The sequence below is a fragment of the Thermobia domestica genome, chromosome 16 (assembly GCF_964235325.1).
Source record: "Thermobia domestica chromosome 16, izTheDome1.hap1.1, whole genome shotgun sequence".
In the NCBI taxonomy this organism is placed as follows: Eukaryota; Metazoa; Arthropoda; class Insecta; order Zygentoma; family Lepismatidae; genus Thermobia; species Thermobia domestica.
The window spans coordinates 103811705-104100062 of NC_137469.1; the positions used below are offsets into that span (position 1 = coordinate 103811705).

Here is a 288358-nt window from a genome sequence, read left to right on the forward strand (position 1 = left end):
AAAAATCCAGTTCAAGGTAGGTACTAACACTACATTCGAAAGTTACTTCCAAACTTTTCAGCCGTTTTCCCGTGATACGATCACAAACAAGAGCACTTTCATTTTTATTTATGGAGGGTTAAGAATCAATAAATTCTTGTCTATATTTAGTCATTGTTAAATTTTATTGTAGTGAGTACCTCAGTGAGCTGCCAATTCAACTCATTGTTGCAAACAAATACTTTTCAAGGCAAAAAGGAAAAAAAATGACATTTCAGCTATGATTTACTGCGACACTTTACTATGGTAATAAAGTGGGAGTCATAGAAAAAAGTTTAGACGCATCTCAGATTATATACGTATATACATTTTACCTAAAAAGCTGTCGTGTTAAACCGCCGATAATCTTAATTCAGTCGTAGTCGTATTTCCTAGCTGGTGCTATATTAAGAATATCACGTGATATTGGGGACCCGCTCGAAACTTCTCACGCTGCTTGTGATCTACGATCTACAAAAACCATAGCCAAAACAGATGATGGGATTTATTACGTGGAAAGAAAGTGATAAGAAAGAGAGAGAGAGAGAGAGACCAGCTAATGCATGAACTCTTTATAAGAACTCTTGTACGAATTCGCACTGCTTGATCACAAATCTTTCCTATACTTGTCAATCCGGCAGGTGACTAAAAATTGCATTAATAATAAATATTTAAATCAGTTGCAAAATAGCTGCTGAAGGATTGGATTTTAAATAAATATTTATAACCATTCAGAATATATATAATATAAACATCAGTTTACAAAAGTAATGGCATATCAAACCATGAGCGCCGACTACGTGGGTGCTCCGGCGCTCCAGCACCTACATAAATAATCTTGTGGGTGCGGTGCACCCACAACAGCTTTAGTTTGGACTCGGGTTTGAACAAGTTTCTCTTGCGTTTAAGTCTGCCGTGTTACCGACTGACCTAAGGCAGCCCCAACTTATCTTTATAGTACCGGTATATTTTACTTTATCACAGCCCAGCCCTTTATGACGCTGTTCATAAAATAAGTTAACTAAAAATAAATCAATCAAATATCGAGACTTTTCTGAAAGCATATATGCACCCACACTGATTTTGGAAATTGGACGCCGTTATACCAAACTGTAAGGGATAGGTTCATTGTAGGAAAATTATAAACTTTCAATATTGATACACACACGTACGATTGCTCTGCCCTCTCGATTAGAGCATCTGATTGGTAATTTATCATTCTGAACTCCTTCACTACTGATCAGGGAAAGAATTTTTATATTCGAAACTCAACCCTGCACTGATTATAAAAGGGAAACATCACAGTCTGTGAGTAGCGCTAATTCCTAAAGAATTAACAGTCACCTTTCCGCAGCGTTCGCTGCCTGTCCGTCTTCATTTGAAATAAGACCGTGGTGATTCTAAATATGAACGTACTTCAGTGCTCATTATAATATCTATTAGGACAAGGGCTTTGTTAAATGCAAATAAGGTTGTAGTTTCTTATATAAAATCTACAAGTATTTATTCCATGTGCAGCACAATATAATTTATTAACAATATTATAAATGCTGTTTAAACAACTAGAACTTCTAATTGAGTGCAATTTTAACTTATAGCGTACAGCGAGTCGAAAGCTTCGGGTGAACATTATAAATAAAAACTAAATATTGTATTTGTTTCACCATAAAGATAATTACTTTTTTTTTTTTTAACAAAGATTGTTTTTACGCTGGGACAAGTTTTGGTCATACAATTATCATATTCATTATAACTGATTACTAAAAGGACCCACTTAATTTAAATGAAATGATGGTGCGTTCGTCTAGGTGGCTGGTATACTAATGTAAATTTTTACAACCTTTCGAGAAGTTCCTTTTCATTGCCTCTTTTGTCGGTGTCATCGCACTTGTTTTTTAACATTTATTTTTTTTTTCGCCAAGCGCAAACTGTGATATAGTAGACCTATGTGCCATCTGGTGCATATGATTACTGACTTAAAGATTCCATTTTACAAACAAGAAAATGGTAAATAAATACTCTTCAATAAGTTTACTAAAAACTGGCCTCATTAGTACAATTCAAACAAGCAAGGAAGACAGTACAGGAAAATATACATCACGTACGTACCAATATAAAGAAATGGCACATGAACGAGTGTGCACTTCGAGACAACTTTAATATACGAGTACCATACAGTAGTAGAGCTTATTTTCAATGTTTACAGATAGTATGATTTTTGGTATCTTAGATTACTACCGGTATGCCATGTCGATTCTTTTAACGTCCAACGCTTAAACTCTGAAGAAAATGTGATGATAAATAAATCATACCCAAAATGGTTGAATGAAGGGAGTGAGACAAAATGGGAGAATCCCAATAAAACCCACGCTCGTGGTGTTTGTCCACCAAGGGCCACTCATATGTCGCCCAATTCAAACACAACGCAACTCAAGAAATGTCAATTAAACAAGGATTATATCGTCTCGACACTAAAAACGGAAGGTAAATTACAGCAAATAATAAGAACATACTCGAAACAAAGTAAATACTCGTAATTACACGGGAAATGATGTATGCAACACTGAGCACATAATCTTCGATGTTTTGTCAGGCACGAGTGAGAAGGGTACAATACTCACACAAGCAACATTCATTTTTCCTTCTAAGATTTTCTCTTTTAAAAAGAGGAAGTTTGAATTAATTAATTATACCAAACAACCTCTCCTTCAGCTGTAGTCACGTGCTACCCATGTGACCTGAACAATCAAGGCCATTGAATTCTCAGGTTGAGGCTAGACTACTGCATTATTATATTGCATTCGTTGCACACACATGTACACGTGCACTGCTGTATTACTCATACGTAAGTACAATCGGTTATAAAACAAATAAATGCTTCAACATAAAAAAGAACCACCTATTTTCGATCTAAGTAAACTTTCATCCACTCAGCCTCTTAAACAACATAAAATTATTTATAGCCCATGATAGTTTAAGTTATTGCCTACTGTATACGCTGCATTCTTGTTTTCTCTTTGTTTCTCTCTTACATAGATGCCAATATTTCTCTAACTTTCGGATAGACGTATGTCATACCTTCATCTTCACTTGAACAAAGATACCAGATCTTCTACATAATTACCTACATCAGTCTTTCCCAATTGGTGGTACGCAGACCCCTAGGGATCCGAGACAAATTTAGAGGGTCCGTGGCATTGATTGCATACCATAATTTACAAAACACAAATAATGTCATTGACCCATATATGCATATACTGCATGTTGTATCCTTTCAACATAAACAAATGCTTGTAATTTACGAGGGGTGTTCCGAAATAAATGCCTCCTATTTCCTTTTTGTTGACTTTGTATGTCCGTGCCAGGTGTCGTTGGTGTAGTGCTAATGCTTGAACCTTCCTCTTTTATTTGCAGCTGGTCCTGTTGTTCTGCGGTAGTTGGCGCCAGCATAGGAGTATCCCAAAATGGAGCCTGATATGGAGGTGCGTGTAAAACAACGATGTGTGATTGAATTCCTCACTGCTGAAGGAATTGCGCCGATTGAAATCCATCGACGCTTGGTAAAAGTTTATGGAGACGATACAATAGACGTGAGCAATGTGAGGCGATGGGTACGGCATTTTCAAGATTAAAAGGGTGTTCATGACAAGCCACGGCCCGGTCGACCTTGCACAGCTGTCATCCCTCGCAGTGAAGAGTCTTAATCAACTCATCCGTGCTGATCGCCGGTTAACGACCAGAGAATTATGTATAAAGCTGTAAGGAATTGGAACATCAAAGCTGTAAGGAAGTGGTTAGTCTCAGCTGGTTCCGGTTTTTACAAGCGCAGCATGCAGGCTCTAGTTCATCGTTAGCAGAAGTGCATAACGAATGATGGGAACTATATAGAAAAATGACAGTCTGTAACTGAAACATTGCTCTGTTTAGCTGTGCTGCTGTTATTTATGTATCTCCATTAGTTTCCATGAAAAAAAAAAAATAGGAGGCATTACTTTCGGAACGATCCTCGTAATTGTTAATAGCTTCTCAACAACAACAATTACTACTATCACTACTACTACTGTGCAAATGACAAAAGTTAAAGGCGTGGGTCTGTACCTTGTCTTAAGTAAAAAACTGTGGGTTCGTGGAATAATTTGACTGTTAAATAATTGGACCATTGCAGGTGCGCACCCATTATTTTGTTGGGAGGGGTCCAATGCAAAAAGCCACTATGTCTACTTAGTATTGAACGGGTATTGCTCTGCACCCGAAAAGATAAGAAATTATAAAATACTTTCACCTATATTTTCAGAAAAAAATATATAGAACTAGATTGTTTCCATAACAGAAAGAGTACAGATGCAGTATACGATCAAATTTTCATGCTTCATCAATCATTTGACTGTTAAATAAGTATAGTTTTATTGAGAAAGTATACAAATGTATGTTGAGTTAGGAAGGTTTTCGGGGATGTCAGGACCCGGTGGACTCCCCCGTGGGTACGCCCTTGAATCACTAAAGCTTTGTATACAGTAAACAAACATAGGTGAAGTTGTCGAGTGCCAGTAGACATCGCGTAATTAACTAATAGTGGTCCGTGATTGCTAATTTAATTTGAGGGACGTTGAAATGATAGACGAAAAATTGAGGGCCCTGGAAACAACTGTCAGAAAAATAATTACTATTAAATACTCTCTTATGCGAAGATTAGACATAATAGAAATTCCTGTTGTGCCAAAAGATAACATTTAAAAATGAAAGACAAAAGTGCTGGAGGGTCATTAGGTACAACAGGAAGACAGCATGATTATATAGAAAAAAAGTTTTAGAGGTAATGATGGGTTTACATTATTGCCAAATTGTAGTGACCCATGGTGGCCTAACAGAAAAATGTAAAAATGCACAAGCACACCAATGTCGATAACGTGTGAATATTAATGCACTAATCTTCCAAATATACCTGTAGATTATTTAAAATCGAAAACTTTTGTTTCCTTTGAATTCTAAACTTGTCTTAGCAATGAAAAAAATTGTACCATTTGGTGCAAATGAAATGTCCACCCTAAGTGAGTAATTTCCAAAGCCCCCAAAATGAGAACTACAACACACTGCTAATCAAAATAGTCGCCATCCGCAAACTCACTTTTCCCATCTCTCAGCCACTATTAAATTCCGCGGCGAAACAAGTCTGGAATCTATGACGAAGAACTTCTCAAGCACACGGTGCACCACCCTATCATCAGGAAAGGTCTTTCCTCCCAAGAGGTGATGAAGATGCTGGAAGAGGCGATAGTCAGCGGGAGAGACGTCAGGAGAATAAAGTGAATGAGGAAGGGTTTCATACAGCAACTGCAAATTATTTCTGCAATATAAAATTATTAGACATAATAAAATGTACCTGAATTTGCTAACTGCACTCTAGAAATTAAATGTTGAAACTTCAACATCCTAACTCCCTACAAAATGATACAACATATTCTTTATATTCTTTATATCCCTTCCACTTATGAGGATAGAGATGTGCAGCAAACTAAGAGTCTAGAATCTCGCCTCAATTCGAGTGCGGACATACTTTAGGGAATTCGAGAAAGAGAGAGAGAGAGAGAGAGAGAGAGAGAGAGAGAGAATGAGAAATACTAGTTTCGGATCGAAAATACGAGCTTAGATAATCTAGATGGCTCGTAAAATGTCTCTAAGTGTCTAATTTCTAAAATTGTTTCGAAGGAAGTATTCACTCAGAAAGAGAGATCTTGCTTGGAACCAAAAGGCCAAAGAACGTCTAAACGTAGTAGTTAATCATTTGAAATCAAGCTTTATTAGTTAGTACTATGTAAAAGTAGTGACGCAAGCATATACCGTATGCATGTGTATAATATAGTGATGTTGTAACGCCCTTGTTAACTAATAGATACAATACGTTGAAATTTTTTCAGGATGCAGATATAGGCAGGAGTACATTGTATGAAATAACCTGCAGTAGCACTAGATCAACAGTGTTTCGAACTCAACATAAAGATGTGTTACAAACTAATAACGAAAGCATTACAAACGGTCGCCTTCTTCCTCCCTTTCTTTGAGTGCATGGCACGAAACTCCAAGGTCTGTGTGTGTATGGAATTAGACACTCACAGATCTTTGCGTTTCACTTAGAGTACTAGTTTAGTAACTGTATGGTTTCATTACTCCCATAAATACATCAGCATTAATAGACAAAGCAGCTTAATAGCTTGACACCCCTCCATCCTATGGAAGATTGATTTATTGTGGAGCGAGTCTCCATACTTTCTTGACTTTGGTATTGATGGGGGTGACGTAATCACCCCCATGCTCCAGCCCGTTTACTTCTCCAGATTGCTCCAGGTATCATTTTAAAGAGATCGGTTGAACGAGAAATTAGGGCGAATGGAACGAGAAAAAAAATCTTGCACTTCCAACGGAGATCGAACTCAGACTGCCTAGTTGGCAGTTGGTGCTTTACCGACTATGCTGCCGTGGATCTCTATGAACAATCACAATTACGGAAAATAAGTAATCTGATAGCCAACAAAATAAAAATAATGAAGTGTCATCGTCAACGAACGGCGTTCTTTTTGGTGTCATAAAAATTAAATTTCTCCCAATTTTCTCGAAGACTATGTATGAGTATTTACTCTCAAATAAAACATTTTCTTCAGTTCGATGTGATCAATCGATTTGAGGTAGGTCTAATCTTTGGAGAATATTAAAATTGGATGACCAAAAATCAAAGTTTAAGAGTAAATCATAATTTGGGAATATTGTCCCATTAACTACACTGTGTACTGCCATCTTGCTAGTGTCATAAGGCTTAAAGAAAGTGTACTTAAATTCAGTATAAGTTTTATCTTAATATGAGGCGTGGTTATCATATATCGATTTGTAGGTTATAAAAAAAAGAATATAATCTATCTATTAAAATGCTACAATAGCAATTAAAAACGCCTGAGCTCCAACCTATAACTTTAGCTTTCAAATCTTTCATTTACTGTTATTTGTGATTTCACGTTTAACGGAGACAAACATTTTATACTTGCACTTTAAATAGTCTAATTTAGTTAACTATATTTTTTTCATAAAGTTTATGATATAAAATTATTGTTCAAAGCCTTTGTATTTTAATAAGCCTTCTCTAAAATCAATGCATGTGAGTTGTGATTCCATCTTCTGAGTTCTTTTAAAATGTTTATATGTTTGTGGCCTTCCTTTCGACAATGAGATCTCGGAAACTACAGGCTCTAGAAAGATTACGTTTTCACTGATCGATTGGAAATTTTGCGTAGATTGTCCAGTTCTAATTGAATATTTAAAAAAAAACATGGCCATTATTTCTTTATTACATTTTTTAGGGTACGCTGGAAGCGTTGAAATTAAAAAAAAAAGCATCATATCCTACGTGTTATACATTCCAACACCACAATGTTGTATATTGGGGTTGTATATGTCTCAGGCGTTTGTTTCACGGCGAAATAATAATGAAAAAGGAAGGAGAACTATTTCTCGAGTCTTAAGATAAATCTTTATTTTTTGAGTGTTTTGCTCAATGAACACCATATATAACTGACATTATAATTAATTGTATATGTAATGTATTTGCTTATTACATGCTGCATGCAAGAGGAAAGAAAACACTGGTCATACATGAATTAGAAACTCCAACCGGAAGTAGGCTCAAATCTTGCAAACGGTGAGAGATATTGAGAAAAAATAATCGAAAAAATCTCCCCTTTATGATACCCCTTGCCGATTTTTTTAAAAATCAAGACGTCTTTCACTTGTGTCTGTAATGGGACATGTACATATGTTGTGAGAAATGAGAAGGAGATTTATGCTCATATGCGAATGATGCGCTGTGTAGAGAGCGCAGGTTCAGCTAGTATTTCTCAATTTTATCGGAATATACACTTTATGTAGGATTTACACTTACCACCATGTTGTTCAACTCCATGAAATCTATTGATTGGCCTAACCATTGAACTCGCTTTGTTTTTCGTTAAACGCTAATAATACAGTATTGTAGAATTTATTAATCTGAATGAATGCATGAATTGCGAGGATGCGTTACACAGAACTTGTCTCACCATTATTTGATCAACATTTTAAGAAGTCACCTACTGTTGCAGACAAAGATGCAAGGACACGATTTGTTTTAGTATTTTTTGCCGGGAAATATTAGACTATAATACATACGAGGTGAAACTTAATTAATGTAACAAACGTCAGGAGGTGATTTCTGATACAGAGAACAGAGAGAGAGAGAGAGAGAGAGAGAGAGAGAGAAACAGACCTATGAGCATATAGCATTTTGGTAGAGTTATCGAGGGCCGAAACTGTGGGGACAGTAAGTTCGAAGCGGTAGATATATATCGACGTGCAGACAGACACAAACATACGTTCATCAGGCATATCATTGGTGATGTTCTAAGTGTCCGCCATAGACAGTAATGTATGCATGACAACGCCGGATTGGCGAAAAAATCCAGTGGATTCAAGTCTGAAAACGGGGAAAACCAACGCACTGAGCTGCCACATTCGGTCCAACGTCATGAGAAGTGGTTGTTCAACTGCCGGCGGTCATTCAAACTGAAGTGCGTGGAAGAATCATCATGCATGTACCACATGTTGCGACGAATCGCTAGAGGAACATTTTCCAGTAAGTTGGGCAGTGTACCCTGAAGGCAAGTCACATACTTTGCTCCATTCAGTCTTCGGTGTAGCAGGTATGTGCCCATCAGTTGATCCTGGGCAATACTACGCCATATATTGAGTCCAAATTGGTGTTGTGATGATGAGTGACAACTATAACATGGGCATGTGCATCTGCCCACATGTGTGTGTTACTCATATTGACGATACCATCCCTTCCAAACATGGCCTCGTCAGTGAACAGTACTGATGCCTGAAACATCATGATGGTAGTGATCTGTTAAAAAAAAAAAAAAAACACTGGTAGAATGCTTCACGTGGTTGGAAATCTGCTTCTACTAATCCTTGCACCTTTTACGGGTGGTATGGGTAAAATACGTTTTCATTTAACGCACGCCACATTCATGTGACTAACAAGCATTTCACAGCTACGTTTCCTCGTACTCGTAACTGGCTCATTGTCCACAATTCCTGACACACGTGTGTTCATAACAAGTGTTCGTACACGACGGGAGTCGATCAGCATCCACATGGGCAGGTAGTAGTCCCTGTTTCACACATGCGCCGATAAATTGCTGAAAACATTTTTACGATGGTTGGCATGTTAGAAAAGTGCTGCTGATAGAATCGTGCTGTTTCATGCCCACTGGTATCTGCACGACCGTACATGAATAGCATGTCAGCCTGTTCGCGGTTTGAATAACACACCATGTTTTAGTCGTGCACTGCCACCTGTCCTATTAAATACTCGCAGCACAATGACCGCACTGTTGTATACGTATTGAACACCAACGTCACCTCTACACTTCCTAGATACGCCATATCTAAGCTTATTGGTTTTCGGTATCTATCGCTTTGAACTTGCTGTTCGCACGCTTTCGTGTTGCATTAATTATGTTACACCCTATATATATATAGGGCGTTAATGAACTATACCGACAAACTAAGAGGTAATTCCTCACATCAAAATAAGAGAAAATGTTCATATGGACCTATGGCGAAAAGTGCATAGTTTCATAGCTAGGGTTTTCCAAAAGTGCGTATTTCTTCAATTTTCAATAGGTGTACAGGATATTCTCTACAGGGTGTAATTCTCAGATATGCTCTCAATAGAGTTTTCAGATATACACTGATTTCAAGAAGGGTCCAAAGTAGTCAGGAGGTAGCCTTGGGAACAATGGACATCCAGTGCTTCGGAGGGAAGTTGGAAGTGTTAGGAACCGGTAGCTCCATGTTTTTTGCATTCATAATAAAGTGTGATGCGATGCATTTTGTCACAGTATATTTCACGTTTTGTTTACTTATAAGCGTGAAAGAAAACACCGCAGCATGCGTCTTCTCGAGTACGACATACCGTGTTGCTGACGATCCTTAACACTTCCGACATTGCGCCAAATGATTCCGTGTTCACTGCTATCAAGACTTATCATTTGCCTACTTTGGAACAATCATAATGTCAGAACAGATATTAAAATTCGGTTGATGGCATGTCTGGGAATTTCACCATGCAGGGAATATACTCTGTACACCCATTGAACATTAATGAAATGTGCATTTTTGGACTGCGTATGCATGACTGCCTTTACGCTGATATGGACTACCATCCACTGTTTCTCAAATTATGCTATGCTCTTTTCCCCACAAGTTTTTCTCTTATTTTGATGTGAGGAATAAACTCTTACAGTTTGCCGGAATAGTTCATTAACACTCGGTATATATATATATATATATATATATATATATATATATATATATATATATATATATATATATATATATATATATATATATATATATATATATATATAGAGAGAGAGAGAGAGAGAGAGAGAGAGAGAGAGAGAAATTGTCCGCTTCCTCTTTCTTTTCATATTATAAAAAGAAATTACTACAGTATAATCTAAAGGAAGACGTATATCGAAGATTAAAGACATTCGGTGATCCAATACGAAAGAAAAAGAGGACGCAGGTGGAAATAGTAGGTTCTTCAGTTCCAATAAATTGTTTATAAAACTATACTAATGTTCAACGACCAAAATCATCTAATGTAAATATAAATTAAACATTACCAATAACTGCTGAAAATAGGGTTCCCTACCTGACCCGAATTAGGGGGTTGACCGATTTTTAAGAATTTTTTCAGTGTCTTTAAAATGAAATATTTCAGTATAATCTCCCACGATTATGCCCTTTTAGGCTAAGGGAGACGATGATGCTGGAAGAATTGGTGGAATGAGAAAGTGGGAGGAAATGGGAGTGCCCCGAGAAAATTCACGGATACGATGTTTTTATCACAAACTTACTTGGCCGGGGATCGAACTAGATACCCTACCATCAGAGATAAGCGGTTTATCACTGAGCCACCGTGTTCCCCTTTCAGCGTCTTGAATTAACTAAGAGGAACGCATTATACGGCGGAACGCCAAATTATCTAGAATACTTAGAAACTAGGCCACAAATATTTTTTAGTGATAGTTGTAAATTTTCACCCTTGATATGCACATAAGTATTACTATCGAGATATCGATACGACTCCATAGCTAACATTTTCTGTTATTAGCAGTGGAATCAGCATCAATGACGCCATTCTTTGACCAGTTCAATCGTTCATAAGTTTTGTTCAACTAATCTCCAGTAAACTGACGCTAGGAGTCAAGGGCGGATCCAAGGGGAGCTAAGGGGCTATAGCCCCCCCCTGACGCTCAGGTTTACACTGGATAAAATGGGCTTCAATTTAGCTTTACACTGGATAAAACGGCAAATTATGGTTTAGCCCCTCCCTTGATCTTATCCTGGATCCGCTACTGCGGTACGAGTGTTTTTGTTTAAATTTGAGAAATCGGCAAGCACAATAAGTATGTCCCGCTTCAGGCTTACCAAAAGATAGCAACCTTAACTGCAACTGTAACGGCTAGATCTTTTCTTCCATAGAATTATTAATAAATTAAATTTTATATACCGGTAGTCACATGTTTTAAACCATATTTGTGAGAACATAGCCCGAAGTATTAATATTTTGTCAGTGGCGTACAGGTATGCGGAAGTTCTCTAAAGAAGATGGTGTCCAACCTCCCAAATTCATACATTTTCAGGTGTTCATATACACATCTTAATATGGTAAATGTTTATTTTTAAGTAATATCTAGCTCAAGAGCAGTGGCAGCGCTAGGCTTATAATAGTAGGGGGCAAGAGGGGAGGCAAGAAGAATTTTTGGGAGGCGAAGTAACCACACTTAGTTTGCTTTGAGTATTATTATTATTATTATGGGTTGTACATTTATTATTATTATTATTATTATTATTATTATTATTATTCACTGGTTATACATAGAAAAATAAGGCGAAGCGGGGGCGAGAAAAATATTTGGGTGGTGGTCGCCCTCCTCGCCCTCTTGTAGCGCCGCCACTGTTCAAGAGAAAGGTTTAAATCCTGAACTCCCCTTGTTTACACCACTGTATATTGCATTGATAGAGATCTTTAAAATTCGGGAAGAAAGAACGCTATTAGTACGATTTTCAATTCAAAGCTATTGACAGGATAAAATAGAAAAAAAGTCTGTAGGCAAAGTAACTACACAAGTAAGATTTATTAAATACTCAAAACGGTAGTGCACTTATTTACTTCTGCAAACATAACTTACATTAAGTACTTCATACAGAACAGAATATTTCAAGTTCATAGAAAAACTGTTGACAAAATCCAGGGCGTGATTTGAGCAGTGACATACGCAGAAGTTGGTCATGGGGGGGGGGGGGTTACAAGCTCACAAATTCATATAATATGGTAAATGTTTATTTCTGCATAATACATTGCTCAAAGGAGGGTTAAACTCCGAAACTCTACATTGCATACACCACTGGTTCTAAGCTTAATTATACAGGGAGTCCATAAAGTCCTGCAGGACAGTAAAACTCTATAACTTGGAAACCGTTAAGTGTATACATTTTGGGGGTTGGAAGAAGGGAAGTTTAAAGTTTTGTTCTGGCCACAATGCTCGATGACGTTTGCACTGGTAATCACGTGACTTAAGATGGCGTCTATTAAAGAAAAGGCACAATGTGTTTTGTGGTTTGCGGAATTAAAATCTTGCGTTTCAGTGCGGAGAAAATTCCCAACAACGTATGGGAAAACACCCCCAGCTGAAACAAGTATCAAGAGGTGGTACGAGAAGTTCAAAGAAACTGGAAGTGTGTGATATTTACCACGCAGTGGAAGGCCAGGAACGAATGACGAGGTGATTCACACGTTGCAGGACAGCGTAGCCAGGAGTCCAATGAAGTCGCTTAACGTAGGTCATTGGAAGTGGGAATACCGAAGTCAACGTTACACAAGATCGTACGCAAGAATTTGAAGGTCCGGCCCTATAAGTTAAAATTTGTGCACGAGCTGATAGAGGAAGACTGACATGAGAATGGAATTCTGTGAGTCAATGCTTACCCGCTTACAAGAAGATGGTAACCTTCTGTCTCGATTTCTGTTTTCATATGAAGCCACATTTCATGTCGGGAAAAATGAACAGGCACAACTGCCGAATTTAGGGGGTGGAAAATTCAGGTGAATTTGAGGAGCACAAGTGGGGTAGTCCCAAAGTCAATGTGTTGTGTGCTGTTTCAATGGGCCATATTATCGGCCCTTTTTTCTTCGAGGAAGAGACGGTAAATGGTAACAATTATCTGAACATGCTACAGACATTCCTTTTACCAGAACTTACTAGGTTAGGCATCCTTAATGAGGTCCACATGCAACAGGATGGGGCACCGCCGCACTATGCTCTTCAAGTTCGACAGTTTCTTAACGAAGAATTTAAGCAGATGGATTGGCCGAAGAGGACCCACACCTTGGATTGCAAAATCACCAGATTTGTCGCCTTGTGATTACTGGCTGTGGGGACACGTGAAGACCAAGGTGTATTCGAAGAAGCAAGCTAATCTGCACGATCTCAAGAACAAAATAACTGATGTGATTTTGAACATTCCAGACGAGCACCGCCAACACGCAATTCTTGGTTTCCCCAAAAGACTGCAAGAGTGTTTGGACGTGAATGGTGCACAATTGGAGGTTTGGCGATGAACCTTAACTAGCTGAAACAAAACTCCGAACCTTTCTGTAATTACACCAAAAAATTTTTTGTTAATACATTACGTAGTTTCCAAGTTATAGAGTTTTACTTTCCTGCAGGACTTTATGGACTCCATGGTATGCGAAAACAAAATATTTTGCTTGGTTTCTCATTTTTTTCTTTGTTCTATTATTGTAGAAAATGAAATTTTTAGTTTTACGTCCCACTATTATGCCCTGTAGGTCATAAGATCGAGGATTAATAAAAGCGAGTGATTATGAAATAATTGGTGGGATGATAACGTGGGAGGAAACGGAAGAGCCAGAGAAAACTAACTGATAAAATGGTGTCTTAACACGAACTCGTATGGTCTGGGATCATGTACACTATCAGGCAATGAAAAAGGTAGTTAGGCAAACAAAACTGCATCAGTGTTAGGCTCGGTTGCATAACATTCTCCTACCAACAAAAGAAGAAATGAACTGTCAGTTCGGAAATCAGAAAACTGTTCCATATTGAACAAAAAAAATGTATGTTGCAAAAGCGTTTCTTAACTGTAAAATCTATAATAAATAAAGGCGGTATAATTCAATAAGAAAATTAAAGCAATAATAATAATAAAGTTAAAATTTCAGTTATTTTAATCCGAAAGCCAACTTCAAGTAGAGAAATAAACTTCCATCCCAATGTAACTCCCTCCCCTTTTAAAAAATCTTTGGAACTATTAAAATTTGAATGAGTAACACCAGAGAGAAACGCTATATAGCTATTGGATAAATTAAAGAACGTACCGGTATTCCGATATTCTTCTGTTTGTTGAAGTTTAGCATTCCTTTTCAGCAGCAAGGCTATGTAAGGTGTGAATCTACAACACTAACCACCGCAATGAGTTTGATGTCGTCCCACCGGAAATCGAACCCGGGACCTCGCGCACCAAAGGTTAGCCATTAGACAAGCGTGGAGGACAATAATAAGCTTACACAAGCTGCGAAGATCTAGATTTGTCTGGATTACTAGCAGACACTTCTTGCTTAATCTGCTTTCTACTTCATTATTTTCGCAATGATTCGTTAATTTCTACGTTCATTGAGTAAAATAACAGACCTTCAAAAGAATCTTTTTTTTTTTTTCACTGATTTTCTACTGTTTTCCTTGATACCAAACTTATTCCATAAAATACATAGACCTTTTCTACGGAAGGAATCAGGCGCTGCTGTATAAATATTTCTATAGGAATTCGAGTCAGCTACACGTTATAGGGATTATGAGGCACAAACATTACATGCCTACATAGATTATTTCGAGGCAAGCTTGCTGAAAAAGTTACACCGTATCTTGAACATCATCCGGCGTAATTTAAAAGTACTGTATAGGGGAAATTACGGGAGGGCGTGTCCCTAGATTACTACTGGCAATCCCTAAAAGTCCAAATTATCCCTCTAATTACGCCCTTACATATATAATATATTATATAAATATTTCAGTTTATATGTTCATGGAATAAAATAGCTACAAGGAGGCAAGCATTTTCATGTTCACTTCGTATCATCTTCACTTTTTAGATAAAAGGCAATCCAGCGATTATTCGAGGAGAAAAAAAAAACATCCGAGTAGTTACGAAAGAGAGCGATATTCCGCCACAACTATATGAATAAACAGATAAGCTAGGCACTTATCAAGTTTTTTTTTTTTTGACATTATTGTGCTGCCATGTTGTTGTTTGAGACTGTGGTATTTTATTACAGTAGTTCATCCTCCTCCTCCTCCTCCTCTCCCCTCCATGTCCGTCCTTAGTCTCCTTGGATGAGAGAATGAGTTTGACTTATTGACATCAAAGTGAAGTTTAGCCCTGCCCATTCGCCTGACTTGCAACGTGACTTTCTTTCTATACGGAGAGGAGGCTTGAAGTTTCAAATTCTCTCTCCCCACCTCCCCTCACCCTCTTTACTAAGCACAAAACAATTCCCCCCACTTTTTCAAATGATCCTAATCCCTTTTTTCCACTTCCGAGTAATTTCACCCACACACCTACGCAGCCACAACACTTCCTAGACCGATTTAACTAAATTAAATAATACATTTCTGAATTTGAAATCCAAGTCAAAACTAAACTGACAAAGAATGTGTTTTTCTTCGATATTCTACCACGGAGCGCTCATTTTAAATTAATTTTGGTTATAAACTTGTGTAATGAAGTGGGAAGGGGTGAAGGTTAAGTACAACATTATAATTACAATATTCAATAATGAAAAAGCTCCAATACATATCATACAAAGTAAGCAGATTATTTTCTAGTTTTTCGAAATCTTCTTTCCTTATCTATACATATTTTAAAATTGTCTGCCTAGACACATAGATTCAGTTCCTCCGTATTGAGGCCGCGATTGATTACTGAATATGTGTCCACGTAGGTAACACATATTCTAATAACCACTACGTTAGTAACAGCAACTACCAATCTCAAGAAAACTTGCGGCAATTGCCAAGGTCTTTAAAAGCAATTAAACAAGTACACCGACAAGTAAGACATCTAGCGGCACAAAGAATATTGAAAGGGAAAATAAAATATTTTTACTTACTTCTCGAATTTCACTTGTTGTGACACAGGATCCTCCCAGTACTGTTCCATAGTGTACGGTTTCAAAAACTATTTTCGCACTTGACATGGAGTTGACACACCGAGGTAAATTTCCAAAACAAACCCAGAGCGATATACACTGCCAACCAGCACTGTACAAGCAAACCACTACACTCTCCGTCCAGCAGCAGCACGCCTCAGAACACGTGCCTCACTGTGTGACGTCACGGGGTGAACAGCGCAGGATCTGTCACGCGACAGGAGGCGTAGTCTCACGGTGACGTAAGCACGTGTCAGCCATGTGCCCGAGTCACGTGGAAAGCAACGCGATGGAGCCTTGTGAGGGGAAGGAAACCTCTATTTTGTACCTCCCGTAGCTCCAATATTGTAGAAAAAAGTGGAGAAAGGGAAAGCATTCTAGAGTGGGACGGAGAACAGCAGAAAAGAGGCGTGGAGAATAAATATTTCCCGGCGAAACAAGAAGACTTGGCAAAGCTTTCAAACGAAGTCAATAGATCCAGAAATGCCTATGCCGATCGGAACTACATCAATGCTACTAGTTATCTTCGATGCGGTCAATTTTTCTGTTGTATAATCCTTTTGGATGAAACATATTTATCTTAATAATTGGAGGAGTATGGTGGCTCAGAGCGATAGAGTGTTAGCCTCTGGTGCGAAAGGTCTCTGGTTCGACCCCAAGCCAAGTGAGTATGGGATGGACAAATTACGTGGATCTTCTTATGTTCTGCTGAGACGCGGTGGCTCAGTGGTGAAATGTTCACTTCTGGTGCATGGGGTCCCTGGTTCGATCCCAGCTCGCGGCAAGTAAACTTTGTGATGGATAAACCGCGTGCGTGGGTTTCCTCGGGGTTCTCTCGTTTCCTTCCACTTTCTTCATTCCACGATTTCATTCATGTCTCATCATCACCGCCTCATTTAGCCTAACTGGCATAACTGTGGGACATAAGACTTAAAAGATTTCTTATATTTTCTTGTTCCCTTCTTGCTTTCTTGATTTCAACTCTTCTCTTGTCATTTAACTTGCACCTATTATTCATCTTCTTCAGCATATAGCACATAAGGCTCGGATGTTAAAGTTTGAATTCATTTCTTAATTTTATTTATTATAGAACAACAATTTTAAACCTTGGACCCCATTTACTGGTATTTCCTAAGGAAGCATTTGATAATAATGTATCGATAGGGGCGGGGCGTCATTCGAGGATCGCATGGAGCAATTGTCCCTTCTTGAGTTTGAGAAGTCCGTACTAGTTTAGTTGTTTAAAAAAAAAAAAAAAAAAACTTGGCCCTTATGTTGCTAGAGCATCTTCCCACCCCGTACCAAAATCTGAAATGACGCTACTGCATCAAACTTGTCTGGAGTTCAGCTAAGTAACTGTGACCCAAATATTCAATACCACATTCAAAGAAGCTTTATATTGACTTTTGTCCTTACCCAAGAGGATCCAAATTCTATTTTGTATTCCTATTTCTGCGAGATTTATCTTAACATTGTTCCCATCTCCACCTAGGTCTTCCTAAGGGTCTTTTTCCGATTGAGTTTCCAATTAGTTTTGAAACCGTTACTACTTTCTTCTATTCTGGTTACCTGCCCTGCCCACCTGAGCCTCCTAGTGTTAATGACCCTAACAATGTTTGATATAGGGCCTAAATTATGCGATTCCCCGTTATGAAGTTTCCATCATTCCCCATTCCCTTTTGGGTCTGAATATTCCCCTCAGAATTTTATTTTCAAAAAATACTTTCAGTCTGCGTTCTTCCCTCAAATTAAGCGACCATGTTTCGTAACCATACAACACAACAAATATACCTGCAGCTTAACGATTTTTTAATGTTTTATTATATTATCATGTATGTAAGTGTTTTCAAAAATCCCGCTACTGAGAGGAGGGAGCAGGAGAGTTAAACATTTATATATATATATATATATAACGTAAAGTTGACGTTGTTTGTTTCTTAATCATGGGAAAATGGATGAACTGTTTGAAATTAATTTTGGGAACATTATTAGCACAGGCCCATAACCAGGGGGTCTAAGGAAGGCTTGGCCCCCCTAAAATTTTCACGGTAGGCTTGCAAATGAAGAATAATATGATAATGAACTATAATATGGTTGGATCGGGCCTCCCTAACTTCTACATTCCCCCCTATATTTTTGGGATGGCTACCGGCCTGGATTAGCACTTGGCTCGAGTTGGGATAGGGGAGAAAGGCAGTTAAATATATACCTTTCAAATAATTTCCATAAAATTATTCTTTATTTACAATGGCTGGTATTTCAGCTAATTATTAATATAATGTAATATTAAGATATGTATATTTCGAAATTTTGGATGACAGCTGATTAGGTAACTTAAGTCACTCTTCACTTCCTGCTTCTATGACATATGTTCCTTGATTCATATATATATATAAAAAAAAAGTATAGAAATATTGACCTTTGACATATGTTCAGAGTTACGACGGAAGGTAATAACCATAAGCTTATTATGCCCAACTTAAGTAAAGGAACAAAGAAAGAAGTGGTCGGGACAGTCTGTGGACCGAACTCAGAAATTCGTGGCGTACAAAGCTGACAGACAAGTAAAGGGTCCAAATGGATGAATCGAGTTGCAGAATGAGATATAGTGCGCCTGATAGAGGATGTGAAAATATGTATATGTGCAAAGTTATAGCGGCTGAGCGCCACAAAGCGGAGGGGGTCAAAGTTGGTGGGAGAAGAGCTATGCTATGCTATTGAAACACATCAAATAAACTGTTGAATCGTGAAAATAGTGAAAGATAAACCATACAAACGGCGGTAGTTTCACATATTGACAAAAGAAGAATGGGCAGAGTAGATAACGAACCTCCGCCATCATTTTGAAATCAGTGATACTTTTTGAAATGGAAAGGTAGTGATGTGATATGTCAATTAGGGCCAGCATGACCTCAAAAAGTCAGTTATGAACTTCAGTCATCGTTATTTGTGCTTATTTGAAAAATTTAGGATCATCTTTATAGTTATTTATGAAAATCTAGGTGACTGATACTCGTATCGTTGAAAGTTAGGATTATCACGAAAACTCCTACAAACCAAGAAAACAAACAGTGAAATTTGATATCCGAGTTGTATGTATATTATTACATTATTATTGTCATCAAATTTCACTGTTGGATGATACAGTTGGATTTCACCGTTGGATTTCACTAAATTTCACCGTTGGATTTCACCACAAAGTCGAATAGCCGTTGAAGGAAAAACAATATATTTTTAAACCTCTTGTATTGCACCAGTAGTCGTCATGTCAAAATCGAAATAATCCAGTGGTCGTCAGGGTTTGTACCAGTGTTAGTCACTCACATCACTTGACATAATTTACTCAAAAACTAACTGTTTATCAGTTTAAGGTTAAGAATAGGATATAAAGTACTAAGCTTAATAACTACATCACTTTTAGAACTCAAGAAAGAAAATAAAAATGTTTTTAAGCTATATATATTTATATTCTTCCTTTAAACAAAATGGTTCACTTAAAGTTTAATCTGATTTACGAAGTATCAGAATCGTATACAAGTGTAGAACATTAGGTGAGTTTCATCATTTTTTATTGTTGTGATTTCCCGTAAATTTTTAGCTTAAGAATTGCAGGATAATTAGTTGTCTCGTGCACTAGAAATTAGCGAAATACGGTATATTTATTTACGCGTAAGATGAAAGATTTTTAATATTTATTTCTGGAGAATTTCCTCGTTACCTAATATGAGTAATTATTAAGCCCAAGGAACCTCACATTATTATTATTATTATTATTATTATTATTATTATTATTATTATTATTATTATTATTATTATTATTATTATTATTATTATTATTATTATTATTATTATTATTATTTTATAGGACTAACCCACACAAAGGGTTCGACTTCCTTCCCCGTAAGTGATGTCGACCTCAAGCAATAGAGACGGATGTACGTACACTCATGTCCAAAATTATTGTCGCATGTCTATAAATATGTTGTTGTAGGAATATAATTTGATAACGATTTCTCCCAGTATTTCTTATAATGTTAGTATGTTTATAATCAGCAAAGACATGTATGTGGCAAATTTCAAGTCAAAAGAGCAGTAAATAAGAACAATAAAACGAAAATAGAACTTTCTTGTTCATTTAGCAACATTTTGTTTTCCTCACTCTAATTTTTATATTTGTAATTTTTTTCCTATGAAATTTACCACAAATATATATTTCCTGATTATACACATAGTATCAATATTAAAAGTACCCTGCTAAATCATTATCAACTTATATTCTTACAAGAAGACAATTATAGATATGCGACAATCATTTTGGACATGAGTGTACAAGTAAATTACGATGGAAAAAATGGTGTAATCTGTAGTGGGAAACATAAGTGCTCTCTGCTCTGAGACAACCAATGAATAGGATGCTATTCAGAAAAAAAAAGTCTATGGTTTATAATTGAACCACGAATTCTTTATACAAAAGGCGAATGTTCAACTATTTGGCCAGCAATGGTGTATGGTAGGGTTAACCCGAGACACGGACACCGACCAACAGCAATACATGTTCCGATGGACTCCCCACTTTAGACACACTAGTGTTTTACATTTTGATATGTACCTGATATTGCGGAATACACTTCGGCAGTCTTTTGTACGTAGTTCCCCCCCCCCCTTAATGCTATCGCACATCATCGTCACAAATCAGTGGCGGTCTTCTTTCGACGGGATTGACACACCGAGTCACCACAATTTGTAAAATGAATGAAGTTGTTATAGCTATAGTTTTTAAATTCTAACGTGTTATGAATTTCTAAATATTTAATATTGTCTTAAATAAAAGTAAAATGTGAAAAAAGAAAATTTGTTTCAATAAGTAATGTGTTACAGTTTTGGCAATGTACCACTGCATTCATCAGGTATTTTATATTTCTGATGTGCCAGGTCAGATTTTCTTTTTATGTAAGGCAATATAGCCCCAAAGCGAGCATGAATGGCATTTTGATTGTCATTTCAGCCACTCTTTTGTCATCGAATGTATGATATGTAAAATCAACCATTCCTATGTTAAAATTTTTACTTATTGGCAACACTGATTTTAATACTCTTCTCGTTCCCAATGATGTCTCGATTTTTTCCAGTACACAAGAGCAATTTATTTCGGACGACGCGGGGAGCGGAGAAGGGGAAAGTTTAGAATGGGACGTCATAGCAACGAAAACAATATAGTTCGGACATCAACTTCGTACGGTTTGCGGTTCTGTAGTAAAGATATGATTACGAAGTTTTCTGTATTTCAGCAGAAAAATCAGCGTTACCAGTTCAATATCAGAGAGTCTTGCTCTCCAAGTTGGCGCCACTGGAAGAACTTTGGGAGAAACAACATCACACTATTTCCGAAATATCCCCAATTATTTATTGTGGTGGTGTGAATTTGCTCTTGAAATAATAATTTCAGAAGATCCACATACCCTTCTACAACAAAACGTTGTACAGCTCACAGATGACGAGAAGAACCCTAAAACAGGGGAAGCGGGGAAAGGTCAACGACACGCTCAAGCCCATTTTCGGTTTTTGAGGTGTGGTCTATATTTAGATGTCGTCTGCTACTCCGGGTAGTTATCTGTGTGCTATTTCGTGGTGTCATTCAAAGCCCCCGTGCGAAAAGTGGGCGAGCCCATACTTACGTCACAATACTTCTGCTAGGGTTCTTCTCGTCATCTGTGAGCTGTACATTTGTTGTTTCTGTTCACAAGATCGTTAGTTCTGTACTTTTTCAAAAGTATTTCTCCAATTTGTATATACATCACTTTGTTTACTATATGCACACGTATACGTTAAAATTACCGTACTTAAAAAAAAATAGATATGTGAAATTCATATATGGTTTCTAGTAAAATAGACCAGATAAACGAAAAAAATATCGGAAAAGCATAAGATTTCGCAATCTTAGTAAACAGATAGCTCATTTTATGGACTGACGTCCTTTTGGAAAGAGGCGAGTTAATACAGTATGCGTTGAAAGGACGATGACAACTGGTCATGAATATCAAATGTGGAACACGATTGATGATGATTAGAGCAACCCAAAAGCATAAAAAGCATAATAGCAATTTAGACATATGGTTGGTATCTTGAACATGGTTGTGGTTATTTAAGGGTCTAGAAGAAACTAATTTTAAAAGCATAATAAAGCATAATTTGAGAAAATAAAGCATAAAGCATAATTTAAAATATATAGCACAAGTCTTGGATAATTCTGTTTAACTGCAAGTTTAACACATACTATATTAATATTTTTTAAAACCAACATTTACAAAGCAAAATCATTGAGAACATAACAATGCAACAATGAAAAGCTAATTTTTATTTCTGTAAATTTTTTGGTGTAATCCTTTGATGTGGAGAAAAAGAAGGAAATGAAGAAAACTTTTCGCCAAGTACATAAGAACTCCACACTATATTGTTATGTGTACCTCTTGAACTTAAGCACTTCCTGTATTTTTTGGTTATATCTTTTACTTTCCCTTTCTGTATATATGCACCTCTAAGGCGCACATAAGTGAAACAAAAATTGACTTGAGTAAATCATATCTCTTTATAGTGCATTAAGTAGAAAGTTAATTAAATATGAAAGAAATTGGTTGCATAAAATATAAATAAATAGATCAAGATATTTAGAATATTTAATGTATAGTAAATATTTTATATTATACACGATTAATATAAAACAACGACTGAAATTAACAATAAAGCATAATAAAGCATAATTTGGAAAAAAAATAAAGCATAATTACACAACAAATAAAGTATAATGTGGGTTGCTCTAATGATGATGGATTTGGCTAGCGTTGTTCATCAATAAATTTAAAAAATGTAATTAATTCCAATTAAACTTTTTATTATTATTAAAAAGCAGCTGTGTCACGCAAGTACTTCCACTTATATTTTTTATAAAAGAAGATAGAATTATATTGTTTTATAAGAGAAACAGTACAGATGAAGTGTGAAATCGAATTTTCATGCTACATCAATTATTACCGTATTAAATAAGTATAGAGTTTATTGAGAAAGTGTACAAATGTATATTGAGTTAGGAAGTTTTGAGAGGTTCGGACCCGGTGTACCCCCCTTCGGTGCCCTCTTGTAAATAGGTCTTTTCTGCTTGTGTTTAGTAAGTGAATATTTTGGTTACTATAACAGTCTTTTCCTATGATGTTAAATTACGATGAAAGAATTCCTTCATTGAATATGGCTATTCAATTCTTAAGGGTTTTCACTACAGCGAAATTAAACTACCGCTAATTTTAGAGTTTTCTGTAATATATTCAAAACCAATAAAATATTTTAAAAACAGAAACGTAGTGAACTAGACAATACGATTTTGCATTTGATACCGTTATCACAATTCACCTATCTGCTTTTAGTATGCCGCTATTTACAGAACCCGCAAAAAATGCTAAATCTATCTACAGTTGCAAATCGAAAGCAGATAGATGAGTTGTGATAACGGTATCACATGTAAAATCGTATTGTCTAGTTCACTACGTTTCTGCTTTTCGAATATTTTTATTTGTTTTGGAGATATTACAGAAAAACTAAAATTGGCGGTAGTTTAATTTTGCTGTAGTGAAGACCCTTAAGGTAAAGTTATACATAGTCTTGACGCCAATAAATCCTCTGTGATTGGTCCACCCACTGTTCCAACTTGCACATACTTTCTATATAGTTATCAACGTATATATTAGTTCTTGAGATTGTTTCATACAGGCACTCACAGTAAATATACATAAGAGTTTTATTTAGTAAATCAAATCCTTAATAAGTTAAAACGTGTTCAAACGCTTTAGAAAATTCCGCTTCTATTAACTTTTAAACTTTGTATTCGTATCTTTTTTTCTTTTTTAAGGTTCAACCGTTTAAAATCAATTTTTCTAAAATACAATTAGCACTTGGATGATCCTGAGATTTTGATTTAAATGCATATGCTAAGGGTAGGAAGAATGTTTAAATTTTTCTCAAAGAATAACGACTGCACAGCCTCAAATGAATTTTTGAACATAGCACTTGGGTTGACTCAGGTTTTTATTATTTCATTTCGATTTAAATATGCATCCTAAGGGAGGAAAAATAGAGTCGAAATATACCTCTAAAATACAGAGTCGCCCAAAAGTAGGTGATCAAGCATAACATTCTAGTTTATGGGTTTATTTGCTTTTGCTCTTCCGAGCTTAAGATGTAAGTAAAAACACATTAAGAGCAAATAATAAAGAAACTAAGTCTACCTGAAGGATAACAATAAGAAATGATATAAAATGCAATGAGCTGATCAGTATGGTACTGTATACCTACTTTTGGGCGACCCTGCATTTTACATAAACCTATTATTCCGTGAAGAACGAGTATTTCAGAAAGTTTGATTAAAAATGTTTTTTTTTTATTATTATTATTAATACTGTGAGATAACTCAAGATAAGATAATCTTTAGTTAGCCCCGGGATTTCCGGACAACATAAGGTGAGCAAGATCTAACCCGGGGATATCTCTTTGCAACGGAAATACAAATTATTTTGCACTGCCTGTTGGCGTGTTGCTTGTAAGCGCACAGTTTATCTTCTTGTTGAATTTCTGCTGAGTCAAGATTACAGACGTGGAATCGCGTCTGTAGACAAGTCTAAAGAAAGTACTGATAGAAAGTCCAGACCTATAAATGTCACAAACAGTGAAACATCTTTACACAGACGTCATTTGCACAGTCTTACATCAACGACAAATTTCTCGTGAATTGAGATAAAGTAGTAAATGCAATACCACTTTCATTTCTCGGATAATTTTATTTTCGCCTTTCAAATTTTGTTCGAAGAATGGTCAAGGTTGCTAATTGCCCTCATTTTATCGGGACAATCCCGAATGTTACGTATATTGCATTGGACACTTCCTGTTCTAACTTTTTTTTTTTTTTAACCCGAGTTATTTTTCAAGAAATATTGATGTGTAACGCGTAATTTTCATAATAACTAAAAAATATAGGCATATGCCTGTACATCAACCAACAAAAAAGTGTTGTCTTGTTGGAGTTCAGCGTCATTTTTCAATACTGACGCTATATGAGACGTGCACTTACAAAAATTTAAGATGGAATTTGAACTCCACAATGCGTTCAAATTTCAAAGATCTTTCACATGGAATCGTTCCCGGGACCCCGTACACCAAAGAAGCGCGCTAGCTACCGGTACTAGATCAACGAGAAGAACCCAACGAAAAGAAGTTTCACATTAAAACAAATATGAGATTAAAGTGTGATTTTTCGATCTCATGAAATCTCGAAGAAGTCTCTAGTCAAAAATGGATCGATTATCTTTGGAAACATTGTAAAGCACAGGAATTGTTTAAAATTGTGAAATTTTTGCTATTGAGAGTCCCAGTGAACAAGATGGTAGTTAAACGAATTTTTAAAATCATTTGTTGGTAGGGCGACCAGATGCCCTGCTTTTGGCCGGACAGTCCGGCTTTTGGAGGTCCTGTCCCTTGTCCGGCTTAGTAGTCTAGCCGGACGCCCATTTGTCCTGCTTTTCAGTTGTTGAGTTGAGTTGAGTTGATTTTGAGTTTAACGTCCCGTTCAGCAGCGAGGCTATATGAGACGTGGACCTACTGATTAACGTGGAATTCGAACCACATGAGCTCCATTCAATGTTTCATCAGTTTATTCAATGTTGAAAGATCTAGATAAAAAGCTTACAGATAGAATAACAGGCAAATTCTTTGAATATGTCGTTAATTCTAAAATGAAACTATTAAGGAACCTATACACGCAGTCACATGCATGAAGAAACCTTCCAGCATGCATGAAAAATGATGAAATCACAGGCAAGTTGATCGTATATGCCTCGTTCATGCATGTTGAAAGTTTTCAAAATCTTCTGTAAACATGCATGATGGTTTTGTCGTTCTTCATCCATGTTTACTGTGTATGTGCTCGTTCATGCAAGTTGGGTGTTTTATATTTAGGTCCGCCAATCACGACAGCGAAAGAAATCACTTGACTCTTTCCTCCGATACATTCTTCTAGTAAGTTGGACAGCAAGTTGGTACGTATGTGGGCAAAAAATTCTTCCAACATCCATGATAAAACAAATCTTCTATACAAGTTGGTCATGCAAGTGTGAACGTCTATGGCGCCCTTTAGTTCATTGTGATCAAGTGCGAATCTGATGTTTTAAATTTTTATAAACGAGGCCGTCAATACATTCGCGTGCGGTATGATTTCAATGAAACAAATTTGCATAAGAGATACTCGTTGCTTTCACTTGGAAATCCCGACTGTTCTTTTTAAGATTTTGTTATCTATTGAGGCATGTAATATTAAATCCATTGACATGGGTGGACTTTACTAAGAATTCAAGGTTTTTCGAGAAGTAGTAGCCTCAGATATGTTCAAGAACTGTACAATTGTTGAAAGGTGTTTAGAACTTTTCGAACGTGAGAAAACACAAAGTGAAAAAGGTTTTGAGATTAAAGAAAGTCGGTTCATATAGGTATTCTTTCCATACAAAGTAATAATGCTTATTGTAAACGGGTATTTTCGTTAATGAATGCTGCTTGGACAAAAGAACGCAACCGACTTAATACCTCTACAGTTAGTCCGAACTTCAAGTTTCTTTCGGTGTCCCGACAAAACGTACCAGCGACAAAACGTACCACTTGAATTTTTGCGACAAAACGTACCACTTTTGACGACCTGTCATAAATGACAACCTATCATGGATTATTAAAGCATTTCTGATATTTATTCCACGACAAAACGTACCACTTATATAAATTACAACCTGTCATGGACTAATTAAAACATTTCGGATATTTAATCCGCGACAAAACGTACTACTTCATGTTAAGAAACTACTTCCTCATGAACAGGCAGTATAAGGTTGAGAAGAACAGACAGGTAATGTATCGAGTTATCAAAGTGCAGAAACTCATTGGTAAAAGAAAGCTCATTTACAGAGAAAATGTAGCAGCCTATAAACTGAAAGACACAGCTATAGATCATGGAAACTTTTTGGATACTATTCCTTTCTTAAGCAAATTTGATCTTCCGCTTAAAAGTAATTTAGATAAGGTCACCGAGAAGAGTCATATACGAGGAAGTAAGCAGGATAGTGGTCGCATAACTTTTGCTAAGCACGGTGAATTATGTTTTGAATGCTATCCGCACACTTATCAGAGAAGATATTTCGAAAGAAGTCTATCAAGCTTCAATATTTTCTATTCTAATAGACACTACACAAGATATAGTAGTTTCAGGCCAGTGCTCTGTTGTTTTACGGTATGTTGTTAAAATAGTTGTTAAAGTATTGTTGTTATTGTCAAATGCATATCTACCACAGGCCAGTGTCCTTGCGGTTTACTGCTGGAAATTCTGCAGAAGTTGAACCTTGATATTAAGAAGTGTATTTGAAATTCAATCGATTTCTCAAGTAACATGCAAGGACAATATTCGGATTTTTTCAATTCACCTATGATCAGTTACACGTGTGATTCAGTTGATTTTGAGTTTAACGACCCTTTTAGCAGCGAGGCTATATGAGACAGGACATACTGATTTACGGGAAATCCGAAGCACATGAGCTCCCGCCGGGAATCGAACCCAAGTCTCCCACGACAAAGGCGCATACGCTAACCGCTTGACTACTAAGAAACTCAGTTACACGTGTGGTCTTACGCTCATATACTCAATCATGTCATATGTGATCTGACAAAAAACTGCATTGATTCTGTGTCATTGTTTTGCTGAATGACTGTGCGATATTTATGCGTGAGTCTTATCAGCGAATGTACATTTGGAAGATCAAATGTTAACAAAGGCGTCTTACAGTTATTGCGGAAACAAGATGGTAGAAAACACACTGTTTTTCAGAAAAAGTTTGGTCATTTTTCGAACCCCAAAAGTGCTTTGTATATAGAGTTGACCATAACAATTAAGAAAATCGCTTCTACAGAAAATATCAAACCAAAAGCTAGGTGTAAATCGAAAGGATATATAAAAGATCTTCTCAAGTTCAAAACAATTCGGACAGCAGAAATGTTCCTTAAGATATTTCAAGTGACGACCTCTCTGTCAAACTATCTCTAAATAGAGGGTGCTGCTAGTGTAGTCCTATCGGATGGTGCAAACTACTGTTCCAACTGAAAGAGTAGAGAGATGATTTTACATCCGTTAAGAATGCAGCATTAAGCTTTGCAGAATGGGCCAATAACAAATTTGAAGACTTAGAACGTGATTTCTTTTTTTCTATTGACCTGTCGACAATTCGCCTTCAGAGATGGACAAAGATTTTTCCTGTGAGTATGAAGATGAAGCTGCTTCTATCCAATGACCAGGTACTGCATCGAAGCATTCAACACAATATTGGACATGGTAGTTTTGAGTATTTCTTCAAGATTCAAGAAGCAATGTACTTTATGGATTATTTGGACCCTAGCCACTTCAACCAAGTAACAGAACTTCCAGACATGCCTTTCGATAAACTTACATATTTTCTGAAAAACTTCAGTTAAGAAGTTTCCAAGGATACTATTTCTCTTGGACTTTTGAAGGACGTGGATATCCTTGAAGGACGTGGACTTTTGATGGTGCAAGTGATCCAGAATTAGGAGAAAATACATTTGTTTACAAGGAAAGCAAATGCAAAACGTACTGCAAAATTGTCCAATGTGCTGCTCTTTAATTTTGCAGAATTGTAAGTTAATTTGTGCAGTAATACTTATCCAGGTTTCCAGCATACAAATTTTTATTGACTTTGCCCGTAACTCAGGTAACATGTGAAAGAAATTTTTCAAAATTGAAATAAACTGAAATACATTAAAAATAGGCTAACGAGTACCATGTATCAGGAACATTTGAAAACATTTTGTTGGTGTCTATTGAAAAAGATTTATTAAAAAATATTTCGAATGCAAAAGTGATAGATACAGTAGCATCAAAAACTAGTACACTAAAACATCTGCTAATTTTGTAATATAGTATACGTTCTCCTTGAACTTCATATAATATTTTGAACAATTTAGAATAATATACTGATGAAAGAAAATCAGGTTTTAATTGTCAATTGTTAATACTATTGACTTACTGTAGAAAGAAAACTGTGCAATTGATTTGTGACATTGAGATGCTGGTGGCCCTTGTGGGAGAAAGCGCCCGCGCCCCTCTAATAATGCCTATCCGTCTCTGGTCCAAAGCCTGGATAAAGGGTGATAAAATCATTTCGGTATTCAAATATTGTATATGCAAGATTCTTGCTGGTCTTGGTCCGGCGAGAATCTTGCAGGTATGGTCTTGGTGTTGCGAGAATCTTGCGGGCATGGTCTTAGTGTTAGTCTTGGTCTTGCATCGGTACTTTTCTCAGCACCAATCTGTTCAACTTTTAACCTTATTTTGGAAGATATATATATAATATATATATATATATATATATATATATATATATATATATATATATATATATATATATATATATATATACTTATATACCGTCCTATCAAGTGGTACGTTTTGTCGCCTGACATTATTTGATGGCTGATTGGAAGACTCTTCGCAAGTAGCCCTCCAGGCAAGTGGTACGTTTTGTCGCTTGTCATTATTTAGAGTGTTTTTAGAAAACCCTTCACAAGCAGCCCTCAGGGTAAGTGGTACGTTTTGTCGGTGGTACGTTTTGTCGCTAGTACGTTTTGTCGCGTATTCGTTTCTTTCGACTTTAAAGGAAAAAGTGAGAATGGAACATGCAGTGACATAATTAAAGAATTCTTGCAGAACAAGCGTCTATTGAAAGCCGCTCGGAGGCACAGAAATATCAATGAGATAAGAATTTTAACATGCAAATGTAGTTTTCCCAGCTTACTTGAGCCAAAGATGCCTAAACACAATTAATGAGCTGAATTGCTATAATGGGGAAAAGGTTTACGAATTCATAATGTCCGGCTTTCTAAGTCAATGTGTCCGGCTTTTTAATAATTGCCTTCTGGCCACCCTATTTGTGGGCTAATGAGCAAGAGCAGTAGCGTCAATTCAGATTTCGCTGGGGATGGGGGATAAGATTGTCCATCGATATAAGAGTTTCACGTTTTTTTTAAAAAAAAAATTAATTTCTCAAACTCAGGGGAGTAAGTAACCCTTGCTATCCCCAAATGACGCCCCTGGGTAAGAGACTTAACCAGAGTTTAGTGGGTGGGAGCTGAGTTAATTGTGAAAGTGGAGTTTTAGGTGACGCATCTGTATTAATATTTTAGAATTTCTGTGAAAACAACGAATTGTCGCATGCAACAGTAAGTGAAAGGAGGTATAAATTTAAATGAAAATAATGAGAAAATAATGCAATAAGCTATAAGAATTTCTTGTTATTTAAACACGTCTTTATCTTAACAAACAAGTGAAACTTTCAGGAGGGACTGAAGGAGGTCGAAGGTGGCTGAACATCCCTAGTCACCCCTTAGCTACGAGCCTTTGTACAGTGTGGCAAGTGATCGAATCTTATCTTCTGCAATAAAGACCATAAGGCCATAACCACCTACTTGTTAGCCTTGGACTATGGACAACACCTACTTTGTTCTTTCAATCTAGAAGAAACCATGTAGCCTAGTGAATGAAATCGATCTGTACTGTATTCAACATTCAAGCAGCAGCATTCACAAATTCTGAAAAGTTGAACTTCGATTCTAAACTCTCCTAAGCAGTTTTATCCACGAGACGAGACAAAAACTACATTTTTCGAAGCGAGGTGAGAAACGTGACAGTTATTAACTTGCTTGCGAGACGAGATATTTCAGGAGTTTCATGGGCAACAGTAGTTCACTTAAGTCTTCGATTTTAAACACTGTTTTGTGTCGCATGACTTACAGTGTAAAAACTATAAATTGATAAAGTAATCGTAAATACAATGAAAGACCATTCATCAACGTTTAAAAATACGCGAGGCATTACATAACATACACCAATTATAAATATGGTTTATTTGTAGATACTGCAATAATACTTTACAATCGTGCTCCTATATAATTGCAGATCATCTGAATACATAGCGCATTCTGAATATTTAATTTCTTCTTGTAAATAGATTAGATAAGAAATAACGAAGGTCTAAAGTTAAACCCTTGTCATACGGTATGTCATTCATTGCATGATCCAATTTTAGGCTTAAACTATTTATGAAATATTATGTAACTGTAAAACTGTTTAAACTATGGTGATGTTTGGCTCTGTTTTACTATGGAAATTACTTTCATATTAAAGAGTAAGGCAGCGTACTTTCTACAATTCTAACTTTTTAATGGATCGTTTTGTCTAATATTTGATTTATTATTGGACATTACTTATACCTGTAAAAGATCAGAAGTTAAGTAAGGATCTTTGCATATCAGGGTCTCGTTAAAATCAATTACTAGTAATTTTATGCTGTAATAACTTTTATGTTTATTGATATGAACATTAAAGGACCTGGGTGATATTGCAAGTTCTTTTCCTTTTTTTTTGTTTTTGTTTAATTAATGCTATTACGAGTTATTCTTATATACGATTTGTATTCACTATTACTAAGTGCAAAATTCCATTAAGACTACTAGAGTCAGGTACATAAATTTATAAATTTTCGAGACGAGACGACAGAAGATTTTTTGACAATCGATATGACAAAACATTGTTTCTCGTTTCCTCTCGTCTCTAGTGACGATGCTAGAGAAAGCAAAGGGGTGGCATCGGCGACATCGTCCACTACCCGACTGCTCCCCAGACATGTATTATAACCAAGATGAAGTAATATGAAACTATTATTACGAGACCTGTCGGAAAAGTATCCGACCATGGTTCCGGAAAAGCAATATACTCACCTGACGTTTTCTTCGTCCTAATCTACTTCAAACTAGTTCCCTTCTGCTTCCACGCAATGAGTTTGGTAGCCTTTCTTCTGCTGAAAACAGACCTGGAACCCCCTAATCGGGAAGTGATATGAGAACAGCTGTCGTGTTGCACTAGATCTCTCGGGCTTCCATTTATTTCTGGTACCTATAATTTTTATGAAATAGGCAAAGGTTTCACGAGGCTATACTCAGAGAGTAGGGAACTTAACGAAATATCAAAATCTTGTGCTGTGATGAAAAGGACAACCACATGAGCTACATGAATGGGATAATTATCCTGGTGTAGTCTTGGGGGCTTTGAAGTCCATGGATCTGCTCATTTCAGACAAAGTGTGTCACGTAGACGTCGGAAAATGTCTGAAGGAAGTTCTTTGTATCTGTACGTCCTGCCTGTACGTGCACATGCTGCACATTGTCTCGGCAAACAAACAACACGAACAACATTGGTTTGATTTTGCTACGTACTGGCGATCTTCTCTAGGTCTTCGCGAACTTTGTCAGGTCTTGGCGAGGTCGGATAAATCCACTGAGTCGATTGTGACTTCGTTCTCGCGTTCTATCCGTGCACCTATTATCATTTTAGTCGTGAACGAGATCACAGAAGAGCACACAATATAACGCCTCTACAAATAAAATGCAAATGAAAGTAATGCCATCTGCAAGCTAAAGACACATGAGGTCTCTTCCATAAGACAAAATTTGGGCAACCTCTGCCATCTAGTTTTCCCCAAAACAAAGGTCAGATTCGACAGGCCTCGTATTTTCGATATGCAAAAAATTGCTGCTCCCCGCCAAAATGTCTCTATCCAGGCCCGCATCCACGGGGGGTCTAGGGGGTCCGGGCCCCCCTAAATTTTTATTGGCCCCTGCTTGCAAATGAATTATAATATGTTTATGAACAATCGCTCCCCCCCCTATGTTTTTGGACTGGCTACCGGCCTGTCTCTTGCCCGCATCCAGGGGGGGTCTAGGGGGTCCGGGCCCCCCTAAATTTTTATTGGCCCCTGCTTGCAAATGAATTATAATATGTTTATGAACAATCGCTCCCCCCCCCCTATGTTTTTGGACTGGCTACCGGCCTGTCTCTTTCCCTCCACTTGCCACCCAAAGATTAATGCTGGCGTCGTCACTGCTCGCCTCGTGGGCAATAATACACTCAAGATAAATAAGAGGTTATTAAACTATTTTTATTGTAGTGTCCACTTATTCAAACATGAATAAACCTATTTACCTTTTCTTATCAATATTTTTTATTTTTAAAAAAGATACTTAAAGATAAAGGAAATATTTATATGTGAAAATGGAACGGGGATTACCCGTTTGTAGTTTACTGTGTTCTCTCTTCGAAATGTACTGCGTGTTTGAGATCAGAGATGAATGCCGAGCGAATAGTTTCTATTTGGAAATTTTGTCCTGATTAAACTTACGTATTCCGCCAATAAATTGCGAAGTTCCGCTCTGTAACGATAGTAACGATCACGTTTTCTTCTAAATAGATAAGCTTTAACTATATACAGAGTGTTTCTAAAGATCACTTACAATGCTTGGGAGGTAAATATACGTACTTTCATACGTAGAAACAAGAAAACATTCCAACAAACATTTCCTCGATATCGCATTGTTTTAGAGCCACGGGCTACCAAAAATGTAAGAAAGTGGAAAAATAATTTAGAAAGTGAATAGCTCCAAAACTACTAGTTCTTAAGTTAGGCGACATATTATCGTCTTAGACTTGTAATCTGCAAAAAAAAAAAAAAAAAAAAAAAAAAAAAAAAAAAAAAGCATGATTCAGTCTTTTTTAATGGCGGTGCAAGGGATTCCCCAAAGGAAGTAAGAAATTCCTCGATATTCCGTTTAAAAAGGTGGATCGGATTCACAACGTATGGAACGACATCTCAACAAGTAGCAAAAATTCGTTAACTTAAATCATATCTCGAACAGAATTAAGACGACGAATAATTTTTGCGTGTTGTGCGTGATTACATGACTACAGCAGGAAATGAGTGTACAGCTATAAAATAAAAATAAACATAATCTTTAGTTTAATGTCTCATAATCATGACGTAAACCAGTAATCGAGTTATTTAATGAGTAAATTGTGGTTTCATTCTATAAATAATAAGCACATTCTTTGTTTAGCCACTTGTATTAGAGAGAACGTGTTCTTGTATTGAAAGCTGTACTTGACTGATTCCAATCCTACTGTGCCATTACTGCTGTGTTCAGACCTGTTTGATAATATACACTACAATTTGTTTGCTCATAGTTGTGCACTTTTCAATTTACGCCAAATCAGATGGTCAAATTTAATTTATGAAACTGACATTTGCATATAATCTGCATGCTTGAGCGCTATAACATAAACTCTTGATACTCAATTATGCTATTAACCTTTAGGCAATGGATAATTGCACGCCAACTCCTATCCTAACATTCAATACGAAACTATATGAGACGTGAATATACAGTGGAATAATTGTCAAGAAATCAAAATTTTAAGACGAAACACACACATAATTATTAATTAACCACAATGAAAATCTAGTTAGTATTATATACCTTCCCTACTCACTCTTTCCTTTTGTTTACATTCAAAAGTAAGTTTGAATGAATCTTTTCAAAATGACTGTTTTTCGTAGCAAAAAAGTTTATCTGAAAAGTGAACCTAACATTTCAAGGAATTAATTGCTAATAAGCGAGAACCATTTTTGAATAATAATCCATTTCTGAAACTGCTAGTGGCATGTGACTGGCTAGAATCACAGCTAATCACGTTAGAGTTGTTGTTTACGTTAAGAAATCAATCTTCTTAATGAATTTTTGTAAGAAAACTCAGACACTAAATACTCGTAACCCTCGTCGATTGAGCATAAGCGGAACGGGAATAAGCAAAACGGGAATATCCGTTTCGCCTACAGATAAGATGGAGATAACGAGATAAATTGGTAGTCTGATCAGTAGGCGAAACGGAAATGAACCAGATCAGTGGTTCACAACGTGGGTGTTAACGCACCCCCAGAGGACGTTCTTGTTTCCAATGGGGTTCTAGAACAAAAAGAGGCGATTGGGGGCAGGGAGGGCTCCAGGCAACTTACCGCCCCGTGCAATGGTATCATTTGCCGCCTCCTTTTCTCCAGAAAGAACAAATCTTAAAAGTCATTATTTTAAGTATGCTACCTGATCATGAATAATGAGATGGAGGGAAAAGACACTCGCGCTCAGAAAGGACTATACTACAAATCCAATCTTGTTATGTCTGTTTTTTCTTTCTTTAAATAATGATCTATTATGTTAGTGAAATACAAAGCAAACACACCTGCAGAGGAAAGATGGTAATCCTTTTTGTAGAATTCAATAACGAGTGTCAATCTCAATACATCAGTTTGCAATTCCAGTACAACTAGCTCTTTTATTTCTTGATTTTCCTTCTACATTTGTTAAAAAAAAAAATGTTAAGGAACTTGTTTGTAACAAAGACAAAACTAGTTTTCATATCAAAACTGTGGTAACTAACTGGAACAGGTGTTCGCTAGTGTTCGAGAATTTAGTTCTTATATTTGACAACAATCAAACAATTCATTCTGGGATTTGCTTGACCATTTGCTTTGGCACCGTCCATGTAACAAATTAATGCAACTTAAACATAATTTATGAATGTAGTATTCAAATAGAAGAAAATAGTGTACATGTATCGTATAGGAAAGTTAGGCGTAAGATGGATTCGGTGCAATACATATTGCATATTACCGCTAATTGTAACTTACAAACCATCATTTTGTGAAAAAGAAAGCGTCATAAAATGCACCGAATAAAATGTTACTACGTATTTCAAGATTTTTTTTTTTTTTTTTTTTTTTTGCATTAGGTCCGATAGGGCTTATATCTTATATGTCTTTTGTGGGGGATTACTATAATTTGTATTCATCACAAATCAATTTGACACTTTTTGTTAGAAATAAAACAATCACAACTATAAGTTCAAAGAATAGTTTTAGAAATAAAATTTATAGAAATAACTAAAAGCACTTTTCATATAGTACACCATAGAGATAGAACATATATACATGTGTAAGATGCAAAAATATATTGATCAAAAAAGTCTTAGTGTGATGGGCAATATAAAGTGGGATAGCTTTCTCAGATAATAGTTGTAGAAATAGTTGACTTCTCCTCCAATCAGACACTTTGGTTTGTTTAACTTGAGTTAAGCTAAACCAGTACTGTAACCATATTGGCTCCTTATTGACTTCTCCAATCAGACGTAGGGGGGGGGGTGCGATGGCTCAGTGATAGAGCGTTCAGCTCCGGTGTTTGGGGTTCCTGATTCGATCCCAGCTCGCGCCATGTGGACTTTGTAATAGACAAACACCATGCTCGTGGGTTTTCTCGGGGTTCTCCCGTTTCCTCCAACTTTCTTCATTCCACTATTTCATTCATTTCTCATTATCACAGTCTCCTTTAGCCTAACCGGCGTAAGCGTGGGACGTAAAACTGAAAGATTTCATTTCATTTTTTTTTTCAATCAGACGTATACATTTTAGTTGAGGCATTTAATTTTAAACCTTTGAGTAACATATGGTAAATAAAGAAACTATGTCGTCTTTGATATATTTAGATCTAAATATTTATTTATAAAATACAAACAAAATAGTTACAACTATTTTCAAAAAATCTGCAATTTTCAACTTTACACCTCCAGTAACATTTATTTTTGGCTCCCTCTAAAACAGCATAAAAACTTAAGTTTCAAATTAAATATCGATAGGTAATGATGATCGCTTCGCTAAATCACACAATCACACGGACGGACATCGAAAAAACTAATTTCTCGTCATGTAAGGGTCATGAAATGTTAATATCTGTCGAAATCTCGAATTCAAATTATTTCACGATCACATTTTTTAAAATTCCTTATAGTAACTTAGACAGTAAAAGTACGTTCTACACTAAGTTTGAACTTGAAACTAATTCGCTCCTTTATTCTCAAAGGTAACTTTCTAATGGATCCTACGGTTATTACAACGATTTTTTTTTTTTTTTTTTTTTTACACATTAGCATTCGCCACATTGAGTTTTCCGTTCACCGAATTTTCCGTGCATCTAATTTTCTTACAGCAAGTTTTCCTACACCGAATCTTCCTGCTCCCCAAGAACAGGACTAGTAACAATGATAATTACATAAAAGCATAGAGCTATAGCTTCGAGTTACCGAGGTCACATCAAGAGGAATTCGAATTATAGAGTAAACTTCGGTTTGTAGATTTCCGCAGATGCGAAAGTTCGAGTTACCGAGGTTTTTTAAATATGATTATAAAACTTAAAATTCGACTTATCGAGGTTGCAATTTTTAAACATTCGACTTAGAGAGATTATATTACCATTGAGTGTTACGGAGAGTTCAAGGAAATGTGAAAATTTTCGAATTGTTAAAGAATTCGAGTTATCGAGGTCCAACCTTATTAATTTCTCCGAATCTTGAATAAAATTATATGAGCGAAAACATTCCACTTACGAATATGTGGAATAAAATAGTTTAGAAACTAAGACACAGTTTATGTGCATAAAATAATATATTATGATACACGTGTACCCAAAAACATTCCATCTTTTTGTAGAACAAGTGTTTATCTGGTATATGTTAAATGGTGCGAGAGAGTTGATAATACTTCACGTTTTGTGACCCAACCAGTCTTGAAATCATAACACGTTGCACAAAGCATGTTCACCAAACAGATACACACATATATAGTTAGGAGCCATATCGCTTGTAAAAAGGAATACAGCTCACAAAAAGCAAACAAGATAGAGAGGCAGCACATTGCAAGAAATGTGAATATACAATATGTGTACCGGTAAAACAAGTTTTTGTTCTTTAGTTCTGGACAGCTATTATTATTATTATTATTATTATTATTATTATTATTATTATTATTATTATTATTATTATTATTATTATTATTATTATTATTATTATTATTATTATTATCAAAAATGTGAAAATGATTGAGTACTATCAGGCTTTGTTATGAGACCTAATACAGGGGAGCCGATTCCAGAGGGGTTCAGTATCCACCCAGAAAAGAAAGAGAAAAATAAGCAAAGAGAAAAGGAAAGAAAGAAGTGAAAGAGGAAGAAATTATATAGGATAATCTTTCGCCGTATTTCTTCATTAATAATGGGTCCAGATATTTTCATACAACGAAGAGGGGTATGAGGTATTTAAAGTTTGGGCAGAGACTTTGCAAAGGATGAAAATGCTTAAAATTCCGGAACTGTGGCGCCTTGAATTAGAAGTGCCAATATATATATGTGTGTGTGTGTGTTATCTATCACCTATAACAGAGCTTAAGCTCCAATTACAGTAGGCATTATAACTATGTAATTAGTAATATATAGATTTTCAAACATAATATATCACAATATACATAGGCTACCACATTGTACAAGTAATTATATAATATAATATAAATATTCGAAATTACATCATAATACTTAACCACAGATCCGTATCCATTTCACGGCAGGCTTGCAAATGAACTATAATATGGTGATGAACTATAATGCAGTTGGATCGCCCCCCTAACTTTAGCCGGGCCCCTCCTACATTTTTTGGGCTGGCTACCGACCTGCTCAACCATAGCACAAGTTTATAGCCGCAGCATATTATGAAGAAGAATATACCAATAACAAAAATAAGAAAAGAATAGACTTAAAGTAAAAAATAAAATAACACAATAAAGCGAAGCAAAGCAAAAACATACATGAAAATACACAAAAATAGTCTCTTCAAGGCAATATAAATTCATTATTTCAAAACAAATTTCAAAATAATTTCTAAATTTAGTAATTTTAGGCGCTATTCACAATAACAAGTAATATTATTTCATTTCTTTAAATTCTCCCTTAAATTCGTCATAAATACTTTCACTGTCATTGCAAAATCGATTTCATTTTCTCCTTTAATGACATTATTATGTTTCCTGGAGAGTCTTGTAAGTGGTGAGTTTTGATGAGACACTGAATTTGGTTTCTTACAGTAGAATGGTTACCGATTCCGTAACACCTTCGTTTTAACATTGAAGTTTAATAGTTGTAAACACTCACCACATTCCAATAGGCCATTTACAATTTTATACAAAAATAAATGATCTGTTATTTCTCTTCTTAATTCTAATGTATTACAAGTAAATTCACTAACTAAATTATTATAAGAAATATTTTCTTCATATGAAGATCTTTTATATTTCTTGTAGTACATATGTCGCAAAAACTTAATTTCAATTCTTTCAATTTTCTTAACGTAACAGTGATAAGAAGGATTCCATACTACGCTTGCGTACTCTAATCTGTTTCTCACATAACTATTAAATAGCTTGAATGAAGTTTGAACATTATTTATTATTATTATTATTATTATTTTTTTTTTTTTTAGAATTTCGTAGCACAAAACCATGTACCTTATAAGTTTATTAACTATTTTTCAATATGCAATTCCTATGTAAGTTTGTTGTTTAGCCATACACCCAGATCTTTAATAAAATTTACTCTGATTAATGTTTCACTATTCATAACATATTCATGGGTGTATGAAGTACATTGCCTTTAAAATGTATAGACTAAGCATTTCTTTATATTGAAATTATATTGAGGAAGGACAAGAGGAGAGCTGAGATATCGAAGAGGCAGCAGGTGTGGTTCCTGAGGCAGTGTTTAGTGGAACAGGTTACACCGAAAGGCTTAAGGATTGACAAAAAGGGAGTGAGGTGTGAATCAAGCAGGTACAAAAGACTCATTAAGAAGATAGAAAAGGAACTGATTTGGAATGAGATTAGGATTAGAGAACGTTTTTTAGCTTTGAATGAAGAAAAGACAGTGAAGTTGAAAAGTGACATTAGTGATAGTTTGTTGATATTTACTAGGGATATAGTTATGAAGAGACTGGAAGTGTGGGAAGAGGAATTTAATATGAAAGTGAAGCAGAGATTAATGGAAAAGGGAAGGCGGTTAGGGTGGAAGTCAAACCAGGAAGCGGACATTGACAAAAAGGTGGTAGTAATAGGTGATGTGACGTTGTCGGATGATGAGAAGAAAGTGCTAAGTTTAGGCTATAAGTTTAAAGTGAAAGAACAAAGAGTGGACGCAGAAGAGGTTATATACTCGGTAGAGCAAGCCATAGTTCAAGTTCAGGACAAGGAGATAAGGGACAAGATAAGGAGAAAGGCTAAGGTGATTGTGGAAAGGAGCATAAAGAAGCCAAAGGGGAACCTTTCAAAACACGAGTACAATGTGTTGAACGATATAAAGAAGCGAAAAGACATATGTGTGCAACAAGCGGACAAAGGTGGTGCCATTGTGGTGATGGAAAAACAATGGTACAAAGAAAAATTGAATGAGATCTGTGATGATACTTACGAGGTGATAGGTGAAAGATCCGTGTGTGAGGAAATTAAAGAAAAAGTTTTAGTATCACTAACAAAAGCAGGTTTTGAAAGAGGTCTTAATAAAGAAGGTAGGATACCGGTAATGAAAGGTTTTCCAAAAGTTCATAAGGAGGAGGTAAAACTGAGACCAGTATTAGATTGCCGAGGAAATATATTTGAACCATTGGAGGAGGAGTTAAAGAAGGTTGTGGAAATGTTAAGGAGGCAACAAGAAAGTAGCAGTGTGAAAAACTCGGTTGAGTTAAGAAGAAGGTTGGAGAAAGTAGGACAGAGCAAAGCTAAAACAATCATGTTCAGTGTTGATGTGAAGGCTATGTTTCCAAGTCTAAGAAGAAACAGCATTGTTAAAGTCATCACTGAATTGATGAAGGACAGGAAGATCAATGGTTGGAGTGGAGAACGACTGAAGGAGGCCCTGAAGACTATATGGAATAACAGTTATTGTGTTATAGGAGATAAGTTAGTGAAAATCAAGGAAGGACTAAGCATAGGTTCCAGGTTGAGTCCAGTGCTAGCAGAAATTACTATGAACGACTGGGAGAAGAAAGTAAGGATGAAGGGAAGTGACAGATTAGTGTTTTTTGCTAGATATGTGGACGATTGCTTGGGGATTTGGAAAGGAACTGTAAGGCAATTGGAAAAGTTTGTAAAAGAAATTGAGGATCTAGAGAAAGGCATACAACTGGAGCTAGAGGTAGAAAAGGAAGAGGCTATAGTTTTCCTGGATATGAGAATAAGGAGGAAACAAGGAGTGATATACACAGAATGGTATCAAAAGAGTTGCGCGTCGGGAAACTATTGCCACGCCAGAAGTGATGTAGATTACTCGACCAAGAGGAATTTCATCCTTAACATGGAAAATAGAATTAAGCAAATAACCAGTGAAAGAGACAAGGCGGAACAGACTATACAGTCATTCCATAAGCAGCTGGAGAATAATGGATACGATAGAAAGAGGCTAAAATACAGAAGGAGGTGGGAGAAGAAAAACGAAGAAAAAGAAGAAAGAAGCCGAGAAGGAGAGCAAAGTGAAGAAGGAATAGAAGAAAGAAGAAAAATGTGGTGGGGGATAGAAAGTTTGGGAGAAGAAACAGAAATCATTAAAAGAATGCTTAAGAAGATGGGGGGCATCTCAACTTACAGAAAAGGCAGCAAGAGGCTTCTGGATGTAATAAGGGAAAAAAGAAGGAAGAAGACAGAAGAAGAACAAGGGGTAATGATGGAGAAAAAAGGAGTTATTTATAAAATTCAGTGCGGCGAGTGTGATATGTGTTATATTGGGGAAACTGGAAAGAGACTAAGAGAGCGTATAAGACAACATAAGGATGACGTTAGGCTAGAAAGGAACAAAAATGCGGTCTACAAACACGTAAGGGACACGGGACATTCAGTTGATTGGGATGAAGTAAAAAATTCTAAGCGAGGAAGAAAGAAGCATAGTTAGGAAATGGAAGGAGGCACGGTTTATAGAAATGGAGGGTAATAAAGCTATGAACTGGAACTCAGGACTGATCATCGACCAACAGTGGAATAGGTTGTTAAAAAAGCTTAAAGTATAAGATTCTGAATACACATATCTATTACGGTTGTTGTATATATATTGATTGTCTCACACGTGTTTATGTATTTATTAGTCCATATTAGTTATATCTATATACGTGTGTGTGTATATGTATATATGTAATGGTATATTTATATATAGATATATAGTTGGTTGTATAGTGTATGTGTATATACTGTATGTGTGTGTCGTCTTTTTAAGCGTATTGTATGTTTATCTGTTTATTTATATATTTATTTATTTATGTGTATATTTTTATTTATTTATTTATATTTTATATAATTATTTAGTTATTTAGGTCAATTAATTGTTAGTTTAGATTATTTGTGCTAAGATCGTCCTTTCTATGTATGTGTAATTTACAAAAGATAGGAAGTCTCCGTATAGGGCAATACAAATTAGAATACTTGAAGGGGATTGGCTGCTGCCAGGAGCCAATCAGAAGCAAGATGTCTCAGCTCTTGTGTGTATATAAGACTGCACGTGTCTCATGTATCTCATAGTGTCTGATGAAGCCAAAATGTTAGTTGGCGAAACTGTAACACGCATGTAGTTTTTTATGTGAATATATTGTTTTGCTCAGCAAATAGTTTGTTTGTGTTTCAGTATATACAAAGCAAAGCTTCTACTTATGGAAAATATTGAAATTAAGTTTATTTTGAAGCGACCATATGTAACAACTATCTATATCTTGTTGTAGCTCAATACAATCGAGTTGGTTAGTTATCTTCTTATAAATTTTAAGGTCGTCAGCAAATAAAAGACATTATGAGAATAAAACGTGGTAAGTCATTTATAAATAATAGAAAAAACAATGGTTCCAAATTGAATCTCTGTGGTACACCTGAATTCACATTGAACATAAAAGAGTGTAATTGCTTATAAACTACAAACTGCTTCTAATTGCTTAAGAAGAAATTAATTTTAGCAATTCATAAAAAAAAGACAACTTTTGAATCAAAATGGTATGATCCAATTTATCAAACGCTTTAGGAAAATCAGTGTAAATTGAGTCCACAGAGTAACCATCATTGAAAGAATCAGATATAAATTGAGTAAATGTGACCAAATTTGTAACAGTACATCTTTCGGATAAAAGCCATGTTGATAAGTTGATATATAAAACTTAACACGCTCAAAAATTTTCTCGTATAAAATTTGCTTAAATATTTTCGAAGGAACAGATATAAATGAAATCGGCCTATAATTTTTTTTACTTCACATGGATTGTCCGACTTGAAAATAGGTACAATTTTACTAATTTTCCAAATATCTGAAAATATTTGAGATTTCAAGATGTTATTGTATATATTTCCTGTTATCCCTCTTTTTATTATTTATGAAATTCCAAAATGTTTTTTGATTCTGAATTATATTATTCTCTACCTTAGTAATGTTTAATTTGTAAGATCTACTTATCACGCCTTTCAACTTTTTGCGTAATTCAACAAATTTAAGGAAATTAAAGCTGGAATGATTCCTTTTTGTTCTAAAATATTTTTTTCTGTTTTATAAGATTGATTATCTCGGCTGTAAACCAACATGGATAAGATCTTTTATTTATTTTTCGTTTAGGATCATTCTTATTAATTACAGCGTCAAGTTTCTTATTACTGTAATTTTTAATGAATCATTCGGATTACCATATTGATATATCCGACCCCATTACATTTTATGTAAATCCTTACACAAATTGTAAAAGTCAGCTTTACAATAGTTAAAGATAATAGTTGGACTAAACTTTATTTGTAAATGTTTAGATGTAATACAGAATTCAATTAATAAAGGAGGATAATGTAAGTCCTCAGTTACTAAAGGACAATTATTCCAAGCAATATCAATATCTTTTAAGTTTGTTAATAATAAGTCTAATGCTCTTCCATTATTATTCCTTATATTATTGTATGATTCAAGAATAAACAAGGGCAAAAAGTTTGCAAGCGTCACACAAATATGACCTGCAGTCATAAGTTTATAACTGGAATCAGTAATTGAGGATATGTTAAAGTCAGCTACGATAATTATATTATAGAACTGAAAATTAGTGACCACTTCAAATTCTCGACGAGGTGTCTATTCATTTTTAAATGACAAATTGAACGAGTGTTTCTCCGTGTAATTTTCAGCTAAAATTTTTCACACTTCTTGTATCAGAGTTATAGAAGAGTTTAGAATGGTGTGACGAGAATTAAGGTGGGAATTAGAACCTTAGAACTCTCTAGTTACGCGTTACGCCACCATACTCTCATTCAAGAATACATATTTTTAGGGTGCGAATTAAAAGTAGGATGAAGATTTCCCACCTCAATCACATTTTGATTCATCCTAAAGAAATACCCTGACAATACATAGTGATAAAAAGTTTGAGTATATTGTTAAATTCCACTTGTTTCTGTCCTTTCATGTAATTTTAATCTGTTAGCTGTTCGCCTATCTTAAACTATTTAATTGTTAAACTATAGTCTATAGTTGTTTTTAGTTGTCAGTTGTCACTTGCAAATGTATCTTCATACCATTCAGTTCATTGTCGGAGGTAAATTTTGATAATGACGTTAAGGGGGCCGTAGACTGCGTCGTCACTGCTAACTACGTATAACGATCTCATGTGTGGATTTGTAAATGACTTGTATTCTACGGAGAGTTCAGAGTACAAAGAAATAAAGTTCTGATACCGAAGTTGTAATAGAAGACATATTTGCAGTATTTAAACATTAATCTTTTAAGCTCTGAAAGGAGCTTCAAATAAAAACTTGAAAATGAAATATGTCTAAAATAACCAAAAGTAGTCTTGATTCTCTTTGTGCACCCTAACAGCACAATTACATAGCAGGCATATGCTTATCATGTTCCCTCAGGTACATAGGAATGTGTCCAGTATGTGGCTTATGCACCTCTGAGAGAGAAATCACATGGATGGCAAGTGATAGTCACAGTCTATGTTCGCCCCTAGGCACATGCCTGACATGTACCTGGGAAACGTGCCTAGTATGTTTTAAGTATGTTCCCCATGCCGTAAGCGTCAATGAACCACAAAATTACTTCCCCAAAATATGTTAAATCGCCTATATGCGTAATGTGTTTACATTAAGGTGAATCTAAAAAACACTTTAAATAATTGAAAAAAATTACCCCAAGGTATGGTGGGCGCGAACCACCAACCTTTGGATTACTATCCGCGCGCTATTCTGACTTGGCCACGGAGGGAATGAAAAGAATGCCGTTTGTAGAGGTCTTTTGAATTTGACTAATCCGACTGCTCCTTTAACCGCGTATATTCGACGATAACCGTTTGGAATCAGATAAAATCTGCTCGCAACGTAATTTTATAACAAAATGATGAGTGTCTATTTAAGTTTATTTCATGGTTCTTCCATATTCACTCTCAAATGATCGGGACAGTTGCCATCTAATAAAGTTTATGCCTTTGTTGCTTCGAGTACACAATCGCTTAGAAAAGAAGCAACAAATGCATCAAATGTGGGAGATGAATTTAGAACACCTAAATGGTGAATGCCTAGCACATCTTGTATTGTTAAGGTATCTGAAACAGTATGTACCTAAAGAACATACCTAGAACATGACAGATATATGTCCCAAGTGACGACATAGAAACAAATAGCTGTTAGTGTGTGAAACTGAGCCAGGTATATAAATGCTATATTTGTGGTACATAGTTGCAAAATCAATTAGGTGTAACAAGTACCTAAAACTGTAGGTAGCTGAAGTACATACTTAGCACATGAATATCATATGTGCCAAGTGCCGGTACCTAAAAAGTAGCTGGGACACCTAAATGACACATGCCTAGCATATCTTGTGCTATTAGGGCAGTGAACGCGCCATATACAATGTAAGTTAATTTTAATCCTATAGGCCAGGAGTGCCAAACTTTTTTACAACTGAGAGCTACTTTTAATTTCAGAAATCACTGGTGGTTTCTTTATCTGTTCACTAGCCCGCTAGAGAGAATCATAAAACAAATACAATCAACCACGGACTACCTCTCACCGATTTACCGGTGGATGCGTTTGACTACCCAAACATATTCGGAAAGATTAGATGCGGGTATTTCAGGCAATACATACATAGTTAATTTGGTTATTGTTTCTAAATCAGTTGATTTAATGAACTGTTATTTTCTCTTTTCAGACATTTGTCTTGTTGGACCTCATTTTATCCCCCCCCCCTTAATATCAATTACCTAATTTATATACTGCATATTTTCGCTCTGAAAAAGAAAGAAAAATACACTTACAAACAAATTCAACGTTTTAACTGTTGGCATAATCTGTAACAGTTAACCTGGGTGATAGAATGCAATCATGTTCAAAAACATTCGAGAAATAAACAACTCCCTAAGAAATTCCTCACTCCCAGAGAAGAACCTGGATATATTTGCTTGGATACAACAATTTAACACATATTCCTCAACGGGTCTCCCTCATAGTTATACATAAGTTGGCGCCACCGCTGCAAGATTAGAATTTACTTGTCCAATGGTGCAGTAGATAAGGAAATTAAAAAAAAAAAAAAAAACTGGTAGACAGTAAAAGGGATCACGCACTAGACGTTTCAATTTCGTACCGCTGGAATATGTTTGCTGCCATCTAACGCGCAATGTGTGACTTCTATTACCTTTGTTTCTATAGTGGAAAATGGGACATGGGTAGCTACCGTTAAAGTCGCCATTACCCATGAAGGTGTTACCGGATTGATCCATTAACAAACAATCTGAGATAATCGCTCTAGCTATTCATTGCAGAAAACAGAACTCAAAAATTCAGTTTAGGTCAAAAGTTGTCGTGTGGAGTAACTTACAGAAGTACTAATATCATAATTTTATAAGTCCCACTTGCGAGAATCTTTAAAAAAAAAAAAAAAAAGCTAAAACTATTTTTCAATTTGGTATTAATGTCTATTTCCAGCTTAGTACCGTGCCGTGAGGGGGGGCGAGCGGGGCAACGGCCCCGGGCGCCGAAGTAAGGGGGCGCAAAATTCGGGAGAAGAAAGAAAAAGAGAGGAAAATTACTTAGAATATATACGTATAGGAGCGCCGTCGTATACTCTCTCCCCGGGCGCTGATTTTCCACGGAACGACACTGTTCCAGCTGCTGATCCAAATCATATAGTCATAGTCATGTATTATCCTCATCCTCGTTTTTCTTGAAGAAAATCATTCGATTAAAACTGCTGGCTGCAAGGTTCGGATCCAGGACCTTCTGATTAAGAGGCCAAATATTAACCGTTCAGCTACGCCTGGTTAGTACACAGAATTACACAAGAGAACACATAGTCCATCTAGTGAATACATTTCTTGTTCGTATGGAACAGCTATTCCGCTGTATTCTTTACCTCCTGCACGTTCAGTGCTAAACTGAAACTGAAAGTTGCACAGAAGACAGAAACGCCAGAAGAGATACAATGGCATGGAAATATGATATAATTTTATTATTGTCACTGAGAGAACCTGCAAACCGGTGATGAGTAATCCCTTTCTGCATAAACCGAACTATATTAAAACTTCGATTGTCAAATACGCAAGGGGACAGAATATCCATTAATAGAATTATCTTCTGTTATCCAATTCGATGGTAACAGAGCTCATTAAATAATGAAATATATCTTCCGTCCGAGGAACATAAATTTTTTTCTGTATGCATTAGTAAAATATATGGGTACATTTATTTGTTGTAAATCTTCATAAAGTGCGTGGTTAAAAAAAAAAAAAAAAGATGATGCACGTTTTTCGCAAGTCATGTTAAAGACAACACATTTTATTAGTATGCGTGTCATGTTTTAAAATGAAAGAAAGAAAAAAGAATCTATTGATGCTCCACGGTATCTAGATTTAGCATTACATTTGAATAGAAATTAAAAATTTCGCAATCGTAAAGCAGCAATTTTTTCATCTCATTGGCATTACTAAACCAGTAAAAGTTATTTTTAAAAAAAATTATAAACAAGCAAACACAAACAACTAATTCGCTATGTTTAATATTCGTTATTAAAATTATTATTTAAATTCGAAATGTTTATCCTTCTTTCCAACAGTACAGTGCATGATGTTTTTTACAGAACAGTGTAGGCACGTACGCAAGATATTAATTTCGGGAGGAATTCAAAACTTTTGGGATGTCCAAACTTAGTATGAAGATAAATTATATTAAAATTTGTAAAATCACCTCTAAAATTTAGACTAAATGTACAGAAAAACTGGGATTTCGGCGGATTCGAACCCACACCCTGTGTACATCCCTGAAACACAGGTTCTTAATCTTTTCCTCTGAAGTACAACCATATTTAAAACAGAATGTTAATGTCCAGTAATCAAAGTTGTTCTAGAAAAAAATGATTTCTTTATCCCAGGGTCAAAATTTTCTACCTATTGATTTATTTATTTTGTAACTAAGTCACACACTCTAGTCACAAAATACCAACCAGTCTCTAAAACTGACTAGATTTTGCTAGAAATCTGACAATTAGTATAGAAGAAGATAGGCGTGGGCAATATATATAGACAATGTAAGTTTTTAGTTTTAGCAGATAAAAGAGAATGTCGGGTAAGTTCCTAAACTATGTTTTCGACTCGACTATATTTCACTTTTTTTTTTTTTTTTTTTTGTCTCAAGCAAGAGAATATTTACCCGCAACTTTACAGAAGTTGTACGTATCAACTTGCAGTGGCTCGCGTGTCACCAGTGATACGCATACCACAGATTGAAAAACTGTTATAGAACTTTGGAAGCACATGTTAGCATATTACGTTTCATGTTATTATAAATCAGGGGTAAAAGTGAATCTGAAATGCTAGGGGCACGCATGACGTCACGCCAACCCCCATGCCTATCTTTAGCCATTGTAATTTTTTAGGAAGTGGGGGACGCCATAGATATTTTTTGAAGTGGGGTAACGGCGTCCTCCTGCGTTTCCCCTCACTTTTACCCCTGTTCTAAACATCATATCTGTTTTAGCAATAGTACAATCTCAGTGATTACTTTAATTTTCTGCTAAATAATTTATTTATCCGGCCATTAAAACAGTGTTGGTGAAACATCCTTCTCACTCCTCTAACGGACTACATTTTCTTTATCGTGTAGATCCATGAGCCTTCTTTCTCACGCACCGTAATTGCAGAGCGATACCTTAAGCAATTTCTCTACAGCATGATGTGATTTGTTTATTGCACTTTTTTCAACATTGAAATTATAAAGGAGTGTATATATAATAATAATTCGACTTGAACTATTACTGATTTCTTAACAAGATTTGAGTCTCCACCAGGCTTGAACCAGGGACGTAGTTTTCGGAGAGCAATTGCCCTTCCCTGAGTTAAAGTAATATACTAATATGAAATGTGAAGTTTTATTATATCGGTGAAGAATTTTACCTAGCTAAAAGTATTACTATACTTCCGCCGCTGTTACTCCCGGTATGGTCCAACTACTTGTTTACCCTCGCTGAACTGGAAGCACGTGGAGTTAATGCCATGTTGCAATTTAGGACACATCCATGAATTTCTTCAATTAGTTGCGGGTGTACGGCTTTTGTTTGTTAGGGTGACGTGGCAACAGCCGAGTGCGCTGTCTTCTGCTTTAGACGGTAGTACTGCATGATTAGAGGACGGTTAATAGTACGGCACAACTATAAAGTCACCTTACTAAAAACCAATTATTATATACGGGTGTAGTTAAATATTTTAGTCATCGAAACCTTTGTAGATGACTGTATTTGACAAGTTTCGAATAATTTACTCATGTACTCTTTTGTTTCATGTATTTGTAGAAGTTTACTTTCCCTTTTCAGTACCGTGGCTATATGAAGCATGAATCTAGCCCTTAAGTTTAAAGTAGAAACTGAACCACTATTATGTGTTCAATGATTGTCACCAGGAATCGCACACTCATCGTGTACCCTTTCCTGGTCAAAATGCTAACGTGCGCCGTCCCGGGTTCACTTCCTTAGATACATAAATTAGCGGCTCAGACGAATATAATAGTAAGCGCCACTTCCGAACTTGTTAGGTGGGATAGGCTGTGATCGAAACACAGAAGAGTATGTAGGTAGTTTTACTCCGGAAATGTGCCTTCAAAAGGTAGAGGAATCTTGTTTGGCATGTGCCATTGCATTGATTTGTATGGGAATGGTAAACCTCCTTTTCCAGTGAACTCGAAAGTTAGAAAATGTGACAGACCACTATGTTCGACCAATACACTCAAATAAATAGATAAAGTTATTTACATGAAATCAAAAAGCACTTCCTGAATGAGACTGTTGAAATTCTAAAATGTCAATTTTACAACAAAAACCTTTGTACATACCTAAAGAATGAAATTCAATACGTATAGTATAAATTATTGTATAGAAAACTTTTCTTAAATATGCACAAATCACCATTATTATACATTAAAAGTTGATAATTGAAAACCTATTTTGAGTTAAGACAGTATTATTCTGAGAGTGTGAAATGTTATGATTTTTTTAAAAAATGATTTTTCTTTTAATAAGTAACAATTACGTTTCTATCAAAAATATTTATATTACCCGTCTTACTTAAGTTTTCTATTCATGTTTTAATTGCTTTATCTCTAAAGAATAAACTCGTTCATTGAGCGTAGGATTAAAAAGAAGAAGAAGAAGAAGAAGAAGAAGCTATAAACCGTGAGTTTTCCTTTACAGCAAACAAACTGAGAAAAGCAAACATTGGAGTATTATTCATTGTTTGTCTCTTATCTGGAAAATTGAAAGATGGTGACCCCGGAGACGCTCATTTTTCATTAGTACATTCGTCACCAAACACGTGACTCGGTTGCCAGTTTTTATCTGCACCGATGTCAACATTGGTCGAGAAAGTTCTCTACTCAAACGGAAGACGGTTAAATAATTCTTGCTTAACTAACTGAAAAATCTGGCACCATCGTGTTCCATTTGGCAGGTCGCCGATCTAATTCTTTTTTTAACACTTGTCAACATGCACATGACCATGCAGCTGCCATCTCCAACGAGAAGATATTAAAACTGTTCAGTTGCATAAGTATCAAATTTACGATTGTGTAAAACTATGGCTCCTCGATTCCACTTCCTTACACTTCTCATAGAGGAGAAACTCGTAATACATAAAGTCCGTTATGCTAAAAACGTTAGGATAGGCTGAGCAAATTAGCAGTCGTTCTAAATCTGTAAGTGCGGGGATTAATATCTTAAATGAATACTGTCTTGCATTCACCTTTCTCCCTGTACGATAGCTCTTTGATGTTAATGAAATAAAATGAAATCTTTTACGTCCCACGCCTCCGGCTAGGCTAAAGAAGACGATGATGATGAGAAATGAATTAAATGAAGAAAGTGGGAGGAAATGGGAGAACCCCGAGGAAACACATGCACACGGTGTTTGTCCACCACAAAGTCCACTTGACGCGAGCTGGGATCGAAGGACCCCATGCACGGGAGGTGAACTCTCTACCACTGAGCCACCGCGGCCCTCTTTCATGTTAATCTAGAACTGAATTTTACAACTACAGTTCCGTGAAATCATTTAGCGCTGTCTGTCTAACTAAATCTGAAGCTTATTTGTCTATAAAAATGATACTAGTCTCTGGTTCGATCCAAGATTTGTGACTTTGTGGTGGACATCATGATTTTAGGTTTGTTCTCCGTTTCCTTCCATATTCTCATTCCACTTACACTCACTTTGCTTGAATATCATACCATGTCTTCTTGTTTCACGAATGAAATTAGCTATCTGATTATCACACACCTGTGCAGTGTTCCACCTTCGCAAAAACTTATGAAGAAAATGGTTAGAACTTATGAAAAAAGTGGGAGGAAACGGGAGAACCCCGAGGAAACCCATGCACACGGTGTTTGTCCACCACAAAGTTCACTTGACCCGAACTGGGATCGAACCAGGGACCCCATGCATTTTTCACATTTAACTTCCTATTATGGTATTCTAAATTTTCATAGAATCCTAGGTTGTATATCGAACAAAACACACCACTTAGATACTCATGATAGAACGTCCAAGCATCTATGGGTAGTACGCACAAAACCTGTAAAAATGGATGGCTGCTCTTATTGCCAGCACGATATAATTGAGTTCCCATATAGTAGAATTACATACCTGTAGCGGAAACCTTATCCAGTGCAATCCAATATTATTGTTCCTTCGGTGTCAACTTTGAATTCAGATCCGTTGTAGAACGTCAGAGTGCGTAATTTATTACATTAGTTTTATTTTTTAAATAAGTATAGTGTACATTATTATTACTCAAATGCAATTTATGCCCTTTGCAAAGTCATTTCTAATATATTTTGAAAATGTAATGTGATGTTTCTTATTCTTGATTAACTTTATTATATGGTTGGACTTAGGTTTCTTATTTTGGCGGAGACAAAATGAGGTCCAATAGTACACAGAGGTCTGAAGGTCTAATAATTCCAAATGGGACAATTATGCCCTCCTTCCTAACGCACACGCACGACTCTGACAACGGTAATAAACAAGAAATGTATGAAATCAATAAACTCAGAAACAATAACTAAATCAATTATTTATTACCTGAAATACCATCACCTAACCTTCCCGAATGTGTTTGAGTGTAGTATAGAAGGTACCTTACATTTTAGATGTATAGAGTGATCATAAATTCCCGTTACCTCCTATGGCGTGTCCATATATTCGTTGATGGTCACATTGCATTAATGTTCGATCATGGCAGAGGACAATTTTGAGGTAGTATGACTATTCTTTATTATTTATTCCAGAGTATCGGTGTGTACAACATCCATTTCATAACAGCGTATGATTCTCCTTCATATACGATGTGAAATTTTTCGCAACATTGCTGGCATGATGGCAACAAATGCATGTGGGACAGCATCCTTAAGTTCGTCAACTGTCCCGTAACGTGTAGCAACAACCTTTTCTTAATGAACCCCCATAATATATTGTCGAAAGATGATAGATCAGGACTTCGGGGTTGCCACTCCGAAGGTTCAGGCAGATGGACCACGTCCAATTCATTTATCAGAAAAATACTTCATTGAGGTATTCTCTAACATCAATAGCGTAGTGGGGTGGTGCTCCACCCTGGTAGAACTACACATAACCGAACAGTTCCCGATCGGGTGGATATGGCATGAACCAATCACGTAATGTGGTGAGGTACGCAATGCGATTCAGAGCACCGTCAAAGAAATATAGACCTATCAAATGAATTGCAGACATTGCAGCTCAGATCATCACATGTGGTGGGTTGTGTTCATTCATAAAGTTGTTCATAAAATGTGGGTTTTCTTTACTTCAGAAATAAACGTTTCTGGCTTTTTACACTGCGATATATTGCACACTCGTCCGAGAAAAAACACTTTCCCCTTGAAGGAAGAGTTGTAAAGCCATCGAGCATTTGTGCACAAGCCTGCTGACGTTTTTACAAGTCACTATCACTCAATTAGTTTACAAACGAACTTTTATATCTTTAATTGTAAATCCTTCGTCATACGTTTTGTAATGTCGAGTACGGAACAACCAATTGATGTGACCGCTTACAAAAGATTTTTTTTTTTTTTTTGCGAACGTTCGACAGACCCTGCAGCTTCCACACACGTTTCCAGTCTTGTTAGTAGTCGTCCTGAGCGGGGTTTATCTTTTATGCAACCAGTTGCAAAGAACTTTTTTCTCCCACCGTAAAATTGTTGGTTTTGGAGGGGAGGGTTTCTGAAACCTTACAGTCAAATCATGCTGAATATCTCTCATTGATTTTCCTGTATGTGGTCGTTCTTGAGCCCACGTGCTCATTAAGATCCGTTCCTCAAGGAATAAGTGGATTCATCAGCCTTGATTTAGACGTACTGTACATCAGCACCTGTAACAGTAAATAATTCATTAACCATCTCTGTAATATATAACGGTAAGAGGACTTTGTGAACACTCGGTACAGTGTAAGATATTCGCAAATCATACACGACTTCGTTATACTTAGAATAACGTAATCATCCGATCAGGAATTGAATTGTATAAGGATTCGATTTCATTTGACAACTGCTACTTATTACTATTTCATTATTTTATTTAAAAATAATCATCCATTACCTAGCATAAAAATAATCATTCAACACTATTTCAAACAAAACAGTATTAAATTAGTATATACATTTTACACAGCTTTTGGATGTGACTAGAATATTACTGTGTTGTGCATCGTCCACCCGGTACCGCACTGTGAATCATCATGATTTACGGACTACTTGAGACTTTCAGAGACACAATTTTATACATTGAAAGTAAATTTGAAAAGTGTGTAGCTCTCAGAGGAGGTTTAAAAGTGATTTAAACGATTTATAATTTTGTTTCGTTTATACAGCAGGGCTTTCCCTTGTCCTTCAAACTTAATTGTATTTATTGCTAATCATCATTATGTTGTTTGATGTTAAACTTCTTTTGGGGGCCCGTTATGTATTTTTAACATATTGAATATTTAATGCTACTACTGTCTTCCTTAAAAAAAAAAAAAAAAAAAAAAAAAACCTCAGGAGTGGTAAATTAACTTGGGATGGATAACTTGCATTTTGCTGCTTGTTTCATGCACTTATTAATTTTAATGCAACTTTTTTTATTTTGAGTTGTGTGTCCAGCCCAAATTAACTGGTACTTATCTCCGCTCGTAGTGAGTTTGTTCTGCTTGAACTACAGGGTGTCCAATATACAATGCAATACGTAGTTTGGGATAAAACTTTTACTTACATGCACACGGCAACATTGCTATTCATCACGAACTCAATTGCCCAGTTCTACGGCAGATTCTGGAAATGCCCCCGTTTTGATTCAATGAATAGCAGTGTTGCCGGGTGCATGTACGTAAAAGTTTTATTACGATAATTTCAAAGTTTCTTTTTCATTGTTTTCAGGAATTGCATAATGTAGACTGATCCTTAACACACCTTTCGATGCACTGAAATATCAGCACTGTTATTGCCAATTTAGAATGTTAATTTACGAAAACCACGTTTTCCCTAGTAACCACTTACAGAGACCTCATCCGATTAGTTATAGGTGGAAATGAAAAATTCTTTTTTCCATTCCATAGTTTCTAAGCTTCTTCAACTATACAAACTGAAAATTAACGACAGAACATCCATAGGTATGAGTTATCAGTCAATTTACGTGACGTGTAAAAAAATTGATTTACACCTTCGGTTACATCTGGCAACACTGTGTGGTTCCTAGCGTACTTCAATCGTTGCTTCCTAGTTTAAAAATATATGCATGAACAAGGCTTCATTTTGGTATAACCGTCATTTGTATACCGCTTCCCGTTCAAAAGTTCTACTATCCCAAACTCCGGGTTGCATTGTATATTGGACACCTTGTACTTGATATGGTGTCACAACTATCAAGGTGGAAACATTGACCTGACGATCTTTCTTTACTCATGACAACTGACACGTTGCCTGAGTCAATTTACTCAGCCACTCCTAGCGAACGAATGATATTCTAGGGGTACTGATGTAGAGGATCAAAAGCTAGCAATCGAATTCATTGCGGATGACGATCCATTCAGTGATCTCAAGATATGGACAATCAAAAGTCGGTTCCCCCATTCCTATGAAAATAATGATTTCGTGTATTTTCACACGGTGCAATTTCGCACGATGCTCATTATCGAGCAATTTCACACGGTCCTGTTTATCGGATAATTCATTCTGCAGGTGTGGTGCATTTTCACACGGTCCACCTGTCAGTCATGTGATTCACCCTGAAACTGCTTTCACTAGAAGGTGAGGGAGGACAGAGCAAATATGAACTAAGTAAAAACACAAAAAGAGCAAACACAAGTTAAAATGTATACGAGCAATTGCAATTAATACTTGAGAAACTAGGGAAAAGAAAAAAAATATCTATATATATAAAAGAGAACGCACAAAATCCTTTGTCCGCTCATCACGCTAATACGGCTGAACCGATTTCTTTCATTTTTGGGGGGTTGTTAGGATTTGGACCCTAGATGGTTTTTATCATATCACTTTAATTTTCAATTACCAGTGTCTTGAGATAATTGACCAATCAGGTGTCAATACGTACAAAAAATCCTTTGTCCGCTCATCACGCTAATACGGCTGAACCGATTTCTTTCATTTTTGGGGGGTTGTTAGGATGTGGACCCTAGATGGTTTTTATCATATCACTTTAATTTTCAATTACCAGTGTCTTGAGATAATTGACCATTCAGGTGTCCATACGTACAAATCCTTTGTTATTAGTTCAATCATAGGTATAAAAATAAACGTATTTATATGCAACCCGCATGACCCTGTGACTCGGCGGGTTAACATAACTGACAGGCGCTATAAATCACTTGAAAGCGAAAAAGTAAAAATTATCTAAGTAACAAAGTTTATTGCGTTCGGGGATGACCGCAGCGAAGCGGGGCGAGTTGGGGTGACCGCAGCGAAGCGGGGCGGGTTAACATAAATGACAGGCGATATAATGTTAACATTAGTGCAATCTTCTATGGTTTTTATCATATCACTTGAAAGCGAAAAAGTAAAAATTATCTAAGTAACAAAGTTTATTGCGTTCCGGGGTGACCGCAGCGAAGCGGGGTGAACGCTGCTAGTAACTTATAATAGAGAGGAGAAAAATAATTACAAAAATAAATTAAAACTAATAACGAAAATAATAGCAAATTAAAGTGTATGAAAATAAAAATAAAATTCAGAAAAACATATAATCTTGCGAAAACAGACTAAAATGTGTTACTGGTTTCGACTCCAGTGTTTTAGAAAATTTATATAGTTTCTACAAGCCGACTTTCAAGGCGGTTAAATTGGTCAAAGCCTGTATTTTCGGAAATTAACGTATGTCAAAAATAAATTCATTTTCAACAGCAAAGAATAAAATGAACACATTGTTAATCAAATCTGAGCCCATTGTTTAAAAAATAGGAAGATGAATTAAATAAACTTTTATTTTGTGTGTTCTCTTCCTGTTCTTGGTTAATTCGCTCTGCACTCTGAAGGACAGCGAGTAATGGTTTCTTGCTTAAGAGTTCCTGCACTTATTTTTCCCAATTGTACATCATACATACAGGTATAGGAAGCACACATCATAAGACATTGGTTATACCAATTTTGTATGCATTGTTGCCAGATAAAACAGAGCGAACATACAAGTAACTGTTTACATTTCTTAAAATGTGGTCTAGCCAGAACGAACCTCGAGTGCTGAAAGTGGAACTTAAGCTTCCTGCAATCAATGCATTGCTTGTGGTGTTTCCTAATTCACAGGTTTCCGGATGCCATTACTATTTCAACCAAAGCATCTGGCGGAAGGTTCAGAGTATAGGTCTCGTCGAAGAATGCCTCCAGAACGAAGGTGTACGCTACCATATTCATATGTGTAGTGCATTAGCATTAATACCGTCAAGCAGGATCGATAAAGGTTGGCTCATGTTATGGACGATGTCCATCTGACCCGAAAATCGAAGAGCAACGATTATTTCATTGAATGGATAACAATAGAAACATTCGAAGAGTAATATGGAACTTCAATGGTCAAAAGGCACAAAACGAACAACCCAGTGGAGGACTGGATATACAATATGTTAAACCGCAGCATATCTAAGAGGACACCACATACCTGAATCTTGTGAGTGTATTAAAAGCAGATGCTACGTCCTACTTCTAATTTTCATCCCTTTACGAGACGCGGCTTAGATTGTAATCCGGAGAAGCATAGAAAATCCATTTACATCCGTCTTGATTGGACGATTGCAATTAGTCCTGGAGAAACTAGGAAATGGCTGAGACTTTAAAAAATGTTTGAGAAGCGTTAGTTTTGTCAAAAAGCTAGAATAGTGAGCTATGAATTGTACAAAATGAATTGACGATGTACAGAAGCATGAAGCTCCTACCATAACGACGAGCTGTTCGCTCGGAAAATAACAAGATGACAAGGTTCTTCTTAGAACCGCATTGAAGTATGGAGCTTGTGTTTCACAAATCACAACGTTTGTTTATCCTCTGAAGCGGGCATATTTTTATTCGATTTTTTTTTGACTGAATTTCTTGACTGAATTCTCTCATCTGCAGCTTATTTTACTCTTTATTTATTTTAATTTGTGATTATTCTATCTTCTGTTTCTAATTATTTTGTTTTTGATTATTCTTTTTCTGTTCTTATTTATTTTCATTTGCTGTTCTTTCTTATCTATTGCATTTTGTAATAGTTTTTGTAATCATTTTTCAGTTATTTATTTGAATTTCTCATTCATTATGTTATTATTTTCTCTTCTTTACTATAACATTTGTTTGCTCATTTTGTTTTTTGTCTTGTTCTTTCTTATCATAATTTCCGTCATTTTCTTTATTATTCTTTTCACGAAAGTGAAACATTTTCTAAGCTCTCCTTCTCTAGTATTAATAGCAATTGTTAGCACTTATTTTAACTTTTGTTTGCTCATTTGCTGTTCTTGTTTAGTTCACATTTGTTCTGCATCATTCCTTTTCCTATAGTGAAAGCGTATTGAGGATGAATCACGTGATTGACAGGTGGACCGTGTGAAAATGCAGGACACCTGCAGAATGATTAATCCGATAAACAGGACCGTGTGAAATTGCTCGATAATGAGCACCGTGTGAAATTGCACGTCACCAAAGTAATTATGAATATTATCCTTGCTTGATAAATTATCCGCACTGCTGTTGAGATTAGCGGGTTTGTATAGTGCTCAGGGTGCAAACTACTAATCTATCCGTGAAATACAATCTTAAAATGAAATTAAATGACTTTCTATTTGGCAAATCTAGAGGCTTAAATATTATGTTTTTTTATTATTATTTTCAAATATTTATTCATCTTACTTAAAGTATTTGACATTTAATATAAGTTAAAATACTGTACTTTGAGGGGGAAATGGAGGAGGAGGAGAAATGCAGAAATTAAAATTTCATGTTCTTGTTGTGTAGACGGTGACAAAACAAACTCCTTCGCGTAAAATAAACTGTGACTCTGCTATTTATTTCCCCATATATTTCAACTATTTTTCCTCCGGGGAACACTTACAACAGGTTATTGAAAAACAGACGCATGATTTTATGTTACAAAGTGTATTACCTGCATACATTTTCACAGGAAGGAAGAAGAAAGATGCACCATAACTTTTTGTATAAGTACATTGAACTTAGAAAATGTAATGATTAATGCGAGTGTCAAGCTAAAACACGTTCTATTTATTGCATCACTGTTATAATAGGTACTGTATACAGAGTATTATAATTTATAGGCTATAAATAAAAAGGAAAGTGACTATGTTTGTGACTTAATAACTTATGAACCACCCCACCGATCTCGGTCAAATTTTCAACATAGATGAGGTTCGGGTTTGGAGGGTATCATTTCACTTTCATGGTTGAACTTAGGGAAGGGCAGGAAGGGATATATACTTAACTCTTGAACCACCCGACCAATCTGGATCAAATTTTCAACATAGAGATGAGGTTCGAACCCAGGACTATTTTCATGATTTCACTTTGACGGTGCAACTTATGGGAAAAGAAGGTATATATGCATATAAATGATCGAAAATTTCTGATATCAGAGATCACTTCAGTAATAGTAAAATAAGTGACTGACTAACAAAACATATTATTATTTCAACCCAGCGAAGCAGGTAATTGACGGTAGATATTTATAATTTTTTTTCAATTACACTTATTTTCTATATAAATTAGCTACTTTTCAATAGAATGAATTATGACATATAGGATTCACCCAATGTTGTAAATATGATGCATTTTATCAGTAACAGTTAGAAGCACATTTTATAGTTTTAGCTTCACTTAAATTACACTCTTTGATACAAGATCAAAGTAATCGATTAAATGAGGGTAATTTTTATTTTTTATTTTATAAGAACAGACAGATTCAATTAGCTCTTTTGTATTTTTCCCCTTTATTCGCTTGTGATTATCTTAGACGTAGCGCTTCTTAAATGCCTCTGTAATTGTTCACAAACTTTTATAGACGTACTACATGTGTGTTAAAGGGACTGATGAATATTTAAGTAATTGTCACTCAGAGATTTGAATGAACAAACGGGAGTGGTAAACCAGAACCATGTGAAATGTAAATTAAACTGGAGCACACAAACATGGAAGATTGATGATTTCAGAGATAGTTCCGTTCTCCTCTTTTCAATCAGTATCTTTTTGTTTGTTTGTTTGTTTGTTTGTGGTCTGTTATTCTGCAGCCAGTTTCAGATGATAAATTGAGGAATCATTATGTCAGATTATGTTTACTGTTTGATATGGACGTAATCAGACAATAATGTGATTTTATATCCAATTGCTGCATAGTAACCTGCACATAATTAACACAAATGCAAAAACCATCAAGTTAACAGCGATTTCATTAACTTTTTAAGCTTACTTGTATAAACATACAAATTTAAAAAAAGTACTGACGTCAGTGTCATGCGTTGGTATTCGAAAAATAATTTGATATAGTTTACAGGGGTTATTCTGAAATTAAGTTCCGTTTGCCAAGTTCCTTTTTATTTTTATTTTTTAAAGCAATAGAACTAAATACTTTATCGTTAATTGAAATACAAGTCTTGACTATATTTCAACTTAACTGTCATCACTGTTAAGACATCTACCATATCGGAGAATTATGTGGTCTGTAATGATAACCAAATTGTACCAACATCTTTGACAACATCATAATCTTCAAAATTCCGGTCAGCAAGGAAAAGCTTTCAGATACAAAAACAGATTAAAACAAGATAGGATGAGATCTGGGCTATTTGGGTGGGAGAGGGGTAAGAAAATGTTTCTCAGTCAAAAGTATGTAAGCAGTTATTGCGTAAGAGGCACTTTACGAGAACGAGCATTATCATGAATGAAAACGGTAGACGGTTTAACTTTTCATGTTGGTCATTTTGGATTGCGCGACACAATTTTCTAGTTTCGCAATAGATGTTTGTGGATTGTTTCACTGCACTTCACATGCGGCGGGTATTTCGATTTTCTTGAACATTATCGCAACCCACTACTGCACGTCTGTTTTTTTCTAACACTGACGTCTCTGTCTTATTAACAGATCTAACTACTTGCCATGCATGCTCGCCTTTGTGATCACAGTGCATCTGCGAAAAACATTACAAACGGAACTTTCTAGATGTGCTTTGTATTATATACCAAAAGGGTTATTTTATCAATTTCCTCCGAACGAATGAAGATAACCTTAATTAAGAAGGAGGTAACTCCAACCTAATATAAGAAATAACGACGATAGAAACGTTTGCGTTTACCATACCATTCAACCAAGATCAGTCAGATCGACCATAATTCTTCATTAGACGTAGCACCAGGTAGTTTTAGTTCTCAGTTTGAAAATTCGGAACAAGTGTGCTCATACCTGCACAATTTACCGCTTTCTTCTCTTCACCATTTAATGCCCCAGACAAGTAAATATTATTTGGTTGTTCTTGAGTAATGTGAAATGTTCAATAAGGTTTAAAAAGTATTTTGTATGTGTAGAAAAATGTAGGATATTATAATTTTAAAGAAAATATAAAATAAGGGGAAAAGGTCAAATTCGGAAAGATTAAACAATGGATAGTATAAAGTCGGGAAAGAGTTCGGGAAGTCAAAGAGGTTCTGGCATCCAGGTAGACGGGAAGTTAATTAAAGGAATGAAGTGTGAAACTGTAAATGATAAGCTGTGTAAGTAAATAGGTGTATGAAGAGAGTATATGAAAAGTATCTGTAGATATAAATGTGGAAATAGATTTATGTGTGTTAGTCCGCCGCAATTCTCGTCCCATTTGGGGCATGAAACACGAACTCTGCATTTATAGGTTATATTTTCTTCTAGTTTTGATTCTTTAAAATTCCGGTGTAGCCAGGTGGTTAACATTTGGTATTTTGTACACATACTTGAAGGTTCGATTCATTATTCAATTTGTATATGATTTGGATCTCACCTTAATTTGTTGTGCACAATTTCACCTTTCATTTGGTTTTTCCATGACAAATCAAGGAAAATGACACTATATATCGTCCTTTATTTGATTTTTCCGTGAAAAATCAATAACAAGAACACTATATATCGCCCTTCATTTGACTTTTCCTTGAAAAATCAATGACAAGAACACTATATATCGTCCTTCATTTGACTTTTCCCTGAAAAATCAATGACAAGCACACTATATATCGTCCTTCATCTGATTTTGCCCTGAAAAAATAAATGACAAGAACACCATATACTGTCCTTCACTTGACTTTTCCCTGAAAAATCAACGACAAGAACACTATACAGGGTTTGTCCGGAAAGTAATAGGACTGAGTCGATTAAAAAAAATATTGAGCCAATCGTTACAATTCTTTAAAAACTTTCAAAATAGGCTCCTTCTGCGTCGATGCAGCGCTGCCAGCGCGATTTCCAAGCATTGAAGGCGTCACGGAAGTCATTCTCCGGAATAGCCTTGAGAGCCGCGGTGCAAGCTGCTTGGATCCCCTCTGTCGTCTCAAAATGCTTGCCTTTCATCGTTTCAGGCGAGGAAACAAAAAGAAGTCCGGGGGGGCACATCTGGGCTGCGGAAGCGTTGGGATGCCGGCCTTGGTCAGGTAGCTGTTCACAAGAAAGGCGGTGTGAGCTGGGGCGTTGTCGTGGTGCAGCTTCCAGTCGGCTCCGATGTCTGGTCGGACCAGATTGACCCTTCGTTTGAGTCTCTTGAGCACTTCCACGTAAAACTTGGCGTTGACGGTTGGTCCAGGAGGAACAAATTCATGGTGGACGATGCCTTTGATGTCAAAAAAGACAATGAGCATCGTTTTCACTTTAGATTTGCTCATTCTTCCCTTTTTCGGGCGAGGAGACGCCGGCGTGTGCTACTCGGAAGATTGCCTCTTTGTCTCGGGATCATACTCAAAGATCCATGATTCGTCACCTGTGATTACGTTATTCAAAAATTCGGGGTCACTTTCACACATGTTCAAATTTTCTTGGCACAATTCCACTCGCCACAATTTCTGGTCGTCAGTGAGCACTTTTGGGACAATCTTCGCGCACACCTTGCGCATGTTCAAATGCTCCATCACAATTTCATGAACCACAGTTTTTGGTAAATTTAACATCTGGGCAATTAAACGAATACTTAGTCGACGGTCTGAGTTCAAAACTTCGCGCACACGAGTCACATTGTCGGTGTTTGTCGAAGTCGAAGGTCTTCCAGCACGGTCTTCATCGGCGACCTCTTCCCGGCCCTCCGAAAAGGCCTTGTGCCACCGAAACATACCACTTCTTGCTAAAGCATCATCTGGGTAAGCCTGCTTGATCATATCAAACCTCTTTGTCGCAGATTTACCGAGTTTAACACAGAATTTAATCGCGTACCTCTGCTCTAACGAACGCTGCATTTTTGGCTTGCACCACTCACAGAAACACGTCGCGCGAAAAAGCCTGTCCTGACTCTCCGTGTGCTCGGAGACAACTGACCAGGTGCTCGTTCGTTAGCTAGGAACGCCCTCTACCGGATCCAGTCGGTGCGCGCACGCTCCGAAGTACAGTCATGGTGGAATAAAATCAGTCCTATTACTTCCCGGACAAACCCTGTATATATCTTCCTTCATTTGACTTTTCCCTGAAAAATCAATAACAAGAACACTATATATCGTCCTTCATCTGATTTTGCCCTGAAAAAATAAATGACAAGAACACCATATACTGTCATTCACTTGACTTTTCCCTGAAAAATCAAAGACAAGAACACTATATATCTTCCTTCATTTGACTTTTCCCTGAAAAATCAACAACAAGAACACTATATATCAGTAGATATCGACGAGACTCTCGTCAACAATAGAACCGCAGGGTGTCTTATTAAACTGGTACTTTGACTACTTTCTTGTCAGGTATGGTCGGACAGATCATTAGGAGGGGAAATGATTTATTACCCGACCGTCAGGAGGTCATACTCGTTCCTGGAAAGGTTGACCGTTAGGAGGGATGGAGTAGTTTCTAGAAAGGTTGAATGATCTGTATCACGTGATTTCTTTATAGATGTCGTTTCTATAGGAAACTCAGCATATGTGTTCGATCGTATGCCTAAGCATACTCGTTGTAAAACTGTTCCGAAATATTAAAAATCTTGTTAATTATTTATTCTTTCGATTTGATATGAAACTGATTGGAACAGCTATACTGTGATCAAATTATTGTATCGATCGCTTTTAAAGGAAGCTCAGAGGAATTATATTCCTAAAATACTAAAAAGTGTGATCATATTAATTATTTGTTCTTTCGTATTATTTATAATAATACTCGTTGTTATAAATGCGAAGGAATAAACTTTATTCATGCAGGACACATCTTTATTTGTACGGTCGTGAAGACCTCGTTTTTACGGAGTACGTATACTTTTGCATGATAGGCTATGCTGCATATACAGAGCATGGTCTTCGTACGTCTTTTGCTGGTAAACTCAAGAGACGAACTGAGCTTTTCGCGCGCTTTTTGGAAACCGGTTGGATGGGATTGAAAGATGGCGTTGTCGGGTAACAACTTTACAGGTACGTGTTAAAACATGAATACAAATACAAAAGAAGACAGACGCCGCGTTGGGTAAACATCACAAAATGCCGACAAGATAATAAAAACAAGTTTGGAGCCGGGGTAGGTGAATATATGACATTGTCGGCGGAGAATATAAAGAAGCTTAAGGTTGCGGTAAGTAAACGTGTTAAAACATGCTCCTATGCTAATTGTCAATAGAAAAGAAGTTTGGCGCCACGAATGGTGAAAACGTGATTACCTTGCGGGTATGAAAATACTTCACATACGGACTATAGCGGGAAATATATATAGAGACATCATGCATTCCTTTGAGAAAGAGGAACCCTGCGAAGTTAACACTGAAGCATTATCTGATGTTGAAACAGAAATATACGAATCATCGTCAGATGAAGAATATTATATTGTTGCAATATAATCACCAATACTAACAGCTTCACCAACCCCACCACCATCTCCAGTTGTATTATCAAGAACATCGCGATTTTGGGGTTTAGATTGTTGTTGCCACAGTCAAAAAGTGTATCATGAATGTATAAAGAAGGCTGTTGAAAAATGGGATTTCAACGATACATTAATATGCGATGGATGTAGAGAAGGATCCTATCATGATTTTGCTCATGATTGTATGAATGTGCTCCCAAAGTCATTAGAAACCCGTGTTTGGAGTATTATAGCAAGTCATAGTGTTGAAGATGTATTTTACCTGAATGCAAACACGCATATTATTAGAATATTAACAAGAAAAGAATTATATGAAACACTAGCAGCGTTCACCCCGCTTCGCTGCGGTCACCCCGGAACGCAATAAACTTTGTTACTTAGATAATTTTTACTTTTTCGCTTTCAAGTGATATGATAAAAACCATAGAAGATTGCACTAATGTTAACATTATATCGCCTGTCATTTATGTTAACCCGCCCCGCTTCGCTGCGGTCACCCCAACCCGCCCCGCTTCGCTGCGGTCATCCCGGAACGCAATAAACTTTGTTACTTAGATAATTTTTACTTTTTCGCTTTCAAGCGATTTATAGCGCCTGTCAGTTATGTTAACCCGCCGAGTCACAGGGTCATGCGGGTTGCATATAAATACGTTTATTTTTATACCTATGATGAACTAATAACAAAGGATTTGTACGTATGGACACCTGAATGGTCAATTATCTCAAGACACTGGTAATTGAAAATTAAAGTGATATGATAAAAACCATCTAGGGTCCACATCCTAACAACCCCCCAAAAATGAAAGAAATCGGTTCAGCCGTATTAGCGTGATGAGCGGACAAAGGATTTTTTGTACGTATTGACACCTGATTGGTCAATTATCTCAAGACACTGGTAATTGAAAATTAAAGTGATATGATAAAAACCATCTAGGGTCCAAATCCTAACAACCCCCCAAAAATGAAAGAAATCGGTTCAGCCGTATTAGCGTGATGAGCGGACAAAGGATTTTGTGCGTTCTCTTTTATATATATAGATATGCGGAATTATTAAGTGATAGAAACTATCTCCCGGAATTACTGGACATTTTCATAAGAAAGGACAAAAGGAAATCGGACATTCCAGATTGAAAAAAATGTATTCGAATAGTGCTAGTGCCTCATGTGTGTTATGTAGTGGTGAAAACATTAATGTGAATTGTGTATTAAAAATTATAAAAGCATACTTACGTAATAATTATCCAATTGTATGTATGGAATGCAAGTTAAATCTTCGTCATGTTTGTACTCATCTTCATAATACTGGAACATTTGCAGCGAAGTACTTATCTATTGATAAAACTCTTAGTGAACTCTTTGAAGTGTTTGAACAAGAACATAGTGAAATCTCATTTATATGGTTTGTTCGTAAAACTTGTGATCTTTTAAAAATACAGAATTTGTTGGACAGACTATTCCGTTTTTCATTCAGCACACAAATGAAATTTCACCATGTATAAATCATTATATTATTGATATTCAAGGTTTTAAAATATCTGATAACGAGTTTATTATTCGTGAGTTTTTTAACTGCATAAGATGATACAGTAAATTTCCGGTTCTTGGTAAAATCACCAATAGATTATAATTTATTATCACTAGGTTGTCAAAAACAAATTGATTGGTTAACACTAAATTTACACGGTTTGAAGTGGAATAGCAAAACTGAGTATACTGTATCATGCATACGGAACCTTGTATATCAATTATGTGCAAAGAATTCAGCTTTTTATTCTAAAGGTTGCAGTCTCCAAAATAACTACCACAGATAGGTAGTATTACCAATAATGCAATGGCCAAAAAGACTATGGGAGAGAGAATGTGAGACTCGCTGTCTAGTATCGCACTATTATAAACCCTTTAATTTATCTCTCTTACACAAGTCTTCTTCTAACTGAATTGAAAAATCAATACACTACATAAATAAAAAATAGAATACGGGATTATATCCTATTAATCCTTCTTTACTGGCTTCTCTCAAAAACTTAATTGCTAGGGACATGATTACAAATATTCTTACTACATCCGGGTACAGGGAAGTTTTTATTTTAAAGAACGAAACATTATCTTGATCTTTTATAATATTTTATTCAAAAACTAGATATGAGGAAAAATGAAAAAAACTTTGAAACGCAGCAAAGAGTTCTCGTTTAGAACTCGGAGAACTTTACTCGTGAAGGATCGAACTCAGAACCCATCACTCCCTAACTAAACACAATTATATGCTAAAGTATGCTCTAATTTTAAGGGTCCTGTGGCATAAGTTTCTCTGACCTCGCTAGCGACCACTTAGCCTTCACTTTAAAAGCAATTCCTTGACTCAAAGTAAACGCTTGGCCTACCTATAAAGGACTCCAGAACTCAAGAGAACTTGTGAAAAGGATACCTTACTAAAAAATACTACAAGGAGATGTTCATGGAAAAAAGAAGTCTCTTTCATGAGACTATAAACTGGCCCGTAAAGTGAACCTTACCCTAACCAAAGTCTCTCTCTCTGCGAGACAATAAACTTGCCACCAACAAACAGGCCTTGCCCTAATAAAGGTTTCTCTAAAAGAGACCAGAAACTTATCTCTTTTTCAAGAGATAATCACTGATACAGGATTAGGATCAGGGCAACAAAAAAAACAACAACAACAATAAACTTTTAAATCAAGTTACAAAGCTCTCGAACCAGAGGGGCCTCGAAAGCAAAACCATAGGTGTTCGAAAATAGAATTCCTTAATAAGCCTATCCAAGAGATTAAATCATATCTCTAAATATAAAACCTATTTAATACATATCCGCACGTCCCCGGCGGGGTTAAAATTCAAGACCTAACAAATAAGGAATTCTCCCCAGAATCTACTCTTTAGTAATCTACCCAAAAAACTCCTATTCCCTATCCTCGGTCACTCCGAAAGACCACCCTACTCTGCCACCCTTAAACAGCATAGCAATATGTATACGATTCTGCTCACAAGTGGCAGTGTCCATGAACGAAAAGATCCCCAGCTAAAATGAAGAAAGTTCGTTACTAATTTGAAAAAACCGACGCTAACCAACCTCCCCCTTGAAGTTCTAACAGATCATCAGCACGTATCGGATTCTGAAACTATAGGAACAAATGGAACAATGTATAAATAAAATAAAATGCAATAAATAAAATACAATACATAAATAAAATAAAATAATTATACAAATAATATACAGATAAATTATACAAATTAAATAAATATCGTAACTCCTTTTATATATATATATATATATATATATATATATATATATATATATATATATATATATATATATATATATATATATATATATATATATATATATATATATATGCATTTAAATAATTATCCAGGCCTGGAATTAATGAACCTAAAACTATTATATATATATATATATATATATATATATATATATATATATATATATATATATATATATATATATATATATATAAACTAGATATCTTTATACAGTTATCTTATTACAAGTAAGTGGAATGAAAATATCCCCTTGCAAGGTTTAGAGAAATTTCTTTGGATTAAGATAATATTTGCATTAGATGTCATTGATTTAGAAACAAAACATTGTCCTTCATTAAATGAATTATGTGGAAACACATTTAATGAATATTGTTCTTTTCACACAAGTATTGTAAAGAAATCAAGATGTGCATATTGTAATGAACACACGATCGTAATAAACACAACAGTTGAATTATTGGTGGAAACATGAAAGATCAACAGCATGCGGAAGGAGTGGACCGAAGCGAATGAAATTTTATGTAGATATTGGATATGTAAAATATGGCATTTCGTGTTTCACAAGTGTCTCCATCCGATTTCTTCAAATTTGTCAGATCAACTACACGCATAAACAGTATAGCGTATTTTACAGTATTTCAGGAGCCACCTTTAACCCTTACAATGTTTTTCCGCATAAAGAAAAACACGTGTCGATTTATTTGCAGTTTGCTGTTGATGTGCCAAATTTGAAGCAAAACGGATAGGGACACTTAAGAAACACGAAAGGCCTTATTTTACATAGGATATATATAATATCTACACACAATTTCATTTGCTTCGGTCTACTCCTGCGCTATAATGGTAATATTTACTTTTTTCGGATGGGGTCTAGGCCCCAACACTGTTTTTCCGCACAAATTAAAATGCGTTTCATTTATTGTTTTGCAAATTGTCCTTATACGAAGTTTCGTTGCAATTCTCCATATTCTTTAGGACAGAGATGCAAAAAAACCACTCGCCCGGGGCGAGTGGTTCATCGGTACGGGCGAGTATTTAAGATCACACTGAAGGTAAGTAAATGATTTCTATTTTGGGTTGTTGGCTAGTAAAATTTTGTTGCTTATTTGCATCCCTGCTTTAGGAACTTCTGACGTATTGTTATTTGCAAATTTGATATTTCGTAATCAACGGTTTAGAAGGTCTGTGTCTCACTCAACCTCTTTTTTGCAGGACAAATACGAAACCTAATTATCTCATTTTACGTCTACAATATCTGTACACAATTTCATTCACTTCGGTTCGCTTCCTCTGACCTTTCAGGCCTCGACTTTCAAAATTTTGGATGGGGGCTTTTGCCCCCTAAAACCGTTTTTCCGCAGAAAATAAAAAAAACTGTATTCGTTTATATTTTCTTGCGTATTGTTCATACACAAAGTTTCGTTGAAATTCTTCATGTCCTTTACACACATCTAACACTGTTACTAGCACTTTTGATATTTCGTGATCAAAGCTTTGGAGGAGTCCGTGCCCCACATAACCGTTTTTTCCAGGAAAATACGAAACACGTATTTTCTCATTTTATGTCTACAATATGTGAGTACAATTTCGTTGACTTCGGTCCACTTGTTCTTGCCTTTCGGGCGTCAACTTTCAGAATTTTGGGTGGAGGTTTTTGCCCTCTAAAGCAGTCTTTCCGCAGAAAATAATAATAAAAAAAACACGTGTTCGTTTATTTCATGTGTATTATCTACCTGCCAAATTTTATCAAAATCGGAGTGTCACACTTCGGAAGTGTTACTTGTTAGTAACTAATATTTCTTTAAAATTTTAATAAACAAATAGTGGGAATTAAAGATGATATAAGCGAAACATTGAGATCAATTGCAACTTTCGGCTCCTACCAACATTGAAAGAATGACAGCACAGGTATTTGGAATCAAGGTAGACAAAATTTGAAACAGAGATTTCCCTATATTTCTGTCATAACTTTAATGCACACTGCAAAGGTCTTAAATGCTAATAAGTCAGGATTTTACTTCCAAATATTAAGTTACAACATAATAATTCTTGTTAGAAAACCCGAATCGGCAATGCGCATTTAAGATTAGCCTATGCTTTAGTTAGCATGGAATAAAGGTGAAGAGTATAACCTTAGTGTGTGGCCAAGTGTGTTGGGAGGCGATTTAGTAAATTGCATGTCTTCTACTCGGCAGTCCGGGTCCACTTTAATCGTTTCATATTGTTTTAAAACAAAGTATTTTTTATCATAAATTACAATAGCCATAAGCGTAACTTGGCCCATATGGTTGAGGGCGGGGGGGGCAAAACATTCGTGCACCCACCCACTACACACACACACACACACACACACACACACACACACACACACACATATATATATATATATATATATATATATATATATATATATATAAAAGAGAACGCACAAATCCTTTGTGAACTCATCACGCTAATACGGCTGAACCAATTTCTTTCATTTTTGGGGGGTTATTAGGATTTGGACCCTAGATGGTTTTTATCATATCACTTTAATTTTTAATTACCAGTGTCTTGAGATAATTGACCATTCAAGTGTCCATACGTACAAATCCTTTGTTATTAGTTCATCATAGGTAAAAATAAACGTATTTATATGCAACCCGCATGACCATGTGACTCGGCGGGTTAACATAAATGACAGGCGCTATAATTTTAACATTTACTGCAATTTGAAAGCGAAAAAGTAAAAATTATCTAAGTAACAAAGTTTATTGCGTTCCGGGGTGACCGCAGCGAAGCGGGGCGGGTTAACATAAATGACAGGCGATATAATGTTAACATTTACTGCAATCTTCTATGGTTTTTATCATATCACTTGAAAGCGAAAAAGTAAAAATTATCTAAGTAACAACGTTTATTGCGTTCCGGGGTGACCGCAGCGAAGCGGGGTGAACGCTGCTAGTATATATATATATATATATATATATATATATATATATATATATATATATATATAATTCTCAACCTTTGTCGAACCATTGCTGGATGAAGGTCTCTCCAATTCTTTTTCACACGTATCTATTTTTGGCAGTTCGTTTCCACGTTACTCCACTTCGTCCTAATTTCGTCACACCATATTGTATTACAACGTTTTCTGGGTCGTTTTCGTTCCCTTAGGATCCAGTCAAGGATTGCTTTTGTCCACCTATCGTCAGGTCTTCTTGCAATATGGCCAGTTCCCTGCCACTTGAGTCCTTTTATTTTCGCGATGATATCAGTCACTCCTGTCATCTTTCTGATCCATGTATTTCTTTTCCTACCTCTCCGGGTTATTCCAATCATACATCTCTCCATGCTTCTTTGAGTTGTATATGGTCTTTCCCTATGCATTATCGGGTCAAGACTTCACTTAGGAACTAATATGTGCTCTATTCAAAAATGCATGCTTCAGAATCTTAAGGTACTCAGGCAATAATTTTTATAGAGGGAGTTCGGCTACGAACATTTAATTTGAAGTATTCACCAACTACCTCTATGAAAATTGTTGCGGAAGTATCGCAGAACTCTGAAACGTGGAGCCTACTAAAAATTGTGACTATGGTGTCCTTTTTACAGAATGAGAAATGTCAAATGATGCTATTGCACGGGCCAGGAACGTGCCTTGGGCTTCTCTCGCTGTGTGTTATATATATATATATATATATATATATATATATATATATATATATATATATATATATATATATATATATATATATATATATGTGTGTGTGTGTGTGTGTGTGTGTGTGAGCATTTGTTGAAACAAGCAAAACATGGTTGAAACAGAAAAGTATCATGCAATTTTAAAAAAAGAATTCATGAACATCTCGGAAAATCGAAACTTCAGTGTTTTCACATGTGTCTTCTCAGTAAACGACCTTGCCATTCTTTTCCTATCTTTGTATCTCTCTCTTTCCTTTGGTATTATCACGTGACATGAGTTAAAGTGTCCTATTGATCTTGTCGGAACTGTGACGCCATGAAATGCCGTACACGCCATCCAACTACTTTTCTGTTTTCCTTCTTTCTCTTTTTGTATGTCTGACAGGATTAAATTGCCTGTAACTATCAGGAAAAACAGAGAAATGAAATGACGAAAAATCGATTTCCGAAAGAAGTAGGACCTATTTTTAGCTATGCATAATGCTTCTTTGCTTCTTACTCATGCGGAACAGAAAATTAATAATAGATTTATTTATTTATTACATTTCTTTGTTTACTAGCTGGTGAGCTTTGGAAATAAGCAGAATTTACTTATGCTCTAAGGTAAAAAATAAATAAATAAATAAAATCTTTAAGTTTTACGTCCCACGTTGACGGTTAGGCTAAAGGAGACGGTGATGATGACAGATGAATGAAATGGTGGAATGAAGAAAGTGGGAGGAAACGGGAGAACCCCGAGGAAACCCACGCACACGGTGTTTGTCCACCAGAAAATCATTATACATTGCAAACTGCAAACTATCGTTTCCTGGTCTCCGGGAGATAGCTTAGGAAAGCATTTAATGTAACTCCGTTTGAATATTATATATATATATATATATATATATATATATATATATATATATATATATATATATATATATATATATATATATATATATATATATATATATGGATTGGATGAAAAGTAATGGCTACATGGGCATGATTCGTACCACCCTTTATGCATAAAAGAACACCAGATATCTGTATATTCCTACAATGTGATCGCTTTCCATTTCTATTGCCTTCTGCCACACATGGAGAGCGTCGTACACCGTCAGCGCATCAATATTTGTCGATGTCCCGCAAGGATCGCCATATGGCACGGATGATGGCGTTTCTTGTGTCGTAGTGCTTCCCGTGAAGTGGTTCCTTCATTTTGACGGAAAGGCCATCAAAGTTTTTGAAAACATTGTTGTGCATTGTGTCCATGTGCCACTTCGGTCTTGATCCACGCACGTTTTGTTTGTTTTTACGAAACACATTATTATGCCACTTCCATTTTCCTACGGCACTGCCGCTTTTCACTTAACCCTTTGACTACCATTTTTCTTTTAATGCGAATATTCTTTTATATATACCGGCGGGAGCTCATGTGGTTCGGATTCCACGTTAATCAGTAGGTCCACGTCTCATATAGCCTCGCTGCTGAACGGGACGCCAAACTCAAAATCAACTCAACTCAACTCTTTTATATATACATGCACGACTCCTTTAATGTGGGATGTTCCCGACAACTGTACACAGTTTTGGAAACTAAACACAGCCTCCTAGTCACAGCTGAACCGATGGGAGAACAACATGTACTTTTTTTTTTTTGAAGAATTTTCTAAAAAAAAAAAATTAACTATGTTTGAATTATTCGCATGGGACACATGTGTCGCGTTGGTAGTCAAAAGAGTTAATAACACACAGTCATCGCCACTCGCTGCCACACTTGATCGCCTAACGTCCCCTTATCAGCTACTGAACTCTTGTAGTAAGCCATACTCCTCCGAGACTCTTGTTACTTTCTATCTAACCTATGTAATTTGAATTTACATTCTTCAAATGGAAGTCTAGATAGATTAGGTTTAAATGCAATATCTAGAAAAATACAAGCCTAAAGAATAAGTATATATCTGCATTATTCAAACGGAAATCTAGAACAGATTCACTAAAATATTTTACCTTTTATAAAGTTTTAGAAAAGAAGACACTAAAATTTTTACGGAAAAAATATCAAAGTTTGGAAAAGGTTCAGGTACTAGAAGTAGGCTGAAAAAGTACAAGCTGACATACCCCAACCTTCCTCTCACAAATCGAACACTAAAATTTGGTATGTTTAAATCTTTGTAAAAAAAAAAAAAAAAAAAAAAAATTATATGAATCTTCTTCATACAGTAAATCTTTGTAAGAAAATTCCCTCAGACACTAAATATCCCTCGCAATGTGAGCGTAGGTGAAATGGGAATACCCGCTTCGCCTACATAAAAGATAATATAAAGATAACAACATAAATTGGAAGTTAAGTCAGTACGAAAAAAAAAAACTTTTAAGTTTTACGTTCCACGGTTATGTCGGCGAGGCTAAAGGAGACGGTGATGATGAAAAATAAATGAAATTGCGGAATGAAGAAAGTGGAAAGAAACGAAAGAACCCCGAGGAAACCCACTCACACGGCTTTCTCCACCACCAAGCTCACTTGGTGAGAGTTGGGATCGAACCAAGGACCCCATGCACCAGAGGTGAACGCTCTACTAGTGAGCCACCGCGGTCCCTAAGTCAGTAGGAGAAATTGAAATAGGTCAAATAGGAAGACACCGTCAGAAGATACGTGGCCCTATGTTTCAACTCCTTTGCCCTCACTAATTCGTCCTATTTAAATCTAATTTATCTAAACTTTCATTTGAATAATGAAAATTCATTTACATAGGACGGATTAAAAATGGGGGCAACATTGTCCTCACCTAACGTTAGAGGGGCATGTTTCAGCACTACATGAGTTCCGTCATATTCAAATGGAAGTTATATTAGCTGTTCTTCTAAGACATCTCTCGAAGGCGAGAAACACTAGTGAAAAAGGTCTGCAATGTATAATATGATTCTTGATTTATTTATTAATTGTAGGGTTAATGAGCACTTCATTACTGAACTGATGCATTTTTTCTGTCACGAGAAATTTTATTTTGTATAATGATATATGTACCCGCCAATTCCAATTCCAATTCTACCGTATATAATTACGGAAAAGTGTAAACAGGGAAAATACAAACTTGAGTAGTGATCCTACTTAGGTCCCGTCTCACCTGTCAAAGAAGGAATATTTATTTGTTACATACAGGGTGGCCCAAAATAGGTATACATCCCTGCATTGCTCAAGTATAACATTCTGGTTTATGGCTTAATCTGCTTCGGCTTTCCAAGCTTAAGATATAAGTAAAAACACATTAAGAACAAATAGTGAAGAAACTAAGTCTACCTGATGGATAACAATAAGAAATGATATAGAATGCAATGAGCTGATCAGTATGGTACTGTATACCTACTTTTGGGCCACCCTGTATATTAGACAACTTGAACCAGAATACAGAGGTTGTTCAGTCTACATTAGGCCAATTTCGACTTACCTAAACATTTAGAAGAATCCATGGCGCCAGATTCGTAAGTGCTCGATGTGTTTCCCTTGGTTCCTAACAATAGCCCGACAGCGTAATTTCCACTGTAATAGGCTTCTCTGAAGAACTGAGAGAGGAATCTTGTCCCATTTCCTTTGCACAGCTTTCCGAAGTCCTTCCACAGTTGTCACACGCCGTTTTCCCAAAGCCTGTTTCAGCAATCCAAATCCATAATAGTCCATACGACTTGCATCTGGAGATTTAACAGGTACCTCGTTGAAAGTTATCACCTGTATACCACTTGCCTCCTCCATCTCCCTGTAGAATGCGAGGGATGATCGTGAGGTATGTGATGAGGCCTTGTCCATGTGAATGTGCACCAGATTGGCGTCATTTCCGTACATTGTTGGAATCTCATGCTCGTAGATCGGATGCATGATCTGCTCCTGAAAATACTGCGAATTTATTTTGCAGTTCTTCGCCACCCTACGAATCTTCAGTTTACCTCGGTAACAGTAGCCAGTAACGTCCATGAATCATTTTGGGAAGGATTCTTTACAAACACGGACCCACCTTCTGAAGTTCTTGGCGCCTTTCTCTCGGTACATGATGGCTCTCGGTTTGAAGCAGTCGGAAAGGTAAATCCATGCTTCATCGAGCGTTACGACGTACATCCACCTTTGTTTTGCCAGATGCCGTTCGTACAGCTTCCGAGCGTTACACTTTCGTTCCTTTTGGTGGGCATCCGTGAGAAGATGGCCGCGAGCTTTCATGACTTTTTGCAGCTTGAGTTGATGGTGTAACGTCCGGTTGACAGTCCCCAAAGACACGTCAAGACGATTAGCCATACACTTTTGTGTTGGCAGATTTTCTTGCATTGCCATTTTGCGAAGTTTTCTCTGCATGGTGGAGGTGGCCTTGGTGCATTTCCGCTTCCTAGGCAACTTCGTTGGTGATCCAAATGGTGGAGCTTCGTTGCCCTTGTACTTTTTAATAACATTTTTTTATATCATTTAAACTGATGTTGAAACCATTTTTCTTGCACTGTTTTCTAATGACAGAAACACTAAAGTGGGCGTCATAAAGAACCACAACATAACCTTCCCAAAACCGGCTTAGTTTGGGTGACATTTTGGTCACAGAGCGGAAACCCACACACTTGGAAACAAATTTAACACAACACTCACAACAATGGTCCTGTTTTGTGCGTTATTGTCGTCCGCGCGGAAAAACAACTCTGTTCCCAGGAAGCCACTGCACAACACTGCAGGACGCCATGAGCCAGGTCGGGTGAGTCCATTCTGCCCGGGAGGAAAGGAACGAAATCGGCCAAACGTAGCCTGAAAAGCCTCTGTAGCAATTTAAGCTTTTGTTGCTTGCTTTTTAAGATAAAGAAAACTCATATAAACGAATTTATAGCAGTTTTAATCCAGAGATCTTTTTGTTTTAAATATCTAATTTATTATTGAGTTTTGGATTTTTTTTAAAATCAACCCGCCTTATGCAGAGTCGTTTCGATGTATGATTAGCGTCATACTAAAGTACTGACTACTGCAGGAGACTTATGTTAGTCGAACTCTTTAGTATGGCACTAATCGCGCTTCAAAACGACTCTGCATAAGGCCCAATATTTTTAAAATGCGTGATTTCCTGTCATTTTTAATCCATGACAAAGAATTACTTCCTTACAGAATGTGATCTTGAAATAAAAAAACACTGATCACAAGATAACGGGCGGCACTGGCTCCACAGCGGAGTGGACACCTGCAAAATTTCTTACCTGATTGCTTTCAAGGACATTTCTCGGTTGGATGGGCATAGTAGTCTTCTTGCTTTCTTATTGAAGATTGAAAGATAAGATAAAATATGTTACCCACTGAATCACAGTAGGCTATACCTTTAAAAAATAAAAATAAAAAAATAAATATTATTTTCTGGTTTTAGACGTTATTTAAAATCGGGTAACATTTTTCAAAGTTTCTTTTATTTTCCTTTTTTGTCGTTATACCAGTAGTTTATACACAATCTAAAAGTAGGATTAACTTCCTATAAAATGGGTATGCCTACACACATGTGTGAACAAATATTTTTTTATCAAATTGGTCTACACATTACGGAATTAACCCTCCCTACTGGTCATGTACCTAGCGTGCGTCTTTTCATGCACGTGATCCCAGGTTCGATTCTGGGTGGGAGAGCAGAAGAGAGCTTAATTTTACAATCATTCGTTCTTATTAATCATCCGTGCCCTCTAGTTCAAAAGACATTCGTGGGACGTTAAACTAAAAGAAAATAATTATGTTGCATAATCATATGGAGCTACACTTTTCACGGTTAGCTTTACCGGGGTTTGTCCGACTGGAGTCGAACCTCGGTTCAGCTGAAAACGCTACAGATGCGAGGATTCGTCTGCTGGGCCGCCTGAATATTACTCTCCCTTCTACTTCACTCCTAGACCAACCCCTCTCCGAACGGATTCCAGGACTTTGGAGAAAGGAAAGTCTTAAAAGTGGAATAAAAAAATTGCGAGCAGCAAAGAAAATGCTTTGCTCCCGATCTTCTTTCATATGACACATGCTGCATGGCTGAAAAAGGAAAATGTTTCTCTAATTTTGATTTTCTGGGAATAGCTGCACTGACTTCCATTGTGCTGTATAATTGCTACAAAAATTAAAATGGGTAGCCAGAAAAAATATCAGAAATTAATTAACGAAGAATATTGCCAAGTTATTTATAAAAAAATAATGTTTAAGTGAAAGTCAGCTCAGCTAGATCCCTATGTAGCAATACTCAAAGATTTGTTGTTCTGCCTAAACTCAGATTAGAGGTAATCTGAACTTGATTTAATAGAAAAGATAACACTGAATTTGGATAACATTGATAGGATTTTTAATTTAGATAAGAAAAATTGCAAAAGGTAACAACATCTGATGAAAACATTTGCATTTTTTTTAAATGACATACTTATTCTATTGAATTTTACTATAAAGGTTATTAATTTTTTAAAAAAATGAATTTACTACATGGACATTGAAATAGCTTTCTAAATTTTGAATGTCTGCAAAATTACATAATACTGATATGTAATATTAATACAAACGGCATTTTGAACCAAATTACGATTGTTTACCTCAAAAGCAAGATTGTAACATATTTTCAAATTATAAGTTGATTGCCATAATTTTATCTGATAGATTTTGAACAGTTTTCCTACTGTATACAAATTGCTTACATTGACAAAGCCAGATATTGAATATATAGAGAAGCTGTTTGATTAGTTTGATGTTACTAAAATGACGGAAAACTTTTACAAGAGTAATTGAAGAATAGCAAGATAGAATATTGCTTAATGAAAATTTAAGATTATAGGGGTCATGACCTTTAATTTTGAGAGTTTGAAAGAGGATTGACGAGAAAAGTGAAATGTAGTGACTAATATATTTTGGAGTATAAAGATTGAGTTTCCTCATTTGCTTTATGTTTATCTAAGCAGTTAATGGCTAATACAAAAATATTATACGATAATTCACACATGAAAACAGACATACATGAATATAGATTAATACACAGGAAAATTAAATCACAAAAATACACACATCTACAGATCGATCTTTCTTGACCAAGGTTTACAATGTCAATTACTCTAGGTCGCCGACGCCTAGTTTCTCTAACAACCACTTATATGAAGACTATACTTATATGAAGACTAAAGTCTAAACATGATTTTAAAATTAAACGTAATACTTTATGATAGCTCACAAATATTCCGTCATATGTATTCAATTTTCTTTACGTCGTACAATAAACAAGAATAACCTATACTTTCTTCCAACAGAATTTGACATGCAGTTGCTTCAGTTACTTTTGTCTTAATGAACTAGATAGTTTAATAGTAACAAACTAAATTTGGGAAATTATTATTTAAAATAATTTATCATGAGTACGTTACATTTCGATTTTATATGTATATATATATATATATATATATATATATATATATATATATATATATATATATATATATCCATTAGCAATGAATATGTATAATAACTTTTGTTTCCAGCTTTCTATATAAAATAAAGTAAAATGATATTTTAAAAATAAAGCTAGTCTCCGTAGTGACGAAGATGCGATGATTTAACTGCACTTGAAAATTTTCATAACTCACTTCAGGGTTCTCTCTAAAACATATACCAAAAATTGTATTTCAAATATGTTTATCACTGCATGATCAAACTATAAATTAAAAAAAAAAGTGAGTAGGGTGTCTGGGAAGTTTGCCACTAGAAATCCCTCAAACATTAATGTTCTTTCGTCACTTCAATTGTGGGCAAATGGCTGTTGAGTCAGTAGCAGTCAACCTCTGAATAAATGTGCCAAGAAAAGGAGTAATGTAAAAATGATAAAAGAAGTCTCATTACGATCACCTGGACACTTCCTAACTGACCCATATAACACAAATTGTTTGGCGTCCCTTTGGGTGTTTTGTAAGTATGCGTGCCAAGAAAGATTAATATGAAAATGAAAACGCCTCCCAATATGAAAGCATGTCTAGATCCTATCTTGTCTTTTAATTTCACACAAGATGTAAAATCCTCATGTCCCACTTGGTGTCCGGAGTTAGAGCACCCAGCTGGACAGCGCACTCGCTTCGTGGAGAAGACACAGAGTCTTTGCACCATCTTACATACACACAAACTGTCCATATTAATAACGAGAAAGAATTCGAACTATGGAGAAATTCAGGCTGTAAGCACTTTCGTTGCAGGCGATACTAACAGTAAAGATTTAGTTCAAGCACATATTTGTATAATAAAAATAAGCAAAAATATACATATGTCTGCAAAGATGTTGTGAAGAAGGCGTTATTTCTAGAGTTCTCGCTGCACGTTTCCTGTAGCAACCGAACTCGTTTTCAAAAATTAGCCTTTTCTCTCTTCTGTTAATTTTTGATTTTTTTCTCTCTGTGTGGATGTATTTGTGTGTCTCTTAAAATGGCTTGGGTTTCTTCGCCACCCGAGAGCGATAAATTGCCATGGTGACACCAAGGGTCCTTGGATCTTCAGCGAGATGACCACTGCTCTGGTTCCTACAGATGTTTTCTTCTCTTCTCTGTCCAGACTCCAAACAGAACACGAAAATATACATACAAAGTGAAACCACAATAAAAATTAGAAATTTTATTTAATAATGCATAAACAATTGTGGTAGGTGACGACTGTCATACACTCAATTATGGTATTAATACTGTCACCTGTTAAGAGGCCTCATCACGGCAAAATTAAAATACCGCTAATTTTACAGTAATTAGGTGATATCTTTATCTAGATAAAATATAATGGAAAAGTGGAACAAAAGCTCGGTAGACAATATTATTTTACGTGAGATACCGTTATCATGACTCACTTATCTGCTTTCGATTACCAGCCATTTAGAAAATCGGCATTTGTTTTCGTGTTTCTAAATGGCTGGAAACGAAAAGCTACTAGGCGATTCGTGAGAACGGTATCTCATGCAAATAATATTGTCTGGGGCACTCTTGTTCCACATTTCAATTATCTTTTGTCTATGTGAAGATATCACATAATTTCTGTAAAATTAGCGGTGTTTTAATTTCGTAGTGATTAGGCCTCTTAAGAAGTTTCATGGTCTAGCTCCCAAAAATGACATCAGATATTAATTCATTAAATTTACACGAGACCACAGCAGAGGCGTACTCTTAAACAAACAAAAGAATAATCATAATCGGTTCACCTATGTCGAAGGTATGCGTGAACATACCTATACTTTATATATGAATTGAGAGCCTCCTCCTTTTTTGAAGTCAGACTGCATAAGAAAAGAATACGAGTATCTACGCATCTATATCTTCTCGCTGCAATTTACATTGTGTTTACAAAAGTGTTGACGCTCTGATTAGTGAAACAAGACTTCACTCAACCAAAAGAACAGGTTGGATTTAAAAAGTGGTGACAACGTAGTAGATCATATACAAGTGGTGAGGAAACGAACAAAGGTCGAACGAGTATGAATTACTCCTTATAGGGCCCATACACGGTCCACGGTTTGTGCAAACAGTTTGACTGTGTGTGGCGCTGTATGAGCTGTTTGCGCAAACGTTTGTGCAAACATTTTCCACATCGAACTCGTTCGAAAATTGTTTACACGAACATGATGTTTGCGCAAACACGTCGACAGTGTATGGGCATGTTTGTGCAAACACGAGGTTTATTTCCGAGTAGGAAGCCTAGTATACAGACGCTTATTTCTTGCGCTATGGCGTCAATGAATAGGAATCAAGAATTCTGGCGAGAATGTATTGACCTTTATCGAAATTTACCTGAACTGTGGAAGGTAAAGAGTGAAGATTATAAAAACAGGAATATGAAAAATGCGGCATATGAGAAGTTAGTGAATAAAATAAAGGAAATAGATCAAACGACGGATAGAGAGTCAGTAAGGAATAAAATCAATTCACTTCGTTCTGCATACCGAAGAGAACTAAAGAAGATAAATGTAAGTATAAGATCTGAAAGTGGAGCAGATGACGTGTGTGTACCCTCGTGGTATTTTTCCCATATGGAGTTTCTGAGGGACCAGGAAATGTAATTACCCGGTATTTCGACCTTGGATGAAATAATTGATGTGGAAGAAACACTAATAAGTATAGTTTTATATCTTTGACCACACATGTTTTCATTTTATATAAGTAGTGGTTAATTTGTGCTATATGTTATGATATTTTCATTTGTGACCTTGTTCTCAACCAAAAAAGAAAAAAAAGAAAAAAAGAAATGGACATAGGCTTCATTCTTCACACCGCACCATTTCAAACGTACCTATTGGTAACAACAGTCGTTGTGCTGCTAACTTCAATAGTTTCTGGAGTTCGCGCCTTCGCGGCCGTCGGTGCGGCCGAAGGGGGTTGGATCAACACCGAAGCGCGGGAGTTCCAGCAATGACATGATTGATAATTCTACATACAGGGTTTTCTGCTAGTGACGTCATGTGCATGACATATTTCACGTAACAACGCATTTTCGAGCGCCCAACGCCACCGACCATCCCTTCACTGAGTATAGCAGCACGCGGAGTATTTGTTGCATTCGTACAAAAGGTTTTGTTCTAGTTGATAAAAAAAAATCCTTGACTGAATGACTGCAGATCCATTTTGCAAGCAGCTTGTTACAAACAGTCGCTTTGTCATTTCATCAAGCAATGAGCTCACCAACACCAAGCGACAAATTTCGTCTACTCTAGTACCCAATAACATCTGCCAGGGTGAAAAACTTGATCAGACAAAGGTCATAAGTTGACATTCGCCAGACTAAAGTCTAAATTAGAATCTTACGAACAGAAAAAAAAAAAAAAACTTTGTAGGGTAGGCAGTGGCGGAACTACTGCCTCTGCAACGGCAGAGAGGCTCAAGACGTAAGGAGGCCTGATTATATGTGTTTTATTTTAGTCAGACATGAAATCGCAACCGAGAAAAATAATTTTTGTTACTCCCGTTGAAAACTATACGCACTATTTTATCCTAAGATTATTGGTTTTGAGCGGGTATAACACCTGATTTTGTCATTCCTGATGTGATCAAAGTTGGGGAAAAAGATATATCTTTATTTTTCTGAGTAAGTTTAGAACTACTTTCGGAAGAGTTACAGTCCGTTTGGCTATGAGTCTGAGGTAAATTTAATATATTACAAAATTTATTTGAATACACACAGTATATGCGTATGTAACTCGTAATCAAAAGATCATTAGGAAAATAAGTAACATAATATTTTTCCAGAACTGTCACTGTCAATCAGCCGTGCATACATACATATCCTCGTTGAATTATAACAGTGGAACAATCATGAAAACTCCATTCACATATATTATATTCAGTTTTAAACAATTAGTAAATAGTCCTAATTCAAAGTAGCGGTAATATTCTGATTATTACATGTAGTTACTCGTGTTTACATGGTGTCATTCATTGCCTGACTTTGAATGTCTGTGTTGGAAAGAAATATGAAATGCTTAAATTGTTTTATAGGTCCTAATACGTCCTGACAAGATTTTTCTGTATCTGTGTGTGTGTGTGGGGGGGGGGGGGAAGCTGCTTTTGAAGTTCCGCCACTAAGGGTAGGTATTATTTATATACTATACATTAACGTTAAACAAGCTGCTTCAGTGGACATGCTTACGCGATTAAACTCAAAATTGAACTGAAGTTTGTGCAAACAGTTGAATTGTGTATGGCCGAGTGTTTGCGCAAACACGGGGTTTGCACAAACCGTGGATCGTCTGTGGGCCCTGTTATGTGCTGCGTTCACTGATTACGAAACAGCTTTCGATTTGAAAACTTGAGTGGATCAGGGAAAAAAATAATAATAATAAATAAATAAATAAAAAATAAAAAAATCAAGGATTGAAGCTGAAAATACGAAATTATAACAAGTGAATAAATGGGATAAAAGATATTTATGGATGATGGATGGCAAAATTGAAGAAGAAATTAATAGATACATTAAGATAGGCTGAAGTGTATTTCGAAGGAAGTCAAATGTTCTAAAGCATAAAATTATCAATGAATGTATTCTGCCTGTTTTGATACATGAATCGGTCACGTGGACACTAACAAAATCAGATATTCGCCATCTGCAGAGCACACAACGAAGCATGGAGGGATGCACGCTATGAATCACCTGCAAATATATGAAAAGAATAACATGGATCAGAAAGGTGACGTAAGTGATGGATTTTATCATGAAAATATAAGCATTAAATGGTTAGGGCTAGACATATTGCAAGAAGAAATAATGATCAATGGACAAAATGAACTCACTACTGGATACCAAGAGATACGAAGAGACCTGGGAAACGTCTGCATACAAGATGGGGTGACGAAATCAAGATGCGTTGGGGAGTAACATGGAAGAGAATTGCTTAAGATAAATGGACATGCAGAGACCTTAATCCAGAAGAGGATTGACATTGGTTGCGTATGACAAGCTGCACAAGGCGATAAAATGCCACCATGCCCATACTAGTAAATGGACCACCATAAACAAAGCTCAAGGGAAGCTAAACTTCCTCACGACACTCGATTGGCAACTTTGTTTTCTTTCCAAGGGAATAAACTCTAAGGCCATACCACTGTTTAATCTTTCAGTTTAACGTTCTACTGTTTTGCCCGTTAGGCTAAGGGAAACGGATGATTAAGGCAGGTAAATGATGGAAAAATCGGTGGAACAACAATGTGGGAGGAACGGGGGACCACTAGAAAACTCACGAACACAATTTTGTTCACCACAAACTTAGTTAGCCGGACATCGAACCAGGAACCCCACACACCAGAGGTAAGCGCTCTTACCACTGAGCCAACGTGACCTCACCATTTCTTCCTGTATTGACGCAAATTCTTAATAACCTCTGCTATCATTTACGTCAATGATGGTTGTTCGAATTCATTTCTCAATATCGTGCACCTTTTTTGTATTCACTTACTTGTACTCCATTCTCAACCACAGGTTTTCAAACTGCCAACAACATCTGTCACGAGCCTGTATCTCATTCTCTCAAATGCCATCTGACGTAGAGATGTAGGAGTGAGAACCAGATGAGAGAGCGACTTTTGAATGTACAGTGATACATTGTAATACGAACTTGATCCGTTTCAGAACTTTCCGACTTCCAATTTGCTCAAGTTTCAAGACAATTTTTACCCTTTAAAATAATAAACAACACCAATCGTTCCTGGGACTACGAACCCGAACTTTTAAGATGATTTTAATAGTAAAATCACTTGATTTTAAGTAAAATATTAACAAGTAATAATAATACTTGAATTAAAATGAACCTTTTAGGGTCCACGGCGTATACATTTAGTTGTTATTTATTTATTTTTAAATAAAGAACAGGGACAACACAGCACAAATTAGCAGCGAAAATCACATGAGATCCTTTAATTCCAGTTTCCGACAACGTACAGAACGACAAAGCGTATGGATGGACGAAGCGCACGGGAAACACGCACAAACATACACGGAAAACGTGGTAGGCGTTCGTATTCCAGGGCAAACTTTGCTCGAATTTTTCATTCGTATTCTAAGTTATTCGAGATCTAGAGCATTCGGATTTCGGAGGTGATACTGTATATAGTGATATATTGAGCATTATGTGCTGAATAACCGGTTACGGCGGAATTTCGTCCTGGTGAGATTTCATCCCGCGAATATTGCCGTATGCGCTCAATTAGCGAGGTGGTTACATACGAGGAACGTTCCGACAGTAAGTTTCGTAATTTGTTTTGAACGTGAAGATGGTACACCAGCTGAAACTATCAATCCCGTAAGAAACCACATCCGTTGATGGTTCGAGGGCGGAAGAAGCGTCAGCGGAGGTGGAATGACGCATGCGTAGAGCGCCGAAGAAGAGAGAGTAGCAGCAGTTTGCGTGCCCGAGGTTCGAGTACAAATCACGATAGCAGAGAGACGTGTGCTGACAACGTGGTCGCCAATGGAAAAGCGCGCTGTTATCCGGTATGAATGGACACGTGGGACTAGCTTGTCTGTCATCCATGAACGCCTACAGACTGTATGATGAAGAGGCCATGTCTCGTCAAATGGTTGGTCGCTGATGTTGATTGGATCACCCTGCCTACAACCCCGATCTTGTCCCATCGGACTTTCACTTGTTTCCTGCATTGGAAGCCGTATTCTCGGGATGTCATTTCCAAAACAATGCTGAGGTGAAGCACGCTGTGCGACAATTCCTTGCATCGCAGGGGACCTAGTTTTACCAGAGTGGGTTTTTCAAACTGATTGCATGCTACGAAAAATATCTCAATGTCGAAAAGTAGTGGAGGGTTAGTAGTTCATGATGCCATGGTGAATGTGTGTTTGGCAACACAGTTTCCGTGTAAAAGAAAATGACAAAACTTACTTTCGAAACATTCCTCGTACATTGTGTACTGTGTAGCAATACGCAAGGTCTCAATATCACTAATTTTGTATACATGTGTGTGTGTAGCAAAATGAGGAAAGAACTTTTAAGAAAAATGCATATTACTTTCTGCTTCAAGGAAACAGGTTAAAATTAGTACTTTACTATGGCGCAGCGATCTCTGATCTAGTATGTAAAAACAATGGGATTGAAAACGCATTGCTTAGTTGAACGCGCGCTATCCCGCAGACCATGACTCCCTAGTAAAAGCCAGAAATATGGGTACGTCTTGATCCCATCGTGTGATGACAGTACTATGGCTACGGGAAACTGAAATACACTGCTTTACGGCACTATCTGCTGTAATAGCATAAATTTCTTCCTCAAATGCTCTTGTCAGCTTAGCAATGTCCCACGGTTTGCGGGCGTAAATCTTTCCCTTCAAATAGCCTCACAGCCAGTAGTAATAGGCTGTGAGGTTGGGGGAGCGGATTGGTCATTTCCTCGACAATGTTTACGAAACCATTATTTATTACAAACATGTAGTGTATTTGGAATCCACTCTGTATAGGCTGTTGATTGTGAAATCGCAATATAGAGTGGAAACTGTATAATATCACTACCTTGATAAATGCATATGGTACGAATCCTCCAAGTGTTAGAATCAGAAGGCGGCCTTATGCAGAGTCATTTTGATGTATGATTAGCGTCGTATTAAAGGCCTGACTACTGCAAGAAACATGTTAGTCAACTTTTTAGTATGGCACTACACGCGTCAGAACAACTACGCATGAGGCCCAGAGTCTCTAAACTCGTAGCTACAGGCATGAAATTAAATAGGGTTGGTTTGCCTGCTATGCAGATTGTATGCAAGTCCACAAACTACTAAAACAGTATGCAGAGAAACCGTAACAAGGTGGCAACCAAATTCCACGAGAACAAGTCAGGTAATCGTGCAAAACAGGGAAGCACCAGTCTTCTGTTCATTACTTCCATATGACATACGCATCACTATAGTGGTGGCATAACTTGTCTATCCAAACCATTTGAATACAAGTATTTTTTTTTATAATGGAAAGAAAAATATGCCATGTTGCATGCAAATCGGAATATTTATTGATTGTTATTACATTAAAAAGTAACTGCATTCCCTTATTTTAAATCTTTTTCCACGCCAAGCAATGGGAATGATGGAAAGCCTAAGGGAAAATATATGTCATCTTTTTAAAAATCAAATTTGGATAATCTTAAAATTCCATGGATTATTTACATTCCCATTTCTCATATATGCAGACTTCCAAATTGGATATACGAGGCGCACCCAGAAAGTAAGTTTTCCACACGTCCCGTAGCTAGGAAACGGTATGTTGCGCGAAGCGACTACGTGTACGTGAGAGAGTAAGGTCCTAGCATGGCACATGCACTAGCGGAACTTCCCTAGTACTCTCAGTAGCGTCATGGCAGTGGCGGACGTTCCTATTCCAGCTCCAGCCGCGTGTGAAGTGCGAGCAGTGATAAAGTTTTTGAATGCACAAGGCATAGCACCAATCGAAATCCATCATTAGCTGTGCCAGGTTCATGGACCTAACGGCATGAGCAAGCAGTTACTGCAGATTTTCCGCTTCTTATTGCACACCACAGTCACGGAGTGTCTGTTGATCAAGAAGTTTTGTGTTGAAGTAATTGACCCTAGAGCACAAAGTAAGGCGCACAGGGTCAGCATTGACATTTTTGCAACGATACAGCTGACGATGGATTTCAATAAGTTCTATGCCCTGTGCATTCAAAAGCTTTATCACTGCTCGCACTTCACACGCGGCGAGAGCTGGAATAGGAACGCCAATCTTCCATCACTACCACGACGCTACTGAGAGAATTAGGGAAGTTTCGCTGGCGCATGCGCCATGTTAGGACCTTACTCTCTCACGTACACGCAGTCGCTTCGCGCAACATACGGTTTCCTAGCTATGGGACGCGTGGGAAACTTACTTTCTGGATGCGCCTCGTAAATTTATTCTGGTACTCCACTTATTCTTCACTGAGCTATTTAAACTCAAGCAATATACTTAGTTCGTAAACCTAAAGGTAGCACACACCAAGTTTAATTAAAATCGGATGAATTTTGTGGAAGTTATCACAGGTAGACATACACACTATGGTCAGTGGTAGAAGTTCGCTTCAACAATATTATGACCGGATTGAGACATCTACCGTATCCCTGACATTATTCAGAAATTGTGCATTTACGACACTCAATACGTCTTTGAATACAATAATATGCCATTTCTGTTTCCCACTCAAATTACAGATATGAAATGGTCAATACACATATTTATTTTACACTAGACATCCATACAATTCTCATAAAATCATTTCCATGTTTGAAGAAACGTCATAAAAAGGGGTATCAATTAACTCTTTGAGGCACGGTGGTACTTGTATTATACCATATTTTGGATAACGTTTTAGAAACATCATGCCGCAAAGAGTTAATGTTCTCCGTAATCGTGAAGCCCCAACGTCGGATCCCGTGGCACACCAGCGCTTTCTTCCAGTTTTATCGGGCAAATGTTGGGATGTCTTTTAGGTATCAAACTCAGGACGAATTGCTTTAAACATTTGGACCTTATACAAAATCGTTTTGACGTATGATTAGCGTCATACAAAAGGCCTGACTACTGCAGGAAACATGTTAGTCAAACTCTTTAGTATGGCACTAATCACGCACGGAAAGAGACTGCGTAAGGGGCGCTTATTCTTTCAATTGACAATGTTTACAATGTTTTTTTTTTTTTTTTTTTTTTTTTTTTTTTTTTTTTTTTTATTGGTCAGGGAAAATTGCATCGCTAGTTCTCGTGTCTAGTGGCAGATGTTTATCGTACAGTATCAACCAACATTAATTTTACTATTGTCATATGTCATTTGATGAAGACTTGATGCAATACATCAAATGTAAAGGTTAGGCAGATCTTAAATGTGAAAAATCAAGAAATCTTTGTACTTAAAACAGGGTGTCTACTAAAATTCCAAAATGAAATTTTAAATTTTGTGACATTTCCTTTACTAAACCATACAATTTCGTAACATTCTCAAGAACGAATTTGAGTGCGAATTAGGCCGAATTTTCATGTATGAGATAGAAGCTGGCTTTGCTTGCTATTTATAATCAGCTTTAGACGCTTCCAGACATTTCCAGTGGTGAATTTTGACGTTTTATAGAGAATATATATATATATATATATATATATATATATATATATATATATATATATATATATATATATATATATATATATATCCAGTCTGCACTTATATTTATAGATAAAAATTATCGTGACCCAAAAGTTAAATTTCTTGACTTTCATGACCGTTTTCTGATTTCATGACTTTTTCGTGATTTTCGTGACTCGTGACCAATAGACACCCTGTAAAATGTAGAATTGTTCTTTAGTACAAATTGAAGCAAAAAAGTCTAGTTTCATAAACACGGAAACTCCAGATTTCGTAAATAGGAAAAGTATCTTAGTAATTAAAATATAAATATATTCTTAGTGTAAAAAGAATCAAATCTAAAATTTATGTTATATAAACTTATTATACGTGTTATATATATATCTGTATTTCATTTGCTTCAATCAACACCTTAACATCTGACTTCACGCTCTATTAATAATTCCAACTTGAAAATATTTTAAGTATCTGAATGTCTCTAGACCACTCTCCTGCAAATAACGTTATTTTTCTCAATATAGAGTTACTATAGTTAAATGAAAATATTGTGCATGTTTCTCGTAATACGATAGTACTTATAGTATTAAGTCACTGTTTTCAAATTTGAAGTTCTTTAGTTGTAACAAAATTATGCTGAGAAAATGTACGTACTACAAGATCTTCCATGGAGTTATATCTATCTGGTTTATTCTTTCGCTTTTCGTCATATTCCTCAAGAATTTTCTGCCAAATCCTATGTGGACATTTGTTTTTTAAAGGAATTTATTCTCTATCTTCTTTTTATTCCCGAATTTCCTACGCACTGCTCGATCACATTATTGTTACTACTTTCACTTGATTTTTAAATTAATCCAATGTTCTCGGGATTGCTGCCAGAGTAGGTGTTGCTGTGCTGAGCTTTCGTTACCATACAGCGGCATCTTCAGAGCTGTGTGTTGAAGTGTGCTGGTCGTACAGATTATATAGTGGTCTTTAAGAATCGCTGTGTTCCTATTGGTTGTTTATGTTGGCCAATGGCGTGCTCTGATTTTGCTGGTGGAAACTGCTCTCTCATTGGCTGATGGTTCTTTTCGTACTGAGGAGCTGGAACCAGATGTCATGTAGATGATAACCTTCGTCTCTGTTGATGGATGGCTTGTATATACGGATAAATAAAGATTCATGTATTTTCCTGTCCCAGAACTGTTTACTTTTCTTTAGTACTTCAATTTGGTCCCACATGGCCGTATGGTTGTATTGTATGCAGTGTTCGGCTATTGCAGATTTTTCGGGTTGTTTAAGTCTGGTGTGTCGCTGGTGTTCTTTGATTCTGTCTTCAATGTTCCTTCCTGTTTCACCTATGTAAGTGGCGTTACATTCACAGGTGATCCTTTAGATGCCTGGTGTCTTTAATCCCAATGAGTCTTTTGCACTTGGTAGTAAACTCCTGATTTTCGGTGGAGGGCAGTGTACAGTCTTGATGTTGAATTTCTTCAATAGTCTTGCTAGTTGGTTGGAGGTTTTTCCCATATATGGAATAAGTGCAATATTTTCCTTGTCTGCCGTTTTGTCCTTTTTTGTGGTGCAATCTCTGCTACTGTATTTTCTCATGGCTGTGTTGATCTGTTTCGACGAATATCCGTTAAATTTGTAATACTGTTTCCAGGTGAGACAGTTCTGTGCTTATATTATCTGGATCTGCTATTTGGTATGCTCTATGTATTAGAGTATTTAACACCCCCATCTTCTGTGAAGGATGATGAAAACTGGTCGCATCGAGGTAGAGATCAGTGTGTGTGGGTTTCCTGTAGATTGAATGGCCTAGACTTCCATCTGGGTTCTTGTATACGAGTACGTCCAGGAACGGGAGTCTTCCTTCTGTTTCTGTTTCCATTGTGAACTGGATGTTGCGGTGTATAGAATTCAGATGTTGCAGGAATTCGTCGAGTTTCTGTCTGTCATGGGGCCATATGACGAATGTGTCGTCTACATATCTGTAGAATACTGTAGGTTTGTATGTTGCTGTTTCTAGCGCTTTGTGTTCAAAATACTCCATATAGAAGTTCGCTATTACTGGAGAGAGAGGAGAGCCCATTGCCACACCATCACTTTGTTCAAAGAAATTGTCTTGGTAACTGAAGTAGGTAGACGTTAGGGTGTGTCTGAAGAGATGTACTATATCCTTGCTGAAGTGCAATTCCAGGAGTTTAATAGAATCTTCCAGTGGTACCCTCGTAAAGAGAGAAACCACATCAAAGCTGACGAGTATGTCATCTGCGTTTGTCTTGATGCTGTGTAGCAGTTGTACGAAATGGCTGGAGTTTCTGATATGGTGTGTACACTCTCCTGTTAGTGGCTGTAGCAGTCCTGTTAATTTCTTGGCCAGGTTGTACGTGGGGCCTCCTATGGTGTTAACTATGGGTCGTAATGGAACTTCTTTCTTGTGTATCTTCGGAAGGCCATAAATCCTTGGTGGTATTGAACCGGAAGGTTTAAGCCTCTTCTTTTCTTCTTCATTCAGACTGGAACTTTGTATTAATCTGGAGGTTTTCTTTTCGATGGCCTTGGTTGGATCTCTGTCAATTTTTCTATATGCTGGATCTTCCAGTAGGCTTGTTAATTTGGAGTGGTAGTCTTCCCTGTTGAGAATGGCGGTCGCATTCCCCTTGTCTGCTGGTAATATTATGATGCTGTCATCAGCTCGTAGGTCATTGAGGGCTTTCCTTTCTTCTCTGGATAGGTTGTATTTCGGCTTCTGCTGCTTGGCCCTCATAAGGACCGTAACGGCTTGTGTGCGTATGTGGTCTGCTGCTTCTTGGTCTAAGTGTTTTATTGCTTGTTCAATACCGCTTACAGTTTCCGTGATGGGAATGTGTTTAGGTGTTGGAGCGAATTTCAGGCCTTTGCATAGAAGACTTGTAGCTGCTTCACTTAGTCTTTTGCTGGAGAGATTCACCACTGCTTTTTCTCTGCTCGGATGAGATGGTTCAGGGTTTTGTCTTCGGTTAAGCTTTTCGAATTTCTTCTTAAGATGAACTGTGTGTAATTCATGCTGCTTGCTACCATATGCATACGTGATGGAATCTACCCATTCCCAGTCCCAGGTGATTTTTAAATTGTTTGTGTTCTTTATTCGTTTATTTTTGATGATACTAAAACAACAAATTCAATTAGCTTCAGTGCTGTATACATTAGTATTGGAAGTATACCTGAAGCCAGGGGCAAACTACATGGTGCTGCATAATTACCCGAGCAAACTTGTATCTTTGTATTTGCTGTTAAAAATAACAGCAGTAAAAAAATTAGAAATGTTTTTCATATTAGAATGAAATCTTTCACGTTTACGTCTCACATTTATGCCCTGTAGGCTAAAGGAGATGAGTGTTTAATGAAAGAAACATTTATAGATGGGATAGGGAATGTGAGAGGAAAGAGAACACAGAGAAAACCCACGGACATCACGTTCTGTTTATCACATTTTTCAGTGGTATTTATTGTCAATGTGCTACATTATATAAAATTAGCACTATTCAATATTGCCTTCTTTGGTTCTAATAACAGTTTGCAGACGGATAGGATACTCCTTACTGTTGCCTGTAGAATCTGTGGGGCATTTTCTTACAAACTTTCAGAACATTAGAACCAAGTAGGAACAATATCTGACACATAGTAGATAGAAGATTAGTGACTCAAAAGACGAAACCCATGCAGAAAAATATTTCTTCACTGCCTAACACCAAATGCATCAAGGGAGTAACTATACCACAGGGAAGATAAAATTTGCGAGATAAATTTACGCTTTTGTACAGCACTTCAAGCCTTTCATGCATTTTGGGCTAGTACTTGGCTTATTTTTCAGGGACACGGGAAATTATATGTATGCAACTTAAGCAAGTAAAGAAGTTGACTCCTAAAGCAATTTATCTAGGATACAAATTTCTTGAGAGAACTATGATATTTCTACAGAAGTACTAACTCCAGAACGGATACAAGATGGACTTATATAAGTCTTGTAATATTCTGGTACACAACACATCTGTATTTCTTACAGTAACATTAGAAGTCTAGCCCCTCATGTTGGATTGTCTTTAGTTACCTTCCTGTCAGTTCTGTCCTTAGAGGCAAACAAGTCAGCCGCTGCTGTTTTCACCTCCTGTTCGTTGGTGGTGTCGTGATTTCAGCAAGTAATAATCTGAACCGAAACAAGTAATAATCTGAAGAGGAAGGTCAGGACTATATGCCGACTGTGATATCATTTCGAAATAATCAAGTTCCCTGAAAATTTTGTCGCGTTTTTCAAGCCGAGTATAGTTTTGCGTTAGCTTGTTGCAGCAATGCGCAACGCAATTTACGGTTTACCAATGTAGGATATTTTTGGCGTGGAGCAGCATGCATCCACTCCAACTCTTCGGAATGAAAGTCAGCATGAATGGTAGGTACGAACTGGAAGTGAATTATTTCTTGCAGTTCCACCACATACAGTACGACCAGCACAAATCCAACTTGCTGAATTCTTTCGACCTGAACCAAACACACTGACTCATTGTCAGTCTTCCGATACAATCGCGGAATTATCACACGCTTTCTGCGACCTTTCATGAAACGTCGTGTACTTTTGCTACAGACCTCTTGGATTTTCAGCTAAGAACGATGTCCAAGTATTGTCATGTACTTTAAGACACTTCACACAACATTGGCCACTTAGCATCTAACTATTCGCTTTACTGACTGCTTTTGGCACTGTACAGCTCGACGATGCTTACCTTTGCGTCCACCACCATGTGTATACTAAGCTCCCGACGGTAACCCTCGTAGATGGCCACACACATCTGTACAATAAAATTAATATTTGTTTTCTATCCTTTTGTATGCCTTCGCCTTGTTCTATTTCTTCTAAATTTCTTTCAGTTCCGAATGAAAGCATGCTGCCTTTATATATTTGTTTCATACTTCTCAACTCACCGCAGACACATCTGAATAACTTCGAACAGGGAGGCGGAGGAAAAATCTGTGTGGATCGGAGATTTATCTAGAGTAAGCAAGGAGAACAATTATTACTACAGCACTAGTCTAGCTTGTCCATCCCACCTCGAATATTGTAGCTTAAGCAAACTTTAACAATCCACTCTCATAACTCTTCTTAAAAAACTTGAAACAGGAAAATTTTAACATTAATACATAGTTTGTATATAAAACTATTTAACAATTTTTATTGTTCTTTTTTCTACAAAACGAAAAAGGAAAATGGTGTACAGAACAACAAGATAAAACAAAACACTAAAAAAGAAATGAATCATACCAAAACAACAATATGGTACGATTAAATGTGTAATTTTGTACATTTACCTGTCTATTAGGTGACAGTCTGTAATGTTTCAATTGTATCATATACAAAGCTACCTATCTATTGTATGATAACAGAGTATATGCTTAATCAGAACGAATTTTAATTTTCTGTGTCTTTCGTTTGACACATATCTCACTTTTTACGTTATTAATCAAATTATATGTATATATACACACATTTACACAAATTCATAAAATGTGTTTTAAACTGATCACATATCTGATGCTGAGTTGTCAATCCATGAGAAAGGTGCATGGACACACTACATCAATCACTAGTCAGAGATAAGCTATCGCGAAGGATAGGTGTGTTCCGGTTGACAGTACCTGTCGGAACAGAACTGTAGAAGTAACATGAAAGAAACATAGAAATCTGCATGTAGTAATGTACTTCGGAGAATAGTCTCTTGTTTTCGTGTTTTATCTATCCTTCATGTCCTTTTCGTATCGATTTTTCTTCACGTTTCACAACAATTAAAACTGTTTACCTTTCGAGTTGTTTAATCTATATATATATATATATTTTTTAAAAACATGTCCTTGCATGTATCAAAAGACAATTTCACTTATTTTTAATTCTTGTAGACGTTTGCCCTGAGCCACTATAACACATTTTCACTCGCTCTATATTAGACTTTCTTCTTTACTCTTCCTTCATATTAGAAAAGGATTTATACAGACTCCAACACTTTAGTTCTCGATCTATTACATGTGGCATTATTGTAAACACAGATAAAACTTCAAACCACTTACAAGAACTTTCACTCAAAATTGTTGTTCTGAAATCATCTTGTTTATTAAACAACTATATGCGTCGAGTTACTTCACTGTTTGCTTAGTTTTAATTGCAGATTTGTTATTTGCTTTGCGGATCACCATTACTCAACCTGAAAAAACGACAAAATACAATTTCATAAAGATTATTCATTTAATAGCTTATACATACAAATCTAGCGCTAGCGTAGGATGAAATATGGTAATAGAAAAATCTGAAATAGATGTATTTTTAAAATTTCGCTTTAATATTACTGAGCTCACGTTTTAAGGCACTAGTTTAACGCAAGAATAATAGAATTTTTATTAATTTACCACACTTACTCGAATATAAATGCTCCTTTCTTTCTTCCAAAAAGTAGGGCTAAAATTTTTTCAGGGCGCTTATAATCGTGTAATACGTTTTTGGAAAAATGACAAACACCATACATGCTATTTTAATTGTTATGTCTTTCTTAAGGTTGTTTTATTGTTCCTGGTTTTTGGTTTAATATTCTATTATTACTCAGTAGCGGCTCGTAGTCTGTACAAGCACCGGTTGCAATGTTGCAATATCAAAGGTATGTAGGTACGCGCAAGTGTTCCCCTCCCCCAGCATTCTTGAGTCCTATCCAAGAAATATTCAGGAAATATGAAGAGGAAAGTCTTTTAAGCTCTATTTGTATATTATTGATTAAATTATTTCTCGAATATTAATTTAATATATAAGCTATTTCCTTTTTTTCAAACAACCACTATCAATGTACGTTTATACACTATTTATATACAAAACCTCTACACTCATGTTATTGGACACGAGATAAATCGAATATATAGTATGTGCTGTAAGCCATGAATGATGGCGTTAATCCGAAAAGAAGAAAAAAAGCAAGAAAATTGCATGCACGCAGTTAAACAAAATTATTTAATTATATAAACTATGCATTATTTTAGAATGGAAGGTCTTTCTTCGATCTTTCGGGCTTCAAATTTTTCTATGACTTTATTGAAATCTGAAATGCTGCTCGCCAAGTTTCTCTGAATAGAAAGCATCGCTACCGCAAATATTTTCCGCTTTATTTTCTTTGGGGTCCAGAAACACCTCTCTCCTCCGACAATACGCATTTTGTTAGCATTTCTTTGTATAAATATACGGAACAAAAAGTCCATTTTCAGGAACCACGTATTTTTTTTGTCTGTAAAGAAGCATGAAATCTAAGATGTTTTCTTTGAAAATTAAAAAAAAAAAAAAAAAAAAAAAAAAATAGTTTAACATTCCAGCAAATTAGGCTAAAGAAGACAGATGAGTATTGGAAGTGAATGATTTTATATTAATTTATGCTCTCCGCCGGAAATCGAACACGGAATCATGTGCACGAAGGACACAGAGCTAGGAATTAGACCCGTAGTAAGACATTTTCTTCTTGGAGACTCGATTGACCCCCCTTCCCCCCCAGAATAGGATTTTTTTTTAAAAAATAAATCTTATCCCAAGAATTTTCACCTTTGTATTATAAATGTTAAATAAAATCTATTGACTTCGAACGACCGCCCCCCAAACTTTCAGCCTGGATCCGTCCCTGCTACCACCAGACTTATATTTGTTCTTTGCGAGTTTATGTTTTGTGAATAACTTCTTTCTTCCACGCGTCTGTATCTTCCTCACCCTATCAACTGAGTCAAGCGCTGCTAAGCGGAGGAATTCGTAACTATTACAGAAGCTGACCAGTTGCGGAAAAAATGCAACCGTAAGGGACCAATACGGGAAGATAGGAGCGTTGCAAGAATAAATCCACTTCCCCATGTTAAGAGATAGGAGCTCGCTGCCATATGCTCAATGTTACTGCTTCCAGTGGCAACGTTCGCTGCCACTGGAAAGGTAAATCTCTCTCTTTCTTTTCGTTTTTTAATTGACTTTTTTCAGAAATGCATCAATACTGTTTTGCGCTCAAGAGCAAAGGTTTATTTTTTACTGATACACTACTTTAACACTTAAAAATATTTTTAGTATTTAAAAAAATATCCGGTTGCACATCCATGCAACATATAGTACCAGCCGCCACTGTTATTACTGTTATGATTATTGTGTGTTATGTACTCGTATATTTATCCTAATATTACAACATTTAACATTGTTAAAAGGAATTAATTTTACTCTATCCGGAAAGATACTTTTAACAAATTACTGCTTCTGCAGCCAATGATGAGCAGTTGGTTTGTAATTGCGGGAATTTCTGTACTGATCATACACGGGATGCTTGTATCCATATAATGAACAGATTTTCAAAATCAACAGACATTTTTCGAAAACCTCTTAGAATCGGATAAATAAATATATCCAATTAACTATCATTTCTCTCACCATTTGGTCATTTACTGTCGGTTGGGAGGTTTCAGAACGTCAGAAAAATGTGTCACGGTTAGTCTTAATGCAACAATGACTTTTTTTTTTTTTTTTTTCCGCTGGAACTGAAGAATTTCGTGGATAAAGAAAATAGTAATCTGAGTTCAAAGTAAATTGTGTGTTGCAGTTTTTCCTCCCCCTCAAAACTGTTTATGAAAATGAACATAAATTATTATTTATTTTTAAGTTAAGATCCTACGGTTATTCCCTTTAGGCTAAAGGATTATGCCCTCCCACCGGAAATCGAACCTGGAACACGTGCACCAAGGGCACACGCGCTAGTCACTAGACAAGCGGGGTGGGTCAAAACTGTTCATGTAGGTAGCAGTGGTGATTTCAGATAATATCCCAGGCTACTCACTGGAATAACCACTGTTAGCTAAATATTATTTTCTTAATCCTAAAGTAAAATATAGTGAAACACAGCTATATATCATCTGAGACCACTAGAAAAATGTGATTTTTAACTGAAGTATTACGTAATTCTTTTAATTCACACTTGACCAAACTTCAGTAACAGTACTAATGGCAACAGAGATTACTAGTTTTACTAATACTATACACACGAGAACGACTCAATCACTTCTCCAGAGGATAAAAAGCAGGGATAGAAATGAAGCGGTTGGTATCAAATATAGACATAGAAGTGAAGAGCGAGGATATGATGTGAAATAAAAGTAAATTTCACGGAAGTGATATATATATTTTTTATATAAAAATGCAGACTTTCGAAATGTCGGTGTCGACAAGAATGGATAGAATTATCTGGACCGAACGGAAAACGAATAGTAAAGTGTTAGAAATAGTAGGGTGAAAAAAAAATTTTTTTAGATGTACCACATATTTCCGAATTATTATTATTATTAATAATAACTCTAATTTGGTGCCCCAAAATATAGGATAGTCTTGCTTTCGCGACATATGATGTGGATTAAGGCCATCTTCTGTGGAAAGAAAACCAAGGTCACTATAGTGGATACTTCCAGTGAGGAAGACTACGGGAAGTCTGTATGTAATTAGATTTTTAGTGTAGTTTTATTATAAATTAGAAAAAAAAGTATATGCTTTTTTAAAAAAAAATTCATTGTCAGATCAATGGGGGCCGTTCTGGATTCACAAATTAAAAAGTGAAAGAGGAACTGATTTGGACATTAGCTGAAGGAACTGTATCATGAGGGACATGTTAGAGTTAAGATGGCATGAAAAAGAGAGAGGGGCGAAAGAGGCTACAGTTGATGGACGATATGAAAACAGAAAATTATTTGCAAGACGAAGATGTTAGCTGAAGACCGAGGTGTATGGAAGCTTCTCACTTTGCATCTCCATAACGTCAAAATACCTATAATGTTGATTAATCATTTAGTAACAGCCGAAATTTTCAAAGGGAACTCTCATTTCCTCAGCGGCGTTGCTTTCACAATTAGAATACTAATGCTGGTTATAGTCTCAAGGTTGCAGCCAGTAATACATAAGTTTTGAATTCAAGAAAAAGAAAAGTTGTACACTGGTTCTGTGGAAGTCCGAATATTTGGAAATGGAACTTCTGTTACCGACAACTGGCGAGGTTTGGTATACGATGTAAGTTGTAATTGGCAATAATGCTTTAAGAAAACGCTGCTGAGAAAGATGGGCGTTCCCACTGAAAATTTTGCCAATTATTAAGATATGCAAAGGCTGGTTCGAAGTAAAATCTAAGAGTAATGTTATCATTTGGCGTTTTAAAAACAAGATTGACCTGAATTTTCTTTCTTTACGTGTAGCAAAGTGAATAGTTTCATTTTCTACTCCATTCTTCATACTCTTTAAAATGTCATCCTTACTTCGTGAAAAAGGATACGAAGACTGTTGGAAAACTTTTGCAAACTACTATTAACAGTGTCGTAATTCCGCTACCACACAATTTAGAATAACAGACCTTTCCATGCTTAAATTATATCTCCGATAATTATCTTTGATTGTGTGTTTAAGCTGATTCACTCACTTTTCACAGGAGTTTAAAGAACTACCTTAGAAACCGAGCTACTTCAGGTCACACAAATCGTTTACCAGTCAACCTCCAATTGGACACCTTCTTCATAGGTTCGAACTGTTAGATCCATGTGATCCATGACTGCCTTCTTCCTAATCATGTGATAAATACAACTAAAAAAATGAAAGAAGTAACTTTATCGCTTCACATGAACCATTGTACTTTAGAATCGCCGGGAATCAAAGGGTTAAGTTCTGTTGGTCTAATATATTGTCTTAAAGAAAATTGTTGAGTGCTTTATTGGGATCACTCCTCGAAGGAAGAACTTTTTGTTAGTTTTGGCCCACTTTGAAAATACTCAAACAGTGGACTGTTATTTAGTTTTAGGTTCGTATGAATACATCCAAGTTTCAAATCTGACTTACCTCGGTTGAATTTTGAGCATTGACACAGTAAATTTGTTTTAGTGTAAATAGTAATTTTCCAGCTAATCCTTTTTTCTTTCTTTCTTTCTTTTTTTTTTTTTTTTTTTTGAAGGTGGTTTATTAGTTAATGATATTGAAGATGAATCATATTGTTTTTTTCTTTCTTTTTTTGTCTTGAATAAATAGTAATAATTTCTAATTAAATCCCAATTTCTGGTATATAAAATCATGACTGTGGTGACTCGAAAAGTATGAAAAAAATTAAGATGATGTTTACTGAAGATAATTCTTTTTTGTTGTAACAGTTCACATTGGAATATTAGATTATTGATGTTGCCTATTTCTTTTCCACACCAGCAATAATTTTTCTTTCTTAATGTATTACATTCAATTTAGTGCGAGTTAAAGCAGTGTTAAAAATTAAGCGATGATATAAAATTATTTTTGATCTAGGCCAGGATTTGAGAGAATCCCATGTATTATTCATCGTTATGTCTGTGAGGTTCCAATAATGAGTGCCAGGTCCTTCTCGCATGTTGAAACAAAAGAAGCCATGGAAATATCAACAGTCAAATCAACAAAAATTAACTTTAAAAAATCAAATTTGATGCGCTGAGTGAGAACTGGTCTTGTAGTGATAAAGAATGATGTGACGATTTGAGTTTGTTTTATACAATTCAACGATTACTTCTGGCAAATTGTTGTATACCATTCAGCATTTAGTCCTTCAACCTTCTAATGCTACGGGTTGCTACATGTCCGGTATAACCGAAGAAACAAGCAATTATTTATTGGGATCACTCCTCGAAGGAAGAACTTTTTGTTAGTTTTGGCCCACTTTGAAAATACTCAAACAGTGGACTGTTATTTAGTTTTAGGTTCGTATGAATACATCCAAGTTTCAAATCTGACTTATCTCGGTTGAATTTTGAGCATTTCTTTACACCAATTAACATAGGCCTATTTTTTAGTTTCGGTCAAGTTGTGTGGAATCCAACAGTTTGAAATTTTCCGCACGTTTACGTGACCATACAAAATTGTACGTATTAGTTTTACATCAATGTTGAAGGATTGTTGAATCTCATGATAGTAACATCCTATTTCTCTCAATCATTTCACGCGCAGCATCAACATCACTGGCAACAAGATGTGGATGGACAACCTTCACAAAATTCATCACTGATAAATGTGTGACTACGCTAGAATTCAGAAAACAAATTATACATAGCCCTATTGGATGGTGCTCCATCCTCGAAAGCCAAGTGAAGTAATCGCTCAATGCAATAATTGGTGTTATACTACATTTGACATTATAAAAAAAATCATTGTCCGAAAGCATTCAAGAGAAATGTCCATTTCTCACACGAAACTACTACTACTTCAAACTGCTTCGAAAAATAAACGAATAGGCTTAAAGAAACAATCAAAGATTATTTAACTATAGAAAGGTCTATTCTTCCGAATTTTATAATCGCGGAACACTCGCGCAACTGTAAGTAGTTTGCAGAAACTTTTCCACCAGTTCTCGTACTATCAAATTCATCCATCTTGAAGCAATAATTATAAAAAAGAAGATATACGAAAGACTGGTGTTTTATTTTGTACTTTCAGTGAGATTAACGAAGACATATTTACATCATGATAATTTAATATCTTGCTTAAAATAATGACTTTCATATTACCTGAGAATGGTACACACTCTGCTATAACCTTTCTTCTGCTCTTGCCTTCATTCGGTTGATGAAAGCCTGGCCTTTGCTCTTCCTGAAGTTCTCATACGGGTCATTCAGATTCATTCCAACACCTTTGTACTGATCAAACCTATCTCGTACCTGAAAATAAAGTAAGTTTATTAAGGTTTTATTTAAACGTACTTAAAACTTAACTAAAACACCCTGGTGTTACACTCGACGAAAGACTATGGTCAACCAAATAGTTTACGAATGGGCGGTGTAGTCAGTACATATAAACCTAATATAACTTTCTAAACTGGTTATGTATAGAAATCAGATGTATGGTAAAATACCTATTTCTTAATGACAAGTATGATAAAAATTAACGTGCGTTTACTTCTCAATAGTCATAAGTAGAGACCGGATGTTAGGCAAAATGTCGTATTTCTTAATATCAGAGATAAGAAAAAAAAATGAACGCGCTGAGGTGCATTTAGGGGAAATCCCTTCAATGAGCATCTTTCAATTGCAAACACTTTCATAATACGGACATTTTTTTTGTCCCGGCAAAAGTATATGTATTATTATGGGAGAGAATCCATTTACAGTCTTCTCTTACCCCCAACGTTTTAGTAACCTCTTCATAACGGAGAGAAATTATTCTCAACTCATACTTATTTAGCACAGAAAATACTTTCTGCAATTTGAAAATAAAGTAACTGCAAGTAAATTCCGATCAGAAACTAGTGTCCACGCGATTACACGGTCGATGACTATTGAGGACCTTTTCCCAAGAAATTCATAAACAGTCATGATTGATTACTCCCGTCTACATTTTCAGTATTTAATAATAATAATAATAATAATAATAATAATAATAATAATAATAATAATAATAATAATAATAATAATAATAATAATAATCATCATCATCTTCTTCTTCTTCTTCTTCTTCTTGCATGTTCTTATTTAGCTACTTTTACTGTAGTACAGAGAATTAAGAGAGATTTACCCAAGTATGAACTCGATTCGAGGAGGAAATTACCACAAGCATTGTGATCCCATATACAAGGGTTGGATTTTTAGTAATGGTAACAACTATATATCTTGAGAAGTAGACTACTTACGAGGTTCGAAGTTTTACAGGCCCTTGATGTAATCACCCGCATTGTGAATCACGCGTTCCCGGCTATGTGAAAGCCGCTGGATGCCATTGGCAGTGTCTAATCTCTTGATAGTGCGGATGGATCCGGAGATCATCAACTGCACGGAAGCGTGTCCCACGAAGTGGTTCCTTCATCTTCGGGAGAGGTCGTATCGCAGGGACTTAAATCTGGAGAATACGGAGCAGGGGGGTGATACAGCACTTCCCAGCCCCAACGATGCAACAAATCAGTGATTGCGACTGCTGAATGTGCCCTTGCATTGTGCCCGGGTACGTCAGGAAGTGGCGTCGTTTTTGTCTTACAGCTGTTCGCAGATTGTTTTGCGAAAAATTGCAGTAGTACTTTGCACTAGCGGTGTGCCCTTGGGGGACGGTATGGTTTATGATTATACCATCCCAGTCGTATGCAATGACGAACAGCTTTCACATTGGTTGGGGTTTTCCGAACTGTTGTTTTTCTCGGTGACCCAGGATGACGCCACTTGTTTGATTGTCGTTTCAGCTGTGGTTCATACGCTCTGGCCCAGGTCTCATCAATAGCAATGATCCGCCGTAAGAAGACCTCACCTTCACGATGATACCACTCCAAGTGTGTTCGAGCGGCATCATATCGCAGCCACTTGTGTTGTTCAGTCAGATCATGTGAAACCCACCTTGAGGCGGTTTTACGCAATCCCAGGTTTTTCTTTAGAATTTTCAGCACAGTGGAATGCGCTAGTCCTGTATCTTTACCCAACTGACGAATCGTGGCGTTCCGACCCGCTAGCACTAACGCGTTCACGTTCTGCACATTTTCACTTACAGGAGGATAGCCGGAGCGAGGCATGTCTGTGACATTTTATCATCAAAGGCTTTGATCCACCTTGCTACTGTATGGTACGGTAGTGCACTTGCACCACAAACATCTTGCAATACTTCGTAGCATTGTTTTGCATTCCTATATCTAGTTCATTCAATTTTCAACCAGCTCCTCTGATCTTGCTTCGTAAACATGATTGTATTTCGCGAACACCCACGCAGCGTGACTGTAGTTTACGAGCACTCATTCAGAACTACCTTCTAACTGCTGGCGCTGCGCGCGCATAGAGGAGAGGGCAGGCGAGTTCATGTGCTCTGAGGGAAGGTCAGCATCTAACCTACCGCTGGTATATACAGGGATACTTTTGTTTCTTTACAGAGCAGCTGCGGAAGAGAGGGGGAGGCATTCCCCAAGTAATTCGAATATAGATTACAGAATTTCGATATTAGTTTATATTTGCATTTAATAACTAATGCATTTACTGTAAATTGCATATAAATGTCACATAAACTGTGAGTAATCTAAGTATGTACAACTTCCCTGAAACGGATAATTTAGCATGTCACATTGGTGTCCAATAATATCTGTATGCTAGCTCCCTTTGCAGCTTGAACGTTATCATGTCAGCAACAACCACTGTACTACTGCACAGAACAATAAAAAATCGACCCCACACCGTGTGCAATGCGTTATAGGATGATGGTTTTCGGAGATATCATAAGACCTCAGAAAATTCTGCACAACAGCATCACGTGGCAGCAAACCTTGGGAACTTACTGAATCCAGTGAAGAATGCACATTTTCATATTTGTTTCCTAGTTATTTGAAAAACTGGGAAAGAACGACTAATTCACACAGATCTCTTTATTCGTTGCAGTATTCGCGGTGTTCATTGCACAAGATGGAGTTAAGTAAGTTTTAAATCTAAATGAATCAAAAAACATTGCTTACCTCTCCACCAGAAATCGGAGTTTCAATGCCTTGTTCTTTCACTCCCAAACCAGCACCTCCCCAACCCATCTTGCGAAGCATTTGATGTCCTTTGTTGCTTTCATCTAACCTACTATCATGTCCTGAACCTCCATACGTTGAACCCCTAGAAAAACAAATTATTTGCAAATATTATTTGCTCCATAAAAAATAGAAACTTACATAACAGGTAAAAGAATTTAAAGAATAACAATACTATTTTTACATCATCAATTCTGAACTGTTACTGCTAAAAAATTCGAAAAAAAAAAAAAAAAGCTTATAATAACGGGAACGATGGCTCAATTGTAGAGTGCTTCTCACCTCTTGAGTGAAGGGTCCCTGGTTCGATCGCAGGCCATCTGAGTTTGTGGTACATCGTATCCGTGGGTTTCTCAAATTCTCCCGTTTCCTTTCACATTAGTATTCCATCAATTATTTCATAACTATGCCTTTTATTAATCATTTGTCTGCTTTGGCCGAAAAAGCATAATAGTGGGATGTAAAACTAGAAATTTTATTTCATGTCATACATAATTACACAGTTGATTACGGAACATTCCTTTGGAACTTACAGGACACAGACAAACTTCAAGTTTTCCTATTTTTTATCAGACGATTTACGAGTACGAGTAACGTAATTTACTTGTTACTAGAGGTATTCAGAAAAAAAAGCGATACTTAAATATTTATATTGTTTATATTGTGAATATTGTTTGAGAAATTTTAGTAACGAACGTAAAAACTTTCATAGGGATTTGTTTTCGCACATTACCAGTGCATCTCTAATTACGAAACTACATTGTTACAAGGACAGAAAATGTCTGTCTTATTTTTACTGGTTAGACCTTCAATGAGTTACTATACAGAAGTACTGCAAATTAATATAGCTCAACTAAACAGTAAAGAATGTACCCAGCTAATAAGGGAACACGAGCCAATTCAACCTGCCTTTTCTCTTTTTTCTGAAAACGTGTACAAGTTTTTACTTTAAATCAAGTAAGCAATTACAGCATTGCTTTGAAGAACGAAGAAGAAAAACTTTATACCATTAGTAACTGAAGGTACTAAGACCTTACGGACAATTAATTACTTAAAACAAAAACTTACTCAGTACTCGACTCTTCAGGAACGAAACTGAAAATAAACATATGTTGAAGATAACTTAACTGTTATTATTCGTGAGTACTAAAATAAATTATTCATACTTATTACTTATGCGATCAATTATAACTTCCTCAATTTTCAAGGATTTGCTATCTTCATTTTCTCAGAAAAACAAAAGCTTTCAATGCAAGTACATTTTAATATTGGTTTACAATTCTTTTTCACTAATATGACAAAAAACTTATTTTTGTTCAGTTTTGGTTGTTGATATCAAATATAAGCCTAGAAAATGGTAACTTCCTTTTTAAGTAGTTATTTAATAACACTACCTACCTTTCTGTTTCTTACAAAGTAAGCCGGTGGAATAGTAATCTTATCAATAAACTCAAAAGGTATTCACCTTGCTCTTGTGTCCTTTGTGCAACAAAATGAGTATGTTTTGAGTTTAGGTTACTTAATTCTTTTAATACTTACACAGCATGTCTACTAAATTTTTAGACTAGCAACACTTACAAGTAAATGGAGTTAGGGTTTGGTACATGTACTACGTAGTGTAACACGTGGAGAGTTGTTTAGTGAAATCAGTCTCTCTTTCGGTGTAGTACTGAGCAAGCTACAGATTCTAAATTAGTGCTGTGTTTTGTATCTTCGTTATGGATTTATAAACAAAACAAAGAGTGGTGTTTTTAAGTTTTGCGTAACGCTTCGTAAATCCCTTTCAGAAACTTTCAATCTCCAGAACTGCTACGTCAACAAAGCCTTTTGTTGTGTATATGTTTATGTTTGGAAGTCTCAATTCAGTGATGATCAAGATGATGATGTGGCGGATGATTCCAGGGAAGGTCGTCTTCCAATCAGAAAAGATAAGACACAAACCGAACGAAAACCGTGCAGAGTCACTGAGGATGATTGCTGTGGACCTTGTATCCATAATGGCACATTTTCTGAATGTCAAACTGTAACTGCAGCTATGTCTAGAGCCATTTTGAAATGCTTGCTTAAGAGAGTTTTGATTTGGTTCAGCCTGGTGATTAGTTCCTGCAGCACAATTATGCACCAAATAGTTTTAAAAAAATCTTTATTCACCACATCTGGCACAGGATGACTATCTTAAACGCAATCCCATAGAATTTCAATAGAAGCACCCAACAATTGTACAGTCGTGCCACAAAGTGTTTGCAGTTAATACGAATTTACAACGAAGGTAGACTAATTTGTTCATTGACGCTGAAAAGAAACAAAGTCTTTAACAGTATTGTTAATGATCAAAAATCGCCTTTTTTGCTGTTGTTCTTAAAACAACCAAAATGTAGATACTTCCCTTTACCTTTGGGCGGCCGAGTTATGAAATATCTTTGTGAGACAGTTTAGATTACGGTACGATAAATGAGATATAATTTTAAAAATATATTGTTAAAATGAAAAAAAAAAAAAAAAAAAAAAAGTGTAATCCTTTCAATAAATGCTTTTACTTACCAAATTTGCATTTCAATTTTTTAACACACTTTGAGTCTTTGACACTTGTACGGCAATGAGAGAATTTGTGTAATCTTTGCAAAAAATAGTTTTATTTATCAAACTCGCATTTCAATTATTTCAATACTTTTTGACACTTCTATTATATGTTTGAGCTGCTGGTGGGCCCCCTAAACGTTCGTAAATTTCGCTAAAATTTTGCACGAAGTATTAACTCACGAAATGGAACAAAACTGATTTAGAGACAAGAATCCCCGGTTAATTTTTCAAAATTGTGGGGTGTTTGATGCACCCTAATATATATATATATTAACTGTTCTTACATTCCACTACATTTGTCTATCTCATAGTGTATGTGTAATAAATGTGTGAAGGTAACTTTCTGGACACCCTGTATTTTAAAGTATAATTGTTGAATCTGAATGAACAAAATGTTTTTCGGCGTGTACAAGCCCGTAATTACTGCTATTAATTTTCCATTTTTTTTTTTTTTTTTTTTTTTTTTTAGTTTTGAAACTTTCTCTTTTAGAAACAATGTCGATAAAAACGTGTGTATGTTTCATTGATTCGTATTTTGTGTATTTACGTTTGACTTTGAAAAAATGATTATATATATATTGAAATATGTATTATCCTCCGTTACCTAATGTATCAATATTATGCTTTGCAAGAATAATTTGTTCTTATACAGAAGATTGCGCACGATCAAAATAGTCTACTTTGAACCATTTACCTATTTATTTAATCTCTTTTCTCTACAACCGATTGTGTTCGAAGTGACGACTACGGACCCGATCGATGACCGGCAGCGTAGTTTCCGCTGCAGCAAACACTTACGTAGAATTAGATGGAGAATGTCTTGCCATACCGCTTTGACAACTTTCTGAAGATCCTGCAAGGTACAGAGATGGCGTCTGCGGATTTGACCTGAATGGCCATAAATGGGATCACTCGAATTCTTGTCTCTTCTGCTTTCCTTGCGTTGAACATCTGGGAGGATCGAGCAGTATAGCTGGAGATCAAGTCCATGTGGATCTATACATTTGTGGTCTCATCGCGGTATACGTAGGGGTTCTGTTTTATACAAAGAGTCCATGATGTTCTTCTGGAAGTAAGCTGCGCTGACTTGGGTCTTGAAAGACATTTCGACAGTGGTAGTGTTCCCTCACTGCGATGCCCCACCACTATCATAAGTCACTCGGGAAATTTTTCCTTGCACTGTAGCACAAAGTAGAACGGGTCTTCTGGTCCATTTGATGGTAGAAAACTGATCAAATTTTGTTAGTGTTATCTAGGTACAGCCACGTCTTATACAGGATACACTCCTTTCCCACTTGTACCCTCGAGATATGTTTGATATAGCTGGTAGTGTTTGTGAATATCTACTGGATACATGCTCTGTGAAGCGATGTCTATGCGCTTCTAACGCGAGGTTCTTGTGGATGCGATTTTTAAGATATCTTGTTACATGGCCAAACTGCTCTGTGTTGGCAAATTGTTCTCTATCACTGCTCTCCTAATGGTGCGCACTGTATCGAGGGTTCGACTGGGCTGGGGTTGTCTTTAAATTTCTGACTGATCACGTACATCGTCAGGTGATGTGACTCATCCAACTTTGCTGACGATTATATCCTCTTCTTTGGACTATTTCACTATTGCTTAGTGATTATAATGGGCGGCGAAAGTTGTTATTTTTACTTTCATCGTTCCACGGATCGTGCTCAATCGATACTACGTATTATCAAATACAGGCCCCAGTGTAGTGAGCCATGTATCGGGACATTACAGAAGTTAAACGTGTCGTTCGGGAGGGCTAATAAAAGTGGACTATTTTCATCGTATATTAACATTTCTTTCGTTATATAAATATAGCAAATAACACAGGAATTATGAAGAAGTAACTGGAAAATTAGTATTTTAGAATCCACTAACAGACATTTTGCGATTATTTTACCGGTCAAACTTTGGATAACATGCTACGTGCCTTACATGTTCAGTTCTCTTATATATATATATATAAATAAAATCTACTGTAGATCATAGAGTATTCAAGGAGCTAAATGAACATCCCCGCTAAGACAAACAATAACTACTAATTCAATGTGGCGTGTTTGACACAATACTATTCTATCACAAAATTAAATTCAATTAATATAATATCTTAGTAGATAATTACGAAAACCATCATATCCACATAATCCTAGTATGGCCCCATGTAAGTTTAATCTCCATTATTAATGAAAGTAGTTTGGACCTTATGTTACTGGATGCTTCATTTGCGTATTTAGTTCTTTCCCCTTTGAGGTTAACGATTGTTTTCAACCTAGAGGCGGTTTAATGTGGGAATTAGCCATGTTTCCTTGACGGGCATCAACTTGAGGCTAGATATACAGAGAACCGCGTACTAGCAATTTCACTACTCGGGACGTCACACTCAGTGGCTGAAACCTGTAGTCAAAACTCAACGACGGGCACAAAAATCGGTTTGATTTTCTATCGAAAGCCGGTTTCGGTAATTTAGGTTTTTTTTCTAGAAACCAGTTTTTACAAAATCTACACTATATATGACATTGAATTTCACTGTCTTTAATAATTCAGATACTATTCAGCATCAAAAATTCCTTGTCAACTCGATATAAATTTCTATCTTGATTACTTTTCAAAGATAGAAATGTGTTACTTACAAAAATGAAGGTGGCGTTGGACTCCTATGTTCTGTTGGACTTCTCTGTCGATAGTGTGAGTACGGTGGTGGCGATCTTGACCTCGATCTGGACCTGGAACGTGATCTGGATCTTCTTCTGTATCTTGAAGGAGGAGTTCGTGATCTGGACCTGGACTTCGATCTCGACTTGGACTTTGATCTGCTCCTACTTCTAGACTTACTGAAAATATAGACAGAAACAAAGCACCTTTAAAAATTATTAATTAACAGACTCGTCTTACCATAGTGTAACAATTCAGTCACACAATGTATACTTCATTAGAAGCTTTTTGTGCTAATGTTGAAGTTTGATATCCCTTCCCAGGAATGTGTTTTGAAAAACACAAAACTATAATTTCCTTTGACATAAATATTCCAAGCTTTATAGATCTTTGTAAATCAAGAACTATTATTTCCGAGTTCAATCATAAGAGAAACATTACTCTTGCCCTGAGTGTGCACGAATAAAGGCTTTTTTTTTCTAATGGATCTGAATATGAGCTTATACTTGTTATTAATGTTAGGATTAAGATACAACTGCTAAGAGATCCAATACACCAACGAATTCAATTTTGTAAGTTCTATCTGTAAACTTAAAAGGCCACAACAGATGGATAACTCCTGGAGCGATGAACTAGACAATATTTGAGCCTATTGTTTAATTTGTAAAAATTATCCTTCTAAGGAGCAAAAGCGTTTGTGCGTTATACCTTAACTTATCTCTCCGTTTTGATTATAGAATTATTTTCATGGATTATAAATTTTTTATCCTTCCCACTTTCCTAGTAACACTATATTTCTTCACAAAACAAAGCAAGAATCTCTGAACAAAGCACGCTTTAATTAAAAATAATAACTGCGTACCAGTTTTGCCAAGTAACTACACCTCCTAGCTTCATCAGACACAGTATAACACAACAGTGAATTCTTTCTAAATATAACAAAATCCTTGATACTAGTTCTGAACGCTGATTGGCTGATCACAATGTTCTCAGTTAATTAGAATTAGACATCACAAATGAGAAACTACAAAACCTAAACCATTTCCTCCCATAACGATTTTTTCTTTTTCATAACTTGCCCCACTGCCCATCAATTTTAAGACTTCCATCCCAATTCAAGAAAGAGTCTTGTTCTTTTTCAATAAATTTGGCCTACTTCCACTCTCTTATCAACGTCCTTTCTACTTGGTGTACCATTTCAACTTCGCACCAATGTATTGTCCCGTATCTTTAACATGCTTGTAAATGGCATTTCTTTCACTTTGTAACCTTACATCATCTTTGTGCTGTTTTATGCATTATTTAGGATTCTAATTTGAGATCTCTAATTCTAATTGGCTGAGAACATTCTGATCAACTAATCAGCGTTCAGATCCAGTATCAAGGACTTTGTTATATTTAGAAGCAAATCTCTATTGTGTTGTACTATACCTGATGAAGCCAAAAGAGGTAGTTAGTTGGCGAAACTGTTATACATTATTATTTTTAATTAAAATTTACTTTGTTAAGAGATTTTTGTTTTCTTTTGTCAAGTTACTAAAGCAATGCTAACATGAACTAGATAATTATATTTTTTTTGCCAAACATGTGCTATCGGTACTGTTTCTCTCTACTCTATTTTGTTACCATAATACTTCCTCTTTGGTTTCTAATTTCAACTTATCTTATTCATAGCCACATTTCAAACGGATCGAGTGTTGCATTTTATACGTTTTTTTTTAACGTTCCACGTTTATGCTCCGAGTCAAACTGAGACGGTGATGATAATGAAGTGATGGAATACGAAAGTGGGAGGAATCGGGAGAACCTCGACAAAACCCAAGCACACGGTGTTTGTCCACAACAAAGCCCACCTGATGAAGATTGGATTGAACCAGGAATCCCATATGCCTGAAGTGAGCGCTCTACCACGCTCCCAATGAAATCACCACGGCTCCCAGTTTTCCGTCATGTTCACATTTATACTCCACTTAGAACAGTAATTCACACACGGCATTTGAACAGTCCTTTTTATAACTTCTCATTCAGGATGCACCAAATACAACCTGTTCTCCCATTCAATACCATTCTAATTTATCATTGCTTTCTTCTTCAACATCTATTTCCACCCCATATTCGTAACAGATTTCCTCCTAAAATCTTCTAAATTACCTTTCATATTCCACTTCAAAAGCTGATCACCTGCAAAGCGAATACTCTTTTTTCCTACACTATACTACACAGACTCTTCTACTTCTCCTTCCTGAAAGCAACTCTTGGTGCAACAGCCAGAGAATACCAATCAGCCTGTGGCACTCATGCCATTGGGGTGATGTGTGATCACAACATCGTTCCTCTCGTCGTTAATGTTGGCTTACTACACCGAAGTTTGCTACTTATTTTCTTTCAAGTAGCTCCTCAGTTGTTCTCACGACGCTAGGATGCCGCAACGCCAACACCATCTGGTGAGTACGAATGATTACACATTTTGAATCGGACTAAATTCGGAACTGGTTGACTTCGCTGTTCTCACGAGAAGCAGTATTCCAGCCCGGGTAGAGCGTTGGCATTTCCTTTAAATACATAATGGAATATATATGTATATATAAAAGGCAATCACTTTGGTCGAAGTATTAAATAAATACTGAAAATGACTATATCTGATTATGATGTTTGTATCTGAGACTGGCTAACTTTGCGGTCCAGTGACGTGGACACAAAATTTGCTTGACCAAACATTCTTGGACATCCAGCTTTTAATATATTCTAAACACAAAACACAGAATTCATTGAGGCTTGTGTAACTGTAATGTTTATGGTTCTGAGATGTAAAGTTAACAGTCGAAGATATTCTACAGCTGCGTATGTTTTGTTTTGATGACGTCATAATTATAGACTATATAAAGAATAACACGTTACCTTTTTGTTACTGCCAGAAAGATTTCAACATATAGACCACTTTTCTCTCTTATACTTTCATTGACAAACAAATTTCAATTCTTCATGTGTTTCTAAAGTGCAATAGTGATGAACGCTACCTGAAGTTTAGAATGCTATCTGGAACAGATTATCGTAATTTCTCCAATACTTCTTCAATCATTAAAAAAAAAAAAAAAAAAACACCTTCCACAACGTTTACACAAACTAATAAAGTACGTACATATCTACCGTAATTGCTTAGAAAAAAAGTACCACAGCATTTTCGGAAAGGGACTTACGTCTCAGTATTATTTTCCCGGAAAAAGAAATATTTTGCAAACATACAGGGTGGACCATTTACCTCGATACACCTTGTAACTTTTAAACTAATGGACAAAACGCTGAAATTCTGTACCATCCAAATATCGGCAGGAGGACGTTGTTTGACATACTCTTTCATGCCACAAGGTTAAAAGTATTCCCTACCAAACATAAGTGGTATTTTTTCGAATGGCACTACATCAGGTTATTACACATTTCGAATCTCCGTATAGAAGAAAAACGCACAATGTAACATTTGATTTGCAGTGTTGCAAGGACGGTACAGTATTACAAACATCGAAACATCCAAATATTGAAGGGTTCTACAACAATAATAACGCAAGTGAAACGGACTGGATAAGGCACATCTCAAGTACCTGAAGGTCGAATACTACGGACATTATATGACATATTTCGAAGAAGTAGAAACGAAGTTACAAGGAATTGAGAACTTGACTTTTTTCAAAAAGCTTTATTTCGGAAAAGTATTTAGATAAGTATTACATCGAATTACGTACATGAATTTCAACAGACATAAAGATCATAACACCGTTTAAAGCAATTAGATATTTCAAACCCTTTGATATATATCGTCCCTCTGAAGACAAAGCGGTGTATCTAATATTATATATATATATATATATATATATATATATATATATATATATATTAACTTTTCCAGGAGAAAAGTTTAAAGATTTTATCATATTTTATTCTATAGTGTTCTGTAAAAAAATTAATTTGATCTCGTAAGTTATATACCTGAACCGAAGGAAATTAAAACTAAATTTTCAAAAAAGACTATAGAATAAATAATGACAAAAGATTTAAACTTGTCTCCTGGAAAAATTAAGAAAATGAGATACGCCCTTTTGTCTCTAGAGGAATGATACATATAAAACGATAAATTTGATAAATTTCTAAAAACGGTCTATTTGTGGGAACTTTTAAAGACAATTTTTGACTTATTCTGCTTCTACAACAGAACAATACTTTTCGGTAGGTCTAACTATTCTAGGAATGACACAATTTTAAGCACGGCTGCGAACTGTAACGATTTTTACCATTCTCCAGAATGATTTGAGATTCAAAGCGCTGTAAACGGCATTATGATCTTCATATAAACTGAAAACCAGCTATGCAATCGGATAAGGTACTTATCTAAGCAGTTTTTCGAAATAACGGACTTAAAAATGTGAACTTTCAATCCCTTGTAATTTTGTTCGTATTAATTTGAAAGCCATCATATCATGATCATAACATTAGACACTTACAATACTTTGGATGTGCATTGTCCCATCTGTCTCATTTGCGTTATTACTGCTACAGAGGCCACCAAAATTTGGATGTTTATAATACTGCAACGTTCTTAGTTTGCAAGAATACACAACAAGTGTGAAAAAACAATCAATGTAGAGGTATGAATTCGGCTCTTAACGATTTATAATCCTGATTACTTGTAATATTTAACGGTATTTTCATAATACAATGCTTTGTTCAGAGAGAATTGGTGTGCATTTGTGGTGGACCTTAGATTGCAACGCCAATAATGTCCAGTCTCTGCTTAGTACTTTTATATGTTTTACGTAATTTTTCAAGTATAATTCGCAAAACACAATAGAAGATTAAAATTTGATTTTCGTCCACATAGTAGTTTTTTTTTTCAACTAAAATACTTTTCAATATCCCAGTACCAGGGTTGGCAAAAAAACCATGGTTTTTATTAAAAAAACAAAAAAACAAAAAAAAAAAACCTTTTTTTTTTTTGGTTTAAACCAGGTTTTTATGGTTTAAGTGATTTGCTCTATATATTCGTATCATATATGGACAGAAATAAGTTTGTTTCGCCTTGATGTTATTATGCAACAACCGGGTTATGCTGGAAGGGGTCACATAAGCTTAAAGAGGAATAAAAACCGCTTCTCGAGTTACATCCGAGAGAAATTGTCCTCCATTTGAACTCAGAACCAGGACTAATTGGCCACAAATGCGATACGTCTGCCGACTCACTCACGAAGGAATCCTGATAAAAAAAAACGTTGTACTGATCTTTACATGCTTCTTAATGTAACTGTCAAGAGTCATTTTAGAAGGACAAAAAGATAAACAGTTGCACAAGTGAAACCATTACACAGAATTACATATGAACAATTTCAAAGTACTACGGAGTACAGAAGAACTAATTTAGTTCAAGTTAGTTAACAACGACTTTTATTGGTCCAAATTAAAGAAATACACCGACTTAATCTGCATATCAATAAGAAAAGTGAATAAAGATACGAATTATTTGAGTCCACTTTGGCTTAAACTCATTTATACATAAATAGATACCAAAGATACTTATTTTACTAAATGCCTCTCGTGGGGTCTGTATGACCCCCCCCCCCTCCACACACAAAAAGTACGGCATTTTCGATGTATTTTATCAATAGTAAACATTGAAACGAAACAATATTTAGAATTTTTCTTCGATTGCAATTACATAACAATAATAACAACTACAAAAAAAATCACAAAATAAACATTTATAAAGTTGTAAAAAAAAAAAAAAAAAAAAAGTTGCTTTTGTAGTATAATCTTTTTGAGTAATGAATGGGGAATTTAGGTCTGAATATAATACGAATAATATACGGGAGTGAAACGTGATAACCCACAAATGTGTGTTCATCAAGATTTTACAAACACTTACACTTTTACGAACATTTTTTTGTTTTTTGGTTTAAACCAGCCAACCCTGCCCAGTACATGGAAAATTCGCTTCCCACTAATTACGAAAGTGTAACTTTCGATTATGGCTTAACAGTGTGGTCATGATAATGATTCATTGTATTTTTTATGCGTAGTTTGTCAAGAATACTTATTTAGTATATTGAGATGAATAATGCATGGTTTCACACTTTTTCTGGGGGGGGGGGGGAGGAGAGGGGATATTTAAATTTTCTAATGCGAAATTCAGCACTTACTATTTCTGATGCAAAATTCAGCACTTGTTATCACTAAAATATACACCGCAAAGAACTAAACATTCAAACGTCCTACAGGAACGCCCGACACTCACACCCAACAACCTCATGGAACTAATGAACAATATGTGAGTGAGCAACAATCCATTTAACCTTAGAGTGTCAAAGTAGTCTTTACAGCCCAGAGTGTCACAGAGCACATACAACAGTAATAATACCACCACCTATCACAGACACATATTAAGCAACTATTTACTAATGCACATAGCTGCACTAACAGTTTCCGAACGTTAACAGATGGAAATGATTGATGTAACTAATGAACGGAAGTTACCTTAATGATAACAATAAGCATTAAAGGATTGAAGAGAATGTTCAAATTTTGTCAGGGAACGAATACCGAAGTTATTCAAGAGTTTTATACGATAGACTTTTAATTGTTCATCCAACGTATCCATATTACGCTTATTTCCGTCAATCGACTCATTCTAAGGTTCTCATATCACAACATTTTTGGGAAGTGACGTTTCCATACAAGGTATGCAGACGTCCTTCCTTAACTTAGGGTATACCACCACTATTAGTATCTGCCTCATTTCACACTCATCCTGACATATTTCCGACCTAACGCCAATGGACTTCTTACACTTGAACTTGCTAAAACGACAACTTGAACGAAAACATACTACCATGATTGAGAAAAGTGTGGAAAATGTTGTGGTCTATATATATTTACTACTTGGTAGAAGATTTCACAATGGAGGGCTCATGGACATTACATAGACCACAGAAAAGTGGTAGCTGAAATGCTTGTTATTATCAAGCAGTAGAGCATAATACGAAAATCTATCATTTCAGAAGAATCAACTTTCAGCAAATATATTACATTGTGTGCGAAACACACCACAAGGAAACAAATGTTTCATAACTACTGCTTCTACACGAAAAATAACTTAGGAAATAATAATAATCTACATATTAATAGCAGCATTCATGTGCAGAAAGGCTTTTGGCCTAATTTACCTAACCTTTCAATTTTTTATATTAATCACAAATTTTCGATCTTGTTCTAACAACGCTTTTCACTAGAAAAAAAATACAATGACGATAAAATAATACCAAAAACAAGGCAATCCATTAAACGAAACGTGGAAAAGGCAAATATACATATTACGGAAATTATTAGAGATGTCTATTTTCTTTTGTTATAAAACATCAAGCTAGGAAGTAAAATATTTTTAATTCGACTTATAAACAATTTCGGTAACTGTTCTCATCCGGGTGTTTTTTTAAAAGCATGTTTTATTTCACATACTGTCTTGTCTCATGAAAGTTCTACTAGTCGAGTAAGTTCTCGACACGAAAATTTGTGACTGAAATCTAAGATTAGAAGGCAAGTACGGTAAATTAGTTTCATATAATTTACGATATTCTTTGTTCTGTCCATACTTACGAACAAGAAAACAGAAAACCAACAATAAAAAAAATTAGAAGAAAACTAAAGTTAAATTGAAACACACAATATTTACACATATTTTACATCATTTCTAAAATAATATGACCGTCGTTAATGATATCATATGTCGTATGTCACACAATAGTCATTTCCAGTTTAATATAACCAATCTGAAGTTCCCTGATATTGGCTGTATTGCCAGTGTGGAGAAAATTTCTGTTGCACTTGGTACGATATATGTATTTCTCTCAGGAAACTGCTGCGGGCAATTTGGATTTAAAAAATCATGAAAAACTGGGAATGTCTGTTCTTTGACTTACGACATAATGCAGCACAAACGACGATGTATGAACTAAAAATGACTAATCGTACATGAAGAAACCAAATTATGATGAACGTATTTACACACAAGAAGTACAACACAACATAAACTTAAATTTCAATTTGGCGCATATGATATGCATTACACACTCTGAAATAAAGTAAAATATTTTTAATTCGATTGATAGAAATCTATTTGCTGAATTAATCATGGAAGCTGAAAACTATAAAATTATCATTAAATAATGTAGGCATTGCCTAAAATAAAAGCGAAATTAAAGCATAGTTATAAACATACGTTTTCATGGAATATACATAGCACAGCATTATCAATTAATACTTACCTTATAACAAACTATATTAACTTATTGCCAAATAGTACCAGCCTATTACTGATAGCAAAGATGCCAACAACATGCAGAAATATGAGGTAATGTAATTCGGTGGCACCGTGCATGAAAACCATAACCCATAAAATTTTGAACATGGAGATAATGGTACGTATCCCTGCAGGGCTAGATCTTTAACATGTCATCCCTTCAATCGTTACTGTTGAATATGCAGTAATATGAAAGCAACTGAGACGGTGGCATAGTCTAGAAATCTTTAATAAAGAAATTTTCATGCATTTCGACTTGATTTTAACTTTCCTTGTGTAAGTTATGGGTTTCATGCATGGAGCCACAAAATTCTGTAGCTCAAACGGAATAAAATTAAGTTTCTACATGATGTGAATGTAACAATTAGTAAACAGGATTTTGATGTAATTCTATCATCCTAACATTTTAAACCGATTATCATTACCTTTTTTGCATTCTGAGATAAGTACGTATATACAACATGTACATGAACAATTCTCTACATTTTATTTCAAATGCTAAAATATTTTTTGTACGTTTCTTCTATGCCATATGTTTTTCCGAGACAGAATGTTTCTACTGTGAAAATTTGTTAAGTCGGTACGAACCCTACCTAAAAACTATCACTTTTTGTGGTAATCGAAACAGAGCATAATTTCTTTTGAGTTTTCGTATCTGCCATTATATTTTGGCGAGCTATAATGTTATTTCTTTAGGTTTTTTTCTTTCTTTAAGTCGAACACCCACTTTAATCTCCTTTAATTCATACAAAACAAAATCTACAACCAATTAACATTTTCTTTTCTTTCCACATTTCTACTCACTATATCTTTTATCATGATTCAATAAGCTGTGAATAATATAAACTACGTTAACTGATCAATAGCAAAAATAGCTTTGCTGTACATATTGAAGAAGAGTAGCAGGAATTATAATCTCATTAAAATAGTCTTAGAATTTTGATATTTACTAATTTCCTTATTATAACGTTTTTGGAAAGCACTACATAAATAATTACTCTAATTACAAATATCTCTACACTTGTAGCTTTCATGGTTACTAATCCAACAACAAGAAAAAAAATCTCAAAATTAATCACTGCGTAACACCAGCATAATCTCTGCTCAGTGTATAAACTGGAAAATAGGCGAAGATCTGCAAAAGAATTTTTTCCACAGACAAAATGTGTAGATAGTGATTTCACATGATTGAGGAAACTGACCTTCGATGTCTATCATCTCCACGTGTGTTGGACCAGGACCTGTGGGAACCATGAGAGGAGCGTGTGTTGCGTGTCTTATAATTAGATGATCGCTCAGTCGAGTCGACAAATGATCTATGAAAGAAGATCACGGACATAATCTGACTTGTTAGAGTAATATATTCTGAAACACATCAACTAAATTACGTGTACCTATTTTTAGAAATATATGTATTTCCAATTACATTACTGAAATCTTATACCAATAGATAGTTTATAAATATAGACACATACCATTTGGTCTTAATCTACGTACTCTTAATACTTTATTGAATATCAACAACATATACGAAGTACAAATATATCAAAATTCAATGAAAATAATATGAAGTGCACATTGTTTTCAAGTTTCGATGAACTATATATCCTAAAGAATGACTCAAAGAACGTTATATAGATACAAATGCAAATTCTCATGTAGACGCTACCCGCATTCACATAATTGTCTAATCAGGTATGAGTACCAATCTCCAATGCACTGTAAAATGAAACAGTGTTTCTTGCCAACACATGAATGACGGTATTGTGCGGAAACTAGTCATAAACTTCAAATATGACAAACTGATGTCAAAGTTTAGAAAAATATTTGACTAATAATCTGATTGACGAGAAATCGGCAAGAGAATAGGAATTAACTACGACAAATCTAAATGTACCTAAGTATAATACGTGTAGCACAGATTTCATGAAGTTAATAAAGTATGCGCACGATATATTTTGTCTGTAAATCGACTCCAAAGCTGTTATCTAGAACTTGCTATAACTTCCAAATTACCAGTTCTTCATATTCAGAAACAGATCAGTATAACTACGAAAAAGCGCTTTAAGTTATCTAAGCTTTGTGAACAAGGCAATAATCATATTTCCGAGCATTTACAAAACCCAGATTTGTATATCTGTATCATAAATATGCATTCTAACTTTTCTTCCCTTCAAAATTAGCTAGTGTGTCCTCGCGTATTTTACGCAACAATTCCTCGCGATCGCCAGCTTATTCGATTAGTCTACGCCAGCGATGAACATAGTTCCAATCATAAACATAAGCTTCGATAGATCTTCAGGTAGTATTTTATTTGCCAGTTCGTGTTTTTCGGCCTTTGTTTCACGCTTTGTTTAAGGTGCAGATTTATTAGCTTAATGAACTCGTCAATATACATATTATACGGAGGTAGATTCAGATTTTACGTGGTTTATTCCTATTCCCTTGCCGACTGCTCGTTAACGAAGTGGTTCGCTGACATCCCGTTGCCTGCTCTGGCATTCAGTATCTTCCATCTGTTTACACATGTAATTAGAACAGATGTTGACTACTATGAAAGATTAGCTTACTAGTCAGGTAACAATTTTCTTTAAGACTAGGACATAAAAGTCAGGTCCCATAACAAGAACTTAGATGCGGATGGTAATTACGTGAGAACGTATCAGGTATATACAAATTTTGTATGTATGAACGTTTTTGTGTCATCCATGTTTTTACATTTACAGCTCATCGAGACTTGAAAATAAATGCCTACAAAAATTGTAGCTTTATCAATTAGGAAAACTATAATTTGCATTTATTTCTCGAACTTCGAAGCCAGGCAAGAATACAAGGCAAACCAAGTACTGGTGACATATTTCTAACATTTTTCCATTTTACTTATCAGTAACCGCAAAAAGAAAGAAAACCTGACACGCAATTGCAGTATTGCAAGTTGTATTACAAACATGTATGAGTTATAAGAATTTATAAGAACAAATGACTATTCTAGTATGATATTTGAATCGAAGTCCTTTCTGACGTATGTACGCTTTCTTGCTATTTATTTGTATTATATTTAATCTGTAAGAATTTTGTTTAATACTTATCAACTGTCATATAAGCACCACAGTATTTTTTCTATAACAAATGCATGTACTAAATTTAAACTACTTAAATGTTAGTACTAGCCAGTGCGTTAAAACGTTAACCGTTAATCATTTGATTGGTGGAAGACTATAGGATAGTACTTTACTAGTTCTTATAAGCATAAAATTTACTCCTTAGCTACTTCAGCTTCCTTCGTTTTTTCTTTCTTTTTGTAAGATGAAAGCGGCAGCCTTTTGCTGAGTGTCCCCAAAAACATTTTCCCCCAAGTTTCGGTTTTAACTATTACATAATATTCTTACAACTTATCGTACTAAAGCAAAACAGGTTCAGTTCTTTTTACGAATATTATACTTGATATTGTATTGTTTACAAATGTTGGCAGTGTTCGAGCAGCCACGAGTACTGTAATGCGAAACGACTGAGTACCCCTTGTTTGCCTATCACGACTGTTTCTATCAACGTAGGGTTGCTGTCTGTGCGTAGTTTAGTAAGAAAATGATCAACGAACTGTGACGTGAAAGAGCATCCAGCGGGAAATGGCTGGTCTAGACGGTACTGAGTGATGCGAATTCTGTTGCATTGAGATGGCACATCAAGATAATTTGTAAGAGTAAATAGTGTCTCGCCGTTAGGAAAAGAAGCAACAATATACAATACATAAATAAAAAATAATTTCTTCCAGCAAAATAAAACTCTCAATTATTATTGGCAACAAACAACAGTTTTTGGCGCCACAAAAGTCGTTTTACTCGAAAACTACAAATGAGAATTTACCCTCAAGCATGTTACCTTGTTCAGGTTGATGTGATCTATCGGTTGATATGTTTTATATCTGGACAATATCTGAGTTATCATTTACGAATTAATAATAATTTTAGGCTATATCTCATTAACTATGCAATGGACTCTCGCATTGGTAGTGTCATGATCAAGAGCTTAATGACAGTATGTTCCATCACCTCAATAAGTGGCATGGTTTTCATACAGCATCAATTTTTAGGTTTACAAATTAGTTAGTTTGCTTGATTATCTCGCGAACTATGTGTGAGCTTTTTTCAGTGATGCAATCAGTTTGTTCAGTTCCATAAGATCTATCAATTTGGTATATATATATATATATATATATATATATATATATATATATATATATCATCGATTCCATTTTTTTTTTTTTAAACGCTAATAATGTTGTAGAATAAATTATTCTTTTCATAACTAATGTTTCAAACTTTCTCATACATAAACTGAGCCGAAAGGAAATACTTGAAGAATACAGAAGACTCAGAGCAGCGCAAAACCTGCTCCTGTATGCTCAGAAGGAAAATAACCGAAAAAATACAGACTTCGTAATCATTACTAATATGTCACTCACATCTTCTGTGGACAGCTTTGCGGATATTTTATCTTATGAACACAATAGTTGCCAATATCAGCTAAGTTCTTTTACGCTTATATCCCTTATTTAATTATACAGTATGGCGCTAAATTCGTTGTACAAAAGCAGAGGAGTGATTCCTGAGAGTAAAACAAACAAAAAAGTTCCATTAAACATAGGGCGGAAACCCCTCTGTTTACGTGTTCTAGGCTGCCGAAATCATGAAAAAATGAATTTTAAAGGTTCATAGCTCCAAAACTATGGGACCTACCTTGGTCGGGTCAAGACTTCACTTAGAAACAAACTAGTATGTGCCCTGTCCAAAAATACGTGTTTCAGAATCCGGAGGTGCTTTCACAACAATTTTTATAGAGGGAGTTTGACTACGGGCCTATGATATAAAGTACTCTCCAACTACCTCCATAAAAATGGTTGCGTTAGTACCTTAGGATTCTAAAAGATGTATTTTTGGATAGAGCACATACTAGTTCCTAAGTGAAGTCTTGAGCCGACTACAGTAGGTCCCATAGTTTTAGAGCTATGGACCTTTAGAATTCACTTTTTAATGTTTTCGGCAGTCTATAACACGTAAACGATGGGGTTTTCGCCCTATGTTTATAGGAACTTTTTTGTTTGTTTTACTCTCAGGAATCACTCCTCTGCTTTTGTACAACGAATTTGGCGCCATACTGTATATATTAATTATTGTATTTATTTATATCCTTAGTTTAATTTTTCATTAAGTTCTTGTTATCACTTAAGGATTTTACATTTATATTTGGTATAATCTTCTGTGCGAATGTAAAATTCGTGTTTTCCATGTGACCTCACCGAGTTTAGATGGCTTCCCAGCACATCACTACAAATCATCTAACGGTATCAAGATATGACTGCGATCTGAAATTAAGCGCTCTTTAGAATAAACTTTTTGTTATTCAGTATGTGCGAACATAATCCTTAAAAATTTCACGCGATAAGGATGGTAAAGGTGTCGAAATATTGGGTTTTCAGTGTAACACAGCACCTCAGTCGGACCTGGACATTTCGTATCCACAGACGTACCGGACATACTTTATTATACGATTACTAGGTGTGCAAGCTGGTAACCCCGAGTTGTGTCGATGAACATGTGCAGAATTACACTGAGACATTTGACACGATTTTTGACAAACAAATTTAACAGAGTTTTTGGGAAGAATATGACTCTCAGTCTATGTGAAATTCCGCACTAGCAATATATAACACACATATGAGTTCCTCACCGCTATGGCACAATATCCGCACGTAACGAGAATAATGGATGTCCCGAAGTTTAGAACAACTACAATACCCTTAAAAAATTATTGTCTGTGCACCGATTTGCAATTGGCGTTACTACTTTCTTTCTGAAGGTATTAAACGATAAGAAAATCTGGTATAAATTCACTGTTGAAGTTACCACTATGCATCTCACGTTTCGGGCTTTCTATTGAGCGAACTTGGTTTCTTACTTTTGTGACTTCTGCACAGCCTCAATTTCAATTATTTCGTACATTAAAGAAACTACATTAAAAATCAAAAAGTTTCTCTTTGAAGTTTATTATGTGCGTCCATCTTTATGCTGAGAGTTCTGGGAATGAAAATTATAAAATTAAACATGGAAGAGCCTATGCATGCTTAATTTTACCTTAAGAGGGCGTAACAGTTTGTCTCGTTGACAGCAATTTACAAAAAGCAATAACAAAAGAAAATTAAAATAATCAGCGTTTCCGAAATAATTGTGATTTGTAGAGAATAATGACTGTTGTAAATTAATAGTATGGCTGAGACTTCCAGGCGACAAAATGTAAAGTCGCTGTTCCCAAGGTGTCCAATTTTTCCGTTTGCGTTGCGCGCATACAATTCGGCATAAGAAGAGATCATGGCTTAAGACCTTCACAAATAAACAATGGTGGCCATAGCTTAGCGGCAACATGGGCAAAAATGAGTCAACAATACAATAGAAATGCCCATAAGGCGCGCATGGTTTCGACATATTTTTGTATATCGCCCAAAAGAGGGGGAGCACTCCGTTGAGGTTTTATGGAAGTGAGACTACACATGAAGCCCTACAACCATTATGAGTTTCATCGCACTCGAGCCTGCGGAACAGTTAAATAAATCGACTCAAAGTCAGGGTACGTACCATCTCCGATGATCCGACTGGCTTGATATAAGACAAACACCTTACGTTGTTCGTTCACATATTCACTCACGGCACAGAGATCGGTAAAGTACTGCACTTTCGTTTTATACGATCTTGCTCGGGAAGGGGACGATAGCATTATAGGATATTTTTGTCAATGTGCAAATGGAGCACGGACAGTTGGATGTTGTGCACTTGCCATGTTCATTATCTAGTACTTAGGAATAGGCGAAGCAATTGCCCCACGTCTGAAGTCATCTACATACTTGGATGATTTATTTTATTCACAAGAAGTATCTAGGCTCTTGGGAGATGACAATGAACCATCCTTGTCAGAGTGATGAAATTGATAACTGAACTTTTTTGAATACTTATGTACAACAGCAGTGGCGTAACTACATTTTATGTCCCTTCCCCCCCACTGCAAGAAAATACACAGGGTCCCCGCTTTAACATTTTTTGAATGACAGATAACATAATAAATAACCATACTTCCCTGTATCTGTGAATAATGAGTTAAATGCATGCACCTATTAGACCTAAAATTCAAAAATGGAAACCACTTTGTTATACATATAATTTATTCAATAAGCATCAGAATGGAAGATGGATTTACCATTTTGCAGTCAGTGATTGTCAGTCTTCATGAAAAGTAGCAGGAATTAATTGCATGGTTTCCTTCTTGCTTTCCTGTCAGCAAAATTCTTTACTAACTCCCGTACATCCATATTTACAGCTTCATCCGCATTTATTAAGAGCAGTGCTAGAATACTTGATCTATTTTGGCCCATTGTGCTTCTCACATAGTTCATTATGTAATTCCGATTTTGAGAACGACCTCTCCACAGAACTGACAGACAGGGAGCGTCAGAAACAACAAATACGCGGTAATAAGTTCTGAAAAGCTAGATATCCAGTGACATTTTTCACAATTAAAAGCAATGTTAGGTGAAACACAGAACTCTGAATACTTATTTCAGATTTCAACTGTTTTACAAAGCAAATTACTTCCATTGGAAACGAAGAACCAATATCACAACTGTAAGTTGTTTAAAGTATATGTGCTCCTCTTAGAATTTCATAATCAGTGAGATTAATTATATTGGCAGGAAACAAAAAGGAAAATTTGGATACTGTATCACGCAAAGATGTAAAACGGCAATGTAACTGTTAAATTAGTATGTCAAATAGTTTAATATAGATGTTAATTCTGAAGTTTTGTTCACTCACACTGAGATGAGTAACCTCACACAACTCATCAAAATAACGTTTGACATTTCTGAATCATTTGTATCTAAATGGTGTCTGAACATTCCACTTTTCACACAATTTAATTGCTTCTTCCTTCAGATATAGCTGAAAAAAGGGGAGGATGGCAGAACATTGCCGACTTCTAGTCTACAAAACTGAAAAGCATGTTGATTCGACCTATTAGAAGGCTAGGGTGAAGGGCTCTCTTGGAAGTGTCGGGCCCATCGCATTGCGGGGTTTCGCGCCATAGTAGTTACGCCCCTGTACAACACACTGCATCGTTCATAATAATCACCGTAATTGCCTGAGCAGTACTGGGAGTAAGGAAAACCTTGTAGTTCAGCTCAGGTAACACATTAATCATTTTGTATCTTTCAATACCACGTGTTACGCTGATGCCATGATCATTTTTTTCTGCGAACATATGTGTTTTTAATTTTTATTTTTTTATTTTATTTTTTAGACACGGTGCACAATGTGCGATATCCTAACATCCATTCAATTCCACTTATTCCATCTATAGCAATGCTATTCAGCGGAAATACGACACACGGTTACGGCATTCTCTTCCGAGAGGTTTGCCTCATATCAAGCCAATTTGAGCATCCGAGATGGTACGTTCCCTGACTTTGACCCAATTTAATTCCCTGTTCGGCAGGCTCGAGTGCGATGAAACACACAGTGCTTGTAGAGCTCAATGTGTAGTCTCACTTCCACAAAACCTAAACGGAGCGTGACCCCTCTTTCGGGTGATATACAAAAAATGTCAAAATCATGCGCGCCTTATGGGCATTTCCATTGTATTGTTGACCCATTTTTGCCCATGTTCCCGCTGAGCTATTACCACCATTGTTTATTTGTGAAGCCACGACCTTTCCCCACACCGAATTGTACGCGCGCGACTTAAACGGGAAAATCTGACACTTAGCGTATCTTCTTCACTCTTCTAACTAATGACTAACACGGAGAAATTTATTATGTAATCTACAACGTAACGGCATATTATTTACAGAGTGACAAGTATTGCTTTGAAGACATTGCTATTTTGTTTTTCATGTTTTAAAAACTAAAATTAGTAATCAAACTGTCACACCCTCCTAAGTTATTTACCTCTGATGTTGCAAGCCTGAAAATAAAGCTTTTTTTTTTCTGCAGGGTTCCACTTTATATTTAAAAAAAAAAAAAAAAAGTGTGTATTAAAACAACGAAATTCTACGCCGAAGTACCAAACCAATGATGAAAAACCTGCCATAAACACTAAAATCTTTCAACTTATCTATTTGATAAAATTCCTTAGGAACATGCAATATAACAAATTAATTATACTATATATTTTACGACGTATTCTCTATACTAACCTGCGATATCTTTTTTTGGGAGGTGATTTACTTTTGGATTTCGAACGAACTATTGGTGAAGGTGATCTTGATTTTGCACGAAGACCATCTCGTATATCATCTTCTTTCTTCTTCCTCGCAGTATTCTTTGCTCTGTAATATTCATAAAGACCAAGCTTCTCCCAGCCTTCACTAGAAAGAGAAGAACTGTTCATTATTGGATGTGGGGAGGTGCATTTGGACATTGTGCACCTCTTTACCACAATCCTGCTTTACTCAAATGACATTTAATACTTTATTACTGCACATGCACTACAGAACCCGTATACAGGAAATAATGCCAGTCACAAAATGTACAGAAAACTCTTACAGAAACTGGTCATTCCAGCTTGGAACTACGTACAACGAACTACGGAATAAAAATAAAATCTGACTACAGCAAACACTTATAAAATATGAGTTACAGTTTCGGCAACATATCATTGCCATTATCGGTAAATTATTTGATGAAGACATGACCGGATAATGTGTCTGACGGATGCAATGATATACGAGGTGCATTCAAGATACAACACTTCCTTTCTTTTTCTCAGGACTGGTAACAGATAGGAACGTGCTGTTTGTTTTAAAATACGTGAGCACTCGTCAAAGTGTGACAGAGATGGCAACATCGTACGCCACAGAGCAGCGTTGAAAGCGATGAAAGCGGCAGCGGTGAAAGTGATGATTGTTTTTGATATTTACGATACTCGTGAAGTGGCGACGTTTTCATTACAAGAACAGCGTGTAATCATTCGTTTACTCCATTTGCGTGGTAGTGACATTGCTTGAAATTCATTATTAGTTGAGTGAGATCTGTGATGATGGTGTCATGGATGTGTCGAATGTGCGCTCGTGGATGCTACAGTTCAAATAAGGCAGAATGTCGTGTGACAACAAACCAAGACAATCTCGGACTCGCACAATCAGGCCTCGCTTCCAAAGTTTGCATTTCCGTTGGATCTGTGAACACAATCCTGCATAACGACCTGAAAATACGAAAAGTGTCCTTCAGGTGAATGCCACAAATGCTGACGGACGACCGCGCGCGTGGTATGTTCTAGGCAATGTTGACGCGAGCCTTGGCTGTTTCCAATGATGAAAGATCCTCTCCGTGGTCGCACATTCACTAGCCGTGCCGCTATTGCATAAGCGATTTTCCAGTGGTCAAAACAAACTCTTAAAGAAGTGTTCGCTGCGGCCATGGAATCGAGGCGTTGACGTTGTGAAAAATGTGTACGGCTGCAGGGAGATTACGTCGAGAGATGACACAAAGTTTCATAGTTTTCGTGTGATTAGTTAGTGAGAAAGAAAAGAGGAGGCGTTATAATTTGAATGCAGACCGCGTTGTCGAAACTGTAACGAAGATTGTTACCAGTAATAATGTTGTTTTGGTTTATATTTTTCCTTCAATTGATAAAACAACCAATATGTTAAAATTTAATAATCCTCTGGTACTTAAAGAAAAAGTTTATATGACAACTGTTTACGTTATTCTACGATTCTCTACAGAAGTTTCTCGAACGTTTCTCAAGTAGATACCACTATTATTAGTCAAACTGTTCACGAACCATCCTACTTCAGTCTCCTTCGAAAATAATATTTTGGGGAGCATATATTAATACCAGTATATGTATAGTATAAATTCAAATTACCTTAATTTTGATTAAATTTTGAGTTCAGCGTCCCGTTCAGGAGCGAGGCTATATGAGACGCGGATCTATAGTTTAACGTGAGGTCCGAACCACATGAGCTTCCGCTGGGAATCGAACCCGGATCTCCTACGCCAAAGGCGCCTACGCTAATCGTTTATCCACGAGAGAGCTCTCCCTTAATTTCATATTGGTGTTAATAGAAGAAAATACATACTTTTTTTTAACAAGATAATTCAAGGCTATCAACAGCATGATATAATAATACATCTATACAATCTGTATTATTATATTGCTATTACAATTTGTAGGACCTTTACTTATTAAACTGTATAATCTAATATTTATATAATCTATTCCTGTTTGACATTTTCAATTATAGTGTTTGATACACAATTCACTAAATTTTATTATTATTTACTTTTTTTAATAGACCAATATTAAATTTTAGAGGACCCCAAAGGCAGACCTCGAGGACCACAGTTTGAGAAATGATGCTCGACACTACTATTACTAGAATCCTACTACGAACGAAATTCTGCTACAAATACCAAGTCCTCCAAATATTAAAAATATAACAAATGGACTTTCAGATGCTCATACAAGTGATTAAAAACTATAAATACACGATTAAACTTAACTGCTTATTCACAGATACAACCTAATCATCGCAATTAAGACAACAACGAAGATTTAGGTGAGAATAATTTGATATGAATCATTGAAAGCATAAAATGATCGAACGCCTTCTAGAAACTGACTATATACGTGAGATGTAGTTTACAAGGGCAATCTTTGTAGTTCGGCAACTGGAAAGCCGATGACCATGTGGACTATACTTTCAGCAGAGGATGAAAACACCGCAATCGAAAGCGAATGCTACCCATGTCACAAAGTGCGCGAAATATTCAACCAGGCTGCGTGTTCGAATTTTATTCGATCTATTGTGAAAACCTCAACAACTTTATCTACACACACGTTAAGCTGCCCGAATTATTCTGAACTCATTGGCTGTGAAAAGCTCTACAAATAATTTTGAGAACGTTAAATTTATATGAAGAACTCAAAGGACTAGAGTTACAAATTATATTTCCGGGCTTTGACATCTATGGGTATGTTAGCCCGTCACGTATGAGGAATGATCCTTCCGCGATCACGCTATCAGGGGAATTGGAAAAGAAAGGAAATGGTCTGGGATCATTATGTGAAGTATCATCCGGCATTTGTCTAGTGCGAATAAGGAAAACCAAGAAGAACCTAATTTAGGACAGCTGGCCTAAAAGTGACCCTATCGGTAATCGAAACGAGGACCGTTCGTACCAGTGGCGAGAGCGTTAACGACTACCACACCTACATGCAAGTTCTGTAGAAAACTTGATTTACTGTACTAAATCGCACGAGACTTTGTGAATTTAATATGTTTACTCAAACATTCTAAGGGAAGTCACTTGAAGTTACTCGTAAGTACTTCAGAAACCAGTAGACGACATTAGTGCCTACGTAAACAAATTCCACATCATATGATTCACAGTAAAACTTATTTCATTTATATTGATCAAAAAAGCATTATGTGGTTCGTATTCCACGTTAATCAGTAGGTCCCGTCTTATATAGCCTCGCTGCTGAAAAGGACGTTAACATCAACTACAAATAACTGAGTAGATATCAGAAATTTTTGACAGTTACTGTTCACCCACTCTGGACTGTAGTTTTCCATTGAGAACTTTTTTCGAGTATTGAGAACTATTTTCTTCTTTTAAGATGCAAAAATGATGGAAAGCAATTGCATTCTAGATACTATTTTTACAATGTCATTTTCAATAAACTCTTGTTCAAGAATTACATAAACTGTCGATCTTTGATTATTAATGTTAACGTTTTCTTAATTTTTGAATGACTCATTATCGAAAGTTATATATACTGTTCTTCATATATATACCGTTAAATAACCGCTCTTCGCTCTTCATTACTTTTCATTAGACATTAACATTACATGCTGAAGTCAACATATGCAAAACACATTATAACCAATGTTGAAAGATTCACAAGATCAATGTTCATTTCACGTCAAATAAACTTCTTACAAGCAACCACTACAGATTTTATTGAAATTTAGTAATATTGTGGATATTAGGGGAAATAAATTTGTGAGAAATTTTAGTCCTCTACGTCTGTTTGTTTCTTGTTATGAATATTTCGAAACAATCGTTTTAATATCCTTACCACGTATAAGAAGTCATCATTTTGGTCCTAATTGAGATATGATGTTGATTTTAATCTTGTTTTCGCAGTTTCGTTTAGAATAACATATACAGACTTAAGAAAGAAACAAAGCCTCATTAGAAATATTCAAGGTTAAATCAACTCGGATGACCCTGATCATTTGTTATTCAAATTATTCAATAATTAATTCAAACTCCAAGACTAAAACGAATTTTCCATCTGAATTTGAAGCAAAATTTTGGCGATTACTTATGTGAAAAAGTAGTTAACAAAACAAAGACTACTAAAAATCCAAGAAGAACAAATGAAAGTACGTGAAGGCTAAAATTTCTCGTAATTGATTGGTTGATTTGATATAGAATGATCTCCACATAACATTCAAATATACTCCTTACCTGTCTCGGGGTCTCTCATGACAAGGTGGCCCGTAAAATGCTTCAACAGCTGCTAACAGCCTTTCACTAGGTGGAGCTGGGGCAGGAAGTCGAATGTCCTTAGGATCTAAAGGTTTGTATTCTCCATCTTCAAGCTGTAATAATATTAAGCAGCATTATTACGAAAACCAAGAAGTTCATACCAACGAAAATAAGCATAAGGCGAGAACAACAATGAATAAAACTTTTCTGCATATAATACTCTCGACTAAGTTCGTTTACCTTAGAAGAAAGAGGCCATATTAATTCTTTTATTAACTGACGTTAAGTTTATTTTCTTTTTCTTTCTTTCTTGAGCGGATAGCGTGGCATTTACGAAATAATGACCTACATTTCCTCAGTTTTTACATCCCAATTAGTTAGATTCGCTTCAATTAAGGAACTTCAGGTACATAGGTAAGGAACTGTTTTGTACCGGAAGGAGTTGGAAATCTAGGAAATGCTAGCCACAAACAACCATCATAAGAATTAAGATGATAATACTAATAAACTTCTTAATGTGCATGTGTAGCAACATTTACGTTATAAAGTGGAGAGGAACTAAGTTGTGCATTGATACTAAGAAAATTTGAATAATGAGTTCCTTGCTCAGACACAGGGACGTACCTAAGGGGGGTGGGGGCACGGAGGGGCACCGGCCTCCCCAAATCTTGGCTTGGCCCACTCAAATATTTGTTTAAATTATATGTTACAAACTGTTTTTATCCGACAATAAATGAAAATTTATCCAGAGTAAACTGAAATTATTCATAGCTACTTCTAAGAAAAGGTTATATTTTAAATCCATTTAGAGGCTATTTCTTAAATGTTAAGTGAACAGTAATAAGAGTATAAGATCAGTAACTTTTGGCGCCGGACGACATCTTCGTTAACATTGCGAGGTTCTTCCAGCTCTTAGAGTGATTCTAGCCTTATAGTCGCCTTGAGGTACTAAGGTCTAACAGGGTTCATACAAAAATATTGAACTCAAGTTCCCTGAATTTTCCAGGTTTTCCAGATATTAATTTTGCAATTTCCAGGTATAGTGGAAGAAACTAACAGTAAGAGGACACACAAATTTTAATAATAATATATTTATATATTTAAGAATGGCCATCCTTCTCCCTAATGAACGATAGCAATTAAATATTGAGTCACAAGAAAATAAATAATTAAAATAAATAAAATTTAAAATATCCAAAACTTTGTTCTATACGTGAATACATTCAAAATATACTAAAATATTGAACTCAATTTCCCTGACATTTCCAGGTTTTTTACTAGATATGATCGATTTCCCTGAATTATCCAGGATTTTTTCTTCCAAAATCAAATTCCCTGAGATTTCCAGGTTTTCCAGGTAGTGTATGAACCCTGTCTAAAAATCTGAGAATAAACTTTTTCTAACCGACTAAGACAAAACTAAAAGGTCAATTCAACTCAGAGGCTAGGATAATGAGCCCCCCCTTCCCCATTGCTGGGATTTGCAACAATTTGCAACATAGTATTTTATATTTTAATTGTCTTACAAGAAGGTACTGAATGTTTATTTACTTTCTTATTTTTATTATGTTCAACAACGATTCTGGCAAAACAGAGAATAGAATACGTCAACTATTTAGACCCTTATATGTGCTGGCAACACTGCGACTGAGTGTGAAAGAGTCCACAAATTATCGGGAGTACAATATATATATATGCTACTCCATTTAAAATAAGCCCCCTCAAACTCCAAACTCAGAACTCAGAACTCTGACTACGTCCCTGCTCCGACATCTACGATTACGTTGAGATTTTGATACTTTTGGTCAAAATGAGGTAGCGTAAAAGAAACGGTGATAGTATTATGAGCCATCCTTTCTCCTTGTTCCCAGGAGAAAGTGTTTATGTATAGAGGATGCCGAAAAAGGCGCAAAGCTCTGGACTGTATACTTTCCACACCGCTCGTCTTGTTGCAACTTCAAATTACTTCCAGTAGTTATGTGGACATTTTAGGTGACAGGTACAGATACTATTCTCTAATGACGACTGAATATTTCACGATGGGAAATGCGCCAAACACAGTCAAACCGATTTTGGCTTGGGGTGTGAACTTTCAACACTTCCCCTCAACACCTGACATGAACATTACTGAACATGTATGATTAGCTTTACAGCATCGAATACAGCGTATATTCCCTCCTCCATTATTGTTCACGCAATTGAAATGAAATGAAATCTTTGAGTTTTACGTCCCACGGTTATGCTGGTTAGGCTAAAGAAGACGGTGATGATGAGTAATGAATGAAAATGGTGGAATGAAGAAAGTGGGCGGAAACGGGAGAACCCCGAGAAAACCCACGCACACAGTGTTTGTCCACCACAAAGTTCACTTGGCGGGGGCTGGGATCGAACCGGGACCCCAAGCACCAGTGGTGAATGCTCTACCACTGAGCCACCGCGGCCCCTACTCATGCAATTGAGTCCCGGCGTGGAAACTACTCATGAGTTACACCCTTACGATCCAGCTCAAACCTCTTGACGTCTAGTAAAAGCCAATAGTGTGCAAGTGCAGTCCCCTCATGTGTTGAAAAGCTCCCTCATGTGTTGAAAAACTATTTTCTTTTTTCTTATTGTAACCAGCCAGTTATAAGCTCTTTACTTCTGTTATACTTTAGTTTTAAATTTAACTTTAACTTTTAAAAATAAACAAAAAAAAATCTTTACATAATTTCAATAAAAATATTAAAAATTATTATATAATTTGTTTAATCATTTATTTTATGTACTAAAAACATTTTAACTTACATAATGAACTTTTTCATTATGTAAATCTTGTTAACAAATTTTTCATTTAAACCAAATTTCAACTTGTGCATAAACCCAATTTTCTGGGTCATAACGTGGTTTTAAATTTACATTTTACTTCGCTTTAAATAACAACTTCAACAACAACAAAACTCAATATTTCCAAAATAAAAAGTATACTACCAAACACTATATCATTAACTATCTCAATATAACTAAAAAACTAAAAACACATTTTATCTTCAAACTCCAAACATCATAATTTACATCAAATAAAATTAAAAAAAAAAATACTATTTCATTAAATAACATATTTTTCTCTGAATCCCAACCAAATTAAAAACTTATATTAAAATTAAACCTCAAATAACTACTATAAAAAACAGTATTTTTATTAAAAAACGCAAATATGTGCTTAAAAACTTTGTCAACTGCCAAAAATGTCTCAACGCATAAACCAATTCACAAACAAAAAAGTTGGTTATGTTTAAAATACAAAACCTCTCGCAATATACTCTCAATTAAAATAAACCTTAAACATAACCACATGGTGGAGGCGCCGGGTATCGATTCGGCTATAAATACGCTAACACTATCACGAAAAACCTTTTCGTGCGAAAATCATATTTCTCCAAAGCATCGAGTGAAGCGTAACATTCTGCAACTTTCATTGGATATTGTGAAATGGAGAGTGTGCCTCCCGTCAGAAGGTTTGAGCCGTATTTCATATGCCTGAATTTCTAGACCAATATAAGCTGTACTAAGGCTGAAGTTGGTTTTTGTTAATTACAATTTTGTTCAGGTGTTTATTAATTTGATTACTTCATACATATGCACACAGGATATTCCAGGAATAAATTGACAAACTTCGCTTGAGTGTTCAGGACAGTTTGTCTGCGGCTTTGCTCGGAAACACGTTAATTATGGAGAGGCCAATTTAAGTTAATTAATGGAATTCGTGGTATGATGGCTATGCTGAATAAAATAACCAACAACCCTTCACATACGTACTCAGGACATCAATACAAGATAAAAGTTCGTGTGTGACGTTAGTCGGAAACGCTTAATTACGGAGACATGGTCAATTTAACGTAATTAATAAAACTGTTCGTAGAGTGGTTACCTCAAATTGGTCCCATTTATGTAATTAGGCATTTTCGACCTAAGTTGCAGATATTTTCTTCTTGTATTGAGATGCTAAAGACATATGTCAATTTTCTCGATTTATTCTACGAATACCCTATTGTCCCGGAAGTATCCTATCTGACGTATAGATGGTGATGGTTGTTTGAAAAACATTACTGTGGTGAAAGCATCAACCTTATAAAGCTTAAGTTTGAAGTTTAAAGACGCTACGTTGTTTAGAACTTGTTTGGTAGCCATCGATAGTGAACGCTCGCAGGAAATTCGTAAACATGGAAAAAATGGATCATTGTTATCTGATACAATACTTTCATTTGAAAGGTCTTTGTCCAACCAATATCAAAGCCGAACTAGATTCTACTTTGAGAAGAGTCTGCTCCGTCGTTTACAACAGTAAAATATTGAGTGACAGAGTTGAAACGAGGCCGTACAAGCTCTAAAGACAAACATTGTATTAGTCGACCAAATGAGGTGAACACGCCAAATATGATTAGAAAATCCACAAACGAAAACGCGAGATGGGTGCTGCGTTTGCTCACAATGGAACTTAAACAGCGTTGTGAAAATGTCTCAATTGAGTGTTTGGCGATATTCACAGCAATAAAGCTGTTTTTGCGTCGACTCATAACCACGGATGACACACGGGTCTATCACTTCACACATGAGACGAAGAAACAATCAAAACAATGGACTGAAAGGGGAGAATAGGCTCCAATGAAGGCGAAGACAATTCTATCTGTTGGCAAGGTCATAGCGTTAGCTTTTTGGGACCTCGTAGGATGATTTTCATTGATTATCTTCAAAAAGGAAAAACAACTAATAGCGAGTATTACGCAAATGTATTTCAGAGTGATGAAATCAAGAAAAAAATGTCCGCATTTCGTGAAAAAGAAACTAATGTTTCATGAAGAATGCACGAGTTCACATATCGGTTATAGCGATGGCCATTTAAAGTTCGAACTGCTTCCTCACGCACCCTATTCGCCAGATTTAGCCCCCTCGGATTTTCTCTTTCCAAACTTGATAAAATGGCTCGACGGTAAAAGATCTGCCAACAATGAAAAGATGGAGTCTGCGGTTAGTGGCTATTTTGAGGAGCTCGACAGTTCACACTACAGACAAGAGTATCAAAGCTATTGAACATCGCTTGGAAGAGTGTATCGAGCTAGGAGACTATGTTGAGAAATAAACATACTTTTTCCCTTTTTTCTTTTTTTTTTCAACGAACTTAAAAAGTTTGTTACTGAATTCTCTATGTCTGTGTGTCTGTCTGTTATTTGCGATTTTTCTTTTTCAGTTTTGAACCCTGCATTCGATAGAGCATCAAAAACCATAAGAGAAATGATTAAATTTTTCGCGCCACTCTTACCGTCCCGAGATATTGAAAAAAAGAAAGAAAGAAAAAAAGACCGATTTCCAGAGATTTAAGGAGCCATATCTTGGGAATCGTAAATCATAGAGAGATGATATTGGTGTTGATCAGTACCTATAGGATGGTGAATGTTTTGGTAGGAAATATTAACCGGTGGCAACTGGCCAACGTTCCCCAGATATTGGCCAAAAATTTCGGATTTCTGAACATTTAAGGAGCGATATATTGGGGAATGTAAGTCTAGAGAAATGATATTTTGCGAGAAACAGAAGGTGCGGATAAAGAGATTTACTTTTACATGTAAGAACTATCACAGTTATCCTTTCCGTTCCATCTCTCCATTCTTTTTAAGTTCGTTCTAGCAATGCTCTTTGAGTATTCTCAACCTGTATTTATTTGTTTTTGTTTTCTTTGTTAACTTTTTTTTTGTGTGTGTGTGTGTGTGTGTGTGGAGACTATCGGTAGTTGTTCGATGACAATAGCCAACTCCACTACGCGTATTGCGGCCTTCAATGTCGACATGGGCATTGACAGACTGGATATGTCATTCCATGGTATCCCACAGATGTTTACTGAGGTTGCAATCCGGGGAGTTTCGGGGCCACCGATGATGTTGGAAGTCCGCACTGATCCTCGTAACACTCGTTCATAGGACGTATGCGTACGACTGTATCGTCTTCGGAGACATTATCCCAAGGAAGAAAAGATGTAACATGATATGATGTGATGTGCCCAGTCGCCAAATCGTGATAACGGACATCAATCAGGTGTTCATTCACAACCAACCAAGACCTAGTTCTTGTCGTGTAAAAATGTCTACACCATACACCCAGCGCCAACAAACCTGCACAATTGACGCTATTTACGAGAGATTTAGCGTCTCATGAGGTTTCCGCCAAACGCATAAACATCTATCCTTGGAATTGACTGAACATTGTGAGTCACCTGACCAGCAGATCTTCCATACTCTCATCCAATTCTCACGTTAGTTATCCCAGTCGAATTGGCGAATGTTGAAGCTGGGTAAAGCGTGGGTAACTTCTAAAGCATCCGTTCGGATAGCCCATTACGAGCACGTGTATGGCGCACAATAGTACACAATGTTTTCGAGTTGGCCATGGTTCTATTGGAAAGCCCGATGCTCCACTGTGATGCGCCTATGTACCTGTACCAGTTGCTGAATGTGACGCTTACTCCGACAATCAACCATGAGCCGTCCTCTGTAATTTTGCCAACAGTTCGTCACTTGCTCCACTAACACCACACTAGTTCTTGATGTATTTTTACTATCACTGCTCTCGAATACTTTGCTAATGGGTTAGTTTGCGCAATAGAGGCACTCTTCTTTGCAATCATCATATCTTTGTGAAACACTAATCTTGGCGGTTACCCACCACGAATTAACTTTAGACCTAATTATATACTATCAGCACATCCAATCAGTAATGCAGTCTTTTCGATGACCACTGCAATGACGCCATCTGATGTGTAATAGTTAATGAGGTGGCACGTGCTATAGCTGTGTCAAATAGGCCACTTAATTGTGCATCAGTGCGTAAAACAACGCATGACCCACAAGCAGCGGTGGAGCCAAATTTAATGCAAACTGTTGAAATGCTGGTCAGCGAGCTCGATGTCATCCATTAAACCGTTCATTGTTATTTGAAGGACTTCGGGTACGTGTTGAAACTCAGTAAATCGGTATCGTTAACGCATGAGTGGATATAATTGCAGTTCCCCTCTTACCCGTCACAGGCATCAGCTATTTCTGGACAGAATGGTGACAAGTGATTAAAAGTGGGTCCTCTACCATAACATTACATATAAACGTCAGTGGTTATCTAAGGGCGGGGGGCGCAGGAATTGTGCCAAAACAGGACTGTTACCCCTGCAAAGTGATATTGAGTGTTTGATGGGATATCAATGGGATAATCCATTTTGAATACTTGCCACGTAACCAGACCATCAATGTAGATGTCTTCTGTCAGCAACTCCAACGCCTACAGACTGGATTCTTGGGGGAAACCCTGCTCTGGTTCATCTATGATGATAATGCGCGCCCACATACGGCAAGGAGAACTTATGCTAAGATCGAAGATTGTGGCTGGGTGAAAATTCATCAGCCGACATTTTCACCACATCTTTTTTCGCAGCCTGCAAAACCACCTTTCCGGGAAAACACTGCAAGATGAAACTGACATGCAACGAAGAGCGAGTGACCCAGTTCCTTGCCTCCAAAATCGGAGATTTCTTTCAGCAGGGATTTAGCACTGGTTGATAGGTAACAGAATATTATAAGCCTGATTATTAGAGTATTATTTCTAATAAACATGACTAACAGCAATGTTATAAGTAAGTTATCGTTCTTTTCCTCACAGTGCAAAAAATATATTACTTAAGGCCCAATACCAGTGTGTGCACTGCATCACCATGACTTACGGGACAAGGTCGAATTTACTATTCAGAGGATAGGTCGTAATTCAATGATTGTGACTGGTAGATTCATATACATATATTTCTTCAATGAACTCCATCAACTTGCAGCCTGGTAACGCTTCGCGTGATTCTGGATCCCACACTGGCGCTTGCCTGGATATTTCTCAACTTTTTCTTCTCTCCCAGCTGATAAAGCGCTTTAGCGTAAGCGTTCACAGTTTACCTTTCAGTGTTGTGATTATATTTTGACTATTTTCTGGTAAGTTTATACTACAGACACTAAAGAGTGGTTGAAAAACAAAATCGCCAGAAACTGAATGATACATAAAATCAAGTGCATTTCCATAATTTTTCCTGTAACTTTATCTAGTGACATTTTTCGAGTTGCTTACTATCTTTATCAGTAAATAATACAAATATACTCACCTTAATAAGCGGAACCATAAGGCCTGCTGGTAACTCGAAATATGGGACAGTTGGAAGCAATTCGTCTGGACTGACTTCAGGTATCTGACTTGGTGTAACTGGCTGAGCTTGTGTAGGAGGAAATCCTGGTGGAGGCTTACTAAGATCAGGAAGTTCTAAGCCTGGAAAAGAAAAATTACCCTCTTCCTGCTTATTGAATTTCAACCAAACTAAATATTAATACATCACACAATGTCTCTGACGACGTCCTAATCACTATTTTTTTTTTTCAGAGTGTAGTTTGATTTTTAAATTCTATTTCAATTCTGCGTATTGAGATTTTTTTTTTTTCACCAACAGGTTTTCCACACAAATAACGACAGTCACAATAATTTCACTTTCTCTTTCTTTATTCAACTGTGCATATACAGCATATGACTGCAAATGTAATCATCTTTTGAGTTATATTAACGATTATTCTAACCTTCATGCCTCATTTTTATTTATTTACTTTTCAGTTGTACTCTGCAGGCTAAGAGACACCAGTTTTAATTAATCACGGAACAGGCGTGCTAACTAGTTGACTCCTAGAGACACTGTGGAGGAGGCATCGATCAAGGCTTCTACTATATGTAATCTTCTGACTTCGCTTAGTCGTATTTACAGAAACTCTCGGGATTGTTACTAGCTCTATCTCAAGTAGGATTAGAACGCACTTCCTTTTACACATAGAATATGCATGCGACAGAACGACTCCATCATGCTGGGTGTACACACTTCTTTTTGCCGAGAATCGAATAGGTATGTTCTTATATTTGAAATTTCAATACATGTACGTTAAACTAATGTTTCAGATTTATTGATTAATCTGTAAGAATTAAGATAGAAATATACAAGCATAACAAATGATTAAAGAAGTTCTGGCAAAAATGACACCTCGTAATTCGAGTTTCTGATTGAAGGCTTATGGTCCTCCTTGGTTTACTTATTTTGATCATCACACTGTGTTACTTTGGACAAATTTCTTAGTTTAAGTGTCGTGCATAGGATTGTTAGAAACTCACAAATACAACTAAAGATAATATAAAACTTGAAAGCAGATCTGTATCCAGCTGATAACTAGATTGGTATTAACCATTATAATCTTGTGTTAAAGTAAATTACAAACATATGAATTATATTTCGTAACCAATTACACACACGATTATATGTCGGGGCCTACGCGAGATTCAGGTTTTTGAAGGAAAAGGAAAGTTATAATCAAAACGAAAACTGTCTTAATCCATTTCTCGCATAACTACTAACACAATAATAGTAATATGGTGGTAGGATTATATTAATTTAATAATAATAATTTCACATGAAGGCTTCAGTTTCCTGATCTGTCGACGATGATAGTATGGCCATGCTATGCCGCTTCAGAGTTGCTAAATTCGAAGTTCAAAGCACGCCTCCTACATTTGAGACATCCTCACAACTGTGGTCCGTTTCTGTCCAGTCGATCACAGGTTCTTAATTTGAAGAAAACGACATCATAGGTAATCTCTTTACATTTATTATTATCGGATTTGAATAAAACATTTGTTTTTGTTAATGTGTTATATGAATTACTGTACTTTAAATGTTGCGACAATCAGAATGTTCATTTATTACAACTCTTTTTATTCTTTAATCTGTTATCACAAAACGAAATATGTATTAAAAATAATTAAAGATTGTATAAAAGAGACGCTAAAGGAAACATCCAACATCTGGATTGTCACAACATTTAAAATATATACAATAATCAACACCAAATTATAGAAATAAAATGTTACTGAAATCCACTAATAATACTAACAATAATAATGAGTTATTTACGGAGTATTTTTTATTTATTCAAATTGAAGAGAACACGACTAAATTCAGGTAAGGGTCAATGGAACAATTCTGGAGATAATTTCCGATTTGATTTGATTTTGGGTTTAGCGTTCCTTGCAGCAACGAGACTATGAGACGTGGCCGAACCACATGAACTCCTGCGAGGTAATTTACGAGGCATACTAACATTTTCGAACTTGATAATTCTGACGCCAGGCAGAAGAGCCATACCAGCATCATAGAAGGATCAAGAAGACGAAAAGTACAATACAAAACTTGACTTTTTGGGAAGTACCTAAACATGGAACGAATTTATGTAGGTTTTAACTTTATTTCTTTTCTTTCCCGTTTGTTTCTTCAAAAACCTCACGACGAACTTCATGTAGATTCGAAATGTAGTTAGTTATGTAAAGTAGACATAAATGGTAAGTGCAAGGTGTTGGAAGCACCCTGTTTTTAAGTTGCTGAGATTATATACAGGAGTCTTTTCAAAGCTGTTTTTAAAACAGTTGATTTGATACTGTAGGTAGGTATCTATTACATGTATCCTCGGACTGTTACCCAGAATAGGGTTACAATAGTAGCAATTTAAAATTTAATCCGAATTCAAATCCTTGTATCTGCTATTTTCAACTGATGGATGCATCCCATGTGCAGAAGACATTCGAAACAGCTTTCACCTTCAAGTTCCATATACACTTTTCTTCTTCCCAGAGCAAGAATCAGCTCAGATACAATACTGCATTCATCGTTTGTCTATCACAAAAGTAATAAATTCCTCGTATAAAATAAATTCCTTTACCTTTTTGTGTGGATACAATATTAAAACAACGATCTTATCAGTTATCTAACGACGGTCACTTCATAAACAATGCACACAGTAGCAACACTGCGTAGTGTATGGTGCAGTAGGAGTGAAGTTCGACTTTTAAAGCTTAAAGGTTTGTGGAGACAACATGCATGTTCCTGAATCCTTAGTGTATATGCCACTTGGAAGTACGAATGAGGGTTCCTCAGATTCTATGATGGTGAAACAGTACTTTGCATGAAATTTGTCCTGAGCAGAGTGTAGTGTGTCCGTGGGCTACTCGCTTTTGTCGAAGATATCTCACCATAAACGTAAACACAAAGCCAGAAGGCCTCAAATAATATGCGTAGAAATACCACACATTACCTGTATTACATTATCAATTTAACGCGTTTTGACAAAAGATTCGCAGAAATAAAACGACAACTATGCCCGAATTGCTTCCTCACTAAAACATCTGATACTGCATGATGAGGATTTAAAAAAAAGAAAGAAAAATGAATGTAAAGTAGCACTCCTCTGTCAAATAATAGCGATTAAAAGAATGTGCATTAGATTTTAACTCGGAGCTGAAATCTCAGTAAATGAGAAGTTCATCCTTTCCGCAAAAAGGAAGTAGGGCTGTTCCAATTCAAATCGTAAACGGGTGCCCATCGACCATTTTGAATTATGAAAAAAATATATATTAAAGATGCACATGACCAGAACACAGAAACAAAGTAGTTTTGGTCTCTGATTATTTGCAACAGTGTTGCAACCTCTTAAAGAATCACCACAGATAGTTACTTTTTCAGCAAAGGGAGGAATTGGCGTTTTGAAGTATTATTAAAAAAGTACAAAAAGTGCTAGAAACCTTTTTTGTTGTTTATTTTGTACTATGTTTTCAACTCTTCCAAACCATACCAAACAGAGACATTAGAGGTGTAAGATAAACTGTAACAAACAAGTGTTGAACTTGGAAAAAAAAACTTTGTTGTGTACATATTTCGGATATTTCCTGTGCCTAAATGAAAACATAAGATTTGTTTTATACTAGGAATAAATACTATGGAAACGTGATATTACAGTAAAAATATTATTTCCTACCTATCTGTACACCACAAGTGAGAATTTAGCATGAAAAAAGTGAAAATTTCATAATTTGACTATTTTCAAATATTAATATCTCAAAAACCCGATCTTGAATTTTCATAAAAGTTACACAAAGCATGCACATGACATTGTTCTCCAATCCTGTAAAGACAGATTTGGTATTATTTTTCTGCAAAGAGAGAGAGGAATTTTTATATTGTACTTTACACAAGTTGTGAAATAATAGTCAAGTAGTGAACAAAATGTGGGATTGGCAACACTGCTTTTGATTTAAATTCCACATCCAAGGTGTTATATCACCATGGTAACAATGTAAGTAAACATATTGACCAAGCACATGTTCAGTAATTACAAAGACTTATTTTATGTAAGCGCTCACAGTGTTAACCTCTGGTGCATGGGGTCCCTGGTTCGATCCCAGCTCGCGCCAAGTGAACTTTGTGGTGGCCGGGTGCGTGGGTTTCCTCGGGGTTCTCCCGTTTTCTCCCACTTTCTTCATTCCACCATTTCATTCATATCTCATCATCATCGTTTCCTTTAGCCTAACCGGCATAACCGTGGGACTTAAAATTTAAAGATTTCGTTTTTATAAGCTTTAGTTGGGTTGCTGGAAATCTGTGGAGACGAGTAGAGTATCCAGTGGGAATAGGGAAATCCATCTTGAGTAGTACACTTCTTATGAGGATTTTACAGACATTTTGCACTGAAGGCCATTTGGAACCAGTTGCAGGATCATGTGGAGTAATGAGAGAGATCGTAACATCTTCCAGTTTGAGTAATACGTGCGTTGTTTGTCCCACCCGTCACTGCTTGTCTAATACACACGATACAAAATCACGTACACATAATTCCATCACAGAGGTTTGGTTACGAAACTAAAAATAAGAGGTTTTCTTTGTATGAGCCGCAGCTCTGGCAATAGAAAGTTCATGTGATGCAATCCGAAAGTGCCTGGACTGAATTCCAGTCAGCGGTTTCACATTTGCCTACTCTTTCCTTTTAATTGAACGATTTTCTTCGACAGTACAGTTTTCTAAGAACAGAAATGTTGTACTCATTGAATGTAGAGACAGTTTCAACAAATCCTCTTGCATCTCTAACTGCATCAACAGGCTATGTTGCAGATTAAATTTAATTGCACAGTGTATTACTAAACCGCCTACACCATCAAAGGAGCCTTTTCCATACCCAGTAGCTGAAAATAGCCATTTCTTTTTAACGTTGTCACTCATGCGTGCGTCAAATAATTGAAATCTGTTTTTGAAATGGGAGGCTGCACTCTCAGATACAAATACCTGGGTAGAAAACGCGTATCCATCATACAGTGCAGATATTTCATCCATGATCAATTGGACAGTGTATATGCACTATCATGAACCAAGTCATCATTGACTACTGCAAAGCTGTGTGTGGTAACATGAAAGTATCCAATACATGTGATTATTGAGTTTTAGGCCAGTGCTAGACCATTATTTCTGATGTATGGGGTCCCTGGTTCGATCCCAACTATCGCCAAATGAACTTTGTGGTGGACAAACAGCGTATGTGTGGGTTTCCTCGGGGTTCTCCCGTTTCCTCCCACTTTCTTCATTCCACCATTTTATTCATTTTTCACCACCGTCCCCTTTAGCCTAGCCGGCATAATCGTGGGACGTAAAACTAAGAAAAAATAATTTTTGAGATTTAGGATTATGCCAATGATAACTTTGGATCTCTTCCTGCAATACAACCATCCAGTTCTCTGCAAAATCAAAGTGCAAGACCAAAGTATCACTTGCTGATGTACTTGATCTTTTCTCAGCAGCAATGGCCTCTGAGTGCGGCGAATGTGAGCATGACAGAACCCTTTCATGATCCAATTGTTTGCCAGTCAGGTATTTTTGACACTAGATTTAATCGAACCTGTTTTTGGTCAATATATTTACCTAACACCTTGGGTATGAAATTTAAATTAAAAGCAGTGTTGCCAATCCCACATTTTGTTCACTACTTTACTATTATTTCACAACTTGTGTAAGGTACAATATAAAAATTCCTCTCTCTCTTCGCAGAAAAATAATACCAAATATGTCTTTACAGGATTGGAGAACAATGTCATGTGCATGCTTTGTGTCACTTTTATGAAAATTCAAGATGAGGTTTTTGAGATATTAATATTTGAAAATAGTCAAATTTTGAAATTTTCACTTTTTTCATGCTAAATTCTCACTTATGGTGTACAGATAGGTAGAAATAACATTTTTACTGTAATATCCCGTTTCCACACTACTTATTCCTAGTATAAAACAAATCTTGTGTGTTTTCATTTAGGTACAGAAAATATCCGAAATATGTGCACAACAAAGTTTTTTCCAAGTTCAACAATTCTGTTACAGTTTATCTTACACCTCGAATGTCTGTTTGGTATGGTTTGAAAGAGTTGAAAACATAGTATTAAAAAAAAAAAATCTAGCACTTTTTGTTCTTTTTTAATAATAACTTCAAAATGCCAAGTCTGCACTTTGCTGAAAAATTAACTACCTATGGTGATTGTTTAAGAGGTTGCAACATTGTTGCAAATCATCAGAGACCAAAACTATTTTGTTTCTGTGTTCTGGTCATGTCCATCTTTAATGTATATATTTTTTCATGAGAATTCAAAAGGTCATGGTACACATTTGACTTCCGCGTGTACGATTTGAAATGAAATGGGCCAGTAGTAGTAGCAAATTCGTGATTTCTGCTATAATCACCCAGGAATCATAAAGTGGGAGAGGGCACATTATCGTAACCAATTATAAAGAAGAATTCAGTAAAACCGACATGATTTCTTAGGGATGCATCAGTCATTTTGCACATTGCACATTCTTATCTGAAGAATGTGATCAAGTTCCTGAACAAGTACATGGGAAAACGTTACCCTACCCAATTTAACTCCACCACACTTGACTTATTTTCGAAGTCAAAAAGATCATGCCTAAACAATGTTTTTCCTTCCTGGAAAAGAATCCTGCAATGGTTATTCGAGCCATCCGAGGACTGAACAAAATTAATAACCTAAATGGCAAATCTTGTGAGACACTGAAATGCAATAATTAAGAGGCAGAGGGGCTATATAGAAGAACTTAAGGAGATAAAATACATGTCTACGTTACTTGCGTTATATATATATATATATATATATATATATATATATATATATATATATATAGTATTATTTATGAAATGACCCTCGTACTTTTAAAACACATTACTGCTGCAATGAAGAAATCAGTGGTAAAACAAAGTGCAAATTCTGTGCTCTGTGCTATTTCTCACTCTGAAGTGATCACATTTACAATGTGCAATGTAACTCACAATAATAAGGTACATATAGATGAAACATTATGTTCAAACATGAAAAATGTTTATTTTACTGTTACTTTTAACGCCCTTACGCAAGATCAACGTTATGGACGACGGGACTCATTACTTAATTGAGTTCCAAACCAACCAGAACTTAATAAATAAATAAATAAAAAAAAAAAAAAAAAAAGATGTACGAGGACGAGACATATACAAGATCAGCTCCCAACCAAGATTTACATAAGATATTCTCTCATAGACAGACCTTTCCCAATCATATCATCTTCCTCCAACATTACGTTACAGGAAACATGGTCACATGAGTGGAAAAATCCCTGAATTGATAATATCGCTGCAGCTCCACATCGGCGTGACTTATGTTTTCATCTCATATCAAAAATATGATATTTAGTAAATCAAGATAAACCGACAAAGGTACGCCTATATATAGGATGAATCAAATTGAGTGTTACATGTCAATTTCCTGTCAAGTAGCCATTGTAGGACCACGATAAAGGCCAAAAATGAAAAGTGTAGGGAGGCTGGTAAGTCTGTGAAAAGCAAGTACCCCAGGGCTTACATCAAAGCGCCTTTGACACCAAATTGAAAATTTGGAATGGCTACACGGGTCAAGTGATACCTCGTTCGATACATATTGGAAAACGAAAACATTTTGGTAAGAAACAAGCATCGATATGGGGAACAGTTTTCAAATTACCTGCCAAAAATAGACCTTGTTTCAGATAAACAAATATGGTCCGTTGTAAGAAAAGACATCGTACTCTACTAACGTAGTACAGGGCGCTTGATTCAAGTGTTACCAAGGTCGCTGTCAGAGGATACGAGAAATATTAACCTGACCCCCCCCCTCTTTGTAAAATGTGAAAGTGAATTATTTTTAATGAACATTTTATCTGTATCACTGTCGCCATAACGCATGATCAAACTCTGGGAGCACTGTGTTGTGCTATGATGCATTGAATACTAGGAAGTATTACAGTGAGAATTCGTGATTTATTATACCACGAAATAGTGAATGCAACATTACTATATGTGGTTTGTTCTCGCTAAAAGTTGTTGTTTAACGCGGCTGTCCCATTATCTAGCTGTTTGAGTGTGGTGGTGATTTGAAGTCACAGTGAGGATGTACCCAGTGTAGTAGCGTGTACACCTTGTAGTTGAATACATCGCATATGGAAGAGTCGAATGCAGCAGCAAGCAGCATGGAATTTCGACGAGTACTGTGGTGAATATATTGCATGCAAGAAAACACACGATTGCATCGATAATGCACGGCAATTCCATATGTGCTATTAGTATTAATATGAGTAACGTACGAATTGGACGATTTTTTTTTTTTAATGCTGTGTCAATATATTGTTAGTGTTACGCGAATGCGCTCACAAACTTCTCATATAACATTTCCGCACTTGGGAAGACGTCTGTGGCAACATGGTACTATAGTTCGAAGATGAGATTCGAGTCGTTATCCCTCTGCAACAAATGCAGAAGGCGCAACAGCACTTCTGGCAACAGCAAGTGTAAATCTTTATCTAAATAATAGAAGGTTAGCTCAGAACAGTGTACTTAGTCAAAGATCTGCAGCGTATTTTACACAGTACAAGTTGCATCCATACTATCTCACATTGTGCAATTTTGTGTACGGTAGGAAGGTATGAAAAACGAAGATCAAAATTTCGTATCCATCATATTGTTTAGCGATGAAGCTACATTTATGAATACAGGACACGTAAACCGAAATACGGCACCCATTATTAATGAATGCTAAACAACATTCGTTATTGGGCTGGGGATAATCCACTATGTCAACAACTTCCGCATCAGCATTGATGGTCTCTCAATATATGGTGTGGCATCCTGAGTAACCTTGTCATTAGGCATTGTCCGGACGAAAATCTTACTGGAAATACGAATGCCGCATTTGTCAGTGATATGTTACGTCAGTTATTAAAGGCATTCCTCGTGACGAACGTATGCCTATGTGGTATCAACATGACGGTGCTTCAGCACATAATACACGCCAGCTCTGTTGGACCGACGTGAGACTGATGAATGTATTGGGCATGGAGATCCTACTCACTCGCCACCACGATCTCTGACCTAACTAAACTAATCTTTTCCTCTGGGATTTCATTGAAGATAGTGTAATACCCACAGTACCAAGACCCCTGATGATATACTGGCGTGTACTCGGCGTATGTGCGCATCGATCATCGCAGAGAGGCTACATAATGTGCGTGTATCCCTATTCGGTTGCTTAAGGAGGTGTGTGGAACATAACGGAAGGTATACTGAGCATCATTTATGACATGGTAAGTGATGTACGTACTTTGTTGTACACCCATGTTCAAAATTATTGTCGCATATCTATAAATATGTTGTAGGAATATAATTTGATAACGAAAAAAAAATGAAATCTATAAGTTTTACGTCCCACGGTTATGCCAGTGAGGCTAAAGGAGACGGTGATGATGAGAGATGAGTGAAATGGTGGAATGAAGAAAGTGGGAGGAAACGGGAGAACCCCGAGAAAACCCACGAGCACGGTGTTTGTTCACCACAAAGTCCACCCGGGACCCCATGCACCAGAGGTAGACGCTCTACCACTGAGCCACCGCGTCCCCCTAATTTGATAACGAATTCGCCCGGTATTTCTTATGATGTTAGTATGCGTATAATTGGCAAAGATATGTATGTGGCAAATTTCATGTCAAAAGAGCGGTAAATAAGAACAATAAGACGAAAATAAAACTTTCTAGTCCATTTAGCAACATTTGTTTTATTCATTCTAATTTTCGTATTTATAATTCTTTTCCTACGAAATTTACCACAAATATACATTTCCCGATTATACACATAGTATCAGTATTAAAAGTACCCTGCATAATCATTATGAAATTATATTCTTTCAAAAAGACAGTTATAGATATGCGACAATCATTTTGGACATGAGTGTACATACCCTAACATTTTATTTTCCATGACCAATATGCCGCCTGCCTGTCCAATTTTTGTTCCATTGATTTATCGCCTACCGTGTTTCTATTATGGACAATGCCAATTTATCTGAAACAGGATCTATTTTTGATGATCATTTTGGAAACCGCTCTCCATACCGTTACTTGCTTCCTATCAAAGTTGTTTTGTTTGACAAGATGTATCAAACAAGGTATCACTCGAACCATGTTGTTATTTGAAAATTTCAAGGGTATGTTGGTGGGATCCCTGCGGCACTTGCTTTTCACAGACTTTTATCAGCGTCTCTGTGCTTTTCAGTTCTGGTCTTTACCACTTTCCTTCGTCGATGCATACTTGACAGGAAAGTGGCTTGTAACACTCAATTTGCCTAATCTTGTATATATACCCAACGGAACACTCAAGTCACTGAGGAAGAACCTAAAGCAGCTATTTCACGCATTTTTATTTTTACCCTAATAATGTAACATTGTACGTATATTAGGTCTGTATACTTATGTAAAGACTGTGCGCCTCCTGAGTAGTAAATCGGAAATCATATTCACTAAAAGTGAATGTAGTAGCAATACAGCTATTAAGAAATCCAATTTGTTTAGCTGAGATGCAAAGCACTTTGTGGCGAAAAACTTACATTAAAAATGTCTCACGTCTTTCTCTGAACAATCCGCGAATGCAGATTGACTTAACTTATAGGAATAGGTGTTTTTTTCTTTCTTTTTAAGTAAAACCGCTTCACTTTAGAAGTTACTTTAGTAAAAGAAATTACCAGTTTTACGCCCCACGGTTATGCATTTTACGCTAAAAGAGGCAGATTATTGATGAAAATGAGTCATTACGAGAGAACCCTAAAAAATCTACATCAGGTAGACAAGATACAGTTCCAACAAATTGTCATGTAATACAGTTCAGTTTCTATGTTATGCTGTAGTCCACGTTTTATATGGCTGTTTTAAGTCCTAAGTCCGAAAAACAAGTTAATTTAACAACAAACACTCCTCGATGTGTAATAATCACATCTAGAAAGTAAGTTCCAAAAGTGCCCTAAGATGGTATGAGTAGTCAGAGAAGGGGGGAGGGGGCGTGCTTGCGCAGAGTGGAGGAGGAACACACAACCATAACCTGGCGCGAACGCAGTTGTGTGGAGACAGAGGTGAAAGAACTAGGTGCACTAAATATCGCTGCGTGCATTCAGGTTTCTCCACGCTAAGAAGTTGTTGACGTCAGAGATCCATGGACCGCAGTGAAGGTCAGAAGATGGTATAGACAATTCACAGCAGATCGCATGACAAATAGCTTAGTGGTCGATCGTCCACAGTTACGCCTGACTTAGTGGAAAGTATGCAGCAAACAATTCTATAGAACTGGCGGTTCTCAATGTCCGAAGTTTCACGTCAGTTTTCACAGATCTCTCGTTCCTTGCAGAGACTGTCATTCAGCGACTTATTTGGCAAGTTGTATACACGATGAGTTACGATAGCGCAGAAATAAAAATAAAATAAAATAAAATAAAAAAAAAACAATAGTCTGGCATCCGATTTGACCTTTCTGCTTGCATTACTATTAAGAAGGTAAAAAAATCCTCGATTGCGTCGTCACTGGGAACGATATATGGGCGTCCTACGTAACCTAGCCCTGTAGTCCTGACCTTGCGTCCAGCGTCTTTCACCTGTTCCTTCATCTGGAGCGATTTCTAGCAGACAACATTTCGACAGCACAGCTAAGCTGCAGACGGTTATGACATTCAGATTCCCATTCTCCGCGGCAGAATTCTTTGACAGGCACACAAAAGTTGGTGTCGCGTTACGATAAGTGCTTAATAAGGATGTGGAAAAATAGGTTATGTACCACTAATTCCACAATGACAGAATCATATTCTTCTGATGTTCACCTTTCAATTTACAGTCCATCGGAACTTAATTTTTGGATGTGCCTCGTATTATTACTTCTAGGATATAAGCAAAGAAAAAACAAATTGTATACTGGAAGCAACATTCTTTTATCTTAATAACAACCATGTGGCACTACAGTCTATGTAGACTTGCTGCTATTTCAGGCTCTAGAAACAAAGTTTCTTAATCCTCGTCGCTGGTCTAGGATTCCAAGGTCCATGTCTCATATAGCCTCGATACGAAAAGAGATCAACCAACCGAATTTCTCAAATTCAAGTACCTCCCCCCTCTCCTCCAACTGCCTCACGATGATAGGCAAACAGAAAATTCTGTGCTTCATCGGAATCGAAACAAACTACTCTCCCCGAACATCCAACTGCATTAAATGAAACTTTAAATCAGGACATTAGATATATTTTCTATAGTCGTGGAATAGCTACAAAATTTTCCTAATTAGTTAAGTACTTATTTAAAAATAATAGATATTTACAGGGTGTCCGAGATGTCCTTCCCTGATTACAGAAACTGATAACTCAGGCTAGAAATAAGATAGAAATATGAAACTGGTGTTGAATTGTTTACAAACTATAAAAGTTTTTGTCTGTGTTAGGTTTGTTCTGTTTTACCAAGTCCCAATTTTGTTTGTTTTAGGTTTGTAGTACGTAAATAAGAAGCCCAAGAAGCCATGCCAACCAACCAGGAGAAGGCACAGTGTGTCCTGTGGTATCATGAGACACAATCACCAACCACGGTGCAGAGACAGTTTCAGACAACATTTGGGAGGACTCCACCTGATGTCAAGAGCATTAAAGCCTGGTATGAGAAGTTCAAGAACACAGGGTCGGTTGCTGACCTTCCGAGGTCTGGTCGACCAAGAACCTCAGCAGACACGGTGGAGGCTGTGCGGCAGTCTTTTCTGAGAAGTCCTAAGAAATCGGTGCGCAGGGCCTCACGTGAATTACAGATGCCAAAAAGCTCTATCCATGACATTTTACACAAACGTTTATTGTTTCGTGCTTACAAAGTGCAACTCCGTGCCTATCTCGATAGGACATTTCCTGGGCGATGGATTGGCCGTGATGGACCAACAGCTTGGCCTTCACGCTCTCCTGACATAACCGCATTAGACTTCTTTTTATGGGGTTATGTCAAGGATGAGGTCTACCGAACACGTGTACCAGATCTTGAAACCCTGCAGCAACGAATAACCACAGTCGTTGCATCGATCCCTCCAGTGATGTTGGCTAATGTGTGGATGGAAATTGAATATCGCCTAGATGTGCTACGTGCTACCAAGGGTGCTCATGTGGAAGTGTACTGATGTGACCAAAACTTTTATAGTTTGTAAACAATTCAACACCAGTTTTATATTTCTATCGTATTTCTAGCCTGAGTTATCAATTTCTGTAATCAGGGAAGGACTTTTCGGACACCCTGTAATGATTTTCATGTAACATTTTCCTACATGATCAAACAGCACTGTGTTATCGAAGTAATCTATCAAGAGAGAAAACCACATCATGCTACAGGTGAGTATCTAGTATTTTCGATATTTTCATGATGAACAGTCATTTTATTATTCTCCGAATACGTCTCCTCTCTCCATAAAACACAATCTCAAGATGTAGTTTGTCGAAGATGAACGTTGAACATGTCTGTTCCTCCAGTTTCTTGTTTTTTGCTTTTTATTACTTATGTCTGATATACAGCGAGTCTAATCGGGTTTAACAGAAACTAACGCATTGTTCCAGTTGATTTTGCTTTCCATTTACAAATGCTACTTTCTTCCTTTTCTTTCTTATTATTAGATTTTCACAACAGACCTATATCATTCGTATTACAAGTTTTGTTGTGCTTAAGTAAATACTACATCACTTGCCTTGCCACTGAAGAAAATTAAGAAAAATATGCACAATTTTTAGCACCTTAGCAATTTATATACATATATGCACAATATTTTAGCTGCACGTTCCGCGGTTATGTGTTGTAATAAAGGGTAATAAAGAGGAGTTTATCTTGATGAAAGAACGGTAGTGAAATAGGGTAGGGGTGGGGACAAAAAACTTGAGAGAAAACTCACGCACCTGATGGGATATTTGTTTTGCTTGAGAGATGAGTTGAGTTGAGTTTTTGAGTTTAACGTGCCGTTTAGCAGCGAGTCTATATGAGACCTGGACCTATTGATTAACGTAGAATCCAAACCACATGAGCTCCCGCCGAGAATCGAACCCGGGTCTCCCACGCCAAAGGCGTGTACGCTAACCGCATAGCCACGGAGGAGCTCTGTTTTGTTAGAGAAACTCTCGAAAAATTTAGATTAGATCTTGCTCTTATATTGGATGTCAGGAATTGACAGTTTATGTAAAAGTAAAGGGAACTGAAAGCTAGAAACACGTAGATATGTGAGAAGTTACGTATCCTAATTTGATTCAATGTTTAAATACATACTTCAGTAATTTCCTTTCATACATCGCTCCCCTTCAGAAAACAACATGCTGAAAAAAAAAAAAAACAGTAATCCAGTTTCTCACTCAAGCTACCAAACAGCCTCACTACACAAAAAAACCAACAATAAAAATCATTAAAAAAAATATTCTACCACTTACTGTCTGACATCGGAACATGATAAGATTTTGTCGGAATTGCTCCGATATTCCATCTTTCGTCTTGGTTACCAATTACTTCCCTGTCGGATTGCCAAATATCCCGATGTAAAACATATTCGTGCATATCTAAATTCATTTCTGACTGAGAAACACGTATTTCACCTAATTCATCAAAGAGAAGGAGTACACGGTATATTAATTAGAAAACTAACTAACTACCCTTAAACATACGTTTATACTACAAACTGCCTTAATTCAAAATTAAACAATGCTTTGTAACTTAAAGTTATTGAAGTAAATTTCATTCAAAAATAATAAATTGTTAACGGAATTTTAAGTAGCTTGTGAGTGTAACTTAATAAGAATAAAACATAAAAAAGTGGAAAATTCTACACGAGGATCTCTGCACTGAAAACTAAAAATAAAGTATGTATAAGGTTTTTGTAAATGTAGGCACAAAAAACTTAATAGATAAAAAATTAAAATAACAAAAAACTTTCATAATTTAAAACTGAAAAAAAAAAAAAAGCAATTTCTAATATGCCTCAAAATGAATCTGCTCCAAACGAAGTTTCAAATAGGCTTGCAGTATGTCCATATTCCTTACAATGATTTCTCTACTCCTTTTGATTTAAGGTTTCATTAAGTTGAGTCACATTAATCTAGTAATTTAAATAAATTAAAATATTTTACCTTAGAATTGTGTGCTGTTGTCCTATTCGGACAATTTCTGATGCCTAGGTTTCATCCACTAAACCTTCTGGAACTTCTTCGATCCTTACATCTTTAAATAGCACATACGCACGGATTTCCACCATTTCTTTTAAATAGCACATACGCACGAATTTCCACCATTTCTTTTGATCTTTCTTTTTAAAACACAGTGGACTCTCGATTTACGAACAAGTTTTCCGAACAAATTTTCCTTCAGCTTACGAACAACGATTCCACACGCGTGTACGCACAATTCCATACGCACAGTAGTGCTTTTGTACGTTTGCCATAAACATTATCCATCAGACTGCTGTGATCAGAAACTATTTTTTTTTTCTTTGTACTTTTTGTTTTTTAGCCTTCACATCTTGTTGTTTAATTCAGTGTTAAATGTCTTTAAAAAGGATAATGTTATTTTCATTCTACAAGTAACTTAGCGTGGTAATATCGGATACCCTCCAGGCTACTTTTATGTTGTTACCCTGTATATTCTTTTTCACAGAGAATAATAATGTAAAACTACATTAAGTACCATGTTTCTGTATCCAGAATGGATTGCTTGTATTTAAATTAATTTCAATGGAAAAAAATACTTTCGATTTACGAACATTTCAGTTCGCGAACAGCGTTATGGAACAAAATAAATTCACAGCCCGTAGGCTACTGTACCTAAAATCCAGATAAAAATTATGAAAACACTAAAATTGTCTCTTCAACCTTCAGTACTAGAATGAGCTAGTAATTCAGTGTTTATTGTGAATTCACTGTTGCCATGTATTGATTTTTACTACTGCGAAAGGTTCTTGGCACAATAAACATTAAATAAGAAGCATATTCTAGTAGTGGAGGTTGAACAAATAATTTTAGTGTTTTCACAGATAGATGCGTACCTGCTGTTTGAAAATGTAAGCAGAAGACGCAGAATGAAATATAGACATCACAAATTGTGTCCGAATAAGAAAACACGCAACTTTGAGGTAAAATAATTTCATTTTATTCTAGCGTAAGTGGAGTAAAAAATTAAATTATTAACGTTTTGTATCTAATAGCTAAATAATGCTTTTTACGTCACTAACTCATTTGCAAAAACTTATGATCTGAGTACGCTCATTGTCTCTCTTCTATTTGAAACATTCATTATTTGTGATGTGTTCATAATAAAGTGTTTCTTCTGATACATACGTGTTATTTATGTCTATCTTTATATGAATACAAATGTACCAAGACCATCACAATTATGAGTTATTATTTACTACTTAGTATACTAAAAGGATTTGCAATTTTATTACAACATAATTTTCGCAAAATCAGCTCTTTTTCTTTCGAGGTAAAATTTCATCGAAGTTTGACACCCCCCCCCCAAATAATGAAATTGTACTCTCGCCGCAGAATATTTTCCAGATCTTTCTTGGTGGTTAATAGCTTCAGAAGTTTCAGTTCTTATTCTGTATAGTTCTTTAAACGGAATGTATTCTTGCTGAACGATTAGCGTTGCTAGTTTGTAATTAAGTGGCCTAGGTTCGAAATCTACAATTGGTCATCCGGGCTGGGACTTCTTCTCAGCAATAAAGCCATTATAAGTCTACAAGCCCTGGCCAAAAGTATCACAAAAAATTGAAACATTTCTTTGCATCTATCATTATTTTGCACTCTGTAGCATGGTTCTAGCCAACTATTGACATTTGTATCTGCAATTTGTTAACCGGTTAAAAACACCCACAGTTCTGAAATGAAATAAAATATTTCAGTTTTATGATGCCGTGTAGGCTAATGGAGACAGTGATTATGAGAAATGAAGAAAGTGTGAGGAAACGGGAGACCTCCGAGAAACCCTACGCACACGTGTTTGTCCACCACACAGCTTACTTGGCGCGAGCTCTGAGTTCTGATACCACGTGATACACAGAGTTTAATTTAATGCATGAAATTATGATCATAGGTACTACGTTGGTTAAATTCCTTCGTACTCCTCTTCTCTTCTTAGTTTAACAAATATAATTCTTAACTCAAACTAATTTATAAAGAAATGAATAATTAGCTTATTAACTTCTATATTGCTTACGTACGAAAAGAACGAATAATGCGTTCTAAAATTTACGACAATATCACCTATAAAATGAAGGGAGCTTACTCAAAATTAGAATGAAATAAAGGAATTTCAAGGCATACATTTATCACTCTTTCAAAAGGAAATTTAAAAGGTATTAAGAATACCTGACGGTTCTTGAAATTTATCATTGAGTTACCTATCGCACGCCGGTTTCAAAATAACCAGGATCAGTTTTAGAATTTTGATCGCTCTGATTAAATTTTATTCGATGTTTCACTTGTTAAGTTTGATGTTAAAATAAGATTAGAATTGTAGATGTTATTTGTAAGGGATTATTAAATGAAGCCCTTTTGGCATCTCTAGTAGGAACAGTTGATGACATACAACTGTATTTTGTAGTAGCATTAATGTAGTAACCGTTGAGAAATTTTTCCTGTCTTTGCAAGAATGAGGTTAGAAACATGGCATCCACCATCTCAAATCCGTCTAAGTCGGATCAGCGAGGAGCCATCCAGTTTCTGAAAGCACAGAGATGTTAACCCGCTGAGATGTTCCGTCGAATGACAGACGTATATGGAGATGCATGTGTATCGAAGACGAAATCGTTGTGGATTTGGCACGAATGTTGTTCTTGACTTTTGAAACTTGAACTTCTTGGGGCATGTGATGACGACGGGTGTTTGCACCATATACTGGCAGACTTGGTATGGCACCATGATTCACCTGTTGCAACAATCCACAACAGGAGAGTCATCTTCCTTAGAGGGGTAACGCATTGAATGTTGAGACACACGGGCCATACGCTCTTCTTTTTGTCTCCCTAAATATCCGTGGCACTACGCACACACTTTATGGTAGCACAGGTCCTTAACTTTTGTTTGTGCTGTCCTATAGCTCATATTTAGTTCCGTGGCTATTGCTCGAATACTCATACGTCTATTGTTCCCAACACACTCATCCATCACAGTACGGTTGTGATCTGTGGCAACAAGATGCGCCTGGCCAGCAGGGACGTACGGAGAAGGTGGGTTCTAAGGGGGGGATCCGTACCCCTCACCGAAATCACGACTTTCCTGTAAATTTAGTCTAGTTTTAGGAGTGATTTTATAAATTGTTCTCCACGGCGGAACCAGTTCGTGGTGCACGATGCCCTTCCAATCCCATCAAACGCACAGCATAATTTTCCTGGGCATCGTGTGGGCTTTGTCACAGGTTGTAGAGTTTCTCCTCGCTTCGGCCTCATCTTTTCTGCACATTGTTCCACTTTTCATCACTGTGATCAACTGTTTCAGAAACGGCTCCAGTTCGTTACGTTTCAATAAAACAGATTCGGAACTAGAAATTAGATCGAGTACATATTTTTTAGTCAGATCATGCGGCACCCAAGCGTCGAGTTTCTGTTTGTAACTAGCTGTTTCGGGATGGATCTTTAGGTTATTAGCGATGTTATGACTGCTTATATGTTGGTTTTGCTCGACTTTCGCTGTTTAATTGGTCGCCCACTGCGGCGAGCACATTGTACATGAAAATTTCCAGAACAAAGCGACTGAACCACTTTTAGGTGTTGCTCTTGATAACATATCTTGCCCATAAACAGCACACATTTCTTCATAGGTCTGCGCAGTATTTGCATCTTTATCGACATAAAATTGCAAAATGTAGTGCAATTTTGCGGAAGGTTCACTCATCTTCAAGGTTTGATGCTGAGTTCCATTAGTTCCTTTTTGCACATCTAGTAGCTTTAACTTTCAGCAATCGAATAAGGTTAGGTCTGACCCGCTACGAATAATTTATTCAGAGATTTAGAATACTAACGTTATATATGCGCAAAAGATTTACTAACTTTTGGAATACCTGATATATTTATCATATTGTGAGGAGCAAAAAAGACTGTTTTCTCTTGTTTTGGGCTCCTGAATATGAAACAAGTTTGAAAAATGAAATGAAATCTTTGAATTTTACGTCCCACCGTTATGCCGGTTAGGCTAAAGGAGACGGTGATTATGAGAAATGAATGAAATGATGGAATGAAGAAAGTGGAAGAAACGGGAGAACCCGGAGAAAACCCACGCACACGATTTGTCCACCACAAAGTTCACTTGGCGGGAGCAGGGTTTGAATCCGGAACCCCAAGCACCAGAGGTGAACGCTCTACCACTGAGCTACTGCGGCCCAACATCGGCATAGAATACTGGCTGTTTTCTACTTCATTTTTTTACATCCGTCAACTTTTTACACTCGTCTTTCCCTCCAGGTTGGCCGGGAGAATAATAATATGGGAAGGGAAAAAGAAGACCAAGAAAATTAGAACGAGAACATGGAATGTATCACGGAACGTTATACGGAGGAATATCAAAAAATTCCAACGAAGTGATAAAAAAAAATATAGGAATTTGTCAAACTGAGTGGGGAAAATGAGGAGTTACAAAGCAATCTCTATAGAGGTTAAGGAAAGGCGCTCGTAATGATGTGGGAGTACTTCTAAGTAAGTGTCCAAAATTGAAAAGTCTGGCACTGATACAGACATATACACTGAACACTGAGTGTAAATATTAAGTAGAGGTAAATTATAAGGAAACATAAGAAGCATACAGTGAGAAAATGGTTACATGCATAATTGTAATGGGAATTTTAACCTGGGGAAAGGAAGACAAATAAAGTAGGCAAATATAGTTTAGGCAAACGAAATGAAAAGGGAGCGACTGACCAATTTTTGTGACGAACTCACTCGCAATTGGAAACACTTAAGTTCAACCAACGTAAGAGAAGATGATGAATATCTCATAGATGAATGGATATATGAGAGAGGTTACGTTACGATTTAAGAAAAAATCTGGAAGTCTGAAGATCGTAAAGACTCTCAGGGTCCGACATCATCTTAGGTCATAATCTTGTTTTTGCCGAATTAAGCATTCAATTGAAAAATCTAGCCAGAAGAAAACCATGGAATAAGAAACTGGTTAATCTGAGGGAACAAAATAAGGAATCGATTCATGTGAATTATGAAAAAAATAATAACAGGTACTAATGGATAGTGGAATTTACTAAACTTTTCATTTGAGCTGAAGAAACAGCACTTGGGCACCGGGAAGAGAAAAAGGCCAAAAAATGTGTTACGAAAAAAAAGTTAAAAAATGAAATAATGAGAAGTCTGGAAACGGACAGTATCAAGAAAAAAACAGTACGAATGAACTGTGAAAACATGAAAGAATTCCAAAGAAGAAAAAATGAGGTAACATGTTCACAAATACAGTCAATGAAAATTCATAGGAATCAAAGGGCATTAACAACAGCAGAAAATAAATATGGGAAGGCAGCCGGCAAGCAAAAAGAAACTTTAAGAAGAGAAGTATATATTAAGAATTTTATGACAGCAGGGACAGACCGCGTACGAAAACAAAGTAAACGAGAATAAGAAAGGATTAGCGAAATTTCGAAACAAATTATATATATATAACTATTCTTCAAACTAATGAGACGTATGAAGGTATTTGTAGAATACAATAATACTATTGGCTAAGAAATTAAATCCAGTGAAACGACAGGCATACAATACCCTCGGTTTCATACTGCAAAATTTTTGTTTCACACACAAATTGGTAACGTCTGGCCAAGATCCTGAAAATGGCGCTGTCAAAGTACTAGCAGAAAGTTCGAATAAGCGGTCCATTCTGTGCTCGGCAAGTATGGCGCAATGAATGCTCAGCGGTATTATCGGATACTCACAAGACTGAAATGCACTATTTGTAGAAAGCGGTCTGGCCTTCTAATATATTCCGGTGGAAGCTTGTAAGATTCGGATTCCACATTAAGCTGCAGCTTCACGTCTCATAAAAAGGAACGATAAACTCCAAATCAACCAACTAATCTTCTGACATGGCGTTTTTCTTTTGAACGACAATGTGAGACTACATGCAGCGGTGACAATGCAAAAGCATCTTGCCATCCTCGATTGCGAGGGCCTTGGTCATCCATCGTACAATCCCGACCTCACACCCAGCGTCTCTCATTCCTTTTCGGTTTTGAAGAAAGCTCTAAGCGGAGGGAACTTTGGAACCAACAACAAAGTGACTACAACCGAAGTTCTCCTATACTGTATACAGAATACGCCTTTCTTTTCCAAGAGGAATTTCTAAACCTTGTAACAGCAAGACAAATGTATCAACCTTCTTGATTTTTATGTGGAAAAATAAAGTAAGTCTTGCTTTTTATTTTCGCAGCATATTATTTGTCTTGCATACACACTTTGTGTATAGCTGCTAGGGGAAACTTTATTTTCCGACTTAACCTCGTATTTTGAAGAAAACAGAAGTATTATCAATGTTGGCATTTGTTGCAAAGTCTGAATTGGAAATTTAAGATATCCGAAAATAATACCGGAAAACCTGCTAAGAAGTATCGAGGAAAACCTCGAAGAATATGCGCTATAAATAAATTTTAAGAAGATAATTAAATTGTAAACGGAATGAAGTGGTCTGTATCAACTAGGGAAGCATTCGAGAAAACTGAACAAATGACATAATTTTCCGTATTTAGGTAGATACGAAGTACGAACGAGTCATTAGCAGCAAGAATAGAAACACCGGAAGAAACACATTACGAGAACATTGTGTATTTCGAAGTTTTTTGAGTAAAGTGTTAAGGAAAACAACTCAAAATGTTAAATATGAAGTGTCATACACTACGGAGCAGAGTCATGTTCATTAGCGTTTCTGGAACTTTTTCAAGTTAAGAATTACTTTTATTAGCCAGAATGTTCTGCAGACTACAATACTCTTGTTCTTTCGAAACCAAATTTATCATTTTTTCTGTTTTGAGCATATACCAACACTTTTAAAATATTAATTAAAATTATTTCTGTACGGAAATTAATACAAAAAATACATGTTAGCTGTTTCGTAATAATTGAAAGCTATTAAGAATATCTTATAATACATCTATATGTACTATTAGAATTTGTATAATCTTTAAGTTATTAAATTATATAATCTGTTATATGTATAAACTATACATGTTTGAGATTCTCAGCTATGATGGTTGATACACAATTCATTTCAATTTTATTTTATTTTAATGGAATTATGCAAGTGAGACTTATTGAAATGTTAGTACGTTCATTCATACTTACTCCAAACGGTAACTTTTGAAAGAACGCGAATTTCTGAATTATTTTTTGGCAATAGATAGCTAAAGTGATTGTCTTAGCCGACTTCGTTAACGGAGTCACCTTGACATCTTAATGAGTAATGGTGACTTATGCACGCCCGTCCATTAGTCGACACGATATCTCTCGAACGAAAGCGAATTTATGAATTTTGTTTTTTTAATTAGATAGCTAGAATGAGTATTATCCAATCGAGTTCATTAATCCGTTAACATCTTAAGGGGTAACGGTAACTTACGTCCGTCCGTTACGGCACATAACTCTCGAACGAAAGTGAATTTCTGAATTAGATAGCTAAGAACAATTAACTCGGCCGAGTTCATTAACGGAGTCAACCCGTTAACATCTTAGCGGGTAACGGTAACACGTCCGTTCGTTACTGCACATGATAACTCTAGAACGAAAGTGAATTTCTGATTTTTTTTTTAATTAGATAGCTAGAGCGATTATCTCGGTTCAATTCATTTACGGAATCAATCAGTTAACATCTTAACGAGTAATTGTAAGTTACGTATGTCCGAAGCCCACACGATAACACTACAGCGAAAGTGGATTTTTGAATTCTGTTTTTTGCAAAGGTAGCAGAAATTTTACTCCTCGCCGTTAGATGGCAGCGAACATCCTCCAGTGGTTGACATCTAACGTACGAAATTGGAATTTCTAGTGCGTGATCCTTTTTACTGTCTACATGTCAAGTGGGTCATCATGGCAATACGAGGACTACGGCTTAAGGAATCTTCTCAGATCGAAAAGTTTCAAGTAGGATACATACGATATTTCAAACTACTAGTGACATTGACAATTTTTGTACTTAGAACTTCTATAGTTACTAAAATCTATCGGTAAATTTTTTCACAACCAAATTGAAGCCCCAATAAGTGATTGGAACAGAAACATTTGTGTATTTGTAGCTATTATAATTGTTACAAACTACCGATTACGGTACGGCTTATGTATTTTTCTTTAAATAATATTACCGATAAACTTAACATCCCGGAATTTTCTTCATTATATAAGGAAACATGAGATTTTACTAAAACAAAAGGGTAATAAATAAATATTTTAAAAAAAGCCACTGACGAAGGGGGATGAGGGAAGATTTACGATTGAAAATTCGTATTAATAAATGTCTAGACACATTCCTAAGTTTAAGTTGATTGTAACACGACTTGTACTGCTGAAGATGGAAAAAGTCATTGAAATTTGGACACAACAAGTGTTTTGAAGTTATGAATGGATCTAGCATATTTTGCGCCACTATCCGTTTGTTGAATTCGGACAAAACGACGCAAGTGAAACAAACAAACAAACAAAAGTATTTTTCATGCATGTAAGGTTAATGAATAAAAACTGACCAATAATATACTATATAACCCATCTAAATACAAAAGCAAGAAAAGATCATCTCGAGGTTTTGGAAATACACTTTCAGATGCAGAGAGGATTTTAAGTACTCTTGTTTATTTGCTTTGTAAGATTTTCTCCTTTTTAAAGTGTATGACAACTATTGAACAGATTTCCCTCATAGCTTAAACAGCGGATCAGTTCCTGGATGGAAGTCACTTGATGCGGAGGTTCATGTCTCATATAGCGTCAGTCCTCAAATGGGACGTGAAATGCCGAACTATAAAGAAAAGTTCTAAATTTAACAAAAGTTGTCTGCAATCCAAGTAACAGAACTAATAAATCAACCAAATTTAATTCGAAATGCAATATATTTTGGTAGCAATTAAAAAGAACAAACAAATAAACCAAAAGAAGAAAGTGAAATAAATAACTGACCTGGCGGAAAGTTAACTGGTGGATAACCTGGGGGTGGCTGACTAAAATTTGGTTCAGGAGGCCCATGATTAATTGGCGGAGGCTGCTGAGTGATTGGTGGTGGCTGTATGAGTTGCTGAATGTGGCCCTGACCAGATGGTGGTGGCTCCGCAAAATCCTCTTGAAAAATTAAAAAGAAACAAGAGATGATGAATCATTTAGTGTTATTGTTTATCCGTTCGAAAATTTTAAGAACTGCAAAAAATAAAAAGAAACCTTATATAATGGCGTTTTCAATATATACTGCATAAGGACAAAGAAAATAACGCATTAACGGGACTTCTCACATTATTTATCAGTACTATAAGAATAAACTGGAATCTTTTAGAAACCTTTTTCAAGTTTTTTTTCTCCTCTGTAGTCCGAACAAAGGAATACCAAACAGGGCTTGTGAAAATAAATACTTCTACACGAGGAAACACATTTATCACGAAAGAAAGATAAAATATATGCGAAATAATGGTGACATTATTCAGAAAATTCGTGGGCGAAGTGACTGTGATAGGGAGAGTATTTTTAGTGCGAAGAATGCTATTTGGATCCCACAAGCATAATTTCTGTGATCTCCTTCAGGTTCTCTCGTTTCTTTCCACTCGCTTCATTCCACCAATTCTTTCCTTATGGTTTCCTGGCACTTACCACCTTTCAGCCTTCAAGATATAACCTTGGAATGTGAAAGAAATATTTTCGTTTCACTTTGTTCAGCTAACTCCTCACTCGACTAAAAACTATTTACAGAATTAGATAATAATCTATTAACCTACTATATGAATAAATGTATATTCTTAAACCTGAACATCATTAACAAGCGAAAAGTTAAATTAGTTGTGTTAACAGTTATCTCACTAAATCAGCGATTCTCAAAATGTACTTCCTTGAGTTCCCCGAAGTCCGTGATAGGGTTCCGTGAAGAAATCATAATGATACAATTGATAATAAATTAAATTTAATAATAATAATAATAATAATAATAATAATAATAATAATAATAATAATAATAATACAAAAAATTCTGGACTTCTTCAATTTGATTATGAAATTACAAAGAATCTGCCAATTATATCAAAATCTACGGACATGAAAAGAGTATAAATTAAAACAATTCATATTAACTTCTCTATTTTGCATTCCACCCATTATGATCTTTGAAAAACAAAAAAGAAATATTAAACAACGCTACGAAAATGACAGAGCACAAGACGGTTGCCATTTTCAACCACAAGTATGAACTTCTGAATCAACAGAAACATTTTCAAACTTGCTTTTAGGTTTTCGGTTCAAAAGGAAAAAATAAATGCAGTATATCATCCTTTATTTAAAAACATGACCTAAACAGGGAAGAAAGGTGTTCAGATACATGTCGCCTATCGACCATAACTTCTTGTTATCTATTACTTCAAGGGGAATACCTCTCCATGTTTGTTTGTGTGTTTATTACCTTACCAAGAACTGAGGGGCGGATACAGAAATTGAGAAAACCTTCTTTCGAGAAAGGAGTGTTTGGGAATGTCCAAAAGTGCAATAAAATATTTGTTAAAGAAAATGGCTCTGAGCCCGTGCCATTGCGCATTCTTTTTCGCGTCTGAATACTGGTTCTCTCAGCCAAAAATGCAACAAGAAACGAATCAAAACTTTCCACACAGCGGAGTAAAAAAAGAAAAGCATGGCTGGGGACGCTCCTGTATCATTTTTCCTGATTGAATCCCTCAGTTCACACATTTTAGTTGCTTCTTATTTTTTGGGCTGAACGTTCACCAGAGTAATAAAATCCCTGTTGTTCGTGTTCGCAGTTGTGAGTGGATGGTGAAGGGTCGGTCTCTCAACTGGAAAAAAAGTTTTTAATGTCCTTCATACTCACATTTTCATTTTTTCAATTTTACTAAAATGTATTAGTTCTTTTCCTCCATCATAAAAGGCGACAAGGAAACGTCATGTGGGTATAAAAAAAAATCAATAATAAAAAAAAACGTCGATTCAGTCTTAGCGGGATTTCACTCTGTGTATCCTAGGTTAGTTTCCTATTTTCACTTGGTAGTTGAGGGTTTGTGATAAGTAGAAAAAAAATCCTAGTTTTATTACTACTGTTATTTTAGAAATATTTATCAAAATTTACTTCATTACTGGTTATGTGAACATATTGTACCTACACAACGAAACAATGAGAGCAAAATATGCTAAGGGTCCGTACGGTTGATTGTATGTAAAAAGTCCACATGACTAAAAAAGTTTAAGAACTGCTGTTCTAAATTATACACAAACTAGCAAATTCAATCGCGTGTTACCACGGAGAATAGTTTGCATCCTCTACTGTAAACCTGTAAGTCCTTCAAATTGAACCCGTGCAACTAAAGGACATATTCATATTCTCTGAAGAGTAAAGATTCAATATGCTTGATTGATTTCATGCCTTTATGTCCAAAGATTCAAAATAACGCATAATAATATTAGCCTCCTCCCTCACTACCTTCGACGCGGAAGTACTACAAATTTGGTTTGGTAACTTCCAACTTTACGATCTGTCACAATGTTAAAAACCATGGCGCAAGAATTACTGCCCGATGATACAGTTTACAAACGCAGTTACAATCCTCCCCTACATTATCTATATTTAATTGGCAGAAATGAATAATATATTCGCATTTTGTGTATAAAAAACACCTATATACTGAATTCTACTCATGTACGTCCAGCGAGAAAAAGGAACACCCACTCACTTTTCTCTCTGCGCTAGTCACAGTAAATTGGACAACTGAATAATAATTTTGTATTCCTTGAACCCCACATACCAAATTCCGTACCTTTATGTCCATGACAGAAACTTATCTTTCATTCCTTAGGAGTTCATACCTTTAAAAATGTATTTAATTTAATGGTACAATTAACCTCATTCTCTCATATTAACCGTTTTGTTTGGTCATAGTGAAATAATTTAAATCAATTATTTCGCCGTGATTAAATAAAAAGGCACAGTCAGATTCAAAACATTACACCTTTCAGTTTATGTTTCATGCTTATGCCCTGTAAACTAAGGGAGACGTATGATTAATAAAAGTGAATGCTTATGAACGAACTGAAGGAATGAAAATAAGGAAGGAAATGTGAAGACCGCGAGAAAAACTCACGATATTGTCTACCACAAGCTCACATGGTCTGGGATCGAACCAAGGACCCCTCACACCAGACTTGAGCGCTGTATCATTGAGCCACCGTGCCCCATCACAATAAGGTTAGATTTACTATTAATTTAATAATAATATACTCAACATTTTTCTTACTACATTATAATATTCTGCAGTAGGCGATGATTAGTCATCAGTACACAAATGAACTTTAAAGACAAAGTAGCGTTTGTATTAGCTATTAACGAATGATTAACTCTTGAAATGGTTGGGACGTAGAGAGCTGTCCAATTTGAATAGGGCATAATCAGGTGCCCTGTCCGAAATCCAAGTACGTATAAGAAATACTTATAACTTTCATTATATCTTTAAGTCAGTGTATATTGTCTTAATAATACGTAAATATCGGAAACTGAAGATATACACGAAACTGCAATTATGGAGACGGAGAAAGCTGTGGAAAAAGAAAATTTGTCTTACGCACTTGGTACTAGCACAAAGAGCTACTTGCAAACCTATGGGTTCACTTTTTTTGTACTAACTTCAAACCACCGTTTCAACGTCGTAATAACGTATGATCGTTACTGGTATCGTGCCCGATAGCAGAACTTCGTCTTTCTGCGATGAGCTTTTGTAAGTAAAGTTTTCTGCAGGGATTCCAAAATAATAATAATAATAATAATAATAATAATAATAATAATAATAATAATAATAATAATAATAATAATAATAAAGATGATACTATCATGTTTTTACTACAGCGTTACATGAAGCATAGTAAACAGTTTTCAGCGGTATCCGTAGTTCGAGTTACAACCTGTGAAGTCACATTTTTTTGAAAGTTTTGCTTAAAGAAGCAGATTTAAAACATTTACGATACGATACACCATATTTTGTAATGAGAGCAGCTTTAAGGAATTTTCTTGTTTTTTAATATCCTGATGAGGGTTCATTTAAGATAATGTATGTAAGCTGGTCTGTTGTTCTAATATCATCACTAAGTCTATCCTTTCCTGCTGGCCTTTTCTCCATCATATTAGTAACCACTGAACCCCAGCTTCCACATATGGCCTTAGACAATGGTATACTCAAACAAAACATCATTAGCTTTACTGCAACAAAGTACTTCTGCAACTGTAAAGAGAGTGTAATTCAAAAACCTTTCCTTCATTTCTTGAGCTGGTTACCAAATCCTTCATAGATTTAATGAAAAGCTTGTATTCAAAAAATAATCTGATCTATATCTATCAAAAACTGAAATGAGAATATACTCACAAACTCAAAGTAGTTTGAAGAAGACGGAAAGTCCTCTGCTTGCTCAACAGAAACATTACTTCTTGAAAAAGTTAAAATATCCAAATTGAACAAGAATTGTGACCGAAATACTATGTATTTCAAGAAGCTTGCGTCAGCATCAGACTCATGTGTATAAACTTCGAATTGTTCCAGAAAAGAATTTGAAAACTGTGGATATTCTTTGAACACATGTGTTATTAAAGCAATATCAGTCTCTTCTTCCTCTAGTTTACTTAAAAAAAGCAGATCTCAGAATTTTTCAACTGAAGCGTTGGTCCATTAGTGAACATTTCTGTTGGCTATTTTCTTTTTCCTCTGGCAATTTTTCTGCATAGGTGCGGCAAATTTTCTGCGATCACATCGCAGATCGCGGCATGTTCTGCTATGGGGGTATCGTGATCCAATACAGTCAGTTTTACTCCTTAAAGCCAGTGGTTCCAAACAGTGTCATACAGTCTAATAAGGTGTGTCGAGAAATCTTAGTATTTAAAAGTATGAAACAGTTAATAACTAGTTAAAATCAATTTTGAGACAGTGTGTACCAGTGAACGCCTTCAGCGGTAGCAGTCGGTACTATATAGTCACTACGTAATAGAAACTTGTAGTTTTACGCTATTATATTATTATTATTAATTAATTAATTACTACTACTACTACTACTACTACTACTAATAATAATAATAATAAACAAATGTGTCGCGATGTCACGGGCCTTCGCTAGTCGTTTTCAGTCAAGAAAGATTGGGAACCACTGCCTTAAGCAACACCAACGTTATGAAGAATAGGATCTACTGTTAATATAGGCTCCAAAGCAGACTAGGCTTGCATGCAATGCAGTTTGCAGGTGTATAAACCATTATGTACAAACAACTCTCACAATATAGACTGTTTCTCAGAATTTATGTAACTCCCGCCACGCAAGTATTTTCCATACAAGAAATGAGGACGACACCCACTTTTTTATTTTTTAGCATAGGATATTCGTTACGAGTACATGTGAAGTTTGGAGCTGTCTAGCATTCTCCATTCACTTGTCTGATTATCTACTGTCAAACCAAACGTTTTTCTCAACACTATTTAACAATTCCTCAGACTGTTCTCTGCTCCGCAAATTAACAACTAACCTTCACTATCGCACAATACACGGGACAGAACGTTTTAACTTTTCATTCTTCGATTTTAAGAAAGGCAATTATATGTATTTACAGTTTTTTTCCCCCTCATTTCGTGATTAACTAAACTCTTCTAATGATATTCAAGTTGTACGATCTTCTCAAGAACATTTTGAAAGAAACTGAAAAGATGATTCATTTATCGTACTCCGAAAATTGGCGGATAGTTTTCTAAGAAAAAGGGCAAATCGAAATGATATATCCTACTACAGTGACAATACTTGCTCTGTACGGTAAAATCGGAACCACCTAATATGGTCACTGGCGAGAATCGAACCCTGGGCTATATGCACCGAAGTCGAGAAGGGTAGATGCTATCTGTTGCAGCAACTGTAAATAAGTTACCAATATTTTCTACTAGTACTATACAGAGACTATATACAATAAATAGTTAATTAATATACCAATTACTGACTGACTGACTGACTGTACGAACTCAGTCAAGATTCTGTTCGCTTCGTCATGATCAAAAATTCAGGCTGCTTTTCTGGTATAGTGTTTCCTTGCGCAGAATCTATCTTTTCTTTTTTTTCACGAATTGATTACGCCTTTCGCTGAGGTATTGTCCTCATGAAGGACAGAAGAAATAAATAAATAAAAATAGGAAAATCTGCAAGACCTGCACCCCAGATAGAAAACGGGCCTCCTGATTAGAAAGCGGGTACACTATTGCTGTAACTACACCGTGTAACATGGTTATATTACAATTTAAAGTTATCTGTCTTCAGGTTCTTCCCTTCTCTTACATATGTAAGGAAAAGTCTCGGATGAATTCACATAAAGAGCGTATGTACTGCTACGTGATAAATGATACGGCGGAGATCATTCAAGTGATCAAAATCTATGAATTTATGGTAATATGAAATCAATCCTATGAATTACTAAAGTTTAATTTTATATTCGACGTATCTTTCTACAATAAAATACACAAATCAAAGGATGCCTCTAACTCAAAAGAAGAATGAAAAGAAACCCAAGAAATAAATTCTGCTAATTCGACACAAAAGATATAAAATAACACAAAGAAATTTCCACTTAACCTAAAAAATAAAATAAATAAATAAAGCTGATAAAGAAAAACGTCAAATAATAATAATGATATTATCTTTTGTAGCAACTCGACGAGTAGTTAAAAAATTAAGTAAAAAACATTAGAAGAATGAATTTATATATAAAGTAAGTTCTCCATATGGGTTGATAAATAAATGGCATACCTGCAACTGATACGGGTACGGTCGGCGCTACAGCGGATACAGCGGAAACTGCCACTGCTGCAGCTGTCTGTTCTATTTGCTGTTTCTGCTGCTCCAATTGCTAACAAAACAAAATTAACTACATTAAGCTTTTTATAAAAGCAACTTATTCAATACATATAACTGATTTCCCATTAAAAAAAAAAAGTCAAAAACCAATCGAAGAATAACGTCCTATTTGAAATAACGAAATACACATCTAGCAAGTTAAGAAATAGTCTAAATTATAGATAGATATTTACTCTAAGCAAAGTTTAACGTTTCTTGTTTCCCCTACGGATGACATTCCAGTTCTTCATCCAATCTATAAGAATGTACCAGAGCAATAACAACTGAACAAACTATCAATTATTTTTTGAGGTCTTGTTTATCATCATTATTTTGAAAGCTTTCTATGGAATGTTTTGCTAGAATCCTGCGACTCAGAGCACAGCTGTGAAACCTAAGTTGGTCATCCTTGGTTCCAAAGAACGCGTCCAGCTTATGCAAATGGCTACTGCCAGAGTAATAACAAAACGTAACTCTTATCTACACGGTTCCGAACATATGATCATATTATAGGGGAGCCAATTACGTTTTTGATACACTTGTGTGTTCCAGTTATAAGCGAAATATATTCATGTTAGTTAATTCTGGTTCAGTATAATGTGTCCAAATTATACAAGTAGCTTACAGATTAAATAACACAAGGCTATATTATGGTTCCATAAAATGTAATGACATGTCTTTATTTTAAATGAAAAATCAAGATACCAAATTTCATATCTCTAACCTTAAAGGATTTTGATTATGTTAAAAATTACAAAAGCAAAATACCTGAATTTGTTGAGAAGCATGCTGCACAAACGCCTGATGCTGAGCTTGGTAACCTTCGTAAGTCTGCTGAATATTCGCAGTTATTGGTGTGATGACTGATGCGAATTCTGTTATAAGACTGGCTTGATATTCAGACCATGACTGAGCTGGATTCTTCAATTTCTCTATCACGCCAGGTGCAAAGTAATTGTTCTTCGATTCCCACAGGTTTAGTAACTGCAAACAAGAATGAATCTGCTGAGTTTCAAGACAGTGATGTACTGTCCACTAGCTTTAATAATTGTATTTATACTGGTGTCGGAACAATTAATAACACAGGCAATAAAGTAACTTCATAGTTGTTTCACAAAACCACCCTAATCCACCGAATTCAAAGGAATAAGAACACATGGATCTTCTGGGTCTACTGTTTTATACTGTTTCTTACGCCATTCACAGATAAAAAATAATCCTACAAGTGTACCATCAATTAAAAAGTAGTACATAGACAATGGTAACGCGGATTAAAAAAAATGTAACGACTAACATAAGCAAAACCATTAAAAATATATTTATTTTTAATACAACTGAAATATACGAATAAGAATAGAGAGATTCTGAACTAAAGATTCATGGATGATGTGAATGTTCTCGGACTAACCGGTTCGAACTCTTTCCCCCTTTGTTTCATATTCATATTGCCACGTTTTACAAGTATATAGAGATTTTTTTTTTTAAAATATTGTGGTTACAATTCATGACTCCAACATTAAGTTTATTTTACTGATATGATATCTAGAATAAATATCTACACACAAGCTCTGTGTTCACCGACCTAATATGTTCTCGACACCAAGATAAGAAAATTCGATTTTTATATGCGTTATACTTTAGTTTACGATGTGAATAATAATTTTCCCTAAGAAAGAAAGAAAAATTAATCTTAATGATCTGTCATGGTCTACAAATGAGTCTTTAAACAACTAAATTTTAAGCAAACTATTTATTTTTACAAACAATTTAATAATTTAAAAATAAAACTAACATATGTACAGGTTAATAATTTGTAATTAATTTTTGTATAACCAACCTCTCGACTACAAGAGCAAAGATTTGTTGGAACTCATACTTCACAAACTACACCTACCATTTACTCAACTTGAATATTAAAATTGATTTTAGTAAATAGTTTCATTAATCTTTTGATTTCCTTTTCCACTCTTTTAGAGTTGCAAAATAAGAGGTTAGACCATTGCACGTCTAGTACAGGGTGTCCAATATACAATGCAACCCGGAGTTTGGGATAGTAGAACTTTTCAACCTGAAGCGCTAATAAATAATGGTGATATCAAAATGAAGCTTTGTTCATGCATATATTTTTAAACTACAAAGCAACGACTGAAGTACACTTCGAACCATACAGTGTTGCCAGATGTAACCGAAGGTGTAAATCTTTTTGCCAAACGTGTAAATTGACTCATAACTCATACGTATATAACGATATCCTGTCGTTAATTTTCAGTTTGTTTAGTTGGAGTAGCTTGGAAACTATGGAGCAGAAAAAAGAATTTTTCATTTCCACCCATAACTAATCGGATGAGGCCTCTGTAAGGGGGAACTAAGGAAATCGTAGTTTTCATAAATTAATACACTGAATTGGCAACCCTGCTGATGTTTCAGTGCATCAAAAGGTGTGTTAGGGATCTGTCTACATTATGCAATTCCTGAAAACAATGGGAAAAAAAACTTTGAATTATCATAATTAAACGTTTACTTACATGTACCCGGCAACACTGCTATTATCATGAAATGAGTTATCAGCTCGACGGCGATGCTGGAAGTGCCCCTGTTTTGATTTAAACACTGGTTCACACGTTTCACCATGTTAGAAGCAACTTTACGAAGAGTAGAAGTGTTAATGTTCTCAATGGCACTGCGAATGTTCGTTACCAGGTCTTGTATAGTTCGAGAATTGTTCTTGTATACCTCTTGCTTTAAGCAGTCCCATAGAAATGAACAGCAGTGTTGCCGGGTGCATGTAAGTAAACGTTTTATCATGATAATTTCAAAGTTTTTTTTTCGTTGTTTTCAGGAATTGCATAATGTAAACAGATCCTTAACACACCTTTTAATGCACTGAAACATCAGCGATGTTGCCAATTCAGAGTTAATTTATGAAAACTACGATTTCCTTAGTTTCCCTTACAAAGGACTCATCCGATTAGTTATTGGTGTAAATGAAAAATTATTTTTTCTGCTCCATAGTTTACAAGCTGCTCCAACTAAACAAACTGAAAATTAACGACAGAACATCCGTAAGTATGAGTCAATTTACATGTTTGCAAAAAAAAACTGATTTACACCTTCGGTTACATCTGGCAACACTGTGTGGTTCCTAGTGTACTTCAATCGTTACTTCTTAGTTTAAAAATATGTGTATGAACAAAGCTTCATTTTGATATCACCATTATTTGTGTAGCGCTTCAGGTTCAAAAGTTCTACTATCCCAAACTCCGGGTTGCATTGTATATTGGACACCCTGTATTAAAATCACAGATGGCAAACTAGGGTTATTAGTGAATTATAAGTGAAAACTGTGTATCTCGTGTAAAGTGTCTTGATACCGCTAATGCTTATGTTGAATTCTAATGAGGATAAAAAAAACTGTAATAAAGGTCTTTTGTTCCATGGCCTAACATATGCGCAATTTATATACGTGTCCGCTCACGATGCAATTTAAACTAGATGTTGACTTTTCAGACACCCTGTATATACTGAACATATTCATGCTTTGATAAACAATTAAGTACTATCAGTTTTCAATTATCTCTAGTGTCTAGTATAAGATCTTTTTATATATTGTGGCCACAGACAACTGTAGTAAATGGAATAAACAGTGATGAAAGAATTAATGGAATGAAATTAGGGGAGACGGTAGTATTCACAGAAACTTTAGAACTGTTATTCATCAGAAGGCTTGGAAACGAACCATGCATGGATCCTTCAAACTAAAAGTAAGAATCTACCACCGTGTCACTACGTTCCTTAAGAAATATCCATCTGGATAAGCAGAAATGATACAAAAATAATACAATATTTCAGAAGTAATGTGTAGAATTATTCACTGAATGCACGTACATATTTCCATGTGCAATTTATTCAAGAATAATACACTTGTGCTATCAATAAGATGTGTAAATCCCCACGTTCACCGATAGTGTATTTACTTCATTTACTTCAACACAGACACAACTAAATTTAATGACCACAAATCGTAACTGTGTGGAACATGTAAAGGTTTGACACTACATTCTATAGTCATCAATCATTAATGTGATCTCCAACTCTTTAATAAAAAGAGTCAGAAACGTCACAGATATATATATTAAAAATATCAGGAGTAAAAACATACCTTATTAAGTTTTGTTTGCTGATCTTCATTAATGCCTAATGTTGCATTGCAGAACATAGGAACCACTACCATTTCAAGGGCTTTCTTCAAATCTTCCGCGTTCTTTCTCACACTGAAAGAAAACAAATAGAAACGAAATAAAATTTCCTTATTTCTATATATTTTTCACTGAATATTAATTTTACGAGTAGTATACGCGTTACTGTCAGGGATATGTATGTCACTGCTAGAAGTATGTATGTCACTGTTAGCAAAAATCGACCACCACCAGACACAACCTGCTACTTAACAGTGTATAATAATGTTATAAAGTGTCAATTCAGCTTTAATTTTTCACACACAGTATACAGTACAAATAAGTTATCTGTTCCAACAGAATAAAAACAATCTGATGTCCACACATCAGATTGGCAACGGAAGATACTTTTTAACGCCATAAAAATGAGTTTTTTTTTTTATTTTACCGAAAACTACGGACGAAAATTTACCATTAAGAATGTTATTTTGTTCCACTTGACATGATCTTTGGGAAATATTGTGATAAGGCAAAAATTAAAGCTTACTGGTTAACGATAATTTTTCGGCTATATCTCATTAACCATTCTGCATATTGTCGTCTTGTAGGTGTCCTACTGCAAAGCTTAATGATGTACTGTTAAGATGTTTTGAAAATGTCTGTCTATAACTTATCAAAATCTTTTATTACTAGTACATGGTCATATATATATCTACCGTTACTGTATGCTATTACTCTCTTCTGCATAATTAAACACGGTTTTATAAGCACTATGTTGCACTCTGTTAGCACTAAGGTTCCATTCAAACATCTATCATCGATTTTTTGGGACTCACTAATTATTTTCATCGAAAGAAGAAAGAATCTCTGCAATGTTAACTTTAACTTCTTAAACCTCGTATGGAAAAATTCTCAGAACTCTCTTTCTCTCTCTCGCAAGCACATACATATATGTTTGTATGTATGTTTCGTGTGTGTGTGTGTGTGTGTGTGTGAACTGGTTTCGATCAAATCGCCCAGGAATCCTTATCCTGGCGAAAAAGAAATGAAATTGCTTTGCAGTGCATTCCAAGGGACAGTGTCACTGTTAATTTTAACCACTGTTTCAGTCCGAACGTTGCAAGTGAAAATCGGGAATTTTCCTTTAGAGGCGCAGTATAAAGAAACTGGCCTAAGAGACAATTCATTCGGGCGGTAGAATCCGAACGTGGCAGGAGTGCTAACCGCACCTGGAGCAGACCCACCCCATTAGTGGAAATTTGGTGGGTTGTACGCTAAATCAGCGAACTGTGTTCTAGCTCAGTGTGTGTTTAAGTACTTTTCTATATGTGTAATCGTCAAAAGAGGAACTTTGTTAATTAATGTGTTACAGAGAATTCTAAAGATATCGGCGTAGAAACGTTTGATACGCTTGAGAAGCAAAAGTTGGAGCGATCCAGAACTTCGACTCACAGGACCAACTGCGTGCCCCTTCAACCCCGCATAATCGAATAAACGAACAGAAGAACTTCAAACTGGACATATTGAAAAGATTTCACCGTATCACAATCACGTAAATGTAAAAGCCACCTAATAAGCACGTTCTTAGTGATCTATAAAAATATTGAGTTCGAAAAGTGGTACTACTAAATTTTTGTGAATTGTAAAATGTAATTATTTGTGTTCTTTGTGCAATCTGCACGTGACCTAAATTTACTGTTCCAATTACATTTGTCATGCAATACGTCACTGAATTTCATTTACTTGTGAGATTGCGCTGCGTTAACTAAAACATTCGTTTAATATGAATGAACGGTGCTTATATTGAAATTCATCGTCCCCAGCTCTCGGTGGACAGTAAATATAAGCATGGTACGATAGTGGTTTTGTCGTGGCAAGCTGGGAAAGAGAGAGAGACAGAGAAAACAAACACAGAGGAAAAGAAAGTAAGGTAAGATAATTACTTTGTAGTGTTCAGAATATAAGTTGTGTTTTGTTTATTCACGGTAACAAAAATAAGCCATAAGAAAACGAACTCACATCTTCATAACAACAGTATCTTTACAATATTATATATTTCTGGATTTCAACAGCATGCATTAAGACTCGTCCCTTCTAGAAAACCAATTTGCTAATCAAAATAACCATCAAAACACTGACAGCCACTCTTGGCTCTTAACTACACCTTATTATTATTCTGCTACCCTAAACAACAAACACAGAAACACCCTACAACTTTTAATTTACACCATAAACACCTTGTTCGATTAATTATTAACCTCCAACATTCTCTCCAGTATTGCCCAAAGACAAACTGACAAACCGATACATACTTCAGTATAAGTTTAATCTAAATAGGTGCGTGATCATCATATAGCATCAATTTTTAGGTTTACAAAGAACTTCATTTTTGTAGGTTTTCTCGAAAAATACGCATGACGATTCACACTGACCCATATCGTTTTGTTCAGCTTAATGAGATCTATTGATTGATATATGCCTCATCTTTGGACTTTTTTTCGGCAAAGGTTAATAATATTGTAGAATTTTGCATACTGATCACAAGAATAAAATGTATTCATCATTTAAATCAGTCCGAATTTCCACACGTATTTTACGGTGTTTCAGAGTTGTACTGCTATTGTAAAGTTCGAAGATAAAACAAGAAGAAAAAAAGAATACTGTCTGGAAACGCTAATTAAAATGCACTATTTTTCAACTTTTGAACAGCGTCCGTGAAAATTATCACTTTTCCAGCTATGACCGGATCACTATTCTGAACAAGGTTGTCAAATTATTACTGTATACGCACACCAAATTTTCCATACAAGCTCAGAACCGTGGTTCGATCCTTGTCCGTATTCCTTATAGTCTAGATTTAATACAGAACTCTTAGTTTTAATGCCACAAAATTTGCGTTACTTTTCAATTTTATTCTTATTTTTGTAGAATTTGTACTTCTTTTATGTCATGCGGTCTTTACTTTTTAGGTGAAACTGTCTCAAACTAGGAAACCATCCTATTAGTCACTTAAAAGAACGCAGAAACTCTTATTTACAGTTTTAATACATCTCCGTATTCTCTGAGGACAGACATTTGTGAGTAATCATATGAAATATTTCAAAGACTACTCATTCTTTTATTAACATGTTCTCTAATTTTAGTATTACTGTTCATTTTTGTATTCCAAGTATAAGACAATAAGTACAGAAAACCTGGTATATAGCACTATTTTGTAAATGGTCTGTAAAATAATTTTCGTAGTAGGTTAAATGGTTTCACTCCCGAATCTTCTAGAGGTTATTTTTTAAATGATTTTCTTTGATTTAAAATGGGACACTTATCACCTCCTTTTTTTTATGGGTTCAGGAACTCCTTCAACTTCTCGAAACTTTTCTCCAAAACTTACGGGAGGGTAGCCATTGTTTTTACCTATTTTCATTACGACGCTGCTTTTGTCTTCTGGTTTATCTTTTCAGAGAAAAGAACAGCACTCAAGGGAAGATTTCTCAAATGTTGGGATGTATTTTAACTTAGCACATCTGCTTTTAATGAATTCAAGCCCTCCCCGTAGACCTGGTTCAATTCCCAGTGGGACAGCCTTGAAAAATCTGAACTAATTACAGTAGTTCGGATTCCATCTTAAAACAACACGTCCACGTCTCATATAGCTTCGGTATTGCAAAGAACGCCTAAACCCCACTACAACCAACCAATTCAATGAATTCAAGTGAATTCATAACCGAAAAACCAGGGTTGGCAAAAACCATGTTTTTTTATTGAAAAACAAAAAAAAAAAGTTTTTTTTTGTTTAAACCCGTTTTTTTTTTTTTTTTTTTTTGGTTTAAACCAGGTTTTTCTGGTTTAAATAATTTACTCTATGTATTTACATTAGATATGGTTAGAAATTAGTTTGTTTCGCGTTGATGTTATTATGCAACAACGAGGTTATACTGGAAGGAGTCACATAAGCTTAAAGCGGAATCCAAACCGCTTCTCGGCTTACATCCAACAGAAATTGTCCTCCATTTAAACTCGAAACCGGGACTAATTGGCCACAAATGCGATTGCCGACTCACTCATTCCTGATAAAAATACGTTGTACTGATCTTTACGTAGACCTACTTGTTAATATAATTGTCAAGAGTCATTTCAGAAGGACAAAAAGATAAACGGTTACACAACTAGAATCATAAATAAATCGGGAAACTCCCACCTTAGCCATTGGGAAAATCCTGTTACTACTTTAAATGTATTTGTATGTAAAATTTTAAGGTGAACGTATCATAATCACTACGCTAAAACTCAGGTATTAAAATACAAATTTGGTATGTAGATATCATTCAATATAATTAAAACAGAGCCTAATCCAAGTTGATATTTGAAGTTACGTAGGCAGTTGATAAATTTTTACCAATTTCTATCAATATATTTAAGCAAGCTTGGCTTCTTCATAAAACAACAGGCATTCATTCAAGTAGAAATATATAATTTGGTTTCATTTCGTATGTTTAGGCTTAACATCCTTATGAAATACCAAGGTTATCACGGAGAAGACTTTAGCTTAAAGGGACACCTTGAATCGCTACTTGGTTTACACTTGAAACATAGGTTGTGGTTTGATCGAGAATTGAACACGGGACCCCTTGATTAAAAGGTGAAAAGTAGATAAACGTAATGCAGATGGTTTGATATGTGGAAAAGTCATCATGAAGTTCACACGATTTAAAGCATTTTTCGTTCTTTTTTTTTTTTTTTTTGGTTTAAACCAGTTGGTTTTTTTGAAAAAAACAGCTGGTTTAAACCAGCCAACCCTGCGAAAAACTAATGGAATGAAGGTGGAAACAAACTACAACTTCAAGGAAGTAAGAAAAAAAAAACTCGGATATGATGTTCTATCAAGGCCTAAGTGGCTTAGGTACTATCCACACTTGAGGTGAGAGCAGTACCAATGATCTCCGTGTTCTTGTGTATAACATAAAGTTTTTACTATACCGTCAAACAAGATTCCTTTGGAACTTGAGGAAGGGGGAAGGCGGCGGATGAGGGTAATTTTAGGACACGCATGATTTTTCTTGTTACGCACAGTTTTCATTATCCCAATACTTTCGAAAGAAAACTATCATGATGATGTCAATTCTAAGTATTAGGAATCATCTCTTAAAAAAGCATTCTATTGTGATTGTATCTTTACGCAATTACAGTAATTAATTTACTATTTGATCTCGTATTTAAGTATGCAGACTAACGCACTGTACAGTCAAAATCAAAAATATGCCTACCTTCCTTTTTAAAACGCTCTCTACTCTCACTCGTAGATAGTATAATCTGATACATAGGATTGTTAAAAAAATGTTTTACATGATTATGTCCTTCAAATTTTACACTGAACTTGATAATTCAAAGTAATGACCGATATACAACTTTGCTGTAATCCTACTTATGAGTGAGATATCTCTTGAAAGAGAGATAAGCTTTTTCCCTATCAAAAGACATTATTTTTTCTTTTTCCTTTAAAAAAAAAAAAAAAAAAACTTACCAGTGATGCATAACATCATTGACTAGATAAATAAGGTGCAACTTCTGCGTGAATGGCGCGCCAGGACTGATTACTCTGAAAGAAATTGGATATCATTATTATCATCATTGTCACGAAGTTTTAACATACTAGTTACATAATAATAATAATAATAATAATAATAATAATAATAATAATAATAATAATAATAATAATAATAATAATAATAATAAAGCTATTGCTTCACACAAACTATCACAAACATGTATTTAATCATGTTTTTTGTTTTCCCACTTTCATGTTACTGATTGTACTACATTCGGGAAGTTATACATCTTCGTTACTGCCGCTAATACTACACTATTACTATACTACTACTACTCCAACCACGTAATTTTCTAGCACTTCAATAGGCACGTAGTCCAGAGATTCAAATCTGCGAAATAACTGGAAAGTCGCAGATTTGAATCCCTGGAACAGTTATCTTAAGATTTCCTCAGTCCCAGCAGGTGAATGCTGGATAGTACCTTTAAATATATAAGACCAACTCGAATTACCTACAATAATTTATTTTCATTGTTAATGTTTCCAAAAATACTTTTACCGGCTATAACTGGAGCTTTGCTAATGACAATAATACCATTTAACAAAATAAGACATGCTGTCTATTATAATTTGACCGTGTGTTACCTAGGAGTTTCTAGTGGTCTCTTTGCGTGGTCATGTAATGCATACTTATGAGATATCTGTCGTATCGATGAACGTAACAGCAAACAACGGAAAGCACAAATAATTATGCTGTAGTCGATTGATCAAAGTCTGAAGGGAAGTATCAATTTTATTTTTCTTCAAAAGAGGTCTCAGTGCATTTGGCAGCACTCTTTCAATATTTTCGAAGTCCGGAAAAGCAGGGCAGTATCAGAATTTAGACTCTACCAATTTTGTACTTACGAAGTACATATGAAACAAAGACTGTCTTTGAGATGCTGGTTATCACTTTACAATTTCATCACCCATCACATAATAATCAATCAGATTACCCACTAACGAACTAGAGGATATTCTAAGTGAATAACAGAAGTTTAGAAGTTTTTTCACGCTAATATGTCAATTATCGTCAACTTTACATATATAGACGTACGAAAACCTACCGGTATTGTTAATTTTGAAATATTTAACTTTTAGTCACTTGATATGGTATAGAATTCCAACTGTTATATCTGCTGTTTCTCCATTTTGAAAATGTAGAAAAAAGTCGAATCCATTAAGAGACCTCCTTTTTCAGTGTCCCCATAGATACATCAGAATCACAAAACAGATGAACGAATTATGTTTCTATTTTTATAAAAAGACACAATAACTCATTGCTTTAATAAGGACAAAGGATAGGAACGATTCCGAATATGACTGTTCGAGGAGGAACGAAGAATAAAAGATAAATACTCTTACTCTCAGAGATCCTCAAATATTAATATCGGGAACTTAACATATTGAAATGCATACGTTATGGCACATAATCAGCCATAATGCACGCACAGTTTCCCATAACCAACACTTACACTTAATTTTTCCTATACTTCAAGCAATAAACTGTCTAAATTATTTCAAGTGCATAATGTACAATCCGCGGCAAAAAACCTGCAACATGAGCATATAAGTTTATTGTGAAATGACGAAGTCCTTTGCTCCAAAATAAGTGTGCACGGGAGGAGGCCGAGGTTTATCCTGGCGTGATTCGTTCCACTTAGACGTTATGTCATTTCCTGTGCTGTTTGGCGTAGTTTCACAATAAACTTACATCTTCATGTTGCAGGTTTTTTGCCGCGGATTGTACCAGTACATATAGACTACCAATAAACAGTAACACGAAAGAGTTGGACCACCAGAGGGCCGATCTCCTTTGCCGAGTAATTACTGTGTGAATTAAGCTACCAGCCACACAACAGATTTTTCTCTGACATTTAAACCGCTACAGATGAGCCATTTACTGGACGTTCCCAACATCAATCTAACCACATTAAATATTTCAGTTAAGGAAGCATTGGTAATTACACACTAAATTATTGGAAAATTGTTACAAACAATAAAACGAACCGGTATTTTGTTGTAGGGTGAAAGTACTTGCAAAGCAACACGGTATGTTAGGGATAAAAGAAGTTTGAAGAAAATGATTGTATACTAATAGTAGGTTTAGGATTACGACTGACGATGCGAGTTAATATGAGGGTTGAGCAACCCAGTAATTAAAGATGTGGTATATACAACTGAAACAGTATCCATAATGGACATTTTTTCGTAGGAATCATGAAAGAAAAACCAAGCAACACTATGACACATACATGTACACGTATTAATACGTCATAGCAACCCAGTAATTTTTAACGATATGCAAATATGGACGGAAAATGCAGACTGCGGAGGGAAGCCTGACACCAGTACTTTACCCTCTGGTCAATAGATGACTCTTTATGTTGTATCGAATGAACGCAGAGCGCTGAGAAAACTTCTGTCAGTGGTGGTGTAAAATGAAGTGACCGGAGTGGAACAGCGATCGTACATCAAGTGACCGTTCTCCGGAGGATAAATGCGTGTGTTCACCAAGAATTGGTAGAAGCGTTAGGTCATAATGCTCTGTCATATCGAACTGTCACAAGATGGGTAGCAGCTTTTTAGCGGGGATGCCAAGCGACCAGCGACATAGAACAGTCAGGCCGGCCTGAGAGTATGCAGACCGATGTGTCACATTGCTGTGTTAAAGAACGAGAAACCATAGATGCTGCGTGAATTAGAGATGGAAATGGGATTGAGAAGCACAACACTCATAAAATTTTGATGCAAGATCTGAACCTACCTAAAATGCATCGAAATAGGTTCAACATGCCCTTACGGAGATTAAAAAGTGAACACGATATGCAGTTCATTCCGATCACCTTCACGCTATGAGAATGAAGGCAAACCATTTCTTTCCAAGATCACTGGCAAAGATAAATTTTGGACCAGGGCGTATGAATCTGAGTTGAAATTGCAGTCCTCAACTGGAGACATTCTCGATTACCGTGTAGGCAGAAGTTTTGGTAGAATTCCTGATACACGATTAATGGTGATTGTGGCACATGGCATAAGCCACTTGTCACTTAATTCCTCATGGTACCACAATCAAATCAGCGTATTACAAAGACTTCCTCCAGCGATATCTCGACGTTCCGTTAGGGAGAAGCGTCAGATCTATTGCATAATGCAAAGTCACATAAGACAGCTTATATACACGACCTACGGCCGATGGGGATGGGAAAAGTTGAAACACATAGCGTATCACAGAATTTGTCATCCTGTGATTTTCCACTGAAAATGCTGTACGTCAACAGATCAACCGCTGCAGGCACGATGGAGAGGATGGAGATACCGATGGTTTTCGACGTCTTACACATCAATAGAAGCTTGCAGTGGACAATGTGGAAGATTTATCATAATCAAACACGTTTTTGTAACATTGATGGAAGCGTGCCGTAGACAGTGCGGAAGATTATTTTGAAGATTTATTATGAGACGAGTTTTTGTAACATACGCATTAATACATGTGTTTGTCACAGAGTAGTCTGGGTTTTCTTTCATGAGTCCTACCAACGAAATATCCATCACAGATAATCTTTCAGTTGCATATAACACATTTATATTACATTCTTCAACTGTCGTAATATTGCTAGGACTTACTTCCCAAACCTCGTATAAAAGGAAGTAATTATTCTGGAACGAAGTGTGTTCTATTATTGTATGTAGTTGGTACTTATGGTATATAGTTGGTAGTATGTGAGAACAGAGATGTACAGTTTTGGGGGAGTTATGAAATAAAGCATGTAGTTGGTAAAATAGTATCTTATGCGTCTTAAATCTAACTTCTTTTTATTTTAGGAATAACTTGATAGCTGACTTATTGGGAAATGAAATCTTTCAGCTTTATGACTTACGGTTGTATACATAAGATAATGGAGAAAGATGATTAATAAAAATTAATAAATGTGAAAGGAACTGATGGAATGGAAATGTGGGAGGTAACTGAAGAAACCAACTGACACGATGGTGTTCACAACAAAATTATATGGCTTGGGATCGAAATCGGGACCCCTGGCACCTAGCCGCCGTGCCCCCAATATGAACTGCCAGAATCTGAAAGGAGGTCTCACAACGTTTGACAGTAATATTCTCTGACAAACGTCTTACATAAACATTAAATGTATTAAAAAATTATATTATTTGAGACTTGTCTATATTAGAAAATTGGAGGTATTCAGAATTAGAAATTAAATGAAAATGAATCTTTCAGTTTTACGTCCCATGGTTATGCCGGCTAGGCTAGAGACGGTGATGATGAGAAATGAGTGAAACGGTGGAATGAATAAAGTGGGAAGAAACGGAAGAACTCCGAGAAAACCCACGCACACGGTGTTCGTCCACCACAAAGTTCACTTGCGCAAGCTAAGATCGAACCAGGGATCACCTGCACCAAAGGTGAACGCTCTACCACTGAACCAGCGTGGCCCCTACTTAGAATTAGTATTTACAGTACTATTAATATAAGTGAAGATAACACCAAGCATTTAGTACGCCAAAAATTATTATGTTTTATACATCACTCTCTTTAAAACATGCCGGAGCATACCTTTAGAAATTACTAATTAATGCATAACTTTCTGATTTCAAAGAAACTGTTACGTAAGCCCTATCTCCCTTTCCTAATTTTCCTTCCTTCTCTTGAACTGGTTGGAGTTTAGTTTCCTTCTTCAGCACTAAGGCTATATGGGAGATGGGCCTACGGTTTAAAGTGAAATCCGAACAACTGTAATACGTTCAAGGCCCTCCCATTGGAAATTAAACCCGAAACTCCGCACACTAAAGGAGCGCAGCAAGCAAATAGACCAGCGGGGAAGCCTTATTTACTCTCTAACCAGAAGATGGTTCAAACAAGCATCTTAACGTACGCTGTACTTAAGCTGTAATCAAGGAATTGATGAGTGATATTTGTTTAACAAATACATATAGAAGCTTCCTCGTAGTATAAAATAAGTTATTTAAGTATTTAAATAAAAAAAATATTGATAGAGTTAATATCTAAAACAAAATTGTGTACTTACTTTTTCAGTAAGTATTTCGCGATAACTTCATTACATTTCGACGACGATGAGCGTCCGAAGATCCACCCTTTTCCAGCTGAAATAGAGTCCTTTGTGCAAGTATCAATAATGGGTTGGAGTATTTGATCAATTTCACTAAAGCTGACTCCTGCTTCATCGGCCAGCTGCTGAATACTATCTTCTTGAGCTTTTCTCAAAGCTTCTTCTATCTGCGTCTGTTGCTGCTGCATCAACACCTGAAATTCATTTTTAGTTTATTTCACAGTTTCTGAATAAATAAAACTAAAGTTTATCAGTTAAGATATGAATATTCTTTTCTTAACCTAGTCCTTGGTATCAGTTACCACTCCTGACTTTAAAGCGGTTTTAAAGATGTTTCTTCATGGTATGTGATGTGCCTTCGTTATAAATCTATATATATATTTTTTTTTAATACTATAATTTACTTATGTTTCGCAAAATAATTGATACAACTTTTCAAAATTACACAGTATACCGCAATATCAAAAATATTTTAAATCATATAGTTCGACGTCCTGCAGCTCTACACACAAGTTACAGAAAACAATGATAAAATGCTACTGATACTTTATATTGATACATATGAATCCCATTATTTTTAATGTATCTGTCCACCCAGTGGTGTCACTCAGCCGGTTCGCTCGAACTGTTTGTTAAATTTGTCTGTGTACCTCTAGATCAAGCATTTACGAAAAGAAATAATTCTCTAGTGCTAATTCTGAGATCCTATACTTTTCATTCCTAGCTTTCAGAGTTAAATACGACACGCTGTTATTAAACAGGACACTAAGTCTTCTACTGCATTCTCATTAACCGAATATAATTCTGTAAATGTGCAAACGCAGTTCGTTCCTGTAACTTGTGTTTAGTTTCTGTGAGAAAAGTAAATTTTGCGTTGCGCTGATGAAGACCTACATGAAATTGGGTCCCAAATGTTTCTATGTTCTTTCACTGACACAGACATCATTGTCACTGCTGTTCCAGTGCCAGAAGAAATATTTATTTTGGTTGAAAAATAAAGGACTTAATCGGGTAAATGTATGGCTTCGAACCACATTCACTGTTACAGAATGAACAGTTCCGTGTTGGGTTGTTAACTAATTTAATTTTCTGTTTTGAATTTGAAGTCTCACGTTTATGTTCCGCGGCTAAAATGGGCCGTGATGATAGTGAACAAAATGGTGGGAGAGCTCCGAGAAAGTCCATGCACATGGTGTTTGGCCACCGTGTTTGTCTACCACAAAGAGCATTTGGCACGAGCTGGGATTAAACCAGAAACCTCACGTACCAGATGTGAGCGCTCTATAATATGCCGCCAACTAGCTTTGGTCACATAAATATTAATGTTCAAATCTTAGTTACCTATTAATAGTAGTATAATCCATGTAGGTTGTTGGTAAAGCTTATTAAATATTACGCAATGTCCTACAGATAGAAGGTAACAACTGTCTATAGTTTATATATTTTCTTCATGTCGCTAAGTTATTAAATTGTATTGTGCTTGGCATGGAACAAACACTTGTGGCTTTCATATAAGTAACTACATCTTTATTTACAATTAATACAGCCCTTGTCTTAATAACAAACAGAAAAGCATGTTCTTTATCATCCATTTTCAAATAGATATATATCCATCAAACGCAGCAGTTTAATTATTAGGAATTAGCGTTATTTTCAGATTAGGGCCTTTCCGTCTTATAATAAGAATAATATAATATACAGGGTGTCCAATATACAATACAACCCGGAGTTTGGGACAGTAGAACTTTTGAACCTGAAGTGATACACTAATAATGATTGTACCAAAATGAAGCCTTGTTCATGCATATATTTTAAACTAGGAAGCAACGATTGAAGTACACTAGAAACCACACAGTGTTGTTGGACGTAACCATTTTTTTTTTTTTTTTTTTTTTTTTTTAAACATGAAAATTGACTCATAACTCATACGTATGGATGTTCTGTCGTTAATTTTCAGTTTGTTTTGTTGGAGTGGCTTGGAAACTCTGGAGCAGAAAAAAGAATTTTTCATTTCCATGCAATTCCTGAAAACAATGAAATTATTTCCACAAGTTAAAAAAAAGTAAATGTATTCGTGTATTTTTCAGTTACACTATAGTGTTAGTTTTAAAATGAAAACTATAGTGTTAGTTTTAAAATGAAAACTATAGTGTTAGTTTGAAATTTTTTAACAATGTACCAATTATCATCCCAAATTCATATTTTGTCAGGTGCTTTACAATAATACTATCTATTCATGGAATTAATTTCAAAATTTTAAAATATATACTTTTTGAAAAATTTTGATTTTAATTTTGAAAATAAAAATTTGTATTAGCCTATATGATGTAGTATACCACATGAAAGCGCATGAAAAATGCTGTAAAATGACACCTCAACCAGCTCGCTAGCTCAATGAGGAGATCTGCGATTCCAATTTTAAAATACATTGAACATGCTATTTTGGGCATTTTTTCCAAACTTTACATAGCCTTATCTTCAATACCGGTCGATATATAAAGTTGAAATTTGGTATTTTTCTTAGTCTATATGAATAGTACCCCTGTGCAAAATTTCATGACAATCTGAAATGGTAAGGTAAATTTTGTTCTCAGATTATGTTGATTTGACCTGGAATGGCTCAACGATCCTAACAGACACCGACCGGCCTACACCTCAGTCAAACATGGGTTTCATTCATTGGAACAGCAACGAAACCAAAATAACCAATCAGTATCCGCGTACAAACTTAAAACAACAAATCAATCAGAATGAGACCATAAGTTGACCTGATTGAGCGTCTCTAGCGAATACCAACATTACACCATTTCTTTTGCCAGCACTTATAGGGGATGCTTCTATTTGGTTCTCTCATAATATACAATGATGAGAACAATGTGGTCAGTTCTTGAAACGTGAAATTCACCTGGTTGTTAGTCCGACAACAACTGTATTCAGCATAACACCAAGAGTTTCAGTTTTTATTTCATAAATCTTGCCTCCAAAACAGAGAATGTCCAAGTTTAGAGGTACTATGAATTTTACTATGAATTTCAACGCATACAACAATACCGTAAGGTGTTCTTATAATTCTATAATAAAAGTAATAATAACCATATATTTATATTCAGGCAATGTTTCAGTCCACGAACACCGACAAAATACTATGGGTATCAATAAAATGGTATTATGGTCAAAGTAATGTTTGTAGTGTTCGTTTAAAAAAAAAAAGTAAATTCTATATTATAATAAATGTTTTAGTGTTTTCGTTATATTTAACAACGTGCAACAATAAATGTGTAACAAAAATTAATCTTTCACACAATTCCCAGTATTCTCTTATGGCGATTAAAATGATTGATCATCATTTCAGAGCAGCCGATTTTCCCATTATTCTATTGTTAATTCAATTTCTCGATATTCCTGGAATTCTAGACTATTAGATACCTTGCATGGGTGATGTACAGCGGGGTGCCTAAACCAAGATCTTGAAGAAATCTCTCTCTAAAATATAAAATCTACGCCTCCCAAATACGTCGTCGATGCATTGGTGAAAGCTAAGTTAGCGAATGGATGAACCAGGTGGATTTACGTTTAGTAATGTTGTTCTGGAACACGAAGATCTAGTTGATGATATCTGCAGCTATATGGAAAATGACGTTGGATGTTATCCCATTTAGTACTGACATTATTCGTCTTCTATTTTCCTTATATATTATTGTGTGTGTTTGTATTTATAGTGTGAACAAGTATAAATCCACATTAACTAGCGTCAATCCACATTATACAGCAATTCCCATCAGAATCACTTTCCTTTTTATAATTTGTTAAAAGTAAGGTTTTCTTTTACCGAGTAATGTGAATATGTAGACAATTTTGTTTTGTGTACACTAACCGTGACAGACAATTTAAGCTTTCATAGGCAGAATTCCTACGTATTCCTAAATGTATTTAAATGTATAATGTATTTAAAATATATTTAAATGTTATTATGTATTTGTTCCTACATATATTTAAAAGTTCTATTATTATACCTGATGCTGAGCAGCTAGATTTTGTTCACTTTGTCGAATCTGTTCTTGTAGCTGTTGTTGCTGTACAACTATTGAGTCCACTGGCAACGACGGAGCTTGAGGAACAACCATCCATTGAGGCGGTGGACCACTTGGATGTGCATTGATAGATGGCGGAGTTTGATTATGAACTGAGATGCTTGGCTGAGGAGGTAAGCTCAACGGAGGTCCTGGCTCATGCTGTATCAAATGAGGTGGAGCTTGATTCATGGTTGTGTCTCTTACTTGCTTCTGCTTAAGAACTGAAAGAAAAAGAAATACGTGTTCAGTATTTGTAGTGGAGTGTGGAAAGTTCAGAAGTGCTTCTGTAGAGTTTGTACCATCGAAGTTTCATTACCTTATACAGAACCTACATCAGTCATATAAATGAAATATTGAACATTGTCTCTTACTCGCTTCTATTTGCGAACTAGAAAATAATAAATAAATAAATAAATAAATAAATGTTTAGTATGTGTAGTGAATTAAGGAAAGTTTAGGACAGCTAATGTAGAATTTATATCATCTAATTTTATAAATATATTTACTAATTTATATAGAACTTACATCAGTCATATAAATGAAATACTGAACACTGTATTTACGTTCTTTGTTAATAGCAAGACTATAGAACGAGACCTATAATTTTTAAAGTAGGTTCTGAACTGTAGTCTATTCGTGACTCCCACCGGAAATAAAATCCAGTACCTTGTGCAAAGCCACATACTCTAGCCACTAGATACTCTGTAAATATACTATTATTAAAGGAAAGTGTTGCAAAACAGAGTAAACAAAAAATCTACGCATCTTTGCTCTATAACTACTTAATCAATATTTAAACCAGCTCTGGCTAGTAAGTGTCTTTAAGATGCTAACTAGGGATCCTCCACTACGGAGTAGTACTGTTGGGGTATAATGTTGATACAAAGTATCGTGCCCCTGCAGTAATCAGAAAGCGTCGACCACTGGAGGAGAAATGAAAGTATATCTTTAGCTTACCACAGAACACTTATGCCATTTAGTATAACAGATGATGACTTATACACGTAAATAAAATAATTCATAGCAAGATGTGAAAGGGAACAGCACAACCCAGAAAAGCTCACGGGTACAATGCTGCACATGATGAATTCACAATACTTGGAACCGAAACTAAGGGCACTTCATACTACAGGTAAGTGCTCTATCACTAAGTAACTGTGTTACCTACATTGAAGAAAGACTTTATAAGCACTTACATCGCACTTAAGTTCATCCTACAGCACTTTGCATATATTTGTGATCAAGCTGTTTTCATTTCTACCTAGGTAATTACAAATTTTGAACATCCGGTATCGATGTAGTAATCACACATTTTGATAAAACAACGAATTAATAAACATACTTACTTGATGTATGTAAAAATACTAATGCAGTGAACATCAAAGGAACATGACTATTCGTTGGTTGGAGTTTAGCGTCTCTTTTCACGACCGACGTTATATGAAACGTAGATCTATAATTTAAGATGGAATCCGAACCGGGGACACCGTGCACCAAAGATGTACGCGCTAATCACTAGACCAGCGAGGAGTTTAAGTAACAACTTAACCGTAAGTGTTATCCTGCTTCACTGTAGTTTATATTTTGATATATGTGCGTAGTTCGGTATTGATCGATAAAACAATACAACTGTTTCGGTATGGTTTGATATTTCCAGACTTCATCATATGAATATTTCGGTATTACTTATACTGAAATTTCGGTATTTTACACTGAAATACCGTTATAGTGTAACGGTAATTTAAACACATCTTCTTTATAATGAATTCACAATGTACTTTTTATCTTCTTTGTTTCCAAATTATCATGACATATATTATTTTATCATCAGTTACTGCGATCTCCTCAACTTCAAAGTATGTTAAACTGAGGTTTCGGCTTTAAATACGAACTTCTTTATTGACTTGTATATGAGATATATTATGGATTCAATTAAATAAAAGATAAAATATGGCAATAACAGGTTATTTTATTAATTTCATGAAAAGAAAATATTACAAGTTTAGCATAGTTTTTTTTAACGTCACACGATTATGCATCAAAGCTAAGACAGACGGTGATGATGAGGAGCGATAACAATGGAAAGAAGTGGGAGGAAAGGGGAGACCATCGAGAAAAAACACCCACACAGTATCTGGCCCCACAAAATTCACTTGGCGTGGGCTGGAATCGAACCAGGGACCCCACGCACCAGAGGTGAACTATCTACCACTAAGCCACGTCCTAAGTTTAGCGTAATATGTATGTCTTTTGAGTAATATGTTTGTTTCGGCATCTGCATACAAAAAATAATTACTTTTTCTTAGTTTCTCAGTATTAGGGTTTAATATTAAAATCCACATGGAATGATCACATCTCAGCATCAACAGTAGTTTTGAATAAATGTCTGGGCTGAGATTCTAGGTGACCAGTGAATCGGACCCTTTATTCTGCCACAAAGACTCATAGGCGACGCGTATCTGCAGTTTCTGCAAGATACACTACCCTTTTTACTCGATGATGTACCACTGGCTGATGTGGCTGATGCACGATGAAGCTCTCCCCACTTCTTTGCTCCCGTTCAAACATATCTGAACAATACCTTCTCCCGCAGGTGGTATGGCCCTGCTGCATGTCCCGCCCAGTCACTGGACCTAAATGCCCTTGTTTTTTACATGTGGGGATATCTTAAGAGCGTCGTTTACGCTGAGCCATCCATGTTGCCTGCAACAATGTGCGGACTCAGTCGGGAATATTCGACAGGGTACATTAGTCATTGGTGCGACGTGTGCACGCGTACATTGACAGCCATGGGGGACATTTCGAACATTAGTCTGACTTCACTCGAGGTAAGTATAATATGTACTGTGCTGTACGTACATATGTTGGCTATCAGGTTACTCGTATTGTGAGCAACGTTTATATTGTGATTATAGTTACTCATAATAACCATTCATGGACAGCGCGTCTCGCTTGACATCGCCCATTACTGTGTGTTCGTTGTCTTTCTTTTCTGTTCAGTCATCGGCTTTGTGTTTCTTCTTTGTATTTATTCAGTAGCATTCTTGTGCGTGATACCTGCGTCCGAGGCACGTATCGTCTCAGCCAGGATGTAATACAATCAACTATTAGGTTGATCCTGCTCGCTGAGACAGTTCTGTCTGCGCAACTACCTAATATACTATTTTGCTGATATTCATAGCCACATTTAACTAGTATTGATCTCACGAATCACTTCCCGCAGTTTGTGCACATTTTTCTGTTCCGTTCCAATTGTCAGGATTCGATTCCAAACTGGCACTCCGGGCACTCGTACACGACGCGCAATTTCGACAACATGAAAGAGGACTTTTTGCCTTCTTTTGATGTCACGAATCACTTTCAGAAGTATGTGCACATTTTTCAGTTCCGTTCCAATTGTCAGGATTTGATTTTCCATTCCAAGTTGGCACCTCTGTCATTCGTACATGACGCGGAATTTAACAACAGGCAAGAAGACAGGGTTGGCAAAAACCATGATTTTTATAGAAAAAACCAAAAAACCAGTTTTTTTGGTTTAAACTTTTTTTTTTTTTTGGTTTAAATAATTTTCTCTATGTATTTATATCACATATGGACAGAAACAAGTTTATTTTCGCCTTGGTGTTACTATGCAACAACCGGGTTATGCTGGAAAGGGTCACATAAGCTTAAAGCGGAATCCAAACAGTTTTTTGGCTTACATCCGTGAGAAACTGTCCTCCATTTGAACTAAAAACTGGGATTAATTGACCAGAAATGAGATACGCCTGCCGACTCACTCACTAAAGACTCCTGATAAAAATACGTTGTACTGATCTTTACATACTTGTTAATATAATTGTTAAGAGTCATTTCAGAAGGACAAAAAGATAAACAGTTGCACAAGTGAAACCATTATACAGAATTAAATATGAACAATTTCAAAATACTGCAGAGTACAGGAGAACTAATTTAGTCCAAGTTAGTTCACTACGACTTTTATTAGTCCAAGTCAAAGAAATACGACTTAATTTGTATGCAGTGAAAAGTGAATTAGGATAAGCATAATTTGAGTCCACTATGACTCGGACCCATTCATCATAAATAGATATCAAAGATACTTCTGATTTCAATAAATGCCTCTCACCGGGTTTGTATGACATTCCCCCTCCCCCCCCCCCCAAAAAGTACGGCATTTCGATGTATTTTATCAATAGTAAGCATTATTAAAACGGAACAATATTTAGAATTTTTCTTTGGTTGCAAACTACGAATAATATGCGGGAGTGAAACATGATAACCCACAAATGTATGTTCATCAAGATTTTACGAACACTTACACTTTTACGAACATTTTTCGGTTTTTGGTTTAAACCAGTTGGTTTTTTTGAAAAAAAAAAACTGGTTTAAACCACCTTGGTTTAAACAAGCCAACCTTGCAAGAAGACTTTTGTTTTCTTTCGATGACACGAATCACCTCCTGGAGTTGATCGTGCACATCTTTCAGGTTCACCCTATATTATATATTTGAAATTATGTGGATGTAGTGGTGGGGATAAGAATAGAAATGTAGAGGCGCAATTCTCGTTCTTGCGACTCGAACGACTTTTATTTTCTTCTGTAAAGTTTTTTTCTAGTAATTTGAAAATTTTCTAGATTTTCAAGGTTTGAAGACGAAATTCAGGGTTTTCACGGTTCACTGGAAACCTTGGTAACAAAATCCACAAAGGTTCGCCATCACAGTCGAAGGCTGCTAGCTGTATAATCCTTCTCTAGCACATCACAATTTCTTCTTCCATTCCTGAATGGAATATTGTATACTCTTTTAGAAAAGAAGCCATTTTGGTATTTACTTTTAAAGTTCGCTTGAGCTTTTGACAAACACGACTGAATAAATCTGAACTGATAGATGCAGTAAACTTCTCCAGTTGGTTACGGCCATAATATGAGAAAATAATGTATTCCTACTACTCCTACAGCGATTGATATATTAATCATTAGAGATCTATGAATAAACAAATATATGTATGTCTATTTAACATTAGATAATCAGCACAATGTAGTACATTCCAATAAAATCAACAGACAGGTTGCCTTAATAGAAAGTCAATTACTTGTCCGTAAATGTGAGATGTTCTTTACAGAAGCTTTAGATGCCCTATACAATAAATACATAATTAGAACTGTAATCTGATATTAAAACACTATACTAATATAGGTTCAAATTATTAAGGGAAGAAAGGCAGAAATCTTCCAACCCCCTTTCCCCATCTGCAAAGAAACAAAAGTAACGCTAGAGGATGTGTTTATGTGAGGGACGCAGGGGAAGACAGAAGTTCCAAGGAACAGAGCAGTGAATTTGTCAGGGAAGGAAAAAGTCCCGCATACGAACTTATGACATACAACTGGCTTTCCACGATTGTTTTTTTACTGATTGAAGATTTTAGGGATCCCTTAGTTCAGCTTCAAACTGCTCTGTGTAGTGGTTTAGCACGCTATTGACTTAGGTCAAAGATATTTTGAATGCAACTTTTTTTTTTTTTCTAAATACGTATGCATTAAGAATAATTTTCTGTCCGTATTGTCGCGGTTCTATCTCGCAATATTTTGGTCAGGACAAAAAATCTGTTTGAATTATGGTGCTCGCTAACTAAAATTTCTTCACTATAGCAAGAAGTGCAATAAAAATACGGTGAATATTAATAATAATAATAATAATAAAAAGTATAGCAGAATTATGATAAACTACAATACAACTCTAATCAACGATTTCATCAATAATAAAGTTATTAACCTTCCACGAGATAAATCGAAGAGAAAACATGACGGCAATTAAGTTTACAATTTGTACGTTACAGTTTACAATTCGATACATACTGTAACAGTTAATTATACAATTCATCAATATTGCACCTGCTATGTAGTATATATGTGAATATTAAATACAGGTTCTAATTTGAATTATATACGTTTTTCCCAAAATAATCAAGCTGTGATTTTCATCGGAATGGTATAAATATACTACTTAGGAGTGAAACATGAATATATAGTAATTGAGAACCTTGTAGAAGCCTATTTACCATCGAACAAAAAGAGCACATTATGGTCAAAGAGACACTATATTCAATAATTTACCTGAAACCATTGAAGAAATTGTATATCTCTGAAAAAGGAAAATTAAAATTCTATAATGCGAAAGGTCACTAGATTTTGATTTTAAAATAAAAGTTAATATTAACCATAATACTTTATACCAAAATTAACTAAATTTTGTATATAAATGCGAAACGTATCTCTCTTTGATGAACTGTAGAATGCAGAATAAATTACTGTTTCTCCAAATTAATTCAATGCTTCGTTTAACTGAGTACTGCTACCTACCAGTACACACGATTAGTACCATTCATAATGCTAAACTTTCCTTTGGCAGCATCTAACCTTCAACTTCAACCCTATATGAAACACTGAAACGATATCCAGCTTGCTTTTATTTATTATCTGTGTGGTAGTTTGATTAAAATCAACACCCTTGATGAATCGAGAGGAAAGGTGCAATCCATTTTAATAATAATAATAATAATAATAATGAATACTTAGCTAATTTAGTTATTTCAAATAGAGAACACAGCACAGCTGATTATCTCCTTGCATTTAATAAACAAATCATAGACACATTAGGTTAATGAAGTGAAATTCAACTTTTCAATACCGAAAATACAAAGAGCGGGACCTCCTGCTTAAAGTGTGATATTCACTATCATTCATGTTTTCATCAGAGGCTAACACATATCACCTGAGGTTAAGCCCACGAATATCCACACATTAACCACTTAATCGTGAAGGTATCCTTAAATAAAGCATTTTTTTCTTTCTTTACTGTAACATCAATGCTTTAGAGAGAAAGAAGCAAACTTTTCACGTCTTTCAAAATGAAGGCAAAAGATTATGAATGGCAACTCTCATTTGCACTACATGTTGTCTTCTCCAAACAACCTCTTATTAGTCACGATTCTGCTGAAGTAGATTTGGATAATTCTGTGAGATGGGTATTCTATCAGTGGTGTTTCACTAGCGCTACCGCAAGGCTACACTCTGAACTACTTCATCACCCCTGGAAGTCCGTTTCTTGTCTGTGATATAGGGCATACTGTTCTAAATGGATTAGGGATTGTGCTGAATTTTTGAAGATTCTGAGCGTGTATTTAGGAATTATTCGAAACCGCTGAGACCATGCGTGATTGGAATATATGTAATGAAGTAACATAAAGAAACTATGATGATATTTGGGAATATGGGTTCAACGATGGAACGAATAACAAATACATGGTTTGTGTCTGAGGCTAGCTTGGTTGATTTCGACAATATCAAAGCTGTGCGAGACGTGGACCTACATCTTAGCTTGGGATCTGAACCACTTGAATCCTTACCGAAAATCGAATCCGAGTGTTTTGTGCCGAAAGCATGTATGTTCAATGATACTGTCACGAGAGAATCAATCGTCTTAGAGATATGAAGGAAGAGACTATATAAAGGATTACAAGTGGTTGTCTAAGAAAGCAAATGTGTCCGGTGAAACTACCAATACTGAAAACATGAGTTGTCTTGAGTTGATAAATTTGTGATTTCAGGAATAAGATTAGAGAGGTTGAGAATTTAGACTTGTTAGTGTTTATGTAATAAGGTGCAAAATATTAGCTTATCATAAGGCCTTTAACTGGACCGCGGATGGCTAAGAAAGACAATTTTAGTAAGGCAATTAGATTGGGGTCATTTGTAGTGGCTTACAAATAAGTGTGCTTAAAAAGCGGCTTTAAGAGTTCGGAACGGTAGATTGGGTAATTTGCAATCATTGTGGTGGAGCACCGTCTGCGAGATGGATATGATGGTAGAGTCAGCATGCAACACCAAGAATGTTTTGCGTTCAAGTTGATATTACTGTGCACATACTGTTTGGGAATATGCGTTTGCAACTTTTTTTCGAGATGGAAGATGCGTATATTTTCAGGTAATCTACCTATATAACACAACTGATAACTGTTATGCTTCAACAAATTCAGCAACTGTCTCTGAGTTGACACTTTCAACGTAAAGACGGATGGCGTAGTGGTAAACACGTAAGCCATGTACACAGATTCTATTTTCGGATCTTTACTATCTAAATTTCAATAAAGATCAGTTATTACTTCATTTATAAACTTGAAGATTTATAACAATATTACTTGGAAATTTTACATTTTATGAATAATATTTTTTTTTATTATACTTTGAAGTAAAGACGAACTGTGTAATCTTAACCAATGGGAAACAGAGAGGAAACATTCAAAAAGGTACTTTTATGGCATAACTACTGGGACACAAAGGCTTTAAACACGGGGTTAAAAAAATAAAATAAAAAATAAATAATACCTTCATTATAGCCTCTCAAACATGCACGTAAACTAGTTTTCTTGTAAAAATAAATGCACATGAGAAACAAATAAAATTGTTCACTTACTTGCCTGTTCCGTAGTGACTTTGTACTGATAGTAATTAAAATGTTCTCCGCCAAATAAGAATCCAAATTTCGGGTTATCTTTCTGTTTATTTTTGGTCATCTGCTCAAACTCAGGTCCATTGCGAGCAACGAACTGTGCTAACTTGTCAATAATATTCCTCAATTCTTGATCTAAAATGAGACAATATAAAATATGTCAATAATTTACGCAAACAATATAAAAATATGAATATCATAATTATCAAAATATTGTCTTTGGGACTTATTTCGGGATTTTGCATCTAGATCCATTATTGTCACGCACAATCTCGAACTTAAAATTCTGTCTTCTAATAGTGATGTGAACTCGACAGAAATAAATCGAGACGGCGTGGTTTCATTGTATCTATCTACACGGCAACTTTCCACAACAAATCAACCAGACAATGGCATTCATGACCTAACATTTTGTTGTATACAATTATTAAATCCTATGTATGAATAAGATTCTTTTCAAACCTTAACTGACTCCAATTACGTTGTACAAAAAGCTGTTCTATATTTATTACTAAAATATTTATTTACGAAGTATGATCAAAATAATAACCGGCAACTTCGGAAAAATTAGAAGAAAACTTGCGCGGAAGACTAAAACCTACTTCTTGTTGGTTTTTCATTTGAAATAACATATACCGTATTGTACGGTTATTACTGGAATATTTAGTTGTGAACTATAAACAAAATTGTCTAAGCAATTCTTGGGAAAATTGTCTTTTAAAAAATCACTCCCTTGTGGAGATCTTCGAAAGAAACTATTTAAGCCACATTACAGGATTGTTAGGTCCTGACGAAATATATTGAATATGAACAAAACCACATGAACAATTTTTAAGAGACCTGACTGGCAGGAAAAAAAAAAAAAAAAAAACTTATTCCCAACACTAAAAATCCCTTATGGGTTTATCCAGGCGTAACAACTTACGCTATGTTATAGAGTTGTTAATGAAATATTTGTTTATGGAGTATAAATAAAACTAGGTCAGCAGTTTTTTATAAAACTGTCTAAAAGAAACTCACCTCTAAAAGTAAAGGAACCTTTCTGGATTTTTTTGAGAAATAGCTTACGTTACACCAGCAAAAGCCCCCAAGTATGACTATGCGCAATATTTTGCGTTCTTCAACTTTAATATAGAATTTGGTTGAACGCAAAGACTCGCACAAAATTCGAACGTCTGGTACAGGCAAATGAGGGAAGCATCCCCACATTTTTTACTTTTATTTTATTTTATTTATATATTTTTAATTCTAGATTTCAGATGAAGAGTCCAAACATCAAATTTCAGGTACGAAATACAGATATATAGAATCATAAGCTTTGAAATGTTTTCACAACCCACACAGCAGGCGCGTATGTACGTCGTGATCTACCGTAAGTACAAACTAGCTCAAGAGGTAGCGTAGCAAGCGGACTATTTGACTGTAAGTATCTTAGTCAATTTTTAGTGGCTGTGACGATGAGTGCTAAACAACGTATAATACGTGAAAGTTATTGTATGAATTCGAATTTGGACATAACGCTGCGGCAGCCCTCCAAAAACATTTGTCAAGCAAAAGGGGAAGGTGCAGTAAACGACAGTACAATAACTCGTTTGTTCCAGAATAGGGTGGGGAGATGATGGGTTTAAAATTATGGTGAGAATAAAATAATCCACAAATGTGCAAAAAATCGACTTATTTAATTAAAATGCTACAATAGTAATTAAAAGTGCCTGAGCTAAAACGGTTATGTGTGATTTCACGTTTAACAGAGACAAACATTTTAAGTATGTGTACTTTAAATAACTTTGCTAACTAGATCTTTTTCATAAAATTTATGATATAAAATTATTGTTCAAAGCCTTTGTATTTTAATAAGTCTTCTCTAAAATCAATGCACGTGAATTGTGCTTCCATCTTCCGAGTTCCTTTAAACTATAGGCTGTGGACATTTATATGTTTGTCGTCAATCCTTTCGACAATGAGATCTCGGAAACTACACGCTCTAGAAATATGATGTTTTCACTGATCGATTGGAAATTTTGCGTAAATTGTACAGTTCTAATTGAATATTTAAAAAAACATGGCCATTATTTCTTTATTACATTTTTAGGGTACACTGGAAGCGTTAAAAAAAACTAAAGCATCATATCCTACGCGTTATGCATTCCAGCACCACACATGTATATACGGGTTGCATATGTCTCAGGCGTTTGTTTCATGACCAAATAATAATGAAAAAGGAAGTATAACCATTTCTCCAGTCTAAGACAAATATTTTTGGAGTGTTTTTCCCAATGAACACCATATGTAACTGCCATTATAATTAATTGTGTATATAATATATCTGCTTATTACATACTGCATGCAAGAAGAAAGAAAACACTGGTCATGCATGAATTAGAAACTCCAACCGGAAGTAGGCTCAAATCTGGCAAACGGTGCGAGATATTGAGAAACAAATAATCGATAAAAATCTCCCCACATCACTTCTCACTCTCATTGTATTGAAATTCACTGTTCTGATATCTTCAGTGGTTCTTACTTCTGACCCCCAACAGGACGTACCTCGGACAAATACCACATCTGGAATAACACTATTTATATCAGTGACTCCGAAAACTATGCATTCGACACATATATAGGATATTTTCGATTTGATTTGCCTGTCATCCTCCCACTCTGACCTGGATACCAAGCAAGGCTTAACTTGGACTAAAGCCGCATCGGCAGTGTCACTATTCATCTTTGCGACCCCGAAAACCATGAATTCGACACTAATATCGTTCGTATTCTAACTATTACTTTTACATGTCACCCCTTCCCTTTCTAGAAATAGTTTCAGTTTCTTATCCCCCACCCACAGTATATTTTTCAGGTAGTGATTCAGATAGTTTAATACGTATACTAAATTCGTTTGAAATTCCTCCAGAAGTCCATGTTCTAACGTAGGGTCAACTGTACGTTTTCTTCCGACTCAAAAATTTCTAGAAATATTGGGTGCTTGAATTAATTCACCCCCTTAAAAAAAAATAAAAATGCCATTCCACAACAACAGAACAATATCTTCTACTGAACGTACTTTCCCTCGGCAGCTACAACCTTCTCCCACTTTTGGGGTAACAAATGTTGAATATCTTCGTTAGTTCTGAAGTGTTAGTCAGGTCATGCTGCATGGATCGAAACAAATAGTAGTCAGAAGGGGCGACGTCTGGTGAATATGGTGGGTGGGGGTAAGACATCCCATCGCAATCCCTTTAAGGTTTCTTTCACTACATTTCTAACATGTAGTCTGGCATTATCACGGAGCAGAATAACTTTGTCACGTCTCTGGGCATAATCTGGTCGTTTTTGTTGAAGTGCTTGATTCAGATGCACTAATTGTATTCGGTAACGATCAGCAGTCATCGTTTAATCCGGTGGAAGCAGCTCATAATAAAACACACCGACTTGATCCCACTAAATGCACAGCATGATTTTCTTTTCATGAATGTCCGGTTTTGGCGTTGATGTTGATGGTTCTCTGGGCCTCACTGATGATTTTCTGCGCTTGGGATTGTCGTATCGAATCCAGTTTTCATCGCCGGTACAATGCGATGCAAAAACGACTTCCGTTTATGTCTTTGAAGCAGCACTTCTCAAATGGTCAAACGTTTCGCAATATTTCTTTCCGTCAATTCATGTGGCACCCAGTTTCGCACTTTCTGAATCAATGGATTTTAAACGCTTACTAACAATTGATTCATCAACATTTAGAGTTTGAGACAACTATTGAAGCGTTTGAGATGAATTTCTTCCAGTAAGTGCCTCTAAGTCTCCACATCCCAACATTTTCAACTGACCAAGACGCACTTTGTCGCTAAAGTCAAAATCATTGTTTTTGAATCGTCAAAACCACTCTCTACACGTTGTTTCCGACAAAGCATGCTCTCCAGACGCTTTCACTAGCAAACGATAGCTTTCTGCAGCAGATTTCTTAAGATGGAAGCAGATGAGTAGCGCTTCCCGCAAATGTTGCTTTTTAGGCACAAAGCTCGCTATGTTCAAGACACTGAAAACAAATGTTCTTTTCACTTCACTCGAAGGTCAAATAATGCTCTAACAGGCCAAGGATAGCACTTCCAAATAGGTATCCTGTCACAGTCCGCTGTGCTGCAATAGCACAACTACTGCCCTCTGTTCATCAACAGCGAGAATTTATTCAAGTACCCAATATATATACTACAGTAACAATGGAATATTGTATTATCGCCCTACTGGTGTTATTGTACAAAACTTCATGAAATAACATAGGGAAAGAGTTTAATTAAGGTTGTAAGATTTACCACCAAAGTTGAAACATAGCAAATTAAAGAAAAGCATGTAATAACAAATGTCATATTTGAAAATAATTTCGGCTTAAACTAGCTACGATTACGTTTAATTCAAAAACGAACTTTTGGAATGAACTGCATGAATGTAGCTAAAAAAAAAAGAAAAAAAGTCGGGATTCGAACCTAGGGCCATCCACCTAGAATTCCCCTACACTAAACATTTACCGAAAACATTATCACCAAACAAGCTATTTTATTTTAAACTATGGGGTCGCATCCAAGTGACACACTTATGCATTTCCATTTCCTTGGAAAAAAAAAAAAAAAAAAAATCGAAAGTCTAACATGTTTACGATTACTTTTTCATTTTCCACTAGAGCTCCGCAAAAGATTTACGCATACGTCTGATTACTTGGTACTACTTTAACAGACGGTTCTATCAAATATAACTCAATTAACACAGTAGTATTTTACTGCCTTAAGAAAAGTGTTCCTGAGCAAGGGGCAGTTCATTATGCACCAAGTAAATAAGCTACAAGAGGTGTAAACGGCGCATCCCTCGAGTCAACTTTTGGGATATTCCGTTCTATTAGTTTCTCAACGTAGCTAAAGTCAACGTATATGAATAACTGCGAAGAGTTCCCCCCTAGCTGAATGGATGAAGTCATGGGTTGCTAGCTACAAGGTTCGTGGTCCGAAACCTGTCTCGGAAGCTTAAGATTTTTTTTTTTAATCTTCATTCTCAAGATCTCCCTTCGTAATCATCTGATCCTGATTAATAATAATAATAACCGGTCTGATGATAATGAAATATACAATTGAATGAGAATGTAGAAGCTATGGACACGATGATGACAGCCATAAACTCAATTTGCCTTTAACGACAAACATTTCTAAAGCCTTTTGGTGCTGTTTCCCCTCTTCTCTCTCCCACACACTAGAGGTCTGCACGGGCTCGGGCATACAAAGTATAGATCACTTCGAGCTCGGGCGCATAAATTTTTAAATATACAACCATATTTCTCGGGACTAACTTCGTAAATACACTGTACAACGATATTTATCGGACCGTTCTTTCTGAAAAACGTTTCAACCACATGTAAATTTCTAGACGGCCACACTAAAAATCTGATGATGATTGCACAATTAAGAGTAAAGCTAACTGAATAGTGGAAAGAAAAACTAAAAGTAACAGCAGTAAACATGGTTAGCTTACCTGTGAGTGAAAGTAGTGTTTCTTACATTGAATTAAAGGAATAAAAGCATTCAGAACAAACTATTTTGTTTTTCTTTTTCCCTTCAAGACAATTCAGTTTATATTTTAATTTTTATTATTACTTTCTTTTGCTGATATCGGAAGAATTTGTTTCACAAATTCTCCACAAAAAAATATAGCAATAATTCCACCTATTCCTCCTTATCACTCCACGTTATCCAACAGTTCAAGAAAAAGGAAAATTATTTTTAAATTGAAAACATGCTGGGAAACTTTAGCACTGGTGGTCTTGATCTCTTCAAGTTGATGTTTTAACAGTCTTTTCTGATAAAAATAAATAAAAAGTCTACCACGATGCAACAGTTCTATAACCATGAGGGAAGAATGCACAGTTTGTTACAACTCTTCCCATGGTTCCCTTGTCGTAACCACAATAGCAAAATGAACACCAATTCACCAACTGTATTGGGGTTAATTCTAATTGCGATAGGGCTGACAACTCTGGAAAATAAAATTACCAGCACTCCCTCAAAATTACCTATGATATAGGTCTAAGTGTGAAGTATCTCTGTTCGGCCCCATCCATGAGAAGGAAATGTACTATCGTGTACAAAAGTGCATTAGCACCTGTATTTTGCATATCCTCAGTGCATTCACTAGTAAGCTTAATAGGTACATTGTGCTATAAATGAGAAACTTAAGTCGGTATTGATTATTTTATTGTATTTACCTGTAACTGCTATTTCTTTAAAACTATTGAAAGAGATGAACAAAAGTATATTAATCTTTACGTGATAATTTTGGAATTACAAAATGAAATTTACTCTTTAATTACCCTCAGTTTAGTAAGTAATCGTATACATTATACAGTAAATACATTAGTTAAAATGCAAATAATGTGTAGCTAATATCAGAGTGTTGCACACAATATTCGAATTACTGGGAGATGTGATTAGATGAGCACATACAGCAAAATATATACTATATGAATATTCCAAACATTAAATATATCACTAAAACAAATATTAACTAAAATTGTGAAACACTTGGCTTGGCTTGTCTCTTTACAGGTATTTTCCGCTCCTGGATTCAAAACATTTTTCAGAACATCGTCAAAGTGGTTGTTACCTCCTAGGATGTCTGTACTTCCGTCTTGTTGTGGGCTATAGAAGAAAAATCTCGTCCAGTTCTTTACCAGGAGGTAATGTGCCTAAGATCGATGACACATTCTCGAGCTGGATGGCGATGCTGATACGTTGGAAAAGGAATGCAGTAGCTCGGGGATCACCAGTTCTGATCGCTATTCGATGACCAACTTCATTAATGAAATTAGATCCTTCGTGACTTTAAAATTATACTTCAACTACAGGAAGTTGCTTTAAGAATTCGTAAGGACGTAAGTTAGAAGTTTAAGGAAAGTTGTCATATGCATCAGCTAGGGACGTGAAACTAAACAATGCAACAAACACTGTACTAACGAAATGAAAGTTATTTGCCAACAATCGCTGGACAATTTAAATTTATCGCTATATTTATGACAAATTATCACTTCTGTCTCTATTGTTGAAAACAATGTTTCACAATAAAATCTAATTGTTATCAAATTTCGTATGTTAAATAAATTAAAAACATTGGCATACATTAAAATATAATCGCTTAATGTATAATACAACGAAAATTTGTAGCCTATTTGTAAAAAAACTGTTGAAGAAGTTCGATGTTTTATTCTGGATTACAAATTTTAAAATACCATTCCTAAAGGGGCTGGTAAGAAATTTGTACCGGTCACTGGCCTCAATCAAAATGACAGCAATATTTCTGGCCAGTTGGCAACCCTAAATCGCGGGGGATCAAAAGTAGATGAAAAAGAGAGAGAGAGAGAAATGAGTTGATGGTAGTGAAACGTAATTACTGTATGAGAAGTATGTGAAGTAACTTGAGTAGAAATACAGTGTGTGCAATGGAGAAACAACAGTGAAACACGATAATATAGTGCACACCTTTTAAAAAGCCACTGCCGATCTATATACACCATGAAAGTAAGCAGAATGTCATGCAACCTAACTAAAATTAGGCTATTGTTATGAAAAAGTGTATATTTTTTGGAAAGAAAATCTGGCCCCCGTAATTAGAATGTATCCCTATATTGAAGTGACTACTATTTTTTGATTCAGTCTTTCTATTGCTGTTCAATGAAATGAATGAAAAAAAAAAAAAAAAAAAAAAAAAAAAACATTGAAAGGAAAACCACACACATATATACATATGAATATAATTATAATTCAGTTCAGTTTGATTCCGGCGTTTTTTGCTCCGATTTAAGCAGCAGTCTCTAGTTTTTATTAGGTCTTTTACCGGGATTAAGGGTTTGAGAATTAACAAACCTGGTAAACAGTAATTGTGGAGACAAGTATAGGAATAGGTAGCTCGATATTGAAGATGTACTAAGTTATAACATTAACTACTACTTTGCTTTTCTGTGTAGTTTGTAACATGGATGTCGAAAATATAAGAACAAAATTTCAAAATGGAGAATATGTATTAGTAGAAAATAAGCGCTGCAAAAGTAAACTGCACGAGTAAACCTCTAACGGTTGTAAATAAAAATACAATTTTGCATTAAGATTCTGTAACGCGGGCTCATTTGATTATCACATGCGCTCGGACCTAAAACTCGGGTCGGGCCTCATAATTATAAATTCACGGGCCGGGCAGGGCCAAAAATTCCGGCCCATGCACACCTCTACCACACACAGTGCCTCTACTTTCAGCCATCGATTGAGAGAGAAAGAGAAAAAGAGTACATATACTAGAAGGCTAAGCTTCTGCTGACCCTCTTCCCTCCAACAATCACAGGAACATTAATTATCTTCAACGTTATTATCCTAACTACTTATGATGTTGCTATACCTCACTCACAATTACTCCTTTTTCATTTTCCTACTTTCTTAGTAATTATTGTTCCCAAATATTTGTTATTTCCATATTATCTTTCTTGTTTACTAAATACATAGGGTAATATATATTGTATTACTGCATAAAAGTAGTGCAATCTATCCGTGAAGTGTTACTACCTCCGTACTATTTAGAAATAACTAACAGGCTTGTTCCGCACAGATCTCCATCAACGTGACGTAAAATCTGCGTTTGCGTCTGAGTTAGAAAGGCGTGTTCGGTCTCATTACCCTTTACCAGTATCCCTTAAGGAACTGGAGCATGTTTTGGAGGAACAATGGTACAAATTTCCACACAGCACAATTCAGTAGCTGTATACGTCCATTCCACGTCGGATCCAAGCTGTTTTGCACGCAAACGGAGGCCCCACACAATACTAGATATGATTTTCACACTTTTGCAAACGTTTTAGATCTTTTGTCCAACCCCTATATATATGGATGTTTATCTGGAAAACGTGAAGGGTAAGGGGGTAAAACAAGGAATGTCCATGTATGTGCTTTTTCGGGTGCTTTGTCCTATCTGTTGGTGACTCTTGGTACTATTTGACTGTATATACGATGCATGCGTAGATGTAGAAATGTCCATGTAAAAAGGAGCAAAAGATATAACTAACCCTATTCTTCTTACGCGGTTTTCAATATTAAATTGCAGTTTTGTGACATTCCTTCTTTTTTCCCCTTACCCTGTAAAATGCAAAAATACATGCAGTAGTACAAAGTGTGCACTTGTAAGCAAATAAGACTGCATAGTTGTTTCCAAAGCTAAACCAAGTTTTTTTAGCAGTAAAACTGTCAAAAGGTTATTAGCGGCCACGTGCGATTTGTCAATCAGTTGGATGTTGCTGGTTATAAAAACTTAGATGCTCTCCCTGTAACAAGGGTAAACAATGAAGACGAACTATTCTCCGTATTAAGTCTAAGGCCGAGTAAACCAAATGCAATGTGTATCGGGCGGGTACCTGTTTACCCGAAAAGTTCAAGCACTAATTATAAGTTAACATCACAATTAAGAGCTCTTAATTGTTGGCGTTCATTTTTTTTTTTTATAGTTAGCCGACAACTTGCAGTTACACAAATTAAAATACTCAAATCTAAATTACTGCATTATATTATTGCAATGAGCATGAACATGATTTACTATTAGGTGTTAGCGTGATGCATTAATGTTAGTCTTTTATAAATAGCATTATTATTCGACAGCCATCCATCTACAATGGCAATTTAAAACTTTTCTTAAAAAAAAGAAATGGTTAAAAACACTTTATTAAGTACAAAGATCCTCATATTTATTAATGTACGCAGGTTCATGTATGAGTAATAAAGCTATCATTATTAATTTCCTACGTGTAGTATCCTAATTTCAATATTGTCCAGTTTTTATACACGTGATGAATCACATTAGAAAGAAACGGACCAAATATTGACCTGCCTAACTATATTATAAAGTGAGAAATAATGTACTTACAAGCAGAGCAAATTAACAGCCAGAATCTTTAGTAAATCTACTGCTAATATTATTATTATTAGCAATGATAATAATAAACTAAATTCCTGAGGCAACAGCCCTTAGGCGGGACAGGACGTTTGGGCGCCACCATTTGGGCGCTGCCGTTTGGGCGCAAAGCTGTTTAGGCGCGAGGTACAGTCAGCGACTGTAAAAAGTGGAGGTTGGATACATAAGAAATGATAGCTTTTTCCAGTAGCAGAATAGTTTCACTGTATGTCTGATAGTTGGACAACCAACATGACAGCAAATACATGCCCGAAAACATAATATGCCAGGATATTCCTCCATTTGGAGGAAAAAGTATTACTATCTGAGAGCATCACTTAGAGAAACAACCACGAGATAAATCTACAGAAATTCCATTCACTTTAAGATCAAAGGGATAGGAATTAATGCAAAGGAAACGAAAAGAATAATACGCATCATGCAGAGACCTAAAAAGTATGGAAAGCTAAACAAAATGAGAAAAGAAGGAAAGAGGGAAAGGAAAGAGCAAAAGACATGGGAATAAATTAAATTTTAACACTTAAGGATAAACAGTGTCCGTCTTTCCCCCTGACCCCATCGTGGGTTTTCTCCCTTCATAGGATAAATCTCTTTCAGTATCAAACGCGAACATCATTTATAGTGTTGAAAAAAAATAACTTAGTCTAGGCCGAGACTCGAACCCCACACCCTTAGAATGACAGTCTCACGCGGTATCCACTTACCTACACAGGCTCTATCTACAAACCAGCTATTACCCGCGCTGTTATCAAACGTGTTAAATCAGCCATTGTCGGTGAGCCACCCCAGTTCCATTTGAAGTTTAAATTTTATTTACCTCACTTAGCCATCTATGGGTAGCAGTCCCCTTGCTTTCATAAAAAAACATTTGTTCTGTAGATTAAAATCAAGAATGAATTAATCTGTACTCTTGGGAGCTTACTGGTGCACCAACATATATATCTATCTATATGTCTATCTATCTATCTATCTATCTATCTATCTATCTATCTATATATATATATATATATATATATATATATATATATATATATATATATGTGTGTGTGTGTGTGTGTGTATGTGTGTGTGTGTCGAATTTATTTTGGATTAAAAGAGCGACTTCGTAAATTTACGGAACGCGTGTTAACACGACAGTAAGGACATCTCGTAACGTTGTTAGGTAACACACGCAGTGTAAATAAAGTTTCAAAACCAGAAGTCGGAAGATATGCCGTGGGTAAATCGGTAAGACGTCTGCTTGCTGAGTGGAGAAATTCGGGTTGAAATCTTGGCTGTTACGTTTTTTTTTTTTTTTTTTTTTGTTCCCTTGAAAATACATTTCTATATTTTTGCGTTTGAAATTGCTTTCTTTCATTTTTTGTAGATTATCTTAAATTAGTGAAGGCCAAGTAAGGTCAGAGTACATATATGTCTGCTTTATCTGTGTGTACAGTCCAGAGATGGAGTGAGTCAATTGGGTCAAGATTTGTGAGTAGGTCAGTGGATCGTGGGTCAACAGGACGTGATTAACTGTGACACACCACCCCCCGTGACCTCTCTGACTCACACTGACCCTACGTTTTAAATTTTAAGGTCTCCCTCCTTATTATTAAATTCAATGTATAGATAATTATTGAGTTGAGTTGATTTTGAGTTTAGCGCCCTTTTCAGCAGCGAGGCTATATGAGACGGGACCTACTGATTAACATAGAAACCGAAAAACGTGAGCTCTCGTTGGGAATCAAACCAGGGTCTTCCACGCCACAGGTATATAATAGTGTCTTATATAGCAGTTAATATTCTTGCTATAAAGTATCAAATAACTAAACATTTGATGTAAATAAATGAGAAACCTAAAATATTGCAGATTACTGCAATTGCGATTTAATTTAATTTTAAGCATTATACATCCATATGATTGTTAAAGTTGCTTTATAAAGATGCAGATTATGAATTATAGTAATTTTTTCAATGAAATGAAATTAAATTAAGTTTGACGTCCCATGCTTATGTCGGCTAGGTAAAGGAGACGGTGATGATGAGAAGTGAACGAAAATTGTGCAACGATGTAGGTAGGAGGAAACAGGAGAATCCTGAAGAAACGAACGCACACGGTGTTTCTTCACCACAAATCTGACTTTGTGCAAGCTGGCATCGAACCAAGGACCCCATGCACCAGAGGTGAACGCTCTACCACTAAGCCACTTTGGCCCTATGAAAAATACAACCATATTTATTCTCTCTCTCTCTCTCTCTCCATTTTTAGATAGGTATCAGAAGCATGAATAATTTTCATTTTGGGGGGTGCGGTGGCTCAGTGGTAGAGCGTTCACCTCCGGTGCTTTGGGTCCCTAATTCGATCCCAGCTCGCGCCGTTTGCACTTTGTGGTGGACAAACGCCGTGCTGGTGGGTTTTCTCGGGGTTCTCCCGTTTCCTCCCACTTTCTTCATTCCACCATTTCACTCCTTTCTCATTATCACCGTCTCCTTTAGCCTAACCGGCATAACCATGGGACGTTAAACATAAAGATTTCATTTTATTTCAATTTTTGTTTTGAACGTATGGTTTCAAGTTGGTATTAAACTCAGAACTCTGATCTTAATGAGTTGAGTTGATTTAGAGTTTAACGTCTCTTTCAACAGCAAGACCATATATGACGTGGACATATTGATTAACGTAAAACCCGAACCATGTAAACTCCCGCCGTGTGGTGGTGATTGTGATTTTGAGTTTAACTGCCCGGTCAGCAGCGTGGCTATAGGAGACGTGGACCTACTGATTAACATGGAATACGAAACACATGAGCTCCCACCGGGAATCGAACCCGGGTCTCCCACGATAAAGTCGTGCGTACGCTAACTCCCACCGAGAATTGAAATCTGTTCTCATTGTAAGAATGTTAACGTTCCTTATTTTACCAGTTTTCGTATAACTTCATGGACCAAATTTCACAGAAGTAAATGCCCACGGTAAGCAGGTTTGCATATCCAGACTCCTAAGTATGAAAACATTTACGCTCACTTCAACCTCAAAAAATTCATGAATTGACGAATAAAGGATAATATTCCCGATAAAGTATATGGTTTGAAAAATACCATATAGGAGAGGGACATATCAGTCCTTTCTGCTCATGGAGTTATTAAAACAGGATCATCGGGCAGTGGTCTTTACCATTGAAAGATATTGCTTCTTAAAATATTTCCAAGTAACTTCCAATTTTCTTGTTCTTGTTGTGGGGCTCAATGGTAAACCGCTTACTCTGGTGCGTGTGGTCTTTATTGTTTCGATCCCCGGCCAAGTAAGTTTGCGTTGGACAAGATCGTATCCGTAGGTTTTCTCAGGGTACTCCCGCTTTTTGCCACTTTTCATTCAACCAATTCTTCTATCATCATTGACTTGCTTTAAACATTGGAGAGGTCTTGGTCCCTTGAGCATGTCGGTGATGTAAGAAATCAGATTCGGTCCCAAGCATTTGGGTTGTGATGTAAACCTTTGCTGTGGTTCAGTCTCAGTATTTTATTACGCGAGGTAAAACCATCCATACAGCTATAAATGTTGTTCTATCTTACGCAACCAGGTATTGATATTGAGCCAATGCGGAACCTCATTTTTGGCGCTTTAAGGCCAGGAACTGACTTCGGACATTACGCTGTTTTCAAACGACTAGGATCTTTCCAATGTTACCATCCACGTCCAACAACCCCATGTTTAAAAGGGGAATAGAAAGAGCCCGTGTCTAAAACTTCCGGACCCAGTTTCTTGTCGTTCAAGTTTAGGGATCGACTTCTGACATCACAATTGTGCTCAACGGATCAAAACCTTTCAAATGCCGCCAACGCCGTCCAACAACTTCATCTTTAATAGGTGAATAGAAGGGACCCGAATCCATAACGTCACGACCCCATTCCTTGAGTTGCGTGGCCTGGGCCAGACTTCTGACATTACTACTGCACTCAGTTGACCCGGACCTTTCCAACGCTACCACTCGCGTCCAGCAACTCCATGTCTAACATGGTCGTCCTGACGTAGGAGAATCGACTCCATGCTTTTTTCATAATTATTCTCCAAATGGATTTGTATACAAGGTAGTTTGGCAAGTTTAGCAGCAGGTCTGAAATAAGCCTCTTGAGAGTGGCTCTTATTTGTTAAAGAATACATAAAGATCGCTTTTGGCTGTTGCAATGGTCTGTCTAAGCGGCTTGATAAAAAAGAAAAAACAGCGTAGCATAACAACAAAAAGGTGTTTCTCTTATATGTTAAAAATAAAAGCACAGAAAGAAAAAGTCAAAGTTTGGTAAGGTGAGTGTCGGGGGACGCCGAATTCTACTTCGCCCCGGGCAACGAAATTTCTAGCTACGGCTCTGAACTCCAACACTTATCGGTCATTCAGAGTCTCATCCCTTACCTACAACAGCGTAGTTTGATTAACCTGTTATACCAAAACGTTTGGAAAGAACCTTTGAGTGTGACTTATTGATAGCTATGCAATATGTTGACAGAGTGCTAGTCTTCCGTTTAGCAACGAAGGTGCCCTTAGGCGAAATTTCACGTTGCTCTCTACTTTTGTCTGTGCCTTGTAAATCGTAACATTATGTTTAAAGGCAAGCAGAAACAACGTCAGTTGTTTAGTACTTCTTTGCAGAGCCACTGATAAGGCGTTTGTGTCTTTTACACAAATAATTTTTGCCTGATTGCTGTTTGAAGCCTTTTTGTATTATACACTATAAAACAACATATCCAGATTCAGAGAAATACACAGAAAGTTTAAAGAAGGGGGGTTAAAAATATCGTTATTATTCAGATGCTTTATTATTATTATTATTATTATTATTATTATTTTCTTGAGTACAGAGATACAAAGAACAAGAACTCCGTCACCATTAACATGGAAGCGAAAATGACTTCGAATTGGAAATAATAGATCAATGCATTTAATTTCGAGGAGAGGCTATAGGGCAGACACGGATCCAGGGAGCGATCGGGGCAATCGCCCCCTCCCACGGAAGAGGAAGCTTTCTTATTTTATATATAAATAAAACCCATCCCAAAATTTGGAGCTCTTAAAACTAGCTAAGTAGCAGTATTACAATCCACGCCCCCCCCCCCAGAAGTCCGTTCTGGATCCGCCCCTGCTACAGGGGTACTTTAGAGTTCACTGCTTTTCCTTGCAATCCACGCTCATTGCTGGATAAGTATTATATTTTATTATATTATTTGTCAAATTGAGCGAAATAGTTTTACCACAGCGGCAAATTCAACAATTAGGTTTAGGAAAAACAACTCATTGGTTCAAACACACACAGAAAGAGAGAGTCCATTTGTTCGGGATGTTTTTTGAGGTTCGCGGCGTCTCCCAAGAAGAAATCTTGCTAAAACATATGTTGTTTTTAACAAGGAACGTAAATGGGTATCAGGTATATCAGTACTTCAAATGGAAAGCAAAAAGAAAAGAGAGATAAAGATGAGTAATTTCCTATACTGTATTTTTGGCATTGAAGAATACCGTTACTGTTTTATTGATCTACTGTACGCACTTCTGCGTTTTACTAACCAACCCACAATCATGCTATATATACCATATATCGGCTAGGTCCAATCTGCTGCCAATGCGCCTTTTCTTCAAGGAACATTTTTTTTTATTATTACACGCTCAGAAACAAGGATAATCACCCGAAACCTGAGAAGATCTGGAGAATGACCCAGTAACAATAAACTGACAAAGGGAAGGAAATACAAAAGTGGAAAACTATTGTAATCCGAAGTCGAGGCATTTTTTCTTGCAATAACCGACCCTTCAAGTCGGGGGAAGTTTCTTGAAATAATAGTAATATATTTTTAACTTGCTCCTTATTTTAGCTTATGTAGTAATTTAAGACACAAAGATGTATCGCAATTTGCAATACATTTTTCAATTTGCAGTGCAAACATGTAAATGCAATGTTGCATTTCCATGTTTGCGCTGCATTGCATTCCCATTTGCACTGCAAACTGCGATGCGATACTCCATTTAAAAAATGCAAGGAGATTCCTGACCAGTTGTTCTTTCAGAAAAAATGTTCAGGGTGAGGGGAGCACTGCTGGTACTATTCTATTTATTATTGTATTATAGATGTAATATTTTGGTCTCCTCCGGGGGGCACTCTCAGAGCTCCGGGAGGGAGGCAGTTCCCCAAAAACATATCTGGAAGAAATACTGTTCCTGACACCAAGATAAGACAAAAGGTAGTAACAAACCTGGGCGCACAAATGCTTAATTTCGGAGTTATAGGCTGCCAAAAACATGAAAAAATGAACTTTAAAGGTCCATAGCTCCAAAACTAGGCGACCTACCGTAGTACGGTCAAGACCTTATTTAGGAACTATGGTTTGGTACTACTCGCCAATCTTGCAAATGATTTTTTTTTTTTTTTTTTTTTTTGTATATTTGGTATTGCTTGGAGTATTGCGATCAAACCAACGAATGACATACAAATGTAACCGCCACGAATGCGCAGTTACGAATTACAATAGAGCCACCCACCTACTGGTGCAGCAAGTCCTTTATGCATGAACTACGTATGACAAAATTAGAGGAAGTCAGAGTTGTGTGTTCATCGCATATTCGTTATATTAAAGTAAATGATGGCGAGGGAACCAAACAAAACATATATGTGTTGTTACCGAATGAAATTATGGTTGAGGTGAATCGAAATTCAATTGTTCTTTAATCTTCCTATTGTTTCTAAATATATAATAGAGAAAAATAGAGATTTAAATTTGTACTGTTATGAACGACATAAGTTTTAACCGGCCATCTTGGATTCGAGGTGGCCATAGTTTATCAAATAAGCTTTTGATTACTTTTTGACCCGCAGCAATTTTGGACAGAGTTGTCGTAGAGAGTAGAGACTTGCTCCATCTACTTTCATTTAAGAAGATCTTGCAAACGATGAGCTACTTAATCCCTCTTGCCATTTGAAACTTTTTAGTTGGACCCCACCTGGGACCATGTGGGGACCCTGGGACAAGACGTTTTACCTTAAATTGTTGTACTTTGAAAATAATGCCACACTTCCTTTCCTATTTTCACATTTTTCACCGTTTCCGATTTATAGGGGTGACCATTGACTTTTCAATTAAGTTTCTGTTTACATTTTGACCCTCCGCCATTTTGCACAGGGTTGTCGTAGAGAGTCGAGACTTGCTGCATCTTCTTTCATTTTGCAACAGCTTTCAAACGATGTGCCACTTAATCCCTCTTGTCATTTGAAAATTTTGAGTTGGACCCCATGTGGGACCCTGCGAGGATCCTGGGCAAACTTTTTTATCCGAAAAAGTGTGTTCTTGAAAATGACGAGATACATATTATCCGAGTTTTCCATTTACCCAACCGTTTCCGAACAAATGATTCGGTCAAAATATTCTGCCAGCTTTGTAGTTCTTACATTACAAAATATATTGTAACTCACGATATTCCGCTCGGTGGCACGTATAACTTTGGGATCTATCTAGTTATAATATATCAAATGAAAACACATTTGTCTCGTTCGGATCTCAGCGGAGCCACTGCGTGACCCTTCCTTGTTAGCAGTCTGGATATGTAAACCCGCTTAACGTAGGGATTTATTTCTGTGAAATTTGGGACATGGCGAATAAATACGAATGAGCTTGGAAATGTGAAAGTTCATCTGAATTTGTTTTACAATCACTTCAAAATACAACTTTATATATACTTTTAAAAAGCCATCCCTATTTTGAAAAAAAAAAATTACTGTATTCAGGCTCGAACCGCCGCCCTCCGGTTCTAGAACTTTAACAGCGCTATTAAGCACGCTTGACCACAGAGGCAACTCACGAAAATGCGTTGTGATATAGCTAATAGAATCGCTCCAAGCGCAGGTTTACACTTGGAATTTTAAATAGCCAGTTTCTGTCTTTTTCAGTAATTCCAACTGAAGATATTGACTGATTTCCCATATTGGAACTTTGCGTGAAGTGTGAATTGTATGCTCATTTCAAAAATGCACTATTTTCTGTTCTTTAAATTTTACGTATTTGTGAGTGTTCCTAAGACCTGTTGTGTGCAGCGATTTTCACACAGTTAAGCGTTTTACTAACCCCCGGAGGCATAATATGTTAAACGTAGGCAGCATTCTGTTGTTATCATAGTAGTCACTTGTAAAGGCACACCTAGTATTAGTTTTTCATTTTTGTTCTTGTGTTGACCTTGAAGGACCAACAAATGCCTTTCGTGAAGCTACAAGTTTTCTTTAACTTTATACATTATAGCAAGAATATTAACTGCTATATAAAACACAATTATATACCTGTGGCGTGGGAGACCCTGGTTTGATTCCAACGGGAGCTCATGTGTTTCGGATTACATGTTAATCAGTAGGTCCCGTCTCATATAGCCTCGCTGCTGAAAAGGGCGCTAAACTCAAAATCAACTCAACTTACTAATTATCTATACATTGAATTTAATAATAAGGAGGGAGACCTTGAAGGAGGGAGGCCGAACAAAGAGGGAGACCTTAAAATTTAAAACGTAGGGTCAGCGTGAGTCAGAGAGGTCACGGGGGGTGGTGTGTCACAGTGAGTCACGTCCTGTTGACCCACGATCCACTGACCTACTCACAAATCTTGACCCAATTGACTCACTCCATCTCTGGACTGTACACACAGATAAAGCAGACATATATGTACTCTGACCTTACTTGGCCTTCACTAATTTAAGATAATCTACAAAAAATGAAAGAAAGCAATTTCAAACCCAAAAATATAGAAAGGTATTTTCAACGGAACAAAAAAAAAAAACGTAACAGCCTAGATTTGAACCCGGATTTCTCCACTCAGCAAGCAGACGTCTTACCGATTTACCCACGGCATATCTTCCGACTTCTGGTTTTGAAACTTTATTTACACTGCGTGTGTTACCTAACAACGTTACGAGATGTCCTTACTGTTGTGTTAACATGCGTTCCGTAAATTTACGAAGTCGCTCTTTTAATCCAAAATCAATTCGACACACACACACACACACACACACACACACACACACACACACACACACACACACACACACACACACACACACACACACACACACACATATATATATATATATATATATATATATATATATATATATATATATATATATATATATATAGATAGATAGATAGATAGATAGATAGATAGATAGATAGATAGATAGATATAGATAGATAGATATGTTGGTGCAATAGTGAGCACCCAAGAGTACAGATTAATTCATTCTTGATTTTAATCTACAGAACAAATGTTTTTTATGAAAGCAGGGGGACTGCTACCCATAGATGGAAAATTGGACGTTACTTGGAAATATTTTAGAAGCAATATCTTTCAATGGTAAAGACCACTGCCCGATGATCCTGTTTTAATAACTCCATGAGCAGAAAGGACTGATATGTCCCTCTTCTATATGGTATTTTTCAAACCATATACTTTATCGGGAATATTATCTTTATTCTTCAATTCATGAATTGTTTCAGGTTGAAGTGAGCGTAAATGTTTTCATACTTTGGAGTCTGGATATGCAAACCTGCTTACCGTGGGGATTTACTTCTGTGAAATTTAGTCCATGAAGTTATACAAAAACCGGTAAAATAAGGAACGTTAACATTCTTACAATGAGAACAGATTTCAATTCTCGGTGGGAGTTAGCGTACGCACGACTTTATCGTGGGAGACCCGGGTTCGATTCCCGGTGGGAGCTCATGTGTTTCGTATTCCATGTTAATCAGTAGGTCCACGTCTCCTATAGCCACGCTGCTGACCGGGCAGTTAAACTCAAAATCACAATCACCACCACACGGCGGGAGTTTACATGGTTCGGGTTTTACGTTAATCAATATGTCCACGTTATATATGGTCTTGCTGTTGAAAGAGACGTTAAACTCTAAATCAACTCAACTCATTAAGATCAGAGTTCTGAGTTTAATACCAACTTGAAACCATACGTTCAAAACAAAAATTGAAATAAAATGAAATCTTTATGTTTAACGTCCCATGGTTATGCCGGTTAGGCTAAAGGAGACGGTGATAATGAGGAAGGAGTGAAATGGTGGAATGAAGAAAGTGGGAGGAAACGGGAGAACCCCGAGAAAACCCACCAGCACGGCGTTTGTCCACCACAAAGTGCAAACGGCGCGAGCTGGGATTGAATTAGGGACCCGAAGCACCGGAGGTGAACGCTCTACCACTGAGCCACCGCACCCCCCAAAATGAAAATTATTCATGCTTCTGATACCTATATAAAAATGGAGAGAGAGAGAGAGAGAATAAATATGGTTGTATTTTTCATAGGGCCAAAGTGGCTTAGTGGTAGAGCGTTCACCTCTGGTGCATGGGGTCCTTGGTTCGATGCCAGCTTGCACAAAGTCAGATTTGTGGTGAAGAAACACCGTGTGCGTTCGTTTCTTCAGGATTCTCCTGTTTCCTCCTACCTACATCGTTGCACAATTTTCGTTCACTTCTCATCATCACCGTCTCCTTTACCTAGCCGACATAAGCATGGGACGTCAAACTTAATTTAATTTCATTTCATTGAAAAAATTACTATAATTCATAATCTGCATCTTTATAAAGCAACTTTAACAATCATATGGATGTATAATGCTTAAAATTAAATTAAATCGCAATTGCAGTAATCTGCAATATTTTAGGTTTCTCATTTATTTACATCAAATGTTTAGTTATTTGATACTTTATAGCAAGAATATTAACTGCTATATAAGACACTATTATATACCTGTGGCGTGGAAGACCCTGGTTTGATTCCCAACGAGAGCTCACGTTTTTCGGTTTCTATGTTAATCAGTAGGTCCCGTCTCATATAGCCTCGCTGCTGAAAAGGGCGCTAAACTCAAAATCAACTCAACTCAATAATTATCTATACATTGAATTTAATAATAAGGAGGGAGACCTTAAAATTTAAAACGTAGGGTCAGTGTGAGTCAGAGAGGTCACAGGGGGTGGTGTGTCACAGTTAATCACGTCCTGTTGACCCACGATCCACTGACCTACTCACAAATCTTGACCCAATTGACTCACTCCATCTCTGGACTGTACACACAGATAAAGCAGACATATATGTACTCTGACCTTACTTGGCCTTCACTAATTTAAGATAATCTACAAAAAATGAAAGAAAGCAATTTCAAACGCAAAAATATAGAAATGTATTTTCAAGGGAACAAAAAAAAAAAAAAAAAAAAAAAAAAACACGTAACAGCCAAGATTTGAACCCGAATTTCTCCACTCAGCAAGCAGACGTCTTACCGATTTACCCACGGCGTATCTTCCGACTTCTGGTTTTGAAACTTTATTTACACTGCGTGTGTTACCTAACAACGTTACGAGATGTCCTTACTGTCGTGTTAACACGCGTTCCGTAAATTTACGAAGTCGCTCTTTTAATCCAAAATCAATTCGACACACACACACATACGCACACACACACACACACACACACACACATATTATATATATATATAGATATAGATATAGATATATATATAGATATAGATAGATAGATAGATAGATAGATAGATATAGATAGATAGATATGTTGGTGCACCAGTAAGCTCCCAAGAGTACAGATTAATTCATTCTTGATTTTAATCTACAGAACAAATGTTTTTTTATGAAAGCAAGGGGACTGCTACCCATAGATGGCTAAGTGAGGTAAATAAAATTTAAACTTCAAATGGAACTGGGGTGGCTCACCGACAATGGCTGATTTAACACGTTTGATAACAGCGCGGGTAATAGCTGGTTTGTAGATAGAGCCTGTGTAGGTAAGTGGATACCGCGTGAAACTGTCATTCTAAGGGTGTGGGGTTCGAGTCTCGGCCTAGACTGAGTTAATTTTTTTTCAACACTATAAATGATGTTCGCGTTTGATACTGAAAGAGATTTATCCTATGAAGGGAGAAAACCCACGATGGGGTCAGGGGGAAAGACGGACACTGTTTATCCTTAAGTGTTAAAATTTAATTTATTCCCATGTCTTTTGCTCTTTCCTTTCCCTCTTTCCTTCTTTTCTCATTTTGTTTAGCTTTCCATACTTTTTAGGTCTCTGCATGATGCGTATTATTCTTTTCGTTTCCTTTGCATTAATTCCTATCCCTTTGATCTTAAAGTGAATGGAATTTCTGTAGATTTATCTCGTGGTTGTTTCTCTAAGTGATGCTCTCAGATAGTAATACTTTTTCCTCCAAATGGAGGAATATCCTGGCATGTTATGTTTTCGGGCATGTATTTGCTGTCATGTTGGTTGTCCAACTATCAGACATACAGTGAAACTATTCTGCTACTGGAAAAAGCTATCATTTCTTATGTATCCAACCTCCACTTTTTACAGTCGCTGACTGTACATAGTAAAAATCACAATTTACGACATATAAAGTGTGCTAGGCACTGAAAACTAAGTGCGAATCAAGATATGTACATTTCCTACACTTCTATCTTTATCTCACCTCATTTATCTGTATATTTTCTATCTCTATCTTATTTATTCATCTAAATTAAATAGTTTAATGCGTTTGTGGCATTTGTTGCCTAACCTCGTCATGGATTGATTTTTCGCTTGTTCACGATTCTTGTAGTTCTGATCTAATGTTGATCTAATTTTTGTATTACGAGGGCTATCCAGAAAGTAGATTACGTTTTCGTCTGTGTCCGCTAGGGGCGGGGCTAGCGCGGCCATCTTGGGGTCAGAGCGTTGCGCAGCTCAGTCGGCATCTAGCCGTGCTAGTGAGAGGTTCGTGCTGTGCTCCGTTAAGATACTGTGACGGTTTGAAATGTCTGCGTTAATTGAAAATCCCGCGAGCTGCGAGGTGCGTGCAGTAATAAGGTTTCTGACAGCAAAAAACTGTAAACCGATAGAAATCTATCGGCAGCTGTGTGAAGTGTATGGGGACAACATTATCACTGAAGGTGGAGTGCGACAGTGGGTCATAAGATTTAAAAATGGCCGAACCAATGTTCACGACGAAGATCGAAGTGGGAGACCCAGCAAAGTGACTGCCGAACTTGTCGAAAAAGTCGATGTTAAAGTCCGTGAAAATCGAAAGTTCACAATAACGGAACTTTCTTTGAGTTTTCCACAAATTTCGCGAAGTTTGTTGCACGAAATCATCAGCGAAAAGCTTGGTTACCACAAGTTTTGTGCAAGATGGATTCCAAAAATCTTGACAGAGGACCACAAAAATCAGCGAATGGCTGCAGCGTTGCACTTTTTGGACGCCTACAATAAGGATGGTGACTCTTTACTCGATCGCATCGTTACTGGTGACGAAACATGGGTGAAACACGTGAACTGTGAAACGAAATTGCAATCAATGCAGTGGGGGCACACAGGTTCTCCCCAAAAACCCAAGAAATGCATGCAAACAATGTCGGCAAGGAAGATGATGGCGACTGTTTTTTGGGACAGAAAAGGTGTGATTTTGGTGGACTTCCTGGAAAGAGGCACTACAATAAACGCTCAAAGGTATTGCCAAACTCTGCAAAACCTCAGAAGAGCAATTCAAAACAAGCGCAGAGGAATGTTGAGCTCTAAGATCTTGTTGATTCACGACAACGCCCGGCCCCACACGGCAAATGTCACGCGTGAAGTTCTTGAATCTTTTCAGTGGGAGTTGTTTCCTCATCCGCCGTACAGTCCCGACCTGGCACCGAGCGACTTCCACCTATTCCCAGCAATGAAGAAGTGGCTGGCTATGCAGCGTTTTGATGACGACGAACAGCTGCAAGAAGAGGTAACGAAGTGGTTGAAGTCGCAGGCGGCCGAATTTTTCGACGAAGGAATTTCCAAACTCGTACATCGCTACGATAAATGCCTTAATTTGAATGGTGACTATGTCGAAAAGTAGTATTTGTGTGTGGCTTTCATCTGTATATAATAAAATTTGTTTCCTATACTTTGTTGATTTTATATTCCAAAACGTAATCTACTTTCTGGATAGCCCTCGTATATAAGAAAGCTAGGAAATGAAGAAATCAGACGGTGTTAATAATTTTCTTAATGTTAATTAAAACATATTGATTTAATTTTTGTATTTTTTTAAAAAGTTGATAATTACATACTTATGAATATTAAAATTTGTTTTCTTTCGTATTACGTTTGCCAAACTCTTCTTTTCCGTAAGTCCAATAAAGAACTACCAATAAAAGATTTCCGCGCACTCGAGTTGAGGGAAGTGGCCTCGCGTAGCGTAGTCGCTAACGCTCTCGCCTTCGGTGCGAGCGGTCCTGGATTCGATTCCCGGTAGGGGCACTCGGTCGAAAAAGTGTAACACGCTCTTTCAGGCCAACCACCCTGAATGAGGTTTTCCTCATTCACACCAGGCAAATGCCGGGGTGGTACCTAATTTATAGGTCCAGGCCGCTTCCTTCCTTCCCTTTCCCCGGATAGTGTGCTCCCTCAAACGTGAAGGGTTAAATGGCCTTAGATGCCGAGAGCCCAGAAATCTAAAAATCCTAAATCCTAATCGAGTTGAGGGAAAGATATTTCGCATACAGGGTGTCAAGACATTGAGTTTAGGAACTGCAGTATGCCGTATTTCTGGTATCACCTTTTTTTCTTAACATTCCAATATAAAAATCAAAACTTAACACTTTTTTTGCCCCATTGTAAGCATTTACTCTGCATTAAAGAAAGTGGCGAAAGGAAAAAAAAAAAAAAAAAGAGAACGATTTCAAAGCGGAAAATAATAGTTAAGTGTACATATATAGGTCATTTAGCCACTAGAAATGTGTTTGACATTCATACTTATTGCGTAACTACAGTAGAAGGCCTGCTTTAAATTATTTTAATGGAATAGGCTCACTATGTATGTAATGCAGTCAATCATATCTAGTCTGGTCTACTTACCTTTGGCTTGATAAGTTATCAAATAAAAAGCACACTTAACTTTAGTTGAAACTTAAATTTACAAAATTTAATTGTTAATTCAGTTTTTAGAATTTTGAAATTCCAGTATTTCTAGTATGTAAAACAAAACCCAGTATAATTCAAGGTCTTCCACTACAGTAGACACCTTGTGATATCTTGATTCGAACTTAGTACTCAGCGCCTAACATAATGACTTTTTAATTTAACTCGCGCCAAAACGTCTGGCGCCCAAATGGCCTCGCGCCCAAACGTCCAGTGCCCAAACGGCGGGGCCCAAAGGTCCGCGCCCAAACGTCACGTACCGCCCTTAGGAGGCCTGGACTCATGGCACTCATTCCTGTGAGGTGATGTGTTGTCAGCAGATCTACTATCCTCACCGTTAATTCTGACTTCCAAGCCTGCAGTTCGCTACTTTTTTCTTTCAAGTAGCTTCCCAATTGTCCTCACGACGCTGGGTAGACGCCGCAACGCCAACACCATCTGGTGAGTACAAATGGTCACACCTACCTTCCCTTTGACCCAGGGTTGGCTGGTTTAAACCAAGGTGGTTAAACCATGGTTTAAACCAAAAAACAAAAAAATGTTCGTAAAAGTGTAAGTGTTTGTAAAATCTTGATGAACACACATTTGTGGGTTATTACGTTTCACTCCCGTATATTATTCGTATTATATTCAGACCTAAATTCCCCATTCATTACTTAAAAAGATTATACTACAAAAGCAACTTTTTTTTAAAAAAAAAAGTTTATAAAAGTTTATTTTGTGATTTTTTGTAGTTGTTATTATTGTTATGTAGTTGCAATCAAAGAAAAATTCTAAATATTGCTTCGTTTCAATGTTTACTATTGATAAAATACATCGAAAATGCCATACTTTTTGTGTGTGTGGGGGGGGGGGGGTCATACAAACCCCACGAGAGGCATTTAGTGAAATAAGTATCTTTGGTATCTATTTATGTATAAATGAGTCTGAGCCAAAGTGGACTCAAATAATTCGTATCTTTATTCACTTTTCTTATTGATATGCAGATTAAGTCGGTGTATTTCTTTAATTTGGACCATAAAAGTCGTTGTTAACTAATTTGAACTAAATTAGTTCTTCTGTACGCCGTAGTACTTTGAAATTGTTCATATGTAATTCTGTGTAATGGTTTAATTTGTGCAACTGTTTATCTTTTTGTCCTTCTGAAATGACTCTTGACAGTTATATTAAGAAGCATGTAAAGATCAGTACAACGTATTTTTTTTTTTTTTTTTTTTTTTTTTTTAATCAGGATTTCTTCGTGAGTGAGTCGGCAGACGTATCGCATTTGTGGCCAATTAGTCCTGGTTCCGAGTTCAAATGGAGGACAATTTCTCTCGGATGTAACTCGAGAAGCGGTTTTTATTTCGCTTTAAGCTTATGTGACCCCTTCCAGCATAACCCGGTTGTTGCATAATAACATAAAGGCGAAACAAACTTATTTCTGTCCATATATGATATGAATATATAGAGCAAATTATTTAAACCATAAAAACCTGGCTTAAACAAAAAAACCGTTTTTTAAAAAAAATAAAAACCATGGTTTTTGCTAACCCTGCTTTGACCACACCCGGCATTGTATAACTTCGCTGATCTCACGGGGAGTGGTATTCCAGTGTGGTTACGACGTTGGTAATCTAATCTAATATAAATAAAATAAAGAGTTTGTTTGTGTGCCTGACTGCGTGCGGCCTAGGGACCAGACGAGTGAACCGAGAGTTACTAAACTTTGGTCAGGGGTACCTTGGACAAGACCCTAGATCAAGACGAAGCCCTTTATTCAAATTTCGAACCAGGGGGTCTCAGGGGGGGAGGAGTTTACCGGCACCGGCTTGGGAACCAGACAAATTGACCGAGTTACCAAATTTTAGTCACAAATACCTTGATCCAGGCTCCTGACGAGAGTTAGTTTTTGTCAAAATTCGAACCAGGGGGTCTCAGAGGGGCGTTTACCGGGACATGTAAAAGTAGTAGAAAATGACCGATATTAGTGTCGAATTCATAGTTTTCGTGCTCGCTGAAATCAATAGTGAAACTCCGACTTAACTTCCAAATTCACGCTATTCGGTTCCGGGCCGGGAGTCACCGGAAGGAAGGGGGTGAGATACCGAGATATATAAAAGTAATTCAAAATGACCGATATTAGTGTCAAATCCATAGTTTTCGCGGTCTCTGAAATCAATGGTGCCACTTCCATTAGCGATGACTTGCAAATTTAATTACAATTGTGTGCGGGCCGGGAGTCAGCGGAAGGGGGGGATCCGAGACATGTAAAAAATAGCCCAAAATGACTGATATTAGTATCAAATCCATAGTTTTTGCGGTCGCTGAGATCAATGGTGATACTCCCACAGGCGTTGACTTCCAAATACGAGCCCCGTGCGATGCATGGGTATATTCTAGTAAAATAATAAATGCATATTGAAATAGTGAGGAAATTGGCTAGGAAATATAGAGAAGTACTAAACTAACTCCCTGGAGCTACGGTCCATGAGAGGCTGTGCCTGACCAACGGCGCAATACAACCACCATCAGCTACGCACTGAAAACATTCGAGATAGGAAGATCCAAGGAAGAATATCCGGCATACCCCCTCCCCTCTTCTACTTACATCATTGCCTTTACGTCACATAGAGAAAATATAATGCAAAGGCGTGGATCGGAAGTAGGAAAGTTTTGCTTTATTCTGTAACATTTACATACTTTCCGACAATTTAAGTCAAATAGTATGTGTTTTAAGCTGAACAAAGTAGAATAAAATAGTTTTCATATATTGTCACATGACGTGGGCTAATCGCAAAACCTAGCAACAAAAATGTACGTTCTTCAATCACGCTAACACTAGCCTATATTAGTGTAAAAGATACGGATGCCATACGGAACAAACGCTGTACTATGCTATTTTGATGACCGTAATGAGTTTGGCCATACTGAGAGGTGAATACAGTTCTATTTCAATTGGAGCGGCAACGCAGCTGAAATCTAGTTAGAAAGAAGGATTTATGGTAGGGACAAGTAAACCCTTAGATTTTGACCTTCGAGGAAAAAATTGGATATGTTTTGTCGCATACTATACTATTGACATTAAGCCACACTAAGCAGTGTTGCATATCATGATCCCTAATGATTGAAAATCCGAAAGATGCCTAAAAGTGTCCGACTAGTTCCAATGAGCGATCTTAAGTAACGTACTGGTAATAATAACAGCAGGAAACAGCATACGAGAATGCCGAACTCGTGGATGTGGTGTTCAAACAGTACACTGAAGCCGAAGTTTGAATTGCTAGCCATTGGAAAGCATAAAAGGGTATATTTCAGTTTCTCCGCAATCTTGCATAGTTAGTTACTTCACAAAATATAGCTAAGCAAGCGAAGGGGGTTAAAAGCACAGCAAGGCTCGTTGTTTTCTACTTTTATCACAAGTTAGACAAAAACAAGGTACTCGGTTCTGCAGCCATGAAACGAGTTGGGGGAGATTCTAAATGCCATCCGCATAAAAATGTTAAGATTTCAAGGAATCTCTCCCATATATAAGGCACGAAATAGGAAATGCAAAGTGTGTTCTATAAGTAAGCTATGAAGAAGTAAAGTGACATGTAAAGGTAGTGTAAAAAGTGATTACTGAAATCTCGCAAAGCTGTGCTGCACGCAAAGTCTGTTTTTATGCCATATACTGTTTTTGGTAAATGTCTAGCAAAAGGAGTCCAAAAATACGTAAAAATGCAAAATTTACAGGAGAAATGGAAGATGCAAGTACTTAGACCTAACAGAACATAACCAAATCATACTGGAGAAAAAGCGAAATTCTATCATTTTTTCGAAAATTATGCTGGACTCCTACACTAACATAATCTAAAATGGCAAAAGTGCATTTTGTGCAGAACAAGTGATTTTGACACATTGCTGACATGACGCAAGGTGGGAAAAAAATGAAATCTTTAAGTTTTACGTCCCACGGTTATGCCGGTTTAAGCTAAAGGAGACGGTGATGATGAGAGATGAGTGAAATGGTGGAATGAAGAAAGTGGGAGGAAACGGGAGAACCCCGAGAAAACCCACGAGCACGGTGTTTGTCCACCACAAAGTTCACTTGGCGGGGGCTGGGATCGAACCCGAGACCCCAAGCACCAGAGGTGAACGCTCTACCACTGAGCCACCGCGCCCCCCACGCAAGGTGGGAATAAACTAATCAAACCTAACCTATTCTGAACAGAAACTACCGAAATTGTAACTTTTTTTAAAAGAAAAATAGCTGCACTCCTACAAAACATTGTCCATGTTTTTTTCCTCCACTATTCTCGTGCACATTCATCCACTATTCTCGTTCAGTCTAAGTTGGTTTGTGTTTTAAAGTTAATTCGTATTTTATGCACTACTTTTTATGCCATATGTGCACACACACACACACTGATTATATTCAGTCTCCTAAAGTCAATTTGCACACATGAATGCAACTCCTCCTTTAAGCAACACTTTTTAAGGCGGTAAAAGTGCATTTGCTGCTAGTTCATATCTCATGAATATAAGCATGTCTCCACAGAATGGGATGTATCCTCATGCACGGGAGATGAGAAGTAGCTGTTCTTGGAAAAAGAAATGTAACTTAAGATTATTCTATCATTTTTCAAAATCATGTTATCCTACATCCTGAATGAAGCAATCACTTATTTCACATGCAGATCGAAATATTACCGGCAGGGAACTCGTGCAAAAGAATACCGAAACACTAGTAAGCATGCATTTTACTACCACCACCACAAATAACACCGGAAAATATAGTGTATAATGACAATGTACATAGTTGCACATTTCAATTAGTCAGTTCCATAAGCCTGTCACTATTCGAACCTTTTCACGTCATTTTGTATTCCGGGAGAGGAAAAGAAAATCCTGCATATTCTTTCGACACACAAACTCAAAATTACCTTGTGGAGGTTGTGGAAGTTCCATTTTCCATACATACGGTATTCAAAACTATGCCGCGCCCGTCTAGTTCACAACCGCAATATGTAACACAGAATTTGTCATCTTAAAAAAGATTTCAATACACTCAACATATCTGTTATACATACATAAGTACGATGGCGTCCTGGCAATCGACGAGTTCGGAATTACAGATAGGAATTAGTTTTTATGTTGTTGATTCTAATTCTCAAACTCATATTCAAATGTCAGTGCCCTCATTCCGTAGTGGTATGTGCAAAATGACCGCGCCTTCATTGCTTCCGAACGCGAATTTCCCAGCACGTATAAATGAATTGGAGTGCCTAGTTCCGACTATAGACTAGTTCCGACCTGCGAATTGCGAAAACTGACGAAGAGATGCGAATGCGATTGATCCCAACATGCTGGGATTGTTCGTCGAATTCATGTGAATGTAGAGTCGTCTGCAGAGTAAATGAGCTCTACGTGAGGAATAAAGGGTAATAGTTTACATGAGAACGCCGTGATCTGCGTTTCTTGTGTTCTATTACCACTTCTACATGAAATACCATAAATTTTTGTACGTAGTGCAATATTAAGAAGTATCCATGTGCACAAGACATGCGATATGCGTTAAATTCCCCCCCCCACACGCACACATAGTCATAGATAAAGTACAAGGGCACTGCACATGCAGATATAAAGTACAGGTACGTCCGTTTTTATTTTCGTATCAGTTGATAAGTAAATCAAAGTCGCTTTGTTACCCCCTTGGTAAGTTCGTAGATACTCAATGAATAATCCCTAAAAGTATGAGCGTCCAGCTCCTTCGGGAACTGACGCGGCTTTATGTATACTATATCCGAATAAAGTTTGTTTTCCATGAAAGCACACGACGTTGCGAGGTGCGGAGATAAAAAAAAAATATTAATAAATAAAAAATAAAAATAAAGATGGAAATAGATGTTGATGCTTTAATATATATATATATATATATATATATATATATATATATATATATATATATATATATATATATATATATATATATATATATATATATATATATATTGATAAAGTTCCATTATGGAACCAAATTCATCCAGATTACCACAAACGACACGTCGTGAACAAACAATGGGCAGACGCAAGCAAAGAACTTTGAGTGGAAGATATACATATTTTCTTTTGTTTTGTATTTAAAATATGAAGATTAAATTAGTAGACGAACCACAACATTTTATTCATTTTATATGTCGTTTTTGTTCCTCAAATAATGATTTTACGAATGCATGTAATTATTGACAAATATGTTTGAAATAGGAAAAACGGTTTTTTTTTTTTTTTACTCATCGAGAAAATTTTCTTAGAAAGTAGGTTGATTCTGTAATTTCTAATTTTTATTTAGTTATTTTATTTTAACGTGAAAATAGTAGCTGTTATACCACAGAAACATAATAATAACGGAACGACATTTTATTTCGCACACAAAGGAAATAATAGATATTATTGTTATTTAGGCTCTCAAGTCTTTAAGGTACGAATTTAAAAGCAAAAATATTTCACATTGCAGCTTTGAAAGAGACATTCTAACTTGATTCTCATTCGCAAAACTTCGGATTCAGTAGAGGTACATGATTTAGAAGTGCGCATTCGTAAGCAATGAAGGGGAGCCTTAATTTTTGCGTATTCCTTTTTGAAAGAAGAAGAAGAAGATTTCTTTAATCCATCGTGGACGGTTTTGTGTGGAATCATATTGTAGAATATATTGTAATTGAGTTTGAAGAAATTGGAACGTAACTGATCCAGAAATTTATCAAAATATTCAGCAAAAGATAAGGAAGTGAGTATTATTTTTTTGAAACATTCGTTAATTGATGATTAATAGTGTAGAAGCAGTTACATAAAGTTCGATTCCTCCTCTTAGCTAACAATATGGTGAGTTACACGATGTGAACCCCGATGAAATGTCATAAAAATACTCAATGAATGTGACCAAAATTTAACTTGCAAAGACACGCATATAAAACATAGGCGACGAGGAGGTAAGAGATAGAAAATTCTATTTTGAGCGCAAGCTTTACTTTGAAGTGAAAACATACGAACCAAGATTGATGCCGTAGCGTTCCTTAAGTAATACCTATCAGTTGGCAGTTCCATGCACAGGAAGAAAATACCTGCTTGTACTTCGGGATAGTTTTGGAAGTGGGGGCAAAGTCAGACAAAGAAACCACCATGTTTACAGGAGAAAGAAAGAAAGAATTCTGGGCTTGTGTATAGCCCGCTCACCCTAGTTCTGTCACCGGAACTGGGAGAGTTGTTGCTACTACTATTATTATTATTATTATTACTACTACCACCACCACCACCACCAGCTGCTGCTGCTTCCTTACAACAAGATTTACATCTTAAATCTTTATAACATGCGATTCCGATTCATTATGAACTAATATGAATCGTTAGAATCACTATGATTTATTAAAAATCACTGGGGAATCACTCAATCCGAATTCTGCCCCCACACCCCAAATCCAAAATCCAACCATAAACCATCAAAAAATACAAAAATATAGCAAGCGAGCACGGATTTTGTATTCAAAAGAAATTTATAAGGAACAGTTTTCTGCAGGTGACTATTTATAAGGAAGACGAGCATATGTTAGGCAGAAGAGATCCAGCTCTTTTTTCTAAAAAATGTTATAATTTTGGTAACTTATGTTAGCATTAGGGTTGGTAGGGTTAGGTGTAGGGGCCCAGCATAATTTTCCAAAGACTGATAGAATTTCGTTTATTTCTACCAATATTAGGTTAGGTTAGGTTAGATATGCGTACTTGCATCATCCATTTCCCCTGTAAATTTTGTGTTTTTTACGTGCTTCTGCACCCCTTCTGCTAAACGTACTCCGCAACATATTTCTGCAGGCGACAAAATTTTATACAAAGACGCTGTATTTTAAGTTTACAAGTGTAAAATCATTACAAGTGCTTTACGGTGGATAAAGTAAGTGAATGCATATGAAAAATAATTCTATTAGATGTTATTTCCACCGGCGGTGTACTTCTGTGCAGTTCACAGATGCTGTTCTTTATGATTACAAGTGGAACGTTACTAGTATGGAACCATGACAAGTTCTATTGGAACTCATATATTTGCCATAATCAACATCTTTTCACTATCCTCGCTGGCGCGCCTGCTCCCTTTTCACGGGTTACTGCGCGGGCTCACCAGCTTCGCTCTGTCATGACTCCGTCATGTGGAATTCGTGCTTTTTAATGGACACCTAGCAAAAGTTGTCTTGTTTTCTGCAGTGTAGTTGTTATGCCGTAATCAGGAAACCGTGCTTATACGCAAATACGAAAACGGCATTATTCGAGCAGACAGTTCTACCAAATTTTCATACATTTATTGTATTTTAAGGCTTCTTTTTGTAGAACATGCACTAAGTGAGGCGCCATTGCATAAACCACGAACCAACTTGTGCTAGGTGGCCACTAAAAAGCACGAATGCTATCTAACCCTGGAACGCAGCAGGGGAACCCGGGGGGAAGAGCGCATACTCATAAACGAGGATAGTAGAAAGTTACATAAAATATCCGCAATAATTTTCACTTTCAAAATAGTTTCATTGGTTTCCCAGGTACAAATGGCCCGCTGCAGGGAGAAATTTGTCAGTTTTAAATTTGTACTTCTTTCCCACACTTCGCGCAGTTAATTTTAGGTTTCGACATACCATGACGCTGCAAAAAGTTTACGATATGACGTCTTTATCACAATTCTTTGTAATAAAATCGTATGTTTGCATTATATCCATCGCAAACGTCCATTGCTAACACTAACAGAACATTCCCGCCGTTTATTTTACAGTTAGAATACATACACTACCATTGAAAATGTATTTCAATATGATATCTAATGACAGAAATTACTAATGACAGAAAGGTATTTCACATCGTTATTTACCTATAAATTTTGTTTTCGGTAGAACCGTCTGCTAGAGTGAACCCTAGAAAACTAATTGTGATTTTTCAACAATTACCTCTGGTAGCCCCCTTGAATTTTATCTATGCCAAGTGAGATTTTTCATGTCCCCCGCCGCAAATCTTTTAGGAGACAATAACAAGAAAATTAGTGAAAGAATTACAATTTTTCAACAATTGTTTCGTTTGGTGCGCCAAAAGTAAAGCTGGACGTTAAACACAAAGTAATATAGCTGTAATTTTATCTTTACAAGTGTAGGGTTACCACTAAAATTATTGGTGCCTTCCATTTCAATTCATGTAGAGCTTGTACCATCTCAAATAGTGTTAACTTTTTCTATAGCAACTAGCTATGTTTTTAAGAGACCCATATTTTTTTTTTGTTTTTTCGAACGGGGAGTACAGTTTATGAATTGTAGAAGACATGGAAAATGGTCAACTTCGGAGCACCACCATTCAGCTATGGAGACAGATAGAGTCATAATTCTTGTTGTGGTATGTACATTCATGTTCAAAATTATTGTCGCATGTCTATAAATATGTTGTAGGAATATTATTTGATAACGAATTCGCCCGGTATTTCTTATAATGTTAGTATATGTGTGTATAATCGGCAAAGACATGTATGTGGTAAATTTCATGTCAAAAGAGCAGTAAATAAGAACAATGAAACAAAAATAAAATTTTCTTGTCCATTTAGCAACATTTTGTTTTACTCATTCTAATTTTCTTATTTATAATTCTTTTCGTATGAAATTTACCACAAATATACATTTCTCGATTATACACATAGTATTAAAAGTAGCCTGCAAAATCGTTATCAAATTATATTCTTACAAGAAAACAGTTATAGATATGCGACAGTCATTTTGGACATGAGTGTACATAGGGATATGAATAAACTATATTTATTGTAACGTACCGGTTTACCGGTAGCGATTACATTATATTAATACCGGTATGCATGTTGATACTTGTTTACTCGTTACATGTTTGATGGCTCCCGTATTGTGTATCTGTGCCAATTTTATTTTATTATTGTTATGTTCGTGTGTTTGTGTTAATTACATAGGTTAGTTGTTGTTAGGTCGGGTTGGCACACCTTTGCTTTCCCTGATATTTCGTAATTATATAGATTTAGGCTATTATTCTATATCTGAGCACACGTTTGACTTGTAAAACCTATATTGTTAGGCGGAATATAATTATGTATAAATAAATTAACCGGTGTCACAATGTGCATTGTGCTGAGGAAGAACTGCATTATGGTAATACAAATATAATTACGATAATAATAACGAAACATTACCAATGCACTTCAAAATCATATTAAATAGTTGAATAGAAGAAGGGGGATTTGTATTACACACTTTATTAATTTGAAAATGGTATTATTATTACTCACCAAGATTTTCAATCCAAAATTCTTGTATTTTTATACTTAATTATCAATAGAGCATTAGGCCTAGCGTTAGGCCTAATAATAATGACAATTCAGTGAAGCTTTAGTGAAGTTTTCTGCTGGGTACTACCAAACTCAACTGATTGATAATATTAGCAATATTAGTATTATGTTTATAAACAGTAAAATCACTAATTTGGGAGAAAGCAAACATAATTTTAATGATAGTTGTTGATATACTGATTTTTCTAAATTAATGCAATTAACTATAATGTGAATTAATAATTATACATAAAATAGGATATGCACGAGTAGTTAGGTATAGAAGAAGAAGAAGAAGAAAGTAACACACCAGCAGGAAAAGGGGGGTGAGAGAACTCGATGTCGAAAATTTAGTATATTACGAAATTATTGGATTTGTGCCATCAACCTATATACAAAAAGTGATCTGGGAATAACCTTAATAATCTCTTTCGGTTGCCGAGTTCTCACAAAATTTTTATTTAACCTTTTCTGATCCACCCCCGCTGGTCATTAATGTCTGCAAATCGCCATGATGGAAGCAGACATATAACCTCAGTTTGAGAAGACTGGTGACGGCCGAGATTCCCGGCTTTTGGAGAAGGGAAAGTGGGCTGTTATCGGGCTCCTTAAGACTGTAAGTAATTGTACCTGGCTTCCAGGTAACCTGATTTTTCTTATTTTGAACAATAACATCTTTATGGAGATAAAAGTTCGTCTTCCAAGATGGCGTCGGTGACGTAGGAGTGTATTGTGAAATTCAACAGTTTGAAAAATTTTTATAAAAAAACTAATAACTCTTGGAAGTAATCTTGCGAAAAATGATCAATATAAGTACTATGGATAGCTAAATTTCATTTGCGTTACGCATCTCGCTTATCTGCCATAAATGTCTCCACGTTACTATTAATCTTTACAGTCAATTCAAAATTTTGCATGATAGAATGAATCTTAATACGGAATGCATTTAAATATAAGCGAATTTACCCTTATTGCGTATTCGGTACATGTTCTTAGTTACTGTAAACTCACGGTATGATTAGCTTAGCTCCGGAATATTTTATGAAGGTTGATTTCACCTTGTGGCTCTTAGATTTATATGACTGACAAACTAATGAATTGATCCACCACATTAGTATGAATTTTCTTGCATGTTGTAAAAGAAAAAGTAAATAAATAAAACAATAACGTTCCATAATAGTATTGAGAATATCCTGTCACGTACTTACGTTTCTTATCATCAATCATACCATATGTACATAATTCGCTGTCCATTATATTTTTTTTTTCTTTCTTTTCCTTTCTTTTCTTTGTAGTGCATAAATAGAATATTTAATGTGTTGTCCGAGGGCGGGCTAAATGCTTAAGCCATATCTGATATATGCTACAGTTTTAGAACTCAGTTGGAGTTATACAGTAGCAACACAGATTGGAGGACATTGTAGAATATGAGTGACAGTTAGATAATTATGTCTTCAGAAATGGAACGTTCAGTTTTTTTTTCATAGATAACTAGCAGCGTTCACCCCGCTTCGCTGCGGTCACCCCGGAACGCAATAAACTTTGTTACTTAGATAATTTTTACTTTTTCGCTTTCAAGTGATTTATAGCGCCTGTTAGTTATGTTAACCCGCCGAGTCACAGGGTCATGCGGGTTGCATATAAATACGTTTATTTTTATACCTATGATGAACTAATAACAAAGGATTTCTACGTATGGACACCTGAATGGTCAATTATCTCAAGACACTGGTAATTGAAAATTAAAGTGATATGATAAAAACCATCTAGGGTCCACATCCTAACAACCCCCCAAAAATGAAAGAAATCGGTTCAGCCGTATTAGCGTGATGAGCGGACAAAGGATTTTTTGTACGTATTTACACCTGATTGGTCAATTATCTCAAGACACTGGTAATTGAAAATTAAAGTGATATGATAAAAACCATCTAGGGTCCAAATCCTAACAACCCCCCAAAAATGAAAGAAATCGGTTCACCCGTATTAGCGTGATGAGCGGACAAAGGATTTTGTGCGTTCTCTTTTATATATATAGATTAAAAAGGGGATGGATCAGTATTTGGTAGATTTTTTTTTTTTCTTGTCTGTAAAACCAGTCATGATACGAATTCAGTCGAAGAGCAATTATTGTAAAGTTCCGTAGTTGGCTACTCAAGATCAATCCTTGTCTGATATATTGTAACTAATGTACCGATTCGCTGAAACTGTCTTGTGATTATCAAATATATCAATTCAAGTATCGATATGCAACTTTATGAAACTGTTATGAGATACAATTGTCTTAAGTTATTAATCAAACTGGATTTTTTTTTTCAAACTTGTCTCCGTTTTGTAATGATAAACCGACCTAAAATAATAAAATTGTTATCCTAAATTGTTATCCTATGATTTCGAATAAACTAATTTGTTAAATAGCAATGTGAACAGTGATACATATAGAGATTGTAATAATACGGAATCTTACTGCTGGTTTACTGCTTAAGCAAGAACCTAAATGTCATGTTCTAGAACCGAGTCAGTTGTGCGTTATTTCGTTGGAACAAAGCAGTATTACAGAACTTAGTTTTCTTTTTTTTTCTTTTTTCTTTATTACCTATTCAAAATTGGTAAATTATCATAGTGTATAATATTTAGAAATATTCATCACTCTGTTTTATTGGATTTTAAGAATCTTTAACGAAGTGGTAACCCAATTCAGGAATTTTGATTTATTTTCGAGATTTTCTCATTCCTGGAAATGAGCGTTTTACATTATTATAGTTTGGTTTGCGCATACGTATCTCTTTGTACATAAATTTGCAAATGAATGTCATCTGAAAAGTCGAAGTTTGCTGATTTTTTTTCGAGTACTTCCGGTTCGAATTTTAAAATTCTGTTTTCACGGTTGGTAAGACCTAGTTACCCGCTTTCCGAAAATAATTTTGTATCGCTTCTGTGTGCAACCGTTTCGTCGCAAAAAAATGTGAGAAATTGTCAGATTTTCAAAAATCGCCATTTTCTCGATAACACCATATTTTAAAATTCTGAAATTTTGTCAGATGGTTCAACTTTACATGAATAATGAACACACCAAATATCATTCTCGTCCAATGCTTCATGAATTACCTACTTAGCGAAGTTTCGTTAACTTTGATGTCGCAGTTGGCAACACTGGAAACAATAAAAGTGCAACTATTTGATGATGTTCACATGATGATGATGATGTGATTCACATTCATTAAATAAAGTATAAAAGTTTTTCCTGACGGCTCTTTATTATTTTGATCAAAAATGCTCTCTGAAATATTAAAATGTGCCTCCCTCTTCCCCTCCGTTTTATTAAACCTCTTACGAAACACACAAATTTTAAGTTTACTTGAAACGGCTATCCAATAAATTCAGATGATCTATAAAAAGACTGAACTACCACCTCAGTGATGATTTGGAATGCACCAGACTAAGTCCCAGTAAGTGCAATGTCATTACAGTGATCGAAAATAGACCAAAAGTTTAAAAAAATCGAAATGTTTTCTTACGCTTTCCATCAAAGAAATTTACGGACTTTTTAAACAGAACAATTCCAGCATAAGAATGGGTCACTCGAAATTTTACAGTATTCGACCAAAGTGATTCAATCCGCAACCTGCGAGGGAAGTGTGTGTGTGTGTGTGTGTATTGTGCAAATTTTAAGTTAGCTGCTACTGCGTTGCAACAGATCAGTGGTGCAGCCTATATTGAAGCTGTCATGAGTGACTATTTTCTTTAGTAGTATGATCCGTAGAAAATGACAGCTGCCTTCTTCAAGAATGTGGTGAATGTCCTGGAGTGGAAGGAATGAGTGTGAAGTCTTTAATTATTGATCCTGATGAAAATGAAAGTGTTACGTATGCCATATGGGAAAACAATGATCTCGTTAAAAAAAAATATATATAAATAAAAAATAACTGTGCCACTTACTATTTTCGTATCGTACGTTGCTGGTTTAACTGTAAGAATTGTAATTCATGATTACATCAAGAAAATCCAAAGAGAATTAATTGCTACCGAAAAGCATCGTATAAAATTTCAAGATACAAATTTTATTTTTCTTCATGTGGACTTCGCTGAAAACTGGACTGTTATTCTGCAAAGTGAAATTTAGAGTTATCACCAGAAAAACTAGCAGATTTCTATCCTTACAGCAGTGGTATATTATTATGAAACAAAGACAGTGTTGTTGTAAAAATCGACGACAAAAGACACGATTAGGCTCATGTACTCATAACCATAGACAAGATTCTAAAAATACTCGAAGAAAAGCGAAAATATAGGTTACAGAAAAAGGTCCGAATACCTGAAAATAAGTGTCAACAATTTTTTATCCGTGTCAGTTATTTCTGACGGTGCTGCATCCCACTTTAAAATTCGATTTCTGATGTTCGAGATGCAGACAGGTCCGATAAAGCAGTGGTTTTTCAGTGAAACCGGACATGCAAGAGTCTCTGCGACGGTATGTGGTGAGGAAGGGGGGAAGGATGTGGCAACGTGGCATAACCTTAGGCAAAAACAGATACACATTATTAAAACTGCAGAAGAATTCGTGAGTATAGTGTAAGTACAAACTCCTGGTATTACTCTCGTTTTGTTGCCTGGAACTAAATTTGACAATTTACGGGAAAAAAGTGCAAGAATGAGAAAGTGTGCCACCGGTACTGGTATTCAACAAAGTCACCTTTGGCTTTCGGAAAATGTCGAAGTTTTTATGGCAGTAACGGTTCACCATGAACTAACTTCATGCTTCCCCCAAAATCGAACTTCTGTAGTTCAAAATGTAGATTTAAGAAGTCTGCAAAAAGGAACTTTTGTTACATGCATATATGATAACCAGTGGTGTATAGCAGAAATATTATGAATAAATCATGAATTACGTGAAGTTGAAGTGCTGTTTATGCTTCCACATGGACCTTCAGCAGGGTACAGGTTTCCAGAAGAGCATAAGAGAAGTGAAGATAAGTGTTTTGTGACTATCGACAACGTGCTACGAGTTGTGAGTGCACCAACTCCTATTTTAGCATCTGCACGGTTACATGCAGTAACGAAGAAGACACCAAGCAAACAAATGATTAGTTCATATGAAAAATGAAAAGATAGAGAGAAAAAAAAGTGAAATTTTGTTTCTGAATTCCATTTTAAGTAAGTGAACTTAAAATTTGTGTTTCGTATGGTAATTTCCATCTCAGATTACTTCGGTTTAAGAAAACGGATGAGTAGGGGAAGGCTCATTTTAATATTTCAGAGAGCATTTTTGATCAAAATAATAAAGAGCAGTCAGGAAAAACTTTTATACTTCATTTAATGAATGTAAATCACAAACATCATCAAATTGTTGCACTTTTATTGTTTTGAATGTTGCCAACTGCGACATCGAAGTTAACGAAACTTTGCAAACTTCAAAAAGCTGTAGTTAATTCATGAAGCATTGGTCGAGAATGGTATTTGGTGTGTTTATTATTCATGTAAAGTTGAACCATCTGACAAAATTTTAAAATATGGTGTTTTCGAGAAAATGGCGATTTTTGAAAATTTGAGAATTTCTCAAATTTTTTGCGACGAAATGGTTGCACACAGAAGCACAAAATTATTTTCGGAAAGCGGGTAACTAGGTCTTACCAACCGTGAAAACAGAATTTTAAAATTCGAACCGGAAGTGCTCGAAAAAATATTAGCAAACTTCGACTTTTCAGATAAACTGGCGTTCATTTGTTAATTTATGCACAAAAAGATACTCATGCGCAAACCAAACTATAATAAAATATAGTTTATTTATATCCCTATGTATATACCACAACAAGAATTATAACTCTACCTGTCTCCATAGCTGAATGGTGGGGCTCCAAAGTTGATCATTTTCCATGTCTTCTACAATTCATAAATTGTACTCCCCGTCTTTGATGGCCCATTACTTGGCAGGAAAATTTATTTATTAGACACAACAAAGAAAAATTGTCTCTCTCTTAAAAACATGTCTAGTTGGTATAAAAAAAAGTTTCAACAATATCTGAGATGGTGGTGGTACAATTTTATTTTATTTTTTTGCCTGAGTTGAAATGGAAGGCATCTATTACAAGTGCTCTCAGATGGATCAAGTGAGTGAGTGCATGTGAAAGATGACTTTGTTAAATGCTATTTTCCACCTGCAGGCTCACGTCTCATATAGCTTGCTGCTGAAAGGAATGCAAAACTGAAATCAACTCAATTCATGAACAGTGTACAGAAGTTGTATTTTATGTTTACAAGTGGAGCGTTACTAGTATGAAACCATGACAAGTGCTTTTGAAACTTGTATCATTACCAAAACCCACTTCTTTTTACTTGCCCAGCTTATACCCACCATAAGTAGTTTAGGTGTATCTTATGTGTTAGATTTGTTCAGTGTAGTTTAGGTAAACTTGACTTTGGTAAATATACTTTAGATTAGCGTACCTTTTCTAAGTGTAACTTAGGTAAAACCTTTTCACAAGTTTCAAATTTAGTAAATTTCTCGTGTTTATTCCATCACAGTGCAAGTTAGTCCTAGAGTTTATTTTTTTAAAAAATTATTAAATTAATTAATTAATTAATTAATTACAAAACCATTGTGAAATATTCCAGAACCAAAGGCATGTTTTTTTCGGGGTATGTAGTATCCGTACAGATAAAACTCCTGTACAGTTCTCAGAATTTTTGGGATTAGGGTTTCGATACAACGCAATGAAGACGTTAGTCACGTTAGTTAAAACGTGAATATTGTCTATGAAACATGTTAAACTTGTAAGTTGTCTTGCTCAGTGGGTTGTAGTACTGTATGGTACTGATCAACAATAAAAGAATGAATTTTTTTTTAGAATTATCACTGTCGTGAAAAAAGAAAAAAAAACTTCATCACGAGAAGTTTGTCAAATTTTCAAACGGAGGATATCATTTTAATCAGTAAATTGTATTCTTTCAAATAAAACAAAAGGCAAGAAAATATCTCGAACCGTTTCAGAGATTTTGTCTAAAATCGCACGTGAGAAATGGAGCCATCTTTGGCGGCCTCTTTCTCTGACAAGGAATGTTTTTGGTCACACACAAAAGTTCCTTACTTCATTCTGAATTTTAACGTCTATTGAATCCAATAACATCTGAGACTATCAAGGCAACCCACCTGCCTCAGTTGATAGGGACTATGCCTAATTAGACTGATTTTTTTAAATGATGAATATTATCATTTTTACAAATAAAAAGTTATCCGCTTAAAAATGGTCCCCTTTGGCATCGACGCACCGATGGAAGCATTGTTCCCATTCTTTGTAGTGATGCTTGGAAGGCTTATGCTGGAATACCTTTTAGCTCGACGGTTACGCCCTTTTGTATATTATCCAGAGTACCAAAATCTCGCCCTTTCAAATGGTTTTTGAGAAAGGGGAATGACAAGAAATAACAGGGTTTGATATCCAGCGAGTAAGGGGTTCATGAATCCCCACCCTATTTGCTGTAGGAATGCTTTTTTTCTGCCTAAAATTCATTAATTGAGACCTCCCCCTTTCCCCGTGTAGCATTATTCTTTGGAGCCATCTTAGTGCATACTTCACTTGTCCAAATCCTACGTGAAAATTTGATGGACAGTAAGCACGGTAGAATGTAACTCACTTCTGATCATTCTCACCGTCAATCGACGATATGATCTTAAGATACTTTACTCTTTCCACATTGCCATCCAGTTTTTAGGTTGAAGATCTTCCCGCACGAGGTTCGTCTTCAACTTGTTCGCAACTTTGTAAAAGCATCATAAGCCATCTGAACACTTGTGTCTTGGATAGAAAATATTCTCCATAAGCCCTTTGTAACTTAGGGCTTGAAAAATCTTGCTTGCAATTACTTGCCAGCCAAAATATCTACTAGCCAGACTATTTGGCAGGTACAATGTTTATGCAAATAAACAAAAAATCACTTTGCAATACAGTATATATCAATATTTTTTATTTTGTTTATTGGCATGTCTCTTACAAATAAAAAATGTGATCGTTTTATCTACCGTTTTATTTAAGCTTATTGGATCGCAGTTTGCTACCCAATGTCTTAGAAATGCAATGCAAACGAAAAGTTATATCGCAAAATCAGATGCATCTCATAATAATAGTTTATTACCAAAGATGATGATAGTCTGTTATTGCAACAACGGTCCCGGGTTCGATTCTCGGTGGAGACACTCGGTCGAAAAAGTGTAAACAGCTTTTTTAGGTCGGCCATCCTGAATGAGGTGTTCCTGGGTTTTCCTCATTCACACTAGGCAAATGCCGGGATGGTACTTCACATAATGGTCTCAGGCCTCTTCCTTCTTTCCCGGATAGTATGCTGGCCGAGGGACGTTATCCCTCGTACGTGACGGGCTAAATGGCCGAAAGCCCAGAAATCTAAATCCTAAACTCGTAAATTTATTTTTGCAACAAAAAAACAGTATCGAAATGTCTTCAGTTTTTTAAATCTTACATGTAGTTAAAGCACAATGATGAATCCTTTCAGAAACCTAACGTTTCCTTTAGGTGTCGGTTAGGTTTTCAAAAACACAATCTGCTACGGACTATATGACAAATTACTGGAAACTTTAGAACTGACAATAGAAACCATATCTGCTTCAACACTTTATTTTATGTGTAAAGAAAACGGATCAATGGGCTCTTCAAATTCAAGACGAGAGCTTGCTTTCCGGAAAATAGGTTACTAGCGAAAACATGCGACTCTTCTGACCTCCTTCTCATGGTGGTTTCATAGCATTGGCCCAAAAAATATAACTTATTTTGCTACATTCTTCTGTTATGTATTGAAATGACAAAAGAAAATCGGCGTTTGGTTTAAAATGTTTAAATAGTAATAATGATTTAAAAAAAACTAACTGGATCAGAATGGCTATTGGCTACAATATGAGTTAGGAAATGAATATTTCTGTGAATTTAAGCTATTTTGTTTTTACCGTAGAAATGACGTTTCATCTCGTGGAGTGTAATTCCAATTCCAGTTTCTTGAAGTCATTACGGATTCAGACTTTGATTGGGGGTGTAGACAAGCATTCAAAAACAATGCTATTACATTTTAAAAATATAGTTGTGACATTGTCTCTACTTTACTTTTCATACTGTACTGATCTGTGATACACAAATTATTACATTACTTCATGTCTACGTAAAAGAATAATAAATAAATAAATAATATTTCCCTTCGCTGCCGAAAATGCGATACAAAACTTACAAATTGCGATGTACACTCATGTCCAAAATTGTTGTTGTAGGAACATAATTTGATAACGAGTTCGCCCGGTATTTCTTATAATGTTAGTATATGTGTATAAGCGGCAGACATGGATGTGGCAAATTTCATGTCAAAAAAGCAGTAAATAAGAACAATAAAAAGAAAATAAAACTTCCTTGTCCATTTAGCAACATTTTGTTTTATTCATTCTAATTTTCGTATTTATAATTCTTTTCGTATGAAACTTACCACAAATATACATTTTTCGATTATACACATAGTATTAAAAGTAGCCTGCAAAATCATTATCAAATTATATTCTTACATGAAGGCAGTTATAGATATGCGACAATCATTTTGGACATAAGTGTACATATAAATAGTTTCACAGTTTGCTGTTAAGAAAAAAAAAATAGCCTAGATGGACCGCTTTTATGCCAAGTGGCCTAATTCCAAAAGATGAAACAATGAACTAATATTTTTATTCTCTTTCTGTAGATTGGTACTTAAAAAACAGTTAGAGTTTTGGTTGCCAGAATAACAGAAATATGAATTGTTCATAAAATATTGAACTTTAGATTTTACTACTGGAAAATTTCAGTTTTGAAGGTATACCACTTAGTATCCATGCGGTCATATATATAATTAAAAATAAGCATTAACCTTGTGTGCAGAAGTATTATTTGGGCCCTCTCTGAGATCTTGCTAACTCCTTTCTTCCTGCTATTTCTTTTTAATAATTATTCAACAACTGAAGAACATTCTTGAAACATCCTAACTCAGTGTACCTAAAACCCAATAAATTTTTGTTTAGCTAGTAGATCCTCTCACATCACATCTTCATGTATGGAGAAATTTAATGGGTTTTCTATAGATTCCGAGTTCTTTGTCGAGAATGTCTTCCACATAGATGAACAATTGAGAAAAGAAATAGCAGTAAATAAAGAGTTACTTAAGAAGGCCGCACAGAAGGTCGAAATAATAGAACAAGAAGAAATAATCTTTCTTGATACAAGATAATTATTTATATGTAATATATGTATTCTATTTGTAGTATAAAAAATATGTATTGATATATCAACCATTAGTATTTTTTTTTCTTTTTTAAATTTTAATATACTGACCTGATGCGTATTCCTATGATATTTGTCCTTCTATACTAATGACTCTTGACGATTATATTAACAAATATGTAAAGATCAGTCAACGTATTTTTATCAGGAGTCCTTCGTGAGTGAGTCGGCAGATGTATCGTATTTGTGGCCAATTAGTCCCGGTTTCGAGTTCAAATGGAGGATAATTTCTCTTGGATGTTAGCCGAGAAGCGGTTTGGATTCCGCTTTAAGCTTGTGTAACCCTTTCCAGCATAACCCGGTTGTTGGGTACTAACACTAAGGCAAAACAAGCTTATTTCTGTCCATATGTGATGTAAATACACAGAGCAAATTATTGAAACCCAAAAAACTGGTTTAAACCAAAAAATAAATAAATAAATTTAAAAAACCTGTTTTTTTTTTTGTTTGTTTTTTCGATAAAAACCATGGTTTTTGCCAACCCTGATTATATATTATTTGCATGAGTTAAGAATGTCTCAAACCACTGTAAGAGAAATTTGAATTTTGTTTTTTGAATCCCAACTGTCAGAGTTGCCCCGACCCTGGAGGAATTACGGCAAAGTCTCCTAGCTTATATGTATTTACATTGCACTGAGCTTTTGACAATCGTCATAGGTCTGTTCTAGTCACTTAAAAAAACAATCATTTTAAATGTGTTCTATCTGTGTGTGTATGTTATGGATAAAAATGCCACATATTAAAAACTACTTAATATATAGAGAAACAATAAGAACAATTTAACATTGTAACTCACAAATACACTTTTAAACTCTTGGGTCGCGATTTATTTAAAACATTTATAGTCCCTGGATATTTTGGAAAACATGAATAGCCTACATTGTCAGATACATCAAAGACACAGCGTAATTAGCAGCTTCCCGGTCAAAATCTGAGTCCAAATCTGTTCAAAAAATTTCATCTTTTTATACCTAGAAACTCATTTGTACATTTTCCCTGCCAGTCTACTATAAATGGCTCATGTCCATGTAGGGTAAGAAGCCGAAGAAAAAAAAAAAAAAAACACTACATCAACACTGAGAAAGGAGTTCTTCAGATGTAATGTACCTATCTAAGTCACAAATGTTACAAAGACACCCAAATTCAGTAGACATTAAACAGAGTTCCAATAAGCATTATTATAATACATTTTCTTCAAATTTTGCTAAAAGAGAACGCTGCCAAAATTGTCCCATAGTATATCAAATTAGGGCAATTATAGCACCCTTGGTAAATCATATCATTTATTGTAATAACTAACGTGATTATTTTTCTTATAGTACTTTGAAATATGATTAAACCATCTACATCATAAAAAAAACATTTTTTTTTAAATGGCTATCTTAAAAATTGACGCCAGGCAGAGTGTAAAATTCCCGTTTGGCGTATAGAAGCTTTTTATTTATTTATTTATTTATTTATTTTATTGCTTATGACAGCAACTGATCCTGACGAGGTACCTAATAAAAAACACATCTTTTCGTCGTCTTTTAGGTTAGATTCTGCATTGACATTTTTGGTCATATGTTGGTTCCGTATTATCTTCGTCTGTACAAACAAGTATTGTTTTGTATCATTCTAGACGAAGAGATCTCCCAGGGATAAGTTGTACTGGTTGTTTTTTCTTCAGATGATCAAATGTTATTCCCACAGAACATTACCCCATTTGTAGTTAAAAGGATCGCAACACACTTGTCCAGAGATATTTTATTTGACAAAAAACTTCTTTCCGTGATACCACACATTTAGCATCTCTTTTCTTTCGATTGTTAATTATATATATGACAGTCCTCTCGAACACAGTGCCTGTCAGAACACTTCATTTTCATTCAATATACCCAATATCCAACACATAATCTTTCTTTCAGAGAACAACGCTGAACCGAGGTATTGCTACTAGCTTGTTTCATCGGTAGGTGTGTACATACTTGCCTGAAAGTCTTAGTTCTGCTTCATACACGTCTATTCAGTGCAGTTTCTTGTTCAGACTTGCAATTCTGTGCACGTTATTCGAGTAATCACTCGTGCTTGTAAGGACTTTGTTTTGTGTATATTTTATTTGTAGCATTGTATTTTACTGTTATAGCCGTATTCAGTTTCATTTTCATTTATTACGTGTTATATGCTACATAAAATGCATGCATTCTACTGCTCCTTGTCATCTTTTATACATAACATTCCAATGTTGCAATTCGTATACCTACAAACTCTAAAATACCAATTTTATGGTGTAAGTACATCATGACCTAAAGGTCTTTTAGCGTGCATTTCAAAATTTTCACTCTTCTTCCATTAGAGATATTTAAATGCAAACATTGGTAAAATTGCGTATGTTTCCATATATCATGCCTCATAAAATCATAATTCATTTTTACGACCTCATATTTCATACAACTGTACATTGTGTGAAGGCAGATACAAACTTCTTAGAGAACATTCTTGCTTTAATTCCTTCCTAGACTTTTGATGGCTTAAAAAGAGGTAATTTAGCTTACGCTCGCTCATGACTTTGTGACATTATTTGCAGCATATGGAATTGAGATTATAAAACTGTTTTAGCAGTGCATCTCATATCTGTACCACTTTTCATTTCTGAGATACTACATTTCGATACATTCATTCCATGTCGGAACGGAATGGAATCTCTTATTTGTAATCGTACCATTGTGTTTAAGAAACATACACAATATTTATTTGTTATTTGTTTAAGTTACTAGAATTACAAAAATGATCATGCAGTAAATCTGGCGTTACAGTTTTTTTTTTTAAATGCAAAACTTTCGTTTAAAAAAACTAATCTATATCATAAAATTGACGACTGACCGATCTCGATCAAATTTTCAATGTAGACGCGGTTCTGGCCTGGGAGTGTTTTTAGCTACTTTTACGGTACAACTTAGGGGAGGGGGACATAGAAAAAAATAAATAAAACTTAATAAATCTTGAACCACCCGACCGATTTTGACTTAATAAATCTTGAACCACCCGACCGATTTTGATCAAATTTTCAATGTAGATTAGGTTCGGGACTGGGATGATTTTTATCATTTCACTTTTACGGAGCAACGTAGGGAAGGGGGTGGAGGGGGAAATATACAAAAATCAATAAGTATAAAAATGAAAGTGACTATGTTCGTGAATTAATTACTTTTGAAGCACCCGATCCATCTCATTCAAATTTTCAAAATATATGAAGTTCAAACCTGGGAAGTTTTTTATCATTTCATTTTGACAGTAGATCTTAGGGAGGGGGTATATGAAAATAAATAAAACTTAATAACTCGTGAACCACCCTGCCGATCTCGATCAAACTTTCAACATAGATAAGGTTCGTTTCTGGGATCTGTTCTTCATTTCACTTTTACAATGCAACGAAGGGGAGGAGGGAAATATATGTCAAAAAAGTAAAAATAAAAGTGACTGTCTTTGTGACTTCATCACGCTTAAACCACACGACAGATCTTAAAAAAAAAATTCAACATGAGGTTCGGACCTGAGATGTTTTTTTTTATCATATCACTTTAACGGTAGAACGTAGAGGGAAAGGGAAGAGGAGAAATCTATAAAAGCAATTAAACAATAACTCTTGGGCCACCAGACCTATCTTGATCGAACTTTCAACATAGATAAGGTTCGGGCCTGGGATGTTTTCGTTATTTCACTTTTATAAAAATAAAAGTGACCGTCTTTGTGCTTCATCACGCTTAAACCAAAGCGCCAATCGTAATAAAATTTTCAATATGGATGAAGTTCGGACCTGAGGTGGATTTTATCATATCAATTTGACGGTAGACCTTAGGGGAGGGGGAGAGGAGGGAATATATATATATATATATATATATATATATATATATATATATATATATATAAAATAGAACTTAATAACTATTGAACCACCCAACCAATCTCGATCAAATTTTCAACATAGATGAGGTTCGGGCCTGGGATGGTATTTATCTGTTCACTTTGACGATAGAACTTAGGGGAAGAGGTAGGAGGGAGAGAGATATATAAAAATAAAAAATAAAAATTAATAACTATTGAACCACAAGACCGATCTCGATCAAAATTTCAATCTAGATTAAGTTCGAACATGAGATGATTTTGTCATATCACTTTGACGCTGTAACTTAAAGGAGGGGAAAGACATTTACAAATGATCGAAAATGACGAATATTAGTGTCGAATCTATAGTTTTTGAAGTCGCTGAGATAAACAGTGACACTTCTGATGCCATTTAAATCCAAATTGAGCCCCGCAAAAATTGTGGGAGAGGAGGGGGATATCTATCTATCTATATATATAAAATCAAAATTACCAACACCAGTATCGAATTCATACTTTTCGGGGTCGCTAAGATGAACAATGACACTTCCAATGCCGTGGCCCGCAACATGGGGAGGAGAGGGGATATATAAAAATAATCGAAAATGACCAATATCAAAGAGCGCTTTAGTAATAGTAAAAAGTGACTGACTAACGAAACATATTACTATTTTTTCTTAGTTTAATTTAGTTTAATCCAACGAAGCGGGTAATTGATGCTAGTTTTTCTAATTTGATAAATCCAAAATTGAATATGGCAACACTGAACGTCAGAAATTTTTAAGATGTCGCTCAGTTGATTTCTAAGGAATGTTTGTGTGGTTAAGAATTAAAATTTTAAAGATTTACTTATTGAAGAAACTTAGAGTTCGGAATACCCGGAGTAAAAGGACAGAATTTATGACGTAGTGGTAGATAAGGTGTATTTTACTGTGATAACTTTTTATTGAGTGTTGATAAGTGATCTTTATTTTCGTCAGAAGTGTTTTTTTGTTTGTTTGTTTGTTTGTTTGTTACTACTGTTGCTTATTGGTAGTCTGCAGCAAAAAACCTGTAACATAAGCATGTAAGTTTATTGTGAAACGACGAAGTCTTTTGCTCCAAAATAAGTGTACAGGGGAGGACGCCGAAGTTTCTCCTAGCGTGATTCGTGCCACTTAGAGGTTATGTTGATTTTCTGCGCTGTTAGGCGTAGTTTCACAATAAACTTACATGCTCATGTTGCAGGTTTTTTTGCTGCGGACTGTACAATTGAGCATACACTGCGACGAACATAAGTAAAAGACTCCCTCATATGACAACATTTTGCTAGTATAACCGCCTATTGGTCATAAGTTTCTTTCAGTCCACCAACTATTTCAGTATTGTCTGCGGATTTCTCGGTATTCTCGCATTCTTTGCCACACTCTCATTTTAGTAATTTCATAAGTATTCACTTCCTACAACCTGTAGACTTAAAACTAGAAATTTTAATATTTTCCGTAAGTAGAAGGTTTGCTTTGTATATAATTAAACTAGAGATGCAAAAAAGCCGGCTTTTTTGAATCGATGGTTTTTTTCACATAAAAAGCCGGCTTTTTTTTGGAAAAAAACCGAGAATTTTGGAAATTTTGGCTTTTTTCATTTTCATGATTTTTCTATCCAAATAGCTTTCTTATAGTATATTCTATAGTTAGATAAGATTTCCACGACCTGAATGCCATATTTAGCTCTGTAATTCACCATCAAGATGGATGGAGCACATATTTTACGAATTAAAGCTAACATGAAGAATGTAGTATTTGAGGGCAATTTTACAGGTTATTTAACTTTATTTTAACTTTTGAGTTATCGACATTTTTTTCCTTCTCTAGATCATTTTAGTTTGTCATCCGTTGTTTCATTTCTAAGAGCTTAGTACTCCAGCTTCTAGCACGAAAGTTAAACTTACGTTTTTCTATATATCCGTCAAAGCATACGTTTTTCAGTATGTCCGTCAAACCGTATTTGCACATTTCTGTTATACTGTAGTTGTGCAATGATTTAGCAATAATTTTCCAGATACAACCTTGAATACCAATTTATACAAATAATCAATAGCGGATTTAGAAAAGTACTTTGGGAGGGGTTTCTCTGATTGTTTCGTTTTCTAAAAAGTCCTAATTTTATTTGGGAGGTGCTTGAAGTTTATGAGTACAGGCATAACTAATATTTCGTTTCGTTTATATGTTTAGCAATAATCTTCCGGATATAACCTTGAAGATCATTTTATACTGAGAACCAATGGCGAATTTAAAAAAGTGTTTTGGGAGGGGTTTTCTTACTACTAATGTTTAGTTTTTCTAAACATTCGTAATTTTTATTTGACGGGAGCTTAAAGTTTATGAGTAAAGGCATAACTAATAGATATTTCGTTCGTTTTAGACATTCCACAACTTTGGAGAACAGGCTTCAGTCCGAAAGACCGATCCTCTAACCTTCGCAAAACCGTCACTGCTGGTAATTAGTAATAATAACGATTTAAAAACAATAAGAAAGGAAGTCGGCCAACTCCTACACTCCTAGTCGGCCAGTACACGCACTATTTTTACATTCTCAGATGGAATGAAGGAAGGCTTTGTCAGAATGGTCGAATGCTGGGTTGAATCCCGGACTTCCCGATAGAAGCGCAAAAGCCACGTCACGTTTGTTGTGCAGTTGTATTTAGCTTAACTTAAATATATTCCGTAGTCTTTTTTTTTTTTTTTTGTTTGTTTGTTTGTTCCGTAATGATATGTTGAATCCCTCTTGTTAAAAATTCAGAGAACTTGAGGACTGGGTAAACCGTGATGGTGGTCAAGGGCACCCATGTTGTGGTTTCCAAGGAGGGGAAGTATAAGCGACGTTTCAAAAATAGTTTCAAATTTTGCTGTAACTAATGTAAAAATCCTATTGGATTTTCAATATTCTGAAGTACATTTTCCTCTAGGGGGCAAGCGCCCCCTTAACCCCCTGATGGGCGCCCTTGATGGTGGTTATAAAAAACTTGACTGTAGAATTTCAAGAATATACAGAACCATGTGCAGCCTTTAATTGTATCATACAAATCTAAGTATTTCTCTTATGTTTTATTTTAATTTTATTTTGTTTCAAAAAGAGGGTATGGAATATTTTGAAGTAAAAATACTACATACAATTTTGCTAGTTATTTGTGTATTTTTTGAAAGAAGTTTTTACTCTTAGGGTTGGCTCGTTTACACCAGCCTTTTTTTTTTTTTTTTTTTTAATAACTGGTTTAAACTAAAAAAATTAAAAGAACAAAAATGCGAATCGTGTGAACTTCATAGTGACGTTTCACATGTCAAACCATCTGCATTAGTCTTATTTCCTTTTCACCTTTTAATCAAGGTGTCCCATGTTCAATTGTCGGTCGAACCACAACCCTTCTTTCATGTGTAAACCAAGTACTCTTTCGGATGTCACTTTAAGCGAAAGTCTTCTCCTTGATAACCTCGGTATTACGTAAAGATGTTAAGCCTAAACATACAAAACGAAACCAAATTATATATTTCTGCGTGCCTGTTGTTTTATAAAGAAGCGAAGGTTGCTTAAATATATTGATTAAAATTGGTAAAATTTATCGATTGCCTACTTAGCTTCCAACATTAGCTTGGATTGGACTTTCAATGATACCTACATACTAAATTTGTAATTTAATACCTCAGTTTTAGAAAAATAAACACACTGCTGAACAAGACTGCACTTATTTAATATAAAATCACATTTACACGTGACGTTTCGATCTTCTATCCAAGATCCTCATCAGACGTACACTCACGTCTGATGAGGATCTTGGATAGAAGATCGAAACGTCACGTGTAAATGTGTTTTTATATTAAATAAGTGCAGTCTTGTTCAGCAGTGTGTTTATTTTTCTGGTTTTATTCGCAAGACGTTGACTATGATTGTGTGTCACTCAGTTTTAGCGTACTGATTATAATACGTTGACCTTTAAATTTTACATGCAAATTAAATTTTACAGGATTTTTCCCGTTATTGTTTTACATTTAAAAGAATGACGGGATTTTCCCGATGGCTAGGGCGGGAGTTTCTCAATTTAAGAAATTTACTGACCGGACTTCTTTAAGCTTATGGGAACTCTTCCAGCATAACCCCGTTGTTGAATAATAACACCAAGGCGAAACAAACTTATTTCTGTGAATATGTAATACAAATACATAAAGCAAAATATCTAAATCAAAAAACCTGGTTTAAACCCCAAAAAAGCCTGGTTTAAACTGCCCCCCCAAAACAGGTTTTTGGCATTTTCAGAAACAACGATGGTTCTTGCCAACTCTGCTTACTTTTGTATATAGGAGGTTAAAATGTGTTTATTATATACATTGGTTAATCCTTTGGAATTCATAATGTAAAAATGTTGAAGTAAAATTGTTTAAAATATCTTTTCGAAATTCATGGTTTACTTTCGAGGTTTTATATTCTTATCGGCATCAACCACTAATTAAGTGACTTTCTGTGTTATAGAGAAGCGAAACAAAGTCAGCTTTATCGATTTAAAGCAGAATTTTGAAAAAAGCCCAAAATTTTTCAAGCAAAAAAGCAAAGCAGAAAAAACAGAGTTTTTTTTTCCAAAAAAGCCGGGTTTTTTTCCGAGCCCTTGCATCTCTAAATTAAACACAAACAAACCATTTGCTGAGCAAAACAATATTCACATTAAAAAACTACATTTCCGGGTTGAGAAAGAAGTTGTTTACCAATTCGAGATCTATTAGTTACAGAGTATATTGAATTATTCTTAACTCCAGACCTAGATTGTAGATAGTATCATCTCATATCAGCCTCACTTACAGTGGAAGTTACATAACGAAATTACATAATCATGGGACGTTAAACTTTATTTTCTCAAAATATCTAACTTGTGCAAGTGAGCAGCTTACAGAATAACAGTTCTTGTATAGTCGAGCGGTCTAAAGAATAATGCTGGCAATCGCAAAATCCTGTTGCATTTTCGACATGAGTGTTGGGTATTATCTTTTTATCATTCATTTCTCATCGTTGTCTGTAGTCTAAAGGCCGTAATTATGGGACGTAAAGATAAATGAATTGATATGCCAATGAGTAATCCTTAATCTATTTCTTCAACGCATTTCCTTAATTTTCACATTGTTATGTGTCTGTTTGAGATTTAGGGGAAGTAATGGTTGTTTTATCTCTGTTCTTTTAGCTTATTCGCTGCATTAGCTACTTTAGATAAATGGGCTAGATTTTTACCATTTGACAGGGCACATTGATCATACAATAAATAAAAAAGGAAATTAGGCAATACGTTACTTTAATAATTCAAAACTAGATACGAATATATATCTCAAATATTCAGCTTTCAAAATTGTGTTAACAACGTCTGTTTTTCATGAAATTCGAAATGATGAAATGAAAGGAAATTTTAAATGTTGATTATACACATCTCTGGTGACGTTATGTGGCAAGCACTCTGATGACACTGAACAAGGATAGGTATTTTTGAAGAAAGTAAGAGTATAAGGAGATATTTTGAAACGTATTCATTCCGTCTGATGATTGACATACGGAAGGAGCTCTTTAGAGAAAAGAAACTTTAATGGAACGAAGTTGCTTAATGAAAAATATTTCTAACATTGTCCATATGGGGACAAGATGTGCTTTCGACCTGCCTTATTTAGCATTCCAGAACTTTTTACTAATGTATATATGGGCGCGGATCCAAGTGGGGCTATAGCCCCCCTCCCTCTTGGCGCTCAGGTATACACTGGATAAAATGGGCTTCAATCATGCTTTACACTGGATAAAGCTGCAGAGTATAGTTTAGCCCCTCCCTCCCTTGATCATATGCTGGATCCGCCACCATATATATATATATATATGAGGACATGGTAAAGATAGCTATTTACTTTAGTACTCGTAGGTATATGTACGTTTTGCGCTCTGTCATATGAAATGCATGAAAAAGTCTCAAACCCATTACATTGTACAGTTTTACATTTCTTTTTTATTTATATTTCATTTGTCCTTGTACATTTGTATATTAGATAAAGAGTTTTATTGTTTTTACTCTGTAAAAGATAGGATTTCTTTTATGGCTACTTTTGCGCCGAAATGTAGTATATTTCGAAACGGAGCGACTTGTTGCCGATAAACTATTTCATGGATCTTATATATGAAAGTAAACTGATGGTCTCCAACGTATTCTTCAGCCACTGTTAAGACAGGCCATGAGTGTCCAAGGGCTGGGTGTCATGGTAAAAGGTCCTCATTTTCTTGACTTTGACACTCATAGAGACGATGTAGTAGTATAGTGTTTTAGAGTGACACCCAGGAAACGTCTCTTACTAATTTTAAAGACGCTACGTGAACCCCAAAGCCTCAGTGAAATGACAGTAAAGTGAGGAATATTTCCTGTTCACACGGGGATGGAACCTGCGCCGCCCAGTTGGCAGCTAAACTATTCTACTGCGGTTATAATATATGATAGGGTACCTAAATCCCGATCTCTCTTTGGAACCAATCAATCATGCTGACACCATAAATAGCACTTTACAGCTTTTTTTGTTTTATTCCCGCCGGTGCAGTGCCCAGATTTTTTTTTTTTTGTGTTTGTCAGTGCCTGTTAGTACTTAGTGTATAATTTAAATTTTAGTCTGATATTATTAGCTTTATATCATTACTTGGCACTTATATTAGAATTTTAAAATTATTTTCAGGAATATCTGCAGTTGCCAATTTTTACCATGCCGTCGGGAGATACCGATGTTGTGAAGTCCAGTTGGGCTGATGAAGTAGAAGAGGAGGGAGGAGCCCTACCACCCCCATCAGAGGTTATTGAGAATGGAATCAAAACAGTAACAGAATATAAATATTCTGATGACGACAAAAAGATAAAAATCGTAAGGCAGTATAAAATAGAGAAGAGAATAGTTTCTAAAACTATAGCAATCAGAAAAACATGGAAGAAGTTTGGACAGTCTAAGAATGATAAACCTGGCCCTAATCCAGCCACGACCATTGGAGCAGAAGATGTCTTTATGCAGTTCATAACCAATAAGGAAGAACAAGATAAGCAAGAAGAGAATCCACTCGAAAAACTTAGGAATATGGATCAGAGCGTTGTTAAATGCCGAGCATGCAAAGGTGACCATTGGACATCAAGGTGTCCATTCAAAGATTCAATGGCCACTGCATCAGGAGCTAAAGGTCCTGATGCTGATAAAAAAGCACCTGGAGTTGGAGGAGCTCAGGAAGAAAAGAAACAGTCCGGAAAATACGTGCCACCAAGTTTGCGTGAGGGAGGTAATAAACGTGGAGATAGTATGGCTGGACCGCGGCGAGATGATGTGGCTGCTATTCGAGTCTCCAATTTGTCGATGAGCACTCAGGAATCGGACTTGGAAGATCTTGTTAGGCCGTTTGGGCCTATTTCAAAACTTTACCTCGCGAAGGACAAAAGTACTCAAGCATGTAAAGGTTTTGCCTATATCCATTTTAAATTCCGAGGAGACGCTCAGAAAGCTATTCAAGCTTTAAATGGCCATGGATATGATCATCTCATTTTGAATGTAGAGTGGTCAAAACCACATCCAAGTAATAATTAGGTTATATTAATTTCCTTTATTACATTTAAGGTGTTAATTCACTGCATCTGTCAAACTGTCAATCTGAGATAGGGAAATGGTATTTTATTGATTCTTTTTATATACATAAAAATCCTTCTCATAAGTCATCACAATTATGTTTTCACTTAGAAGGCAGGGATTCCCAGTCGGTATTCCGCGGCACTTTTGGGTATCACGAGATTTCGAGAGGATGAAAGATAATTATTAGGAAGTTTCTAGAAGGGTACCAATATTCCATTTTTTTTTTTCCGTAGGGCTGCGAGCATAGAGAGGTTGGGAATCACTGCCGTAATGGAAACAGTTTATTGTACTTTGTAAATTACATTCGGTGATAGGAATATGCTTGTTTCTATGTGAATATCAAGAATGTATTTCTTCCAGATATTTTTGCTTCAAGAAACGTCATTTTTCTTCTATAATTCATGTGGAAAAAAACGCAACATATTTTTAATGGCATAACCTTTGTATAATTACAATTGTAATAAAAACTCATGAATTAAGAAGCAAGAAAAATAAATATTAGTGTTAACCTTATCGGCATTTCATATTAATATCTGTTCTATTATTTGTACTGTAGGCATTTCCATCTTCTAGTGAGAATATAAAGTGAGTGAATATAATGTTTCTTTTTTTCTCGCTAAATTTAAGTAATTATTAAGGGTAAACGTAAGTCGAATGTTATCCGTCAAGCAGCTGTATGGTTTCATGGTTGTCTCTAGTACAGCTCATAAGTTCTTCTGTCACTTACTTGCCTGTTACGCTGTGTTACGGATTAAGGTAAAGTCTGTCATCATTACTATAGCATGTTCCTAGGTTATATCTCAGACAGCGGAAGAATATAGAACAACTAAGTGTTTGTAGAAAGTTGTTGACGATCCTTACGCAAGCATAGTTCATGAGTATCTTACTCCATTAAAAAAAATAATAAAAAAGTCTTTCTAATAAGCAGTGGAGTCTGCACTCTTAAGAGAAAAGTACCATTCAGACTAAAATAGTTTATCCTATCAAACTAATGAAGTGATTATGCTGAGATGCTACTAAGATCGGTCAGAAAGCAACGCACATTCTACCGTAGCTCGGTAGTGTTAAGCATCAGAGAAATGAAATTTCGTATTTGTAAGCATTGATTCTTTACCATCTGATCTATACTTATACAGTCGCGGCCACCGTTATGCGACCCTTACCCATACCCTTCGTAAGAAACAGCTCCTTCCACAAGCATGACCACAAGTGACCACAAAAGTGTTTTCTGCACGTGCTGAGGGACAAGGTTGTCACATTTTTTTCTTGAAAATGTCTGGACACCATATGTTCTTTCTTCTAGAGAGAGCCATTGAGAAAACCGTAGTAGAAACGTATTGACTCGTGAATTGCGTAATAAAAAGTGATCTAAGAAAAATGTTATGATCGAGTGCAACAAAATTCAAATAGGGCGAAAATACCAAAACTGAACACGAATTATTTATGAGTTTTTAAAAAGATATATACACTATTATATTTAAAAAAATTAAAAAAGATTATATCTAAAGTGACTTACTCATCAATACCTTACTCAAACTATTATAGATAGAAACATGGATTTGTACAGAATATTCCTTTGTCAAAAGGCAAGGGCTAATAAAACAATTTTAAAAATATATGTCCTATAGGAGACAAAGAGAGTTCATTTTTTTTTATTGAGGTTAAGAAGATGGAACTAAGGGATAAATTCTTCATTAAAATTAACAGAAAACATGTTTCAATGATTGCGAAAACTTCGCTCCTATAGGAGAAAAGAGGGTTTGTATTAATAATCAAATTACCGATTATTTGTTTAGAAAATGCCGAATGTGAGGATTCGCTTAACACATACACTTCTCATTAAAAAAAAATTACAGGCCGCGACCTTCGGATTTTCTTTCTTTTTTTTTATTCTGTTCCTGAGAAGGGGAAATGGGGTCAATTTCTATAATATTATAATTTTAGTTTTACAAAAGAAATTTCCTCAGGTAATTAGAAACAAAGATTAGTGCAAAATGTCAGTAAAATTGCAAATTTGATTAGCACTCGGTTGATAAATCTGTCAGTACCGAAACTTAAAATAAAATTGAAAACAAGCTGTTGAGAATTATATCTGTAAATACTTTACTTTTGTATTGAAATCAATGTAATTCAGTTGAGTGCAAGTATCTTACATGAAAACGTATCGTAAGGTTAGTGACGTGGGCTGGCTGTATGGTTTCATCATTGAAGCCAGTAAACTGGTGATATTAAATAAATGTTGTTTAGAATTATTTTATATTATTCCGATATGTGATCTCCTTTGATTAAAGTAAAGTCACTGGTTTTGGAACGCGGAAAAACGATTTAACTCAGCCTTGACTAGTGTTGTTCACGAGAGGAGACTTGTTAAGGTTGAAGAAGTCTCGTTTTGTCTCGATTCTCAAATAATCTTTATCCTCTCTTTCGAAAATGTTCTCGTTTTTTTTTAAAGTAATTTTATATCCTTGACTTTGAGAGTAATGTACGTCAATTTTTGCACTTAGTAATAAGAAAATTAAATGCTTTGTGGAGATAAGTGTTGAATAATTAGCATTAATTAAAAAAGATACATATCGCCCGGATTTCTTAACCAATATTCATATCGAAACCAGACCCTAGCTAGGGGCAGCTAGGGTTTGAGCCCCTTTCGACTATCTTCAGCCCCCTGAAACTTTCATGTTTTGCTTCCTCTGCTTTGCTTCACTTCCAAGTACACGATTCTTTTATTTGTTACTTAGACTTTTCTGGCCAGAAGGACTAGGTTGCTTATCCTCTGGTATCCCCGAAAGAAATTAGACATTTCCAATCAGCAAGAAAATACGTAGACACCACCAGCATACTACAATCTCTTCGAACAAAATCTCAAGGGAAAGTAGAGAACTAAAACTTATCAACTGACAACTGTGAAAAACATGGATGGTCATAAACAATAAATTGAAGCGTTCTATAAGGAATGAAATTTTTTGAGAAAGCATTCCAAGCTAAGATTTTCACTTCCTTCTCTTCGTTTCTTTAATTTGCAAAACAATACAGAAAAGTTTTAACTTTTAACTTCTTTTTGTGTTGTTACTCAATCGTGGATGAAGACGTAAGACATACTGTGTTTCCTTCTTTCTTTCTTTATATATACACTTCAAAAAAATCATGCTTAAATTTACAAATATATGATTCATTTTATTATGGCTTGCAAACATCGGAAAACTATAAAGGGAAGAAAGGAAAATCACCCTACTACCTGCCTTAAGTTGTAAACTATAGCGCCAAAAGTTAGGCTCTTGCAGAAATTGAGAATAAATATTTACCTTTTAAGTGCGTAAATTTTTCTCTTTCCATACTTTTTTTCCTTTAAAAAAAATGTCATCCCGAAGAAAATAGAATCCGTTTTTAAAAAATGAGATACTTCGTTAGCTCATTTTCCCTACAGATCTCTTATGGGCAATAAATAAACATATCACTTTATCGAAAACTTCCGAATACTAACATAATGCAAGTTGTGTCTAGGTTGAACTAAAAAATAAGTTTTTACTTCTGCTGTTCCCATATGACAATCTGGAATGGAAACCTTCAAAACAGAGAGGAACCAGTTCATTCAGTTTAGAAATCTGGCATCATTGAGTCCTTCGCGACCTCCAGTGCAGTTTGCGGTTACTAAGCCACAGGGGGTAGAGGAAAGTCTTCCTTCTTCCAGGAAAAATAGTCGCTTATCCATGGCCCCGACTTTAGTTTTCATTTCCAGTTGCAGGTAAGTCACTGTGGATGATCAACGTGACACCCTACTAAGTCAACCTGTAGTGATCGAATTCTTCTACAAATCCGGGAATAAGTCAGTAACAAAGCTATTACCAGTCTATTGGGAAACACAATGAATCGAACTAATCTTTGTCAATGGCTTGATAGTATTTCGCATCCAGGTTCAGCCACGGTTGGGTAGATTGTCAGCTGCCAGAACCAATGAAAACGCATCAGTCAATGCAAATAAACCAAAAAGACCTCATCTGACAAATGCATCACAAGAAGATCATGAAGAACACAGATATGGCAAAAGGATTTGTGTTTACATCCAACGATTGGGTTACAAATATGTGTTTGCTAGGTTCCACGGATGTTGACAGGAGATTGCCATCACGTGTAATGAAACATGATTGCTTTATTTCGATCCTGAGAGTAATATGTAGTCTATTGAATGGAGTCATTCAGAATTTTCGGTACTTACTAGGTCAGAGAACAAATTGATACTTTTTTAGATTTCAGAGGTGTGATTTCCATAGACTTTCTCAAAGGTGAAACAATCATTACCTAAAGAAGGATATTGTTCGTCCTTCGATAAACTTTAACGTATCTAATGAACAAAGAGGCCGAAATAACACGCAAGGGACATTAAATTGGATCGCGGTTACGCGAAACCACATGTTGCGCACATGACAATTCAGAAAATTGGTCTACTGGAATTGAGTGATGCCACAACCGCAATATAGTCCCTAGCTAGCACCATCAGATTTCCATGACCAACTGGGATAGACACTGATGCTACAACCCCAATATAGTTCCGACCTAGAGCCATCAGATTTCTATCTGTTTGGACACCTAAACCCTCATCTGCGCCGGGAAACAGTTTCGAAATCATTGGATGTGTGACAAAGATGTGTAATGACTTGACTTGAAGAGTTTTACGAACATATATTCGTGTCATGGAAACAATAATGCAGTGCAGTAAAGCAAATGAATGATATATATACAATGACATTTCATATAATAATAATAATAATAATAGAATGCTTCTATCAACAAAATTTCATATTTAGTGCGTAACAATAACAGAGTACTGTGGATTAGGCTTTACTTTTAGACTGACCTTTGTATTTGTCAGTGATTCTTCTCTTCCCTTCATACCCCAAGGTAATTACGATTAAGCAGGAAAGTGATTTTAATACAGTGATTACCGTCTATCAGACCTGCTTGTTGACATTTTAAGTGTGTGTTCTGTAAAATTGGTGCTACTAGGACAAGGTAACTCCTCTATATGGCATGTGTATTTCGATATTTTGTGTTTTTATTTTATTGTTATTCGTAATTCGAAACAATGCATATTATATTCTACAATGCATTATTTATATGTGCGAGGGGTGACTGAAACTTTTGGTCCTTCAGGGAACTGTAAGAGATACAGATTTAATCATATTTTCCTTTTAAAAAAAAAAAAAAATCCTCTTTTACATCATCATATTTGCTCCAACAGTGTCGAAGTGCCCTTATCCCAGTAGAAGTAAAAAAAAAAAGTATTTCAATTGTGACTACAGCTACTTCACGGCTGCTGTAGTGGTGAGTAGTTTAGTATCACTTGCAAAATATCGCCCAGCTAGATCTTTAAAATAGGAACGAATTAAAGACGTGAGCAGTGGCGAGTTCTTTGTGTTACCCCCGGTAAACAAACAATTGAAATACAAATAAAAATTGGCTTATCCAAGTACAAATAAATATGTCTCGTGCCTATGTCTTCACTGCACTTCGGTACAAGATTGAAACACCAATACCTCCTAACAGACACAAGAATTTGTTGAATTTACCGAAGGAAGGAGCGAGGAACCAACATAGTTATCAAGCCCAATACACATCTGACTAAGCAGCATGAAAGCAACACCCAGACGCATGGGGATGCGCCTTTGAAGTTAACCGTTGAAGCTTGCGAGCAACTAAGGCTTCTGCCAAAAGTTTTGCGGAGAGGTAACTTTTAGTGGTGGTCACATCATCTCATGTACATGTTTGTACTTAAGACGACGAGAGTCGTCGTCTGGTGAATACAAATATGGTCTTCCCTCTACATAGAGTAAATAATTATATATGTATTTAGCACATTTGATTGTATTAATTAAAATTTGTTTTCTATAATACCTATTTTGAAAGCTGCAAAATACACAATTTAAATATAAAAGAAGTAAGAAAATTCCTGAGTTGCTTGGTTTGTATGTGTTGTGCAAGAATCGTAACTGCAAGTACATAATACACTTTAGTGTTTTTAATTAAGATAAGTGGTTAACAAACTGTCCTAAATTAAACTCTTGCTGACCATACCTTTTCAGTAATGATAATTCCGTTTTGCCTAAAGAAGACTTTTGTAATGTGAGTGCGTTGACTCATTCTCTAAACAGACACGAAAAATCAAGAAATACATCGTTGCTTTACGTTGTGCACTTTTGGTGACACCCGGATGGAATTATCTTTAGATTCTTAAAAAATCTCAGGCTATAAAACACAACGGGCTGCGAAATTCTTAAGAGATTAAGTGATGAGTGAAACAGTTCCATGAATAAAGGGAATTATATTGAAGCATTAAATTTACTGAGGAAATTAGGACCATTTACTGGACAAATATCTAAATCTACCCAATAAACACCACCTTTACGAAGACACTTATGTGTCGGATGGGGAGGATTGCGTGCTACAGTGAAATTTAGAGCTGTGTCGGTGGTAGTTCACTACCAGAAGGGCCACCCCTACCGAATTGGTCTAAATGGAGTAGCCAGACGAAGAGTGTTCTGGGAGAAGGCAGCAAGCAGTTCTCCAGTAGCGAAGTTGGCGGAAATCATAATGATTGGTACGGCAACTTGGACATTAGTCCCAGGCGTGGTCAGAGTGAGTTTAACGGCTGGGATACTGCTGGGTGGAAGGCAACGGGAAACCACCACTCTATTTTCCCTAGTTTGCTGGCAGCAAAATTAGAACATATGAACAATGGTCTTTCGCAGGTCAAAATGTAGTTCCGGAGGTAAAATATCCCCCCATTCGGATCTCCGGGAGGGGGATGGCTTGGGAAGGACTATTGGACGAGGAAGTAATAATGGGGAAAAACAGAGAAAGAAAGACAGGGAAGAGCAAAAGGTTTAGGATAGGGACACGGAACGTACGTACTATGTTACAGGGAGGAAAATTAGAAAATCTTAAAGAAGAAATGAAACAATTTAGATTTGGTAAGCGTTTGTAAAGTTAGATGGGAAGATAATTGGGTATTGAACAGCGAAGAATATAGAATGTTTTACTCAGGTAATGAAAAGGGCGGTCATAATTGCGTAGGAATAATTCTTGGAAAGCGCTTAAAGGAGAAGGTAGTGAAAGTAGAATTTATTGATAGAGTTATGATATTAAGACTTAAAGGGAAAACGAAGAATCTAGTGGTGATACAGACATATGCACCGACGACGTCGCATGCAACTGAAGAAGTAGAGGAAATTTATGAGAAAATAGAAGAAATTATAGATAGGGAAAAGAAGGGTGCATGCATAATTCTAATGGGAGATTTCAATGCAGTTGTGGGAGAAAAACAGGAAGATAGTATCGTGAGCAAATATGGTTTAGCGAAAGAAATGAAAGAGGAGAGGGACTGGTGAATTTCTGTAGACAAAATTCATTAGTAATTGGGAACACTTGGTTCAATCAGCACAAGAGAAGAAGATATACATGGAAATCACCAATAGACGACGGAAGATATCAGATAGACTATGTTACGATTCAGGACAGGTATCGGCATAGGCGTCTCTGGCGGGGGGGACGAGGGGGTCGCGTCCCCCCCCAATATTTTGAAGTACAAGATAATAAATAGGTTGGGCTAGGTAGCACCATTTAATCACTTTCTTCGATGCCCCCCCCCCAAATTTTACATGCCAGAGACGCCAGTGGGTATCGGAATAGCTTAAAGAACGCGAAGACCCTTCCCGGGGCTGATATTTTCTCTGATCATAATCTTGTGCTGGCCGAAGTAGATATTCAACTGAAAAATGTAGACAGAAGAAAAGTAGGTAACAAAGTGTTGAATACTGAAAAGTTGAAAAACGAGGAAATAAGAAATCTTTTTGCTGAAAAATTCGAAGAAAAATGTTCAAACGAAGAAAGGATAGGCGCAGGTAGTAACGCACGGTGGTAACATATTAAACGTTGCTTACAGAAGGCTGCAGAAGAAGCAGTAGTGTACCGCGAACACAAAACTGCTAAGGAACCGTGGGTTACAGAGCAGATGTTGCAGAAAATGAGGGAGAGGAAAATGTGGAAACAGGTTGATACAGAAGAGGGCAGAAAGATGTACAGAAAATTAAATAATGAATTACGAAGAGAAATAGACAGAGCGAGGGAAGAGTTTTACAAAAGAAAATGCGAGGACATAGAAGAATTAGAAAGAGTTGGGAAATATGAGAAAATGTACAAGGAGGTGAAATCTATGGAATTTCGGAGGAAACAAGGCGGTATTATGATGGCAGTGGAAAATAAGAATGGGAAGGTAGTCAGCGAGAGAAATGAGGTCATAGGAATGTGGAAAGAATACGTTGAAGACTTATATGAGAATAGGAATAGACCATGTAGCCTAAATGTTGAAGTAGAAAATGAAGTAGGCGAGGATGGTAAAGGATTTAGTATTCTTCGGGGTGAGTTTGAAAAGGCTATATCCGAGATTAGGAATGGAAAGGCAACCGGAATAGATAACATACCAATCGAATTCATTAAAAATATAGGAGACAAGGGAAAGAAAGAATTGTTGCGACTATGCAATGAAATATATGAAACAGGAGAATGGCCAAAAGACTTTCTGAAAACGATCATGATACCGAAAGCTAAGAAATCGAACCCAAAGAGGATTATAGAACTATTAGTCCCATATCTCATGCAGCTAAAATTCTGCTCCGAATATTGAACAGAAGGTTATATGAAAGAACAAATAAAGATGTTGAGGAGGAGCAGTTCGGGTTCAGAAGAGGCAAGGGCACAAGAGATGCAATTGGATTAATAAGGGCGATCGGTGAAAGATTTATAGAAAAAGGGAAAGAGGTGTATGTTATATTTATTGATCTAGAAAAGGCTTTTGACGGCGTGAATTGGGAATTGTTGTTGGGAGTTCTAACGAAGATAGGGTTGGAATGGAAAGATAGAAGACTCATAAGAAACTTATATATGAACCAACAAGTAAGTGTTAGGGGAAGAACTGACGGGAGAGAGTGCAATTGGAAGGGGAGTTCGACAAGGATGATGTCTCTCGGCAACATTATTTAATATCTATTTAGAAGAGTTAGTGAAAAAGAGTCTGCAGGATGAAGACGGCATTTCGGTAGGAGGTAGAATGATTAGATGTATAAGATTTGCAGACAATATAGCGCTTGTTGCAGAATCTGAAAAGAAAATCAATAAAATGTTAGAAAAAAATGAGAAAGGGCTTTGAAGAATATGGGATGAAAATAAATGTTAGAAAGACAAAAGCCATGGTGATTGGAACGAAAGGGTCTGTGTCAAATATAAAAGTAGGAGGGGAGGAAATAGAACAAGTGAATAGTTTTCGATATCTGGGCAGTATTCTTAGTAATAACATCAAGTGTGAACGTGAAATAAATCAAGGATAGGAATGGCGAAAGAATCCTGTAGGAGGAAGAAAAGTCTGTTTTGTGGGACCTTGAATAAAGAGCTGAGAAAAAGACTCATAAAATGCTTCGTGTGGAGTGTTGTACTGTATGGGGCGGAAACGTGGACATTACGTAAAGGTGACAAAAATCGACTGGAAGCCTTCGAAATGTGGGTGTGGAGAAGAATGGAAAGAATTAGTTGGGTCGAGCGGAAACGAATGAGAGAGTGTTAGAAATGGTGGGTGAGAGAAGAACACTTTTAGATATTATTAGGAAGAGAAACTGGTTGGGACATTGCCTAAGAAGAGATTGTATCATGAGGGACGTCCTAGAGGGTATGATGGCGAGAAAGAGAGGGAGGGGCGAAGGAGACTACAATTAATGGATATTAAAACAGAAAGATCATATGCGAAGACGAAGAGGTTAGCGAAGGACCGTGGAGCATGGAAGCTTCTCAGCTGCGGCAAGTGACCTGCCAATAAAGGCAGAATACCTATGAATGAATGAATATCTGAATCTACGACTTTTCGTGGCATTTCTCTATCTATTCAAAATGATCTAATTGATGATGTAGATAATTTGTGCTATCAAAGAAGTTGCCAGGGCTCCCAAGTGTACTACGTTACTTGAATAAGTCAAGGAGAGATTTCTTGGTTTCACAGATATCAGTTCAAATGGATCCGCTGAAGCACAGTATAGACACGTCATGATAGTAGTTCACGATTTTGGGTTACAAGGAAAGCTTAGCCAGGAAAGTTGGCTGCCTTCAGGCACAAGTCAAAGGAACTTCTTCTGAAGCATTTGTTCATTGTTACAGCCACTTTTTGAATTTAGTACTACAACAATCTGCTCCATCCATCATCTAAGTCTACCAAAAGAACAGAACTTTTGCGATCTTTCCATTAGAAAAGAATTCAGAGGAAATTGCCCAAAATAGCGTCTACATGATGGAATTTTACTTCCAGGTTTGTCAAAAGTGTTCGAGAACAAAGCAGCACTCTTCTTTTCTTTGAACATATCGTTGATCCTGGTCGTACACTGAAATGTGATTCCGACACCAATATAGGCTCAAGGGTTTCTTGTGTTTCTCAGAGAATTTAGAACAAATTTTCTTCTTGAATTTTTTTCTCTATTTGATGTTCTTTTCAACATTTTACAAAACAAGGACATGGATATAGCGTGATATTGTTCTAAAGTGATATATTGAAGGCTAGTCCGTATGATTTTGAGAAAGTTTACACTGCAGCACATCGCGATTCTGAGTTTGTTTTTTTCTCTCTCTATCTCTGAGCAAACGACCAAAATGTATGATTCAATTGAAACAAATTACAAAATTCTCTTCACTGAAATTTTGGATAATGTCATTACTCAAATTAATTATTTTCCAATTTTGAAGATTTCCTTTCCTCAACAATACTGAATTTCGTGAATACAGAAAAGCTTTTCCTGACACTTCTCACCAGCTTGCTTCAAAGCTATGGAACATTTCTTGATGCAGTGGGATTGAAGACTTCTATTTATCCCGTGATTCTATTTTTGAAGGCAAATCTTGCCACAAACTGGTGAAGATAATGAATGAGACAGTTTGGGATATGGCAAAAATACACAAATTAGTGAAATTAATAACTACTATACCATCCACGATAGCCTCAGTGGAATGTTCCTTCTCCTCCCTAAAAAGAATCAAAACTTACTGTCAATCCACGCAAGGACAGGAAATACTCAACTCTGTAACTTTGGTTTCCATCAAGAAACAAATGCTGTTTGAAATGAGACAAGATGTACGCTTCGAATTTTATGATCGTGCTATTATGAACTTAACAAAAAAACACGCGCAAATCCCGAGGGGGACATGCCCCCTCCAATCTTAGAACTGGGGGGACTGTCTCCCCAATAAACCGATTTGAAATATGTTTATTGGAAAGAAATGTGATAACCTGTGTCCGATTGTCACAAAGGAAAGTGAGCTGAAATTGATGTTCCCCCAGAATAAGCCTCAAATCTGCCAGCCTGCCAATGTTGAAGACAACTCTGCTCCCCTGATAATTCACACCATGGGTTTTCAAACTACGTCGCGCCACCCTGCGGAGGCGCGAGGACTTTAAAAAGAAAAGACTACAAAGGAACATATTTATAATACAACATGCATTCTTAAGTCTGCATCCTCCTTCTTCAGTAATAGTGGACTAAAACCCTTTGTATCACCTCTGTTTTCTCATATGATAAGGAATGGCTCTTTCACCTTTGGCTTAAACGTGTATAACGCTTGCTAGATGGTCACTAACGATCTTCTACTTTATCTCTGTAGAATAGTATGTCTTCTTAAATATCTTTGGAATTTCGCGCGACGGCATGTTATCTGAATTTTTCTTTCTTTTAATTTTCTTTTTATCTTTTTTTTTTTTTTTTTTTTTTTTTACGATTCTTAAGTTTTAATTTTATCTAAAGTACTACCGCCATTCACGAATAGTCTAGTTTCTTTTATTTTCATTGGTCAACCATTTTTCAGATGTTTCAGTTTGACCTGGTTCTTCCTTCTTTCATTGCCATAGTTTGTCTCTGAGGAACAAGTTTCTCTCTGCATCATTGTCTGAATTTTGGAGCTCAGTGAAGAATAAGTATCCGGAATAAAGTAAGAAAACCTCGCGAGTGTTTTTTTTTTTTTTTCGACTTCCTATCTCTGCGAAACCGGATTTCCAGCCATGTCAGTGTTCAAATATAGGTCAAAAGTAAATCTCAGAAAGAGATGCGTTTTGCCATTTCAAAATATGTGCCGAGATTTAATAAATTGTGTGACTCAAAGCAAGTTCATACATCTCACTGACTTTGCCCAACATTTAAATGTACCGGTTTTTATTATTTAAATTCCCTCTCTGCTCGTATTTTTCAATTTTAACATAAATATCTGACTTAGCACAATTTATAATTAACACAGGCAAATAACATTAAAAAGTGTGGTCAGTGTGTACAATGTAGACTATCTGTGTTAATGAGATATTTCCATTAGTGATTAATAAAAAGAAACGTTTATCATAGTGATAGTCTTTCTTTTAGGGACACATGTATTTATGTTGGTGACACATTTCATTTTTGGCAGGGGAGGAGCGTTCAGATTTTGGTAGTTGAGGGAAGCCTTAACTGCAAAAAGTTTGAAACCCCTAAATATTTTGAACATCGCTTAAAAAAAGATTATAAGATCCCCTCCCCCAATGTTGAAGACAGATTTGCGCTGCTGGCTGTGACAAAAGGAAACAAAGTTTCAAACAAAACAGAACTTCTTTTAAAACTCAGAGAATACCTTATTGATTGCATGAATCTATGAAGAACAGAAGAATAAATTGCTTAAAAAAAGCTGCTTTGATCCAACTTTGGATTTTGAAAATATAATAATAATAATAATAAATCATTCAGTGTTCTTAAATAGTATCCATATCAGTAGCGTCTTCTCTGGGTGTGCAAGTCGTGTGTTAAAGCCCAATGAAAAAAAAAGTATTCTAATTTAATTAAATGGATCGTCAGAACTAGATTTCTTTTATTTTCATCATGACAAAATCAACTGCTTAAGTGCGGAAAAACAGACAATTACAACGCGATCTCCGTCGTGTTTTGAGGAGGCATCTCTGCGAGTAAGTCGTTGGGAATGCTTTGGCTCAGTTTTCAGTGCTTTACAAGGTTAATATTGCGCATGCGCTTCGTGTTTGTCACCTCGTGCTTCTGTGATCCTTTTTCGATTGCTTTTTGCCTTAGCAAAGATCGCCCTCCCGGCAATTATAAACGGTGATTTCAAAAGAAAGAGATGGAAGAAAGATAAATCTTTAGAGATGCTTATAAGATGAGAAATAACATAAATCGTTGTAAATATAGATAATAGGCATTAAGAACAGTTGGAGATTAGGTGAATATTTAGATATTGACATTAAATGGGCCAGAACCATGACATTTATGGAGAATGGTGATATTGCTGGTAGAGGAGACAAGAGAAAATAAGATGATTGATGGAGCCAGTATCGAGACCACAGTTACAAAGTGGAGTAGTGCGTTTTTGAAGGATATTAAGCGTTGGGGTGTATACAGAGTGTGAAGTCTGTTACGGAGTAGAAAATGGAGGTAAGAGGGAGTGAGATTATGTTGAAAGAACCAAGCTGGGGAACGGAGAGAACATGGATAGTGCCAATACTAACATGCCTTTGTACATGAGGCAGTCCAGCGTTGATAATGAAGTGTAGTAAGTAGTGGAAAAAGGTCAATTGGCGAGACAGAAAGATCAATTGAAGTGTCGTGCAGGACTCCGAATCAGGCTGCAGCATCTGCTAGGGAATTCTCGAATATACCTACATGACCTTTACACTAGATTAAGCAAGTAGTAAAGTTGAGGGATGTGGATGGTGTATAAGGAGATGAATTTCAGAGAGAATCCAGGAGGATTTCGATGTCCAGGAGGAAGATTGTAGGGATTGTATGAGAGATTTAGAATCAGTGACAATGCAGATAGATGGATACTGATACTGAAGAGATGAAGAAGAGTCGCAAATAGGGCGTAAGCTTCAGTGAGAAAAGTAGTGACATAATGGGGCAGTTTAAAGCTGAAACATTGCTGAAGAGAGGAATCATAAAAACCTGATCCCAAGTCAAGCCCTGGCCAGAACCGTCGCATTACAAATGCACAGTGTGCTGAGAGAGAGAGGAGAAATGATGTTGGTAAGAGGCGGGAGTGGAAAAGTGGGCGGGAGGGTATTGGGGAAAATGATAGAAAAGGATTGGGAAGAAACAGAACAGGCATGGAGGTAACAAGGGAGAGTATGCATGCGCTGGATGTGTAACAGATGTGGTGCAACGTAAAGAAGAGTCCAAGACGATTCCGAGATATTTAACAGGGACGGTGAGAAAGGATAATACCGGTAAAAGTAAGGGAGGGTGGGATGGGAGTGCGTTTGCGGGTAAAAATGAGAAAGGATGTTTTGTTTCAATTTATTCTTAAGCCGTGGTTGGAACATCAGTTGGAAAATGTGGTGAGAGCAGAAATAAATTGGGGTATAGCAAGTTGAGAAGAGGAAGAAGGAATATAGAAGGCTAAATCATTGCAATAAGAAAGAACCCATACAGTGTTACTGGTTTGGCGAAGAATAAGAGCCAGAAAAAGATTGAATAAAAGAGAAGATAATACAGAATCTTAAGGAAGGCTAGGGAACTGGTGCACCGTGCAACCATCAGAGAGTTGTGAACCGATGCAAAGATCAAGGTACGTTGGACGAGAAGGCTGTATGTAATACTGAGATTATTCGAAGGGATGCCTTGTTGCCAAAGTATATCTATGAGGTCATAAAGGGGAACAGAGTCATAAGCCCTAGAAAGGTCAAGAATACGGCAAAAACAAAATAGATACGGGAAAAACCAAGCCAAATATCGGAGATAAGGACGGAAAGGCAGTTCAAAACGCTGGTACGAATGCTACAACCGTATTGTTGTTTGAAAAATAAAAGGTGGTGTTCGGAGAACCATTGGAGGTGTTGTTTCAGATGTTCGAAGACCTTTAAGAGACATGAGGAGAGGGCGATAATGTTCAGCGATACCAGGTTGTTTTGTGGGTTTGAGTATGGAAATAATAAGGTAGTCTTTCCATGGAGGGGGAATTCGTTCAGAAGAACAGACAGTGTTATATAAGGTGAGTAAGAATTGCTGGTATATTGGAGGTGACGGTAATGTATGCCATCTTTACCAGATGAAGAGTGGGGTAGACCGGATAAGATGAGAGTGAGTTCTGACATGGTGAAAGGAAGATGGATAGGGCTGGATGGTTCTGGGGAATAAAGAAGAGAAAGCCAGAGAGGAGGGAATAGACACGTGGCTGGGGCTAATTGGGAATGGAATTGGTGTAGCTAGGGAGAAGAAATAGATTCACCAGAAGGAGGACGACATATCTTGTCACGAAGGGACCAGTAAAATTTCCAAATTGAGGATAGAGAGGAACTATAACGAAGGCTGGAACAAAATTGTCGCCAGGCATTACGACGGGTTTGTTAAGGAATACGGGTCGTGGGGACTTGGGTTTGATATACCAGGAAGTTGGAATAGGATCGAGTGACGAGGTATGTTTTAATGACTTGATGCCTTCAGAAAACCCATTGCTGACATTCCCTAGTCCACCATTTAGGATAATGAGAATGGACAATGGAGGAACGAATTGGGAGGGATCAGGATGGGAGTGTGATATTGCCTGGGAAAGGCGAGAACATAAAGCAGCGTGAAGAAGTAAAGGATCGTGGGACGAGGGTGGGCGAGATAAGTGGTCAAAACAGGAAGAATAAATGGACTAATCCAAGTTTTTAGAATATGGGCGACCTGTAGGGGATAAGGAAGGAAAGGGAGAAGAAGTATCGTTATGTAAAATGATGGGGAAGTGGTCACTACTGTGCGGGTCGGAAGAAACGGTCCATGTGAGGTGACTAGAGTAAGCAGGAGAACAAAAGGTAAGATCAGGAGCAGTAGGGAGTTCGTGGGGACGGGGAAGACGTGTGGGAGTGCCATTATTCAGAAGAGTACAGAGTAAGGTGAGAAGTAGGCGATAAAGGGCTAGCTGGCTGGGTTGGAAAAGGGAGCTCCCCAGAACGGGTAGTTGCAATTAACGTGACCACCTTAAATCCAGGGAGGGGAAAGGAAATTAGAAAGATAGAGCCACAGATGATCAGAAAGGTGAACGCGAGGGGGGAATTTAAAGGTTAACCAGGGTGAAAGAGTGGACAGTGATCATTTCGCATTGAACATCTGGGCATTGGATGGGAGGAGGGTGTAGAACGTAAGGAAGAGATTTGTGAATGTCGAGAGAGTCACCCTCGACCATCTGGGTGAACATCATGAAGCCAATTATAGGAAGGGATCTGTATGCCAGGTTTCTTGGGAGTAGGAGAAAAGACGGATGGAACAAAGATATTAGGTGATGTAAGGCGTACCGTTTACTGCGAGAACTCCTCATACTCCATTGTAATAGATTGGAAAAGAGTGAACCAGATGGATGTTATAGTGAATGGGATTGTAATAGAATGGTGATGCACGATTTATAGTCGGGAGGAGAAAATTTATGTTGAGATTTTTCCAAAATAGAAAGGATAGCAGAAACAGCGGAAGAAAAAGAAGGTATAGGATCTGCCGTATATGACAGATTCTGAAAAGCTGTGACGGTGCTGGGAAAGGGAGAAAATGCTAAAGGGTATCGTTCAGTTAGAAGAGATGGGGGTCGGGCGGAAACAGAAGGCGAACAGTGAGGATTAAGAGAGCGCTTTTTTCTAACACCTGAAGGAGAGAAAGGAGAATGAGACGAGGAAGGCCGAGAGATAGCGGCTGAATATGAAAAGGAAGCAGAGGTAGGGATAGAGGACGGAGTAAAGCTAGAAGTGGTGGGAGAGGACGGATGAAAATGAGGAGGTTGATCTCCCTTTAAGGAGCATTAAGCAGGGGTAGTAGTTAAATATCTTCATTTAGTATCGGTATATGATAGATGTTCAGTATCCATGAGGGTGTTAATTTGAATTTGTATGAGGAGTTCGGAGCACTGAGGGTAGTAGCCACGTGGTCACCAGCACAGTGGCTGCATTTGGGAGGAGCAGAGCAGGAGGAAGAAGGGTATCAGGTTGGCCGCACGTGACACAAGATTGCTTACCACGACAGGTTTGCTTAAAGTGGCCGTAAAATAGGCAGTTAGTACATTGTTTTAGGCGTGGGACATATGTTTCAACGGAGGGCTACGGTGGCTCAGTGGTAGAGCGTTCACCTCTGGTGTTTGGGGTCCCAGGTTCGATTCTAGCCCCCGCCAAGTGAACTTTGTGGTGGACGAACACCGTGTGCGTGGGTTTCCTCGAGATTCCCCGTTTCCTCTCACTTCATTCCACCATTTCATTCATACTCATCATCACCGTCTCCTTTACCAGTGGGACGTAAAACTCAAAGATTTCATTTCAAATATTTCATGTTTCAACTGGGATGTGAAAATAAAAAAGAGTGCAATGGGAGGGAAGAGTGTTGGCATCAAAAGTAACAACGATTGTTCCGACGGGGATTGAAGAGGATGTAGAATCCGTAACAAAAGGGTTAGGATTGGAGTTAGTTGGCAAAGAAGAGGCAGATGAATGGTAAACAGGAGAATCATCAGAGGAAGGACGTTTATGAAATATGCGGCGAACATTAAAATAGGAGCACTACATTGCAACGCAGTAAGAAGTTCATCGTCCGTTAAGGACGGGTCGAGAGTTATTTGGTTTTAAGAGTTATTTGGTTTTAAGTATGTTGACCTTTGACCTCGATGATCATTATTTTGGAACTTGTAGCACCTGATGAGCAATTACTAAATGTGGTAACACCACCTCAATATGTGGATCCGTTTCCGAGTTATTGGGTTTTAAGTATTTTGACCTTTGACCTCGATGACCACTAATTTTGGGACATGTAGTACCTGATGACCTATTGCTAAATGTGGAAACACGGTCTCAATATGTTGCTTCGTTTACGAGTGATTGGGTTTTAAGTGTCATACAAAGGGCGTATCCCACATAAACTATAAGACCCAGGTAAAAATAAATGATATTCGTAATCAGCATGTCCGAAAACCCCCATATACCGAGTTTCATCCAAATCGGTTAAAATTGTCATAGAAAGGGCGTATGCCACATAAACTATAGGGCCCAGGTAGAAAGAATTCTTTGCTATGTAATCTGCTATGTCCGTAGCCTCTGTGGGAAATAGGGGTTAAAAAAGGGAACAAGTACATCCCCATTATTTTCTAGTTTGTTGCTGTGTTCGAATAGGGGTTGGAAACGATACTCATAAAAAAGAATAAATACACCCTTAAAAATGGACTATGTTCAATTAGGGGTGGAATGAATTTGCTATGTTCAAATAAGGGTGGAAAAAGTGATCATCAAAGAGAATGAATACACCCCTTAAAATGACTATCTGTAGAACGTGGGTGAACGGTTCAGTAATCTTTGCTATAATGTGCTCATTGTCTATGTTAAAATAGGGGTTGGAACGAGTACACCCCTGCTATGTTACGTAGTCTTATGTATTATCTGCTATGTTAAAATAGGGGTTGAAAAATATGCTCATAAAAGGGAACGAGTTCACCCCTTAAAATAGACTATGTTTAATCTTCGCTATGTTTCGTTATGTTAAAATAAGGGTTGAAAAATGTGCCATACTCTTTTATTAGCTGTGCTATGTTCAAATAGGGGTGGAACGAGTTTTATGTATCTCCTGTGTGTTCATAATGTGCTCATAAAAGGGAACGAGTCCACCCTTGCTATGTTACGTAGTCTCTTCTATGTGTTCGTAGTCTCAGTGTAATTTCTGCTATGTTAAAATAGGGGTTGGAAAATAAGCCATACTCTTGTATTAGCTCTTCTATGTTATATAGTCTTATGCTCTGCTGTGTGTTCATAGTCTCAGTGTAATTTCTATGTTAAAATAAGGGTTGAAAAATATGCTCATAAAAGGGAATGAATACACCCTTGTTATGTTAGGTACTCTTATGTGTTATCTGCTCTGCTGTGTATTACGTAGTGTTATGTGTTATCTCCTCTTCTATGTGTTCGTAATCTTATGTGTTATCTCCTATGTTAAAATAGGGGTTGAAAAATATGCTCATAAAAGAGAACGAGTACACCCTTGTTATGTTAGGTACTCTTATGTGTTATCTGTTCTGCTGTGTGTTACGTAGTGTTATGTGTTATCTTCTCTTCTATGTGTTCGTAATCTTATGTGTTATCTCCTATGTTAAAATAGGGGTTGAAAAATATGCTCATAAAAGGGAACGAGTTCACCCTTAAAATGTGCTCATAAAAGAGAACGAGTTCACCCCTGAAAAAGTGTTCATAAAAGGGAACGAGTTAAATCTGCTCTGCTGTATGTTCGTTATGTTACGTAGTCTGATGTTCTGTTATGTGTTAATAGGGGTTGGAAAATATGCTCATAAAAGGGAACGAGTTCACCCCTTAAAAAGTGCTCGTAAAAGAGAACGAATACACCCCCTAAAAAGTGCTCATAAAAGGGAATAAATTCACCCCTAAAATGGAGGTCGTAAAAGACCGTGGGCTCACGGTGTACGATGCTCAATTTCCCAGGGGCTCGTGAGTTGATTAATACTGTTCCAGACTGTTCCAGATCGATCCATTTTCTACTACTGACTGGATAGATCTGAGCATCTCTGAGGTAGGCATCATTCACGGCCCACAGCAAACCTCTTTGCGTGGCTAATCGAGCTGGATAGAACTGGATTGAACTCAGGCCTCTATCTTCCGAAATCAAGGCAGCCTGTTAATCAAGAATTCGTCGGTGAACGTGCAGCACCTTGGCCTGCCACTCGAGAACGACCCCCATGACCACCAAACCCGAAGTTTAAATACTGCTTGCTGTTCTTGGTTTTTCAGGTCACGAACAACTTTCTGTAATTAAATTTTACTTAGGGCCAATCCTACCATCTTCTGATATCTGTCTGATATAAATATCTGACATTTTTCCGATAAGTGTTCTACAATGTTCTGATAACAACCAGGTGGCTGATAAACCCTATCAGCTGGTTGGTACTTTGACAGGAAGTTCAATTGCCTGTTAACAGCTATCAGCTACTTGTTAGTTGTCGTGTAGTGAATCATGGACGAAATCGAAGAATTGTTGATGGTGTCCGAGGACGATGAGGAGATTGTTCAATATATAGCGAAGCCTAGAAAAGCATTTTAGCTCGAATATATGCTAATTTATAACGATAAGTAGTACCCGTTGGCTACAAGTGCCCGCACATAAGCGCCATGTAATTTGTGTAGTTAGAAGATGAAGAAATATATTCTATATAAAATACGGTATAGAGTTTAATTATTGAAATTGAATGATATATAAAAACATATCTAAATTATTAATCTAATTTACATATTTTTAGAGGCGGAATATCAAATAAATGAATTAATTAAAAGCTCAGATTGTGGTATTACGTGTAGTATTATAAAATGTAGTTTATTACTTAAGTTTGTGTTTGCCTTTACGATAGTGTACCCCTAGACAATAACGTGCATAACAAAAAATACCGGTACTCATTTCTGTTTCCCATGTTTTCAATGGGATAATTTAAACAAGCATACTGAAAACGCACTTGACGTTTCAATTGTTTTCAGTATGACCAACAGAAAACCTACCAATCAAATAGTCCGTTAAAACCTTGTTTCGGGTTAAGAGCCCTCACTACTTCTCGAGCATGTCAGATTTCAGTGTTCTGGGAGCGGGGAGAAGGGTAGTGTAGGTGTGGCCATTCGTCTGTCAGTCGAACTCGTCCTGTAGTGTTTCCACTTTGCATTAAATATCGTTATCGGTACTTAAACATTTTCCTCTTGTTTTGTCATTTGTTAGGAAAATTCTACCACATTCTCATAGGTGACGTATTCACACAAAAGATACTACAAATTTCTTACTGTTCTTCTTGCAGATTTCGTACAGAACGTTAACATTCTTGTCGAATTACTTTTTTCCTTTAGACAAACCTTTCATATCAGATATGGTAACCTTGAAATTCCGCCCAAAATAGTTCTCATCAATAAAACGTGTAAATTTCGGTTATAAGTTTTCTTTAAAACTTTTCACTGCTTGAAAACAATCATAGTGAACCATCCTGACATTCCTACAGACACTGATCTCAGCATAAACGATGAATCCTATACTTCTGAGACAGTTTACTGCAATACTTCCGCGATGCTTGAATGGCAATGAAGTTGCATTGTAGTCGACTTCGAAACTACCCTGTACTCTGCAACAGCGCTAGAGATATGAATAAGCGACATACCACACACACACAAATACACACACACACACTCACAACGTATTAACACAGGTTGTTCTTAGAAACGCGCGCGCAGACTTTTGATACCTGCCGGACAGATAGTAAAATTATTCCCGCACTCCACAGTCCATTGACACGGTTTCCAGCTGTGGAGGAGACCTTTCAGTTTGTCAAAAAGATGAAGGGACTTCGTAATGAGAACTGCTGTGTTGCGTTTCCTGAAGATTTGTTTTTTAGTCTCCCATTGTAAGAAAGCATATGCCCTATGCAATTTCAGAAACGTATATCACAATACTTCACACGCAAAAAATGCTAATTCAGTGGCGTCACTAAAATATTTTGTTTGGAGGGCTGAAGATCTTTTGGTGGGCATACTCCCCAACAACCCAAAAACTCCGTTTAGTATTTTAGAATCATCTTCAATCAAGGACACAATGAAATTCGCTTTTGGGCGAGGGAAGGGGGGTGGGGTGGCGGAGAATATTGTTGCTGCTCTACGCTTTCATATTTTTGTTATCATAGTCATGTTTATTTGTTTCACTTTTATCGTTGCGGAAATGCACATTCTTGTACTTCATCGATTCATTCAGGCAATTTTTTTCTTTCTTTATTCCCTTCTTTCCTTGATAGTTATTTTTCTTAAAAATACTTCATGAAAAACTTCTTTCTCAGCAATCTTATGTTTATATTCACTTCTGACCTGCCTGAAATAGTAATACAATAAGATAAAAATAGGCAATAATAAATAACATAAAATTTCTTAAAAGTTATCCATCTAAAATTTGCCGCATGAGATAGTTTATAGTTGAGACCTCACCTTGCGGAAACTAAGAAGTAAAGGAATGAGAAGTTCAGTTCACACAGTATTTCCAAGTGAGAAATACGATAGAAAAGCATAATTACGTCCAGTGGCGTATTTACGATTTTGTTTCGGAAGGGGCTTTCCTAACTTTCGGGTGGAGGAGCTTTGCCTGGAAATGTGAAAATTCTGCAAGATATTTCAGTTATTTTATTATAGTAAGATTTCGGGGGGGGAGGTTAAGCCCGGAAGTCCCCCTAAATACGCCACTGATTACGTCATAATCATAATAGCTATCGCTTTTCTCAGCTAAATCTAACACATCAACAAGTATCTGTAGTCGCTCGCCGAAGACTGAACTTCACATTGAGAACTCTATACAGAACGCGTTGCTGTTTGTTGAAGCAAAAAGTAGACAACCCAATATATCATGAGTCTACTGATGGCGTGTTAGAATCTTACTTTTGGAATAAATTTCTCAGTATATAACGTATTTTCAGTGTGATATTTGGGAGGGGAGCTTGGAAGAAATTTCCGGGCTTTAACCCCCCAAATAAGGCCTAGGGACGCCACTGTACATATAGTCGTCTTCTGAAAATCAAAACGAAATTAGGTAAGTAAATATGTATATTTTTAAATAAAGTGCTTACATACTGAACTTGCATACAATAAAAAGTCTCATATCACAGAAACAGACACTTTGTATTGGGTCCGTTATTTCCCTTAAATGACTACATAGTAAACAACAAGATGAAAAAAATAAGACACATGCTCAAATTGGTTATATTTACATATTATCCATACACTGAATAACTTACGTTTCGATTCTGTTTCTTTTCCCATCCCCTCTCTCTTTTGCAGGTACCGTAAGACATGGTTACTTTGCACACGATTTAAGGAATTTTAAAGAAAATCGCATGTAACTTAGAAACGTAATGATTTAGAACACTGTATTTTAAACATATTATAGCTAGATATGTGTGGAAAACATTCGTATAAGTTCATTAGTAAACATTCAGTATGACCATAGTTACTGACACCCCATAGTTCGGGTCACTTTACACAACATACAAAAAAGTATGTTAACATACGAATATAACGTTTCTGTGCAATGTTTTCCCTTCAGAATTTATACATTTTACTTTCTACATAAAAGTGCATACAGTTTACAAATATTGATTTGAGAACGAGGGTACTGGTATCGATACTAAGTATGAATTACCAATATTTGTGAAGAAAATTATGTATTTTCTGGTACCGGCACAGGGACTACATTCTAATAGTTCAGCATGTCCCACATAAATGCCAACTCAGGAACAGAAAAAAATCCCCGTGAACTGATTTGCCTGGGTTATTCCTTATACCCAATAATATCATCCCAACCGTAATTAGTGGAAGATTTACGGAGTTTGAGACTTTCAGGCTGAAGTCCACCCAAATTGCATGATTTCTTTTTCAAAAAATCTAATGCTAATCATCGAGCCGTTGACAACCCTAAACTCGGGCCGAGCAGCTATGAACATGTTTGGCCGACGCTCTATGAGTTTTAACAATTTTTGGCTCAAGCCCGAATACTTGTTCCTCCGGAACTCAAACCCAGAACCTCGTGACCGATGTCCTTCCCTCCTGAAGACTCCTCGAAGACCGAGATCGACAGTCAACTAGTTTTAAGTATTTCAATCCAAACCGCCGACCTTTCATGGTTATACACAGTGTTATAATAATAATAATAATAATAATAATAATAATAATAATAATAATAATAATAATAATAATAATAATAATAATAATTAGTAGTAGTAGTAGTAGTAGTATAATCATCATCATCATCATTGATAATTATACTGTCTATGTAGGATATTTGAAGAGAGTACTTGGAACTACACAGGGTTTAGCTCAAATTGGCTCGACTCGACTCGAAACTTGACCCAAATTCGAGTCGAGTTGGAAGAAATTTTTCGAGCCGAGTTTTCGAGTCGAGCTCAAAGATATCTGTTTCAAGTTGAGTCGAGTTTCAAAGAAAACTCGCACGTGCCCATCCCTAAGTATTACAGTCTTCATTGATAAATCAGTTGCGTTAAAATATTAAATAATACTTTTGATAAAGTGCATAGTTTCAAATATCTAGGATCAATATTAACAGAGGAAAATCATATTCACGAAGAAATTAAATGTCGACTAAAAGCATGGAATTCGTGTTACTATTCGGTTCAAAATCTCTTGTCGTCGCGAATTCTGTCGAGGAATTTGAAGCTTAAAATATACAAAACGATAATTATGCCTGTTGTTCTGTATGGCTGCGAAACATGGTCACTTACTCTGAGGGAAGAACATAGACTGAAAGTATTTGAGAACAAGATCCTGAGACGAATATTTGGACCCAAGAGGAACGGGTATGGGGAATGGCGGAAACTTCATAATGAGGAACTACATAAGTTATATGGTTTACCCAACATTGTTAGGGTCGTCAAGTCTAGAAGGCTTAGGTGGGCGGGTCATGTAGCTAGAATGGAAGAAAGTAGAAACGCTTTCAAAGTCTTGACTGGAAGACCAATCGGAAAACGACCATTAGGAAGACCTAGGCGCAGATGGGAGGACAATATTAAGATGGATCTCGCAGAGATTGGAATGCAAAGTAGAAACTGGATCCAATTGGCTAAAGATAGAAGTCAGTGGAGAGCTTTTGTGAACGCGGCATTGAACCTCCGGGTTCCATAGGCCATAGAGTTAGTTAGTTTGTTAGTTATTGATAAATCAGTGGTCACCCCTAGAAACCTGGAACGGTGAAACGGATGTCAAATCAGGGAGTTTCTGGGGCAAACTTCTAATCTCCATACGTTGTTATTTATCATTATACCCATTATTACAATTTTGGCCTATTATGATTTGAAGCTAATTGAACTTTCATTCTCATTTGTGAAAATTGTATTATATGGAATATGATTACTTATCATCATTAACAGGAGATGGGCAAATATGGTTTTTCCGAGAGAAATGGAAAGTTTCGCCAATAGGGACTGTTGCTTCCCTGATATTTCTGCTTTACTCTAGCAGAATTATAATCATTGATAATATTACCTCTGCCTTATATTAGCATGTTTCATAGTAAAATATATAACACTAAAAATATGCAAAATACAAGTCAATTACATACTATACAGTGACCCTGGTGGAATGAGTGGTTACGCTCGTCGCATTCTAATCAGTGCTTGGGTTGAATTCCCTGTGGGACACAAGTGGCTCGTGTCTCACGTTAAACTATAGATCCCGTCCTTTGGACGTCATCATAATCCCATAGAAGATAATGGCAAACCACCATGGGCTTACCTTGCCAAGAGATATTCGGGTTAAAGACCTACTTTCGGGCAGAACACTCATCATCATATAATGTACACTCATGTCCAAAATTATTGTCGCGTGTCTATAAATATGTTGTTGTAGGAATATAATTTGATAACGAATTCTCCCGGTATTTCTTATAATGTTAGTATGTGTATAATCAGCAAAGACATGTATGTGGTAAATTTCATGTCAAAAGAGCAGTAAATAAGAACAATAAAACGAAAATAAAACTTTCTTGTCCATTTAGCAACATTTTGTTTTACTCACTCTAATTTTCGTATTTATAATTCTTTTCCTATGAAATTTACCACAAATATACATTTCCCGATTATACACATAGTATCAGTATTAAAAGTACCCCGCAAAATCATTATCAAATTATATTCTTACAAGAAGACAGTTATAGACATGCGACAATAATTTTGGACATGAGTGTACATCGTTAGTTGTTTTCATTTTTTAAGTTCAGTTTTCTTTCTACATCACTTCAAGTGCAGGACTTTTTTTTTTTGCGCTAGTAACCTCACCTTACGATACGTACAAGTAAAGTGAGACATTCACCAAAAACAAAAAAAAAAAAAAAAAGAAAGAAAGAAAGAAAGAAAAGAAAAGAAAAGAAATAAATAGCTGCAGGCACGGGTAATGTTAGATGCGTGGTATTCGCAAAAAAAAAAAAAAAAAAAAAAGTTTTTAGTATTTGTTGCCAAGGTAACTCTATTATCACTGGCATGGTACTGTAACTTATCATTTAATATTAGCAATGTCCGTTGACTAAATACTAGCCCGGTTTGTGAAATGATGTTCGGGAAGAGAAACCGAAGTCAAATAGCAGTAATAGGTGAGACAATACAAAGAATGTATCTGCAGCACACCAACAAAATGTGCTCAAAATTATAGCCTATTTGTGAGGTCCTAGAAAGGATAATGACTCCAGCTTTCTGAATTTCTCGTAACCTTCTTTAGACCACCTGATTTTCTACTCAGTAAAGTGTTTTTCCTTTGATTTTCCCTCAGTGATTTCGGTCGCTACTTTGCCACAGAACCGAGAATATTTATAAAACAAGAATGCCCTTCTGATAAGGATTGTGAAGAGGGACGTACGCAGGGGGTGGATCCTGGGGGTCGGGATCCCCCCGAAATTTCGACTTTTGTATAAATTTAGCCTAAGTTTAGGGGCAATTTTAGGAATTTTGATATAAAATACCCTCATTTTGAGTTTGTACCCCCCCGAAATAAATTCCTACGTACGGTACGCTACTGATTGTGAATTATGCGACCACCCCCGCCTGCTTTACATTGCTTTCAAGCTCTTTACTTCTTCTTTCGCATAGGCAAAGTATCAAAATACTTATAGTCTTTACTGATGAGTGATAAACATAACAGTTATATACTTGATAAAAGAAAGACAGAATTTTTATGCTGAAGACGTCCAGTTGATAGAAAAGCCATCAACATTTAGGGTATTCGGTGCACTAAATTACAAATCAAAATCTTAAACTAACAATTTATCTAAAAATTTAATTAAAAATCTATCCAAGTAATGAATGAAAAATTAAGAAGAAAATTTTGTCAATAGTTTCAAAATTTACAAATGACATTTAACTTTGTCCGTTCCCTCCTGGCAGCTAAATTTTCGCCTCGATTTTTCTTCCTTCTTGCAGAAGATAAAGGCCGCTCTTCTTCCTTTTCTGAGATGGCATTTTCCTAACGATACTTTCTTCAAAGCTGCACAAACACAGTGCGGAAGCAAAACAAAAACACACTATGCGTTCGCCCTGGAATTCGGAGATTACAAACCTACCAACAGAGAAAAGGATTCCCGAACGTGACATAAGCAGCCGATTTCGAACGAACTGAACTCGTATTTCGCGCCTCCAAGAAGTTGAGTGAGGCAGACTGCAAGGAATAGTATCACTCCGCGCTGACGTCAGAAAGTGGGTGGGTCTATGCTTGCAGCAAACGCCGCCTATGCTGGCTAGATTTTTTTAAACGTACCATTTTCTTTTTTACGTAATAGTTTTGCTAATATGCATTCAAAATAGATTTTGATTTCAGGAACGTTTAGCAAAAGGTACAATCTACAAATCCCTGTTTTTACTTTTTCTTTTACGCAACAATTTGTTTCTCTGTTGAAGAGTAATTGATAGACAAGCTGTCAATTCGATATTTTATTAATACTTTTATTAATTAAAGTTATTTTACCATGCTTATTGGAGGAAAGAACTACAGACAACTGTTACATACAATTTAATCTATCTAACAAAAAAAGAGCACAACGATATCTCACATGATAAGAGAATTAGAGCGAAAATAGATTACCATGGATTTAAATGGCAATAGCGAACTTGGACAGAATGCAATAACTCCTCTTAAGTATCTGACAGAGTATATATCAGGCACAGTATATTGTAGAACGAACCACGGGTTAAAGTAACTGACAACTTCCTGATATCTAATTCTGACTGATAGTAATCAGAAAGAATATTAGGATATTGTAGGACTGGAGTAGTAATCGCCCCACTTGAGGCAAATTTGGACTTTGACCCCGACCTTTGTGACGTCATAGGTCAAAGGTCAATGACCTTAGCCCAGGGTCAATGACCTAGGGGTACTTAGGACCATCCCCTTTAAATTTTGGCAGGGGTACCTTGGCCCACCCCCTAAATTTTGGCAGAGGTACATAGGACCACCCCCCTTAAATTTTGGAAATTGCCAAATCTAAAAATTTGGTATGGTAGCCTAGGACCACAGTATGTACCTCTATCAGTATTGGGGGTCTATGTCGTTCCCTTTTATGGGTAAAAAATTGCCAAAAATTGAATTTTCGGAGGTTTTTGACCTAATTTATCCCCTTGGATGAGGTGTTTTTTTACCCTATATGGTTATATGGGCGTATACAGGGGTCCATTAGCTTTCATAACATATGGGTATATTAATGCACCCCTTGAAAAATTTGGGAGGGGTACCTTAGCCCACCCCTTAAATTTTGGAAATTGCCCAATTTAAACATTGGGTATTATAGTACAGGACCCTAATATGTATCATGATAAATTTGGGTGGTCCACCTCGTCCCCTTTTAGGGGTACAAAATTGCCAAAAATATAAACGTAAGCAATACGTTATACCACGTGTTTGGTTTTCGGCCTAATTTATCTCCTTGGATGAGGTCCTATTACCTTATATAGTTATATGGGCGTATACAGGGGTCCATTCCCTTTCATAAGACATAGGTATATTAATGCACCCCTTGAAAAATTTGGGAGGGGTACCTTGGCCCACCCCTTAAATTTTGGAAATTGCCAAATCTAAAAATTGGGTGTGGTAGCCTAGGACCATAGTATGTACCTCTATCAGTATTGGGGGTGTATGTCGTTCCCTTTCATGTGTAAAAAATTGCCAAAAATTCAAATTTCGGGGGTTTTTGACCTAATTTATCCCCTTTGATGAGGTGTTATTACCTTATATGGTTATATTGGCGTATACAGGGGTCCATCCCCTTTCATAACATATGGGTATATTAATGCACCCCTTGAAAAATTTGGGAGGGGTACCTTGGCCCACCCCTTAAATTTTGGAAATTGCCCATTTTCAACATTGGGTATTATAGTACAGGACTCTAATATGTATCATGATAAATTTGGGTGCTCCACCTCGTTCCCTTCTAGGGGTACAAAATTGCCAAAATATAAACGTAAGCAATACGTTATACCACGTGTTTGGTTTTTGGTCGATTTTATCCCCTTTGATGAGGTGTTATTATTCTATATAGTTATATGGTCATGTATAGGGGTCCATTACCTTTCATAAGATATGGGTATATTTGTGCACTCCTTTAAAAATTTGGGAGGGGTACCTTGGCCCACCCCTTAAATTTTGGAAATTGCCCAATTTAAAACATTTGGTATTATAGTACCGGACCCTAACATGTATTATGATAAATTTGGGTGGTCCACCTCGTTCCCTTTTAGGGGTACAAAATTGTCAAAATATAAACGTAAGCAATACGTTGTACCACGTGTTTGGTCTTTTGGCCCAATTTATCCTCTTGGATGAGGTTCTATTACCTTATATGGTTATATGGTTATGTATAGGGGTCTATTCCCTATCATAAGACATAGGTACATTTGTGCACTCCTTGAAAAATTTGGGAGGGGTACTTTGGCCCACCCCTTAAATTTTAGAAATTGCTCATTTTATATATTTGGTATTATAGTACTGGACTCTAACATGTATTATTATGATAAATTTGAGTGGTTCACCTCGTTCCCTTTTAGGGGTACGAAATTGCCAAATTTTACTACAACCACGTGTTTGGTATTTTGGTTCAATTTATCCCCTTGGATGAGGTCCTATTACCTTATATGATTATATGGTTATGTATATTGGTCCATTCCCTATTATAAGACATGGGTATATTGATGCACCCCGGGAGGGGTACCTTGGCCTACCTCTTTATTTTGGAAATTGCCCAATTTAAACATTTGGTATAATAGTATAAGACCCTAATATATATTACTATAAATTTGGGTGGTCCATCTTGTTCCCTTTCATGGGTACGAAATTGCCAAATTTTAGTACAACCACATGTTTCGTTTTTGACCTAATTTATTCCCTTGGATGATGTCCTATTACCTAATATGATTATATGGTCTTGTATAGGGTCCATTTTCTATCATAAGACATAGGTACATTGATGCACCACTTTAAATTTTTGGGAGGTGTACCACAGCCAATCCCTTAAATTTTGGAAATTTTTCAATTTAAGCATTCGATATCATAGTGCATGACCTTAATATGTATCATGATAAATTTGGGTGGTCCACCTTGTTCCCTTTCATGAGTAAAAAAAAAATTGCCAAAATATAAAGATAAGCAATATGTTGTATCACGTGTTTGGTTTTTGGCCCAATTTATCCCGTTTGATGCGGTCTTATTACCGTATATGTTTATATGGTCATGTATATAGGTTCATTTCATAAGACATGAGTACATTGATGCACCCTTTAAAAATTTGGGAGGGGTATCTTGACTCATCCACTCAGTTTTAGAAATTGTTTAATATAAGCATTTGGTATCTTCGTACAGGTCTTCAATATGTACCACTATAAATTTGGATGGTCCACATCGTTCCCTTTCATGGGTAAAGAACTACCAAAAATCAAATTTCGGAGGTTATTGACCCCTATTTAATACGTTATATGGTTTATTACCTCTATATGTTTATGTTCTCTTTTAAATTTGGGAATTATCAAATAACAAAATTCGGTAAACGTTTTCTAGGACCCATTGGTATTCCTCTTATGACCAAATATTCAAAATTTAAAGGTTATTGACCGGCTTTATTATTGAATAAGTACAGGATTTATTACTTTTTCATAAGACACAGGTGTATTTGTGTACCAATCTTAAATTTTGGGAGGGGTACATTTCTTATTGTCATATCAATAATTGGTAATTGTTCTTTGGGTAAATCATTGTGATCACGTGATCAGTTATTGACCTATGATGGGATTAGGAGTCCAGGACATTGGTACATTTAAACTTTGTAGGATAATTTGAGAATGCGTCATTGGTATTGATTATTACAGCCAAATATAAACGTAAGCAATACGATGTACCACGTGATTGACCTTGATGAGGTAGTGTACAGGGATACATAGCTAACCTTATTGAATCTTATGACTCATAGTCTTAAGGGAATATATGCTACAACACTGGCAAAGTTATTGTTGATGCAATTTGATTGGTTGATCACTATCTTTCGTGCAATCTGATTGGCTGATCACTATCTTTCGTGCAATTTGATTGGTTGCTGATTTTCAAATCTTTGCTGCATTCAGTTTTAAGTTTTGTTTAACACTTATTTGAAAATTTTTTGTTTGAAAGTTTTTGTTTGAAAACTCTTGTTTCAAATTTGTTTTTGAATTTTTTTTGTTTCAGAATTTTGTTTGAAATTTGTTTCAAAATTTTATTTGAAATTTTTTTGTTTGAAATTTTTTGTTGCAAAATTTTGTTTGAAAATTTTTTGTTTAAAATTTTTTTGTTCGAAATTTTTGTTTTGAAATTTTTCGTTTCCAAATTTTTTTTCGATTTTTTTCAAAATTTTGTTTGAAAATTTGTTTTGTTTCAAAATTTTGTTTGGATTTTTCGTTTCCAAAAATTTAAGTTTGTGCACTCATTAGTAAAGAACCGGAACTGTTTAGAATAAAAACCTCTGGCAACATTGTGGTGCAATAGTACACGTCAGAACACGATAATGCAACGTCATCAGTTTTGCATCATATATAAGTATCGTTCGAGTTAGTATTCATGATAACGTCATCATGGCTACTTGTCTGCAGTTTCTAAACACACGTGATGTGATGAAATCATTTACCAAGATTACTGATTTACAACAGAATGTACCTCATAGAATCTTAGCTAGCCAAATGATACCTACAAAGTTTGGATTAAGAATCGTAGTGAAGCTTGAAAATGATAAGAATATAATTTTACCAGCAAGATATTTTCCCATGGAGGCATCAAAACAAGAAGAACTGCTGCGTTTCTTAAATACTGGATCTGTATCTTTATGTTACAAAGGATTCTTGGGTCGAAGTCATCAATTTGAATTTAGTACATAGCCAGATTCGTCAGCAATTGTGATGAAATCATTAATTCAAACGTCAGCACATTAGACATAGTTGTATGAATTTGGTTGGTCAGCATGACGTCAGCAACT

At 36.2% G+C, this 288358-nt stretch overlaps 5 protein-coding genes across 16 annotated transcripts in view; 2 read left to right on the forward strand and 3 right to left on the reverse strand.

Moving 5' to 3' along the window:
• Positions 1 to 16528, reverse strand: part of cwo (transcription factor cwo) — a 193494-nt gene extending 176966 nt beyond the window's left edge. For both annotated transcript variants that reach the window (XM_081742866.1, XM_081742865.1), the window contains exon 1: positions 16301 to 16528. In XM_081742866.1, the coding sequence (XP_081598992.1) occupies positions 16301 to 16350 (50 nt within the window). In that variant the 5' untranslated portion in view covers positions 16351 to 16528. The remainder of the gene's footprint in view (positions 1 to 16300) is intronic.
• Positions 16529 to 32586: 16058 nt separating this feature from the next.
• On the forward strand, positions 32587 to 47165 carry LOC145672550 (uncharacterized). Its single transcript, XM_081741707.1, has 3 exons — positions 32587 to 32625; positions 39887 to 41702; positions 47161 to 47165. Exons 1-3 carry the CDS (start codon positions 32587 to 32589, stop codon positions 47163 to 47165), a joined length of 1860 nt encoding a protein of 619 aa, XP_081597833.1.
• A 6167-nt stretch (positions 47166 to 53332) lies between these two features.
• On the reverse strand, positions 53333 to 76975 carry LOC145672791 (uncharacterized). Its single transcript, XM_081741949.1, has 2 exons — positions 75668 to 76975; positions 53333 to 54099 (listed from the first exon to the last, which is right to left on the reverse strand). The coding sequence occupies exon 1, from the start codon at positions 76186 to 76188 to the stop codon at positions 75676 to 75678; it is 513 nt and encodes a 170-aa protein (XP_081598075.1). The 5' UTR covers positions 76189 to 76975; the 3' UTR covers positions 53333 to 54099; positions 75668 to 75675.
• Positions 76976 to 95258: 18283 nt separating this feature from the next.
• On the reverse strand, positions 95259 to 229376 carry scaf6 (SR-related CTD associated factor 6). Of its 11 annotated transcripts, none has more exons than XM_081742870.1 (18): positions 229227 to 229376; positions 199217 to 199387; positions 190684 to 190964; positions 186629 to 186864; positions 181521 to 181595; positions 175987 to 176098; positions 172596 to 172829; positions 171741 to 171840; positions 164901 to 165059; positions 155191 to 155352; positions 140636 to 140796; positions 132454 to 132587; positions 128166 to 128351; positions 120130 to 120243; positions 110568 to 110768; positions 105283 to 105427; positions 102377 to 102526; positions 95259 to 96030 (listed from the first exon to the last, which is right to left on the reverse strand). In XM_081742870.1, the coding sequence occupies exons 2-17, from the start codon at positions 199314 to 199316 to the stop codon at positions 102398 to 102400; spliced, it is 2529 nt and encodes an 842-aa protein (XP_081598996.1). In that variant the 5' UTR covers positions 199317 to 199387; positions 229227 to 229376; the 3' UTR covers positions 95259 to 96030; positions 102377 to 102397. The 11 variants fall into 11 exon arrangements, with proteins under 11 accessions (XP_081598996.1, XP_081598993.1, XP_081598994.1 ...); XM_081742867.1 differs by having other exon boundaries at positions 229080 to 229291; XM_081742868.1 differs by having other exon boundaries at positions 128166 to 128336; positions 229080 to 229288.
• Positions 229377 to 230763: 1387 nt separating this feature from the next.
• Positions 230764 to 256820, forward strand: eIF3g1 (eukaryotic translation initiation factor 3 subunit g1). The gene is made up of 2 exons (XM_081742878.1): positions 230764 to 230920; positions 255378 to 256820. Exon 2 carries the CDS (start codon positions 255405 to 255407, stop codon positions 256263 to 256265), a length of 861 nt encoding a protein of 286 aa, XP_081599004.1. The 5' UTR covers positions 230764 to 230920; positions 255378 to 255404; the 3' UTR covers positions 256266 to 256820.
• Positions 256821 to 288358: the final 31538 nt, after the last annotated feature.

Coding starts and splice junctions, on each gene's coding strand:
- LOC145672791 (XM_081741949.1), bottom strand. CDS start 76,188: ATGGACGTTACTGGCTACTGTTACCGAGGTAAACTGAAGATTCGTAGG.
- eIF3g1 (XM_081742878.1), top strand. CDS start 255,405: ATGCCGTCGGGAGATACCGATGTTGTGAAGTCCAGTTGGGCTGATGAA.
- scaf6 (XM_081742867.1), bottom strand. CDS start 229,104: ATGGAACTTCCACAACCTCCACAAG. Junction 176,099..181,520: donor AATGATGTTATGCATCACTG/GTAAGTTTTTTT, acceptor GTTTTCTTTCAG/TGTGAGAAAGAACGCGGAAG. Junction 105,428..110,567: donor CCAACGCCACCTTCATTTTT/GTAAGTAACACA, acceptor TTGTTTTTCTAG/GGGTTCAACGTATGGAGGTT.
- LOC145672550 (XM_081741707.1), top strand. CDS start 32,587: ATGTCTGAAGGAAGTTCTTTGTATCTGTACGTCCTGCCT. Junction 32,626..39,886: donor TGTATCTGTACGTCCTGCCT/GTACGTGCACAT, acceptor ATATTGAGGAAG/GACAAGAGGAGAGCTGAGAT.